Raw genomic sequence first — 263,657 nt, forward strand, 5'->3', positions numbered from 1 at the left:
TGTATGATCTTCAGTTTTATACTAAAGCTATTTTAGATCTTCCTTCATGCATGCAGTAGAATATTATCACTGATCCATATGATGTTGCTTGTAGTAAGAATGACCTACTCAGTAATCATTTCTTTCTTTATGGCTAATTCTGCCATTCATCTATTGTAACCTTTAATACAGAAATTTCTCAAAAACAGTTTTCCACAGTTTCATATATTATTTCATGATAGCTGAAGAAAACTAAGAGTCTAGAAGAATAGTTGTTTGTTAATGTTTTCTRTTTCTTAGTAAAGAATTTTTATCCTCATTGTCAAGCATCATAGCCAAAAAAATAGTTTTATAAACTATCATAAGACACAAAGTAATCCTATCCTTAAATCTATATGTTTTCTATGCTATCATTCATTCATATATTCTCTGTGTTTGTGAAACAGAACAAAGAAATGATAGAATGGGATAAAGAGACTCAGCACATGCTTAAGCAGCCCACATTATTCATAAGTGACCAAACAAATGCAATAAGCCACCAGGAAGTTGTATCTTACAACTCTGCATTGAATTATGGGAGCTCCTATCCCCCGCAGGTTAGGGAAAAACCAGCACATAGAAATAGAGTTCCCATTTCTTTCATCAGTCCCCCTCGCCTCCCTGTCAAATCCCAAAACATCTTCAGCATCCATGGTGTCAGCCTGCTCAGCATCAGTGCTACTGCCTCATTACAGGGAAATAACGCTCCTGAACCAAAGCACATGCTCAGCCTCCAGAAGCAAACAGATGCCACAGGAGCCCAATGCAGAGTCCAATACTGACCCTTGGGGAATGAATTTTCAGAATTAAACAGTACTTGGTAAAATTAAGAGAGGCAACTGGATGATGGATAGACCTGACAAAAATCCAGAACTTCCGGGAACTGCAAGATTCTCACGCTTCAGTATTTTAGTTCTTGATCTAATGTTATTGAACCTTTTCATAAAATGAAAAACTAAAACCAAAAATAAAGCTTTTCCCTCTCCTACCCCTAAGATTTTTACTTATCCCATTCACAGTAAAGCCAGGACATTTGCGCTGCCAGGATGCCTTTTGCCTTCCCRTYCGCATTCCTCAAGGATGTGTGCCAYGTCAAGAAGCGAGATTGATGCATGCCATAAGAAAACTTATACCAGCAGACTGATGCCATTCCTCTGCACACCCATTAAATAATCTTCTGATTCATTTCAGAAAAGCTTGTTTTTCAAAGATGGAAGAACCAACCCAAAAGGTGGAGAGGGAAGCTTTTATTCAAGTAGCTGCTTAGCAGTTGGGTTCCTCCTTATTAGCCAAAYGCAACCAATACAGACAGAAACAAATAATCAAGCAATCCCAAAGGGGAGCAGGGGGAAGAGTATAACATTAATGAGCCCCAGTACTGCTTCAGTAAGCCTGGTTTGCCTCAAGCTTTGGGCCTGCACTGATGGAGCTCAAGTGTCCTGAGCAGATAGCAACGCATGGAAGTGGGAATCCTCCTTGGTTGTTGTATGACGGATGTCAGATGCTAGGACGTTGTTGTTCTTGTGGATGTTTATACATATAAATTTAAAAAGCAAAACATAAACAAACAGGGGAAACCACTGTAAGCCTAAATACAAGAGCAACCTTGTATGCTAGCCCAAAGATTGAAAGCAGATGTAAGACTCTGTAATTAGGCCTGATTCAAGCTGCCCGAAGTGCATAAAACCAGTTGTTTTGGAAATGATGGGAGGGGCCAGGSTAATATAAACACACTTTGCCTTTTTGCTGCACATGGCAACAGATTAAAGCAAATGAAGCTAATTAATCATGGGGCAAAAAAAAAAAAATCTTCAGGGAGGGCACTTACACACTGTCATCCTTCAAAAATGAAATGTTTAAATATTACTTTTTCAGAGCTTATATTCCAATTATTCAGATCTGAAAGCCTGATAAAGCTGAACTATTTCTGGATATTCTATATTTATTGAACACATGCCTCTTAAAAAGCATAAAGTGATTGTGAATTCATCAGGAAGAGATTACTGATAGCTGCCTAAATCAGGTCCATGGGATGTCTAGCTTAACAAGATTTGGAGCAAGACCTTGTGCCTTGGAAAGGTTGAAGGTAAAGGCTTTCCAGATGAGTAGCACTGATACAGAATGATGTCTAGGAGGTGGCATTATAAATGTATCATATCATTTCACATGTTTTGGTTGGTTTTTGGTTTTCCTTTAGAGAGAATGGAAGTACACTGCCCGCTCTATACCTAAAGATTTAAGGTTTGGCTGCATTTCAGCAGCACACAGAATTAGTAGTTTTGGTCAAAAGTGAGAAGTTTCCTTCAAAGTGAACTGGACCCTCTGAACGTTGGATCTAATTAAGACTCCTCCGACATCCCCACCTGGATGTGCAGTTCCTTTGTTTTATCTCACAGAAGCCTACTAGAGGCTGTCAATCATGCATAGTACACAGAAACATTTTATTAAACTTGATGAAAATGTTGCATTGAACATTGAAGTCATATCAGATAACATTACCTRCAGCATTATCATAAAGATAAAAAAATCCAATTTTTTTTGCAGAAGTAAGATCTGATGTATATTAACCACCAGTAGCTATATTGGGGACATCAATATTATAAATATACTCACTATGCTTAAACTTTGCTTTCTCATCACATAACTCAAAATGTTGCCACTATGCAGAGGGAAAATTTCAGTGAAATAGTTCCAAGAGCTGAAGCATCAAAAAAGACCCACATCCCTCTAAAATTAAACRCATGCATTCCTGTCATATCTGTTTTCATAACAGCATTATTACTCCTCTTTCTGTCTCAGATTTTGCCTTTACACAGTATATGAAAATCAGTCTGGAATGTGCTGGAATGATGCTAATCTGTTGTTCAGTACCAGTTGAAGAAACAGTCACATTACGTACCCGCTACACATGTAAACACAATATTCMAGGTTTCTATACCAAAGGACAGTTAAGAAGGAAGGAGGATCTCAAAGCCCCCTCAGTACAGTGGGATTAAACCACTAGGGTGCAGCTCTGAAGTTTGGCAACAATTTTTTTGTTTAACCTCAGACAAGTCACTGAGGTACACTTRTTTTAGAGTCATTGCCTTAATCAGCATTTCAAGAAATTTAAACACCTGCCTCTCATTTTTTAAAGCAGTTCCAAGTGCATACAAGTCTCTGACTGTCAATAAAACTTAAGACTCCCTGTCCCTCTGCTCAGACTACACACATTTAAAAAAGCAAGCACACTCTTATGCTCCCTCTCCCCCCCCCCCTTCCCCTCCCCGAGTTCTGTCACATTTGTCTTGAATCTAGATGCTTCAGAGCATGGACCACATCCTTACTAGTGCAGGCAGCAATTTTTCCAGAAGGTGACTGCAACCTCCAAGAACCAGAACAATACAAATATGAATATTTTGTGCCTACAAACTGTGGTGGACAAATCCTCGGCAACCTGCACCACAAAACCACTCAGGGATTCTTGTGGTGGCCACAGATGCAAAGGGTTTGAGCCCAAGATAGAGAAAGGCTGAAGAACTCCATATCTAAGACTTGCTTTCCTTAACATCACTGGTAATTATTTTTATTGATATTGTTTTGTTTTCATTTCGGTGAAATGTYGTAAGTTTTATACAGTATCAGGCTAAAATAAAGTAAATACAAGCACTTGCGTCACTGCTGACCAGCAGAATGGATTTATTCCTTTGTTGCTATTTAAGGCATGTTAATATCAGACTGCTGTCTCAAAGGGAGTCGTGATGTGACATTTTTAATGCCGCAGAAATTTACRTTCCATATTAACCAAGAGAAAACATCACAACGGCTTCAGTGCAATACCAGTAGAATTTTAAAACAGGATAATGAGCTAAATAGTCTCTTTCATTTCACATAATTAAAGGTTTGAAAACATTTTAAAACATTGGTGATTGCTGTTGTTTTACCCTGAATATTACTGAAAACCATATGCCAGTAAGAGAGCCTTGCAAAAGGATGAAGGGCCGAGAAGGGTGATTGTTCTGGGGCTTTCCCTGGAGCAGGGCAAGCAAGTGGGATCCTGCTGTTCAACCTGGTTTCAACTTAACTCAGGTGGACTCCTTCCGCAGTCTTCATCAGCCCTTGACTAATGTTAACTTCTGAACTAGTTAGGTAACTACTTGCAGAAAGTCTACATATAGAACTACTCACATAGAAAAAAAATTTTTGATTTTAGGTTTTCTTTTCCTTTTTGCTCATCAAGTCTGAGGCAGCAAGCAGGGGAACTCTAACCTGTCCCACAATTAAGGGCTTAGTGCTCCCCACAGCAAAAGGGGATCACTACAAGCACAAAGGTAATGAACCTAAAAGCACAACAGGTCAAGGTGATTAAAACAAACAAACAAAAAACCCTAAAAAACCCCACACACAAACCCCACACCAAAAAACCCACCACACAAACAGGAAATATATATATATAATTTTTTTAAGGCAGGTTTTAAAATTGAAACTGCTGGCCTTTAAGTGGCTGTAGATAATAGATTAAAAGCAGCATGGCTGCAGCTCAGCTAACAGCACTGAGTGACAAATGATAGCATGAGGCCGAGAGGAATGGCCCTCCCTGCAGAGTTGTGCTCTTTAGYACAGTTTTTAAGTGTGCTTCCTAATCAAATATGAAAATAAGCATGCCATCAGCAGCACCTTTCTGTTTATGAAGGGACTTAAAATAAAATCTCACATGTTTTTCCATGTGGTTGAGTTAAAAATTAATGATAGGTTTTTCCATCTGGAAATTATCATTTTCTGTAAACCRCTTTTTTCCCTCCTCTTTCTTTTATCAGAACACCAAACATCAAAGTGTAAACAAGGGGTTTTGGAAGTCTTTAACAAGCCATAGCACAGTTAATGCCAAAAACTTTATGTAAACTTTGGGTGCAAAGAAGTTCTTCATCTCTATCAAGGTGGCCTTGGTAGCCTCAGTGCTCTTCAAAGCATTTGTTTTTCCTCAGTGCTTCTCTTGCTACCCAAACCCTGGGGTATTTATCCTCAACCTCTTCTTTTCTTTCCCTCTTTCTTTTTAGATCTCATTTACTCACACATTTTAACTATTGAGGTGATAACTGTATACTTGGATGTAAGTCAGATAAGTGTTTGACCAAGCTCGAAACTTGACCCAGCTTGAACCTCTCTCCCATTTCTCAGCCTCTGCACTCTGCCACCACACAATTTTTAAACTTGAGTTAACCATCCACCTCATCACACTGTCTTATAACTTAATGTTGGGTGAGTTTGATTATTTAAAATGGACTGTATCTGACAGCCACTGCTGCAAAACAGGATGCTAAACATAAATTTTATGAAACCAAGTAAAGCAAGACTTTCAGGGAAAGGAATATATTTTATCCATCTGATACAGCTGGAAAAAATGGGCTAGCTTTAAGACACACTGTCTACATGGGCACACCTGCCTGGGTCTCTCAAGAGCCTTAGAAAAAGCTCTGAGAGGGATAAGTCATCTTGCTTGTCTCAGTAGCATGGGCTTATTCAAGTAGTGAAAGATCACTTAAGTGACCTCTGAGCCTTGCTTACAGCAGAACTTGGGGAAAGTACCTCAAAAACTTGAGCCTGGATTATATTATGCTGATGCATGGCATTTTAACAACCAGACAACTGACTCAAAGGAAAAAGTCACTGCAAAGGCACAGGCAGTACACCTGTGCTCCTCCTCCCCTTTTTGGCAAGGAGATGGGGCAGAACGCAGCCACCAGCTACACAGGATCCAGGGGTGCCCCTATGCCCTGCCCCGTGCTTACACAAAGCATAAGCCCATGCTCTGATTTATATGAGGCACCCCCACTGCTTCACTCAGTGTGTGGTTTTTAAGTACAAATTAGTTACATGTGTATTTTATACTTCATGTGCATGGGACAAGCACCAAGGTGGTGACATTCAAAGGAGCATAAAAGACAAACTCAGCTGTCATTCAGTGATGGCAGAGCTTGGACACTTGACTCTTCTGCATGACTGTCTAAACAGCTATACGTTAATAAATATCTAGGTAAGCTACTTTGAATCCCATAAAACTAATTTAAATATACAACTTACCAGTAATTAAGAACAGCTTGGAACACAGTTGAAAAATTTTTCAGCTGAACTGAAAAATTCAAGAAGCTTCTGCTATTTTCCACTTTGAACTATTCAGAAAAAAGTTAGCAGATTTAAATAATTGAAATTGCACAATTCACACTAAGGGAAAATCCAGCTCTTCAGTAGCAAAGGATTGGCAAGGGAGTGTTTGCAGTCACAGATACAACACAGGTGACATGGATACAGTCCAGACCTGGTACTCTCYAGGACATCTCTCTGGCAATATTTAAATTGCTGGAGCCAAGCGTCCCATTGCTACAGAACAAAAGCTTCCATCAGAAGTCAGGCTTTACATAAAAGAAAGCACCTTGATGGTCTCCACCTTTAGGCAATCAGCAGACACTCCTAAAAGGAGTCCAATTACTTAGCACCTACTGAAATTCTAGTAATGGAAATTTGACATGCAGAGACTGAACATTCAAAACCACTCATCTCTTCAATTAAAGATCTCCTGTCTTCACATTGCTTCCAAAACTCAGTTTTTCCCTTTAACTGCTCCAAACCTCCCCCATGCTCCTGTTCCAGTAGTTTCAGCTTCCACTTTGCAGCACCTTTACAAGAACCAGAGGGGAACATCTATATGGCAAGACCGGAAAAGAAAATCTAAGTCTTGCACATGCTCACGAGGTTCAATTAAACGAGAAACAGTCAGTCTGAGCAGTGGAGATTAATTAGCATAGATGTTGCCCTCTGTCCATTCCTGCGTTGCCACAATCAGCAGTAAAATGTGCAAAAAGAGGAAGAAGAAGGACGGATGGGATAGAGACAGAAGTGATTATCTTAAGCTACTGCCTAATCATTCATAACCTTGATTCACATATATAGTAAATATATCCTCTTCCTTTGCATCAGCCTGTGTTGACACCTACAGTAATTACTCCCAGAAAGTTAACTCTCTGCGGCAATATTTCCATCTTCCTTAATTGCACAAGTACCAGCTTGCAGTCCATCGGCCCTGATGAGTGGCGACATCCTCCTGTCAGCCAAGTAATTTGTTGGCAGAAAATGCCACAGATACTTTAGGCTCCATCTTTCAAAACCCCCCATGCAAATGAGACAGAGTAATTAGCACTGACCTTCAGCTAACATTGGTTGCCAGTCAGTGGCTTTTCCCTACTCAGCTGCTGCTTTCATATATTCTACTTAACAACTGGGAGTAAAAAACATGTGGGTGGTGCTCATGGTAGGCAAACAGGAGCGCTCAATCTGGTTACCATCAGGGCCTAAGACATTTATTGAGTGCTCCAAGGAATCGGTGTTATTGAACGCCCAGAGGGAAGAATACTTCAGGACACTCTACACCTCGTAGGATTAAAGGCAAGTTTTAGATCAAAAACAAGGAAAAAAAAAACCTTGCCAGGCAGTTTTCATCCAGCATATTATCAGTGAAAAATGCAGGTAGCCCCAGCGTTTCAAAAAGCGTGAGAGAATTTAAGTATTACAGTCTGGTCTGGCAAAGGGGCTTTTTGGTCCAGGACAACAAGATCTGTTGCCCTTATGGAAAAAGTTATTTGAAGCTTCACAGCATGAAGGTTCAATAGTTAGATGTGACCATGAAGTTACTATTTTCAAGAGTCATGCTCCCGGTGCATGGGAGCAAGGGACAGTGCTGAGGTGGTGGCCTCAGGAAAGCGTCCTCACCATGCTCCTCTGCTTTCAAGCCTTTGGGGTTTATTCTTAGCTCCCTCACTCCAGGCAAGTTGGTTACAGCCTCGTTCACTGTCAAGCAAATCCAACAGAAGATAAATCACCTCGAGTTAATCTTTTACAGTCTACATATAATACAAAAGAGCGGTAACTTGACACTTTAATCATTGTGCTGTTATGAGCTGCTATTGCCCGTGAAGCTGCGAGCGCCACCCGCACCAGGGTCCGCGGTCACCAGCTGCCCTCCAGCTGTCAGAGTGACAAATGCCCTCGCTGGAAACGCTGCCTCAGCCTGTTTGTGAGCAGAAAGATTAATAAAGAAGTCAATGGAAGTTGCTGGTGCCTACCAGGACGGAGGCAGGTGTCCAAAGTCACAGCAGGAGCATCCACTTCTGACAGGTTTTGGCTTTTGCTGTCCAAGCTCAGAGGCCCTGGCCCATGGATTGCCTGACGGGACTGGGGAACAGGAGGGTACTTCACCTCTGTACGCCCCAAATACCTCCCCCATAGGCTGCATTTCTAGCTCTGACAATGACTGGCCTGACTGCATATCAAAATAAAACTCCACGTAGAATAAAGCGCTGACAAATGCTACATGCTGTACTGGCACAAGCAAGTTGCATGAAGGAAGCCCTCAGCGACAGGGCTCCTCTTCCTCCCACATCCACAGGCTTAAGCAGCTACATGAACTCTCTGGGTTTTTTGTCCTCCCCAAAACACAGCAAAAGTGCACATATTGTCCTCCAATAACACGTTACCTCTCACAGACAGCGAGAGAAAAGGGTTACTGCAGAAATTCATAACTAATGAGCTAAGTCAGGAGAGAATATAGACCTGATCCATGTATCAGTGGTGGGGGACACAGCTACCTTAGCCTCCACCATAGTCGAGGTGTGTGTTGCAATCCAGGGATAGCAAGCTGGGACATATTCATGTGAAAACTCCACTCTGGGGGGAGGCAGTGTGTTAGATTTGTAGTGGCCATGTTTTATTATTCAATTACAAGCAAGGCCGCATTCCTTTAAGAGACAGTTCCTGCCCAAAGCATTCCCGTTAACCAGCAAGGCAGATAGACAGGCTATATCTGGAAGAGAAACTGCGAGGCATTTTTTTAAGCCGTGCGTACTTCTCTTTCTATATCACTCCCTGGAACAAGTTGCTCTTTTCAGACTAGACTGAATATCCTTGGACAATTTTTTTCTTAAAGAGATCCTGAGCCAACAGCTTCCACCAAAGCCAGGGGAAACTGCAGTATCTCAGCACCTTCAACTACCTGTCAAAAGCTTGTAGATATACACATACGTATGGATCATATATCCATAACACACACAGAGCTGTTTCAGGTATCTTCCTACAGAGTACCCTTTCTCATTACTTTACAGTCACCATGGGACACAACAAATTAACTGAACTAATCAGCTAATAGAGAGGATTAACTCTTTCAAAGATTAAATTTTGTGGTCCCTGGGTTTGGGAATTGATACCAGACAGCCTTTAGTCACTGACTGTGTTACTGATTATGTCCAATTATGGCAAGGAAAAGGAGTTTGAAGTGTTTGAACTGGAGCAGAGGAGAGAGGCATAATTCATGCCTTATGTTAGGCAGAGCCTCTTCACTTTTATATTTTATCCAATTATTCACAATCTATTTACAGTCAGGGAGACAACACGGCCACGCGCGCCACAATATTTACCATTTCACCCAGTGGCCCAACACTAACACGTCCCATTAATAGGGTGCCACGGGGTGAAGCCGCACCGCAGCGGTTCAAATCACGTTTCGCTYGCTGACAATTTGTCAAGGTGGAAGGTTGTGTTTCAAGGCTGGAGTGTAATTCAAGTTGGTGTCCTGACGGGAGGCGGCATTGGGGCCTTCTGCACCCAGGGTAAATGATACTCCAAAAGCGTGCAGGAGGCCGGCAGCGTGGTTATCCCACATGTCCTCAATAAAGAATGCCTCCTGTGTTTTAGCACCACAAGACCTCTTTCTTTTCCTCCAGCATCATTCACTGTGATCTTTTTCACTTTCTGCTATACCCGGCATCCACAGTCCTGTTGCATACATGGTATTAAGCATAAAACGCTCCTTACTTACGAAAGGGATTTGGGTAAAGTCTTGCTTCAAAGGAATAGCATGCATCACTGCTTTCCCACTATAGTATTTTTCCCTGCCGGGGAGGGGGCAGGGGGAAGTAATCAAACTATATCAATAAAAAAATAAAAATAAAAGGAAAAAGACAGCTTCTAATTCAACAAAAGATTTGCAGCTCTTAAGCAGCTGGTAAGTAGGCTGTGACCATCATTCTCCATGCTGACAATAGTATTTTAGTGCCTTTAATCCCTCACCTGTTCCTAAGCATAAACTACCCCCCCCCCCCCATGCATCTCTGATTTAGGAAACATCTTCATAGTATGTCATCCTGAAAAGGCTGGGAAGAGGAGGCCCAGAGGGGAAGGAAGGAAAGCAATTCTTTTACCATAATGCAAATAATATCTCTCTCACAGAGAATTTTACTGCTGTTTAAAAATGACTCGTGCTGCACAGTGGCATAGCCATCATACTTGTAAATCGGATGGATTACAATGCATTTTATAGGAGCAGAAACCATCAGGTACAGTGAACACTTGGGAGAGTCAAGCATCCATCCACATCTCGTTCCGGGCTCTCAGAGGCTCAGCAACTCCAGTGAGAGCAAATTTTGAAGTTTTGGGTGTTTTTTGTTTTTTCCTCAAACAATTCAAGCAAAGAAATGCTGCCAGGAGTTAGCAAGGAAAAAGTTCCTTGTTAAGATAAGAGACAGAAAGAGCAAAGCAGGGAAGCAGTGATTTCTCAGACATGGGGGCTCCAGCAGCAGCGGACGCCATGCCCCGAGCAGTGGTGCCCCCACAGCGTAGCTGGTGGCTTTGCACCCACTGGGGCTGCCCCCAGCTGCCCCCAGCCTGGGGCGACTGCTGAGGGGCCACAAGAACAGCAGGACTTGCCTTCAGCAAGAGAAGGGAGGAAAGAGGCAGGGGAGAGGCTGCTCTCTGCTCTGCTTCAGCTTTAAGTCAAGTGCAGAGTCACTGCCACAAACCCAGGACACGATTTCATCGGCCATCCTGCAGCGAGGCTAGCACCGGGAGTGCCAGGGGTCTCCGACTGCCAAGACCAGAGCCCAGGCAAGGCAGTGTGGGAAAGGTCCTCGGTATTTTTTTAAATTTCACCTTAAAGCCCCCATTCCTAGCAGTAGCAGCATTTACTGGGCATTAGACCACACCATAACACTCAGTCATCCAAAGCTTTAAGGTGCATCTGCCTACACTTCTTCCTTTAAGTGCGCATACCAAACAACACCAGTCTCTTACTCTCTAACACAAGTAAACTACAATAACTTTTTTTTTTTTTTTTTTTTAATAAACACATGCACAGGAAGCAGGGAGCAAGGCAGACCAGCACAAGGCAGGACCCAGGACAGGAGGGGACACATGAGGGCAGGGACAGAGGGCTTCATACACTCCTGGTTTCAGTCCAGATTTTTCAGTTTCACCTTAAGTTGCAGAGAAATCCCTGTATAGTCCCTCTCCAAACCCCTAGGAAAAAAGTATTCTCCACATATCACCCTGAGGCAGGGTCAAGCACACACAGCTCCCAGCCAAGGAGCTCCCCATGGGAACCACCATATCCCCATTTCCCAGGGGTTTCGAGCTTACCTGTAGTCCCATCAGGGAACCTCCTCACAGCCCCCAAACCACAGGCTTYTTCAACCACATCTTAATCTATAATAGCCTACAAATTAACCCATATTACCTGTCACAAGACAGCTCTAAATTCACCTTGCACTTAAGCAGTTATTTTACATCATACCTGCACAGAAGAGCCCTCAGAACACCAAAGAGCACCTAGGCATCAGGGACTGCCAAGCTCACTTGCCACCACATTGCTTTAAGTATGCACAGCTGGGGAGGGGAGRGATACTCCATTTACATCCATGCAAAGAAGCTGCCTTTAGGTTATGTAGTATTTTAAACAGGTGCTGGGGTCTATGCGTGATAAAAGGCTGTAAAAAAAATGGGCCCATTAACCCTGGGTGCTTTTTCAATGGTTTTTAATGGGTTCTGCAGCACAGAAAACTAGGCTAACCTAGTAATCCCTGGATAAGGTTTTTCTCTGAGTAAAAGGTTGGACTGGATTTGCTTTTATCCACATCTGTCCCCTGTGTAATACTGTGGAAGACAATCAAGTTACAGCATGGGAAAATGTACGCTTTCATATCTAAATGAGAATTTCCTTTATTATTTGTTGCAGATGGATGCAGGTGTAGGTAGTGGCTACTGATACCATTTAAAAGCTCAGCTATACAGCTTCCCCTCAAGATACGTGGCTGCTATAAGGAAAAGGTTGAAACTGTACAGGTCAAATGTTAAGTTCATGTCCTGTAACAACAGAAACCGAGGTTCCCATGACAGTAAGGCAAATTTCAGGTTGCTCGGGTCTCCAGGGTTGCTCCCACAGGACCACACAGCCCATGCCAAGGAAATGCTGAGCGCTGTATGCACAAGACAACATCCATCTAGACGACTGTGTTTTAGGCCCCTAGGCACGCAACATATTTCTCTGTCACACGTCAGGATGTGCAACCGCTCCTTTTACACCAGATGATCATTTCCTAAGCATTTTCTGAATGGAGGTAAATCCCTTAACCACCTTGGAGTAAATCTGCAATGCATTAGCCATCTTGAGAGGACCTGGGGCCCAGCTGCACCAAATTGAAAAGTAGCATTCATTCCAAGCTTTGATAATGAAGAAAAGGGCCAGAGGTCTTCAAGCTTCAAAAAACAAGATACAAATACAATACAATTTGGTCATCTTTCCTTTCCATTCTTGTCTGGCTGTAGCCCAGTTAGTTTTTATTTGATTTGGGTTTTATTTCCACCCTCATCAGTAAACAGGAATTAAACTGAAGGGAAGGCCTTGTGCATTTGATCAACCCACCCACRCAGTGTTGTAAACATCCAGTGAATCCACATGTGGTATCACTCAGTTAATATATAGAAGCTCTTGCTTTCCCCAGCCCTGTGGCTATGCAGTGTCCTGCAATGCAGTGTAATGCACCAGCCCCTAACGGACAAGAAATGGGATTTTAGCTGAGAAACTGCAACTTGTGGAATTTGAGTTCAAGATATCAGAGACCTGAAAGACCTATTTAATGACATCCTCAGGGGCACATCCGCAAATATGAGCATGCTGAGCACAATGCAGCAGCGCTTCTGCTGGGCTCCCGCCTCTCTGCTTTGGAGGCTGCTTTCCACCCCAGAGCAGCTGCACGGCAGAAGAGTCATGTCCTCTTTGTCAGGGAAATTTAGGACAGCAAATGAAGTCAAGACTACACGTGAAATATTTTCCTTCTGGATAGGTCTTATGTTGCTTGTAGTTCATGAAATTGCTTGTATGGAGAAAAAGAAAAGGGTCAGGGCATGATATCCAAGTTTGTACAGATTGCACAGACCTCTTCACATACCTCTGTCTAGCTGAGAAGTTTAACAAGTTCAGACTTTTGTCATATGCAGTAGCCAAGAAATAACAAAATTATCAGCTTTGTGACTGTGTCCCTCAATGACATATAGCTAAACATTGATTAGTTTTGTAGTGTTTATAGGCCGGTTTTTAACGACTTCTCTTACAAAGCCAGACCTCTGCTGGCTGCATCCGCACTGCTAAATGCACCCAGCCCCTGCAGCGAGCCCCACGCCGAGGACCGGTGCAGGGTGGCTGCAGCGCGGCTGGCCGCATACTGCATCGTCCTGGGACCCATTTGGTGAGCTTATTGCAAAATTATCATTTTATGCATGTGCTTCCTATTTTTTTAGTTCAGAGTGACTGAGGAAAGGAGAGGGCTCTGCTGAAGCTCTCCAGGAAGGTAATTTTAATGTTGTGTATTGGAGGGTACATGTGGCATGCAGATACATGGGAAGGCATAGGCTGCTTTGATGCCTGATTCATTGGAAAACGCTGATTTGTGAAAATTCAAACATTCTACATAAATCTGTTCCCAAAGCAACCTGATAAGCAGCTAATAGGTTTACAGATGTCCCCCGTCAGAGTTTCTACACTATGAGACCTGCCTCAAAGCTAAAAGCCAGGAATTTGAGGGAGCAAGGAAAGTCAGTGTAAACTCCAGGCTTCGTGGCCGTCTCGGGTTTGAGCTCCCGGAAATTCCCAGTTTCCCCACAGGGAGCAGGGATGACAGTGATTTCCTTCCTTGGACATCCGGGAGTCCTGTGTAGTGGCAGGGATCTTGGCAGGGCTTTTCAGAAATCTTCAGCAGTGTTGGAAATCCCAATTTTAATGGCCTTCTCAGGGTTTTCTGCTCCACGGAATAGAACCGCCCCTAATGCCTTGAGAATTGGGATTGTCCAAGGAGTCCTCCACAGGCAGTGATAATCTGGAAAATGCCTTGGACTCCACTGCCAGATGTGGCTCTTTTGCCCCCCCCCCCMMAAAAAAAGAAGAAGAAATAATAAAAAATAAATTCACATAGAGTAGAAGGAGAAGAAATATTTTAACATCTGAAGATTGCCTGAGTTTAGCATCACCCCTCTGCAGGCGACAGGAGATAATTCATACCTACTTTCTGATTCGGATCAAAGGGTTCTTCGTCGAATCAGAATTTGCTCTGGTTTTCTGGGCTCGTGAGCTCGGGCGCGAGCCAGGAGGGAGGCTGCCTGTATTTCCTGTCAGAGCACCTTCTCCTCTGGGCCCACATTGGACCTGAACTGTTGGCGCTCACCAGCTCTGTCCTCCGGCTTCATCGGCCCCCACGCGCACGACGTGCTCCCTCCAGCTGCTTCCTCCCCACTGGGTTTCCTGCGAAACCCTTGCTCTCCCGCCGTGCCAAATGCTGGCCGACGCTGGTGGCCAGCTGGCCTTATTCCAGCCCAAACAGCACCTGCTGCTGGCGGCCCCGTGGCTGCACGGCAACTTTCGAGCTTTAGAGGTGCTGCCACCTTTAATTTTCACAGCTTCTGAGCTGCTGTTTTAGTATGAGCTAGTGCAAATGATGTTAAAAATGACACTTCAAGAATATTAATACTCATCTGTGGTGTGAATGAGGTTATGCTGATGGCATCAAATGCATCAGATTTTCTGCCAGAGAGGATATTGCATACTTTGTGAGGATACGGCCGCTAAAGAGGTCCCGCTTATAGCTATGAAAACAAAAACAGATCCCGTATTTTGAACTCCCTTTGTTACCTTTAAGATGTCTAAATTATTGTTAAAATCTACTCTGACTTCCCAGCTCTAGTCAGAGAAATGTCTTTTAAAATAGAACAACCAGATCGACACGTTCTGTTTCTCTTTTATTTATTTGTTTATTTTTTTTGACCAAACTTTCTTTTCATGCAAATGTCAAAAGTTCACAGAAAGGGGTAGTGTCCCTAGTGCAGGCCGGAGGAATTAGTCCTATGGACACATGTGAATTGAGCCAGGCCGGGGTGTTACGCTGAGTGCTTGGGGACCATGGAAAGGTACAGATCCCAACATTACAGCCCTATACTGAGCTTATCATGGGGACTTTGAAAGATGACGCCTCAGCCAGCGAAGGCCTAAAAGCAGATACAGACCAACAGCTCTTCCAAAGATAATCCGTCGATTACCTTCCATTTGTCTGCCAGTCAGCAAACACTGAAGGTGGTAGATCATTTTGTTCAAGAGCATAAAGAATCCGCCACCACCTTTCTTTTTTTTCTTTTTTTTCCTTTACTTTTACTTTGGCCCTTTTCCTGTCACCACTGTGAATCATTCTCATATAATAAAAATAAACTATATTACAATTACATGGCAACAGCGATCCGAAGCTTTACTTGCTATCATCTCCCGCAGTTAATCCCCCCCCCGCCCCGGCCACCCCGGCCACCAAAAAAAACACCCCAGAAAAGAAAGTTTCTGGCGGGGTGAAAAGTCTGTCCTCAAGCTGCAGCACTCTTCCTTCAAGCTTTCAATCATTACTGATACACACTGTAGCGAGTCAGGTCCTAGTGAAGCTACCTTAAGTAATCTTTAACAGGATGTTGTTTAAACACAAATTCAGCAAACACCAATGTGCTCAGCAAACACTATAAAAATACAGTGGTTTTGCCAGTACTTGAAGAAATGTGTGAGAAATTATTACAGCTGCAAACACATTCATTTCCACTTACAGAGCAAAAATTTGCCAACAAAATCAAGTCATTTGATTGATTTTAGTTTTTATTAAGTCATCCAGGCCTCCTACAGCCATAGTCTCCATGTTAAAATCTATTGTAATTGCATTTATTAAACATAAACAAAATTCATACAAGCAGACACCACACTTAAATTTCTTGGAACTACAATTGACTTGTAATAAAATCCCCCTGTGCATTACAAAACAGGGCTGTCAAGTCCTAACAGCTCTATTACAGCTTCTGCTTCAGTCTCTGCTAGTCTTTGTACAGCTTGCCAAAACTTCCACCTACCCAAGGGAAGCTATATTCAACAGCAGAGAAGAGGAAATTGTGCTCAAATGAGTTGTTCTCTTGCTGAACAGATTGCACAGGTTGTTCTCTCGTTACTAAAATTGTGCGGATGGAGGGCCCAGGGAAAGTGAGAGAAAAGCTGCGGATTGATGGGCAGCAGGAGAGCAATGTGCGATTGTGGGCTTTTTTCCCCACTGTGTGACTCTAGTAATACGTGAGGATTTGGTAAAAATAATGATGCAAGGCAGCACAGCCGAGGGGCAGGGGGACCGCACTGCGGGGGTCGAAAGCCCTGGCTTTGGGTGCCGTACTAACGCCAACCATCTGAGGGTCTTCCAGTAACTCATGTCAGCTTTCTGCAGACCCGGGAAATGGGGCTAATGATGCTTACCCTTTATACTGAGGATTTTTGACTTTTATGAATGGAGAGTGCTGTATAACCATGACTGAATCAGGCAGTCTAACACTGAGAAGATCCTGAGAGGTTGTCTGCCTTGGGCCAGCCCTCTGCCTCAGCTACGCCAAATGATTTCCACAAGATCCCCTTCTACCATGTTCCTAAAAGGTTTCAGTGACAGAAGTTTCACAACTGCTTTTACTGCTGATTTTGAAGAACATTTAGTGCCCAAGAGAAAAAAAATGAATCATTCTACAGGTATACTCATCACTCTATGGCAGTGTTTATTTTACTATTTCCTGTGATTTAATGGAAACATTACCACCCTCAGTACAAAGATGACTTAAGGTATGTTAGGAAGTTTGACCAGGAGGAAGAACATTTCTTTCTGAGATGGTCCAAAAATGCAGCAACACCACCACGAGAAGCAAAACTGCGTTACTGCCTTGGCTCTCCTCTGTTGCTGGCATGCAATAATTGATGTACAAGGAGAATGAAATTAATTGGTATTCAAATCAGGAGCATTTTCATTAATAAAGTATTCTGCTATTATTTACCATTTTGCATTGCCAAAAGTGACAGTGGCCTGGCAAGGACTGCAGATTTTCTGAGCCAGGTGTTGGTAACCCACAGGAAATCCCAGCACTGCTCTTCTGATTTTACAGGCAGACTGAAAACCCTTCCCCTACCTCCACCCCGTGCAGCTGCTGCTCTGGGCCCTTGGTCCCCCCCCTCCCCAGGATGGAGCGAAGCCTTTCCGAAGCGAGGAAGCTGGCCCAGAAACCCCAGTCCCGACAGGAAAATTGTGGTCTCCAAGCAGACCCCACGAGACCGCGGCACTGCCTGTGCGACACTGAGGTTGGGATTCAGTCACCAGCAGCTGACGGGAGCCCACACCTTCACCTGAGCTGAACTGGTGAAACGAGTGGGCATGTCTGAGCAAAATGAAAAAAAAACCACCCCAAAAATCAAAAGGGGCTATTTTTTCCTCTGAAAGTTGGATAAGGTGTGCATGGTCTAAAAAGAAAAAAATATGTGYGCGTTACTCCAAGCTTATAATAGTAGCAATAAGTCTCATGGGTGTTTCTCCAAGTTGTAGTTAGAGGAGTTTTACAACATGCAGAACCCGCTTTTAAGACATCCCGWTCTACTTTCTCACCAATGCAAAATGTTAGGGAATTATTGCAAAGCTGGAAATGCAGCCACCCTTAAATGACACAAGAGTCAACATATCTTATACTCTGTAGACTGATTCATTTTTTTTCTCTTGGGCACTAAATGTTCTTCAAAAGAATATTATACTCTGCTAAAAGAGATTTATAATATGCCATTCCCCTTCCACATGTAAGACCCTGCCCAACATCTCTGTAGCCCTATGTCCACGCTTGGCTAAGGTTAAATGAAAGAAACACGAATGCTTCCCCTGAGTCCTCTACTCCTGCCTCTGGTTTTACTAAGCTTGGTATTTCAGGTACTCAACCAGATCTTTTTTTTCTCACCCTTCCACTGGAAGATTAATCAGTTCTTCACAAACTGTAGGTGAAATCTCTGACAGCTTTCCCGAGTTTTCTAGGACTTTTTGCACTGGAAGATATAGTTCTTGTCTGCATACTAGTGGCAATATCTCCCCAAAGCCTTCAAGATATAGGGCTAACATTTAGCCTAAAACACTAACTATATTTCATATGTCTGTTTATCCAAGACCATGCCACTTTTTATCAGATAAATATTTAAAGAATTACAGTTTTAATATTACACTAACAGTCCATTTACACATGGACAGCCCTATAATAGCAAACTCAATGTGTTTTACAGTGTGACAAGAACCCTTAATTAGAAAAAAAAACCCAAATGTATTGATAAAATAATAGAAGACAAGTAATCTGTTTTGAAAGTTTCCTTTTGGGCAAGCTGCTAAGACATTTTTGACCATTGCTTCACTTGGATGAGTGCCTATTTAGTCAGTATACTGAACTAATATGAAGGGGACAGACTAAGAAAGCATCTGGTCTGGATTTCTGATTGCTTCAAAAAGCTCAGAAAGCATAGGAGAATGTTTTCCAAAAGTGGCTCGTTTCACTTGTTTTCTCACAAAATGCAAAGCTTTGTCCTGTTTTGTTTTGAACAATATCTCTTCTAGTGGAGCAGTATCTACTGTCACCCACAGGATCTTTCTTTCAAGACTGGTCAAGTATTTCAACTGTAATTTTAATGTTCCCTTAACAGGCACTTGGCAACAAAAGAATACAGCCAAAATCATTATATGGTCTCATTAGGAGGCTGTATAACAACTAGTGATTGCCTATACTAAACTTAAAGATTTGGGCTGAGAAGGAATACTGGGAGAAAGGTTCCCATAAAAAGGCATCTAATGAATATTAGTAAAAAACTGGTATGTCATTGAAGTAGGTAGATTTAGGGGGAGAGGGAACATTCCTCTGGTACTGTACTTTTACCATAGTTAAAAACACAGGTTTTATATATAATTGGACATTTTTCTCAGCTTTGTCCAACAGGCAGTTCAGACTGAGAGTCCTAAAACGAAACATACAGTGCTAGGTATCATGGTAGTCAAATAGAATAAGCTAAATGATCACTTGCCTCCAAAACGTTAACATATTTTATGTCCCAAAGACAGACCTGAGCTAACTGAATCTGGTCTATATAGCATAGACCTCAGTCATCATTTAGCACCCGGCTAAACACTATCATCTTAAACACTAATAGCATGGAGGAGCTACTTAGCACATGGGTGCTATTAAATAGCTTTTTTTTTTTTTTCAATATACAGGCATACCTTAGCCAGTTCTGGCACTTGTGCCATGGAGGAGATATTCCATAGAAACCACATGAGAGGGGAGAAAGAATAAATTCTAGTTGTGTGGGTTAGTGCTAGCGAAGGTCTCCAAGTTCTTCAGCCCTCAGCTTCAGAGCATCTTCTCCTTGCCTGGGGAAGGGACCCTTTACCTGGTCTGTGTGCAGCATGAACTTCAGGAAAAGTTTTAAAACAGTGTTACAGGGTACAATGGTTGGCTAGTGCCAGGGAGAGAGGTTTACTTTGATTTAACCTCTTAAGGTTTGAAGGAATCTAATTATTTCTTTGGATTTGTTACAGTCTTTTTAAAAAGTCTATGCTGGGGAGGTGTTCATATACACATATACATATACATTTTTTTGTGTATTTAATATGCTTGTTCTTACCAAAAAAATCATGCAATCTACAGAAAGGGGACAGCTAATATATGAGAAAGAGACAAAAAAGGCAGAAAAATAATTCCTTTGTTGGCCATCCCAAAAGCCCACCCCAAAACCCCACAGGCACAATGACAGACTGAAACTTAGGAACAGAGAGAAAGAAAAAGGAATCAAGTAATGACAGAAAAAGAGAAAAAAAGCAAAGTCACCAAGAAAACATCTATACCTAAACCTCAGAACTATAGAGTTTATTTGTTCATATTGTTTCCTATTTCCATTTGACTTCCCTGGCAGGTAGCCCAGCACTCCATCAGTTAGGGGAAAGGAAGTTACAGTATCACATTGTTGTAGGGATTGAATTTTATTGATTTACTATTACAATTAGGCAAGCATTAGCTCWGTTAATGAGGCATAACTTTTTTTTTAAAAGTATATACAACTGAGGATTGTGGATTAGTCCTTCACTAAAGTCCCAAACAAAAACTTTACGAGAGTGAGCGAAAGAGTTTAAAAATAATAACATAATAATAAAAAAAAGGTGATGCAACTTTAAAGGGCGGGGGATACTAAAAGCAAGGAATCGTCAGTGTTGACAGCTGACAACCAGCCTGAAGGGAGGCTGCACGTTCGAGCAGTGTCTGAACCTGCTGGCAAACCCTGCAGCGAAGCCACTCGGGTACTGAAAGATGAATGGGGGAGACGCCCAGAGCCCCCACCTCACCCCTGAGCAGGGGATGCCTATGCACTGCCCAGATTATGAGCTCAAAAGGAACCATTCCTCTCAGTAACCTCGATTTTTGGCAGTTTTTTATTTCTAATTAGCTTTTGTTTTGTTTCAAGCATCATCCGTTCTTCCTAAAGTGATGCCGCTCTGTATCTTAAATTTTTACGCTACCACCCTAAATCCTAGGTGAGATGAAATGTCTACCCTGAATATGATTTATGGGAAATAATCACAGGCAAAACTAAATGCCTGGTGGGAATCCACATAGCTTAACTTGTGTGGCAAGAGATCAGAAATGGAAAGCACGGCAAGTAAAGCAACTAGCAGCACAATTTTAAAATATTGCTTTAATTATCTCCTATCCTAATTTTTGGATTCTCTGGTTTGTTGGCCTACAAACCACGGTGAATTGGGACTCCCTTGCGCTCACACATCATTAGGTGAGGTGTAAGTAGGTGAGCTGGGCGCGCGGCAGCGTGGGCGCTGGTGGTGGGGAGCAGTCGCGGCCGCAGCCCCTGCGGACCCCAGCTTGCCGCCGGGCTGTTGACAGCCTTCCTTGAATACATCCCCTCGCCCACCAGCAATTTTGGGTAGTGCCTTCTGCTTCTGCGTGGCTCTCATCGGCACCAGCATGCACAGAGCAATTCTGCACCGGAGCAGCAGGGAAACGCGAGGTGCGAAGGAAAACCTGAACTCAGCAGGGGCCCTTGGCACCTGCAGCCTTGGTGGTTGGAGACGATGTTTGGGGCCCACTCGGCCCATTGAACTGCACGAGAGAAAACGGGTGCGTTGAGAGCAATGAAAGGACAACGGGAAAACGCTGAACCACCCTGTGAACAGAAATCACTTCAAGCTGGAAGCTGCACCCGAGGACTCGGCTCTGCAGTGGGGGGAGGCAGGGATGGGAAAACCAGCCTTGGCGGTGCTTACTTGGCTCTCTGGTGAGAGCATGGCACACCCGTACCAGACATCCATTTTCCTTTTCATTCGAACAAATCATTTTTAACGTGTATATATGTGTGTGTGTGTATATATATATATATATTTTTTTTCTGGCTTCATTTCAGCTGAGTATCTTAAAATTAAGGCTTGTACTCAGTTCTCACATGAATACAGAGAGACCCAAGGCTTGGTCATCATCCTTGCAGGCTTTGTGCCAGGAAGCGAAATTCAGCCCCACAGAGGGAGCTGGCCTGGGGCCCGTGCCCCATTCGGGGTTAAAGACCACGGTGCTCTGGGAACAGACCTCATTTTGGCCAAATCGTTTGAGAGCCTTCAAACCAGACATGGCTACTCAGCAACACTGAGGCACATTTATTTTGTCAATCGAGAAGCAGTCTCAATGTATATTTATAGCACAGTTTCTTCCGAGAATAATACGTAATGTTTATTAGAGTAGCAACCCACATGCGCTTTACATATACAGGATAATGATATGTACAGGTGCCTGAGATCTCATCTGGTGCTTTTCACCCCACACGACTGTTGCTGAAAATGCAGCTTCTGCTACATTTCATGGCTTAGTGAYGATTCAGTCACTGATACAAGCTCAACATCTGCTTCCCTAAATTCCAAAATATTAATAATCTTTACTAAACCTCTGGTCATTTCACACTATCTTGCACACACACACTTTTGAAAGGCTTGGAAACCCAGGTCAGTAGTAATTACAAAGCCATGTTGGGTAAACACAAGTGGCTCACTTTACTACACAGATTTAAAAATGGAGCTTTCTAATAATATTAGGATAAATTGGACAGAGGAGGAGTGGAGATAAAGGACAGTTTCTCCCCTATGTAGATAGCAGCAGGCTGAATTAAAAGATTTCCAGTGAGCCCAGGCAGTGCAACTGAAGTACTTTCACAGGATGCTTGACCTTACCATTCCAGCCTAAAAGCCATATGGTAGTGACGAACAAGAGTTGTTCAGTCTAATTAAAAACCAAGAATGTAATCTGCTAACCAAACAGATGTTCCTACATGCTTTCTTTAGTGGGATTCTTAATAGTTGCTTGCTTGCAAAAGTTCAAGATGTAAGCCGAAATCCTGGACTCAAAAGAAAAATATTTGCCCACATGCATTTTATTTTTATTTTACAGTTAGGAATCTTTGGCGTCAGAGATGCCTTCCGGTTTGCAGAGCCTGCGGGATTTACTACACAAAACTAAAGGGACTAGTCAAAGGGCAGCCACTGGCTAGTCTCTTTGAGAAGCTGTGGACTTTGAGCAAGGTCCAGGGGACAGGGGAAGAGCAGAGCTCATACTGACTTTTAAAAAGGGGAGGAAAGCAGAGCCAGGCGATTACAGACCAGGTATGCTAACCTCAATATCCAGAAAGACATAAATATCACATAATACATTTCTAAGCAGCTGGAGGATTACAAGGTCTTAATAAACCAGCTAAGGTTTGTCAAGAATAAACAMATCACATCAAACCAGTCTAATTTATTTCTGTGACAGGATAATCTAAAAACTAGTAGATGTGATTTATCTTGTCTTTAGTAAGACTTCTGGTGCTGCCCCCCATAACATTCTTACGAGCTAACTGGGGAAATATGGGCTATTATGAAATCACTGTAATGTGAATGCACAGCGAGCTGAAAAATCTTGCTTACTGAGTACTTATCATTTATCAGAGGTTCTCTGGCCTTCTGAAAAGCATGACAAAGAAGCCATAAGAAGGCTGTCTGTGTTTCACGCTGTTTACTATTTGCATTAGAAACCAGCACGATGAGCATGTGCATGCCTATACGATGTGAGAATGAAACAAGGCTGGGAGTGCTTTATGGGAGATATATTTTTAAATTAAGAAAGCAAAATTCAATTAAAATTCAATTAAAACACAGAATTAAAGCACAGAACTGAACTGAGAACTGAAAAAAACCTGACTGCACACATATAAATGGAGAATCGCTGCTCAGGGTAGGATAGGATGGAAAGGATCTGAGGAATTACAGTGGCTCAGAAACTGAACAGAAGTCATCAGTATGGATACTTGTCCGCATTAACAGGCATGCCGTATGTAAGACAGCAGAAGTAATTGTTTGATTCCACTTGGCACTGCTTAGGTTTTACTGGTTTAGATATCCAGGCTTGGGCATCATCCTTAGGAAGGAAGGCAAAATGAAAAAAGTCACTGAGACATAACTAAAAAAATGTGTATTGCAGTTATGGAACTGTTTGTTAGGCATTTATCCCTCCAGATTTGAACCGCAACACGGTGGAGGGCTGGAAAGCATTTGCTGTCTCTGCTGCTGTTTGTTGAACCTATTCTACCCCCCTTCCAGAACTGGCCGTGAATACTAATACCATTTTACAATAAATTTAACAGTTATAGAAGCATTAATATGCACCGTGCCCTTAGGGATATAAGGTAAATACAATATACCAGTAATGCGAAAGGGTTAGACGCAAGTCCATATAACACAACTGTTGAAGTGAAACGTGTTCGCCATGTAAATAGTTTGCATACTGCAAAGATTAGACCAACCGAGTAGCTTCCCTGCCATTTAAGCATAGCACTGAAAAGCCTTCATTACAATTTAAAATGACATCCACCATATGTACCCATGGAAGCACAGCATGAAGGATGTTACGAAGTAAAAATGGGTTTTGGTCCAGCTGTTATCATTTAAAGTTAAGTCAAATTTCTGTGTGTATACTTCTGGGTAGCTCTTTTCAGTGACTCGGCCTTCAACTAAAGATATCAAGATGAAATGCCAAAAAACGCTACTGACTTGCTAAAGCTTGTAAAGTTTATCCACTTTCTGACTCCATCACAGGTACATCATTTATTGTTCTGAATAGGTAAGAGCAGCAAGTGCTGAAACGGCCACAAGCATGCATGATCATTTATGGTACAGGAAGACCCTATTACTTTACTCCTCAAATAATGGTAACTGGTTTTGGCAAACATGCAAACCATTCATACTTTTCGAGGAAGATAATTCTTGAGATGCAAAGTTGGGTCGTATGTTGCCATTTGCAAATAAGCCTTACTTCAGTGAAGCATATAGAAACAATTTGTGAGGGACATAACAAAACAGGAGCAAAATATTATCTAATACAGATACTCAGAGGCAAGAAATGATCATGGGGTTAAATTACAGTAAGCGGTGGGCTTTTTTATTTTGTTGAAAAGTACATCTTTTACTGGATTCAACATTATAATAAGATGAAAAGAGGTCCACTGGTAAGGGAAGAAAAAAAGCAAAAATTTGGAAATACTTGACACAACTAAAACTAATGACAGCTTTTTCAATATCCCATAGGCAGGCTCTAGTAGATGATGTTTTCCCATATCCATGGAGAAAGTAAAGTCTTTGAATGACATCAGTTGAGCAAAATGCTGGTCTGCTTATTTCAAACCTGCATTACTAGTTTATTTTTTTTAATAGATAATATAGGTAATATCTAGCTTTCATTCTGAACCCATGCTTTAACAGTCAGAATTTATCCATATTTAATTACAATTCTACCACAGTTTTCTAATCAAATAAATTTACTTTGTCCTCCAAGCAATCACCTCAATATTCCAGTATGTAAAAAATACTTTCATTATGTTTATTATAAAAATATAAATGTTTCCACTACAAATCATTTTACATTAGTAAGAGGCCATCTACAATTGCACAATATATAAACTAAATGAGTAAGTAATGCTTTAAAATACAAGTTAAAAGTAAATACATATTGCCAATCAAATCACATCTATACATTGCTTATTGAATGCTAAGTAACAGCACAAAACTAGATATGTTAACAGAAATAAATAAAATGGAAACTATATTTAAAGATACAAAACCAATAATATGGTATGCGATTTTGTGAGTAGTTGCATTTTGCTTGATGTCGATAACCAATGCAAGTCCTGTACAGGAAGATGGCCACACAAATTCTAATATCTCTACTCCACAATGAAGAATTGTACACTGCTATGTTTACATATGTACATGGGGAAAAGGGAGTATAGGATGTTTGCAACATAGGCCACTTACAGTACAAATCAACTTTTGACAGGGAGAAAAAGATAAATGTATTTAAAACACTCTACTCCTAATAGCAAAGAAAAGCAAAATTGAGTTTCTTTTTTCTCAAGCATCAGTGAGATTTAATTATTTATGCTGAACATGCTTAAACAGTGGGCAAGGAACATGACATGATAGTAAGAGAAAATTCAGGGTATTTGGTGCAAAGTTTTCAGTCCCAGTCTAAAACCGTATTCTTGTTTTCAGAAGCATTTCACAGATCTCTCCCTTTCCTCCCCCCAGCAGCAGAACAAAGCTGCAGAGAAAAATCAAGAAGAATACGTTATAAAAGCCATCCCCATACATACTGTATCCAAATGGATTTTGGTGACTTAAATTCACTAACAATGTCTGATTTAGATCTTAATTTCAAATTGAAGAGAAGAAAGGCTTTGAACGAACTAAGCATCTGAAAATATAGCTTTTGTATTTAGGATGCTGTATTTCACTATGAATTGCTATCTATCATGAGAAATTCTTCATATCTTAAGTGCTTTATTTTCATTTTCTTCTGTTTTTAGTTTTTTTATTTCAATTTACTTTAAAACCCATTCATTCTTCTTTCTTTAAAACCCATTCATTTTTCTTTCAGATCACATAAATAAATGTGAGTGTATTTCAAATTGAATCCTTTTAAGCACGCTCACTGCCAGGAGTCACTAAGTCACTCATCTGCCTCTATTTAGCCATGTGTGACGAATGTCCTCTCTTTACATTTCGTAAGTATTGGATCTGTGAAGAACACTTTAAAAGCTGGTTCAGCTACACAAATCCGAGGAACTGATTCTTCCCTTGCACATGTGCCCTATGCTGCTAGGACCTTCAAAAACCAAACCAAACCAAACCACCACAGAAAGAAAAAGTAGTTAACTGCTTTTCCCTGCACGGCAAAACGTGGCATGCCACGCAGTAAACTGCCTTGCATACAGTCTTGGACCATCTGTCTGCCTTTTCAGGGACTCACTGTTATTTACCAGAAACAGGTTTAAGTTTAAGCAAGGCAATTTGGAAATCCAGAGTGTTTTACAGTAATGGCCAGGGCCTGACTTCTGCATGCCTTGTATCGAGCCTAGAGTGTTAAGAAGCTTACGGTGTCTGCACGGAGCACAAAAAGTGCCTCACACTGTGATTTAAACCGTTTCCAGAGCAAAGAGCTATGTCCGCTCAGAATCAAGACCACCGTGCTCAGGAGCAAAAACTTATAGCTTGTTTCAGTGAAAAAAATGGGGGAGGATTCTTGAATCCTGTCCTTCAAGTTCCTTTTTCTACTGGGTAACGTGAATGCTCTCCTAAAGACAGGCGCCTTTCTGCTTTTGTTCAAGCAACTAAGCAGAGTTTATTCTTCTCCTTCAAAACACTGCAGCATCCCTTACTCCTTGACTCATGTTTTAGAAGGAAGAGCCATCTGCAACTACCTTTTGGGTGGAGTTTGATTTTTTTGGTTATATGGGAACACTTAGCAGACTGCATCCTTGCAAGTGCTCGATTTTGGGACTCTCAGACAGCCATGAGATAGGTAATGCGTCATTCCTGCCAAGACTGGGGTGGCTCCAGACATGTGCAGATGCAAACACAGGTGCCTAAGGAACCTGAGGGTCAAAAAGTAAGGCACCTGTAGGATTGCAGCAGCTGAACAAAAGTCTTGAGGATCAGACTTAGGTAAAATTAGACACCAAAGTTCCACTTTATGAGCTTAAATTATCCTTTTAAACCTGGCTGCAAGTCACCATTTCAGCGTAATTATCAGTGGCTGCTTACATGGTAATACACCTCCCTCTGAGTTACCAGATGAAGAAATACAGCATCAGGAGCAGAATCTATGAAATGGAAACCAGAAATGGATCGCTCCTCAGTGACCTCTGAAAGCGCCCTCGGTTAATGCAGGATGCAATTCTGATTCCAATTATGTTTACTAGACAAATATGCCGCCTGAACACTACCTGAGAACAGTGGTACTTGTGTGTAATAGGAAGTCAGGCTTTTGGGAAGTAAAGGAAATCCATGTGCTTGACCAGGATAGATGTTGAGTTAGAGATCAATATGCATACAATTCTGCCAGTATATGAGCCTGTGTTAAAATACCATTCACTGTAAATGGAAGAAATGTCAACAATTCCAGATGATTTCTTTAGTGATATAGCTGGAAAAAAGACCATCTCTCTTTCCTTCTGTATTTCATATACGATGTTACGAGCATAAAATTATCTAGAAATTAACCTTCATACAATTGCTCAGGTTATACCAATGAAGTTTGGATAACGTGTGGCACTTGGCAGTAATATAGCCAGGTCAAGGTATTTAAGCATAAATATAAACAATAATGGAAAAAAACAAAGGAAATAAATATGTCTTTTCAAAATTAAGACTTTTTTCTATTTAAATGAACACAGTTAGGGAAGCTAACATCATGGCAAAAATCTTTTGTCAACTAATGCAAAGTCACTACAAACTTTATTTCTGTACTCCTTTCTGAAGTTGGAATAGCATGTTACAATGACATTATAGTAAATATGGCCAGATATGTTTTGAGGTATAGTCCTCTATTTTCCTTGCTTTTAAAGAAATAAAATACCTGTAACGGATCTCTTCTGTGTATAAAAATACTGCAAGTCTTTCTTTCTTTGTTTGCTGTATAGATCAAATACACAGCTTTTACGTCCATGTTTTTTTGTGTGTTATTCAGTCGCTTAATAATCAAATGGCTCTAGGTTTTAGTATCATTGTTTTTTACTTGGAAAGAAATTTTACATATTTTTTTCTTTTGAAATTTATTACCTGCATCAGTCAGTTAAGAGCACCCACCCTTTAGGATTAATAGATAGAAAAAAAGTTCGCTCCTATTTTTAAGGCATTTATACTCATTATCTGAGTGTCTTAGTGGGTTTGAAATTTCAACCATTATGTTTCCAAAGCTGTTGCAAAGTACTCCTTCAAATTGTGCTGTTTATCAGCCATCGCTTTTGCCCTTTGAAGCAACTTCTCTCCCTTTTTCGTCCTGAGCAACATCATTTTGGTACCTTACACAGGAACAGGGCTGTTCTTTGTATGAGTTTCTAGAGCTTTGATACTGCTAATAATCTTCTTTTGAGGCCCCACAACTGTAACACCGACTTTCTTTGTGTCACTGGAAGAAAGAGAACATGCACTTCATGAGTAAGCATACTATCTCTGTGTCTTCTACAGCTGATGTGAGCAGACAGCAATCAACTTGCCCTTCTTATATTGCTACACTGGAGGAGCCTCCAGGTATGGAAATACTGCTGTGACACAAACCCGGATAGGAAAAGTACTAAGGGCCATTGTATGAAAATAACAGGAGACTGCAAAGCAGAGAAAGAAAAGAGTAGAACTCATTTAGCCTTGTTCCGCTTGCTTACCTGAAAGAAAAGACAATGAAACAGTGTTTTCTAGTGATATACGTACTGGGATTTGGGACTTAGGGGCAAGGGGTTCACTTCTGGGCCAGCTGCGAGCTTGAGCCTCTCTACCGTCTCCATTCCCCTACCAGTCTGACTGGTTTTCCTGGCCAGTGCTGACATCTTGCTCTTATGTACTGAGCCCTCTGAACAGTTTTCGTAACTATGGTATCAAGATTGAGATTAATGTCTGTGGCCAAACTTCCAGGGTCTACCGTCTTTGCTCCCTGTGCAACAGCGAAGTGGTTTAACATATTGCTAAGAGCTAATTAACCAGTAGCTCACAGGAAATTGGACATTCCTAGAGGATTTCTGCACTGTCCCCATAGGGTAATTGTTATAATAAGCCATTATCAACCTTTTTATAGTTGCAATAATACACTAATTAACAGCATTAATGTGTTTAATTTTCGATACCGCAGCTGTTAGTTACTTCTTCCTCACTTGTCTTGTACCCATCTCTCCCAATAAGCAGTCAAGATTTTCTTTTACAGTGAGTTCATAGCTGTACCTGATGCCTTTTTTCAGGTGCAAAGAGAACATTACCATGTTGTTCCTTATCACAAGAACAAAGACAGACCACATTTGAACATAATAAACTGTCAAGTCTTAAACTTCCAAGTTTATTACGTTTAAATATCGGAACAGGAGGCAGGAAGAAGTTCAGCCCCTGAATAATTATTAACGTGTAGTAAGAAAGCAGCTACACAGTGCTTGTCCTGGGTCACCCTGGCTCRACAGAATACGAGATGGGCAATAAAGGAAGAGAGTGGCATAGGTGCCAGCTGTGAGAAACCCCATGTAAAAGGCAGATTATAAACTATCAGCTCAGAAACTTCCTAAACTGTGAGTGAAGGAACATTACACTGGTGTACCACAATATGCATAGTGTTATTTCTTCAGAAGAAATTGAAATTTCCTTGGCATAAAGGAGAAAAATCTATGAGACTATAGCCTTCATGCTATCGACAGAGCATCTAACAGTTTCCTCCATGTGTATTCCAAGTATAACATTAATAGAAGTCTGCCACTTTAAACATAACATTTTGGCTACACACTAGAAACTTAGTGTAAGAAATGCTACTCTTACGCTTATGTTTAAACCTGTACCCCCAGCCATAACCAGTGATGAAGAGTTGTGGTCAATTCAGACTTACTTTGTGGAAATCTTGGCTATTGTATCACAGGAACTGTATTCCACGCCTGTGAAAATGTCTTTGCACTGTCCTGTCCGGAAACCGTTGAGCCAATCACCTGTTGTGCGGAAGGCTGAAATATCAATGTTGCTTTGGTCCAGGAGAAGATTTGATGGCCTGAAATAAAAAAAAGCATGTGATGAAAGCTAGGGAGCAGGGATAAGTATGGATTTATTTGTGTCTAAATTTAACACTAGCATCAGTAAGAGCTTCCAGGCTACGTGCAGCTTTTCTGTTCATCTGTGGAATTATCTGTCACTGAGGCCTCATTTATCCACTTTGGCAGCTTTGAGGAACACTTTGTAATCATTTTGCTTAAGCGTTCCAGCTTTTCAAGCCCACAGTTTAAATCACCGAAGCATCGCCAACTCATGAAATGTTTTGTTACATTACAATTTAATGTGTTTAAGCATTAGCAAAGACAAGCCTAATTTAGACTGCATTTATGTGATTCACCTGGTCCCAAACAATGTACTAGTTCCTACTATGATGCATGCTCTTAATTTCAAATGGAGTGTGTTGGTAGAATTTACACATATCAAACATTCAGAGTATTGCAGCCTATTGCAAAACCCTAGATGGTGCTACTACAGTTGGAAGCACAAATAATTGGACACTAGTGGCTTTAAAAAATTATATTAAGTCTAAAAAGCAAACATTAAGGGAATTTGTGAGACAAATGTAACTGCCCATGCGTGATTTGTATTTTGCAATGCACAGAGACAGAAATGACGAAGTTTGTTGTTAAATACATTGAGCCAAATGTACATGCATTTGCCATGCCCATGGTAGCCATGCTAGGACTGAAACTTCCATAAAGATATCATACAAATAATTTCAAGGTAAGAATAGAATCATCTGCCTTTGAAATGAACTTGGTGCTTATGAAGGATGCTGAACTGACATGGTGGCAACAAAGTTCTCTATTTAAAAATCTAAGAAGAAGAAATCAGTTAGAAATCACTTCCCTTTATTCTACTCACTCATGGCACCTCAAATCTAACACTGAAAGGAATCAAGACTACAGCTGTGAGATGGTCACTCAGTCTTCAAACCCTTTGTTGTATTTTTTTGTTTCAGTGCCTTCACTGCTCTTCATGCACGTTGTGGACACTCACTTGTTTCATGGAAGTCACTGCGCAAGCAACAGACTACAATGACTTTGGGCTACAACTGATCTTGAGCAGAGTTCGACTGTGAAATAAAACATCTTTTATTTCATTAAGCATCTATTTAAGCATTCTCCCCAGGAATTAACATAGGCACCGAGGTGTGGAACCTTTCCTGTATGAACCACAGGTTCATTTAAGCACTGGTTTGGAGAAGCAGATTATTACAGCATTAAAATACATGCAGAAAAAATACCAACATTGTGCCTAAAAGTATCTAAAACCTATTTCAGGTTAGCAACTAAAAACAACAGTCCTTCCTATTCGCAGGTGGATTTTGAATGAAAACATTTTCTATTTTCTTGGCATTACAGTGCCAACCTTTTCATGCCTGGGTCCCTGTGTCTTTTTCTTATCTCACTAAAAGGAATTAAAGAAAATATTTCATTATGTTTCTTTATCCATTTAAACCTTTTCCTGTCTATCTAACTAGAAGTTATTGAGAACAAAACATTCATCTGGAAATAAAGATAAGGATTAAATGCATATTTTTTCACCAAGGAGGAAATGTATTGCAGCTGACCCTGCACTTTGCATACTGCAAGTGGCACAACTGTCTGCTCCCATATTGATCCAAAAATTCAGTCCTGTCTGACCACAGGATTCTTGTTTTCATGGTCTTGTTATTATATTATGACTTCTTATCTAAGGGCAGAGAGGTTAAAAAAATCGCCAGCCCTTCCTTATTTAGTTGCTAGAGACAGGATCTACCTCACTTAGTTTTAGCCATCTAAAAATACAGCATGTAAACCCAGATAGTTTTCTGAACTATTGCTACAGTCCGTGGAGAGACACATGCATTTCTAGGGGATTTGTCCATTCTGAAACAGGTCTTCAAGACAAAAAGCTTACATGAGATACCCAGCTTTTAGGGTGGGAAGTGAATCTGTTCTTAGCTATTCTTCCTCACTGACTTGCTATTTTTTCTAAACTGTGTAAGCCTCTGAATAGCAATACAATCAGTAATGTCTTTCTACTGACAAGGCATCTTACTAATTCTAATTACCTTACTATCTCAGTGCTAATTAGTATGATAATAGCTTCCTTGACTAGTCAGATGCTATTAGAGAACATCACCTGCTATTTCCTCATTTTTCCCTCCACTGAAAAACATGTGCCTATACTGGACAGCTTTTAGCCCTCCTTCAGAAAAAAAACATGCTTCATTTTAAGTATGAGCAGCTTATGGGTGTTTATGTCAGCTCACGCACAAAGCTWAGCACGTGCTTAGCTATGGGATCAGTGTGGTGCTGACTCATGAGCACAGCAGGCTGAACTAAAGGATATCCAACGCAGTTATCGCTGCAGCTGCACAATCTATCTCCTCCAGTAGATTTTATTTTCATGACTCTAGTGAAAAATCACCTGCACAAGAGCCTGATTACTACAGCTAAATCCATCCAAAGTGAATTTCTTCACTGGTGGGAAGTGAAATGAGATGTGGTTAGACAAACACCATGATTTGAAGATAGTGATTATRCAGTCTAACTGGTAGGTTACAGTTATTTGGTACCAAAGTTATTGGTACCTCTTCATCCCAAAGCCAAACCATCTCTGAGCATTGTAAAAAAAGCTAAAGAAAGAGTTTGTAAAGGCTCCCAAGATCATTAAGTGCTTAAAAAACACCAAATTTAAGCTCTTATAAGCAGTCTAGAAAATCCAAACAAAACCTCTGTACCCCAATACTTGTTTTTGTTAAGTTTCATCAAGATCAGAAGTACTAAAATAGCATACACTTGCAGTACATCTGACTCACACTGGAAACAGGAAATACCACATCAGTTACATTGAGATTTTTTACCTGAATTTTGAAGAAAAAAACAATCTGGCTTTGAGATCAAATATTGGCTACATATTAAACAGCACCTTCTACCTTTGATGCTTTGCTAATCATTATAAATCAGCTGATTTCTTTCAAGATCAGAAAATGATTTCAGTATCTTTTTCCCTTCTGGGATCTCAGGACACCATTAGAGAGCTACTCAGATGCTTGAAAATCTGACTTCAAAATCATAAATGGACAAATGCTGCTATATATTCAATTTCAATTTTCATCAGGTCTCAGAGCACTGATGTCCCTGACTGGGCACCTTTGGCCTAACTATCTTCTCTCTAGAGCCCAGCCAGGACAAGAAGGCTGCTGCCTGCTGTAACAGACTCTGGAGATGCTGGGGCCTTGACCACTGTAAATGACTAACCATTGACACCAACTATGGACCTTACATCCTGAGAACAACCGTAGATGGAAACAAAAGTGGCAGAAAACACCAGAACCCTGCTCTGTCCCCCAAACAAGAAAGAGGGGAAAGCACATATAGCAACACCAAAATAAAGCCTGAGCTAAGCAAAGAAGATCCAACAGACTTATGTTCTTGTTCCCATGCTAAAAACAGATCTTAGGACCTACATGATATACAGCTCTAAATGCCTTCCAGTTAAAGGCTCAGGTTTGACAATCAGGCCCAAGATATTTTTATTCAGTAGCTGTACAGCCTACATCTCCCTGACTACTGTTTGTCCCAAGAAGAGCCAATGCTTTTTATTTATAGTTTTCTGGGTATAGTGTCTGGGATCCCAAGTCATTTATTAAGAGTATTTATGAAGTGTTCTTAGTGATAAAGCATGGAGTTTTTTTTTTTTTTCCAGCCTAGTATGTCTTTTCAACTTAAATCTAATAAAACAAGGCCTGACTCAAGAATCACTAATGAAAAAAAAGTATAAACAAGTTGAAATAGAACAGGTCTCTAGGATTAGGAATTAGAGTGGCCCAAAAGAGCTTTTATGTTTATTACTTGGATCAAAGTATCATCAGAACAAAAAATATGACCTAATTTTAATGTAAGTGACCTCAGAATAACCAGCACTGTAAAGTATCATTTTTCTCCTTGTAGGATTCCAAATAAAAATTAGTTACTTTCCTCCTCAGAGAGGACATCTGGATAGTTTATCAATGAACAGGAATTTGTCTCACTGCGAAGAGCCTGTGATGTCTCCTCACATGCACCAAGGGAAAGCTGGGCTTTCAGAGCATCTGCACACATCGGCAGTTTTTTCCCCTGACCCAGCCCCTAGACAGAAGGTCTGAACATGAAATTTATGGTCTGGGTGATGTGCGCCATGAGCTCACACTTTACTAGACAAATTAGATGGGTTGCAATCCATGCAGCTGTAAACGACGTCCTGCAGGGTTCCACCTGATCTTTTACAGCTTTTCATAAATCAGTACCTACTAGCTTCAGAAGAGAGTCATTAAAAAGAAATCATGGAAATTACATGTTTGCTCAGGGGAAGTGAAATAGAACATTTCCCTCTGTCTTTTCTTATTATTTCCCCCTGCCTCCTTTTTTTAAAACTCTTTTTATTTTGTTGCTTTGACCAAACCATGATATATCTCCATTGTGTTATCTGTCGACTGTCATGGAAGGACTTTTTATCCTGTTCATCCTTACTGTGTGTCTATCTACAGAGCGATATTTGCTGACATGTGGTGCCCTGAAAAAAATCAACAAGATTCACCTTAAGAGGACCATTTAACAGTGAGATGCCAGTTACAAAATGCCCTATTGATGAAAGCTTTCTCTGGATGTGCCCATTATGTTAACAGTTGGAATTAACCTCTGAGTCATACACAGTGGCAGGGAGAACTCTAGTTTGTTATCATTAGCACAGCTTTTTGTCACAAAGCAGGGAAACTTTTGTTACACCATATAATAATGACAAAGAACACAGAAAACATCATTAGAAACCTTCCTACTATGGTATGATAATCTCATCTGTGGATGGCTGCTATTTGGTGAGAAAGAGATATATTAATTTATAAGTTCAGGAAACAGGACCAATAAGAGGAAAATATTCTGTCATTTCTTATGCACAAAGAATGGGATTCTGCAAATGCACAAAGGCATTCTGTAGGCATGATCCTGTATTTCAGGTTGCAGTACTTCCTCTCTTTCCACTCCTTCCTCCAAACAATGCAAACCAACTTTCAATTTTTAAATCTAGCAGTTTCCTTTCTACAGTCAGAGTACAGGACATAAATGCTTTCTTTTAAAGGGGAAAGCATTTAAAAACATAAAGTAATTTCCTGTGGCAAATTTTAGATGTTTATAATCTGATTTTGTAAAGTGAAATTCCTCCCTAAGAGGGAACCGAGGCTCTTACAGGCGTGAAAGTCACACTGGACTTTTTACTTGCTAGCTCTATGTTGTCCATTGACAAAAAATTTACCACAGCTTCCTCTGGGATAATGAATAAATAAAATTTCAGCTGCCCCCAGATGTCAGTCCTCCAGTCTTCAGCTGTACCTCGGACTAGGGTTTCTAAGGAGCTTCTATCTTTTCAGCATCCTGGTGGGGGGTATCATATGCCTGCGTGTATCAATGCTTCTCAATTTACTTTTTTCCCACCAAAACCAGAGAAGACAGTGAAGGCAAAAACTACCAGTGTGTGGCTGAAATGATTTTCCTTTTCTCATAATACAGCTTAAGCTGTTCAGCAACAGAGGCAACAGAAGTTCTGTCACTGGCCATTTGGTGGGATTCGTAGCTGCTCAGAGAAAAACCCTTAACAACAACCAGTCATTACTGGTAGGACAGTCTATAGGCTCTTTAAAAGAGGGAGAGAAAAATGCTTTAGAGAGCTTTTAAAATGCTGTTCTGGCTCTTTGTGTCTACCATTTTCTGTATATGAGTAGCCTTATATCTCACATTTGACTGCACCACGAATTTCGACAGACAGAGCATTCACTGCATCAGGCAATGGCTTTGTGCAGTTTCATTTTCCAGCATTTCCAGCTTAGAATTGACATTAACACTAATGAGGGCTGCACATGGTAAACACTGAGCTAAGAAAAATAGAACATAATCCCTCTGAATCACAATAAACAGCAAATGCGCAAACTAAGGACACATTCTGACCTGTCTACATTACTATTTAAATTCTAAACTATATACCTCAGTCTGCTGTGAATTCTTCTCTGAGTTTCATCAACAGAGTCAAATTAGAGGTGTGAAAGTGCAAATAGATGTTTTACTGTACATACTAACAGTAAGCCCTAGCAATTTTGAACTTTGGAGGAACAATGGTTCATTTGTATTTACCTCAGGCATGATATTAATGACTGCTGGCTAAAGTCACACAGCAACAGGTCTTTATGTCTCTATCATGCTAACTGAAGTGCCCCCAAACCCCTTAAGTCTCACTCCTGCATTCCACATGCAACTCAGATTGTGATTATACATAAAGGAGTATTATTTAGTGTAACATTTTGTTTTGCTGTGTGATTTGTGGTTAAGTTTTTCCCGTATCCATGATTTCATTGTTTTACGCTTAACAGAAGAACAGCTAGCGTATTGGGTTTACATTATTTGAATTCTTTTAGAGCAGGCTGTCCATTTTAGGATACAGATTATATTGCTGCTGTTTTCTGAATGGGGCTAAAAATTCATCTGTAGGCTTCTGCTATGCAGCATTCTGCCAAGCCTAGACCCTTTTGTTAATACCTGGACAATCATGAAGCATGAGCAGCACTGAAAGGCTCTGACTATAAAACTGAAAGCTCCTTCCTTCAGTCCTGCAGTCTTAAAGTTCCTGAGAGTGAGAGGCAAACAAGCAAAATTACAGCAGGGCAGCAATATGTTTCGAGCATCTGAAACCATCTGACCTGAATGGCAAATAAAGGAGCTTTTCAACAAAATGTTTGGCCAACACAAATAGCAGTTTTGTAGTAAGAATTACTGTAAAAACAGGGCTTGAAGAATGTTGCAAAATGGAGCAGTCTAAAGTTTTGTTTTGACCTGTTCACTGCCCCTACTGAGCTTAAATTTCATAAATATCCCACCAAGCTAGTGTACTAGAAAGAGTTTCCACAGAATCATCAGATTTCAAGTGGAAACAAACTTCGTGAGAAGCAAACTTCAAATTTTTAAATACAAATGATTGCTCTGGACATATGAGAGCAAATATCACACTTAACCAGTGAGAGAGCCATAGCGACAGCCAACAAAGCAAATTTTCAGCAGCAAACACTTGCACTCAGCTACCCACAAATAACATGTAGGCCAAATACTGTTTAAGAAAATTATTCCAGGGAATAATTCAAACAATGCATGAAATTCAAGAATATCAGGATAGGGCTACAAACAACTTGCCAACACGTGAAAGTATGGAAGAAGAATTAATCATACACATTTTCAAATACTTTCTTAGTTTCATCAGGAAGAGTAACTGACCTTGACCCTTTATATTTCCTGGACTATATTAAAAGAATTTCAGCTATGCTTTTTCTGAAAATATGTTGCTTTCTTGTCTTTTTAGTTTTAGATATAACAATATTGGCAGAACTCACATTTTAAATGGAGAACTTCTAACATGTAAAACAGATCCAAAACCAAATCTACCTCCTATGCTGCAATGCAATTCAGATATAATGCACTTTTTTGCTGTTTTTTTTCAATAGTTACATAGTTATGAATTACCAAATAAGATGTATTTAAGGGATTAAAAAAAATCATTTAAGTGTTTAAAAATGAAAACTTTTTTTTTTAATTTCTGTAGTCAGACTTGTGAGTTCCTCATTACAGAGTTGAAACTTGGAAATTAATGGAAGAGGAGAAACGTGTATAATAGTATGAGATATACAGTCTCAGACCTCTGTTTCACAGCAATGGCCAGTTTTTCCCTCTGTCTTGGTTTTCAGTCAAAGTCAGCGGAGTTTCAGGGAGGCAACTATACATTCTGTAAACTTCAATTCCAGAGCCTTCAAAAGCATTTTAAAAGGTTTTATACCTGTATCTTAATTGACATTCATAAACACAAAGAAAGAATTTTGGTTGCATATTCATTATTATAAATGAAGAATAATTTGACTGAGCTCTATGAAGTACCTCTGTATTTACACTCGTGTTCTGGAAAGCAGACATTTGGCCTTAAATTTTATTTAAGTACTACCCACAGAAAAGGTTTTGTAGTTAGCAAGGACAATGGTCTTCATTCTGAAAGTAGCACAAATATAATTTTAAATGTCTTTTTATTTTGGTAAGCAGTGTTCTTCCTTTAAAAATCTGTTTCAGTTTCCCCATTCTAGCTTTTCATATATTCTTTTCAGAATTCCTTTAATAAACTACAAATAAAAGGCAGACACGTAACTTCTCACATTTTGCAATTGGTAACACTTATTATGCTATCCAGAGAAGACTAGCGGACTAAAATGAGTATCTGAAATTACAAAATAAAACATTGCTTCAGAAGCTTCTACGTGTAAGAACAGAGGTTCAGTTTTTAACCCTTTAAAAATATCTTAATCCCAAGGACTGACTGGAAATTAGTTAGACTGGCTGATGGTCTCTGATGGAGTGCAAAGAGAGGAATCTACAAAGTGCAAGAAGCTCAGCCTTGGGTTCGGTCTCTATTTATGAAATCAAGCAGCTTTCGTGAAGCTTACTGGCTTTGCTGAACAAGCTCTGTCTTTTCTATACATTTCATACTACAGGTAGCTCCATGTCAGGCAAAATAGATGTTGAACCCTATTAACTGGTTAGCCTGCAAGTAGCACCTTCATCTTCAAACATTTGGTGCAAAATTTCTAATTAATCCTCCAGTGAGGAATGTAACTTAAATTTTACAGATGGCCAGAAAAGTTAGCTAAACATAATAATCACTTTAAAAGTCCTTATAAAACATCTGGATTTGAAGTAGATGATGTTTTGACATTTTCCAAAATAAAATGAAGGCCAACTGATTTTGCAAAATACTTGATAACTGCATTTCCAAACTGAAAACTGTTTCACAAATGTGTTTCCAACCACTCTACTGGTATCTTACTAAGAAAGCAGAGAGAAATCGCCAGCTAATTTTAAAAAACTACCTGAAAGCAGTAAAACATGATAACGACTTTCCATGTTAGATGCTTGGGATAGATACGAACTGAGAATAAAGACATTAAAGGAAAAATGTGTCATTAAAATCTCCTTCCTCTTAGATCTTCTTCTCAATTTGCAATGCAAAATAAGTAGTAATTTTCAGTGAAGACCCAATGAAACTAACAAAATTGTCAGCTCTTAACTTGGAGCAGCTCATACAATAATGACCTTTTTTTTTTTACAAGGAAGATAGTTGTTTGCTTTCTGCATTTTATATATGAGACAAATACTTGCAATTCTTGTACTTAAATATAGTTATTAATAAACCTAGAAACACAAGAAAAGGTTACAGATCATTTAATAAAGAAACATCCTGAATTGTCAGGTGGTTCCAATACAATTCCTTTCTTCCTGTCCTAAATATATGTTTACAGTATAAAGGACAGGGGTAACACTTGACATCGTCTTTCATTTTACCAAAAGGTTATAGAAGCAAAAGTACATATACAGAAGCAGACTGATTTTTCTGTGTGGATTCCTTCCCAATTTTGAAATCAACCACAGAGCTGGTGGAAATTCAGAATTTCTGAAAATTATGTGTTTGAATTAGAAYGTTTTTCAACTTTTTCAAAAATTTTTTTTGGCAGATGCTGTGGATTAACTTTGCTATTCCTGTTTTAGCAGGCTTGAAATGACTAAGTGATTTTTGTCCCACCTATACCACAGATGTAAAACAAGCACAGCCCCACGTTCACCAGAACAACAATCGGAAAGCTCCAATATTACTCACGTTGCCTGAATCCCATTTCAGAACCCTGATACCTAAAAGTCACACTATCCTCCAACAGTATAATCCACTTTCAGACATAAATGCTTTAAAGATATTTTTAATTATACACTATGTTTCAGATGTATTTTTTCAAATGTCTGTGTATGATAGAGTAAGATTCATATATATAAAATGACAGTATTAAGTCATTGTAACTCTAGAGAATCATCTTACATATAACAGAGAAATGTTTTGCTCAGAAACTAATCAGAAATAAGTGAACAAAAAGAAAATGAAGCGTTAATGAATCCCTTTCAGATTTGTAGTGTATAAAAAATCGTCAGTTGTGTGACTCTTGGGTTACTTTTTTTTTTTTTTCACGCGAAGGAAACAGGAACTAATAAACCCTTTTAGATCACAGCTTCACCAACTGGTTAGCAGGCGGGTGAAGTGATTCTGTCTCTCCTATTAAAGTTTAGAAAACTTTCCATCTGCTTTGTATCTGAATGAAATGTTCACAAATGTGAAGTAATATACAATAGACCAAAAAATAATAAGCTCAAGTAGAAAAATAATGAAACTGATCAAAACTGGAAGAACTATGAACTCACTTCCACCCTAAAGATATCCAAACAACCTAACGACTCAGTTATAAAACTGAACATAAAACTCAGATAACAAGAAAGAAGAGCAAGACATAAATCAAAGAAAAATATGATGAGGTTAAGCTTTAGCAAACTGTATGACTTATACAACTTGATGCCTACTGAATTCTATATCTACAGCCCTTTACAGAGCTAGAAATATACTCAAGACAACCTCAAGGACTCAAAACACCCAAGAGCCTATAACTAGTGTAGGCTTTGTTAGAAAGGCCTCAAGGTGGCCACCTAATTAAAAAGTGAACTTTGACTGGTAAAAAAATCAGCCATACTCTCTGTCCTTTACAAGGAACAAGCATGGAATTTTCATGTGAATTAGAGATGAAGCACAACATCAGAAAGATATTATAAAACATTTTTTATGCTAAAATTGCGAAAAATTTTTGCTGAGGTAAGGTGGACAAGCATGTAGAAAAATTTGCAAAGAGAAGGTTAATAAGGATAAAAAATCCCCCCAGGTATCAAGAAATTATTAGATGCCAAGGTGTGGCTAGAAAGGGTAGAAAACTGAAAAGGAAATACAAATTTGAAAGCTTTGACTCCTCTCCCATATTCCTATGAAATATTAATATAAAATATGCTCAGGCTATGGTCTTTGAAAAAGAAATACAGTCAAACACATCCTTCAGTTAAAGCCAGCTAAACATAATGTAACAGAGGACAGGGATATCCTATGCACCTCCAAAAATGTGTTTTTAAATAGAATATAAGATCACTGTGACTACTTTAAACAAACATCAGCTCTAAAATCTTTTAGAAGAGACAGGCTTTGCATCTGTAACAGAAATCATCAGGCTAAACATTTTTCCTGACCAAGTATATTTTGAACACCTCTAAGCATATGTTGGGGATGAAGCCTTAGCATTCTTTCAGTAGCAGGACAAAACGGGGCAGGAGGAGACCTCTGCAGCTTAGATTATTTACTTCTTATGGGTATGGAGAGAGGTGCTGTGGGAGTACTTCAGCCTCAAATAACAACTGCAAGTAGCCGTCTGAGATGATGTAATCCACCGAGCCCTCTGGGCCGAGTAAAGCACTTATCGCATAGGGCTTTACCGCTATAGTGATGTCTGTCCCTCTCAGGATGCTGATGGTAAAATGAAATCTGCTTGGAGACTGACTGTACCTCTTTTTTTCTCAGGAGCTGCCTTGAATCCCTGCTCTTCCGTATCAGTTGCCTATTCCTGCACATAATTCTACAGCAAGACCCAAAACCATTTGAAGCCTAGCTTCTTATTTTTCTCTGTCAGCCTTTATGAAAGGCATGCTGCACGTCAGAGATTTAGTCCCAGGCTAGGAGACCTACAGGCTTCTGCTGTAGAAGTAGGACAAGTTACCAGACAGAAGTGCCTCTGCAAGACACAAAGCGGGTGAAGGTGGCTGCAGCTTTTATAACCAGAGCTGAGGTTTGAGATTAGTCAGTTTTGGCAATGGTCACATGGGGATGATCGTGGATTTCCAAATCTGCATAGGGCTCCCCAGCACTATGTTGTCACATCTAATTCTTAGTTGTATGCAAGTTTAAAGGTAACCTAGGTAGGTCTGCAGACACTGACAGGGAGAGAGCGAGATGGAGAGATCACTGATCACAGATTTCCTGAACTGCAGCAGATGCCTTCCCAGCGGGGAAGGGCTTTGGCTCAACCCCTCTGCCAGTGCCCGGGCCCCCAGGCCCTGCTGGGGTGCCCCCTGTGCAGACCCCAGAGTCCCCAGGTCTGTCACTGAGGGGTGAGGAGCTGCAGAGAAGGAGAGAGACTGAACTGCTTGGGAATGCAAGGGGTGCCAAGGATGAAGCAGGGGAAAGGGGAAAAGTAATGGGGAGGGAGGGAAGGGAATGAAAATCTCCTTTAACATCCCACCTACTCAGAAAGGCACTCCGCATCTAAGCTAAACCAGCAACTGTCTTAGAGCTCACCTCAAGTAGTGAAAAGTCCCCTACAGTGTTAGCAGCCTCCTGCCCCTCTTCTCTCCCCACGCCGTGCCATGAGCAGAGAGCAGAGCATCAGGATAGGGAAGTGAGAGCCTGTGTTGCCCCTGCCAGTAAATTACGTAATGAAATAGGAGCAGGGAGAGCGAAMGAAAGAGAGGAGAGAGCAAGACTGCATTTTGGTGCTGCTGAGCAGAAGCTAACTGAATGTGTTCCCCATGAGAGGATATCAGCTTTTCATGCGTGAACTGATGGTTCAGCATTGTTTTCAGCTCTGCTGGGGTTCAACTCCCTAATTACAAAGAGAAAAAACATGGAAATTTTGCTTTTGTTTGAAATGCAAAATATGCAGGCACTGATTTCTACAGTCAAACACCAAACACAATACATGATCCTCATGATTCTGAACTCCCCTGTTCAGCAGACCACTTCAGTATATCCCTGCAAGGTAATTATTTGCATGAGTCCTTTGCCAAATGGCAATGCAAGATGTCTAGAAGAAACCTGCTTGACTAAGAAGATAATGGTTAAACAACTTTGTTTTTTTTTCTAGGCAGTCACCTGGCAGATAACAGAAATAACTGTCCTGGTAGGCACTTTGGTTAACCATGTGTTAAATAGTCACCAATCAAATTATTACAATATAATTACTATGCAAGTGTTCTTCTCTCATTATAAATATTTTAATAGCAAAGCCCATTAGTATGGCAGCCTTCCTTTTCCCTGGAAGAGGGAAGTCTCTGGAGCAACAGTTGGAGGTAATTAGACTAGTCAGCCTCTACCTCAGCATGCACCATAATGCCAGGGGCCAGGGAAAAGGTGGCAAGGTCCATGTTACCTGCACAGCAGGCTGCAGTATCAATGCAGTTCTCCAGGCTGCACTGCCTTAGCTCCAGTTCCCTTTTTGTGCTTTCCCATTAGACTGCTGTGACGAGAAGTGTGATTTATTAGAAGTAAAGGTCTGAGAAGTATATTTTGCCATGTTCATTTTTAAAGCTTGCCTTGTGTCAGACTCTGGTCTCTGGCCCATGGAAGCAGCCCTCCAAGACCTGGGTCTGACACAGCAGAGAAGCAGAGTACCTCACTCACTGACTGTCTGTTTTGCAGATGGAAGATTTTTCATTAGCATTCRTGCTAAAAATAATTTTACATCTCTTCAGATCACTTCAGTAGGAGTATGACATTTTCTGCATTATATAAAGCAATTCACTTACTCCCTACTTAACCAAAGCTCTTATTTCACCACGTCCTCGTTATGTCTTTAGGTGTCAACACATTCTTCAGTTACTCCCTCACAGTGAGATAATGCTTGTCTCATCACAGTGATGTTCCAGAGTGTTTTGAATAAACAGGATTATAAATGAATGTTTTAATGCAATTAGGAATATTGCAYGGGTTGGAAAAGAATTCCTAGTTAAGGCACTGATCTAACAAAAAATGTAGGTGCCTTTTTAAGTATGTGAGTACTATTCAAGAAGAAAAGATTATTCACATGATTAAAGTTAAGGTGATTTGTCAGAGCAGAGTGTAAGAGTGTATGATATAGAATATACGCGTTTGGCCCCAATTCAGAAAGATACTTAGGAACATGGCTAGCTTTAACCTATGAAACACTAAGAACTTACAACACCACATAAGGTCCAGAGAAGGAGAAAGAAGATCACATGAAATCACTCATCCATGTCTCTCTAGCAAACCTCTGCTCAATCTTACAATGGGTTTCACAACCCTAGCATAACTGCTTTGCTGAATTTAAATAACTAATAATAAATCAGCAATAAAAATAAGAGCAATAATAAAGATAATAACATTAAATCTTTCTCCCATATGGACAGCCAGGAAGCTTTCTTTAGCCTTCAAGATTGCATACAGCTATGGTTAAAAGTCGAAAAAGTGGGTTAACAAGGTAAACAAATTCTAATTATGGAAGACGAAGAAAACAAAGACATTTATTTATGTTATGTACAAAGTGGGATCTAGTATGTCACCTTGCTGCCGCATTGGTGATTATTTTCAGACTGCTGGGATTACGGATCAGTTTATCCAGGATGCTGACAATCTGCTCAAACTTGGGTCTGTTGTTTCTGTCTTTCTGCCAACAGTCCAGCATCAGCTGATACAAGGCAGCTGGGCAGTCCATAGGAGGTGGCAAGCGGTACCCTTCATCAACAGCCTTAATTACCTGCACAAGGATAAAAGTTTTTGAAAACTTCAAGGCACTTAAATCAACTTGTTCTTATCAATTCTGTGAACCACATTACCATGAACAATTTATGTTTAAACAAATGTGTTTATTCACTAATTGTCTTGCAGTGCAATGCTTCTGGTTTATGTGCAGAGTAAACCAGGCAGTAAATTAGGCATACAGAAAGAGCTAAAGGAAAGTTAAGATACAGTATGTGACTTTGAGGAACGTGAAAGTAAAAAGCAATTCCAAAACTCATATTTGATTAAACTAAATCTATAAATAAAAGCTACAGTTAGTAAGTTGCTTGTTTAACTATGCCGAAGTTCAAAAGGTCTTGAACACCACTTGCCTAATCATCGTCAGCAGCACACGATTTCCAAGGTCTCTGGTGGACATTCCACTCAGCAGAAAATAAACCTACCGTCTCACAGAAGATCCTGCACTTGTAGATCGAAGGCCATGTAAAGGAATTTGGCTGTTATTCATCTCACAGTGCCAGAAAATACCTCAAAAGCTTACTGCAAGGATAACTGTATACCTTCTACTGGTAAGGTGGGCAGCGCAGGCCCAATTGTTTTATCATTTGTCTAGGTGCAGAATCAGTGAGTTCAAAACTGTCATTTAACACATTGAAACTTAGCCTAGAATTTATAATATTATGAAGCTTTTTAATACACTAAAATTCCCTCCGTTTCACTGGAGTATAAGTCTCTTGATCATTCTTACAGTAGCTACTGCACCTTGAGTAAGAAAACAACTTATTCTAAGTAGAAAATGATAGAGCAATATTCTGTTAACCTTTCTGATCTTCTGTATCAGTTAATTCAAAAGCAGAAAAAAACTGTTCTGAGTCAGAACAGGGATAGGAAAATATTCCTGGTTTAAACAGCCATGAAGCAAAAGCATGTAAATAGGTTCATCTTTCCTGTTTTTGATTATAATTTGAACAGCTATTATGAAAGGCATTGCACTAGATTATCAACCTATGTAACACAAATAATTAACCTCTGCCAACAAYAGAGAAATGCTCATGATCAGTTAAGAGAAAAATACAGCTTGCTGCTCAGACTTGAGTTCCAGTGGTACTCATTTGAAAGTAAAAGCTTTCTTCTCTTTTTTCTTATTTCTTTAATATAATGTAGTATAAAGAGGGTCTGACTATAAATATGTTACCAACTTTTAAAACTTAGTAATGATATATAGCAAGCCCTTGGAAAATCTAAGTGTATTAGTGTTTGTGCTTCCAAAAATTTCGTTCATAATTAACTCCTGTGGAATAAATCTAGGATTAACAAGATAACAGAAAAAAAAAAAAACTGAGACAGATATTAAAAAAATCTTATTTGGGAAAATACTATGCTTCTAACAAAATATTTTAAGAGATACATTAATTACTTGGATTGCAGACTTGGATAGTCTACCAGTTTAGCATAGAAGTCTGTTATTAGAAGGCTTCTAAACAAACCACTGTACTTCTCTGTGTTATTCGTTGATTACTTCCAGAAGTATTTTGGTTTCATTAAAATCTTAGTAGAAATGCTTTGCTTCTCTTTTTCACAAGCTCCAAGAGCAATTTATTCTGTGTATTTGACATTTATGGAAAACTTCTACAGAATATTAGAGAAGTGGAACCAAAGGGGATCACAGAAATTTAAGGAGGGAGTTTCTAACAATGAGCTAAGGAATGTAAAAGGGACTGACATCATTGCAGTGGAATTGTTTGAATCATCCAACAGAAAACCACCAGAGTGATAAAATTCTCTAATACATTCCTCGAGAGGTCCAAAATACCCTGCTAAAAAAGATGTCAACTTTTTGTTAAGTTCATTAGGACTTTTACCTGACCAGGGAGATTTGTAAATTTTCATTCCTACATCTTACTCAATGTCAATGTCAGAAACTCAGAGCCACCTGGTTTCATTATGCTTCACTTCCTTTCACAGCTTGATCCTTTATTTGAGAACATAACTCAGATGACTATATACTCACATCCTGGTTGGACATCTCCCAATATGGTCTCTCTCCGTAAGACATCACCTCCCAGAGAACAATCCCATAGCTCCATGCGTCACTGGCTGATGTGAACTTGCGATATGCAATAGCTTCTGGTGATGTCCATCGGATAGGAATCTTGCCACCCTAAGAGCAAAACAAAATAAAAAAAGTCCATTTGATTGTAATACAATAAATATAATTTTGCATGATTATTTTAAATGAAGCTTTGAGATTATCATTATACTCGTCTAATAAACAGCTTAAGCTGGAAAATGCTATTGCCACCTGTCATGAAAGCATTTTGTATACTACATAGAACGAAACATATTGCAGTGCAAAAGCTACTGAAGTTATATTGTATAGAGTGCATATAGTATGCATGTATATATGTGTGTATATATATATATATTTATGAATAATGTAATATGCATAGGTAATACTAAATGAATAGTAAGTTAAGTATCATTGATTTACAGTTACAAAATGTTAGGGAACTGGTAAGACAATCATACAGAATTAAGGAGAAAACAGCTAATGCTAGGTCCTTTCTTACACCCTAGACCCTTCGCACAGCACAAAAGGGCCAGATTTGGCTACAAATAGACATTTCAGGTGAATTCCCTGTTCGTGTGCAACTTACAGAAGAGACGCCATGTTTTCTACCCCATTCTAGGAAAATGAGGGGCCTTGATGCTACTCTGTTCCACTAAGACCAAACCTCCAGTTGCACAAGACACTGAGAGTGACAACATGTACAGATCACTTATTCAAGACACAGCCAACAGAGACAATCACAGAATGAGAGTGTCTGATGGTATCATTTGTGCAGATGGGAGAGTGCAAAACTGCCATGAGGGGAAGTGGTCTTAAACATTTTTACAGTCACAGGAGAAGCCATCATTAAATGATTTAAACTTAAAAAGAATTAAAGCCAGYGTTAGTATTAATACTGTAGTTAGGGGAACTTCTCTGATTAAGGCCACCATTTAGTGCCATAAGTCAAATTAGTAAAATGTACAAGCAGCCGCAGGCTGATTTTCTGCAGTATGAGAATTAGAGGGAAGAGATGATTGTTTTCCAATGGCGCCAGCTCTGACAGAGGTTTCGAAGGCTCTGATTAGGGGGTTGTGCATGAGAAAACAAAATCTCAAAACACAGCAGTGCAAAACTTTTTATTTAAAGTAATTCTGAAATGAATAAATTTGAATACAGTGAGAGTTTAAAGCTCTCTCCAGTTCCAGGAATGTAAAACATGTACAGGGATATTCTGAAGATCTGACACAAAACTGTAGCTATTTGAGGTACCTCTGAAACCCCCATTATACTAGCATCTGGTCATACACCTATCCTCACAAAAACCTGTGTGGGAAGACCTGAATAATCAGCAAGAACTAAAACATAAAGATATTAAGGCCTTGCCTACACTTCCATAAGGAGTGTAGCTGCACTGAGAGTTTGTACACATTCACTAGCTTTAGCTTAACTAGCTTGCTTAACAATAGAAACGTGGACATCAGTGCTCATTGGAAATCTAAACGCAGCCCACACTGGAGCCTAAGCATCCACAGTTTCACAGTCACTATTGCACAAAGGAGCTTAAATATAGGCAGTAGAGACATGCTTTACTCAGGCTGCAATTCAGATCTCCAAAATGTAGTTAGACGCGTCTTAGAAGATTGACTGAGGTCAAAGAAGAAATCAGTCTCGGTGTGTAGTTTTTATGGATCTCATCCTATTCAGTAGACTCACTACCTTAACTAAGAGACAAATCTTCATCTCACACACAACCCTCAAAATTAGGTAAACATTGGGTCTCCACATTACTTCTGGACCAATGAATCGGACATAAAAAATTAATAGCAGTAATTGAGACCATTGTTTTAAGAGAAGCCAGACTGGAGACCCTGATGTCTCTTTCTTTCAAACCTGGAAATCTATAAGATGATGTCCTTTAGTCACAAAAAGTACATCATATTTTCTATTCACTTTAGTTTTATTCATAATTCCCAGTTCTGCTGTATAACAGTACTGAGAACATAAAAATGAATTTATTTTTCTCATACTCCATTGAGAAACTATACTATATTCATTTTACAAATGTTTAGAGTCATTCAGCAAGTCCAAGGCACAGCTAAGAACTAAGCAAAGCTCTCCTGTGTCCTAGCGTTTTAACAATGAATCCATTCACATTTTGAGATGTGGGGATGATAAGGAAATCAATCCCACATTTTCAGCTTTTTTATATACACGTATATATATATGTATATGTAAAAATCCATAACAATAAAAATAATCTATAAAAATAATCTATAAAAATAATCTCTAAAAATCTATATAACATATAGATTTCACTTTGTTTTGCTCTCCTCTGATTGGTCACACAATAAAAAACATAAATAGTAAGGCAAAAAGTACATTGTAAGTTTACAAAATCCCACCACCACAGACTAAAAAAGCTTCCAAATTAAACATATCCTGCTCAACCTGCAAGCTCAGAAGCAGTCTGCAAAATTGACAAGACTTAAAACACATCTGAAAGATCAATAAACATGAGTTCTGACAGTCCAAGGGAGAGTGAACTCAAGAAGCAAGAACGTTAGAGAGAGGTCCAGCCCTCCACAGCACAAATCTATGGACGGTTTGCTCACACGTCCCAGGTGATTTCAACTGTCAGGATAAAATTGTGACTACGCTGAGACTTTAACTACAAAAGACTTTCACAGATCAAGCCCAACCCCTTGCACTACATCTGGAAACGAATCTGTAGCTTGTGGGGTCTCTGATGGGCAGATGTGCTGGGCCACCAGTTGGGGCACGTTGGTGGGGGCTCTGCAGCTAGCTGAGCATCCTACATGGTCCCATGGGCAAGCGTGTCCAGCTAGCAGCAAGGGATGCAGGAACAGATCAACACTGCAGTTTGGTCTGACAGGGAAAGTTTCAACTTCCTAGTCAAGTGGCAATGGAAAAGAGGGAACTGTTGATCCTTGCTGCTTTTGTCTAAGGTAGCAGTGCAAACTCTGGACAACGCCCAAGTTTCATACTTCACTTCTGCTGATGTCTCCATTTGTGTCTGAAGGCATCAGTACTGCTGGAAAAGAAACTGACTGTGAGGCCTGATTCAAAAGAAACYGATATACAGAACTAAGTGTTGTCAATGGATTCATGCAATGTAACCACATTGTGTTTCATTCTCCAGTAATTACTTCAGCTATATTTGGCATACAGAGATGGCAGAACATAAACCTACCATATATCACATAAAAAAGCCCTTGAGGCARTGAGTAGTTACATTGTTTTTCTTACGTCAGTATAATGACTAGTTCTATGAAATAGAAATGTCATTTTGGAGTATTCAGAATCTTACTCTCCAAAAATCCAAATTTCCCTGAATGATAAGGCTCACTTYTTAAATTTCATGTTAAGACACAAATATGGAACCCTTCTTGCTGAACCCTAGAGAAATAATTGCCAGATGCCACATGGAAAAATGTGCTTAGGGCGAGAACATAAGTACTTTATGCAAGGGCAGGAAATAACGTATTTGATGTATAGGTCCTTACCTATATCATCTTACAGAAAAAGCCATGTATACAATTGGAAAAATACAGTTATACAAAATGACATTAGTCTCTTAACATTTAGGGCTGCTTTATTACCGGATAAGGAAGATTATAAATTTAATGAAATGAAATTCCTTCTGCTTTGTTTTAGTGAAAAATGAAAATGCATCAACTCTAGATTCTATTATAAAAAGAATCTTCTCTTTGTTAAGTATCAGCTGTAACTCTGCACAAGTCTACAGATACATGTAGCATTACCATAAATGAGTAAAAGAAGGAGAGTATTAAAACATACCTAAAAAAATCCTGTTAGAATAGACTGTAAAACTATAATTTTGCTCTTCTGCTCCCCAATTTGTCATAAAAATGATAATCTTCTCTTTGTATTTAAAGGGGACTTTGTTGTCTCATTTTATGAATAATTTAGGCATGAGAACAGCAAGCAACTAAGTTCTGGAGAATATTTTTTAGACAAATAAGCATTTTAATGCAAAAACAATTCTGCCCCAAAGGGTAGTGCAACACTAGCACATTTTAGCAGATGTCCAAATATCAATAAATATAGAAAAACTGAAGAATCATAGCAAACTATGTATGGTTTTCATCACTATCAGCTTTGAAAATTATAAGGCTTACTATAATTAAAAAAGGCTATTTTGAAACTCCCAAAACATACATGATCATTCAGCATTAAAAAATTCTTTCTTGTTTCTCTCCACCATTTTAAAGAAATACACATCTCACTGAACACATGTATCACCTCTTCAATTTTCTAATTTGCCAGGAGCAGAAATATCTTACACTGTAAATTAACCTTTGCATAAATGAAACCTTAGACCATAGAGTTAGAGCTAGGAAAACTAAGATCCCATACTTGTTTCTTTACTTGTCTCTTGGTTGTTACCTCTTTCCCCTGTTTCTCTGTATTTAAAATGAGTATAATGATACCTGCTGTATAAAGTGCTATGATGAAAATGCTAAGAAAAGCCTACCTATATTTTATTATTATGTATTATTTGTCCACTAGACTTTCATGCAATTGAGGCTTCTTTATCCTGACATTTCTGTTGCTTATCCTCCACTGGAAAATTTGAAACACTGACTAATACTATAGGCTGGAATTACTGAGCTCCGACCCTTCAACATTAGGACTATCAGGGCAACATACAACATGCAACACCAACTTGCTAAATGAAAAGACATTATAGCTATGCCTAGGAAAAAGGTTTGCCCAAATGTATTTGATACAGTTTTACACAGAAAAATCTGTGTGTGTGTCATTAGCTAGAGATGTTATATTTACTGATTATTTTCTGAAGATAAATACTGGCTTTATGTATTTTTGACATGGTCTCCCTTTAAGGACATTCTCATCATGAAGCCAGATAAGCTCTCTGAATCTGAGCAGTAGGAAGGCATTAATATTAGAAGTAGTAGGAGTTCCTTATTGMAGCTCAAAATCCCGGGCAGTCTAGGTCAGAGAGCCACTCTTGGGGTTTGAAATCAGTGAGCCAGCAGTAACTAAAGGTTTTATCTGTTGTAGATGGAGCTGTGATTCCTACAGTATCTGACTGTTCAGCATAATTCATCTAAAGCCAATGAAGTCCTCAATTTATTTCTAGTGTGTCTGGCAGTATAGCACAGGGCATCTGTTTCCAGGCCATAACAGCCCATTCCCATATTCTGCTTTATAATCTGTTACAGAGTGACTACCACAAGCACCTAGCCACAGGCCTCGGGAGAAGAGAATCAAGAAAAATGGATTCTAATGGAAAAAATAGAAGAACTTTGCAGGGAAACCTGAAGGCAAAATCCTGACATTCATTCATTACATGAGGACTTAGGCTTAGTTCACGACATGTCTTACTGGTACACAGCAAGACGGTTTCATCTGAGTGACATCAGCCAGACTTATCCTCATAAGGACTTGAAAATTACCTGAACCTCCTTATTCATCCCTTATTAATGACTATTTTAGCTTGAAATTATCTCCCTCTCAAGTGGTAAATGATAATAGACCACTCCTTCTCTCCCAGGTGCTTACCAGGTAGAAGAAGTGTTTTGTTTTGTTTTGTTTTGTTTTGCTGCACCCTTCAATTCATTCATACTATATTATGGCATTTTTGCCTATATAAGAAATGAGTGAACCGTGATAAATCTCCATTGAGCAGATGAATAGTTGCAGTAGTGTATCCATAAAAGAAAGGAACTTCTTCAGGTAGAGCACTTTCCTTTGGCATGCAAAAGCAGTGCCCTTCCATATCCTCCCTGCTCTGGTATGGTTACCCGAGGACACAGACTGTCAGAATATTTATCTTCACAGCACAATATTTTTTGAAGTGATGCAGATTTAATGCACACTGGGTTATGCATGCAAATACAATAACTGGACAGTGTTTTACATTTAAACATCATGAACATCAGTGATGTGTGCTGGTGTATGTGCTTAAACCATTGAAATTCATCTAGTGATTACTAGAAATATTATGCCTTTGAGTGACATGATTACAGTTCTTCTACATGTGTGATGGTTTAAATTTATTTCCAGTTCATACTGTGTGATTAGTCCACCCACTTAGCATATGGGCATCTAAAAATAATAAGAATTAAAAAAAAAAAATCAATTTGACAGTGACAATTTTAATACACCCTTGGCCTTTCAATTAAAATTGAACAGGTACAGAGAACGTAGATAATTACAGTACATCCCCTCCAGCATAAAATCTCAGTAAAAAAAATCCAAACATTTAGTCTGCCTGATTCACATGCTGTGTTCTGCTTTTATAAGTAGGCAGACCATAGGCTGCTGAAGGCCTTCTGTGGTATCAGTGACAGTAATCCAGGAGTTAAAAATGACCCTGTCAGTTAGCAAAGTTTTGTTTCACCTCCTGATTCCTTGTATTTCACACATTTGTGATGTGATCACAGAAGTCACACCTATGATCTTTGCACCGTGTTTCAGTGCTCTTGTACCATAGCATGTACATCACTGATTATTTACTGATAAAGCATACACATTTATACTTTATGCAAATCTTCAGACATAGCTTCTGAGAGCAGAGCAGTGTAAGATTTCACCTAGTTAGTAGTGCTTATCAAAAGCCTGGAGGGCTGACTGGGCTTTTTGGGGGGGATACCAATCCAGACTTGCAAATATGAAATAAAGCAATGTAACATTTTCAGGCTTTGACCTCTACAGTTGGGGAGCAGGGGCTAGAAGAGGAGGCTAAACACATAAAACGTCTATTTTCACAGCTATCTCTATAAATTTCTCTAGTACCACTGATGGAGAGTTGGGAAGGTGAGGGATGGAGAGGAGATAGTAATCTCTACTCATTAATATAATACACTCTCTTTATTGCTTGAGCATTTGAAAATGTGGTTATAACTTGGATCTTTTTTGTCTTTCCAAAGATGCTACTGAGTAGTTGTCATCCTTTCCTTTAGTTGTAAAGGCATTAAATTGTACGGTACAATGCCATTATTTTAAAAAGTGGCACTATTTTGTTTTGGTTTTGTCATATAATTAGTGCTTGTGAAATGCGCTAGGATGAGCTGCGTAGGAAACAGTCCTGTGTTTCGTGATATTATAAGACAGCAGCAATGTAAACTGCCCAGCTTTCTGCCAATGGGTTGGAGTTCGGTTTCAAAGAGAGTTTAGGGTAGTATTCAGACAGGATTAAGCATCACCAGGTATGATGGGAAAAGCCTGGGTCTCAAGAAAAACAACTGAGCTCTGTCTCAGCTGAGGGGAAATGTGCTTTATGGAGTGCTTCACACTCTTGGTTCCCAGTTGTTTAAGCTGGGGAACAAACATATCCCTAGGACCCTCTCCTAGGTTGTGTTTACTTCACATTAACTTCAAAGGAAACCTGAACATGAACATGAAGAGTAAGTAGCCTTGCCCTTCTCTCAACACAGAGTCAAGATGTGGCGAAGGTATATTCAGTAACTAGGCTTCCAGAGAGCACCAGAGTGCCCTTGCTCTGCATCGTAGAATCAGCCTCAGTGACTTTCCTGCCTCTTTTGTGAACCTTGTGATGTTTGTTTTAAAGCACTAGTCTTCTATTTATCTTTTGAAAGAAATTAGATTTGTCCAATGCTGTATTTGGGGATTTTAATTATCTGAGCATCTCCCTGCAGCAGTATGTATATATACCATAAATGCCAGATGGAGTTTACTCAACACAGATGAATACACTTTACAAAATGGCTTCTTTCCATCTGATTTCATTATCTAAATATAAATAAGCAGGTAGGCTTAGAAAATAGGTGGCAGAAGGAGGGGAAGAAGACAACTTAACAATGTACTTGGCCAAAGGAAATTTACATGAAATGCTGGCCAGAAACACTGATATCCTATAAATCTTGGTTCACTCTAGCCCACCTGGGAGATAAATCATTTACATGCACTTCATTTTCAGAGAAGTCCACTTCCTTTAGAAAGCTGTACCCTATGCAGTTTGATGGGCTGCTACTTTCTCTTGCTGTGCAACTTTCCTGTCTAAGCTGTCTGAGACTCAAAGGTATCCTCAGCTCTTAATGTACCCCTCTAAATGCCCTTACTAAATTATAGATCACTTTACATGCCCAGATGTATTTTGGAGTAAGAGAATTTAACTTCTAATCCTGGCAAAGGTATATCTGAGCAGAACATGAGGCAACCATGTTGCAAAGCTGGGAAAAACAAACAAACAAAAACAAAAGAAAGAGGTGGTTCTCACTCAGGGAGATATTAACAGAAATGGCACGTACAAGAAACAAGGGACAGAGTTAAATAAGGCATTTTTGGTGCTGCAAATGTATTAGTTGTATCTAATTTTGGATGTCATATTTAAGGAAGATATACATAAGTTGAAAAAAATCTGAAGGAGGCCAGGCAGAACAGTAAGAGTTTGGAAAATTTACTTAGAAAAGAGTGGCTGTGTGTGTGTGAAGAGCTCAACAATTTCCATGCACCTAAGTGGCTGTTTTAAAGACTAATCACCTGCCTACATGCAGTGCTGGTAGGGCAAAGAGTAATCACCTTAGCTTGCAGGCATAGATATTGGGGGAGGGAAATTAAATACGAGACTAGATAAATCACACATCTAAAACTGTTTACCTGGGAGACTCTAACACCCATTACTGTCACAGGAGTTTTTAAGAAGAGGTCAGGCAAGTACATCTGACAGGTACATTCTGCCTCAGAGAAAGGCAACAGATCTCTGTGGCTGAACTATGGAGGATTCGCTCTCGAGGAACTCTTCATTTATATTATTATTTACCTATGAATGCTGTACTTGCACTGATCATGAAAACTGCCTTCTCCTATTAAAGCCTCTTTATACTAACCGTGAGAGATCTGTGCAGTCAGTTTTCTAAAATGGTATTTATTGCACATTTCTAAACACATGCCAAAGCTTATCAGAGGTCAAAGAAAGCACAGCAAGGTGAAGTAAAGAATAGACCTGGTAAACTATGAAGGTATGTTCCCTATATTTCTTTGGAAAACCCATATTAAGATTTTTCTGATATATTCTGTAATCTGGTTTGCACAGTGGAGACTGGATTTACTAGGCATCATCGCAAATTTCACTTGACTAAGATACTGGATATTAATGCCACTTTTTCTAAAGCTAATGAAGTGCACTTGCAATTGCATTAATGTGAACAAACAAACAATCCCAGTGTAATGCCTAGACACACAAAGCTAAATGCATGCCTTTAAGCTTTTGACAATAAAAGGCATAGAAGTGTTATTCAAGTGAGAACAAGAGGTGGATCACAGTGCATTTAAAAGACTGTGGCTTTTAAAAGGCTACTGACTAACGCAACACAGTAGCTTGAAGGTAGCTTTTCAGGCAAGATGAAATCAAGAAAAGAAACAGGAAGCAGTCTACACTTTCAGTAGTTCCCTATCTGATAAAAGCTCTATCTCAGATAGGATGAAATAGTCAGAGGTATGTCTCCTCCCTGATATCATGTCATCTCCACCTTGTTTCTGTGTACATTTTATAAAAAAGGAAAGCACAGGAGGCTTATTTCTATTGTTAAAGAAGATACATTTTTTTGCTTTAATCAAGCTTTTGCTCAGTTAGAGGTACAACAACAGCTATGACTGATACCCTTTATAGAACAGTAGTATCAGCACGCTTCAATCARGACATAAGTCCCATCATACTAGAAGATATGAAAAAGTAGACAGAAAAAGATTTTGTCTTACACAAATTGCAGTACAACTAGACAAGACAAAGGGTAAGAAAAGAGATTTTCTACTGCCCTTCTTCATAGAGCGGGAGCTGAAACATCAGTATGATAGAAAAACCTGCTCAAAGAACACATGAAATCTGACAGCACAGTGTATCAAAGCAACTGAAGCCTTCATCATCATATTCATTCCTTGATACACTTGGCAGGAAAAGATTGGGCCATGAATTTTGCACATGTTAAGAAAAACAATCTACAAGAGAAACACTATTTTTTGCCTTCCATCATCTCTGAGATATGAATAAAAATAATTGCTTTACTGAGTTTAAGGTTTACGAATATCTCTGGCCTTGGACGACAGGATGGCCTCTGTATCACAGAGTATAAGCCTCAGGGACTCCTTCAGATTTCAGACTAACTTTGTGATGTCAGTGACCTGCAACAATTTTAAAAGGCAAAGATAAACACACAAACTCACCCTTGTTGTGTAAGCAGCTTCTGGGTCATCTTCCAATACACGAGAGAGACCAAAGTCTGAGACTTTGCATACCAAGTTACTATTGATGAGGATATTACGAGCAGCTAGATCCCGATGGACATAACCCATATCTGATAAGTATTTCATGCCAGATGCGATCCCTCGAAGCATGCCTACTAGCTGGATGACTGTGAACTGTGCATCGTGTTTCTGGAAAACATTTGAAATATAACTTGAGAGATTGTTCATGTTCCTCCCCCCACGGAATTTGTGATAAAGTTTCTGGAAGTTCCTCAAATGAAGAGCTTGTGAGTTAGAGATCATGACTGAAATGCCACATGAGGAAATACTTTGATTTGGGGAGAATAATCTCTGAATCAGCTGAGGGTAAAGGGACAGATTTTTAATTCAGAAAAAAATTCATTTTCCTGTTCTTGCTCTCATCTGAATTTCGATTTCCTAGATGGGACCTGTGTGAAAGTGGCACATAAATCTAAGTTGTGTGTGCTTCTGAGACTGGAGTGTYGGGACATTAGGGAAACAGATGTCCAGCTTTCCTAAAAGGCCATAGGAACTGCTAGTGAAAAACCCAGCCTTAAGACAGCAGACTAATGAAAGTTTTCTATCACATAAGCATTTCTTCAACAAAAGCAAATGCTGATCTGATTCACAAATTTTCAAATTCCATCAAAATTTAAACTCATTTCTCAAAGTTTTCCTCCACTTCACAAACACAAAATACCTTTAACACACTATGATTTAGCCTAGAAACTAATAGTTGCATATATTTATAAATGTCTACCATCAGACAAACGTTTTAAATCTCCTAGCTCTTGCTAATGTTCTTTATTAACATCTAGCTTTGATATTGATATATGGATATGCAGATGACAAGGCAACAGTATGTCTTAGAACAGCTCTCAAATGAATCCCTCAGTGCTATAAATGTATCATCATAGGCAGCTCTCCAGCTTTTCCTGCTGCTTCTTCCAGAGTTTTATTAAATTCATAGGAGTTGGTTCTGCCATGTGGTGTGAGCTCACATGAATCAGTCTGCAAGACTGATTACATTTATTCTATTCTTGACTAATATACTTAGGGGCAATATTAGCTCTGTAAACATTAGATAAATATATGGCACAATGCATGCTTAAAGAACCTGCCAGAATTCACTTTCATGAAGAAATTAATTATCATAGAAAATTCATAACAGTTCCCTATTATGAAACCTTCTTTAACTAGAGTCAAAACAAGAGGATCTATATTGACCATGAAAAAGATTTAGTTATAAATTAGAAGGTTTATAATCATGAAAGGAATGAGGTACTGAGCCTTTCAGTGGTAATGGGGAAAAGCAAATTAATTAGTTTCAAAAGATATTTATAAATAGGGTTACATGGCCTGGGTTGCTTGTGATATTAATGAGTCACAAGGTTCTTGTCCTGTGTTTCCATGCAACGATAGTCAAAAAAAAAAATCACACTCAAATGAGTATGTTGAACAACTGTTTCATATAGTCAGAAATTATTCTCTTTTCCTGAGAGCTTTCTCCAAGGATTTTTAGCCTAAACAAATGTATATCGTTCAGTACAGATATATTTCATTCAGATATACTGACACATTATTTATATGTATTTCACATGCTTCAATGGACATCATAACATATATAGTACATACTGAAACTAGAGTTGACAATATATCCCCTTTTGGGGTTAAATGTCTAGTTCAGTGTTATGAATTTGGGGGATAATGTCATTCAACCGTGGCAGAACTAAAGCAGTCCCCCAACCATAGCTGAGCTTGCCCTAACAAATTAAAACTAAAGTAGTGTTTCTCCTCAGATGGGATTTCATTTCTGCCACACTTGTTGTTTTGTCTCAAGTAAATCTTGATGACACAAGGAATGTTCAAATTTTTTTAGGCTCCTTACCAACTTTGCCAGAAAACAAAGATAAATCAACAAACAGTATTGGTATGTCTAAGGTTGGGAACAGAGAACAGGCTAATAAAGTTTGCTAGCAAGACATTTCAAACACCCAATGGTACGGGGTTATTCCCTAAACTTTTCACATTTAAACTCTTGGCTCAGCATTATTAGTTTACTGTTAACGTCTCCACAAATTCGTTCACTCTGGAAATCGCTTGTTAAGACATACAGACTGCCAACCAATAAGCGTAACAGCATTATAGTAGTAATTCAGCCCTCAGAAAAACAATTTTCTTTTTTATGTGTCAGAATGATTTCTCTTTAAAGATGTGATATGTTAATAAAGCTAACAATTTCTTTGGCTCATTTTGGAATAATACTGATGGCAAAGAGTCAAAATGGAATAGCAGATATCTACCTGGCYTTCTGACCACATCACAATACACGCAAAACCAAATGGAAATAATGAGATATCAAAGAACAGAGAGTTCATGATGAATCAGAGTAAGAGTGGCAGCAAAATTCATAACAAATTCAGAACAAGAGCCAGTCCTGTATCATGCAGTTATCCACTGCGCTTACCCGTAGGAAGCTATCCAAGGAACCGTTTTCCATATATTCAGTAACAATCATAACTGGTTTACCTGCAAATAGATTATAGAGGTCAGGCATTTAAAATAAATACATGATGATGAGTAAAAATGGGTATTTCAGAAATCCCAAGGATAATTTTGCCTTTAAAAAGAAAGTAAAAAAAGATGCACAGGCAAAAATAGCTCTGTCMACAATGTAACTGTGATTCCACTGATGTAAACAGGAACACAGTCACTTCAGCATAACTGATATGATTTTTCAGCAGCTCAAGTCCCCCAAAAGCAGGCGAAGCATCCCAAATTTTCAGTATACTAAGACTTAACCAGCAGATGCATCTAATGCTTGCATTTATGCAGTGAAGTAGGTGTAGTCTGCCGTGTGCTTGCCCCCAAGTTTCCTCATGCAATACGGAAGCAGCTGCAATTTATCTCAGTGGGTGCCCTGGTCCGCACAACAGAGGTGCAAGAATCACGGAGCAGCGCTCTACCGCACAGACACGTTCAGTACATTCCTCAGACACTATGATAAGGGAGGGATTAAATAATATAGTCTATTAGTAACAGAACTGTCCTTCAGGAGGGTACTTAAAATGCATTGGATTGTGGAGCTTCAGTATTTYCAATATAAGCTGAGGAAAATGTCTGCTGTTTGGGGTAGAGATGGAAGGGAAGGCACAGAATGAAAGTAACATAGTGCATTGAAAAGAAAAGCAGAGCGCTAACGCAGCCACCTTCCACTGCTGTGGGTTAGTCCTGTTTCCAGGCAGTTCCAGGTCCCTGTGTGGCTGGGCAGCCGAAGATCACCGGTAACATATACCTCCCCTCCTGCCAAGCACAACTGAGCTGTGGGCAGAGTACACTGCATTTATGGGGCAGCAGAGCACTCATTAAAGAAGCAGCTCTGCATACCTGAAAGCCTCTAATTAAATATCTTTCAAAACTTGTCTGTATAGTTTCAGTACGTGCTGCAGTCAGATCAGTTTGCAAAACCATTCTTTCCACCTTAAGGTATTTTGTAACACAGTGAAGATTTTGTGTGGAACTGCTATGTGCTAGACAGAAAAGAATACAAAAATAAACGCTATTACGGTGAAGTTTCCAGACAAAGGTCATTGCCCTGCTAATATTTTACCATTACGCAGATTTTATTATTTCATAATATTTTCAAAACCTTTGTTTATTTTCTCTTTGTGGGGGAGAAAAAAGTGGGTAAGAGCATGAAGTTATTTAAGAAGATGAATTATTATTTCACATATAACACAGGAACACATGTGACAATAAAAATATGACAAAGACTTGTATAGCAGGCATGGTAATATTTTAGCTTGTAAAATTGAACAGCCTGAGGCTTAAAAGAGGTATCTCATCTAATTAAAAGCAAGAAAGCAATGAAAAAAGCAAAGTAAGTGGTAGCAACTCCCCCCCTTTTTTTTTTCAGAACAACTCCCTTACATTTTTCAGAAAATATAATTTCCACCAAATAGAAATTCTTAGAAGAAAAAATTAGATTTTGAGGAATTGGTTTAATATAATCAGGAGAAAATCTTCTGTCCTCTTTGCATGGGCTAATGGGCTAAAATATATTCCTTTTGCTGTGCAACTGATGTGCTATATCATTGGAGACACACTAATGGGCAATGGAGTTGGTCACCCAGTAAACAGTGGGGACAAACTATTTATCCAAAACTTTAATCTTGAATTATTTAGGATATGGTAAAGTTAAAAGACCGAAGAATGAAAGATCTCCAAAAATTTTCTGTTGTTTGATTACTCTTTTTAGCAAGAAACATGCAGTCTGAGAAAGAGTACTTAACTTACACTGTGTGTGCAACATTAACTCAAAGGCATTTCTGGTAATCTACAGAAAATGATGCTGGATATTCAAAGTACAGTGTAGCGTCCTAATAGGGCTACCCAAAACTTTATATGATAAATCCACATAGTCATGAAACTAGGAGACAGTATTATGCACAGTTACTGTACAAACTCAGTCAATTTTATGACACATTAGAAGACTGAGATTAGAGTAAGATGATAAATCTTTCAAATTATTAAAAGAGCATTTTCTTCACTTACTTGTTCACCCATATACAGAATGCCTTAAGTGCAGGGTTTTACTCACATTCAGTTGGAAAYAGGTCCGTAATAAGAAGCATATGCTCTGAAGCAACACTGCATAGTTTTAAAAGAACATTCTGCATTCATTTATCAAAACACAGCCATTTATACATGATAACAACTTGTGTCAACAGTGTTGCCGAAATTTATTATACTAACAGGCTACAAATTGCTGTAAATTATTAGTAAACTAAGCAGAACATGTGTGCTGGTTATTAAGACTACTGCCTACAGGGCATCCATGAGACCAGTGTAGCAGGCAAGCTCAGAACAGAAATCAATAGGAAGCAAGGGAATATTTCTGCATTGGAGCAAAGGGCTGAGGTCCTATTTAGTGAGTGCACCTCTTTCATATCTCCAGTGTGTTGTCAGACACATCATACCACCACAGTTTGAGTAGTTCTCACATCAAATGGTCCTGTTTTAGGGACCCTGACAATTGCAGTTACTAGGAGTTTCTTCAGAAGACTTACTTAGCATGGAAAGTTAGTTCACTGCTAAGGGCCACCTGTCAAAAATAATTTGGTTATGGAAGAAAAGGTCACATTGCCCATTTATCATGCATTACCTGTATTGAGAGCAATCCAGCAAATACTTCACAGACTCTCTACTGACTGTACAATAAACTACCACTTTTGAGTGTGATTTAATAGCTATCATTAAAAAATATGACCCCTTGCTAATTTGTCATTAAAATATATGGGTTTAGTTTAAAAAAGAACAACTAACAACCTTCTTGCCTTTCCATCACCTTAGTGAATGTTAAAGAAAAATAAATAATAATCTTTACTTGCATTTATGTCATACAATTTTACACAGCAAAATGGATACAGATAATACCAAGCTAAGGAAGCAGGAAGGGTAGAGCAGTTTTCCCAACTCCTGTACTACTATTTAAGATATTTGGAGAGATTTCCATTGACTTGAATGCAAAATCCTCAAATCTTGCTCTCTCATACTATACCTAAATGGGACAGGCAGCTGGCGTTACAAACGAGCACTGAAACAGASAGTAGTCTGTTGTGAATGCAACGACCGAGTAGCAAAATTACTAATATTCACTTACAGAAGATTACAGGAAGACAGTTATTCAGAGTGCATTTGTAATGCACATTCAGAAGCAATGCACAAAATTCTGCATGCAGAGCAATTAAATTAGTTTCAAAAGTGCCACGTTAATATAAAATGTGACAAAATGGATTTTTTAGCTCGGCTGTGTACAGACTATCCCTGGTGTTTCAAGAAATTTGGGAAAGACAAAACGTAATTCTGACTCCACAAAGTATGTGTCATTAAAAAATAGGAGATAACTTGGATTTATACAGGTAGATCTGGCAGTCCTTTCCTAATGGGACTGTGAGACCTAAACTGAAGAAAAATTTGTTATTTAAATCAGCAAAATAGACTTTCATGAATCACACCCAGAGAAAACATTGTTATGATAACTGTGTGTCTTCAGAACATACAGGGTTTTACAAACCTTTCATTGTTTATTTTTAGACACCATTTTTTTTGTTTTTATTTCATATACTTCACTTTACTAAGCTGTGAATTTCTTGCATCCATTCTTGAATATAAACATACATGTTTGTAAAACCTTGCACCATGCAATTTAAAAAACAAGATTCCTTAAAAACACCAAACTATCTACTTAAAATAAATTATCCTATATATTTATCCGCAGTTTAACTGAAAGAGTCCTCAGCACATTTCAAGCTAGTTCACTGAAACTGCAATAAGCTCTTCTTCCTAAAGACCTATTCTATTGACAGAGTCCTCTGGCATTAAATACTCTACAGAATTTTTAAATTCCCCTTAGGAATTTGAGAACATTTCTGAATTTTTATTTTTTTATGAGCAAATTACATCAGACCTTATTGATCTCCCACCTAACAATTTCTACAGGACTTTGACCATTAAATTTATCACCTGGTGCTGCAAAGTAAATTTAGAAAGCATAGCTGAAGTCTGTGCATTTGTATGTCCCAGAACAAGCTAGTTCTGGTATTTCATGCAACCTCTTTTTTCTAATACCAACTATATTTGTCTTTCCATGTCAAGATAGAGGACAACCAATGGCATAAGCAACAAGAACCAGACTTACCTAAACAAGCCAGCATCTCAAACATCCACCCAAATCATCAGCATCCACCCATGACACATAGCCCTGCCAGCTCACTGTTATCTTTTTTGAAGGATGCTTGGTACATATTATGAGGGTTATGACATAAAAATTTCTGGAAGGATTTGCAGAACATAAACCCTGATGATCCCATTCATTTTATTCTATTTTGCTCTTCCATCCAATCACAGAATAATTAAGGGACCTCCAGAAGCCATCTGGTCCAACTTCCCACTTGAAACAGACGCCCCCTTTGTATCTTACTTTTAGTGACAACTCCCTCTAGCCGAATGATATTAGGGTGGTCAAATTGCCCCATGATGCTTGCTTCTCCTAGGAAATCTCTTCTCTGTTTTTCTGTGTAGCCAACTTTCAGGGTTTTGATAGCCACTGAAATTTCCTTTTTAGAAGGCAGCTTTAGGCGCCCACTGCACACTTCTCCAAATTCTCCTAAAAAAGTGGAAAAAAGACAAGAGATCAGCATTCAATAAAAGATTAGCATTCAATAAAAGTCCTTCAAGTGTGATATTTACTGGTGGGCCAGAGACCTGAGTTCCAAACAGACAATTATAACATTTCCATGCTTCTGTTCTCCAGCTGCTAAACTGGACAATATCACTTATTTACACTGCATATTCAAATGACTGCAGAGCAGAGGAATGCATAAATGTCACCAGAGAATTCTCCTCTTTTTGTTTCAGGTGATGTACTTKAAGACAACAGCCGGAGGGCTAACTGATTAAAGTAAAAGTATCAGAATAGTGATGCATCCTTGGGAACATTTATATACTCTTCATTTCTACCAAAGGGAGACAGTTCAGTTCCCAAGTGTTTTACTTATTTCAACTGAAGTAGCAAGATAATTCATAGCAAAAGAATGTATCCACATAAGTGCCAGATGAAAAAAGAAAGCTGTAAAGATTACTTTTATTCTATCATTACTCGGATAGGATCTAATCATACGAATGTACACTATCACTACAGGCCTACTGGACTTGATAGCCCACTGTAAATTCCTTGAGATTCCTAAATAGAAAATAGAAGATATCACTGAATTATTACTTTTATACAGCACAGTTTATCATGTGTTATGTAATTCCCAACAGGAGTGCATAAGGAAAATTATCTTAGCATTCAAATGCACAAGTACAAAATATGTTGGCAAGTTGCTTGAACAAAACAACTTTCTTGCAAATTTCTGCTTTTACTTAATGAATACAGAAGACATAAAGCAACTATATAAGGAAGCTTTAATGTCTTAAAGAAAATATTCTGAAGTAACTGATTTTTGATTCCCAGTTATCCACCCCCCAATACTAGATTTCATATAATAAACCGCACATGTAGCATCTAAATTAAAACAACAACATCAACTCTTGGTCTCCCTGTTCTTATAGCAAAATAATTGAATAATGAAAAATACAGGAAAAATGGAGAATGGATAAAAAATGCAAGGAATATGAAGGCAAGAATTGTCCTACATATTTATTTATATTTAAAGACAGGGAAAACATTTTATTGAACAGACAAGAAAAGAACGATTTTTTTCCTTTATACCACTAGTGTTGCTGGACTGTTTTTTAATGTTTTGTTTTCTGATAATAAATACCTAGCTAGGTTCTTTTCTCAAAATATGTGAGATCTAAATGTAAATAGACCCTCATTCACCATTTTTGTCAAGCAGCCTTGAGCAGAAAGTTTGTCTTGGAAAAAAACAAGCCCTACAAATCTAAATCTAGCTGGCATCATTTTCATGCAGATTGAGAATTTTGTTTGTATTTGCAAGTGAAACATCATGGAAAGACTGATTATACTGTTTATACATGAGATTTTCCCCACTTAATATGTAATAATCCTAAATGCAGTACCATTACTAGACCTCTAAAGAGCAAAGGCTCTTGGATCTCATTTGCCCAACAATGATTCTCTCTYTATCTGTGCAGCTGATTGTTTACATTAAGCAACATCTGTGAAAACTAAAAATGACCAGAAAGTATATAAATAAGACATTCTTAATAGGMAAATTTAAATAATGTTGCTTTTAGTGGATCTAATGCTTAGAAAAGCGTGCTGGATTGACAGCCCTGGATTGAAATCCTCCTGCACCATTGACTTCAGAGACAACACCACATGGGATCTGTTTTAGATTTTACCTTCAGCCCATCCATTTGCAGACTGAAATTTTTCTTTCATCAACATGCCAATGTGGCACTGCAATTCAAGAAGGATGAAAGGAGTAACGACAATGACCAGAATCCTAAAAATCAGGACTGTGTGTGTTCCTGTTCAAGGTTCAAGGAACTGGGGTTATTAGCAAGGATTGAGGAGAGAGAGAGACATGATAATAGTGTGAGCATATGGAAATTATGGTTATATGCAATATGGGCACCAAGTCCTTTTTGCATACACAAGAGACAAAACAAAGAATTGTTGTAAATTACAATAAAAGTGAGATGTTTTAGAAAAAAATTCTAACACTAAGGACACAGAGAGTAGAAAAGACTTTTTAGGGAGGCTATGAACTCTTTATCTTGGAGATTGTAAGGAATCTGTCAAGAATGGTACCTAACAAGTCCTGCTTGGGGCAAGGGGATGGACTAGATGACTTCTTGAGGTCACTTTTCAGCCTTATTTTCTAAGATTCCTCTGTTAGACAGCCAATTTAACTGAAAAACTGAACACACACTTCACAGGACAATAACGTTTCTCTATTGGTAACACAGGTCATAATTGAGTCAAGAACTTAGAAGACTCCATATCATACTACCAGTTGCTGAGATGCCTCATCCTCTAGGCATGATATTGTGCTGCTAATGTAATAACCAAAAAATTAAGAACAGCATGTATCTTTAGATACATAGGAATATACTAGTAAAATAGCTCATTACATCCATTGTTTCTAACGTTATCAGTATTTCATGGTGACAAGAAAGTCAATAGCTCAGAAAATAAATTGTAAAAGCTATAACTAGTAACTAAAGGATGTTGAGTTCTAGTCAGACTTCTTAATTAAAAACATTCAACATCTGCAAGCTAAAATGACCGTCATACTTTCTCAAGAGCGAACACTGCTTCAGTTCAAATACTAACACCAGCTCAATACTGTCAGAACACCACAAAGAGGAAGACCAAAGCATATCTTTAAAACAACAGGAAGGAAAAAAAAGTGCTTAAAATAAATCTTGTGATGTCCAGGTTTGTATTCACTTTTCTGTATGTTTTAATGGTCCAAAAAGCTGTAACAGGCTAGCCTCTGAAAACTATTGTTCAGTCACTGTCAGAGGAGCTTATATCTATGCCTTCAGCAAGCAATCAGTCCTTCATTTCTGACCAGAATCAGGAATAAGGTGCTTATTTGTTATTTGACTTTTGGGAAGAAAAAGGTTATGGCTGACATGCATCAACTCTGTCCCATTTAGCAGTGGTTGCACAATTTCGAACTTGGGTAATTAACTGGATCCCAGAAGTCCACTGAAGCCACTGGATGCTGCAAGAGACTGAAAATTGGACCCTTCATAGCAATCAATAAAGCCTACTGTTGTCTGTGAATATGAAAAGAGTTTACTTCCTTGGAAAAAAATCTGTTGGTCGTTACATAAACATTGTTTTACCGTCTGAAATTTCAAGGAGCATTAACTAATCTTTGAATAAGCTGTAAGAAGTTTGCTGGGCAGGCCAACTACATTAACCTTTGGTTCTTTCATATACAGTGCAGTATGGATGCTGCATGAGTCTATCTGATCAAAATCCATACTGATATACACTTACAGCACATCTCTTTCCAGCAAAGCCCTGCTATATGCTCCCATTAAGAAATGGGCTGGATCTCATAAGAAAATGTTTAGGAAGAATGAGGCTTTGTATACTGCTTGGAAGGTGGAAAAACTGGCACAGAGTTTAAGAGATGATGGTCAGAAGTTTTTCTGTAAAACTTTTTAAAATTTTATTTTGTATTTTTAAATAGGCTATACACACGAACATTATATAACCTGCTTGGCAGACCGGTATGTCTATTTTAAYGTGAAAAGCAAACAGACATTATTAGGAGGGCTATATATGTTACAAATCTCTTCAGGAGCTCCTAATTTTTTTTTTAAATAGACCATTTACTGCATCAGTGAACGGCATTTGCTGTGCATTTAAACCCAGGGGACAAGTAATAAATGAACCTGTGATATTGGCTGCTCCCTTACTTTTCTGTGTTTTAAATCAAGATTGTACTGCTGTGTATGGAACTCCCACAGAATGGAGAGGCAGCTATGCTGAATGCTTCAGAAATCTTGTGAACCTCATCAACATCATAGTGATACACCACAGGGCCTCATTGAGATACTGCAAACCTTTGCCAGAAAGTAATGGATAGGAGGCCCTTAAATGTTAGAAGTGCTTTGCCCAATAAAATATTCTGCTACAAGCATGTCTAAACTTTGAAAGGAAAGCAAACATTTGTTTTTAAGTTCATCAAAGCACATACATAAGTCTATCCCAACTCAAGAAAAGATTTTCCATAGTATCCTTTTGCGACCCAATTGGTTTTAAACTTTTATAGTGATTTGTTGACCTAGGTCCATAAAAACAAGTAGTTGTTTTAAAGGAAGGAATTATTATAATGAAAAATCTGAAAAAAGTGGCTCCTGACCTGAATTTTCTTATGCTTAGCCTTTCACTAAAATCCCTTGTGTTTTTCTTGAGGTTCTTTTGGATGAAAGTATTTTCTTATTGCATACAAGTATGTTTTCAAAGCTACATAAGCTGTCCTCTATTCTTTTCTCAGAGACTTTTGGCTAAAACTGTGAGGAACTATTTGGAAAAAGTACCCCAGAATATCAAGATTACTTGTGTGACTTGAATGTCTAGTTACTTATGTCACACTTCAATACAGTTAAATGAATCCCTTCTTCTCAAATCCCTATCTTTTTGTAATTTCATTTGCACTTGCATTTGTAAAGGAGAAGGGCAGGAAATGACCAAGTCATTCACTCAGATAAGTCATTGACTCAAGTAAGAGACAGGAAATGCCTTTCTGCTTCTTGGGAGGAAAGAAGAGAGTGTTCCTGCCAAAGCAGGCTAGGAGGCACCAACTGCCGTTCACATGTCCTTCGTAACACTCAGAATGCATAAGCTACCACATGCTGAACATGACAGCAGTGTAAAGTCATGCTACAAACAGTTTGGAAGCTCCCAGCACCTCATAGCCTAAATTTCATTTATGCTTCCCAGCCTAGTACTTCCTACTGGCATTTTTGGTGACTGCTAATAGGAAACACTAACTAGAATACCTTATGTAGAATTTAGGCTGCACGAATCTGAGCCATGGCCAACAAACAAATCATGGCTTTATCATGTATGATATCATGCATGAGCTCAGACTTCAATGTAGACGACCTGCAGGTTTTGATGTTGAACCTATTGCTACTTTCACTGAAGTGGAGTGGAGCAAAATTCATAAAAACTCTGACTCTTTTAGGATACATCTTTTTTTTGAGGCTCCTCAGAAGGCTGCTCCTCCAATTTCAGAATACTTATTTGACCAATCTGGGTTTACCTTTCATTCCCATGTATGCTCTGATTAAAAATATGTCCAAACAATGAGCTATAAAATACTACATATCGTTGATTTTTATGAATTTGTTTTCGAGACTTACATAGTACGTACAGCCTAAGTTTAAGAAGCTTACATTTGTGAACGAAGGCTCCTTACAGTCTTATAAAAAAAAGGGATTGCTCTTGGACTTACTTTTGACTGACTCCTTTCTCTGTCCTCATATTAATTCTGTATTTATGTGCAGTAAGCAAACAGCTTTGCTGCCTTTACTGATGATGATGGAGAACAGTGCACTCTTGTGGGGCAAAATTAAAACCAGCAAGGAACAAAAATTCTACCTTTGTGGAAAATAACCTAACTTCATACAAGCATTTAAGTAGCTACACTAAAAGAAAATGAATACTGTTTCTTTTCACTGGGCTTTTTGGGAGTTGCACTGAATGCAGTAGCTTGGTTCTAGTAATTTTTTCCGAATGAAAACCTTTTGTTTGTTATACAGGAAGAGTTTGTCTCTCTCCCATCTCATGATTTTAATTCAGATAGTAAATTTAGGTAGAAGTAAAAGAGAAGAACCCCCCCCCCCAGTAATTTTCAGTTTTAAATGTATTAAAATCAATAGTATGTAAATGCTTTAATTTAGCAGGAAAGCTAAACACTTCATGATTTTCTGATTTGACAAGACCATCTGCCACTTCATGTGAAGGAGCAAGCACACATCCTGTCAGGAACTATATGCTGCATCGCAGCATGGACAACTCAATGTGATGAGAATTTGTGTAATCTAGTCCCTTTGCTACTAAATCTGTCCATTTTGACAGTTTGTTTTTAGTAAAACCAACAATGCATGGCGTCTGTATGGCTCAGACAATTGGTTATCAGACAGACAACCCTTTCCTTCTAAATCAATAATTCAAATTGAAAGCGGTGACCAAAATCAGTCCAATGACCAAAGGTCACTGCAGTTTGATGGATGTGTTGTGACTGGTATGAATTGAGTTTGTGGTTTCACTTGAGGCCTAACAGTCAAGAGCCCTTGTAAGAAAAAAAGAAAACATCTTCACAGTTGATACCATTTTCTGTGTTGACAGATTTTCAAGAGAGACATAGAACTGAGGCACGAGTCTGAACCCCCTTTTCACTCTTAACAGTCCTGGGTCCAAGTGTGGGCTGATAGGTGTCATTTTAAAAATTGTCTTGTTATTTATTTTGGGAAAAAAATAGACCTGTATGTACCTAGCTTTTCATATGCACTTTAGTCAGCTGTAAACATGACCTACAATGTTGCAGGACCCAAGAACATTTCCAGTCATGGGTATAAAGCCACAGACGTAAAACAGTGTATATAGTAAAAAAGCTATCTTTAATTCAACATATCTGTCGTTATTACCTGCTCCAACAACTTTATCAATGGATATATTAGAGGCATCTAGTTCCTTGGCAAATTCATGGACAGCTTGATTGGGATCTTCATATGTATGTGGATCTACGTATGTTCTCAAGCCTGGGAGTTTTACTGTGTAAAAACAAATTCAGAGAGAAAATGTTACTTAGAGTTACTTAGCCCTTCTAAGAAAAGCAAATGAGACAACAGAAAACAAATCAATAGAAAAAATGGTACACTGCTTCCTCAAATCAAAATGCTTTTGATGGTTCTTCGGGAATTCTTAATATAGAGTGAATATGAAGCTCAAAACCAGAGACACTAGTGTATTTATTACACAGGGTTTGTAAAACAATTTTAAATATACCTGCAGTTTTTGACTGCCTCTCAAATTTTAAAATACTACCTGCCCCCGCAGCTTGTTCTGTTTATATGCTGCCTTAGGTTGTTCCTTTCAGGGTAACAACACAGGGGCAAGGAACAAACTGCATGATGCTACAGTCAATCTGAAGAGTTCTTATGGAGCACATACGAAGGAGAGTACATTGGTTCAAGCTTTTTCTAAGTTCTCCAACAAGATGCATAAGACAAGAAAATTATGCATGAATAACCTTCTCCCCGCCCAAAACCTCTGCTAGTTATAAAAGGATGGCAGCCAGGCTTTCTTGTTACTCAAGTTTGGTTCTAGTGCTAAGTTACCTCACATCAATGTTATTATTTTGTCCCCTTCTACAGTTTCCTGGCCTGTGGTTGTTCCGTTTGCTTGGGGCRAGCACTAGTTCAAATGACTGAGTGGTCTTAAGGGCGGTCTCAAGCTCTCCCCACTTCTCCTGCCAGCAGGACCGGGGGGAGCAGGGCAGGGGAAGGAACATATTGTCATTTCTGATCATCCTCTTGAGCAAAGATGCTGAAGGCAAATCATAGCTTTGTTCCTCCTCCCCTGGCTCAAGGCCCTGCTTGTGCTTGTACCTGATAACTTGGGTGCCCATCTCTGTATTCATTTTAAAACACAAAGATGTTTCATTAACAAAAAGTACAATAACCATTACATAGCTTGAAGTTTGCTATTTCTGTTTCTAACACAAAACTTGCATTCCTGGACATGTATTCTAGCTTTTCTTAACCTTGTAAAAGATATTACCTCCTCCTATAAACATTGCCTACACTCAGGAATATCCCTTCCAGCTTGGCATTATTACACTGCATCAAATTGTTGACCTCTAGTATAGTTAAACACATTTTGCTGTAGTTAGGCAGATGGGAAAAATACCTTTGGACCATTAGCTAGAGCGCACCATTGTTTTGTCAAACAATGTATGTGAAAAAAAAATCAATTTTATGGAGATTTATTGGCTTCAGGACTGACAAAGAAATGATAAAAATGAGTTCCCAAGCTAATTGCCTCGAAAACAACGCAAACTAAGACTCATGTTCTGAACAGAAGGGCTGAGTGTGTGCAGTATTAAATGCTGAGTGTGTTTCCTTTAAGAGTCTGATGATTACAGAATTACTTGCAAGTAAAACAAAAAGTAATTGGCTGTATATTGCTGTTGGTTAAGAACCTTGTAAATGCTCCTTTCCATCCATGCTGAATGTACATTACAGGCTCCCTCATGCCCCCAATAAAAATAACAACAATTAAAAGCTTCTGCACTGTAGGGTTTTTGGCTGCAGCATTTTAATGCTGACCCCATAGGTTCCCAAGATCAGGCGATGGCGGCTGCAAGGAGAATAATCCCTTCACACCAATAATTAAGGGCAGCCTGTATAGTAACTGGGTTCTGTCATGAAAAACAGATAATAAACACATGCACATGTGTTAAGCTGTACTACTTTACAGCTCATTCTGTGCAAACATAATAATTTACATTTTCATTTTACCAGCATGAATTGCCCTAAGGGTAGCAAAARATAAAAATGCCCTAGCCAAAGAAGGCAAAGGCAGAAGATCTGAGGAGGTGAAACACATTTTTGCTCCTTTGAAGTAATATTATAGGATTTGTAATAAGGCTGCAGGGAATAGTTCATGGCTGGAGCCTTTTTTAAAGTAATTCAGAATAAACTGACTGAAATAAACCAGCTGCTGTATTTAAGATGCAGAAAGTTTATGACAGCCGTGGAAGTTACTTTATCCTCTTAGTTCACAGAAGCAATTCTCTTATGCTTTGAGAAAGACTTTAAAATAGCGGAAAAATAAGGTTTCAATAGCCACACACACATACATACAAATCCTACCAGATAAATATCAGCAAAATCAATGAATCATTTTCAGGAATTTCTAAGAGAAAGCTCAGATTCATGATCGACTGTGTTCTTACTACACACAGGATCAGCATGGCACTACTCAGAAAACAGTACATAAATATCTAAAGCCAAATTAAATGCAATTTAATCCACAGGAATTTAACTGCACTGACATGTTTAAGAATAGTGATTGCAACTTTCCATTGTGCGGGTGTAAGGAGAGCAAACTCTGACCTGTTATTTGTCTGCAACACTTTTTTTACTGGCTGCTTTTATTTTATAACCTAATTAAATTTGCAYGATGAAGCATTAATTCTGTGGGCCGCATGTAACTATAGACTTTTTTGAGCCTAGTTGGTTAGCTGTCGATGGGCAGCATGAGTCAAGTCTTCTATCATGGCATGACAGTGCAGAGGAGGCAGCATATGTGTGCTTGTGGGTATGTATGCACATGCCTATCTTGAGATAAGGAAAGGCTCCAAACTAAAAATAATAATATGAAGAGTCAGAGACCAGTTACCCCATTGTCACTATGATTAAGAAGCAGTTCTAATTTCTAACAACTGTAGGTAAATTCTTCATTAAAATGTTATTTCAACGTTTCAATATTTGGTGGGGAGACATCTGATTATGACACCGACAGGTCTCCTCTTGCAGTAGCAGCAGCAGTAGCGGCAGCACTACCGTTGTGTGCAGAATAATATATAAAGAAGGAAAATGCTTAGGTGTAAACCATATTAACGTTATAATGCAAAATGCTAAGCAATAGAAATATATGGTTCAGCATGATCTACATGGTGTAGCCTGGTATTGATTCTTCACCTTGGCATGTCAGGATCAGAGATGAGTTGAAATACTGCAAGAAGACATCCCCCTCAGTTATGGGTCATAGTGAGCTGCCGCTTCCTGGTAACCAGGACAGACTCCTGGGCTCAAAAAGTCAACACTTCTTCCCCTGAGCATATCGTAATGGGACCTTGCTCCATACTGTTCCTTTCACAGGACACAACTTAAAGACCCAGCATAGCCATGAACAGAGACCCATCTAACCATATCAAAAACAGATATGAAAACATCAAAAATAGGTAGCTTTGGGGTTTGGCTTTGGAAGAAGTTTCAAGAGTATGCCAGATTACTCAGGATGAGCAAGATTTTATACCCTCAGCTATATAAAATTTTTTCCTGACTACACCATACATTTTGGATACAAAGACTACTTAAGTCAATAGAAAGACTTTCATCCTAGTTGTGGATGAGATCCAAAGAAAGCACAGATAAATTCGTTATTTTAAGTTGGCAAACAGGCCTTGAATAAAACATATTCCTAAACAGAGTTGGATTAAGTAATCCCATTAATTTGTGAGATATTCACTTAAGTTAAGAAACTTTAAAAATTAAGAATCTTAATAATAATCATAAACTTAAGAAACTTGATAATCTTTTTTTAGCCTATGCTTAGAATTATTCCAGACTAAATTTATTAGCAGGTCAACTTTGTCAAGCAAGCAATTTTCATAGTCCCTTCAACAGTCATCAAGACAGGTTTCATTGATTTTACATTTTGCTTTGGGGAAAAAAAATGTTATTGTTTAGATTTTATACAGTTGATAATGAGGAAGTTGAAGTTCCGCTCTGCATTTCAGCAATACACAGCAGAATCAATATCATATTGCTAACCACATGCATTGTTTGAACACAGACAGCAGTGTTTCATTCATTACTAACCTGAACATGGATGAAAGATTTTGAAATAAAGACTAATTGGTAGGGGAAAATCTCCTTAACCTCAAGAGAAGACATAATTCTCTGCCCAATTTCACCTAGGTTTAAGTGAGGTATGCCTGTTTTCTTTTTTTTTTTTTTAACTCAAAAACAGTAGTTATCTTGGGGATGAATTCAGCAGAACTGGATGTGTTAAAAGGCATCAGTAACTTACAATGGCCATTCCCAAAATGTAGTCTTTTCTCATCAGTACCATGCTTAGACTTCTTGTATCCACAGAATCTACAAGCAACAGAGAAAAAAAAATTAATATATAAAATTTTATATGTTAACTGCAGGTGGAAGCAGATTAAAATGTTTTCCCTCCACAATTAAATGCCTGTTTGAAAGTTTAATGATATTTACATTCTCTGTACCCTATAGAGGCATGTTATGTTCTCAGGGAATTTGAGGAAATTGGCTAATGAGAGGATTTGTTGATTTTTGACCCCTACAGTTTAATTTTACAATTGCCTAAGAATGTGTTTATAGCATTTTTTAACAACTGCTGTATGATTGGGGCTGCTAATGCTAGCAGGCTYATTACCAAGCATAAAGCAGTACTCAGAGCTCCTCGGCAGCAGACAAAAAAGAAGGTGCAGACCAGCCACTCTATTGCCCAACAATATTCGATTCGCTGTGCTCATCAAAGCCCCAGTGAGAAATGGAAGTGGGAGTAAATGTGTAAAACAGATGATAAACTAACCTCCCAATCAGGACATACACCACAACTGTGAGGAGAATAATGGCTACCGCAGCTGAAATGGCAATCATTACGACCTGGCTATTCTCACTGGAAATGGAGAATGCTGGAAAGTTAACACAAAAATATATAAATAACCCACCCACAAAATATTATTTACATCACAATTGACACTCATATAGGGAACAGACAGATTAAGTTATCACTATATAGCTTTTGGCTTCCTGCCAAATATTTAATCTACTAAGTAATTTTTCATCAGACAAATAAATACAAGGGAAGAAAGGAAAAGACTCCTCTGAAAATTTACAAAGGTGGTTGCTACTACTGCTTATTTTTACTGTTGCTGATTGCAGTAACTGCTGATAAACTGATATATATATATATATATATATATTTTTGGTCATGGTCAGTAAGGAATTTTTCCTTGGCAAGAATTCCCAGCCAGTCGATAATTATCATCATTATTCTCACTTCTGCGTGACAGAACGTGCTTTAATGAATTAAACTTCATAATTAAGCTTCACAGTATCACTGTGAAGGTTGAGAAAAGGCTGGACACACAGATGCAGACAGGACTATCTACAGCAGGTCAGTGCCTATAGGATAAAAGAAGGGCTTTATTCTACCTAACTTTGGATACTTCCTTGCAGTGCCTAAATAAGGAGCTCCGCTGAGCTGGACTGCTACAAAATGACAGGACACCTTTAGATCTTAGGTATGATGAATCATCTTCTGCAGACACTTATCAATCTTCACTGAATATAGTGGAATTAGGCTTCTAGCTACTATGTTAGTTGTCCGAAGTGAGCTGAAAGATAGCCTTCCTATTCCCCATGATTTGGGCAGCCTGTCTATGTGAGTCTTTGGAGTTGCATCATTCCACTTGGAAAGAAATCCCTACTTATGACTGATGGGTCCTGGTTAATATTTGGTAGATTAAACATCTACAACTACACTGTTGTAGTTATGATAGCTTAGCAACTGTAACCTCGTTACATGTTTTGGAGTCTATCTGTATAACCTGAACACTCCTTACTGAGATACATGCATCACTGCCTCCTGTCACCTTCCAAATTTTTGGTCAGCTTCACTTTTTTCTTTTTTTCTTTTTTATTACCTTGCAGATAAAGCTCACTAACTTATAAGTCATGAAGTTTTTTACCTTCACAACATCACTACAACTGATTTTTTCCCCTTTTTGTATTCATCCTATCTTGAGTTCCAGTTTCATCCATTATAATTAATAACAATCCATTTGTTTTCCAGAATAAGAACTGAGGTCGGGAAGGGAGAAGTGGGGATGAAATACGTAACATATCTCAAAAATACCAGGATGTCAAGTCCAAGACTATTTGGCTTATGCTACTCTTCTTTGTTAGAATTTGTTGCTTCTGACAGCACTTCTTTTACCATGGGTTGGTTCTCAAGCCTTATTATGAGCACATGATCAAGCCTTAGGACTGCGGTATCAGAATTATAATCCTGAGTTGTGTTATAACTCTGGACAGTGGATAACAGTCTTCTGTGAAAGTCCTACTTTCTAAAAAGTAAACAGTCTCTTGCTAATTGTATGAATCTTTGACTAATGAGCATTATTATACATTGATAACTGGTTACCTAAACAGAGACTTTTTGATGCATTAAGCCACTTYCAGCTTCTAGTAAAGAAAAGGTCTGATTTACTGTGTAGTATCAAGTGATGAGAAAGTAACATTTAAGACGATGAGCTCTTTTAAGAGTCTTTCTGATGTAAAAACAGAACTTGTAAAGAATACTGATAAGATTATCAGATAATAAGTATTAAAATGGCATTACAGAAAAGAAAAAGGAATGTGCAGCATTTTAGTGCCAGAAATGAGAAGAGCCAGACTGGCCAAGTCCCTGACCAGCTACTTAACTGAATGACCATCCTTTCTGGCCTGTGCATATTAGTTTCATGTAAGGGCTACATAGGAGAAAGTTGCTATGCTCCTCAGAATGAGAATTACTCACTGACCCATGTAACTAATGGTCAAATAAGACATTAATTCTCTTGGAGCATGGAGTTTATAGTCCATAGGATCAGGCCACAAACTTGCAACAATATGAAGCTATGCATCTATTATCGTATTAGGCTTCCTCTCTCAGCAGGAGCTGCAGTCTAGCAAAGTACTGATTCTGGCATTAGGTAGCGGTAGGGTAGAGAATGGAAGAAAACACCACCTGTGATAATCATGGTATATTCTTTACAACATGTTTCAATTTTAATGATAAAACATAAAGTTATATAGTAATATTACCCAGAAAGACACATCATAAATAGTTATGAGTCACATTTACTAAGCTAGAAAGGGAATGAAAACAGCCATTCAAATCAGTCAGAAACAGGACAGGATCTCAGTTTAAGCCATTTGAACAAATACATACAATCTGGACTGGTTTCAAATTCAAACTTGCGGCTGTTTGTCCCATATCCAGCTGCAGTTCGGGCTCGAATTTGGAACACATAGGTGGTATCAGGTTTGAGGCCGTTGATAGTAACATTGGTGCCTTTTGCTCTTAGAATAGTATAGCTTGTCTCTTGTTCCTGCTTTTGGGAAGAGAAATTATCAGATTAAAACCACACCCTACAACAGGAGCAAGAGATGGCATAAAATTACTACAGAACACCTGGAGAGCACTGTCATGTTTTGAGTATTTATAGCTTAACAAAAGCTTGTGCAGCCATTCATTTTCAATCAACTAAAAATCCGTTGATTAGCAAGAAATTTAAATCATTAGAGCTTCTATAGCCTTGCAATGTAAATCAAATACTAGATGTGTTAAATATATGACATTTCATTAAATGGCTTTGTACTGTATTTGTCCACAGCCTGCAATATGACAAGAAAATAAAGATTAAAGCATTATTTAAAAAACATAAAACAGATCTGCCTACTGCACTGAACTGGAAGTTGTAGTAGGCCAATTTAGAGCTTTTAGGACCTTGCAGAGCTATTGCAGGACTCAGTTTTTACTGCCTTGTGAGGCAGTGTTTACCCTTTATAACAGTCAGAACAGAATTCCACTCAAGCTCCTTACCTTAGTTCTGTGAACAAGCTAATATAACTGGTTTACTATTGTGCCATAAAAACTATGAGCTTGATGCATCAATCCTCATTTGGGCAAAACCCCACTGAACTTGCTCCTGAGTGAGGCTTAGGCTTTAGTAGTCAGAAGGACATATATGATTGCTTCTTACTGCTTTTTGCTAAAGAGTAAAATGTGTGCCTGATATAGATGATACGGCTCACAGTTACACTCTGTTTAACATGAACATATTCCTGACATAATGATTTTTCACATAAAATAAGAAATAGACCACTTCCTAATTTAGCAAGTTTGGATACACTTCCACACTGTGCAAAAACCTAATTCTGATAAAAATATGTCTCAGTYCCATTGTAATCACATAGTCTAAAAATTTAAACATGCATTTGGTGTCAGGGGTATCGCTTATGATTACTAAGGCCATCCTGAACCAAAAGAGCATTTTGGCTTCCTAAAAATGGCAGTTGGAACTGCCTGGGAGAAGACCTTGGACAGTAGTCATACATGCAGGGAACTCCAAATCTCAGTTGGTCAGGTTCACAATGATGACCTTTTTTATTTTGGAGGTTTGGGGGATTTTATATGTCACCCTGTTGCTTTGAACAGTCTAAAATACACTAAACCCATTGAGTTTTGCCTGGTTAAAGGTAGAATCGGAGTTAAGTTAATGTATGTTGAATGCAAATAGTCTCACCTGATTTCCACTATGTTTTATGGTATGATATTTGCTTGCAAGGTACTGACCTTTTAACTTTGAAAATAGTATACTTAGTGCTGAGGCACAAGTATTGAGGTTGGAAAATATTCAGCATATTCTGATTGTCAAAGCCAGCTCATCCTTCAAATGAACAGTTCAGTAACTAGAGCTATTTTACTATGTTTGGTCTGCAGTGCTGTCTAAAGTATGAAAGTTAGGTTTAGTCTAAGTTGCKAGGCTGACACCAGAAACTATTCACTTTCAAGCTAAAGAATCTGACTACCCTATTCTTGGCAATCTCTAATACAGACAGAACCAGAGATATTTACATCATAGTCAGGGAAATTATTAGAGTCTACACACAATATTTAACATTGTGCACATTAGTAAATACACTGAAAAAAAAAAAGCTAAGCCTGTACCTAAAAGTTACTATCCAGAATCAAAACCTTAAATGGGATGAAATAGACCTATTCTTCAAAGAATGACTACAAAAGCCTGTATCATGGTCCGTTCTCTACACATTATGGATGAAAAGGAAATCAGCATTAGATTTTTTCCATGGTTTTCTGATCCTTCTCTGAAAAAGTTGTACATTTGGGGGAAAAACCTTACAGAAAGACATTCTCAGGAGCAAACAGGTTTGTCTAAAATGGGTGTTTTTGGACTAACAAAGGCCTAGTATTTTAATTTGCAGGTTTTGCTTTTACTACCTCATCATTCAGTTGAATATAGGCAACTATTTTCATTTCAAAGACATAATAATCTTGTCTTTAAAATATAAAATCTTTTGTGTATGCTATGACTGGACATTCATTTTGATCTCACTTCAGGCTGCTTTTACGAAATGCAAACATTTCCTTCTTGTGCAGATACATACCTGCAAGGGAATATATGGTCATGGCCATGTCTATTAATAATCCTCAATGGAACTTGGAAAATAAATGTTTAAAACAATGGTATGGAGGATGTCATGGTATCTTAGTTTATGGTAAGATTTTTAGGCACAGATTTTGTAAGTCATTTTTTATGTTAATAGTAATCAAATCAGTGAAACACCACATAAAAGCCCAAGTTTATCTTTCCTGGGGATGAAGTAAAACTTCAGAGATACAGCACTATAGCTGCCATAAGCAGAAGGAATATACAAAAAGGAGAGCCAGTCTTTGCCAAGCAGAACTTTAATCAAACACTCAGTTTGATGATGAATTTGAACTTGGATGCACAAAGTGTATTCTTCTTGAATATTTCTCTATAGTTTACTAGACACAATCTCTAATGGGAAGAAAATCCTACTACTGTGTCTCATATACATAGGAAATTTTACAATTTTAATCTCTGTTCTACAAAAGTCATATTTTGGATATATTTAATATAGTGGCAGTACTAGTGAGAGTGAATTGTATGTCCTTTTAAAGATAAGTACTGTAAGTGTTTATATTGTATGAGGAAGAACATTTTACAGGTCAGCTGCAGCTTGTTGACTTGCAAGGCTAAAAAGAGATTATACATCCTGGAAAAAATCCACAGCTGCAATGCTGCTTCCTCTTCGTGCTGGGTATGAACTGTTCATCAATATGAAAGTTCTCAGAAAACTCATGGAGTATACCTGGCCTATCCTCAAAGCCACAAGAATAAGAGTTTAAAAGCAACTAAATATGCTTGCATATAATTTACTTCTTCTGCCTCAGAAAGATCACAAACTGGATATAATTATTTATACGTTTGTTTTAACCAGCCTACAGAGCAGATGATTTCAATGATCGCAAATGTAAACCCATTTCAATAACACGAGGCTGCAATTAAATTTTACCCATTGTTTGGAACAAAACTTCAGCTTAATATAGTGTGTGCGATTTAGTTATCATAACTGTTACCCACATATTTAAATGAAGTAATTAATACTTTATATGTGTGGTATTTAGGAGACAATGTTTTTCGTATCAATACATGATAAGATCCTTCCACAGAACATGACTATGTGAGGAAGAAAAATGACGAAAAAAAGTATCTTCTTGTATAAGAAATACATATTCGAAGAACAGTTGGGAAGTCGGGACCTTTAAAGTTGACTTCTGTTATATGTGCACTTTGACTGTTGTATCACCTCTAACAACATTTTATATCTTACCATAAAATATAAATGCCTATGTTCCATCTAATATTCAGTTTTATATTTGAAACAGGACTTTATTTCTTTTAAATATTTTCAATGCCTGGTACCTGGTTGAACAGCCTCATAACCAGGCTTCGGTTTTACAGAAAATACAATTCTTTTCCAAACAATGAATCTCAAAAACTGTCACTCTCATTTCATAGTGTTATGCATTAAAGCCCAATAGGTTCATTTCAAAAAGTTAAAATAGTTTCCTATAACTGCAGCCACCAACTTAGAAAGAAAGCTCATAAAAAGCTTTATTTTTCTTGGTTACACAAGTGAAATCACTGGTGATAAAAACTGAATAGGTTAATTAAACTTGCAGCAAATAAATACTTTTCACATACTTTACATCAATAATGCACAAGATAAACTACATTATGTTATCATTTAGATATGGGAAGTTCAATTTTTATTCCAAATTTAGCCTAACATTTATGTCAGTGACATTTAGTTGTCCACAAATATCAATTATTCTTAGAAACCTAAGAAAGTCAAGCAAAAATTTGCATGGACAAGGTGTATGACAGAATTGGACTGACCTGTAATAATCTGTTAACACTGTATATATTACTTCATGAGCAATCAGGAAAGGTATTGGCAGTAAAAACAAGCAGGAGGGAAAACAATGGCTCAGTGAATCACCTGCCAGCAATCACGTATGACTTGTCAGGAGAAATATCCAGCTTGCTAACTGGGAAAGCTTTATTTCCTAGCACCTGCCACTTAACAGCTTTATTTTCAAGATGGGAGGACCAAGATGATTTTTGAAGCAGAAAATCAAAACAACTGGACCAGTTTACAAAGAACACTCTCTTTTCAAAAGGGGTGTGTGAGAAGGGGCTGCTTATAGATCTCAGACTGACAAGCAGCATCTTTCTAAGCTGTCTGAAGAATGAATGAAGAGTAATAATCCAGTACAGGCTGGCCTGGCTTTAGGTAAGTTTAACATGTGTAGATTAGTACTTTTCAACCTTTTTCAATTTGCAGACCTAAAAAGTGTGGTGGATTAAAGCCTCCTGACAATAGATTTGCTTTTCTTAGTTACCTTTCATAAACCCTGAGGAACAGGCTTCTGACTCCCTAAGGGGCTGCAGACCACACATTAAAAACACTGGTGTCAGAAGGTTGTTTTTTTAAAAACCCTTTGCTCTAAATGGTCTGGCTGTTATTGTTAAGCAATTGGTTCTTTGGTTTAAGAAAGCTGTCTGGTGCATATGAACTCTTGATCAGAGACTTCAAAGGGAAGAAACACATGTCCAAGATCAGCCTCATAAGACTGGCTGTCTGATGAAGCTGTCTTATATCAACCAGTTGCTCTGGAAGACTGACTGCTTTGTAAGAGAGGATAGACACAGTGGGAACAGCAGCCACATGCTCAGTCTGTGCGTATAATAGTACTGGAAGGTGACAATTTTATTGAATAAAACAAGTCAGCTTCAGTGTAGAACCATGATTAAAACACTGAAAAAAAACCAAATACACAAAACCACTCAGTCATTTACTCGAAATGAATGAAATACTCACAAGGGGAAAAATTCTCTACCTTGGGAGTGACTAACCCCAGATTAATCTAACACCAAGATGAGCAACACTGTTGAGTATTATATCCTGCAGCCCACAGAAATCTCCCACAACTGTCTTAGGAAAGGAGTTCCAATTGCAAAGACTGGAGATGAGGCTGAGAAGAGGCTGCCACAGGTCTCTGAAAACAAAGCTACAGCCAACGGCAACAAGAGCAGCCAGGTTCGTCTCAAATGAAATGGAAGTTAATAATGTAAATAAATAATCTGGCCTATGCAAAACAGATTGAAGTTCTGGGATCTTTCAGATGTAGACTCTTTGTGATGCAAATAGCTCTTCTAATACGAAATACTTCCTACTGAAAGGTACTATCTTTTTTTTTCTTACCCCCTCCCCCCACAAAATTGGGAAGAGTGAAGCCTAAATAATTGCTGTGTGCTTTTACTGCTGAGGATGTATAAATAAAAACTATCTGATTTATGAGCTGGTTCTTCTTTACTTCTCAAGCCCAGGATCTGGACTTGATCCTGCCCTCATTGAAATTAATAGAAAAAAACACAAAGTGAACTGGCAACAGAAAGAACATCTATAAGCTACTGCTTTCTAAAGTGCAGTCAAAGCTGAATGATTTAGGAAGACTTCTTTTTTCGCTTTTATCAGTGATACTACATACTTTTAGATTTTTATCAAGGTCTTTCAAAGTTCAAGTGCTCATCAAAAATCTCCCAAATCAGATGGTCTATTAATCTGGGAGAAATCTTTTCAGAATGCGGCCCTCAGAGCCCCATTCTTTGGCTGAAGATCAAGTGTGGTCTATCAATATCACATTGTCCTACCGAAAAGTTCCATGAGGAAGCTTTCTACAGGCCAACTGAATAGTTGTGGATACCAGTTTCTAAGTAATCCATGGTATGTATGAAATATAAGCCTAACTTCTATACATTAACAGTATTAGTAAATAGTAAGTTAAGCCACTATTTCTGCCTTTTTTCCAAGTTTTGTCCACTTTGTCAGCAATATACTCTATCGAAAATTCTCTCTGATCAATCTAAAAGCAGGTAATAGCACTCTTTAGAATCTTCACAACAATTTTTGGTCTTTTCATGTCTATTAGTAAGATTTACAGAAAGCCCATTTTGTTATGTAGATTTAATTCTTTTTATTACATATAGATCTATATATGATGTAGTAAGAAACAGTTGGAAGTACAAGAAGATTTCAGAATAAAACAGAATTTACTCAATTGAAGATTCTCCTTGGTTTGCAGTTATTTAGAAACATTCTATCAAGAATTCAGTTATTCATGAAAAGTGGGAACTTTCATAGTGCGAACCATTCATTAAAAGGATAGCCCGTCTCTTTTCCAGATCATCTTTGTGCAAAATATGTTTGTGCCACAAGGAAGTGCATGAATATATGAATGCTGACAAAGAAATGTATAAACACTGACAGCATAATAGAACTCAGTAGATACACTGTAATCAAGAGGGGGAAAAAATGATGTATTATATCTTCTCTGTATTATTTCTATATTTGTTCTGAAGCATTTTGCAATGAATTTGGTAGACAATACTGCTTAACAGTTTCACTTCATATTTTCAGGAGTGTCCTCCTTGCCAAAAATTGAACAGTTTAAACACTTAGCACCATTGAGGAGGAAAGCAAGTGAACAGGGGTGTCTCTGAATCCTTAACATAGGAAAGATGTAATAATTTCATTACAATATTATCAGCACAGAACTCCCTCCCCCCCTCAATCTTTCTTCCCACCTTTTCATAGTATTTGACCTCGTAGTCCAAGATGATCCCATTCGGATGTTCAGGTTCTTGCCAAGACAGAGACACGCTGTTCCTGGATGTCCGGTCTTTCCTAATTATGGTGATGGGGGATGGAGCTGTAATGGGGTGGAGAGAGGAGGGAAGAGAGGAAAGCAAATTGAGTTTCTCTCTGTTCTAATCCTTGGCAAAGAGCATTGTTTCCATTTAAAAGACTCATGAGCACAGGTCTGGATTTGAGTCAACATTCAGCAGCTGGATTATAGTCCGGGTACACATGCCTTAAAGCATACTGGCCTGAAGGAAAATCAACTGAGATTTTCTGTTAGACGGATGGACTAGTGGCAAGATGGCAGATGGTTTCAATCTGCTACTACAGTGTAAGCARTGAAAAGCATTTGATATATTAAAAAGAGAAGAAAACAACAGTACTACCTATTTGTTATAATGCTGAAGTGTTATATTACCAGACCCTGCAGAACTCTGATAACATTTTCATACACAAGTGTAAAACAGTGCTGGAATGCATTACGTACAAGGAGTTCCTGGTATCCACAACTAGTAATAATCAATAAAGTCTCTTTTATAACACTATTTGGTAAGCTCCCCAGATACAAAGTGCTCCCATATACGCTATTCCTTTACCACATTTCTTTGAAAATGAAATTTGAAGAAAAAAATCCAAAATCTAAACTGCAAAATAATCTCATTTCTGATTTGTATGAATCACAGTTAGGCATGATAATCAACTGCATACCACAAACTCACCCACGACCTAAAACTTGGAAGTATCATCAATGTTGCAGGAAAAAAAATCATCATTACCTAAGATTCTTTAAGATCATTTCATCTTTAGACCACCCAGTTCTACATTTCGTTCCAAAACCAGGCCTAGGTTTCCTGGACTCACTGAAGATATGGAAAAAAAYTTTTTTCTTCCTTCTTTTGGGTTGGCTTCCCACTCCAAATGCCTCTCTTTCATGGTTTTGGCCAAACTTCATCAGAAGATAACTTACAGATCACACATTAAAGGTCGTAACTGTCATGTTTAAAAAATCTTTTACTAATAAACAGCCTTTTATCTTACTGTGTAAAACAAATGTGTTTATAAGTTTGCATTGTGCTATCCTAATAAAAACGCACTAGCTGATCTAAACAACCTAATTTCAGCTGAATCTTATGAAATTTTTACTGTTCATATAAAACTAGTTGCACTTTTCAAGCATTATACATTTGCATGAACTAACCAGTGCTCTTCATGTTTGGGTTTTCATTGCTATGAGAGACCTTTCAAAAGCCAGAAAAAAATCCTAATTTAAACAATTTTTGGAAAAAAGCATGCTATATTTGATTTTGATAAACTTCATCAAACTATATTTTCTAGTCTTGAGTTATAATCTAAATGTTGACATCCTCCTTTAATTGACTAGAGAAAGCTGCATACACCCACACAAGCATGTATGTATATACACATGCTCATATCCGCTCCAGGCAGAAAGAACCACACATACTCTGAAAAACAATTTTATGTGCCACCCAGTTTGAAATATCTTCCCTAAAACATTGAAAAGGAAAAACATTAAAGAAGAAAATCCTCTTTTTTTTCCAACAGGAATAATTTATCATGAAGTTACATTACCGAATTCAGATTTTAGAGTTTCGGAGTTTTTTTTTTTTTTAAGTGGAATGGGAAAGAGTCTCTTGATTTTATTCAGACTCACCAGATCTATGCTTGCTGGAAAGCATTAAGGCAAGGTATACAGGACTGGTTTGTAATGAATGTCCTTCTGTAACTCCACTCAATCTTAGGCACAAACCAGTGCTGGAGCCGAAATATGAAGTGGCTAGCTGACTGGACTGCTCTACCATAGCCAGCTTTATGTTAATTCATATATTTGTGGCTTCCTGCTTCCATGCTCTTGGAAGTACTTTTATGTCTTCTTTTTAAGTCAGGCTATTTATCATTTTTTGTATTTGAATAGAGTGCCAAGCCTAGTACTCCARCTGGTAACACTTCCCATTAAGGTAACATTAATACAGATTTTATGAATAATTAATATATGATTAACAGAAATGGCTTTTTCCCCTAATAAATTATGGTAATTTGTGCTATAACACACTCTCAGGGTAGGCTGAAATAATCTTATATGCTCCAATACAGATGTGCTTTAAAAAAGCTTTCTTCTAACACGGTATTAATTATTTTAAGCTCATTTACACACATCTCTGCAGATGCTACCAGTAACATATCTCACAGCAGTTTATTAGAAAAGCATCTGCTCTGCAGTTATCAATAACATCATAAAACATTCATATAGCTCTTCCTGAAGAAGAAAACAGGGCCTGGACATCCCTGAGAAGATCCCCTTCAAGCTGCTCCTCCTCTAGCCTCACGTCAGGCTTAGGGCTCTTCAAAGCACAGACAGAACTGAACTGTGCTGCTCCCAGGATGAGCTCAGTGCCAGGATGTTCCTTCTGCAGGAAGGGGAGTACGAGGGAAAAGGGATAAATCTTGAACCGAGCATCCCCAGCAACCAGGCTTGCGGTTCCCCCACGGATGGAGGGAAGAGAAGTACCGCTCAGTGACAGCTGGAGCACCAAGCCTGGCTTTCCCAAAGCAGACTCCAGTATAAGCAAGGAGACAGAGATGACCCGGCTATTCTGCTCGTCTGCTCCCCTGCACAACTGAGGTCTTTGCCTGTATACCCTAAACTGTTTCTTTGCTTATGTCTAGAACTGACTCCTCTATTAACATACGAGATCAACAGAAGAACATGAGCCAGTGACCCTTTGGTTAGACCAAGAAAAGATAAAGGCAAAAAATTTCCAGCACAGCATGCGGCATAAGCTTTCCCTGCTGGTCTTCAAGAAACTGGACTGTTACAGTTTTAAATCTTAATATAAACATATTTATTTTTCTACTACATCTGTCAGATAGATAGGTATGAAAGGTCCTTGAACCCTAATTTAAGAAACCATCTTGTTCAGGACACTGTTTAGCTTATGTTTAAATCTACTTCAATCAATGGAGTTGGTAGTTGGAGATATGGTAGAAGTTAAGGTAATCAATATGTATGCATTGTCCTGCATAAGGATAGTCACATGACAATAGTGATCTGGGGCCTCACCTCAGGTTCTGGGTGTGTTTAGGATTATCTTGACGTCTAACTGTGGAATTAATCTTTTTTTGTACACACCCCTAGAATATAGTTTAATAAATCAAAAAATATAAACTGTGTCTTTAGATATATATTTATTTTCATATATTTTATTTGCTTGAGTGTTCTTGAATATGTTCTCCGAAGCAGAAAAGGGCTAGTTCCAGTTAAGTTATCGCAGGTAAGTCAATGTCAGAACAACTATTTCTGGCCCAGAGTAGCCTACATTTCCTACGAGTTGCTCCATTTTGTAACAACTAATCCTTCCTTCTCACCAGAATGGCTGAGTTATTGTATTCTACTATTTCCTTTGTAGAGTCTGAAAGTCCAGAAAAGAGAGGAACAGAAATCAAAGGAAGTTAACATTATAAATCCTTAAACAATGAAGACATCACCATAAGCAGTAATGTATATAGTCTTTAGTCCTTTGAATGAAGAAGAGAGAGCTTGAGAGCTTCCTATTTCCTGAAGACCATTAAATAACTACAGTAGGATGAGATTAAAGTCAAAAGCATGCTACAGAAAGGAACAGAAGTACTTCATGTTTAGAATATCTATTTTTCATCACACTTCCAGGATTTTTCTTTCTTCAAATAAAAGACAATTAGACTGTGTAACAATAAAATTCTAGAACAAATATTTTAAATGGCTGCAGCTCCTATTGACAAAAATAATTTTGTAAGTCCAGTCTAGCAAAAATGGCATATCATAAAGCTATTTTTACACAAATAGAAAGAAATTGTTTGAAATGATCTTCATTATTAAAGCATCAACATCAACACGTTAGATTAATTTATCATTCAGGAAACACATGTTTCAAGGTAAAAAGGAGAGTATTTTTTTACACTAAAAAGTTGAATAAACACTGTTTCAGTGACTGTTGGATAAACCATCATGTATCTCCACGTACTTAATTTTTTATTGGTGTTCTGATCAAAGTATTAGTATTCTTAACTTTCYCACTGTATAATTTTTTCTTCTTTTACTTTTTATAATTAACTGCAGGCATATGTGGGCATACATGGAGAGGTTAAGTCATTTTCTCTAAGAAAAAAATGTTTATTCTCAATAGTCACATGAAATGCATACAGAGACATTTTTATGCATCAGATGGTTACTATTTGTATGGTACTACAGGCTAACTGGTTTATGACTAGCTTAAGCAGTTAATATGAACATTCAAAACTCCCTAGAGTTACAAGGGGAAATGTACTTTGAGCATTCAGTGTTGTTAGGTAGCATTTGTGGCAACTGGGAATGTGGATGTTGAAAAGCTAACGAATGCAATGATCCAGGGAGCTTAGATTCACAAGCGTAAAAACCTCCTCACTCATGACTATTAAAGGTGCAAGCAAATAACATGAAGGATCTAGAACAGAGGACAATAAAACTCTGCTCAAATTGATTTCCCAGAGAAACTGACCCCAACAGATCATCTGTTTTCCTCCAGTTTAATAGCTGTACATAAATCTCCTTATTGACTTTTTCTTATTCCGTGATTATTGTTTTCATATGTGACTGGCTTACAGATGTATATACTGGAAGAAAATTCCCTGTCCTGTGACAGAGAATTCAGTATTAACTCTGGGAAGCCATGTGTGTACAACTGCTGAAATATTTAGAGTCATGTTGTTTCTTACTTAGGTCTCTAAATTGGCAAATTAAATTTTAAGGAAAGCCTACTAGAGTCCTCTAGGATTTCATTCTAAAATGACCATGGTCTGCTCACCTCCAGCTTCCAATCGCAACTGGCTATCAGCATCGGAGACTAAAATATTCCAAGTTATGTGGAAAGATGGTGCTCAAGAACATATCTGAGCCAGCAGAACGGACTCTATTACCTAAATTGCAACTTCTTCCACACTGTTGATTAAATGGAAGGCTTGTTCATTATTTCTTCTTACAGAAATCTGATGATTTTGCTATCTAATCCTGATATTTTCATCTGATATAATGTAAAACTTTTCTTTAGTGTCTATGATGCCCCTAGAGGGTAATGTGGAAGCAAGAATAGTAAATAAATTAAGACCATAATGTGAGAATAGTAAATAAATTAAGATCATAATGCGAAAATTAAATCTGTAGCTTCTAATGCCAGGATCCACTGGGACCCAAACTCAAATCTCTGAAGTTCAAATCACAAAAACCATTATACAAGTCAAAGTGGAAAGACCAATGTCTGATTGCATAAACTGACCTTTCACTTAGAGATAGTTTCTACAGAAAGCTGGAGTCACATTTATGAAATAAGGATATGTGAGAGGACTTACCCTGGTACAAGCATTAGGCAACCATGCAGAGTGTTTAGTTCAATCCAGAACGGCTAATAATGCTTCACATATATATTTCATCCACACAAGGAGACTCCAACAGCTGAATTTTTGTGAGCCAGCCTTGTACTTTTGGATTTATCCAACCATTCCACTATCAACTACCATTCAATTTGTGAGACAGTCATAAGTAACGAGTCTCAGATCTGTATAATGATGTCACAGCTCCATGACACAATCATATTAATATGATTTCTGTATGAACYGCTACCCTTCTCCTTGTATCCTTTACATCACTAACGTATAGTCTGTGGACTAACACCTAACTGCTGTTTGTCATAGAAGATTACTCACAGAAAGCAGGAGTTGTACTGTTTGAAACCTTCTTTGCTTAGATTACTATTTACTTTCATCATTAAGTGCAGTTAAACATGCTGCCACACTATATACTGTTCTGCTAAAACAAGTAACTACAAGGTTAATCACATAATCACATTCCAAAGAAGGCACACTCAGGACATTGTTGTCAGGTGCCTCACAGGGCTTATGGAAGAAAGAGGAAATAGTTACATTTTAACAACATTTTGGAAACCTGCTAAACTCTACACATTCCTCTTCCAGATACAAATACCTACCTCTTGAATGTGTGTGCAGACATAGTCCTTTTGCCCTTTAATCTCCAGGATATGTAGTTAAACTAGCATAGTACTTTTGTATGTGTTCTTGCACCTTTTGTTTAAGCTGTAGCAGACTCAATATATTTTTATGACTTGCACTGTAAAATGTCATCTGATTCTACAACATCATTAAGTGACTGTCAGACAGAAGAGAGTGCGCCTTTCTTGTCCTTTCTTGTTGCCAGAGACAGGAATAAAGGAGTCTATCAAGCCAACAGCAAGAGGCCCATGCCAACGTACAGGACTCTTACGCTGGATCCAGGCTGGATCCTCGTAGGATACAGCAATAATGAAATGGGTGAAAAGGTTTACTATCAAGATCTAGGAGTTTACACGAGTCAAAATGTGGAAGGAAAGCAAGAGGACATAATGGATAGGATAAACAGAAGCAGGTTAACTTTGGATGAAACAAAGCTATGTATGGGAGCATATACTGTTCTGGGAAAGTCTGGTTTTGGTTTTAACTCAAGCTTTTTGCTTAAAACACTTCTAAAGGTATTCTCCAGCCCTGACACAGACAGCGGGGTATACATGTGGGGAATTTTTACAGCAAAATTAATATATGTTATAATGTGTTATTTTCTTGGACAAATCTAATTTGAATCTCAATCAAAATAATGTTCAATTTAAATCACAGTAAAAAAAAAAAATCACACTTTAAATACCAACTTGTTCATCATTATTTTAATGGATGACTTCCTGCATTATGGCAGAAATACTCAAATGCATCTGGAAGCTAGTGGCCTGTAACCTGTGGTTATAGACTCCAGAGTGACTGCAGGCATTGCACAGGTGACATGAAGGAAAGAAGGAAGGGCAGCGAACTGAAAAGGGGAAGGCATGCAGCTTCAGCAGGAATTGCACTAAAAGGCAGCTGCTTACTTTCACCCTCAAGTGCAGAGAAAGGCAACCTTCTGGGCAGCAGCTGTCACTGCACAAGAGATTATCAGAGCTCATTTCTCACTCTTACAAATAATTTTTAAATTAAAAGCAAACTTCATTAAGTGTTGCACATTCATGTTCTCATCTCGTCCTCTTTTTATTGAAAGAGATAACAAATGCCTTCCACAGAGCAAACAATGTTAGACTTACTCATATGTTTAACACGTGTTTAATAAATCATGGAAACACTGTGTCCATTTGGGAAGTATCAGGCTGCACAAGGCACTCACTTCAGAAACTGAAAATTATGGTGCCATGGTGTTCACAGCTGTTATTTCACAGAGGAGAGAAATGCAGTATATGCTTTCATAAGGATTCAGCCCAAAGGTACTCACAATACAAATGTTATTCTTTCTGTTCTSTGCTTGAGATGGTGATGGTGGGAACTTCTCAATATTTCATATTTTTCACTCAATGTTTTTAAAACCGTATCAGTTTAAAATAAACAGTTTTGCTTTGCCTTCCCTACCCCATTGTTACATTACTTTATAGTATGTTAGAGCTTCAAGCTTCCTGGTGTGAAGTTTTCACAAAGAATAATTTATTCACCATGACTGTGACATCAGCTGTTGGATGCTGAGTAGGGTTCTGCTTTCCAAGAAAGTTATCATCTCTATCAGAGAAATTCCATCCACAGTTCATGAGGTATTTTTAAGAACGATCTCTAGGAATACCAGTATCTAAAACTGAAGAAGACAGGTGCGCCCAGATAAGTGATTTCAGCTCTTTAACCAGTCTGTCTGGAAATTCCATTGGAGTCTTTTCAGCCTGGTCAGAAAACACTGCAAACAGAAACAATCCTTCTCAAACTTCTTGTCCTGTCATTCTTGGGTACCTTCAGAGATGGCCTTGGACCAATTGATTTTGCAAAGGTTAACTAGGACACAAGTATCTCTGATGGAACAGGCTTGAAAAGTGATCGCATCTCCTTTCTTTTGTATTTTTTGGTGATTTTAGTGTTATTTTGTTTGTTTTTTAAACAGGGTTTTTTATATATAGCACCATAATTTACTAAAAAGAATGATAAAAGAAAGCTCCTTTAGAATAAGACATTGTAAGAAGAAAAAAAGAAACAAAGAAAACTGACTTCCTTGAGGGGTTTCCAATGTCAAGCTAACAAATTCTAAAGGCTCTCATTTTACAACACTGAGAAGATGGGACTAGTGTGAAGAAGCAGTCTTTGATTTTCAGAACAAGTTCTATTAGCTTCAGAGAATACCTGTCYTCAAGAGTTGAATGACATCTTCAGGCTCAGATCAGCTTATATAGTTGGCCTAGTAAAACTAAAGATGCACGTATAAGAAGATTCTAACATGAAAAGGTGCGTAACTTCAAAATTATAATTGAGTTTTATATTTAAATGTTATTAAAAATAAATATTAGCTAATATGTGCATTAATAATTTCCCCAGTAATTTGGGGTCATAGTCCCCAAGCCCAAAGAAACATAACATTCTTTTCCTTTTTTTTTTTCTCTGTCCCCACCTTGCAAATTGTCTAGGTGGAGAAGCTTCAAGAAGCAAGGAAAGTTCTTCTTTGTTTACAATCAAGAGGAGTGCAGATAGTTTTTCTCAGCGATGACTCAAAATACTAGCATGGACAGAGAAGTTCAAGGGAATATCATTTAACTGAATGCTAAGCATCCTGTTCATGTACATTTCTCTATTTTTATTATTTTATCAAACCAAGATATGAAATGAGAATCCACATGTAACCTCATGTTAAAGATTGTAATAGAAGCAGTAGAGAAAAATCTAGGAACCTTAATTACCATTATCCACTGACTGATGATTAAAGCCCTACCGTGACTTCTAAAAAGGTAAAGTAGGTAGCTAACAGCATTAAAAGTGAAAAACACTGGCTGGAGCAACATGCTGAGCCACAAACTTCACCTTTGAACTTTCTCTAAGGCCATGAGTATTCACATGAAGACTGCACAGAGAAGAGACCAATGTATATCACAAACTTTGAATCCTCAGCATAACTTCCTTGACATTCAGAGTAAAGGGATCAAAGGCTGTGAATGCAGACCATCTCTAGCTAATAACAGGCTATGCATGGAGTGACATTGTTAAAACACTTTCCTTTCATATCCCTAAAGGAGGAGTTCTATCRAGTTAAAATGATCCTTGAACATCCTCTGGGCTGAACTGTAAAACACATCTGAAGAGCATAAAATCCTTATTTATGCCAGGAATGTTTGAAACTCAAAAGATAAATGTCATTCAAAAAACAAGCATGTCCCAGGTATCCAGTACGTAATGGGACACAGCTGTAATAACAGTCAATGAACCAGAGACTCACTACATCATGTCATTAGCTCACTTTTAATAAGTCTATCTTCTTGTCCTTTTTATAAGGGCCACAGGGAAAGAAAGAAATACATCATGCACCAAACATCTGTGGCTTTCTCAAATTGTGTCCGCTAGAAGATATATCTACTTAAGGGACCTGTCTTAGGATATAGATTGTAAAGTGCATACAACCCCTTCTAAATATGGATTTTACTTAAACAGGGAACATCACACGYTGTATGTGAGTTGGTGGAAACATTGCAGTCTGACTTAATAAAATAAAGAGTGAGTGTATAGCTAGTGTCACAGTTCTCTCAAGTAATCAAAGATATATATCCAAATAAAGCTTTGTGCCCAATTTGGCACTGAATTCAGCCCCTTGAAACACCAGATTTCAAGCAAACAGAATTTGAATCCTGAGGAGATTTCAACAGACAAGTAGTCCTTGACTACAACAAAACTGAAAAAAACTACTGGATTTCTTCCCTGTTTTAAATGCTTACCCCAAAGGTGAAAGCAAACTGATGGCTTGAAATTTTCAATCTGCATATGACAAATGGAGATCAAGATTTTACAAGCAGCTGTGTCTACCCTTTAAGACTCTTCTCCCTAATGATGCTGATTTCTGTACCTAGGAATCAATTTTGTTCTCAAGCTTCTCTGAATATTTTTTGATCCTAGCCCCTCATATGAACTCCCTAGTGCATTAACTGTTACCTCTCCTTTAACAAAGTCATCCCTTTGTTTTTCAGAACTACTGAATTTGACAGCTAATACATTTAAGGAAGAGACAGAAAGAGGAATAAAGATAAATTTGATTCAATGTACATAGCAGACTGGACTGTATGTTTACATCTGAAGAAAATACCTGGTGGATGTGCTGTTATCACATTGTTACTCATCAGTGTCAGAATAAATGAGAGATAGAAACCTGTATTACAGAGTCAACTTCAAGAATTGATACTGCCACACCTAAGAGCACATGCACAGCTATTATTGAAGTTATCTGTTTTCCTACACTTTTTTATGTGCGGTTTAAATGATTAAGCAAAAACAGGCTAAATGAATTATTCAGCTTTGTGGGTTTTAGAAATATGAAAGATAAAAGGAGGAGACTCCTGATAATCAGACTACTTCTCTTTTAGGGACCCCCCGAATGAATCAATACATATGTGATGTATCTTTCTATTATTATTCTTTATACTGTAGCTGTGCACAGATGTCTCAATTTGAATCAAGGGACTTTTACTCTCTATAAGCCTCCCATATGAAGAGAGCTGTGCAGAGAAGGGAACGAGCATTTTACAAGTGCAGAACTGAACCGTGGGGAGACCAAAACCCAGATTTAGGCACTTTTTACTCACTTAATTGAAGAGCCTAATCACTTTCTATAGTCATTAGTAAAAGACTGACATCTCTAGGTAGAATTTAGCCCACAAAAAGCCCCTAGTGTTTCCTTTACATTTCATTCTACAGCAGGCAGAGATTCCTACTTATATTCTGAATTTGTCTGCAACAGTCAAATCCTATATGGATTATGTGGAAGAGCTGGGTCCAATATTCTCTGGATATCTTTAATGGAGGACAGAGTTGAGGGAGCTCTTGTTAGAATATATCCCCTTTGTTTCTTTCCTGATGCTAGGGCAAATGCGATAGCAGAAAACTCTTTGGAATCAATTTAGTACTGATACAGGCTTGTCGTAGCTGAACTCATGAAGTAGCTGCTGTACCCAGGAAACTGCTGTCACAGGAAAAGGGTCATGTACTTAACCCCTTGTTTCCACCTACCCTGTATAACATTTTGACTTTGTTCGTTCTCCTTGCTCCATCCCTATGGTCTAACCTGGACAGCTGGACTTGTTACCCTACATGGTGATCCAGGGCCATGTAAAATGGTACATGGAAATTAGAGATGAAACTGTACACCAGCTCGCTTGGGTCAGCAGTTTCATTTTCTAGAGCTTACACAGTTCTTACAGGTAGGACACCCAAATACAACTTCAAACATAAATCACCTGCCTCCTTAGTAAAACTATACTAATTGATGTAAACTTGTTTATGAATAATTTGTTTAGATCAGTTCAAATCCCAAAGTGGACACACTTCCTTCAGAGTGTCCCAATTAATTTAAGATGATAAACTAGGAAAAAAATCCTTCTAATACTAACACAAATGTGACTACGCAGAGTTTTGCAGCAGTTTTTAACTGAAATGCTCGCATGTGATTTAAAACTGCTTCTCTCTGTAGTCAGGCCTCCCAGTATTCACATGGGGAAAGTTAGTTAGTGGAAAGTAGGTCTCAATTTACTTATCGCTGACTCTAAGGGGGAGTAACATAGCTGTTTAACAGCATACAACAATGCTATACAATACACAGAAGAATACGACTGGATCCTGCAGGCTCTCTTAAATGAAAAAAACTTAGAAAGGAGGAGTTAGCCTACATGAAATTTATCTAAATCAAATCTCTGCCATTAAAGCAATCTGCTCATATGGAGGTATTCCCTAAAATAATCCAGTCATACTGCTGTTTTTCATATTCACGTATACATAAACTTTAAGTGCTATGACAGACAGCAAGAGTTTTGAGCCATTGGTAAATGCCACAATGAAAGATTCAACAACACTGTCTTGAATTTCTCTGAAGCAGGGATGTGCTCTGCAGCACCTCTGCACTCACAGTATACTCTCTCTTCAACCTGAGTATGTGTATGCTGAGTTTACTCTCCTGAATTCCATTGAGGGGGCCTTGCTATGTGGATAAAGAGATCAGGGTTAGGAAGGGACAGGAATAGCAAACAGTCCCTTATCTGGTCTCCTTCCAGCTGTGGCTATTCTCTTCGCACACAAGCACAGAATCTTAGACTTACAGAATAGCTGAGGTGGGAAGGGACCTCTCCAGCTCATCTAGTCCAATGCCCCTGCTAAAGCAGGGTCAGCTCCAGCAGGTTGCTCAGGACATTGCCCAGTTAGATTTTCAGTATCTCCATGGATGGAGACTCCACAACCTCTCTGGGCAACGTGTTCCAGTGCTCAGTCACTCTCACACYGAAGAGTTGTTTTCTTATGTTCAGATGGAACTTCCTATGTTTCAGTTTGTGCCCATTGCCTATCGTCCTGTCGCTGGGCACCACTGAGAGGAATCTAGCCCTGTCCTCTTTACACCCTCCCATCAGGCATTTATAAATAGGGATAAGATCCCCCCTGAGCCTTCTCTTCTCCAGGCTAAACAGTCCCAGCTCTCTCAGCCTCTCCTCATATGAGAGATGCTCCAGTCCCTTCATCATCTTTGTGGCCCCTCGCTAGACTCACTCCAATAGGTTCATGTTTTTCTTGTACTAGGGAGCCCAGAATCGGACCCAGTACTCCAGGTGTGGCCTCACCAGTGCAGTGTAGAGGGGAACAACCACCTCCCTCGACCTGCTGGCAATACTCTGCCTAACGCAACCCCAGATGCTGTTGGCCTTCTTCGCCACAAGGGTACATTGCTGTCATGTCCTGTTGTGCACCAGGACCGAGTCCTTCTCTGCCAAGCTGCTTTCCAGCTGGCCAGCCCCCAGCCTGTGCTAGTGCATGGGGCTGTTCCTCCCCAGGTGCAGGCTGCAGTCAACTATAGGAATGCTAAAGATTAGCACTGAAAATAGCATGCTGGAAGAAGCTCACCAGAATTACACTCTGGAGAGTTAGGATAATATCAAGAGCCTCTAAGCTTCTTCACCACAGTGCAAAAACATGACTGGCGATAAAATGTTCTTCTTATTCAACTTTGGGGCACAGATCTAGACTTAGATTTCTTTAAAGACCAATTCTAACATCTTCTCCAGGTAAAACTAGAATATTTAAAGGTAATGGTCAATGAATATAACCAGATGCTAATTGTCCCTGATTTAGCTCTTAAGCAGTTAAATACATTTTTTTCATTATGTATATGCTTGCAGTCAGCAGAGTTAAATGAGGTGGACTTGCACAGATACTGTTAGATAGGAAGTGCAGCCCCCTTAAGGAATGTAACATCAGAGTTTTATTTGTGTTGTATTATTGCTCACTTTGGGACTTCCCAAGTTCCAACAGGCTGAGGATATTTTCAGTATTTGTTTTGTTTTACATGACAAGTACAATGAAAACCTGAAATTAAGGCATGCCACTGCCATGCTGTTTGCATGAGTTTATAGCTGTTAGAACTAACAAATACAAAGCTAAACAAAACTAAGCAARCAGAGTTAAGATCAAACAAACAGAGCCATTCCTTGTATGGTGAGGCTTCTCTTCAGATCTGCTAGGAGGAAAGAAGGGGAGGGTATTGTGTGCACTGGGATATCAATGGGATGGCTAAGGCTTCCTAAGATCRACCTGATAGATCAATATCTGGTGATGGTTCTGATTTCTTAAAGTTCTCCTTGTCTCCTCTGGCTTGCAAATACTATTGCAGAGAATATAACTATTTAAAGTGCAGTTAAGTCAATTAGGTCCTTAGGTTAAAATAGTAACCTTTTTGCTCAACATTCCTCAATCATACCTAAAACCTGTATGACAGTACACAACAGCATAAAAGCAGTGATGTTACAGAAATTTTAACTGCTAATTTCTCACACAGCATCAGCAAAACATGAGTTCAATACAGGTATGTCCCTGATCCAATGGCTGTGGAAAATGGCATTGGAAAATACTCTCCCTCATTGTTGGGCCACTGATTATCCACTAGCACAACTACGTTGCCTCTACAAAATCTTATGCTTTCTACAACGAATTCTGTACCCTATTTCCATTTAAAACCTCCCTGGGTTCCAGTGGGAGTTTTCTGCTTGGTACAGCCCAAAGCCAGTAAATATAGAACAGTCCTAACTTGGATTGCACATCTTGTCCCTCTGGATTACTTATAAAGTTTCAAGGAAGCCACAACTTTCCGGTCTTTACAGATAAACAAAAATGCATTACAAAAGTGCATAAGCTGTGATCAGAAAACCCAACAAACCTAAAATATCTTTACACAAACCACAGACACTTGATCATTCTAGTGACAAGCCAGGCAGTGTGGCACAGCTGTCAGTCTCTCTGCATGGCACATTCACAATTAGCACACCACCTCTAGGGATACTGAATTCCCTATAATCTCCCGTAGCAGTCAGTGACCCTTTCTAAACAGGGTCGACTGGTGTTATTAGGAGATAATATCTGTGTGGTGCAACATATTGATGTGAGGTGAGAGGAAGTGTTCCTTCCCCTCCAGTAGAAGCAATGGGCAGCAGCAGAATGCTTCAATATAATTCTGAGGATGCCATATCGAGTGGCAACTGAATTACAATGCAATCAAAGAGGATGATGCAAACTGATCCATATGAGTTGAATTAAAACAGAAATGCATGTCCTTCCTCTTCTATTTCCACACTGAAGATGGAGAGACTTACAGGAATTAGAAATATCACAGTGTCATATCTGTTTAGCCATATTTTGCAAGAGAGCATGTTTTTCAGAGATGGCCTGCTCATTAACTTTCACTGGAAGAGAAGGAAAACAAAGTGCAATAAAAGCAAAGTAAAACTTTTCCCAAACAGTTGGAAGAAAAAATACAATCTGTTTCCTCAAATGATTCTGAATTTCCCTTGATTCAGGGGACTGGATCCTGGCTTTACACCAGTTTTACATTGTCATTATATTACCTTTCTTGAATTTACAGCAGCAGCAGAATCAGACTCTGGATATTTCAAACCTTACTTCTGACAATGAAACAAACCTCTTCCTTCCCTTTACTTCCAAATCAGGTTTCAAAACTCTCTAGTAAAATCCTGTTGAGGATTTTATTTGCAGGATTCTAGAACTCTGCAGTCATTGCATTGGCCTCAGCTACTTTTTCAGCAACACTGAAGGTGACTCTGTGTGTGTGTGTGYGTGTGTGTGTGTGTAGATACATATATATACACACACACACACGCACATATATACATAACAAACGTGTACGTATGTGTGTATATGAGGTGTTTACATATAGAAATGCAGTTGCTGTGCAAACTGACTTGCTAATGTACTAGTTGAATTTATTTTAACGCACTCTAGCAGATCCCCCAATTGCCACATTACAGAGAATAAGAACTGTGCATGTTCTGATCTATTAGGCTAGTGATGGATTCATAGGCAGACATGCCCATGTGTACAGTGAGAAACTTGGAGAGAAATGTTTGTTCACTTTTCAGGGGAGCCTTTGGAGCTCAGAGAACCAGCAAATGTAACACAGACTGACGCCTCTCTTGAACTGAGTTTGTGCAATATATCATTTTTACCACCAAGAGAACTGCCATAAAATCACATTTTCACCATTAAAAATACAATTCTGCTGTTTTGCCTTAGGCTCTTGGAAATTCACACACTAGAATAATGGTGTTTTGTGCAGATGAAGAATGTTCGTAGTAAGTTTGCAGTTTGCACTAATCTGGACTGGACCCTGACAGTAGATTAAAGAAGGATCTGACTACTGCCATTCCAGGATTAAAACTGCAACTTCATCATATCCATTTCAAGAGTACAGGGTTCTCAAATCATGGCTGGCAGAAGTGAAATATCCTGGATTCAGGAGGGACTGAGGAGATCCCAGAGAAGAGATCCAGATCTTATGGACTGTCTACATTTCAATCCTCTCTCCAAAACTCACAGCCTACTTCTTGACATCACTTCCTCTGTGGGCTTGCCAACAGCTCGATTTTAAGGTTCTGTTGGGCTGCACTGAACCTTGCTTACCATTACATGTGATAGACCATGCACAGAGCAGCTCCTCAAAGTAGTAAGCCTCTCCTACTTTCTTCTGAGTCCAGCCTAGTTTAGTCACTTAACCAAAGGTTTATCCAACTGTTGGATACCTCTGYCCCTGAAGGAACATAACTGTTGTCAGACAGTACAAACGATCACCCTAGAGTCATAAATGGCTTTTGGAGTCTCCTGGTCTCCTCCAGATACAGGTCAACAGTGCTTTCATTCTTTTTTGGAAAACCCACAGATAAACACTTAATTATAATGTAACCTAAGATCTTCAGACTTTCCTTTTTACTGTCCTTTTACCATCTGGCTAGGAAGGGAATGCTAGAGAAATTGCATTTTTGTAACTATGCTTAAAAACATGGCTTACACACATATTGAAGGTTTAATTTTAGCACCTTACATAACTTCTAGTGGAAATATAACATAGCAAACCAATCACCATGACCAAGGGATGGCACAATCAAACCTGCAGTAATCTACATTACCTAAATACACTCAAAGCAAAAATGGACTATGCATAAAAGTAGAAAACAAACAAATTGCTTAAACTGCCTGCGGGTAGCACTAAACAAAATGGCTGCTGCCAGAAATGCATTGACTCCGACAACCATGTCATACGAATCATGCATTCCAAAACAAAATCAAAATCCACCTTGCTTCACAGTGCAAAGGCAGCCAGATCAGGGCCCTTGGGACGCACATCACAAAGCAGAAGACCTCTGCAGAGAAATACCTTTTACTGATCCTAGAGAGTTCATTCAGTGGAGTGTCCCCAGATGATTTCTAACTGCTACAATGGTGAACAGGCTGAAAAGCAATATCTCTGATATAAAAAACAGAAGAAAAGAGAGTGACTAAACAAAGACTGCTCAAGTACCTGACACAAATATCCAGAAATATAATTACAACAGTAGCAAATTACTTGGAACGGACATAAAATTAATGTTTCAGAACTGAAGTCAATGCCTAGGCAAGAAAGAGAGATCATGAGAAGACCTTCCAAATGGGCAGACTCATCTGTGTCTGCCTACTGCATGGTCCTCCAGAGCACTTGGAAATTAACTGGCTGCTCTCAGAAAACAGGCTATCATGCTGAATCCAGACTGCTCTCACATTTCTATGTCTCCACCAAGGCAGGTCTGTGACCAAAGGAGCAGAGATACATCCTGCATAATGAAAAACATTGTAATAAGATAGTCTACTAGGAGAAAGTCTATGCAGAACGCTGTTAACTTGGTTTGCCCTTTGAGGAAGACAGAAATGTTGGTATTTTTGGGACACTGCATGGGATTGAAGGACATGGGAGCAGACTCACTGCACATACACATGCTTTCAGTACAAAGCTTCTTGATGATAAACTGCACAGAGGAGAAATATAGAAATTTAAGGACCTAGTCTTTTCTTTCACTGGCAAACATTGCTGCAATTTTGGTATCCAAAAAGTGCCAGAGAAGAGTCTAGATTCTTCAGATCTTTCAGATCTGGCAAATAAGAAACAAATGGTAGAATCAGTGCAGCTGTGACAAAAGCCCTGATCCCATGATCAGAGTATACTGCTGGCTGTGCTCATGCAGGGCCTCAATGACTTTAATAAGTCTCCATAGAAGCAGAGCAGTCCCTTTGTACACTAGCAGCTATGAGACCAGGACCTAATTCAGTATTCAGTTTCACACCCCCATAACATTGGCAATGATTCAGAGTTGGTGAGACAACTTGCTAAGGAAAAAAAAAACAAAACAAAAAAACAGTGTTTTAAACCTCTCTAATTTAATGTTAGCTTTTTATGTGTCTAACATCAAAACATTTTTTCGCCTCTATTTAATCAAAATTAATCACTAAGATTACTACAGTAATTTATGTTGGAGATTATTGAAATGAGTGTTTTATTAAAATCTGGTTTTATTAATAAAACACATTCTGGCTATGGAATCATATGAGTCTGTTATTAGAGATTATTAACTGGGGACTAGGAGTTAATCATAACAGTCATGCTGCCAGATCCTTTGACAGCAACACACACTGGGTTTGTTTCTGCTTTTATTTTTACTAGCATATTCAAGTCAGTCAGTTACCTTAGCAGATAAACCTTTAGTGTAACTTTTGTGAAATAGGGGAAGGAAACAAAGCTACTCAGATCTCAATATTTCTGAGCACAGAAAGGGGAATCAGAAAGAGACTCACCAGCCTGATTAGTTGTGATGCTGACAGCAGCAAACTGTCTGGAAAGCGTACTCAAGTCAGATACCCCGTTGACGGCATCAATCTCAAAAGTGTAATTGGTATGAGCCAAAAGGTCCACTACTGTCACTGTGGTGTTGGTGAGTCCAATCTGACGGGGTAAGAATCGCACATTGTCACTACATGGCTCACACATCTTGGTGTATCCTCCACATTTTTTGCAAATGATGTTGAAAGTGACATCTTTCCGACCTCCTGTGTCAAGGGGCCAGCTCCAGTCCAGGATAACAGATGTCTCATTGATGTTAGAGATAACATTTCTCGGAGCAGATGGTGGTCCTACAAAAGGAAACAGGAACGGAGAGGCATGAGTTTTTCTGTAGTGTTCTTAGACGGGAGCAAATACAAAAGTGACAAACATAAATAACCAACTCTTTTAATTATTTTCCTGTAGAAACTCCTGAAATATTCCACTGAACTACAGACCTAGACAATCAAGGACCTTATTTTCCTATAGTCAGCTGGTACTCTCAGGGTACAACTCGGGACTGAGGGATACTCTTTTAGAGTTGTATAAGACAGTTACTGATAATTGCACATGGATGTTCCTGAAAATATTGGTAACAATTTAAAGTCCTAGCTCTGCCTCTTGAGTCTGACAGAGAACAACAAGGAGAACATTGAAAAGAGCAACACACAAACTCAGCCCAACAATTTTTGATAGCCTGTCCAACGTGTAAGAAGACTTGGGAGGAAGCAAAGGGCTGATTAAAATGGAATGTGAGAGGAAGCAAGCAAGATGCTGAGATACAGATGGAGGAAAACAGCCCAAGCATAATGATGCTACTCACTGGTGCAAGCCATGGATGGAGGGTCTTTCTCAGAACGAAAGAAATTCTTTTCACACCTGCAGTTCAGAGATCCATCTTCATAGGTAGAGCTGTGGGGTGGGCATTTGGCACATTTCACGTTGCCAGGAAAGGCTTTGTAGAACCCAGGTCGACAAACTGCAAATTGACAAAAGTATAATTTTAAATCCCATGGATACCTCCTTGATTTTATCATGTAACTTTATTATTGCCCTGGAATCTATCCATACACAGGTCAGATTTTTAGGAGTGTTCACGATCTACAAAATACAGATTTTTCTCATAATAAGAGCGATGATGGCACTAAAACCTCTTGATATCTTCATGCATAAACTTTGATTTGTATTTAATTTTGCCTGGATTAAAAAAACAAAAAAACAAAAAAAMCCCCAGTGGATTGCACCTCTAAGAAGAAATAATTTCTACTTTCTACTTTGCATTATCAGAACTTTCTGTATTCTTCCTGTCTGGTTAATTTACAAAAGCATTGGCCCTATCTTGCATTATCTGGCTACCTTATCTTCTCCCTGTTACCAAGGTTTGCTTACCTTGGGGCACACTAATTGTAACCTATGTCTSTTCAGTTTAGTATGACTAAGCAGGCCACCCCCCCCCCCCAAAAAAAAAAGTCAGCCCAAAACAAAAAAAAATCCTGAACAGTGAAAGATCTATTCCATTTCTGAAGGATGATACAGCAGGCTCAATGAGCTGCTTCTGATATTGAGTGAATATCAGGAACTTGCACGGGCTGTACTACCAGGATGATTTTAGCATTAACCCAGTCCTCTAGTGATGGTGCTTGAGCCCACATAAGCTGCTTCTGACAAACTCCAGGTGTTGCTGTTCACTAACATTGGCACACTCCCTCTATTTCCACTCATGCTTCATTTTAGATCGACTCTGTGCCACATTTACATCAGAAGAAAACAAAGAAAACAGCCTTTGAAACAAGTTACAGAAATGAACAATTAAGTAAATAACTTTTCATGAAAAACCCATACAGCAAAATAACACTGTTGATTCCTTTTCGCTAAGATCATCTCACCATCTGAAAATAATAAAAAAAACCCACAGCAGATAACAATCATCAAACTTTACTGTTCAGCTGTTGTTTCTCTCCAAGAAATACATCCTTCTCCAAATGCAATTTACCAAGTAAAATTGTTCTCATACCAAGAACAGCAGTACACAGACAATGTAACAAAAGTGAGTATGTCTTAAAACACATTCAGCTTTTGCTTTTTGCATCTGAAGCCTAGACAGTCAAACAGTTAAAATGGCCCTGGACCTGTCACTGATTTAAATGTTAATTTGAAGCAAGAGAATGGGTTCATCAGTCTTAATGTATGCCTAAACAGGTACATGGTTTTCATTTTTGCTTATGGAGATAAAATGATTCATAAATGTAGTACAAAATACAGGATACAAGACTATATGGTCTTTTGGGTTCATTCATTTGCTGCCCAAACAGAAGAAAACGCCTGTAAGGAGAATAAGATGAGAGAAAAAATAGTCAGAATAATAATCCCAACACCTTTGTAAGGGATGGAGGAAAAAATGAAACTGCAGTATTAAACCCAATGTTCAGCTTCCACGTTACCATCCGAAGCCAAATACTAATTGCTGAGTTAGGCAAATTTGTTAGTTTTTGGTGTCAAACACCTGAGTGAGACACACTGAAAAGCAGAAGGAAAACAAGTGCCCATACACATGTATGTCCTATTCTGAAATATCTTAATAAAGAAAAGAGCTCCTCATGCTACATCAAACACAGTTTGAGAAATATGAAATGTTTCACAAGGAAGTGCTAATCTTAGCCACCCTTTAGCACTTCACAAACCTTGCAAATAAAGCCTGCTTGGCTGCAGCTGCTACATCTTACTTCTGTGCTAACAAAATAGTTGAGAAAGACATCCCACACAAAGTTCTGTGCTGCTAGTCCCAATGAAATAATCTCATGTTTGAGTCTCTGATGTGTGGGCCCACCAGGCAATTTTTGAAAACAAAACTGCTGAAAACGACCTTGTAGTTCACACAGCTTAATATCAATCTGCATGTATAGCCTGACCTCCCTTAGCCAGGGTTTACCTTTGCTTCCATCTGCTTAAAGGCTTCAAGGATATTTGCGGATTTTTGTTTGTTTTACTTTGAGGAAAATAAAGGAAACCTCAACCCCTCTTAAACACATATACATCAACAAATACATCAAAACCCACAGGGTTGGCTGTTTGGTTTTGTTGCAGTCTTTTTACTTTTAGGACGCAAATCTCATTGCCTTCCAAATACTGTCCCATGGCAAATATGTCAGAGTCAACATGAGACTCTTCACTTTCCCACCTGTTGACAGAAGACCCTTAAATTATTTTACTGTCTCTTGGCATAGAAAGGCCTCTGCTGGCCTGAAGAAAAATATTCAATCAGAAAAAAATGTATGTCAATCCATATATTCAAAGCACTAAAACACACCTTTTTTCAATGGGCATTTTCAAAGTACCTATCATCAACACTTTCATACAGCAATGAATTTAACATAAGGAAACAAGCTTGCATAAGAAGCAGACATATTTTGTGCGGTGAGGAAGAGAAATGCAGGAATCAATTACTGCATTAATAAGCGTGTCTCATCCCTCAGGTGGAAACCCATAGACCTCATTTAAGAAAAGGTGGTGATGGCACAAGGATGGATAAAAAACAAGAAGAAAGAGGAGTGTGCAGTAAGCCTTCTAATAACGCTAGGTTGCACAGGAATCCCATTGTTTTACACTTCCTCTATTGTTCTATAGAGCAAGCAGCCTGTGTGGTGGGGAGCTGGTTAGATCCTTGCCGCCCCAATATGCCCTAGGGAGGGCAATCTGATTTGTATCTTCCCCTCAGGCTGTCTTGCACTTTCTGTCTCTGTCTGTCAGATCAATTTAAGATTATTCACCATTGCAGCCCAAAGGAGAAAAAAAATGCAATTATACCTGAAATTAAAACTTGGAAAGGAGGTGCCGATAAGAAGCAGTCAAAACATATTTACTATTATTGTTCTTCTCCTAGTCATTTTTTATCTCTGATATACAAGGGAGAAAAAGTCTTTTGTTCAAGAGGGGTTCTTTTTTGTATGTAAGAAAAATTGGATTACACTAATTGACGGAAGAGAGTTTGGCTTTTTGAGGTGAATACCACTGCTTCAGCTTCAGTCGGGCTGAGAAAAAAAGCACTGGCATATGAAATCTTCACAGAATCTGTAATTTCAGTATGGGAACCAGCTGCGAACAGCATTTGCTTTTTCTCAACATTTTCTTCTAGAAGCTAAAGAATTATTCTTTCCTTCACTTCCATTAGAGAATATGGAATATTCCTTCACTTTCAAATTAGAGAAGAATGAGGTTATCTTTGTCCTTAATTGCTTAAAGTACTGACTTTTAATAATGGCTTAATGTTAAAAAAAAAAAAAGGAAAAAAAAAGGACCACTAGCCAATATTTTTAACGTTTTCATTTGATGCATTCAAAGCTATCCACGATCCTCAGGCTGTGCCTGAGAAGAGGTAGGGTGGAAAAAGGGTTGGAAGAAGAGCTCTCCTGCAGCTGCCTCTAGATGCCCAAGCTCCCATTTACTGCCATGATGGCCTTGGCTGCAGCTCCTGCTCCCCTTGTGCACMGGGCTCACAGCTGGGGCAGCCGCCCTAGAGTGACAGCGAGGGGGAGCAAGAAGTCTTCTGCAGGGCCCTTCACCACCATTGCTCAGTGGTGGAGCAGCCCTTGCAGTCCTGTGCTGACAGCCCACCTCCAGCCCATTGCACTGCGGGACTTGGGAAGGAAGGAAATGCTCCAGTCTCCGCACCAATGTCAACTACTCTTGGTAATAAATATTAAATAGACTGTACTGCTGAAGGAGAAACAATGTGAGAGGAAGTAAATGCAATGGATCAGGAAGAAAAATGTCTCAGCACACTAAAACGTAGTAAAGAAAACCTTGAGAGTATAAGCTACACAGTAAAGCTGTTTTGTTTTGCTTTTTGCGGTCTCCTCAAGTCAGATGCCCAATATCTGTTGACACTGGTAACTCCTGTGACAATTCCCATTTAAAATATTATTTTAAAACAATATGTAGTCTACTTGAGCGTAAGCAACACTGACTTTACTGAAGTTACCTACTGATAACAGTTTCAGGACTCCAGTTGTCCTCCTTATTCTATAAAAATGAGTTTCCTTAAGCTATAATTGATGAGGCTGTCTCAGTCAGAGACCGAAAGGGGGAAAGACATTTCAGTGAGAGCAAAACAAATGTATGTAGCACTCTGTGGTAGTTACTGCTAAAAGAAATGTGACTGTCTTCAACAGCAAAGTGAATTTTGTCAGACTAATGTGTTTGACTTTGAAAGGAAAACATGGTCCTATTAAGGGTTAAATGATTCATTTCAATTTGAATTAATTTTCAATTAAAATATAAAGCTGTTAGTAAATAGGGGCATTTTAGTATTCAGATCCTGCAGCCCCCTATACACAGAGCAATATCACCAATTCCCAGCTGTAAACACAAACTAATGACCTGAACTAGTGCTGACTGAAGAGATGATTTCCTGGCCCTGGTACGCCAGGCCTGACAGGGCCCATTTGCCTGCACAAGGTCAAAGCAACTGCTTATTCGCAAAGTGAGCTGCACTCCACGGTCGGACAGGAACTCCACCCTTTGTACTCTCAATGGAGGCACGATGCTTTGACGCAAGGCTAAGTGCATACGGGCAGGCATTAAACAGTGTGTGCTACGGGCAGCGTTTACTGAGGGATCAAATGTTTCCTTCCTTTGTTCCTCTGCTCTTCAGTAAAAAGCCTAAGGGCAAAACGCTACTGTGGCATTAAAACATAGCATTGAGAAAATAAGAGAATTCAAACATGAACCAGGGCGGCTCACAGATATCTTAACACCATTTCCCCCCTGCCTGCTTTAACAAGACAGGTGCCAGCAGCACTGGAACACATCCCATGTCTTTCTCCTCTGCAAAGGAACTGGGAAGGTGCCCCCCGAGCAGGCTCCTTCTGGGGCCTTGCAAATTGCTCTGGCTTTCAGCTGCGCAAACGCTGCACTCCAGCTAGCAGCAGCAGAGCCTCTTACACCACCCTGGAGCCAAAGGATTAGCTTTGACAGTGCAGGCGCGCAGGGAAGCGCCTCCTACCGAGCAGTTCACCTTGACTCAGAGGTAAAACCTTAAATGTCCTCAGGTCCCTTTTAAAATCATTTGCAGAGTTCTTCTTTCCAATATGCATATTATGTTCACACTCAGAGATGACAACAGCACTATATTTATCATCAGTAACCAAACAGCATGTTCACACCCACCCACACACACGCACACGCAAAATGAGCTGTGACACAGCTGTCAACTTGTGAAAATGGACGGCATAACCAACAGCATAGATTAACCTTATAAAATCCTCAAAAACATTTTAGTTTTCTTGGACTAGTCATTTCTTTCCCTTCTTGTACTTGTTTGTATCTTTGATAAACAACAAAAAGACAGAAACCATGATAAACTTTAAATGAAGATGATTTCACAACTGCTCATTTCACACTTCTGTCACAAATTATACCCACCCATATGTGTTATTCATGCAGTATATGAAAAATAACAATATACWGAGAAGCTATAGCTCTGGTTTGGATACACCAAGAGTAGGAAATGAAGGTGGAATTCTGCCCTGAGCCATCCTGTGATGAGCTTATGCTGCACATCCTTCACAGCACCGAAAATGTCCAATTTCTTCCTCCCGTGTTCACCACGGCACCCTGCTCAGCGGAAACAATGCATTATAATGTACATTTCCTGCAAAATCCCTACAAGCTGAGAACAATTTTCAGCAGCTCTCATTGTCCATTACTATATGAAAAGTCACATAATCTATAGCATTACATATGTGCACATCCTTTCTCTCTAAGCATCTTGCTTGCACACCTACCTAGCCCAAACAGGCTTCTAAAAATTACAGTATATTTCCAATTCCCATTTCCATCGAACTTAAGGCAAGCTTTGTCATCAGAGCTGAGTAAATGCTAAGATACAACTTAAGGGAGTAAGTTTCAAAGCTAAGTACTATTCATAGCAGTAGAAACAGAGGCACAGAACTGGGCGTCACTGATAGACTTTGATAACTCCTTATATCTGGTGAGGAGGAGGAAGAGGAGGAGGAGGCAGGGGCAGATCTAATGCTTTCTAGCTGGTGGGGATCCTCACTGAAGGAAACTGCACTGGCACAGCACGCTTTCGCTTCGAGGGGTTGTGGTGCTGGCACGTGCTCTGTCCATGCTATGGGCAGGAGGGAAATAAGATTGAGAAAGATTTTAGCAAGGGTTAAATGTTCTTGTGGGGACAGACTCTATCATCACCAAGGTAATAACACCCTCGGGAAGAGGGAATGATGTTGGCTTCCACTGACTGCCCATGGCAGACAGTTCTGCTTATTGGGAAAATAAAAACTTAGAATTATTCTTTTACCAAGACGTAACAAATGTTATGTCTTCACTGTAGTCTCCAGCAGGCTATATGCACTACCTGAAATAATTACAAACCAGCTAGCAGTAATACAGAACACACCACAGGCTTTTGTTAAGCTCTGTAAGCAAGTCAAAAAAAGCTCATATCATATTTTCTGCGCATGAGACAATTTTATGTCTGTATTTTTGGAGATAAAAGTTTCATTTTAAATATTAAATCATCTCCCCTACTCTTAGCTGTGCAATAGCTCTGGAAAAATGCAACTATTTATTATTATAACTTTTTGGGGAAAACTACAGCAGAAGGAAACATGCATCAAATGCACTTGTGCATCTACAGACTGGAAAATACAGTAATCACAGACAAAGCTGCTGACAGCTTTGAATACCTACTATAGCTGTCCCCTGCTAGAAAAAATCAACAATTCACAAAAGCAGCCCAATTTCCTTCCCATCACTAGACTTCCTCCAACTGTGAGAGCCCAACAGCCTTGAGGACTTGGGAAACGATCTCCACTCTCTTCACTGTTTCCTACCCCTCCAGTGCTTGCTCCACAGGATGGCCTGCATGGTGTATGTGCGGCAAGGATTCAGTACAATGGAACACTGAAATGCCTCTAGAAAAATAATCTTTGGAATAGGCATTTTTTGGTTTTTACACCTGAAAGCTGCTGCTAGTACACAAAACATATTCAGTAGTATCTAATCTTACCCATGAGTAAATTTGTGCTCTTCCTCCCCACTTCATATTTTACAGTGATCTGTGACCTTAACGTATTTTAATCAGATGCTTTTTAAATTGGCTTTACTCCCAGGTCAAGTTATTCAGCAGAAACAATTCCCGTTCTTTGTTTAATAACTGTTACTGGCAGACGTATTAATTATATGTACATACGAGATAGCTTTATCCCGGGGGAATAACACTGCACCTTTCAACYGCAGTCTGTAATAGCTCCACGTTATCCCTTGCAGGCTTCTGTATCTCCTTTGTTAAAGAGTATTGTTAAAAGTGCAATGTCAAATGTAGTAGGTCTTAAACACAGCATTACATAAAGATGTTCTTGCTTGTGGTACACAAATATCTTGCTCCAAAATGCATAAGGCATTTCAGCTCATTTGCAGGCAGTTTTGGGAATAAGAAATATTTCATTAATGGGAATACGCTGAGAATCACAGCCTTGATTCATAATTTAAACAAAATAAACAAAGTTCTACTTTAATTCCACCCATATTTAGTGAAACACTTAAGCAAGTATTTAAAGAGGGAATTTAATAAACCCATGTTTATAAGCACTGTCTTTCACTTTCCTTAAAAAAGATGCTTTCCTGAAGCAGAGGCTGGACACATTGAGATATTTTACATTATTACTTTTTCTAACAAAGAAACCACATGCTCTGTTTCTTTAAAAAGTTATTTTAATCCAAACAGAGATGAAAAATAACTTCCTAATCCAGGAGGCATTTTGGAAAAAAATCTAAATTAAAGAAATACCAGGAAAAATCAGCATCAGCCTGAATCAGAAAAAACAAGTGGCTGTACAAACACACACACACACACACGAAATCTGGAAGTTTTAAATGACTATTTGGAAAGATAAAAAGGCATGAGATGTTTTTCCCTTTGAAATTACATTATGAACTCCTGGAAGGCAAACTAGATGTGGGATCTTGATAGCTTCAGACAATAGATGTTTTTTTTTTAACATCCATGTACTAAATATAGGCCCAAAGTGCCATAAAGGAATACCAAGATGCCACTGTGGTGGCTCCCCTTTATATGGCAGAGCTTTTCTAAGACAAACAAACAAAAACAAATGAACAAAAACACCTTGGTAGCATGGCTGCCCCTGCACCACAGCACACAAGCTCCAGGGAAGAGGCTGATTTCAAGCTCGGTGGAATTTGTTGGCTCTTGAAGTGGCTCTGCTTCACACATTGCTCTTCTCTGAGAAATCAAAATAGTACCTGCTAATCCCCTTGGCCTAAATTTAGCCAATAAATGAAAAACAATTTTCATCACTTTACTTACATATGTTTTTTAAATTCCCTGTGCACTTGATCCAGGCCAGGTTAACAATATGAATAATAACATAAATAAGGTATGAATTGCCATACAGATTACATCTGGCCCTAAGACTTGCCTATCTTGTATCTGATGGTAGTTAATACTATACAGAAGTGCAAGAGAAAGGCAGATGGAGGATACTCGTTTGTCCTCCCTCGTTATTTTGCCCTCATCTTTAATACCTAGAGATTATTTCAAAGGTCTGAAACACAAGGTTTGATATAACTGCTAATTTAATTTTAACAATGATTAAGTATGACAACCCTCCATATTACTGGCATTCATGTAGAATATCCAATCTTTTCTGCTAAATTCTTAATCTCAGTGCATTTCTTTGGCATTCCTCTCCACAGTCTATGTAGTAAGTGTGGAGTAAAAAAATACGTCCTTCCTTCAGTTTAGGATTGGCCACCTTTTAGCTAAATCAATGTATCCTCATTTTTTATTATCAGACAAGGACAACAGATGCTCCTGATGTGTCCTCTCTAAACTGAACAGTATAAAAAGTTCTACTTATTTATCATCTCTGTGATGAACAATCTCAAATTTTTCAATCAACTTTCATAGCAATATCTTCTGCGCCTTTGATTATGCTCTTCTGTAGTTCTGCAGTCTATTTTTTCTGGTGGAAAATGCTCTTATCCTTGTAATAATGCTTCCTATGAAATATTCCAAAATATAAATCAATCAATCAATGTTTTCTCTCATACCCTCTTTTTTTTTTTTTTAAACATATTTGGGGGTTCATTTTGCTTTTAATTTCCAGCTTACCTCTGCCAGTTTCTGTGGCAATGCACGTATTCTGAGCCAAAACAGTTAATTCAGAAGTATGAAAACTCTCTGGAATGAAGCAAAGATTATTTTGCATTTACTGAGGCTGAATATTTTTGAAACTTTCCATCACATGCAGAAAATCATTATTGTCCCCATTCTACAGGTGAAAAAATTAAAGAAGAATGTTTTTATACAAATCACCCATGGTAATGCAGAACAAGATCCGAATCCAATGTTCTTACTCCCAGTGACACCTCCTAATCAAAATGCTGCTTGGTGGGTTGTATGATGTTAAGAGGAGCTCAGCCCAGCTCCCGGATGACATAGGTCCACTACTGCAATTAACATGAATTAGTACTTTTGTTAGTAGTCTCAGCAGAGCTGTCAAATTAATTGGAAAAGAAATTTAACAAATGTCTTTACCCTTAGAGATATCCTTTCAGGTCAGGGTTGAGGCATATTGATTGAGCGGTGTGGGGGAAGCTTATGTTCCTTGCGCCCTTCCTGAACCTGTTTTGTTGATAAAAACAGAGGACTTTGGTTTCTTGGGCAGTTAATCTGGTATCTGTCACAAGCAGTACAATGACATAAAAAGACAATCAATTTTACAACACCGGGAAATATTCCAGCTGCTAGTAAAAAAAAATTGATGCTCAATTGCATGGCCAGGGCTAGAATATCTGCACATTCTTCTTTCATGGAATCTCACTTTTTCACACCTCAAAGTTAGTTCTTTCAGTTATCTCTAAATTCAGAGATATTCAAAAGATAGTATGCTGTTCCCCTGATTAGAAGCTATTTCTGAATTCAACCACTGGAAACAAGACAGGAAGGCTAGAAGCTTGGAAGGTCTTAAGTTTTAGAAAGTAAGCTTTGGAGATGGCCTACTTTTCTCCCTTACCAAAAAAAAAAAGCTGGCATTTTAAAAGCACTCAGATTTACAGGAGACCCAAAGCTAGTCATATGACCACACTTCACTCAGCAACAGTTACTGAATTCCCTGAATTCCTTACTGTTAGTTCCTCTGCCAACCACTGAAACGTTGCTACTTGGAGTCATAGAGAGGTGGAGATGAAAAAGGGACATTCTTAAGAAGAGAAATGGTCCTGCAGTGGCAGAAGCTCAAAGCAGTATGAGAAAATTCCTGTGGTTTAAGTCACTGTCATTATTCACTGACGTAAGTTTGGGATGTAATTCAGTGTATTAGAACACAGTTGTAATTTGTAACAGCGTACAAGAAATAGCCATTGCTTTGCAAGCAATAGTATTGGCATCAATTAATGGGTGCATCTACACAGGCATTTTAGTTCACGCTTGGAGAGCATTTTCTGAAGCAAATTCACAGTTGTCCCCTCTTACCGTGCTTTGGTTCACACTGTAAAGCTGTCTCCAGAGCACATAAAGAGGTAAACAGCAAGAAACACTCCCTGTTACAGGGCATCTAGTCTACAGAACCAGACTAGAGCTACTCTGAAGTAAAATTCTCTGAAATGTGTATGGTATAGCCATGGGGTCCTTCATACCAACTGCTTAACTCCAAAGATCTGCTTCTGCAAGGCTACACTACTGGCTAATGTAGTCATACCTCATGCTTACCAGCCTTCAAATCTCTCAAGGCAGTCAGCCACCCTCACTGTTCTAATTGTTAGATGTTTTCATTAGAATAAAGATTTAAAAAGCTTTGGTAATGAAAATATGATAAGATAAATTCTTCTTATTATTAGACCTAAAAATATATAACCACAAATAAATATAAATTATTATCTGTATTTTACTATGTTCACTAGAATGTGGAATGGGCATAAAGGGAGCTTTCAGTGGTGACTTAGTAAGTCTTTAACCAGAAGACCAAGACATTAACGCTTCTGTCATCTTCAAAACTACCTCTCCTCTTCATGTGTCTCTTTCACTGACTGTATTTTCATCCTGCCAATGGAAAGCTTGAAAACTAAACAGTTATGGCCTCTGGGGATACCTGTGCACCGACAATCTTCTGCTCACAGCTGGAAGGAAAAGCTCAAGCTTTTACAAAACTATCTATCCACTCAAGTGCAATATTTAAACATTGTACACTTTAGCTTTTATCTGGACTTCCTTGGTATTTTGCCATTTTAAAAGAGAACTCTGTTTTAATTACTTAACATGCATTTTCTGTGCATGTATTAAAAAAAGTCTAGCTTTGCAGGCTAAGCAATTATCTGCTGAACAAAAGCCCAATTAAATGTAGGTTTAAAAAAAAATCAGCATTTTTATTCACTAGCCTGATACCTGTGTGAATTCAAGGGGTGTAGAATCTCAGATGTTTAGAAAACAGAATCTGATGCAATGCATTTTATAGAGTACTTAATACAGAATTAAATCTTTCCTTATAATAAGGAAGCTTTAGAAACAGTAGCAACAACAGGAACTCAATATTCTTCAACAGCATTCACCTTGCAAGGCAGAAAAATCATCAGAAAGGAAAGAGAACTAAGCTTTCCAGTATTGCAATGTATATTTACTCTACCAGGTGATATTGTGTGCTAATACAAAATACCCCATGTTCAATTAACAGTTTTCAATTCCTGTGAAGGTCAACACCAGCAGCAAGTTAATGCCAATGTATTTTATGGGGAAAAACGACCAAATAATAGGAACTCTATGAATTACAGGTTCTATAAAGGTTTTATTCAAATAAAATTATAAAAAATGTAAAAATCATCTTAAAAACATTATCTAGAACTAAAGAACAGCACTGAAATACATTTCAGGACTCTGCACTGTTTTACAGAAATGTTCTGCTGCGCAGACATGCTACATTTCTCTGACTGAAGGAAGAATCTTTTAACACAAAGAGTTTACCTACACGGTTTTGTTTTGATTTTCATTTTTCCACTGTTCACCTTAACAATTCTAAAGCAGAATTCAAGAAGGTTGAAAGGACATACAAACCCCTCAAAAGTCAAAAGCATTTAGGCAAATCCACCAGAAGACATGAAATTCTACATCGATTAGTASAAAAGAATGGAAGAGAGGACTTGGGGTGTTTTCCTGCTGACAACTCTTCCTACCAGAAATATTCCTATCTACTTCAACCAGATTCCTTCAGAGTAGACTAAGACTCTTGAACCTCACAGTTTAAGCCCAAATAATTGTTGCATTTTACCTTGGAAATAGGGGAAGTCAGGTTATGGCTGGTTACATTGACCAGCAAAACTCATCAGAGGTCTGTTTCTGAAAGACCTATTTTAATTGTATTTCTTCTGATCAGATCCAGTCATAAAATCTGATGCCACATTTGATAATGAAGTAAATTATATGGTAGGGCATTGAACCAAAATTGAATCTTACYGGGTCAGGGCAGCCCACTGCTGTCTAGATTATAAGTGATACACCATCATGCTGATATATATAAAACACAGGAAATTGTTGTATATTAATAGAATAGTAGTTTAATCAGCTCTCTGAAGAGTATCAGATATATTCAAGCACAGACATATTTTGGTCTGGTCATAAAAGTAGTGAAAGGCCTATATTTTATCATTTAATAAGGCCTTTAAAATCTTTTATTACATGCAAAAATTAAAACAAGTTACAGTTCCAGAAAGTAGAGCAAATCTCAAGACAATGAAAAAGGTTTTCTTTTTTCTCAGCTAGATCACAGACTTAATATTTGTATTTATTTTATTTTAAAGAACAATAAAATGTCTGGAAAAAAGGACTCTGCACACTCTAAACTTACAGCCAAATATTATATAAAAGCAAACAGAATATTACGTGAGGCTAAGCACAAAACACCTGTTTGTTTTATTGCTAACTGAAAAATAAGGTTAAATAATCAGTTCAAATTAACTGAAATATATTATTCTCAGATTGTTTTTGGCAAAGCTGTAAGAACAGCATACCTAAATTCTTTATTCTTTTTTCTTCCTTCACCCTGAACTCCATACATCAACAAACTCACGCTTGCCCTGATTCTCATAATTTTTCTTACAAAGGACAGCGATGAAAATACAGGTCCAAGGCTGTGCAGTGGCTTCAAGACAAAGAAGGTGGGGCGTGCGATGGGGACTGAGCCTCACAAAGCACAATTCCCTCTCTCCTACACAGCAAATTTCAGAACGCACTCGCAGCAGTCCTAATTGTAACAATAGATAACAAATTTAAATCAAAACTCTTTGGCTTTCAAATCCCGAGAAACTGTGCCCTCTACTAGAAGTACCCTGTTAAGGCACATTAATAATGTGACAAATGGAGTTAGTCTACATACGTAATTCTTAGTGCCTCAAAAGCAGGGATGATCCCAGCCTTATTTAATGTGGGGTATATAGTATATTTCTAATGCCACCAAGGATTATGCTGTTGAACAAAAACAGACCAGCTCATTTCTCCAATGAAAACCACAAAGTAAAGAAGACTGTTCTTGAACAAAACAGTCATAACAGAAATAATTTTCCAATTATTAACATGACTTGTATTTGGACAATTAGTTCCCACCATACACAACACGTTGAGTTCTTTTTATCACCAAATATTAACATCCAACAGTAAACATAGCTGGATACTGCTGTCCAGCACTTGACAATTCTCCTTCCATATCCTAACTCTTCAGTCTTCCCAAAACCACACTGAGATAGATGAGATGAAGGTAGTATCATCACCTTGGTTCTGCAGAAATGAAACTGAGGCACACAGTGCTCTTAAAATAATTTTTCCAGCTAACAAAAGATACCAGTCCCAGAGACAAAYGAGATCCTAAGAATCCCTGCTGTCCTCACAAAATACTGATAAAGAGAATAGGAAAATGGTTCCTTTTCTGACCCAGGAAGTGCTTAGACATCTCATATGTGTATGAGATGTTCACAGTCCAGCAGATCATGAACTCTCATTTCACTACCCAAACCTTAAAATACAGGTGTGCATGTATGTCAGTTGTAAACATCTCATATGCAGGTTTTTGCCAATGTAAGTAGCTCTGTTCATCAGATGCATGAATCCAGTTAGCTGAACTGTAATAGCAACCTAATAACAATAAAAGCAAAAACATCTATAAACATGCTCTGCAGCTAATATAAAACTCAGTGTCCATATAAGTCAGTAAAGCTTTTATACATTTTGTCTTGATCCTCTTCTTGCTGCCTGTGTTGTACGTCAGATTATAAATACAGAACAACTGATTATGATAGGCAAGTATAACTACGTATTTTGTAGGTACTGTCAAAATGCATTAGTGAAATGCCACATTAGACCATAACTAATCTGAAATGATCTTCCACTAACATGGATGTCACCAATACTGTGGTCTGCTGTACTGACATCATGCAGTAAGATTAAGACAGCTCTCCACAGTTATAAATTTGGCACTGTAGAGCCAACATCATGCCATAGAAGCTGATTAAGCACTCACAGACCCACTGGGTGCCAAGCAAATGGCACACATAACACTTGGTTTTGGCTGGTTCCCGTCTTATAAATTACCTGTGCAGTAAATCTCTTTTGTACTGCTTTCTGTGCTGAAAAAAATGCCATTGAACAACACATGGACAGCAATGTAAGAGCATGTAGCTTACTCCAGTATCATTAGGATTTTCTCCACTGCTTCATACCACTTGGGACAGGGACGATGAGCAGCTATGTTTGGGGACAGATAGTTCAACTTTGAACAGGGACACAAATTAGCACTGACTGTGTACCCAGGCTCTTTCGGATAAGACATATTTCACTTTCTAATGCCTCTTCTCTAATGAGTAAAGTTTTCCTTCTGTATTAGGACTCACTGTTAAGGAATGGTTTGGTCCTTCCCCACTACTTTTCCTGGTTACAGTAAACACCGGGTTAAATTTATGTACAGCAACAATTTGAAGTAGGCTAGCAGCCACTAGCCTTGTTAATTTCAATGAATAATGTAACATAAGAGCTGTAATACAGCTGATTTAGTAGCTGCCAACAATCCTGGTTTAGCAAAGACTGATGCAGTGCTTGTAAATCTATCCCGAGTCATTTTAATCTCTGCTAGTACCCTGGCAGCAGTCGGAAATGTTACTGTCCTGCCCGCTCAGTGGCACCTTTCTTTTGCTTTATCTATAGCAGCAGTTCTCAGACGCCCATCCTTAACAATTTTTAGAAGTGTACTCAGAGACTGATAGCACCATGACTGATTCAGTATGAGAGTCTCATCTGATTGAATAAGTGGCTACTTCTGAAGTTCAGAAGCAAAGGTTAAACTCAATAGAGCATCATGGGGAAGGAACACATTTTTCCAGGAGGTGGGTCTTCAAATGAAGAGAAGGACAAGTGGGATATTTTCTGCCTGTTCTACTATTCTTTCTCTCCAAATCTGCAGGGCAAAAAATAATTAGCTAAAAATCATTGGGAGGAACATCCAGCTGCCGAGCAGTTGGGGACTGAAAACTCTAGACTGCTGGTTGGTAAGAAGAGTTGTACCTATCAATGTGTATATGTTCACACTACTGACAGGCCTTAAATCTAGTTTCATAGGCACAAGGCTTCTTAGAGAACTGAAACTGCTGGTACCAATTCTTTCCGCCCTCTTGAAAATATCAGTGGAGAACATCACTTTACCAAATCATAGATCTGCATTTTATACTGAAAAAAACCTTCTGTCCCCCTCTCTATGCACTCTCCAAGGTCTTTATAAGACTCGGAGCTTATTTTTATCTCATTTTTCTTACAGAATCTTCTGTCTTTTAAACTGTGGCACAATGAAGTCAGTACAGTAGTTAAGTCTCAGCTAGCAGTAAAGGCAAATGTTATATCATAAACATCTTTCTCTTGAAACTTTTGAATCATGATGTACTTGCTTCAAAAGGTTAAGAGGACATGATCCCAACCTGTGCAACCACACAACAAAATATCCAAACTGGTGACAGAAAGGAAAATGAAATTCTCAGACGTTAGGAATGTTCTTCCTCGTGGAAGTTTCACTCTGTATGGCTACATTTAACTCTTGTAAGAAGTTGTAACAGCAGCTATCATCCAAAAATATCAAATATTTTTTCCATCACATCTGAAGCATTGGGGGAAGTATGCTGTGGGGCTCCCTCTCCCTTCTTCTCTACCTTTTGACTATGTTAAGTGTTTCAGAGAAAAGGTTTAAAAAAATTCTATGGTCCTTTCTGGGCTGCTTTTGATTAGGTTATTTCCATTGCAAAAAAGCATTGTATGGCCAAAACAATTTCAAAATGAAGTCTATAAGCAAACATAAGTTTGAATTTTCTACTGGACTATAAATGCACTGTTGGAAACATTGAAGCTCAGAGAAAAAAATAGCAGAAAATAATCCTAAAACTACAGGAGGAAGAGAGCCTAAATACTCTTAATTAGCATTTTACATGTCTCATTTCTATTATTTTCACTAAGCCTGCTGCCTCAATGCTCATTTACACTAAGATCCCACAGTCCAAGTAAAAAGCAGAAGCTGTGTGCAAAGTACAAGCAGTATTCTTCCCATTACACAAAAAAAGTTATTATGATATCTTCACAGACAAATGTTCTGTGTATTCCAGATTACTAAAATAACTCAGTTTTATAAGATATCTTGAAAAAGTTCCAACTTAAGCAACAGAAGAGTTGGCCTGGATGTGCAGTTGGGAATCCATATGATTATTCTGTCTTCATGTTCACTAAATTTAACATTGGCTCTTCAGAGATGAACTCCCAGAGATAAGACACAAGAAGGCCAGTTATATGCTGCCAAGTTCAGTGGTAAAAAAACCCCCAAAACTTGGAGTGACAAGCTGGTTATCTAATTGTTAGCAGCATGCAGCATTGGTTTTAAATAGTAAATTAATATGTTCAGGGGTTATGCAAAACAAGAATAATTTATAACAAAACATATATAACAGTATCCCGACCACTTTTAATTAACCACAATGTAAACATCCTAAATCCCCATTAAAATAAACTGGAATTGCATTTGATTCTACCTAGCCTGATTTTGACTGCAGAAATTTTGAGTAGCAAAACCAGATTAGTAAGGGTTTGCCTTATCATTACAGACATTATCTCTCTTATTATATACTTCAGACTTGGAAAGCGAGTACATGAAATATCTCAAAAGTTACTAAAAAGTTATTATACAGGCCAGTCTTTTGCCCACATATGCAAAACTGAGTCCAGTTCTGATTTCAATAGATCCCAAATGACTGATTAACTACTGAAGCAATAAAGCTACTTCTGGGGTAGATAAAGAGAAGAGAAAACAGGAAAGGAAGGGAAAAATAACCCCCTCTCTGCTGGAAAATTTAAAAGGTTGTTTCCATGTTTCCAGAGGCAACAGGAGTGAAAGGGAACGTGATCATATAGAAATAATAAATATTCATCAGTAGAAAAATTTGCCAAAATGGAATCAGTGAAGACAGTGTTCAGCAGGATCTAAAAAAGAGTGATATAGATAATGAAAACACCTGGAATTACAAAAAGGAGGTTTTCAGTACCATTCTGTCAATAAGAGTTCTGAAAGGGATAATAAATCATTATTCTACAGGGCATAGGACCTCTTCCATGGTTTGGGAGTAGGTTTTGTGTGCTTAAAAAAAAGAAAGAAGGAAAAAAAAAAGTTATTACTTAATTTCCTGTAATTTTTACAACTTGTCTCTCCAAAACAAGCATCTAATATTGACCACTATCAGAAAGAGGGCACTGGRCTAGAAAACAACTCATCCCATTCATCCTATACTGTAAACCCTCGATTTCACTGAATTACATCAGTATAATTGGCTAAAGTATTTTTTTCAAATTAGCAATTGTTGGAGAAACTGTTGGACACCAATGTTTTTCTTCGCTAAATCTTCACACTTGKTTATCTAAAGCTTTGCATTTTCATAGCCAGCAAGAAATAAGACCATTCTTCTTTTGTGGCTACTTGAAACATGTTCCTAATGGACACATACTAAGGACTATTTCTAAAAAAAATGTTTATAAAATGTCTTTCCAAAACTCATCTTAAAATCCTCACTTTTTCGGAAGGGGGGCTCACGTTATGCTTAGAAGTAGACCAGCTTAACAGGTTTCAGACACAGCTGATTAGCCACATCTTAAGAGGTTACCATGAGTCATAGCAACTACCTTTGTGTATGTTCTTCACCTGGCGTAAGTATAAGATTGTAAAATACRCTGGTGTAAAGCTTCTTTCCTTGTTTACCATGAGCTAAAATCATAGCAGATCTTTGCTTTTCTTCCACACAACAATCCATTCAGTTACAGTAACTCACTTTGCACAGCTAAGCTCTAAAAGAACAGTTGTAACCTGTATTAAACAGGAAGCTTCAGCAGATACATAGTAATTCAACCATGTCTCTGAGCCCTATGTGGACACATTTAATAAAATTTATTTTGGTTTACTGAAGCTAACCGCACTTCACCTGACTACTAGAGAGAGTTGGACCACCTAAATGTGTGCATTAACTGATTTTAGTTCAAAGACATAAATCTCTCTGCACATCTTCTGCTTTAACAGTTGTTTATATCAGCTTATCTTAAAAAGATTCTTAGTCAACTCAAGGTAAAGCAAAATTAGCCTGAAATAAAGCTGGGATCTATACAAAAGTTTGCACCAGTTTAAATAAATCAGTTTCAAATCACAGCCTCACCTAAAGCTATACAGCCGATGGTGGTAAACGAGTAAGAATATAAGCAATAAATTAGAATAAAAGTTTCTTAAATCAGAATAATGTCCGCATATATGTTTGCATTTATCTAATTGAGCTATTTTCACTAATCAGTCAGAAATCAGCATATCAGATGGGAAGTCTGGATGTGAGACAACAGGAATTCCTATTAAACATAGATCAAAAATCTATGTTAAAATACAGATTACAAATGACTAATTCTGGATTTTCTAATATTTCTGCAGGAAAATCCTAACAAACACTTGGAAAGAGGTTAACACCCCCCCCCCCAAATTCTACCAGAGTAGCATTTTTTTTTTAATTACTTAATTCTCAAGTTTTAGGACAAGACTGCTGATTCTCATCTTGTCCTATTTTTCTACTCTCATTGTCTTTTCACAACAATATCCCTGACTCTTCTATTTTTTCCACCTTTCTTTCTTTACTTACTTGAGCATTTCTAGACCCTTCTTTCTCAGCTCACATCCACACCGCCAATGCAGCTCTTGTGGTAGTTCCCACTTGAGGCATCCCACATATTCGGACTTCGTTAGATTGAAGTGCAAAAGAAACCAAACCAAACCCCAAACCAAACATCACAGTTGTGTTCTCATAATGTTTCCTTTCTCCTTTCACCAGTGACATTACATTAAAAGAATGTTTTCCTGTGATTTCCTGAAGTCTTATAGCACATAGATACTAAATACAGCAGAATAATTCCCTGATTTTCCAAAGAACTTTTTTTTTTTTTTTTTTGTCTTAAGATGGTGGCTGGAAAGGGATTTCCAGTCGTCCTACAAATGAGACCTTCATCTTCACAGCTGCTTCTAAATTGTAAGGCCTGTCACCTATCCAATGTTCTTGCCATAATCACAAAGACGATCAAACAGCTAATAAGACACTGGAGGTACCAACTTATTATGACACTAATGTTGATTATACTCTGTTGTTTACTCTTTTGAAGCTGTTTTACTTAATGCTGTATTTCATTTAATATGAAGTTTGATTGGTGAATGCAGCTGTTTCTAGGATAACTTCCAGTTTGGAGAATGAGCAATTTCTATTAGCTTGACCCATGATAAGTCAAATGGCTCTTGTTAACTGACATTTACAGGGACATTTATGTGTGCGTGTGTATATATATATATATATATATATACACACACACACACACACACACACACGTGCGCACATGCACACACACACATATACATGTAGGTATGTATGTATATGTCTATATGGGCAAACGTATATGAAATAATAAGTGCATGCAGTAACATTAGTTGTGGGATTTTTTCTTACTAGAGAAACAATGCATATATTGCATTATTTGTTGTTTTATATTCCTAAATGTATAATATTAGAAACCTAATGCAAAAATTTTCTGTGTTGGCACGTTGATTTCCTTTAGATATCTGCTGTTTAATTAAGCTAAATGAACTTGTCTGAATATTTGAGATACCAAATTGCCACACATTACAAAGAACAACCTATGATACTGTGCAGAAATTCAGTGTCTCTTCAAAGTAAAGCTGATTCAAACAGCAGACTACAAAACATATACCTATTTAAGAATAATCTGTTGCTGGAGTTCAAGATTTCTATTCTACTTYCCTCATGGAGAAACGACCCTGGTGAGTTCCGGCCTGTTCCATCTCTTTAGAAATCTTCATTCACTTGTTACGCAGCTCCTTTTACAGCTCCGGAAACTGCAGGTTGTTACATATGCCCASAGCTGGGCACAAGCAATGCAAAGTCCCTTTGTTATCACACCCGCTAACTTTCTGCCACCAAGATTAAACTCTAGCAAGAGAAGCACAACATTCTCTGGTTCATTGCACTGGTGACCTTCTGCCTTCATAACGAATGGGACAAGGAATAAAGGAGAGCAAGAAAGAGGGAGATGATCAATTATAATAAACAGCTGAAGTTTTCTTCAGGTAGAAAGGTCTTGATGCATGTGAGTCATCTAACAGCAAAGCAAGCTGGCTTTAGAACAGCACAGCCAAAATAGTTACACTGCAAGAACCTACATGGAAAATAGTTCCTGAGATACCRGGATAAGTTGGCAGAACAAGCACATGAATTGATTAATGTGAAAATAAAGACAAACATATTCATAGACATACTGGAACACCATCAAGGCAGTACCCGAATTCTCCAGGGACCACTAGGGAACTCCAAGGATATTACCCATCTCCTAAAATGTCCTGGGCTAATGCTATTATAGACATGACAAAATGGAATTGACAAGATGAGGTAAATGGATTTAGAACTTCGGTTTGTTCATATGGGGCATCTCAGAGAAATCAAGGCTGCACAGAGAAGACAATCTAACCAAAAGCAGACAGTATTAAACTAAGGACATAAATAGGCATGCACTGGGATACTGCTGCAAATTTGGTATGTAGAACTGAAAGGAATGACGTGTTGCTTCAAGACTGTACTTTTGAACTCCACGTAACAGCAAGAGAGATGCTACAAGTGGAGCATCTTACATTCTTATCAAAAATAGTAAAACCACTACGGTATTAGGGAGATGATAGTGAAATTTCTTTTTTGGAACTGAAGAAAGAGTACCGTTCCCAGGCATGTCCGTTCTTTCAAAGCCCTCACCTAGTACGCTGGGAGAACTTGGTCCATCTGCCTGCTATCTGATGGTGAAGTGCATGCATGTAGCATTCTTACTAGAAATGCCCCCCCCCCCAACTCTGTCCAGAAAAGCACCTAGAAAATGTCAAGGAAAAGAAAAAATGCAGTATTTGTTCAGAAGGTCTGACTTTTTGAAAGTAGTTTCAACAGCTATTCAGAGGAAAACAGAAAAAAAACTGCTAAAATTTATCATTATTTATAAAAGCCTATGAGGAATTCATAAAAAGTGAGGCAAGTGGAAGAGAAAAATGCCTGCAGTCAAGAAACTAAAACTAACATCTTAAAAGATGAAAAGGAAACTACTAAAAACAAATAGTGTAATGATTTGGCAAAGGAGATTGTGAGATCATTTTTTTCAACCAGAGGTTTCAAGGTTGGATGTGACAAAGAACTACTGTAGAAAACTAGCAGTACTGTCACGTAATAATCCAAAGCTAAGTACAAAATAACAACAGAAGCTCTTTTCAGTCCTAATATCTACGACTGCTGCTTTCAACCTTTGCCATGACATGATTTTGTTATAAACAAAGAAATATAATGACCTTGCTCCCTGTCAGCCACTAGAAAAGTGTGATCATCAGACACCGAAACATGGTTATGATCCACATCTTGAGAACATGTGTTCTGGGACCTTGGAGTCTCCTTGTGCAAAGTATAATTCAGATGACTTGAACAGGATGGTTCTTACCAGTTTAAACTCAAGTGTCTTGGCAGAGTGGCGCAGGAACACTGTTGTAGCACTTCCCTACACTAATCCTGGCCTGACCAACTGTTGTTGATCCTTTACTTTTCTAAGAACTATATTCATTAGTATTTTAAATATTCACAGCAGATGCTGAACTGGTGCTATTCATGCATGCAAATCTTACAGATTAGGGGACCTTCTTTTGCCCAAATGATGCAACTCCATGGAAAGCTAATATCCTTCAATCATGTCCTTTAATCCTAATATTTTCATAAATAAAATACTTTGGATTCTCACTGAAAAATATGCAATGAATTTAAAATCAAAGGAAAAAATTAAAGAAAAATGAAAGATTATAAAGGTAGATTTCAGATTGAACACAGCCTTAGCTACCATCCAGTATTCATATTTTCACAGAGGATAGGGAAACCCTGCATATTAACCCTAAACCCTAAATATTAAACTAGAGAAAAACAAGAACAGAAAAAACTAATTACTGTGATACAAACCACATGAATTAGACCAGAAATAATCTGCTTAACTGGCCATGGAAGGTTTGGAGAAACCTCTCCCTTCCTCCGATTTGTTTTTTGTTTCATAATCCTGAATAAATGTGCCAATGTAGCAGCACTAGAAACTCCAAGATCATTATTTAGGATTGTATCACAAACAATCCAGTCTTCAAGTAACCATTCTCAGTGAAAACAGAGAAAATCCACGGTCTTTCCATTTTGATGCAGTAATWCCTTCCCACATTATTACTGTACATTAAGAAAGAGAATGACTCATTTTTATTCTTCACAGGCTGCCACATTCCACGTACTAAAGTGGGACTACTTTTGAATCAGCAATGTGTAAGATGGTGGCATGTAATTCTGGCAAATTGGAAGAGGAAAAAAAAAACCCCACAGAAGCAAAAAGCAAAAAATTAAGATAAAAACAAATCGAACAATTCCTCAAAAGAGCGAATAGCAATCTTCAGTAGAAAATTGCTATTAGAAAACTGATGATGTAATTCCCATTTTTAGAATAAACTGTTAAATAAAGCCATTGTTCACTGCCCCAAGACAAGTGCACCTTGGTTTTTTTGTCCCATTCATTACGAACCAGAAATTATGCCGTATCTTTTCCGTGCTACTAAAAAATGATCAAACCAGGCAACAGATTTTCTAAAAAATGGAAGCTGCCTACACTTTACACATAGGAGAAGGAACCACTTATTGTACTTCCACCATAATTAAACCGAGCTTTTAGAAACACAGAACCTGAACATTATACTTTTTGTCCCTAAAAAAGTTAGGTAAACATAAAGAAAAACATAAAAATCATTAAAAACATAAAAAAACATAGGGAGATAAAGATTTTTTGATATTTAGTAAATTATTATCAATAGTTAGCAGGAGGCTGCTGGCAATTCAGACAAGCAGTTATTTTTACACTTCAACACTGCTAAACTGATGTATTCCTTTAATTAGGTGGCTTTCTCCTGCTAGTGAGTAGCATCCTCTCGAGACTCCTGGTTTACTGTCTGCATGACCTTTGGATTGATGAAACGGCTATTTGATGAGTATCTGGACAAAGATGTTGTTTTCATATTTTCTGATTTCCAGTTTCCTGTGTCACCTTTCCAAAGCTTAGCACGCCATTTGAAGTTTCACCCTTATATGCTGAGCAGTATTTTAATCTAACAGATCAAAGACTTCACAGAAATTGTTCTACTGCTTTGACTTTCAAAAAGGTGTGACAACCGACTGCCTAAACTTAACAGGCAAGCGACATTTTGACGGGAGTTAATAACTTACACGGAATGATAATGAGCTGCTGCCTATTACTGTCCAATCTACACTAAACCACAGAATAGGTGATCCACACAACAGAAGTGCAGTTGACCTACTGTGTGTCATTTAACCATTGTTTTATTTCAGGTATCACTTATATGAAAGAAGTGTAAATTCCAAGACACAGAAGTTGCTGCTGAGCACTCAGCAGAAGAGCCTTGCAGGACTTTTCCCTTCCAAATCTACTTAGCTGGATCCTGTACAGGATTCRAGGTCAAATAACTGTTTCTCTGCAAAAGCCAAAAGAAGCAATGAGTACAAATAGCATTGTAGGTCTGTCCATCCCATACATAAGCTGTGGAGCTGTTGTGCAAATGTTCCCTAGGAGTGGTCTAATCAGCATTCATCCTTGTTGGAAAAGCTTGGCAAATCATTTAATTGAGCTGCGTCTGCTCAGCTGTATATCACATTACCTTTTCAGAGGAAAATTGGTAGCACAAATGATGGGCCAAAGAACTAGAATGGTCAGAAACATGTATGAGCATGCCAAATAGATGCAATGAAGAGGGTCAGTTAAAAACTGGAGGGTCAGTTACTGCCTTCACAGTTTCCAGCTCAACATACAAAGAAGAAACATCTCACACTGAAGTTCCACCTCTGTAAGAGAACAGTAAAAAAGGCAGAAATACCAGGCTTAGGGTTTCCCCTTAATTGCAGCAGATGCTAGGAAAAATGAAAAGGTTGAAATTACATGTGGAAGTAACGCTTTTCATAAGATTTTTTTGTGGGGAATGAATTAACACTATTGTGAGTCCTGACTGGTGCTATGAGATAATCAGAGCAATTAAAACATCATAAAAATTTGGAAAATTTCAGAAGTCTTTCCTTCATATAGGTCACTGTCTCTGGTACTGGCAGGTGCCAGTATTAATTCTTCAGTTCCTTCTCCTTCATTTAATTTCAGAAATAAACCTGACTAAACAAAGAATGTTGAAAATTAGCAACGGTACAGGCTGCAAAAGCTTTATAATTACACTAGAGGGAAACAGATGAGAAAGTGCTGACTACACATTATAACATCTGAGATCACACTATACCAGAAAGCAGGCCAGCTTGCTGTACCATGTACAATAGTGAGAGAAAATTAGCAAAGTTTGTAACAGAAGCATTAGTGCTGACTGAAAAGAGCACTGCCTGATTTATTTTGGTGTACCCCAACAAAAAATGCTCATCTCCTGAGGTTTATGGAACAGGAGGACCTCAAGTCTCTGCAATCTCCGCATCTGCACAGGTCCAAAAAAATCAATCACATCATGCGCCTGTGGTTCAGCTGGGATGTCAGCACATTTGTTAAGATTTCACTGCCAGCCATCTCCAATTTATCTCCACTGACTGGGCACTGAAACTGTCATAAGGCAGAATGTAAACCTCCTCAAAATACATCAAATCTCTTGCGAAACAACAAGAAGTTCATCAGGAGAAGAGATGTTTTCATACATCATACCATTCAGGTACCAACGTCACAGAAATCAGCCCAAACTTTTAGCAATGCAAAACAAAGTTTCTTTCGTTTTGCTGTCAGTAACCAACACGGTTACAAAGTGCATGAAATGATCCTTACAGATTATCTCATGCAACATTGCACTTCAAGGTCCTCACTTAGTGGTTTAATAATAACTCTACAGCCTAAGTACCTAAATTGCCTAAAAGGTATCTTAACTGTGCGGTCTCCCACTGATCTCATTATTCAAATATTCTCTAAAAAATTCTCTTGTTTCCTCCCCTTTCTTCCAGTCTTGGGCTTTTGTTTGGGAATAGAAGAGCATTTATTACTCTCCTTAAGCACCTTTGCATATACATCAAGCTGTTCTACATAATAGGTTCTGCAGATGTAGAACATCACAATTTTTCTCAAAGCCAGGCACACTGTGTGTTTCAGGAATGCTAAAGAGTGTAGTTTCTTGTATATCTTTGAAGTTTTTAAATGTCCTGTCTTTTGGGAAAGGTAAGGCCTAGTCTTCCGAGAACAATTTGCCCAGTGAGAAATCCTAATAATTGAACATAAGAGATAAATGGCCAAAGGTGTCTACTTGCATCATGGGAACTGAGGTTCTGGTCTGTTTGTCTGTGCCATTAAATACTCGCCTCCCAAACATTCGATAAAGGAAGGAAAACGGCAACAAAAGGATCTTTACAACCTAGATACAAAAACCCAGTGAAGAATATATGGAAGAGAAGAAAGGCTCAGATCATAACTGTGAGCCCAGCATTTTCACTGATTCAGGCACATGACTCCGGGCATGCTGTCTGGTTTCATCCATTTCTCCAGCTTTAAAATGAGGCCTACAGATGCCTCCAAGACATTCTGTCCTGCTAGCAGGATGCTTTACTATTTCCTGATATTAAAAGAGTTTATATGTGGAAGTCCCTACTGGTGCATAAGGTGCCTGTTAAACTATTAACTTTTATAGGAAATAGTTTGATTTATTTTAACCCTACTAACCCTTACACACTGAATAACATTCACCTTCACGGTCAAGCACCAGAAAATGCATACCTTCATGGCTGAAGCAAAGAGGATATATTCCTTTAGCTTTTTAGTACTTTCCAAAGTGAGAGAAACGTGTACCATCCTGGGTCACAGAAAATCAGCTTGGCTTCCAAAAAATTAGCTTCCAAAGCAAAAACTTGTGTGAGGAGACTACATTCTATGTCACAGTATATTCCTTAAAAAGCAAAAACATTACAGACTTCATGTAGCCAGAAGCTGAACTCTGACAGAAGACATTATCCTTTTATACAAAACAATTTTATCCAAAGCCATTCRATCATTCATGGATGCCAAAATATGCTGAAATATATTTCACAAAATTTACAGAGTAAATGTTGTACATTATACTCAGGTGCAGAAAAGAAAACCTACCCCTACCATAAGGAAACATGACTACAGAAATTACAGGAACAAGTCATTCAAATCTAGAATAAATCACTGCTTGGGGATAAGGCTGAGCTCCTAAATACAAAATATTTTTCGTCAATGTATGTATTATTTACCAAATATCCAAAACAAAGAAGGCATTTCAGAGATAAATTGCCCATGTGCGCACAGAGGGGAGGTCCTAATTTCTGCCAGGCAAGGCTTAAGGTAAGGCTCAACAAGCTAACGTCTTCCACCCTGTAAAATTAAAGATACAGGTAAAAGAATAGAAAAGGAAGCTTAAATATGGTCCTTCATTCAGTGCTGTTCAAAAACTACTTTAATGAGGAATATCCGGGGGGGGGGGGGGGGAGGATCACCTTCAACAACACAGTGCTTTAATGAGACGCAGTCTATCCACGCAGTCAGCCTAACACACAGAAAATGAAGGGAATTCATATTACAGACACACAACAACATTTTCTAATTAAGATTTTCTATATGAATGGAAAAACATTTTTTTCTGTTTTTTGGTGATCAGTTTTGTATTAAAAAGTGAAAGATTTCCATGGAAAGCAAATATTTATCATAATTAAAGTTTTTACCAAGAAAAATATTTTTCTGATTTAAACGAGCTCTGGAATACTATTTCTGACCAGCAGTAACCGTTATTTACGCATAGAGTTACACATGTGTTGCCATGTATGTATTTCAACAGCTTTGCGAGTCCCATGTGAAGAAAATGCAGTATATGTATTCCACAGACATTGAAAGTAATAGTCCATGCCTGATTTCTCATTGAGTTCCTATCCTATGCCTATATCCCTCCCAATAAGGAGGAATTTAATATATACTTGGGCCTTGTAAAGGTAAGGTTGGCTTTCCGCAGGAAACTGAGAACTCTTATCAGCAAACAAAATCAGGCTCACAGTTCAACCCAGACACATCCTTTTCTTTTTTATGTATTCATACCTAGGTTCAAATCAAACTACCCAAATCCTTAACACTCAAAGATTAGTAAGTAGGTACCATCACCATACTTCTATGAATGCTTTAAAATAAAAGGTTAAGAGCTCTTCCCAAGACCATACCAACACCTAATGGAAGAAACTACTGCTGATCTCTTGATATTCAGCCATATATTTAATTTCTGACACAATGACAACTCTTCAGGAGTTTCAGCCGAGGATTTAATTTTCCATCAAGTATTTACATCAGAAAGCCACTGTGGCTTTCTAAAGAGTTGGCTGGATGAAGACCATTGGATGCATGTGTGTATAAAATTAGAAAGTGAAAAATATATTAATGGGATTCTAAAACTTAACAACATCATTTCAAAGGGTTTTTCTTGTTTTTGCTGCTTCAGGTGTATGTATGTGTGTGGTACCACTCCTTTGTGTGGTTCTAGGGTGTTTGCACACCCACAGGAAGCACGGTATCAATAGCACTTTCTTGTATAGGAAACTGCAGAAAGATCACTTTAAAAAGTGATGCATGGTGAACTACCTTTGGAAATTCATTTTTTTAACCAAAGAAGTCTTTTCAGGAAAAGGTATGTGATGACAACTGCATGGAAAACTTCTTAATGATCATGTTCCAATTAATTATCAGTGAGGAAAATAGAGTTTGCACCCAATTAGTTCACTCAAAGGGAGTCCCACTAAGCTGTAATCTACAGACAGCTTTATACTGATATATCCATTTTATATTGATGTAGTCTAGTGAGTTGACAAAATGCACTGCACTGCTGTTCCTGTCTTCGTTACAGCAGTGAAACTGTCAATTCAACAAATTACACACTGGAGTAAGATTTCAGGCTTTGATGCTGAAAAGAAAGAAAAATAATGGAACAATATGTCCTAAGAAAAATGTCCACTCAAAGTCCTGAATTATTTTTCTTATTTTTTCTCTCCTCAGAAGGTCTTTTGCCACCCCACTGTCATAGTTCTTGTAGTATACCACGTACAAACACTGACATGCACACACTCTGTAAGAAAATATCATCCTAACTTTGCGAGATATATAAAACAGCAGCATTTTTCTTCCATTAAAGAATGACACATTTTTCATAGCCTGTCACATAGTGAGAAGCATCTCATTCGTAATATGCTTTTCATTCTAAACATCTGCCTAAATTGATGCTAAATACAATTTCTGGGTAGGTTAAATATTAAACTGATAATATGCCTTCTCTGAGACAAATGAAGTACTATGAAGCTGTACCGTGTTGACTTCACAGCCCTTTTCAGTGACTGTCTTAAATAGCTTTAGAGAACATGAAGTCTACTGTACAAAAGTGCTTGTATGCAGGCAAACAGTGGTATGATGACCACTATTATATTAATGAGTGTTTGCATTAGTAACATTTATTCTACAAGGAACAGAGGGACAATCAAAAATTTGTACTAAATGCAATTCCAGTGGTAAAGATCTACATTTGTAACTGAATAATGCTCCAGTACCACAAGCCTGAAATAATGCCCTACGGTTTGTTACTAAATACTGCTTTTGTAGGCCTCTTCATATGCATGTAAGCATACCAAACACAAGTACACTGTAGTAGTAATGACATTTATTGCAGTTTCAAAATCTATCTTATCACTGTAAATTCTGTAGAGTAACTCCTTTGATATTTTTGACCAGCATAAAATTATAAAAAATGCTCGAATATCACCATCTTTGGAAAGATGGGAATCTGCAGGAACACACGAATGCTGCATCCTTTGCACCTTCAAATGCAGAGATTCTCTGCTTTGTCCCCACTCGGGGAGCTGAGGAGAGGATACCAGAATACCCCTACGGATTCTTAAGCAAGGTTCAGGCACAATCACCCTCTTGAGAAGGATGTGGTTTTCTGGTGTCACAGAGCTGAGCTGGGCATGCATTCTGTGCGGTTTCACCGGACTCTCTTTTCAGCACACTATTCCACCCATCTATCCATCAGGATAATGACAATGTTCCAGGCAATTATCAGCTTGTTAAAACTGAGTTCATGCCCAATTACTTCATCTGAAAGGTCACTCCCTAACCTGCAACCTAAAACCATCCACTGGTATTGATCAGGTCTGGGAAAAACAAGTTCCTTGGCTACTCCTTTCAGAGCTGAAGTATGGAAGATGTCAATTCAAGATCTTGCAAGACATACAAAAACCATTAAGATTTCAGGCCCAGCTACCACAGGTAGAGGCTCTTCACCTCTATTGACTAATACCAGAGTTCATGCCAAACTTGGTCTAAAGTTTGCTCAGGGTAACTCGTACAAGTACAGTTTGAAAATCCGTAATTCATCTCAGTTCCACTTTAGGAGAATCATTTTTCACTAGTGCAGCAAATACTCTTACATTTTGGCTTCTGAAAAATGAACATAACACCTGCACAAGCATAGCTCTTTCTAGAATCATATCAATTTTTTAAAAGTTATGTAAGGTAGTTAGTGCCAGGACAACTGGCACATTTACATTTCATACAAAACGTTTATGGAAAGAATATGCTCACATATCCACAGGAAAAGGAAAAACAGAGAAAAAAACCAACCCATCATTATATACTATGTTAAGTGGAATTCAATAACTCCACAACTAATGTTGAATCCATTACCATTCATCAGTCATAAGAGCTTGATACCTCAGACAGGGAACTAAGGAAGAGACAGAKGGATTCAGCTCTCACAGAGGGATCTGAGAGAGTGAGAAACTCAACCATACAAATTCTAGTTAGAGATTTATCCATGCCATTATTACTTCTCATCATTACAAGGAAAAATGAAAAAGGAAAGTTATAATACTCCCATTATTTCATCAATCATCTAGACAGCTATAGTCAAAACAAATATTTTTTTCCCCAGAAACATCACCTTGACACTGCTTCTTGCTAGACTCTTGAACAAACCATTTCAGAGAAAGAAAACACAAAAGATTTACTCTTTCATAAATGAAAAGACCTAACCCTGATCATATGAAGTTACAAAGGATGTACTTTAATCAGGTAAGATTCCAGAACCAAATATTTAAATCTATCATCAAAAATGTCTAAAAAGAACACTGTGGAATGATCACTTGAAAGTGAATTAACAATGGACTGATTACTTTGAAAAACAGTTAAATATTAATACAACTTTCCTGCAGTCCAAGAAAAGCCTTAAAAAAATTACAATTATACAACAGTAAAAACTACTTCCTGCTATGCTTTTTCTTTTCTTCTTTAATTCCTACAGGAGTACTTAGAAATTGATTTGGAAAGATTATGGAAAGCAAACAAAAGATCAGCTCTATCAAGACTTTCCAACCAATGAAAAAGTATAATAATTGCTCAGCTCAACCATTATTTACAATTCCAGTGGCCTCGTCTTCACAAAGCTGGAAAACAGGACTTATCAAAAACAAACAGGCGAACAAAAAAACCCCACTGACTTAAAGGTATCTTCCTCACTCATCTGGAATATTTGATCAATGGGAACACTTCCTGAAAACAGAGGGGAAAGATATTGCCCAAGAATAAGAGGCAAGGGATAACAGTTTTCAAGCTAGTGTTAGATATTCTTGTTTATATTCAAGTATAACTGAAAAATATTTAATAACATCTGTATCAATAATTTTTCAATTCAGCAAACATTGAAGACTCGTGCACATCACTGGAGAAAGTATTGGAACATATATGCAAGATGTAATGTTCATTGGGTACTCATAAATTCATTAAGTCTTGGCTATGGTTCATCTCAGGTCAACAACACAGTCCTCTCAGGTACACATTAGTCATTTTACAGCTTTAATTGAATAATACAGCATCTTGGGAACATATTCTGTAAAAGCAAGTATATCAGTAGACTTGAGAACAAGAAGCTTTCTTTTTTGGTTTGTAGTCTACATAATCAAATTAGGACACAAAAATAATGCAAAACTTGTCACACCAAATAATAAGTTAACAAGAAAAAACAATTTGGTTTCATCTAGCCAGCTTCTTTCTACTGAGTTTTCATATTATGTTCCATTACCAAACTTCCTCTAAGGCAGAACGGCTTTGGTGCAAAGAAATACAAGTGAGTATAACCATCCTCTTTTAACAAGCTGAAAAAAATGTAAAAGCCAGACTAAAACTCTAACAAGAAACCTAAACCCTCCCAAAAGGGTGGGGACAGGAGACATCATTTTTATTCATTCTTTACAAGACGTTCATGGGAAATTTATTAGGATGTTGAAATCCCAAGGTTTCTATTATATTAATATATTTATAATCATATACTACTATAATATACAATATATACATTATTATTATTATATTGCATTAAGTATATAGCATAATATATAAGTATATAAATATTTTATATTTTATAATCTAAAATATTTATATAATAAAAATAAGAAGAAAAATTAATAATTCTTCTGCTCTGCTAGCTGTTTAAGAGAGATAAAAGAGTGTACGTGCATATCCTTAATGGCTAAATATAATTTTATTGGCACGTGTAACAACCATTTATGAATATATGGTAACCTAATGMCACAATATTGTAATACAATGATATTCAGACATATTGTATGTCCCCAGTTTTAACATTCACAACTGCAATGCTGGACATCTCTATTCAGGTGTTATCTACATCACTCCCTCTAAAACAGTACTGAGTTTGACCCATAGAGAACATTTTGTAAACAGCTGCCTGCTGTCTGTCTCACGTTAGTGTTGACTGAATGATTTCTTTTCTTCAGTCCAGCATTATACTGAAAAATACTTTATCTGCCTGAATAGATGTTTTAAGGCAAATAAGTTTGAAAGAAGGTCAGAGATGGAATGATTTGAATTCTCATTACACAACATCAGTGAAGAAGCAATATTTCAGCAATTTGTCAGTAGAGAATAAAGAGCCCATCATAACTGCTTTTGCACAGAAGACAGTACACTCATCAAAGCAGCACCAGAGTGCCTAGGAGGTAAGCACCCTGACTGAGGCTGGGATGAGGTTTAGAACCTGCAACAAGGCCACAAATAAAGAAATGGGAAGAGTGCAAATGCTATTATTCTGCATCTTCTGCCATTTTTCATCTACAAATCTTAGAGATTTATACAACTGGGTTTCGTTCATATTTTGTATCTCTGGTAACTGAGACACAGAGTGGATGAATAATGTGTCTAAGGTTATGCAGTAAGTCAAAGACGGAGCAAGGAAGCCAAGAAGTCTCTATTCCCACTTGCCAGCTGTAACTTATCTTTTCACCGCCTTCTCTTAATCACTTTAGCTAAAGCTAAAATTCAGTTTCTGGAGGCACTAAAACCACCGCCAACAGTCCTACTTCAGATATTTGAACATCTTACAAAAATCTAGCTCACTGTGAATAGGAAATAGCCAAATGTTATAGGCATACAATTTAATAACAGTCCCCAGGAGAATTCTTTCAAGTGCTTGCAAAAAATCAGTAAAAAATAATAATAAATAAAGGAATGACCACTTATTCCAATGAGAACTGTAACATGCTGATCTTGGAAAGAAAAAATATAAAATAATGTCTTTAACATCTGTGTCCTGAAGGCAATATTTTACCACTGTCACCCACCAAAATAGTTGTTATTAATGGCACAGACCATATAACTTATGAGAAATATACTTTGATAGAATTTTGCATAGTTTTGGCACAGACTTGTTCAAAAATAGATTTACTGTGACAGATGTCATCATATACTTCAAAATTCAACAGTTCCTATGTGTAATTCCAATGATAAGGAGTGAAAAAGAAATGGTGTCAATCAAACAGTGTTTCAGCTACTGTAAAACTTGCACAATATATGAATGTCAGTTTATTATATTATCAGTTTCCAAAACTGTATCCAGCAGGATCATTTTTGCCTAGCACTGTTAGTATCTCAGCCTGATTTCCAGTGCTGTATGGCAAGTAGCAATTTGAAACAGTGCAAAATGAACATAAACCAGTATAAAATACTACCAACATCATACTCTTCATTCTCTCTGCTATGACTGAARCTGTTGCAATTGAATTTTCATTTGAGAAAGAGAAAAATCAGTTGAAGCGATGTTTGGTTTGGTTTGCTATCACACTCTGAAAAAAAAATTTGCCTAACAGCATTTTCTGTAATGGTGAGGCCAGCTGATCTTTCCGGGTTCATCTTCCCCTGTGCACCTTCATGCTGGGAAAAGTTCTATTGAGTTATCTACTTAAAATCTGAAAGGATTTACTAAATGCTCTGGATAGCCAAAAGACTTCTGTTGGAAAAGAAATTTGGTTTTGCCGAGTGTGTGTGGGGCATGGCTGTCTTTAGGCCAGCCAGGAAAATCCACGGGGCCATGCTCGCCAATGCTGGAAATCCACCTGTGGTTCTGCCATGTTCCAGTAGAATTTTACTCACTGACTATAAAATCTATCCACATTTGGGCATGCGGGCATGCGTTGCTTCCTCTTTCAGATCATTCATAACTGGATACAAAATGTATTGCGAGCATTCTACTGTGCTCACAGTGTGCGTGTACTACACATGTGTAACTATGTCAAGGTAAGCATCAATATGAACTTCAATCATTCTAACAGCTGTATTGATGTAGCTTTTAATACATCTGAAACCCAATCATAGGACACTTGACTCTGAAAAACAATCATCTTCTCCAGGATAGTTCACTCAGCTCTGATCAATAGGAATAGAAACATCACTTGTCACTGCCAAAGTGCTTTGATTTGTACGAGCTGTACAACAAGCAGCAGAGACAAGACAAGAATGTGTCCCTTGGTTTTCTTCACAGGACCGGAACAGCCTTCATCTTGATCTAGGGTTACATCTGAGAAGCTCTCTCTACACCACTGTCATAAGGATGCATACAGGCTAACACAACACTTATCTTTAGTCCATATAAGAAGGTCTCACCTTCCCAGCTGACTTATCTTTCTCAACTTCTGAGGAGCAGCTTACTGAGATTTTTGTGAAATATGATGTTGTATTAAAAGAATTTCAGGGAGTTTTCCAGAGATTGAATGAATGAATAACATGAATAACCTCAGTGTTTTTAATGCCATCACATGCATTTATAGATCATGGGTACGCTTCAGCTTTTTTAGTTTGCCCTGCATTTTGCTTCCCAAAGAATGAATCACAAGAGGTCCAGACATCTAGCTCTGGAATTTCTTGCTTACTTGCTTTTTGTTTTTTATTAACTCCACATAAAGTATCCTGATGAAGGAAAAAACGTTTTCTTTAGGGCAGTTAAGGAAAACAGTGGTTATTGATTTTCAATTCTAAAATAAAAGAATAGGATAGAAAAAATAGAAGAGAATAAGCTAATTTGTATCTACAAAACAGTGTTACCATCAAAACAGCGACTTGTGTTGATTTAAAAGGGATTAGGCATTTTTATTGTATTCAAACAGATATAGTCTAATCTTTTTAAACCATTCCAAAATAGATTCAAAAGAGGTTATTTTTCAGTCTTGCATATAATTACACTGGGGATGCTAAAAGGCACTCCTCATGGTCTCATCACTCGGTATTCRAATGTTGGCATCTTATTTAGTTTTAAAAGGTTTTAACCCTAGCTTCAGCTAAGAATTAGCAAGGATAGGGTACAGTAAGTAAAGGGCACAATGCACATTTACTTTAGCTACACTGTAGATATTATACCAAATATGTTTTTTTATAGTATACTATTGAAGATAAATGCACTCATTTAAGAAACAGTGGGATGTCATTTGTGATCAATTAGTCAAAATCCTACATGTACAACTGGCTGAAATACCGGCTTATTCCACTGAATCCTGAGCAAATTGAGCCACTTCTCCAAATTTTCAGCTCCATCTAACACAGGCATTTATTAAACAAATCCTTAAGCCCTTAACCAATTATTTATAGACAGCTACTTAAAAGGGAAGTATAAAATGAATTAATCATGGATAGCTCTCAATGTTTCTTTTAGAAATTAGCTCTTATCTGGTGCTTTATCTGTAAATATTATAGTAGAGCAATTGTACCTCATTGACCTTTTCCATCTTCTTCCTGAAAGACAAGCAGAGTGCAGATATTGTATCAGTCAGGACTGCACAACCTTTTAAGCATATTGCTTATCGCTCAGAGAAGAATCTATACCTGACTGATAACAGTTTGCTTTTAAGTCGGAAATGGCCACTTTTAGCTTAACATCATATATTTCATTAGGAAGGAGGCCAGCCTTTCAGGTTACAAACAGATAAATAAGTACCGATGGAAAGCACCCTGCCCTCTTCCAAAACCTTTTGAGGGACAATTTTTTCAAGGCACAAATGGAATGGAGACAGCTAACTCCTAGTGAATGCTGATGTCAGACAAACATCTTGAAAGTGCCCTCAAAGCACCCTTTGAAAGCCTGTATAAATAGTTTGTTTGATTTTATTTTAAGAAACACTGCTGATAAACTAGAAAATAGAAAAACTATGGCAGTAGCACTTTTCACAGGAATGACTTTGCAGACCATGTCCTCACTGTTACAGAGCTCCACAGTGGCTGATGCCAGATCCTGCAGCCCTTTGTATAACCAAGTAGACCCCTTCACTGAGGAACAACTAGTTCATGAATGAGGATGTGAAATGAAGGGTGGCAGAGAGTACTGAATTTATGACAAAAGTAAATAGGTACTAGATTTCAGTTCCTTGCTCTCAGTGAGTGAAAATTATACTCACTGTGTCTAACCTAGGGAGCTCCTTAGCTACTCAAAATAGCGAAGGACAGAAACATCTGGAGCTAAAAAGAGCCTTCTTTATCAAACTTTCCACCCTATCCTGTTCAGATTATTCCTTGTGGGGACACAACCTTTTTGTACTGCAAATGTCATGTACCTAAGTAGGTATCATTACACATTTTCTGTGCTGAATAAAGTATTTTAAGACCTACTGTAATAGGCAGATTGAAGTATTGTGTTACATGATAGTCTYCCACACTTTATCTAAATGCTGTTTTGTGTATATACTCAGCTGTGAGAGAGTAAGACAAAACAGAATGGACAATACAGATACTATATGTGACACCAACAAGATTGCAGAATGACTTTCTGGTAAAGGAAATCAACAGGAATTCTGGAATGTGCTCCTGCTGTGTCTACAAATGGTATTCTACTCAGTGAATGAAAAACTGGATTGTTTCACTATAACAAACACAGTGAGCAATGGAAACCCAGAGCTGCAAAAGTTTTCATTTAATGAACTTGGTAAACTAATCATGTTTCCATAACTCAGCCTGACAGGTTGATTTCCCACCTGAAAGAATGCAGCTTCTTCGACCTGAAACCACCTACAGAGCTAACCACATGCTCACTGCTGCCTTCATTCAATAGATACAACATACTTGGATACTGATATGGACCTTGAATAATGCTCCAGTATGCTTGGGATTGAAAATAAACTTTCAAAAAGGTAAAGGAGACCAAGAAAAATTATCACAAATGTGTCTCCAGAGTAATCTTCATTCGGCAGCACAGCAACTCAAGTCCATCTTAAAAGACTGCAGGGGAATTGCAGAGGTGCTATTTTACAAGTATCTCGTAAAAAGTATAAAGCCTTTGTGAGGCTTCTAAAAGCAAACCCAAAGATCATCTGCGAACCAATCTTTTATTTACAGCATAGCATGACCGGAGACCTAGTAAAATAGGATATTGCAATTCTTCTCATATACATTAAAAATCTTGTGGGGTGAGTTGATATCTGGCACAAAATTTCCCAAAACAATATTGTTTGAATATCAATTGTATTCAGATAGTGAAAAATCAAGATTTAATGAATTTCTCCAGTTTGTCTTTAGATTCATTAAAAGTTCTGGTCTGTAACCTTCTTCTCAACTCCAAATTATTTTTCAAAGAAGAGTCACATTAGAAAAAGGCCAAACAGATATGCTAGGTACTGAAGCTGGATCAAAGCTTTTGGAAACATAAACTGGCTGTTCTTTCTCTAACAGATATTGCACATACTTCAAAACAAAATTTCTGAATTCTGTTCCCTTTCCTCACATGACTTTATCTCTTTATTTTTCAACCTCCTTCAATCTTTACTGCATACACTCCAAAAGCTTTTGCTGCCTATAGCTCCTATTCAGGAAAAGTGTTTAAAGTATGCTTTAATTTAAGCATGTGCCTACATCCTATGGAGTGAGGCATGTGCTTAAGTGCTCTACTAGATGAATGCCTCTTTCCCTTCTCTGACATTTTTATCCCCTGGAGATTCTTTACAAGGTAAAAAACAGATCTGATTGTGTTAATTCCACGTATTTAGGGTTTATTCAGAATGGATTGAGAGAACTTTAAAGCCCTCACTGGTTCAAAATTATTGCCTTCCATCATATTGTTACTGCAAATTAGTATTAAATGTAGACAAACTAAACTTGTATTCAACATCTGGTCTTACATAGTCAAAAATTATGGTAAACAGCTCTGAACTTATGTTGTTAAAGAAAGAAATTGAAAGAGAGAGGCCCTTTCTGATCTGGGGTCCTTAGAATCCAGGAAAATAAAGATCCTGATTGATATGTGAAGTGATAGGAAATACTAAAAAGCTGACAACTCACTGATTTTGCAAGACAGTACAAAGTTTGGTTTGAAAATCTCAAAAGTATGTGGAAATGCTTTTATAATTTAAGCATAGTCAGTGGAAGATGACAATTTAAAAACGAACTRTTTGATAGCAATATTAACACTTTCTGAGATGCTTCAATTATTCAAAAAAAAATTGAAAAATTCAAAAATTAACATTTTTCTGAGATATTTTAGGTACCATCACTCTGACAAACACATTAATGCAAACACTATTTTAACAAACCACTGGCCCTTATTCTCATTTCACCATCTATTATTCTTCCATCATCTAAGCAGACCCTTATTACAAAGGATATTACAACAACCCAGGAAAATGCTTGGCTTCTCTGYTGTGGGTTGAGTGCCACTATAAACAGTTCTTCCCGTCTTTTCCGCTGAAGTGATAGACACTCATATATGTTTGTGCTACATATGGTATGTCTATTTATTTTTAAGATGTTCAGTTCTGTGTCTCTCTAAATTAAACAAATGCTGCTTTTTGTTCCAAAGCCATAGTGACCAAAATATTTGAAACTTTGAAGAGTTTGACTTTTGTAGAAAGCTGTGCTCTTTTTTTCAGAGTTCTTTGGAGTTAAACATAGCCCAGGATTGGAGCTCAAGATTCTTGAATTCTTTCTATTCAATTTAAGAGAGGATTACAATTTTGAGCCTACAATCCAATGACAAAGACACCTAAGCTAGGAAATCCACAGTAGGACTTCCCTTAAAACATAAGGGTCTGATCTTCCCAGAAAGAGATGGCCCTAAGCTCCCAAGCTTGTCGATTTCAGGCTGCAGAACAAATTCCAAACCCTTAAAAAAAATTTAAGGGAAAAGGTCATTTTGTAGGATAATTAGTTAAAAAAAGTTACCGCATTAAAAGCTACGAGTTTAACCCTTCAAGGTGAGGCTTACTAAATGGAAGCAGAGAGCACATAGTTGGGGGGGGGCGGGGGGGAACAAGGGACTACATTTCTGTGTGTAGCTAAAACACGCTTTTACAGAATTTCTGTAGCAACATATGTTCACATTTTGTAAATTAAATAGYAACTATGAAGGCAAGTTTGAAACAATGAATCCTAAATTTGAGTTTCCATTTTACATGAAGTGGTAATGCTTTGCCAGACTTCAGGGAGAGAATGCAGCTACCAACTGCAACAATATCACAAATGCATAGAGTAAAAACTAAAACATTAAAAAACAAAGAAACAAAGAACTGTCAGATGGCAGAAAAGATAACCAATGTGGCCTTCAAAGTATTCATGCTGACAGTTAGCTCTAACACTCATTTGGAAACAACGTGATATGACGCAGAATGGGGAAAGAGTCTTAGAAAAAAATTACAGATTAAAACTATCTGATAGTCCTGATGCTTCAGTTTAAAGGAAGATATTTGCTGAAAACCTGTTTAAGTCCATTTTTGCTTTATTTTTTTATGGGAACAAAATCACTGTGACCTGGGTTAATACTGCAGCTGCACTCTCTCAGAACATCACTGACTGTCAGATATGCCTTTTACTACAGAATGCCTTCCTAGTATTATAGACAAATACATCATTTCCTGTGTTCTGTGGGAACTTTGGCTTCTTGGTAGCATCCTTCAGCTTAATCTCATAAATCTTCCTACCAAGCACAGAAAGCTCAGTGAAACTTATTCTCTCGCTCTCAAACTTATTTCATACGGCTTTTTTCAAACAACATCTAAGTAGTTAAACTAGCTCTGCTGCCTTTGGCTCATGTGTTTTTTAATTTATATGCCCATTTGAAATTGCTATATTAAAAATAGAAGAGAGCAAGTTATCTAGGCATACATTATTATCCACGCTTTAATTAGGCATACAGCATAAAGGATCTATAATACTATTCTCCTTGCAGGCAGGCAACCATTTAAAGATTCCTTTCCATTCAATCACTTTTTGTCCTGTCTATAAGAATCAGCTTGTGGCAGGTAGAATGATCAATAATATATGAACACAGGCTGTGAAGTCTCAGCATGGCACATGGCACTTTCCTCACACTGAGAACTCAGTTGAAGCTTATTAAATAGTCTTTTAAATAGCACAGTATTTTCATTGCTATAGGTCAGGATGTGTCAGCATTACCATAATAAAAYCCTATTCTTAGTAATTTGTAACTTAGACAAAGATAGCAAATTCATAGAAGCCTGTCGGATTACTAAAGAAACTACGAAAGTTAACAGACAGCACTGTTGTCAATGCAACAAAGCTTTAGTATTCGTGATATTTCTGCTATTTCCAGCATTATTCCAGCAAAGACACTGTAACCTGGAATAAGACAACTCACCTAAAGAAATGAGAGCACCAGTCTGTGAGTCCATTCAGTCCTCCATTAAAATTTGCAAAGTATGAAGATTATTCTGCTCTGTTTTGTGAGGTGCAAACTGGACCTAGATCGAAATCTCCATTGCATAGGAGCAACTTTTGACTATAGCTTTAGAGAATTTAAATGTATACTGCAAAGCAACTAGAAAAACAGTGTGAGCATATCAGAATTTTCCTTTCAAGTGATTCAAACAAACCTTGCTCGAACAATGACAAAGTCTACTAGCCAATGGTCGTTGTCTAAACAAAGTTCAATGCTGTAAGAGAAGTACAAAAACAAATTTCTAAAGCTATATTTAATCCTTGCTAAATCGGGCATGAAACAGAATTTGCAGTCTTGCTGAGCTTCTCAAGTCCCTTAAATAAAAAGGTAATTTATGACTCATTATAAACAATACAAAAAAGAAAAGAAAGATTTCATCATCATGTTCAGTGATTGTCAAAGGAATTTCCATGTGCCTGCATGCAGAGATGATAATGCATTTACAATAGCCCTAGTTCTAGCAGTTAAAGTATTCTATTAGCCCTTACTTAGAAAGCTATACTTTCCTGTTAGGACTTCAAACAGGTTTTGTGGCTACAATTAAGTATCACTGTGCAAAGGCTAAAGCTGTCTAAAACAATTGTCCTATTCCTATTTCACTTAACCTTTGTCTTGGTCTATCAGATTAAAAAGCTGTTAATGTCAGAATTGCAAGCAATGCTCTATGAACTTTGTTGGCAAAACTAGTAATGAGATAGATAGATAGATAGATAGATAGATAGAGATAGATATAAAAAATAGAAAACCTTTTTTTCTGCTGACTCCAAAAAAGGTTCCTAAAACCTTTTAGGAGGCAGCCAAAAATTTCATGATTTAGTAAAAATGATTGTAGAATTTTAGTTTCGAATATCATGTTTCCACTGAAAGATCCTTATACCAATTTTATCCCCCCCAACCCAAGACAGAGCACAGTCAGTATTTCAGAAACAGAACATACAGCTATRTGGATAAAGAAAATGTCAGTAGGTTACCACAGATACACAAACATAGGACTTGCTTAGYATTGGCCTATGAGTAAGCTTTGCTGATTCTTGTGGAAAATGTCAGGTTGGGAGATCAGTTTTCTTCCAGGGGAAGATTATTTGTTAATTAAACTGGCCATCCAAAACCCACTAAAATAGGCTTTCTCTTTAGACTTTAAGGCCCATTGCTCAGATTTCCTCCTTTATCTCAATCACTATTAACAGAAGGATGTGTCTAACCTGTAAATATTTGTAGAGAAAATAAAGGAAAAAGGAGAAGAAGATATTTTACTAACTAGGAAAAAAATAGCTCAGACTATGATGGGAATATGATTGGCAAAAGATATGATGCAAGATGTGGCATTCTGATCTCCTAGGACATTTGATAGAGCTCTTTCTGTTCTCAACACATATGCAAGTCAATCATGTTACTTGGATATGTCACAAAGAGCAATGAACTTCTCATCATAATGTACCTGCCAGAATTGAGAATATTAGCTCCTTTTTAGAGATGGACTACCAAGTGAGAAAAAAACCCCCCACCAAAATCATACGGAGAATATGGGAAGGGGATTTAGCAGAGTTGCTCACACCCTTGGCAATAAGGCACTTTGCTTCTGAGGCAATAGCAGCAATTTAGCACAGGCAGAAATGTATAATTCCATGCCATTCCTGGAATGAGAGAGCAGGTTTTGGCAACATTTTTTCTGACTCAGCCTAGTACTAGCATTGGGAAGGGATTCAAGTGTTTTTCTTCCAGAACTGTAGTGATTCTGCTAGCAGAAAAGCTGGCATTTTTACAGAGCTCTAGATGCAGTGAAAGGCAAGAGTCAATCTCCTGCCTTACACCTGCAGCATTCCAACTTGAAGTTTATGAATTACTCCTGAGCATGGGACATACTTAAAGAACTAGGAACGTGGTCTACAGGTGAAGATACTCAGAGAAATAATGGTCACTAAGATCTGAAGCTAAAAAACACTGCAAGAAAACATCAAAAAGAAAGGTAACAGAGTTTAATGGGAAAGGCCACAGAACAGAAGGACTGACATGAAATGAACATGGAAGGAAACAACATGGACAACAACAAAGATAAATCAACCTTACTGAAGAACTACCCTTAGGATAGTTTATTATACCATTTGTTTCCTGAATCCTCTGGACAGCTGTTACAATAGATGCCACAGGAACACTCATTAGCCGTAATTACACCATAAAACCAGCCAATTTATGACAGCTCTAATTTGAAAATAGATGCTGTCTGAAGTATGACAAAGAGGTGTTTGATTCAGTATCCCATGCTCTCAACTACTGCTCAGCTATGTTGCACATACAACACTCATACAGTTTCTTACTGTAACAAACAACTCTCTTCTGTGGCCATCCTATATTCCTCCATATTAACGTATAAACTCTCCAGGCCCTCAAAGCTGAACACAAAGAGCTGTCATAAGAACATGAGTAAGTGCAGAGGGAGAAGAGGAATGATAGAGCCAGCAAATACCCCTCTCACAACACATGCAAATACTAGAGAAGAAAGCTTTGATCATGTCACAATCTGATCATCCATGACATTTAAAAAGTTTTGCAATCTCACATTTTCCTCCCATTCTGCTTTACTGGAGTGTTAGAGGCTTAATATGTATCTAAAGAATATCAAACACCAAGAAAATGAAGGGATTATTGAGGACAGCAAAAAGGTTGTATTAACTAGAAGCAAGGGGTTGAAACTACAGGGAAACGATTTAATGAGTTCCAGGGGAAAGAAACATATATCAGAGACCGACATCCATTAGACCCTGGAATAAGTTCTCAAAAGAAACAATGGAATCCAGCACTTAGGATCTATTTAAAGTAGGATCAAGCAAAGCACAAAAAACTGTACTGCAGGGAGTAATCAGCACTGAGAGGGAAAGACAGAACCAGTAGGTCTTCTTTCATATTTAGCTTGGATGTTTCAAAATTTGTCGTTAGAAATTATTGCCATGCTTTCCAAATTATGATTATTATTTTTTTAATCATTAGAATGACTATTAAGCAAATGAAAGTGAAATCCTGAATGCCATGAGCATGCTGGTCTGTTTTTGAATGGTTGCAGTAGCTTATTTTTGTATAGAAACATGCTAAAATACAAAAATATTATTGTTGTAGCCTCTGCAAATGTATATAACAGAAATAAAATCTTGACATTGTTTCTTTAGAAAATTCTCAGCACAGTGAAATCGTGCTTACATGAATTGTTGTGAAGAACACTTCTCACCTGCTTTAACAGAACAAAGCTGATCTTTAGAGGAGCTGTATTCAGCCCTGAGTAGTTATTAGAAATAAAGCTGTATGAAATCTTCCTGTTGAAATCCGGACCATGTAAACCTCATGCTGTTAAGAGATTTTCTTTAACCTGGTTTCTGGTTTTATTCAGGACTGAAGGCTTGCACTAGTTTTATGAAAAGATCTTGAACTTGAGATAATAAATTACTTCACATCAAAATTATGCTGTACTTCCATATCAGTGCTACTGCATAATCAYTGAAGACACAAAAGCATGATATAGGTACAGAATCAATGCGTACAGTAAGTAAAAGCTGATCACTTTGATTTTTCCAGATTCCTGACTGATAAGTTCAGGGGCAAATTGATTTAGCCATGAGAAGAAATCAGCTGGAGACCAGAATTCCTGTAAGTTTTTTGCTCAGGGCCAACACACATAAAGCACCGACCACCAGAGCAGTACTGGGGAGCCAGCCCTTGTCACTTGGCAGCTGCCACAGCCCAACCTGTAGCCCACTGGCTACATCCAACAGGCAGGTGGAACATGTCCTTCTAGCTGTGGCTGCATTTCCCCAAAGGGAGGGAAGGAAGATGGTCCCGGGGCTGTTCATCCCAGTGTGGAGAGGCAGATGGAAGGAAGGTGAGAGGCGCGGTTATATTCAGCTGAGGCAAGAGAAAGGAGCAGGTTAGTGTCCCGGCACAGCTGGGTACCTGCTTGTCTTTCAATGAGCGCAGGAGTGAGTATGCACCTGTGGGGATAAGAGACACATCTTCAGGTGAGGGAGAAGGAAGCATCCTCTCATAGCTGCCACGCTGTCATGGTGGGAGCCATAAAACCTGACAGAACCCAGAGCTCCTGCTGATACTGCTGCTAAAACTTCTTGGTAATATCAAAACTGGGATCCAGCCTCTGTGGCTGGCAATATTGGAGTAATCTATTTTGGACTAGAGAATGGTCCAAATAAGTACAGACCCAAACTATATAGGTCAGACTGAAGAAACTTAAGGAAAAGTACAGAGGCCTCATGCGTAAGGGCCAAAGTAACAGCAGGGAAAATTTCATCAAAGTTGTAAAAAACCTGATCAAACCTCACAAAAATAGACATGGCTGAATAGAATGGGATATGTTTGCTAAACACAAATCTCAGTCAAAAAGGAGATTTTAAGGTTGTGATACCACATCATAAACACACACAGAATTCTATTTAAAAATGTGAAACAAAGACATCATGTTCCATATGAAGTTTTAATAAAAACGTATGTTGATAAGACTCCCCAAGCCTTCCTGAAATTCAAAATTTCTATTTTTTTAAAGAAGCTGTTTCAAGTCATAAATAATCATGCAGTTTAAAGCAAAGTTTTGCAAGATGAGCATCCAATAAACTTTCAGACATGCAGATTATTCCTACAAACTGACCAAACATCCAGCTGCTAAAAGAATCACAGAAAATTAATCTAAAATAAGTAGATCTAGGTAAAGTAAATTAGTGCAAGAAATCCAATTGTCAAAAATTTTCTACAATAGTTTGCTATGCTCCTGTATCATCTTAAAGAGAATAAATGACCTTGAACTTGACAAGCAAACTATTTACTGATTCTCATTCAAATTAGCCCTATACTAAAATGAAACACAGTAACATCTCAGAACCTAGTATCTGGCAGCTAATCACATCAGTTTCTCCCTCTACATAAACAGAATCAGGGGTGACCTGCAGGTTGAGAACTTTTAGCAAATTCCTACATTATTCACTGACCTTCAAAAATGAAAATAAATCAGAATAGAGAGACAATGGCATTTGCAATATATTTTCCTGTTTGTCACAGAAACTTTCGAAAACATTTTGAATTTAATCAATACAAGTTAAATAACACTGTCTAGTTGTGACCCTTCTTGTGACTGGTGTACGAACATCTGACACCAGCATTTCCTGACACTTCTTTCCTCTTCTATTATTCTACTCCCTGATTTCCAGAGGGAATTACAGTGTGGCTGCTCACACTGTGCATGTCAGGAGATTTGCTGACTCCTCATTTTTTTAATCAGGCTATCTCATGGCCCAAATAAGCCTATTTCATAGATTCATAGAAGTTGGAGATGGAAAAGACCCAGGTCATCCAGCCCACACCTTCCCTTCCCCTTTCCCATCTTGTCAGTACACGACTGTTTCCCACAATATATTTCTTTCCTGTTTGCAGGCCTAGCAATGTCTGATTTATCCACTGCATAAAATAACTGCAGATAATTAATTAGATGCTTTCAGTGAACATACAGTAAACTGTCTACCCACAGCTCAAGCTCCCATATCAGCAAACAGCCAACAGAAATCATTTACAAAGCAAACAATAAGTTGTTCACCAGCTCGTTAAATTACTTCTGAAGGCCTTGAAAGATTTCTGTAATTTTCAGAATTTGAATTTCTGAGGATAAGGTTACTTTTTCCCACTGATCCAGTTTGATTTCTGCTAATTTGCTGTTACATCTTTTATTCAGTTTCATTTACAACCARGTTATCAAATAAGAGCAGCACAATATTGGGGTTTTGTTCTTTTTTATTCTCCTCTGCTTCTATCAGCAAGCTGTGTTGTCACAGCAAAAGAGCATAAAATATGTCCAAGCAATGAATAATATCTGAGAAAAACAAGGCAGGGAAAAGAGTTCCACTTAAGAAAACTCTTGCTTGGCATTTTGTTTTAAATATTTTTTTAAAAGGTCAACTGCTCTTGAAGGACTTTAAAGGTTGAGTAGGTGGATCTCAGTATCTCAGCAAAACAGAATATATCATAAGATATTGAAGTAGTGCAGTAACGTTATGCATGGGGAATTTGATAAATTACAAGGTCAGCGATCATCATACTTCACCTACTTCATTTCTGCACTTGCTATTTATGCTCCATATTGCAAAAAATATACTTTTTCTTGTGCTTCCCTTACTTCATTGCACATAGCCCCCCCCCCCCAAAAAATGTATATCTGGTTGAATGTGCATGCAGGAATGTCAAAGCTACAAAGCAAACTGTATTTTGACTTGCTCAAAGGTACTCCACACTTGCCTTCTCTCAATGACACAATAGAATAACTGTGAAATGAGGTAAAACAGCAAACACCTATCTAAGCGCTACGTTTTTGGCAAGCTTTGTTCAGCTCAGGCACTGTCCTGTCACACTAGAAGAAACAGGCCACACTACTTCATTCTTCCTTTTCCAGTAACATGTGCACAGGTCCTATTTTTGTCCCCAGATAAGCATTTTATCAGTTGGGAAAATTTTAATTTTAAGCTTAGGGAAATAAATCCGTTAGTGCTGACCTGAAGCTGTTAGTCCTGCCTGGGGTTAGTGAGAAATTTTTCAGTTAATAGTTCTGCACAGGTCTCATTCCACTTCTTGATTCTCTTGCAGTATATCCTGTATTTGTCATTGCTTCTTTCCCCCCTTTTTCCCGTACTAGTCTCCTGAATCTACCTCCTTGTAGGAAGACAGCGTGGTATCAAGTAGGTACACTGAAGTAAAGAGCTGGTCAAAAAACCAGCATCCATCTCTTTCATGTTTCAGCCTGTGCTTGATTTTTTGAGGAAGATGTAAGTAGATAACCCTCCACACAAAAACCTTAGAGATGCTGGGCAGCTTCTGGCACTCCAGCAACCTGAGACACTATTTGGATAATAGAACACTCAGAACACTCTGAAGATGATGTTTGATTCTCCTTGTAATACTCAACTAATATCTTACGCACCTATGAACTCCTCTTTTAAAGCTAATGGGATAAGTTTTATGTGAAACAAATCATAAAATGTAGGGAAAAGATGATGACAGTAGGCAGATTGACAACAGGTTAATGTATAAGTTCTTGTTGTGTTAGAAAGTCTGTTCTCAACACTCCTCTTAGGATTTCTTATCTCCTAAAATAAGCACCTCCCTTGGTGAATCAGAGACTAATTTATTTCTTTTTAAAATAAACTTGTCTTCTGCTTTGCCCTTCATTCATCTAAAGGAGAAAGAGCTAACAGAAGAAATTTTTGGCCCATTAATTTCCCTGAAAAGACTGACATAGGAACACATATACATTGACTGATCCATCACTTGGTCTTATTTTCACTTTGAATCAAGAAAAGCATTTTGTAGCTTTGAATACAGGCCAGTGGTAGGTTAAAAAAAAAAAAAAATCTATCATTCAGGTGTACAAAATACTTTGATACCCCAAAGACATACACAGTGAAACTGAACCTTCCTTCATGGACTTGTTTCACTCAAATTCCTTTCAAATCCAGCTCTGAGGCTGCATAGTCTTAAGGCTACAAAATGTTATTCATCAGTGTGCTTCTGAGTTTAAAAGTGCTTAACAGGGAAGGACATCTGGAGGGTAGGGGGTACTTTTGATAACACAACCCCTGTTAGCCCATCCTCGGGGGGTGAGGAGGGGAAGAGTGAGCAGGAGAGCGGACGAGATGGAGCGAGCATGAGAGACGGAAGCGATCTTTGCCAGTCTTCCCTAATGTTTTTGGAATACAGATATCCAACCATTCAGGCATCCAAGTTTTTTCACTTCAGAACTTGAAAATCTTTAAGATCCACATCCGTGGTTTGGGATGGTATCAGTGCATACACTTAGCTTGACCTCCTCCTTTTTTGTTATTGTAATCTATAGAGGCAAGGCCCCATGCAGTCCAGACTATCATAAATTCAATTTCACCAAGGTGTTATGCACACACAGAATACCTACACTACATATGGGCTCTCTCTTTCAGGACAGCCTCGCTTCTGAAACAACTGAAATGTGGTGCAAGATGACTGCCATTGATTATCAAAAGCTACTAGAAAGAACAGCTGAAATCCAACTATTTCTTGAAGATATACACCATACCTCACTCCCTAAGCAGGCAAACCAAACTTTTATGATTTGCACTTCATGTTTTTCCTTCCAAAAGTCTCCCTGCTATCAGTAAGGGCTTTTGAAGCTAGTTCAAACCCACAAATTTATGGAAGTGCAGTCTCTGCTCTACTAATCAAGGTAAGCACTTATTGATAACATCACTGCTTGACTCAGTAATCTCCCCCAAATCCTTCTCTCTTTTCTTTACATGTGAGACCTGAAGCTGGCCTTTTTTTTTTAATACACCATGAAACCAGGCCCTGATCTCTCCCCATTATACATGGGCTCACTGCTGACATACATTCTCTTTTTGACAAATTCAATACATGTTACAGCTCTCAAGGGGCTAAGTGAAGTTACAGCATGATCATAACAACTAAGGCTTACTCTTTTTCTTTTTTGAATTCTTTCTTTACTTAAAAGTGGCGGGGAAGGGAAGAAAAAGTATTCGAACTATTATGTGATGGTAATTGTTCTTACTTTATAAGCCTGAAAATCCTCTTTTTCATATACTAAAACCCTTCAGATCCTTTAAGCACAAATGTACTGGATTAACTTCTATTATGCATCTCAGAAATCTCTAGGCCAGAAGAGGTGACATTAGCTTCCACAAAAAAAAGTCTCCTGAAAATAATTTATGGTTATTCACAAGGGGAAACTTTGCAAAAATCTTCCAAAAATGCAAGCATGTCAGCAACTCCTGCTGGGATCAGGAGTATCACTTGCAGCACTGGCTTTAACCACTGTTTCACCTCCACACTTGTCAATGCATAAATCTTTCATTATCACTGGGAATAACTGAATGGCATCTGGGAAGAGAACTGAAGAAGGATGAAAAACTACCCTAAAAACTCCCACGTTTTCCTTAAATAAAGGATAATTTCCAGATAAATTTGCGAGGACATTTATCCAAATTATTACAGTCAGGCTCATTGTAAGTGTATTCATTTTACATTCAGAGCATTCTTGAAATGGGATTAAAGATAAAGAAGTCTGTGCCCTATAGTTAGTGAGCCGTATCATAACTACTACTGACTAAATATTGCATTAGTGATACTGAAAACCTGCTTATAGAGAAACCACTGTTCTCGCATCAAAATATATTTTAACACTATTTCTAAGCATAAAGAGATAAAATTTGTTAGTTTTCAGTAACTAGCCTTGAGGTTCACTATAGTGATTCGGTACAGGTAGTAACTGCTAGAGACGGTCTTAACTACTGTGGACTTCACTGGATTAATATGTTTAAGATATCAAATATAATTTAAGAACATCAAGCTCATGACATGGTTCAATCTTCTCTCCAATGTGTCATCTGAAGCATGCTTTTCAAAATAATATAACCTAATTATTGAGATTATATTTGAAAATTTCATCCCAATACCAAGCCTATACTCACAGTCAAATCAGGCTGCTTTGCTCACTCTGATTAAAATGTAGCATAAATGTATTTAAATATAATAAATCTCTGTTCTCGGGAATATATGATAAACATAGTCAAAATCTAAGGGTATCAATCTCTCTGTCAGCTATCCAACTTCTGGATGAGAGGATGTAAAATAAAAACACTTATGCATTTTAAGCATTTTGCTTTTCAACTTATGATTCCTGGACTATTTCTAAGATGATCTGCAAAAGTTAATTAAGAAAGGCCCACAGTCAAGCTCAAATTCACTATACAGATATCTGCTTTTTCAAAGGGGGTGGGGGGAGGAAATCAGGATCTGACAATTCAGAAGGTTGAAAATCACTAATTCATACTATTGCAGGATCTCTGTTTGATACTGGACTGGCACTGATTTTCATAAATTTTCTAGGATGCAATGTGTTCAGTGAAATAACCTACGTCTCTCCCTATGTTTATAGGGTATGTAACTGCTAAGAGCACACTAAGTGCCAAAACTAATACTAAGTTAATAAAATGATTAACTGTCATTGTAATTAATGGCAAAAATATTATGCTACCAACCTAAAATGTAATTTATATATATAAGATAGGTGCATTTGCATTTAAATAATACTACATGGTGACATTTCAGGTACAAGCCCTAATCTCCACATATTTGTAAAGACATTCCATTAGACCTGTAACAGGTAATAACGTTGACAGATCCTTGCCAGGATAAATCCACGTTTTTTCTCTCTCTCTTTTTTTTTTTTTTTAATGAATGTTCTGTGTGTGCATTGCTGGTTTTATTTTTTATTTAAGTTCAAAAAGTATGTTTTCTTATAACTGATAAGCAGATGGAAGCTGGAAATGTTGACCTGCATGGTTCTATCTACCTAATGTCTCTCTTGAAACAGTACGAATCAGTTCCAGTACATCACAGGTCCTTCTCAAATGACATTCCTGATCCAACTGGGTCACGTTTCTACAGTTTGCTAAGCTGATGGCTGAAGAGAAACCAATTCCAACTAGACAAATTCAAATATCACATTTAAATAGACAAAGCACCAAACAGTTTGGGGTCAGTCATGGGTATGGTTAACAACCTCTTCTCTCATGCTTTGATAACTCATTGGAGCATTTGCTGCTGGTAGAATATTCAAATCAAGGTAAAATTTCACACTTACATATTTGTATTTGCCATGCTTCATTACAACTGAGTCAGCATTTATGATATTGTGTGTTATAAAATATATCATACTGACATTTTAAATAGTCTTTGTTTTTCATGCACAACAACTCTACAGAAGGTAAAACATCTTGGGTATCAACTTTACTCCAACAAACCTATGTTCCTTCAACAGAAAGGAAATCTGACAACAGTTCTGGAGCAATTTTTGTCTATGCATACATATAAGTTATTTATATATGTACATCCATACATGTGCACACACAGGATGATAATCTGGCAATTAAGGTATTTCTATAGGGATGCTACAYGCGACTACTTCTCTGCCTGTCTTGCTCTGTCCTTTTTTTTAAATAAATGAATGCAGTAGAGTGGGAAGGCAGGAAAGATATTTACCTATAAACACATATTTGTCGTGATCCTTCAAAGAATTAGAGACCTTCAAAGCCAATCAGACAGATCTATGATCATACTTTTACTGTTCACAAAACCAGCTCTGAAAGTTTAACACCACTGTTAGCTAGATGCACCCTTTCCATTCCTATTTACATCAGAAATATGGTAGATGACTCCATGGTATTATGTATGAGCTGAGTCCCTAACCAGATTGATTAAATTTTACCCAAAACAGAGCCAAACCATGGTCCATTGGGAAAAACAAAAATCAGTGGAAATCCATCCATGAAGAGATAAGGCAATCAGTGAAACATTCATGCATAACTCAGAATTACCTAATATCAGTAGCCTGATATAGACTAATGCCAATAGACATTTTGTCAGGGGCAGCATTTAGTTAAGTAATTATTCAATATTTGGTCAAATGTTAAAATGATGGGTTTGTTTCAAATCTGGTTGTAACGTTTCTGTTGGTCATACCAGTCTCACATAATTCATTCGTTTTGTTTTTATCCTCAGGTAGGTACAGACTGAAGCATTTATAAACTTCACTGAGTACCTAAATTAAAAGGCCTAAAGAAACTTATTTATTTTTTAGATCAAGACTGAAATAGTTAAAAATCTTGCAGAGAATCACGTGGCTCAAACAAACTACTTTTTCATTAAAAAGTTTTCATATCCAAAAACTACAACCATCTCTTCTTGAAGCTTCATTTCTCTAATAGACCAGGGTGGCTAGATCCTGAAGTAGTACAATATCAGAATCTAAGCCACTAGAAGAGCAAAAGTATGATGAACAGGGGACTGGGGGGTGGGGGTGAGACATGACAGGATAAAAGAAAGGGATAAAAGCAAGAACAAAGTGTCAGCATCACACCTTTCTGACCTCTTTCTACTGTTTCAAAGGAGGTCGAAAACACTGATTGCTCATCTTGTATTGAAATACATTATAAATATATTTTCAAAAGTAGTAGAGATAATCTATGAGCTGTAATATCAGTAATTACCTTTTTCTTATTCTCTCATAAGAAAAATGGAGGGGAACTGATGAAGAACTAGTATATCATGTCTTGGAGGTTTCCAGTTGACAGAAGCGGTTTTCAGGAAATAAAAGTAGTTTTTTGTAACCTTTCCACAATGCAAGAATTGCTGTGAAGGACGTGTTTTTGGTTGGTTGGTCTTTTCACAGAATGGATTGAGTCATGTTGCATTTGTGACATACTCTTGTACAGAATACTTCACATGACTGAGCATTTGGGAGACTTTTAAGTGCTGACTGGACCGTTTTTAACTTACTTGCCAGAAAAGAGGCTGTAGTTTGCGCAGGGTAGAAGTAAGCATTCCACAGCATCTAGATCTCCGCTGCAGCTTGTGTAAATGACTTACCTGGTGTATATAAATTTATCTTTCCTGAAGAGGTTTCTGAAGTGCTATACATCACACACAAGCAACAGTAAGGACCTGAAAGTAAGTAAGTGTTTCAAAAAGCCAAACCTTTTTTCAAATGTTTCTGCTCTCAAGATAAGTATATTACGTAGCATGTTACTGTTAGGTACTCAAAACAAAGACGTTGTTCCTCAAATATTTAAGTGTATCAAGACACCTGCACCCCACAGGGCAAGAGCAGATATCAAAGATTAACATTAATGACTGCACTGAGGCTTCCCTCATGAGTGTCATACTAACATGTTATTTTAACAATCTGTTAGGCTTTCTTCCTTAAACTAAAATGTCAGGAGCAATACTGGCCCCACTGGGACTGGAAGACAAACTACTGACCCTTTGCCTCAACTGTGTTCAGTTGTCAAGTTTGCCTCCTGCAGCTGTCCAGGACTCTGAGGGAAGGGCTGGCCAGAGAGGGCCAGGGAATAAACATATTAGCATCTCTGTAGCTCAGCCCCGTCTGCTTGATTACAAATTCATTCAAATTAATTAAGTTTTAATTTCACACTACCTCAGCTATTATAAATCAAGTCAACCAGGCCAGTGAAACATTCACTGAAATATAAAACTGTCTGTCTAAGAGGCGCCTGATCAGAGGCTCAACTTGAACAATCTGTCACATGAGAGACAAGAAGGTAGCAAATTACTCTTCATAGAAATTATTAGAAAATATTGCCTTGATTAATTATGCTGTTTCAGAAAGGTCACAAAAGAAAAAAATATTATAGCAGTTCTGAGTTCTGTAATCCAGGTTTTGGTATTCCAGCCTGCTGAATGGTTTCATCATTTGGCAAATCTATTTTCCTTTTCCTTTTTTTTTAAACCTTTTTTTGAAATGGAGTAGGCTCTCTTTACATAATAAAAATAATGAAGAATAATATAAAATATTAATTAACATTCCTGTATCTGTGGAAATGATATCTAGGCTCTTCATAACTCTCTCTCATCTTCCTCAGACTTCTCTGCAACAGCTCTGGGGAAAAAGAAATAATCTTACTTTCAGATATTGACAAATGATAAGGATTAACTTGATATTTCTCTCCCTGCCTTCTGGTGGTATGTTAACATGAAGTAGTTATTTATCAAATATATCTCTGCAACAGTAACATGTTTCAGTTCCTTCAGAAATAAATTTCATGCAAGATACACCACTGTCTCTCACGAGCAAAATCTGGGGCTTTTTTGTTGCTTTCTTTCTAGTTTCTGAAGTTCAGATCTACTGTGCTGGAAATAGCAATTCAAATCTTGGCTGGAGCTGGTCTGATTCTACTAGGATAGACAGAAGAGTAACTGCTAGTAGTAACTTAAGATATAATCCTGAGCTGGTCCAAATATCACCCTTTTAATCCTCATATATTTGGCACCATTAAGTGGTAACATAACAAATATGGTACAGAATGTGATGTAATTCAGAGTACGTGTAAAGTATCTGTTAATTTCAGACAAATAGACAAAATGGGACTGAACCCAGAGACCACCTATAATAATACTCCGTTCTCTTTCTACTCCACACACACACTGAATTCATGTCTGCATATTCTGAATGCCAATTTGTTGCAAATAAAATCACTTTGCTTCTTAAGGATAAAATTGGCATAGCCAATATCCATACAAATGTGAACATAAGAACTACAGTACCACGTAAGACCAGACCTCCAACAGACTTCTATCCTTACTGGAGAAGATCTCTCTAACTGCTTAAGTCTGAAGCTTACGTCTGCTCATTTTCTTCAATGACTTTTTATACAGTCACTTTTTGAATCAATACATGTTTTCATCAGCCACAATGTCCTATGGCAAGCAGTCCCACAACTTAAAGCATAACAGGACAATAATAAAACAGGTCAAAGCAAGGAAATAACTAAGGATGCCCTCTAGAAACATGACTATAAAACCACTGTCCCACACCCTAATACATTATGCATCATTTACATTTGTTGGTAGTGGAGGAAGGTGGAAGAGTGTAAAATGTTTATTGTATTATTTTCTGTATCATGCCACCTGCAAAACTAAGAGTCTTCATTACTTTAATTCTAAATAGCTGGAGCTTGAAAATATTAAAAAAAAAWAATCAAAGTCACTATATGATTGTCCATCATTTTAGTAATGCCTACATGAAAAAGATCTGATTTTTTTTCATATATATCTATATATATGTATGAAAAATGTTACAGTTTTACAGCCTTAACGCTGGTCCTGCTAGGGTAGAAGCAGATGGCAAATGATTTAATGGAAAGGTGGGAATTTTCTCTTTCCCAGGGGATTAAACTCCTATACCAAGCTTTGCTGGTATAAAAGGTGTAACAAAGTGTGTGTATGCATATATATTTGTATGATTGTGAGAAAACAAGTGAACAATCTATGCTTAGCCATATGAATCCAGGAACAGCATCTTAAAAAAAAAGAGTTATCGGAAGGTTACTCCATCCAGTATTTAATAAAATACTCATTTTGAGTGTGTTTAAATCACTGATTCTGATATTCTAACCTGTTTCATATTCCACACACAAACTAGCCCTACACTGTCAGCTGGAAAACTTGGCACTGTTATGACAGTATACGCATGAGGCATAATCCTTCTGTATGGATGGGAAAGGGGAGAGCTAAGAGGCTGTTCATGGCTGCATGATTGTGCTCTGCCACTCTYACAAACAGTCCAGAGCAAATTCTTGCAAAATGGACATTTGCTTCAACCAGTTTGCCCTTAACCTCTCTCTTTCTCACTGAGAAGACATTGCATTTCACAGCCATGCCATTTATGTACTTGTATGCTTTATCTATGTAAATACAGGCACAAATATTCAAAATACAAGTACTGTTAAAAAGCTCTGCTCTGAAATGCATACATACAAACAAACTTAGACACTCACAGGACTCTTACTGATGCCAACAAGCTCTCAAAAGGAGCAAGGCTACAAAAGATCAATAAGCTGGGACCCATCTCTAAAATACTTACATTGAAAGTATATTTAGCTACTTGGCAATTCCTCAGCAAATTCAATATGAAAACAAGTAATGAAAAAAAAATAGAAACAAGGATTAGCCTTTTTTTTTCTTATTCTCTTTGTAAGTAATTTGTGTTACATTATTGTGTTACATAACTTGACTCTTATGTTCAGCTTTATTTTATCTGACTCTAYCTGTCTTGAATGCCTTTGATTAATCTTTGTATGCTCTCAACTATGTATTTTCACTGAGAATAATAAAAAAACCCAACAAAATACCTAAAGATAATCCTGGAAATGTTAAACAAAAAAAACTATAGTGATGGAGGACATACTGCATTGCCAAAGCAACACATACAAGTGTAAACACTATAGTTCCTTACAACCTGCTATGAACCTACCAGCAGACTAGAGGAAGAGATTACTTCCTCTCAGAATATAGCTATCCACCTGTGTGACGGAGAAAAGATGCAATGATGATTCATATATTCTGTATTGGAAAAGTAATCTGAGGTACCTTCATCTTCAAAATGCTTTCCAGGTAACGTCTGGGGTTTTGGTTTGTTGATTTTTTTTTATTTTTATTTTTAAACAAACGTCCACAACAGAATTTTTCATCTTGGTATGTCTGAAATGTAGCAGCCCAGAGTAGTGGTAGTAGCTGAATCAAAAATACCTGTAATTTGAAATTCAACCTTCAAAATTGAAGTCCAATTACTGTATCTGCAAAAACACAAAATGTGAGACCCTTAGCTAAACTTTTACCATATTTTGTAGAATATTAATTAGGAGAAAATGCATTAAATACATACATAACTTAGCAAATAAATGCAACATATCATCTATAGGTCACCAGACAGATTAACTATAAAAGTTAAAGGCACTGACTTCAAGGAAAGCAATTTTAGGAACAGCAAAAGTCAACTCACTTCTGTTCTAAGGGGCTTTCTTATACAATGTCATCCACAGTGATACTACATTTATTCTCTTTTATTCCACAGAAAAAGATTTCTCACTTCTGATTTGTTTCAAGCTAGATGTTTTCCTCCCCTGAGAAGATTTAAACACACATTATGACCTTGGTCTAGAAATCATTCAAAGCAAAATTCTGACTCAAGCCCACAAGAGCTTTGTCTGAGAAGGACCACAGGCTTGGCCTCTTGTGAATACTTTCACGTAATCCTGAAAGGCTTCATTGTTTACTGTATTACCAGAACATGTATATGTGCTTATAAATGGAGGCATTTATCATTCTCCAACAGCAATGAAGTGGCCATGGTTCACGAAGCGACCAGAGAGATGAGACTCAAGAAAACTGGGTTTTGTTCCTCATTGGGCAACATATTTATGTAACCAAGGAACTGCATCTTTTTCTATTTTAGTGCTCTATTTGTACACTGTAGGTGATATATTTTACTATGCTGCAGAGTGCTTTTAGATTAATGAATTAAATTCCCTGATTGATCATTAAACAAAGAGACTTCTTAGCAAACATAATCAACAGCACAATGAAATACGAATGAAACACTATTCAATGGAATGGAGACGAAGCAGGATATTTTTCATTTAAGAGAGCTAAAGGGTTTCCATAACATCAAGTTGTGTTATAGTCCAACTTTACTACAAGACCATTTTCTATAAGCAACCAAATTTTGCGGGCTGGGTATAGAAGGCCAATTTTACTGTACTTGCCAAAAAGAAAGAAAAAAGAAAATATGTATATAGGTAACCTGAGCCCTTACTAGGGTCTAGTCCCTCATGACCCTTTTGGGGTACAGTATGCCCACTCCTCTTTGAGTTGCCATGTAGCTCAAGTCTTTTGAGCTTACAGATATTTTCGCTTTAGCAGCACCTGTACAGCATGATCATCGCTTGTTTCTTTCTGTGATTCACACTGAGGTTGTTGTCTCAGTGCTCAACTGCTTTCCCAGGTGCCTGAGACTGAGAGGCAAGCAGAATGCAGGACAGCACAGGAGGATGGCATGTCAGAGAAGAGCTTCAGCTACCAAGAAGCAACTTCTCTAGTGTGCACCTGTGAACCCAAAGTAGGCAACCTGAAGTAAGGTCTGAAAAACATCTTTTTTTTGTATGTTTCACTGATTCTGTAATAGGAAGAACCTGCTTTGCGAGACTTGGACTGATACAATATTGGGTAGGGGGAAGATGGAGTACTAGGTAAAAACCTTTGGAGTGTCAGGAATTCAGATTTTTGGATGGAGGCCACAGAAATCATCTACATTCTTAAGTGTTCTCTGTATACTGATGGACTTTTCACTACAGTAATTTTTTAGCACACTTTAAACAAAAATAGCACTTAGTGGAGGAGATCAAAAAGTAATAACCAACACTAATCTTGGAGACAAGTCTTCCCCAGAAGAGCCTCTGAGGCTATATTTAACAGAGATACTAGAAAGAATGGTTTTCCTGAGTGAAGAGGAGGAGCTGCATCCAGCCAAATCCTGTGCTGCATAGCTTGAATGCAGGTAGTAAGAAAAGATCACCTCAATAGCCAAGAAAAACCATGTAGTACAGGAGAAAAGGCAGAAAACAAGCAAGAAATAGGTTATGAGAGCAAGCTGAGACCACAACTGCAGTCTGGAGAAGACCTACATTCACCTTGAGCCAAAGTTGAGAATCCTGGTGTGGAACATGTGAGGGCGAGCATCACCTGGCTGCAGCAAGGAAAAGAACACCCAGGAGCAGCTGGAAACATTGGCTTTAATTACATGGTGACCTCCAACAGACTATATATATAGAGACAGACAAAAATATCAGAAAGACAACCTTCATTTTTTTCCCTTTCAAAAAGGGAAGAAATTCTGTATAAAACTTGTTTTCATCACAGCTTTGTGATATGGAAAACACTCCCTTTTTCTCATACAGCCAGCAGTCATGGGGAATTCTGATCGCTGCTCTCTCTACAGGCTCCTTCAACATGCTTCCCTAGAGGACTACATGCCAGAGTTTTGCGACTGCTGCCATCCTGAAAATGTCACAGCACTTGAGGAGACAAAACTACACAGAAAGCAGTTCAGCTGATTCTTAAACCCAGTAATTCTACCAGAAACTGTCATCTGAGGGAAATAATTCATATTTCAAAACTAAAGACAGAGGGAGAAACTGAGACTTAAAAAGAGAGTGTTTCAGCTCTCATAATAAATACATAACGTTTGCGAACAAAGTCGAGAAAATATGAACTATGAAATATTAATAAAAGCCACCCATTCAGATTGTAATAATATATTGCCCCATTTGAATAATTATTTCTAGGCAGTGCTCTATACTAAATTATGAGCTTTCCTCAGAGTAAAACAGGCTAAAACAGCTGTTACAAAGAGTAACTGAATCATGGCTATAATTAAACCTAGCAAACAAACACTCTTTTTTGGTTGCAGATGCTAAAGCTGCTAGGGGGATTTAAATAACGCTAATTCTTAATTTCCACATAAAGTTTTGATTCCTTTTGACTACATATTCCTTGATAGCCAAGTCATTAAAACAAAGTTTTAAGTCAGACCTTCCTGATTTAAAGCAAGCAATTATAATTTATGTGACAGTTTGTCTCTCTTTGTTAATTCAGTTAAATTCATATAACTGATTTCTTTTTGCATTAGTACTATGCACTGTTAAATGAAATGAGCAACACTCATTAGTTACCTTTTAACACACCTTGTATTAGACATGATTCTTCTATTGGAAGTTTTGCTACTTGGCATTACAGACAGGGCAATATATTATATGGCAGCAGCGGCYTGTGGGCCAAATATGTCCCATGGTCACTCTCAAGCTTAGTTCATGAAGACTGCCAGTCCCAGCACGGGGTCATCTGGCCCGGTCCCAACAGTTTCTGTTCAGAGCGTCACATGCTGGGACAAGTAGTCTCTTCAGGCTTCACCCCCATGGTTTCCATATGTTTTCAAATAAATCTCTCTGTCCTGCATTTTATAAGTTACTCTCTTGAGACATGCAAAATGATTAAAGGCCAGCCTTTCAGTTCATCTGTTTCTGGGATATAGCTATGCATGTATACGCATCTGTACATAGATATATGTATGGAGATGAGAGAGAGAAAGTATATGTCAAGGCAAATGGGGGAAGAAAGGCCAGTTTTTCTTTTAAGGCACTGAAAGGAACTTAACTGAACTGGAACACTGGACCCAGAGGCTGCAGGCATGCCAGAAGTTTGGTTCTGTGAATACAGTAATTTATGCAAATTTCTAAAATTATAAGGAAAGAGTATGACAGTGGCAAACTGCTTCAATATATTGGAAGTTGAAGCTCTAGCTATAAACAGCTATACACAGCTCTAGCTATAATGAAACTGTGGTCAAAAGGACTCTGTCAAATACAAATGTAAAAGCAATAAAAACAAAGGCTTCAGTATATCATAATTCTTCCGTAACAATTTATGTGTGGGCAACTGGCGATATATTTTTGGAACTGATAATAAATAATTTTGAAAAAAGCCTTGATCTACAAATGTTCCATTAAATTCCTTAGAATTACTCAGTATAGATAAGGCTGGCAGAATTGTACCCTGAATTACTACCACTGTAAAAATAAACAGTCTATACATAGTCATCTACATTCTAACACAAATTTCAGCTCCACCAAGTTACATCCCACTTGTGGTTATTGCAAATATTTGTGCTGGTGAAGCTCAGCTGCTGATAGATCTGTGAAAAGCTATTTTCAGATGGGATATTTGCTAAAGAATCTCCTTGATTGTGTATCTATTTATTAAATCAATCATTTGAAAGTTGGATTCCACGTACTAGTAAAATCACACGGCCAATTGTTTCTGTCTTAACTGGATAATATATGCACTTAAATCGGCATCACACAAATGTTAAGCGCTTCACTGAAATGTTTACAAGTTTGTGTTCATGCTAGCTATAGAGGTGAGCCAACTGCAGTCTACAGGAATACCACCTGATTAGTATTATTAGCATTCCAACTGTTTTATAATTTAAACCACAATACAATAAAAAGAGGTTTTGAAAAACCTGACAGAGCAAAAGATCTCCACAGAGGAAGCTGACTGAACAACTGGATCATTCCTAATTTTGCAGACTTAATAATCTGTTTTGTAAGGTATTTCACAAAAACAACAGGAAATTTAATCACTAATTTATTGTAGTGCTTTCCTTAACTGCACAGAGATATGCCGCTATTTCAGAGGAATAGCATTTTATTAAAAAGCCACACAAATTCTCATTTGTCCAAGAATTTCTTACTGTTTGAAATGCTTGGCTCATCCCCATCAAATCAATGGGAACTTTGCAATTGATTTCAAAGACAGCAAGACCAAGCCCTATATGCAGTCAGAGACTTGGCATGCAAAATGTAAGGACAAAAACAATGTACTCCGCTAGGTGATCGTTCCCCCCCCCCGCCTTTAGAGAACGTGAATGCAAGCTTCGCTGATGAGGAAAGCATTCCTCTTCATCTAGGCTGCTGCCTTTTTCAGCTGACAGACTCCAACGTGCAGTCATCTCTCTCAGTCACAGGTTCCACTAACTCCTACTGAGAAGCAGCAATGAACATCAATCCTCAGTCAAAAGGCCGCCAGCTGTTTGAGAAGAGAAAGCTGGCTTTCTCTCCCCACCCACTCTCATTTACCAACACAGGAACACAGCAGACAAGGATAAAAAACTAACCTGTGCCAAGGTCTGTGGGTCCATCACAGCGTGGGAAAGTGAAGTAAGAAGTCATGTCAACAACAACAAAGGGAAAAAATCAATGCTTTGATGTTAGGAATAGATGCTGATGCAGAAGGCAAGGCATGCTGCTTATATCATAACAACTACGTCTTCCTCCTGCTTTCCCCACACTTGGTCCCACTCCCCCCACAAAAAAATGTAGCCAGAGAGCCACTGGTCATTTTACTGGTTTCTCTTTAGTAGAACTCCTCCTCCAGAATGAACAGGCCTTTTTCTCAGGAAACTTTTTACTGAAAGTTATGAATGTTTTCTATATTTTATTTGTTTGGGKTTTTTTTAAGACTTTTTAAAGCCTTGCAAACATGCTCTAGATGACATTCCAGTGGGATTCTATAAAATGTTTTATAGCTCTATCAATATTTGTTTTCATATAATTTGCTCTCAATTTCTATACAAAATCTCAGTCGTCACGTCTCTTAAAATGTTTTTAACATGACATAAAAGAAACTCTTAATAGTACCTCGTATGAATGATAGCCCGTTGTATTCAAGAGTCGGCAGTATGCCACAGTCAGTTCATCTCACTCCAGATATCTTCATCATTACAATGGGAAGGAAAGAACAGTATATTTTCTTCTTCATCAACTAGAAACTCCCTCAGATTTCTGAAGGACATGACCGTTATCCAAAAAGACTACAYGTTTCTAAGTTGGTTGCCAAGACACTATGCAACATTATATTTTTTTGTTTTGTTGGCTTGTTTTTAAGTCAGGTCTTCTTGTATATAACAGGCCAGATTTTCAACTCACAGAAATAGTTCACAGAAAATCAACACAACACATCGAGAACCACAAAACAGGCTGCCATGTCCCCAAACAGATTTACAATCTATAATAAAAGACCAAAAGCCACAATTATATCCAAACACAGGATCTCTGAGATGTGAAGAGCATTTCCAAAGTCCTAGGTCACAGTAATAGCAAATATTTTTTTGAAAGAAGCCCTGCGTGATCCTAAGAAACGAGACGTACTAGATGAATATATAAGCTCGTTTTCACGTGTGGTTGGGAAGGGAGTTGTGAATGACAACAAACTTTTGATAGATTTCGCCAAAGTGACCTGGGGAAAAATCCCCCTCCCACCCCAAAACATCAAATCTAGCAAAAAGATTAATCTACAGTGGGGAAGCAGAACATGGCATCCAAGGTACTTGAGAGAACTCAACACTGGAGGAACACCAGTGTCCCCTAGCTACAGCTGATTGCTAGCCATGCCCAATCCAATACCTCAGAGGAAAATGAAAGGTGTAACAACTCAAAAGCCAAACCATACATTTCAGGAGAAAAAAGTCCTACCAGACAGTGGAATTCCTAAAGCATGATATGAAAATAATATAAATAGACTGCAAACAAACAATAATTTATGAAAAATAATCTGAAACAATATGCTTTTTTACCCCTTCTATCTTTTTGAGAGAATTATAACCTGGAACTATCTTCTCTTTGTAGAGGGATCATACTTAAAACACCACATATGTAATCATGGACATATATGCTTAATTTATACTAGTATACTAGAATATTTAGTGTCATATAAAAAAAAGCAAACCATACCCTGGATGATTGTTTCAACTTGGTGGACATGCAATCTGTGGATCAGATGCTATCATGTAAGTGTGAGGTAACAGCTTGACTGCTGTGGTTCCAAGATAGACAAGGAAGCCTCCCAACAGATGGATAACTGACAGGCTATAACATAATCCCTAATTATAAAAGAATTTGGGATATTTGGCATGCCTGGGTTTTAAGGCAGCAATTTAAACAACATCAGACTGGCCCTAGAAACTAATTATTGCACAGGAAAACAATGCACTTCCAAAGAAGCCCTTAATCCATGTTTAAACAAGCTCTATGCTAAACAGTCTTGTGCTTGAACACCTGCTTTTATGATGGATTCGGGGTTTTGTTATGTTTTTCTATTAAAAAAATAATGTTTAACTTTTGGAGGGAACACCAGGGTCTACTTGTTCAGGCAAGAGATTGAGAGTAAAAGATTAGCTTGCTATCACACTGCAAAAGTAAATCGGAAGTAAAACTAGAAATCTAACTGAGTGAAAATTAATGTAATTTATACTAGAATTACATTTCTGATTCACTATGGATTAGAATGGAACAGTAGCACTGGTGCAGTGTACGGGTGAACAAGAACTAGCTTGGCCCTAAAACTTCTGTTATCTTCTTCCTCAAACCATGTCAGAGATTCATCAGCTGATATCCTCCTCTTCACTGCTGTGAGCAAGTGCTTAGAGAGCGCAGAACTGGGAAGAATAAGGACTTCTTCTGCCATAGCCCCACTCCACATACACCTCCTCCCAAGCCGCAGAAGCTGTTTGCATACATACACGGTATGAAGTAATTATTTCCAAGGGATACAGATGATAAACTCTACCTCTGAATCATACTTCAGCTCCATTGCCTTCCTTACAAAGGGAAACTATATGTATACGAACACTGGCAAGTGGTTAATCTCATGTCCCTCTGTTAGTACTCCGCAGAGTAGGGTTAATAGTGCTTTCTCACTGGTCCACTGGATAGAAGGCTCTTTGAATCTCTGCACCAGGAAAAAAATAGTCCACTGATTTCAGGACAGGATGCAGCCCTTCGACTTTGAAGTCAATGCCGTAATTTCTGAGACACTGCCAGGTACTCAGAACTCTCAAAAACTCAGCAATTTAGAGAAACAATATGAAAACATTCCTGAAATTTTGGACAGGACATGAGACGAGAAACAAAAACACCGTCTGTGGCATCACCTTCTTCATAGGGAAAAGTCCAGGAGAAAATGACAGGTCTTTTTTTGACTGCAACTTCATTTAGACAGTGTTCATTGGGCTGCAGATGTGACTCAGTTAACTACGGTTCAGGTAAGTTTTAAATGTGTATTACTGTGACACATCCATTGTAACAACTTTATTTATCACTATATGCAGACCAGTTCCATGCAAGACCTACTTGAAGTGCCTACCATATACCCAAACACAGACTTAAAACTGTCACCACGATTTTTTTTCCTGAAACATGTTCACCTTTTTTTTTCCAGCAGTTAGGCACAGATCAGAATTGCATGGAGATACTCACCATCCTTTAAAAACACCATTAAATCATACTCCTGTCTGAACTCAAATAAGTATCCTTTCTCTTCTCATGAGTCTCTTACTTTCTATATATATTTTAGAACTTCTTGGGGTGTGGTTTAAGGATACTAACTGCAGTATTTAGGTTTCAATAAATCCATTATACAGGTATATTTTACTTACCACAGTAAGTTTTCCCCTCCACTCTTCTCTCTCCTCCTCTTCTCTTTCCTCCTCTGACCCTTTTAACAAAATGTGCTTAGCTCTTTTTCTTCCACCATCTGCTGTAGTTAGTGAAAAGATATGGACCCTATTGCCCTTTTACAGTTAATTCCACCACTTGTTCACCCTCTCACACAGCATAAGAAACAAGACAATTATTGCTTATTAAATGTTAGGCACAAGTAGTAATTACGTCTGTAATTCCATCCCCTGTGTTAACAAATACATAGGCATATGGGCTGTGTTGAACATGAGGCACCCCATCTTCACAGTCAAATTTAGGCCTAAAGTCAGTGATGTTACAAACTGTATTAAAAAAAAAAAAAAAAGCAGCCTAATGAATGGTCTATTAATTCATGAAACAAAGTTCTTTAGCCATAGTAAACTGAGATTTCTGAACCTTTTCTTCTGCCAATATGTCCTGCTTCCTACCCACCTTAATTTTTTTTCAAAATGAACACCAGTTTTATAGCTGGAACAGCGCTCTCATGTTCATGGTTAATACACCTTGACTTCACTTCAAGTCTCAATTCCACAGTCCTGCTTTAGTTTTCCACATGACTCTTATGGGAGCAAAATCTGGAAATTCCTAGAACACATTTAAAGGGCAGCTTGTTAAAATAACTGCCCATACCTGTCACTTCAGTATTAGAATCACATTACCAAAAAAGAAAAAAAAATCCTCTTAAACCTTCAGAGGATTCAAGTTGTTTTGTAACCTAAAGAATACTACAGCAGCTGGAGATGCCCCTGTTAAATTGAATCTATATAATATTTAATAATTTGCTTGCATTTCATCATATAATAATAATCACTACATTATGCCATTCAATATGAAAGTGCAGCAATTCTTATTTATTATCTTATGGCCTCTTAGAAATAATAAAACATTAAAAAATAGCTACAGAACACGTTCATAAATAAAACAATTCTACATGTACACACTTAAATCTTAGAATTAGCTCTACAGAGATTAGAGGACTGTTCAAGTTAGGTCAAATCTTGTATAAATGAACTCTATATGAGGTTGCAAAAACATCAAAGAACAAGTTTGATGTCTGACTTGTAAATAATGTTAGCTAAACTTTATGTCTTTTCTTACTTCAGCTGGATAACAGATGACCTCTTCAACATGTCTTACTGATTTATAAGAATCAACTTAGAGATTTTCTTTTTTTTTTCCCCTAACAGAATGAAAGATGCTTTATTTTCTTCCCTACACAACATTATGCCACATATTCCCATTGTATATATTGTGGAAAACAAACAAACAAACAAAATGCATCCTTAGAGGCAAGTAGACTGTTGGTGGGCGAGTGTGGTGGCGCTGGGGTTTGGTTGCTTGTTTATTGGCATTTTTTGGAGCTAAGGCCTGGGTACTCACGAGTAATTTCTTCTGTTACTCTCCTCCCATCAAAAATCTGTGCCAAACCAAAGAGAAAAGAGAGCATTTATAATTTTGCCTAGAACTATTTTTTATGCAAAAGGGTTCCTCCAAACTGAAGAACAAATGATTTTTTCCTAAGATTTTGAACTCCTGATGACAACCTTACTCCTACACATGGGCTGACCACCACTACCTAGGCTGAACATAGTAAATGATGAACTTCATTAAGTTTTGTTTTACTCATGTGCTCAATTTAATAGAATTTAAGCATGTGCATAAAGGCCATGTTACTTAAGTGAATGTTTAAATACTCTGTTTACATAGTTAAATACTTTTTAAAATCAACAACCTGTCTCTGCCACTTAATCACCATTGTCAATAAATAAAAATATTATTTTAAAATAACTATAAAAGACGTATCAAGGGATAAGGTATGATTCAAGAAAACATAAAGGCTGGAAATACCAATGGCAACTAAAAAAGCATTACTTCAACCATATCGCTGAAGAGAACTGTCCTGTATCACTTCTGCAGTTATTCAGGGTTGGCATACTGTCAACTTTTACCATATGTTTTTTTCTTCCTTTGCTGAAAGTGAATTTTTCTGTCAAAGAGCAGCTGTTCTAAATTATCACATCAAATTTTAACCTTACAGTAGACAACCACTGAACCCACAGATTCATGACGGTGAAATACTTTGTCTCCTTGACCTACAAAGAATTTGTCCTTGTTTAAGTCTATTTCTGCTTTAGCACACCAAACCCACCAACTGTCAAGGTATCTGTTGCTGACAGGTACTTAAAGCTGAAGCTATAAACAAATCCTAGGCAATGAACTTCTAATCCTGGTTATTCCTAAAAACTGTGTGAAGTCTAAGTTATTAAAGATCAAACTATGCTACCAAGAAAAAAAAGTCAACAAATACAACTTCAAATGCAAAGAAAACGAGACATTATGAACGCAACTGTTGTTATGCRGTTTGTAATCCAAAGCAACAGTCAATTCTGATACTTCCCCTGCAGTCATAAATGTTTCAGTAAAGGCCGATATCAATTACTGGTTATTTAGGTGTCTGCCAACAGCATGTTTTGACAACATCCTGCGCTTCATGCTGAGAAGCAGCAGACGCGTATATGATTCTTGTCTTCTCGTACTCATCTTTCAAGATGGTTCTTACTTTAAAGAGCATTTCATCAAACATTATCAAAACTTACAGTTCTCACTACAATTGCTCTCTATTAAAGTCTAGCACCAGCTGTCAGTTGTAATGCAAACCCCTATTAGCCTTTTAAGTCCCACTCTGGAACTAATAAGGGATTGTCAAATAACTCTACACACAGACACAAGTGGCAAAGAAACCGACGGAAGAAAATGTGTGTTCATTGAATTCACACTGACAATGCAATCTTTGTGTAACTCTGAACTAAGCTTATACTCAAAGTCACCAAAGACAGTACAAGCAAAAACATGTTCAGGCTGATTCTATTAATTTAATTTTTAATCTTCTGAAAGCCTCCGAAGAAGCAAAGCCACTAAAATGAAAAGGTTAAGGAAATGCCAGCAAGATCCCTTAAGATTCTCTATGACAGACACTCACAAGATATTTGCAGTAAAATCCTGTACAAAAATTCAAGAGTAATCATTTTGAGCATATAAGAACCACAAAATTCAGGAACAAATTTCTATGTTAAAAATAGGATGTAAGCTTCTCACACATACTTGTTAAATTGTGGGGAGTGTGGGTCTATACCCAGTATATTCTACTGCTTTCATGTTTTTGTTTGTTTTTTTGCTTTCAACACAGCTGAGGGGGACAAGGAAGGAATTGCCAAAAAAGCACATTGTGGAATGAATTCTCAGGCACAGCAAGCACCATCTCTATGCTGATAAGAGATCACGCTAGAATAAACACACAGTGTAACTCAGTTGTTTTAAGTTGCATTTTGAGAGTCATTTGCACTTCTGCAATTCATTCATTTTCTGAGCAAACATTTCCATTTCCCTGCTACTTTCAAATACATTCTGAAAATCTAATTTTGAGCTACCTAATCATGTTATATGTTGACGCTGCAATATTAAATAACTTGGGGAGAAATATTAGAAAGTTTTTTTAAAGAACACAAATATTAGGCTCCCATTTAGTCACTTAACATGAAAAAATTAATAGAAATACTTGTATTCATGTTTGTTTACATATATTTCTATCACAATCTACAAGGAATTTAGTAAAGATTCTTCTCAAATAACCACAGAGCACTGAAATAATACCCCTTTGCTGACTCGGGAATATGTATAGTATCATATCAATAAATCTCTCTTTTCTAATAATTTTAGAAAGTTTCTTCATAATTTTTGCTTGTTCCTAGGACATGTGACATCTGTTAACAAACTACAGTGTTATGCCCAAGCAATTTTGCCTTAAAATTTTTCATTTTGAATCTACTGTTTACAATGTACAAACCAGAATATTTTCCAGATTTGTAACAGTTTGGAACATAACATTGGCTGCAATGTTTCCAAAGAATTCAGTGCAGCATAATTCTGCCCCTGTGAAAATCATCTGACTATTGCTAAGATAACTTTCATAAGAGTTAAATAAATTCTAAGCACAAAGTTAAATCTTTTATTGTGTGCTCTGTTTATGTACTTACAGAATCTGAACCAAATGAAAACAATGAATATTTTACAAATAAAGTGATCCATAATTTATAGCTGCTGTCATTTTAGTTTACTAGCTTGGAAGATAAAGATTCCCTTAAAAAAAGTGAGGTCACAGCTTTTTGAGATTTCATGTAAAAGGTATCCCTCTTGATAGTTTTATTATTATATGATCTTCACATGATCAGCTCCTATATGTTATTAAACATAAGTTTCCTATATAGACCCTAACAGTTACAAACACACACTTCAGAAGTATAAACAACCTGTCTCAAGTCACTCAGCTATTGCCAAGGGAAAAAGTCAATGTCTTTGCAGTTGCAGCAAACACATGTGTTTTTGCTGTTTTCATTTGCACAAAGTTAAATACTTTGTCACAGGACTTTTTTCACTTTGCACATAAACAGTTATCTTTTATCTACTGGTATAAGCAGGTAAAAGGTATAGTTACTTATGCAGAGACCAAATGACTAGTTAAAGCAAAGAGAAGAAAAGAAATGGAGAGGTATGTTTTTCATCACAAGTATTAATGCTGTTGTACACATTCTTACCTCAAACACAGTATTCATTCTACTACAAGAATTAAGCAGTGAATGAGATGGTTCAGATTTAGCAGCCACAGATGGCATTCTTTTCATACTTCCAGGAACTGAGAGAGAAATATGATTTGGGATATCCTTACTATATAACTTAGAGGTCAATAATTTAGAGTTACTGTAAACTTTGTGAAGTTATTTTTGCAATAACCAGGCACAGTGGATGAACTTTACCTCTCCCACCCTCACCCTCTACTCCCTTTTCCTTCCATTCAATCCTTTTGATTAATTGGTAAGAATTATACACATAGGGAAGGATTGTTGGATGAAATCCTTTTTTCCTTCTGGTTTTGTTATAGAAAATGTGTCAGTCACTTGTGGTTAAAACTCAAAATTTTATTACACATTATTATACAAGAAATTCACAACAAAAAAAAAATCGTTAAAAGAAAAAGCCCTCAGCAATTTGAATAGTGAAATGCAGAGAAAACCATGACAGTAACTCAGACTTACTCAATTCCAGCAACTAAAATTTTAGACTACACCTTGAAATGCTAGCATGTAGAAAATGTAATTCTGTGCTTAGCAAATCATTCTTTTTTTTAATTTTCCATTTGACAGCTGGAGACAGAAAGCCTTTTTTGGTCTAAAGGGTCACCGCTTGGAAGCATTCAAAAACACATTCACGCTCACTTGTATTCCCACATGGATATACAATTGCCCACTGTATGTTTGCTAATTAAGTATATCATCCTGTAAAATACCATCCTCCGTGTTCAGCTAAGCTGTCTGAAGTGCATGAAATAAAACAACAACAAAATAGACGCTTTTGGGATTGAAGAATTTATTAGTCCAACTCTGCCAGTGCAGGATTTCCTCTATCATCTGGTTATTGCATTTTTTTAAAACATCTTCAGAAATGAGGCTTCCATTATTTCTCCCAGGAGTTTTCCAGATTATTACAGAACTAACAGTAAAGACATCTTTTTCTAACTTTTGTCCTACATTTTCCCTTTTCTTTTGATATTATTACCCCAACTAACCAACCTTCACATCATGAAGTCTATTTCCTCTCTATATTTCAAAACAAAACTGTGCCTCGCTTCTCCACACACAAATCACTCACTAAGCAGGTGATGTGAATGCTCCTTCACTTTTATTATCTTCGGGCTTTTCCAAAACATTATGCCACTGTATAAATTCCTGGTGTACTTGCAACTTAAATATTGCATGCAGGCCTCATCACCATTTTCATAAAAATCATATTGTTTACTCTGAATACGTACAGAGACCAGGATGGCCAGGAGGTACAGAACAGTTAGTTTGTCCTCCAACAAGGACAAATATAGAGAAGGCACTAAGAGAGAAGGAGAATTTGGAAAAGAGATACTAGATGTGAAAGAGATCTAGAAAATTATTAATGCAGAAGCTGAAAATTATTTTTTATTTTCTCACTATATAAGGATAAGAAAAACCTTATCAAATTGATTTAAAGCACAAGGTTCAAACACAGCAAAAAATATGTTTTCATATGAAACAATATTAAGTTACGACATTCACTGCCACAAAAACTTACGGATACTAAAAACATGAATGAGTTCGAAAAAGGAGGACACGAATTAACAGGTGACAGGTAACTGTTGCCAACTATATATAAACTTACTTACAAGATACATCTTAAGTCTTAGAAAGTTGCTTAACAGTTGATTGTCAGAAGCTGACAGGTATACCCAGTAAAGCAGCCTTTATACAGTTTCTTATATTCTTTCCTTAAGAGTCTGCTTTTAAGTTACTGTCACAGAAAGAATATTAAGTCAGATAAATTTTTGATTTGATCCACTCTGACTGTTTTATGGGGAACAAATGGGAAAGATGAATTGTCCTTGTTGACTGAGAAAGAGGATGCAAAATGCCAAAAAGCATTAGGTTTAGAGTACGGTTCCAACCAGCTTGTTTCCCTAACTTAAGCAAGTTAGAAAATGGTAATTCTGATAGATAAGATGCTATAAACATGTAGTTTGGACAAGATGGCATGAAGACATAATTTAGAAAAGATATTGTGATGAAGAAGCCCTTTTCAATCACGAAGTATTACAGTAAGATTAAACAGACAGGATCATAGTGTTGCCAGCAGGTCGAGGGAGGTGATTCTCCCCCTCTACTCAGCCCTGGTGAGGCCACAYCTGSAGTRCTGSRYCCAGTTCTGGGCTCCCCAGTACAAGAGGGATGTGGCACTACTGGAGCAAGTCCAGCGAAGGGCCACAAAGATGATTAGGGGACTGGAGCATCTCTCTTATGAGGAAAGGCTGAGAGAGCTKGGCCTGTTTAGCYTGGAGAAGAGAAGGCTGAGAGGAGATCTTATCAACGTGTACAAGTATCTGAAGGGAGGGTGTCGAGAGGATGGGACCAGACTCTTTTCAGTGGTGCCGAGCGACAGGACGCGAGGCAATGGGCACAAACTGAAACACAGGAAGTTCCATCTGAACATGAGGAAAAACTTCTTCACTGTGAGGGTGACAGAGCACTGGACCAGGTTGCCCAGAGAGGTGGTGGAGTCTCCTTCTCTGGAGATATTCAAAACGCGCCTGGATGCGATCCTGTGCAATGTGCTCTAGGTGACCCTGCTGAGCAGGGGGGTTGGACTAGATGATCTCCAGAGGTCCCTTCCAACCTCAGTGATTCTGTGTGATTCTGTGTGATTATGGTGCATGTGGTAACAAAGATGTAGAAATAAACAGTACATATTTCCCAGTAAGTTTATTGTGGTTAACATATACTGTATCTAGCTAACTAATATATATTAGTTAATACCAAAAAAAAAAAAAAAAGAGGTAGAAAACAACAGCTTTATGGACATGTTCCCCAACATGGTATCTTACATTGCCTGCTGTTCAACTTGTGTCTGACGTGTTGGGGTTGTGAGTAGCGTAATTATTCCCTAGGACTTTGCTGGARCTACATTTAATTCTTTTATTAAAGTGAGTTAACTCAGTTTGCTGAAACATACTTTCCCGTATAAACTTCATTTGTGACTATTTAATGGAACACCTTATAGTTAACAAAATAACTTACTAAATATATTTCATAAAAATCAAGTAAAGGAACTTATGAAAGAACTGAGATACACATATGAACATTACACAAACAGAAAAGAGAAAGGATTTATTAAATTCCTTTTCAAATATTTCTTGTAACAACTGTACTGAAATAACTAGACAAGTAGGAAAAAAGTTGCCCATAAATATTTGAAGGCACAAAGAAATTTTGAAAATGCAAGGCAAGAAGAGTAGAAAAAGTGAAATGTAAAATTAAAAAGCAGAATTAGTAGAGAGAATAGCAGTAAGAGCTTTCTAAACGTAAGACTAATTAGTCTGTAAAATAGTTTCATATGGTAAGCAGAGAAAGCCATCTGACTAGCCATATTTTGTTTGGACTAGACAAAACAATAAGAAAATAGGAAATTGTTCTGTAGTTTCAGGGACTGGACAAGGACACTTAAGGTATCCATAACAGTTTCTCCTTATATGTGAAGAACTTCCCATACTTCACAATATGCTGTAGGAGATGTGCAATATATTTCTCTCAACTCTGATACTGCAGATTACATCAAGTCCAGAGTTGTGGTAAAACAAACCGGGGGAACTCAATTTGTGTCTACGGAAATCTCAGAGAATCATCATAGAGACCCTAAATGAAACTGGTAATCTTTCTTCAAGTCAGTCTATAGTTGAGGAAAAGCCCTAGTAAACTCAAGATCAAAACACTCAACAAATCTGTGCTAAGAAAACCAACTCTGAAACGACATCACTGCAGTGTAGATTTGTACTAAACACCTCTGTTGCTGCGATTCTTCCATAATTTGAGTAGGACCCAAATACTGCAGAGACTTGTATACTCTGAATTAAGCTTATTCAGGCAATGGAATGACCTTGTATATAAAGCTACTTCCTGCAAAATACTAAACAGGTGCAAAAGTCTTTGCTAGATCAGAGCTTAAATCTTCAGCAGTTAACCTGAAGTGATTATGAAAACCAAAATTCCTCAAAGTGAGGCATTTCTCCATATGCTCATAATAATGAGGACAAGGAGGATCACAGCAAAATGGGTCCTTGATTATTGAACTGACAATTCAGGTAGCTTACTGTTGTACTCATACAACCAAGAACAGTACAATCTTCCAAAGACCCAAGATGCTGAGTAAATCCAGCAGTCCAATCTCAGCTTTTCAGAACATAGATGCAAACAGGGGTATGTTTGTATCGCACCCGTAACAAAAATGTTTAGAGCCTTATGTCCTCTTTTCCTGGTTATGCAGAAAAAGGGAAGTGATTTTGAAACCACACATGGAAAACGGCACAAACCATGTTATCTGAGGGCATGACTGAGCCTTAATATTTTTCCCCCATACCAAGAGAAGCTGTTCTCAGAGAAATTTAAAAAACTGATCTTACACCAATTGGGTCCTTCATTTAAACAGTCAATTAGCTCCTGCCAATGCAAAATGACATTGTATCTGAAAACAGGTACTGTGCGGAGTGGGAGGGAACAAAAACAGTCTAAACACAGGATCAAATAGTGACAAGCACTAGACTTGTTAAAAATTTTCAAGTACCGAGAAGGTAAGAATTTCTATTTGTTACTACTTCTTCAAACTCCAACTGGAGAACAAATTTATTCTCAATTATGCCCTCATTCCAGCCTGTGCCCATAACACCATTCTGGAACTTCTTCAGACTCCATAATCCTGACTCTATTGTCTTTTTGCTGACAAACAAACAAAAACCCCATACTCAAACCCTAAAAGAGGGAGAGCAAGAGGAGGAGAGAAGAAAACGAAGAACAAAGGAGTAGCCCTGAGCCTGAGGTCAAAATGTATGAGAAAAACTGAGCTATTTTCTGGGCCTTCCAACTCCTGCCAAGTCACTGATGCCAACAAATATGAGGTTTTGGATTACAGCTTTTACAGTGACACTTCAATCACACCACACTGAAAATATTTGATAAATACAGCTCCCAATAAAAGTTAGTTAGACATTATATGTTAAATCAGAATAAACCAGAAAGACCTGTCGCTATTGTTAATAGTTTCATCATACATCACTCCCTTGATCAACAAATGGAGTTGAAGCCAAAAAATGAATGCAAAGAAATGACAGTATGATTTTATGTCCTCATAATATGCCCTCAAATATACTCATACATGTCTGTGCACTTACCCCTAACCTCTGCCGAGCTGAGTAGGAAATGCCTTGCCTACCCAAGCATCTGAGAATCTGTTTTTAATAAAATGCTCAACTTTTGTTTGCTCAGTTTTATTCTGACACTTTCTAGAGTGGTTGTCTTGTTGTGCTCAAGTGCAACTGAAAAACTAAACCACCAGCTTTCAATCATTTAACAGGACATGGGCTCTATAATTAGCAAGTGGTTAGAAGATTATCACCAACATCTTAGCATTTTGAAGAGAAGCTATAGGAAGCCCTACATAAAGCATTTCTGAACAATAAAATATCCTCTCCTGATTTCAGTGCCTAACAGAACAATTTAATTTTTTTTTTCTTAGTATCTGTAGCTAACTGCAGAAAAGCATCAAAGACTGATCTCCCTGGTTCATTCATTTTGTGGGGAAAAACAATTTAAAATTCACTTAAAAGCAACAACCAAATAAAAAACATTCTTACGCCTTTCCTCCCAACTCCTCCCTGGCATAGTCCAAGAAAAGGTCACCTTAATTAGAGCAACAGGTTTCACAACTACTTGACTATACTGCTCTGGTTCAGTGGGCTCCTAGTAGCTTCCAAGGACTCACATTTCCCATAAAGACTGCTGTAGGACCAATGAAAAAGAATAGGCTCTCGCAGCCAGTTGCAGCATAGTGAGGTTATCACCAGCCTTTAAATTTCTGTTCTTGTGCATATATGCACAGGCACATGCACGCACACAACCCCATGCAAACTACAGTAAATATCTCAAATACTACTCCTTCTAACAATGGTATTTCCAGATTTTTTTTTTTTTTAGTATTTATTTATTTTAACAAAAGGACCTTCAACCCCACCAGCACCCTTTCAGGCACTCTGCGAAAAGAGGCTAAAGATTCAATTAGCACAAAAATCCAAAATGTACTTATGTAAAAAGTACAATATAGACCCTCATCATTTTGCTTAATATTAAAGTTGGATAAATATGCGTGTTTCACATAAATTTCCTAATATTTAAAAGACCCGTTTCTGGAAAATATCAACATTCCTGGTGAAGTCTGTTCTTGGGAGCATTCACATAACCACTGTTTGCAGAAACCACAAGTTCATAGAAAATGATTTTGAGTCACATACATCAGCAATTCAGCAAAATGCAATTTCAAAATTCAATATTCACTTTCCAAACATACCTGCATTTAGGGACTGAAACAATGCTACCTGTTTTATCTGACCAATCCCTGCTGATCAACACAGCTCAGTAGCAAGTAGTAAGTAGTTACACGTCAAGCCACAAAGTTAAAAAACGCACATAAAATTTCAAATATTTTGACATAAACAATGCATTTGAGAAACATGCAGTCTACTGAAAGGAAATCCAAGAGGGGTAAGAGAGACTAGATTCGCTACACACTCTATTAACTAAAAATCAATTGCTCAACCTTATCATATATTTTTAAAATCAAATTACATTATTTACATATAGCAAATAAACCCCATTTCATGGCAGTTCTATGATCTAATTTATTTCTCTCACGAATCTGCAAAAAATTAACATGACCCAATACACAGAGTAGGGACATAAAGTGAAGCCCCTGCTAATAATTGAACTGTGAACATGAAGTGCATTGTTACCTTGGCACGCAAAGCCTCGTTCTTCATAGCCAGCATTACACAAGCACTTCCCTATGGGCACTAGCCATTCTCCTTCTGTACTGCAATACATCTTGGGTGGCTCCTCCTCCTTGGAATGATTGACACAAGAACCTCGCACTTCCACTAGTGACTGGGAGTCCATGGGTACCGTATCGGGAAACATGGCAAGGTTCTTTACAGTGAAAGGGCACTTTTTGAAGTACACTCGCACTGAGACTAAGGCAACACATGCACCTACATCTTGGAAAGCCAAGTAAAAGCCTTTCCTGCTGACAGGCCCCACCTCACGGACTTCTGTATTCAGCTTGAGAATTCGGTCCCCAAGATCCATTTGGGTGAAGCTCTCATCAGCCGCAATGGTGTCAATTTTTGTAAACTGATGCTCTCTGAACTTTACCAAATGGTCATCATCAGATTCCATGTAATACAGATTGAAGGTCTCTTTGCAAGTGCCCAAAACTAGAGGGATACTATTACAGTCCCTCAAGGTAAACTTGAGCTCCACATATATCTTCTGAGCTGAATTGCGTGGAATCCAGTTTGTTCTCAGCCAATTGTTTTGACTATGGTCCATAACATTGCACACCTGGTAAGTTCTGATTGGAGTATAATGCTCATCAACACCACTAATCTCTTCCCACTATAAAGAGAGAAAAAAAAAAAAAGGAAATATTTTAAGATTAGCAATCATTCCAATAAAAATCACATTTAGAGACAAAAGCTGTGGAAAAAAAACAATAAAAACAATAATCACAAATGGTCTGATCTCACACTGAAGAACATCACTGTAAGGTGGACACTAAAGTCTGGCTGAACTTGCACTTGCCTTTTTCTATTAAAACATATGAACATCTTAAAGGAACACAGAATTCACCATTAAGAAGTCAGTATTTACCAATTTAGCTCAAGATGGCATAAAAGAGATGCTACAGTCACTCTGTATTATTAAAAACTGCAGGATATATGCAGTGCTGCTTTTGATCATGATCCCAACATGTATCTATTACAAGCACCCTTACCTCAAATGTAAGTGATGCCTCACTAGGACAAAAACATATTTTCACTGTCAGAATCCACTTGCAGCTCAAAGATTAAACAAGATTTAAAATGTTACCAAAAAAAAAAAAAAAAGTCCACTGCCAATATTACATATAGTCACAATAAAATGCTACAGCTTTAAATTTAGTGAAGGCACGGCAGCTGATTTTGTTTGGTATATATGTCCTCAGAACAAAGTCACGCTTAGGCCAGTTTCCAGCGTTATTAAAAATTACCACCAATTTCCCTTAATTACTTTGGTTACTCAGTTCTTCTGTATACTACATGGGCTAAGACACTACTGTTGTTTTTGAAGAATACATTGTCATTTGTTTTGGATACATTATCTGACAAACTTACTTGACTGAGACAGAGAAGGAATGGGTTTCCCGTTTGTGAATTACTCATGGACCAATCCTGATTTCTGAAATCACACTCACTGGACAGGAATATTTGCCAATCATATGGGGGGTGGGGGGGACTCTATCTGGGTATTTAAAGTAAACATTTACTTAAAATCATTCACCATACGCAACCAGGTGACTTAAGACATCTTTTTTGGCTTTCTCCCTGAATGGATGACTATGCCCCCCCTTTCTTTTGTTTTTAAAATAATTAAGAATAATGAACAAATAGCAAAGAATTATAAATAGCTATATTTCTATGTTATGTCATTAGAGGCATTTCAATGTTTCTGATGAGTATACGGATTGAGGAACTGTGCCCTGGCATCCCTGGTTATTTCCCTAATGCAGTTCAGAGTAGTGTGCTCCTCCGAACATGATGTGCTAGTGATCATATCCTGTGGCTCTGTCTGCTACTTCAGGCTTCCTCTGCTCTCTACAGAAAGTAGGGAAGGTAGCTTTTCAGAAGCTTTGTTATAGTGGATGTAGCAAATGCATCCTCATGTTATAATTTACAAAGGGCTCGTCTAGCCTGTGGTTGTGCTTTATATAGATTATTCTCCCCTTGGACAATCTAAGCATGCGACTAGAGCAACCATTCCCCCAATCCCAAGAAAGACAACCATACAAGTGTTTCTACTGAGTAACAAGGACAAACTGAACTCAGTAAACATGTGCTTGAACCCTGAATATTTAACACTGTTATTCCATGAAAGTATTACAAAAGTTTTAACACAGTACCAGCAGCACCAAAATGCATCTAGAATACTACTATATTCACCATGTGTCAGTTCTTCAACTTTTCTCTACAAAAAAAAGGTGGCTGTTCTATATTCTGAATTTCACACTACAAAATGAGGAGCCCCTCCATCAGTGACTTTTAAAACACATAATTAAAATGATTACCTGATTATACCTGTTACAGAATTACAGCATCATGAAGGCTGGACGGGACCTCTGGAGATCATCTAGTCCAACTCCCCCAATCAACAGGTTAACTAGAGCAGGTTCCCCAGGATAGTGTCCAGTTGGGCTTTGAATATCGGAACAAATGGAGACTCCACTCTCTGAGCAATCTGTTCCAGTATTCAACCACCCTTAAAGAAGTTTTTTCTTATGTTTAAACAGTATTTCCAATATTTCAGTTTGTGCCCATCGCCCTTAGCCTTTCACTTGGCACTACAAAGAACAGTCTGGCTCCATTTTCTTTTTTATAATCCTCCCATCAGGTATTGATACACATCGGTAAAATGATCCCCAAGCCTTCTCTTTTTCTTCTGTTCTAGGCTTCAAACTGAATTATACAAACCAAAAAGGCAAACTCTATTGTGATTGTGGAGGGTCATGACAGGGTTAAGTTGGAGGAAAGCTGCACGCCATGGGAAAAGGGGAACTGGGGAAACTGTTGCTAGCTCGAACAAAGAAGAGTCTCAACAAGAGCAAGCATACCCAAGGACACTGGTGCAGCCGGGAATGATACATCTTGAGAAAGTACAGATAAACCAGCAGAAGCCGGTGGGAACCAAGGCTAAGAACAAGACAGCGTTTCTCCAACAAAGAAGCAAACAAGGCATGATCACTGCGTGCGTGATCGGTGCAATGACTGGCTACCTGTGACATAATCTGCATAATGATTGGCTTAGCAAAGTGTATCTGTGAAATTGCTGAAGTAGCTAACTTTTTAGTATAAATATGTGTTAGAATAAACAATAAATGTCTCAAGATGCACCACTTCTTGAGTCCGTGCCATTAATCCACCACAGTGATAATGAAGCGTATCCTAACAAAGCATATTGTAACATAGCAGCTACAGAAACCTTTGCTTTACTGGCACCCATATACATAGCCTTTGCAAAAACTCACAAACTCTGTGCCATGGTAGCAACCAGATGTAGTGCAGCTGGGAAGCAGTAGAGCTTAAAACAGAGCTACTGCATGTTACAAATATTAGAACAAGATGTGAAGGGGACGGAATTAAGCATGTTCTGAGAAATCACTCCCGCTCTTGGGGGAAGAAGATGACCTTCCTCCAGAAAAACATCTTCCCTCAAAGACCTAGTCCCATCAATGCCGTATTTAAGACCTCAGGCTAGTAATTATTCATTTTACATAAGCACCTTTTACTGAGGGATGTTACTAATTTGCAGAGCAAACATTAGCAGGAGAGGAAAATATTATTCCTTCATTACAGACAAAGAAAATGAGGTGCAGAAGCGTTAACTGATTTTGCAATTCCCTGGCTTTGTAAAACATGTATTCTCTAGGAAATAAATAAATAAATAAATAAAAAGGTGGCCACATCAGAATAAAATCTGAGACTAGTCAGTCCCAACCCACTGACTCAGGGAAGTTTTGGTACGACTAAGAGCTGGTCTGCACAATGCAACTGTCCAGGTACCGTTGACAATGCAATTTAAAATTAGCTTATTAAACCAGTGTATAAAATCAGTATAAATATTCTTCTTTTAGTTTAAGCAAAGCTTATTTCAGTTCACTTTAAGGATCTGACTATACACAAGTTTTATCTCTTCCTGACTAGTTCAGCAGAGTTAAAATTGCAGTCTTTACATGTGTATACAGCTGTTCAAATGCTGCAGCAAGACATAATATTCTACACTGCCACAGAGAGCTAGCACTACAAGGACTTTCTGAGCAAATGCTACTACACTGGAGCTCACAGCTACTGGAGAGCTGGGCACCACAGCCCCTCACAAGGGCAAGATCTTGCCTGCAGGAAGGACAGCAGGTCCTGGCTCCCAGCCTCTGCTGACTTCCCAGAACTCAGTGGAAGACGCTCCTCTACTGGGATCCATGTACTAGCATAGCCTCTGAGTCAATAGTCTACATTGCTGCTAAAAGCCATTCAGACCACCATAACTGCCTCCCACGAAGCTGGGTATACCTATTTAACTATCCCTATTACCTGAACTATTCGAAAATTCAGTTACAAAGTTCAACTAGTTCAGCTATTGCCATTAGAAAAAGTTAAACAGAAATAAACCATTTGAACTAAAATAAGGACTACCTATGCATGCACCATGTTTAGACGGGATGAGATTAAAACCAGATTTAAATTAGCCAGTTTTTGTGTCCAGTCAAGTACGGTTAATCCTCTTAATTCTCAAGTCTTGGAATTTAACCAGAAAGACAGGAACTTTTTTAAAGATGAATTAAGAAATCTCTTATGAAACTAGGTAAGATTATGAAACATAATGTTATAGACATTTGAATCAGTTCACACGGATTTATAAATGATCAATTTATTATCCCTTCCATATAATTTCTAATCAGTTCACCATATTTTACAGTTCCAGAGGGAGGTAGAAACAAAAATCAGGAACTTGAAGAATTTAAATGTTATTTTGCTGCAATTTTTACCTAGCTTTCTGATCTGGCATGCTTACACAGGTACTTGAATGTCAATATATAAATTGCATGATAAAGCTAGCCCCACTACTATGTTCTTCATGTAAAGCTTGCAACAAGCAATTATCACTTCCTTAATTTGTAATGAAGACCAAGCTGCTTGGAAACTACTCTAGATTGCCATATCAGCCCACTTGAATAAAAAACAAAATTTCAAGTCTATCATTTAATGCTGAAACGTTACTGAATGCAAGGACCAATCTCACACCCAGTGCAATCTCGACCAAAATAGTTTAAGTGTTACAAAACTGCCAAGACTGCAGCTAATGCTTCAGAAAGAGTTAAGCTAAAATAACCCACTCAAACTACAACTAGAGTGTCCAAATCAGAATGTGCACCAGACTCAAGCAGATGACTTCAATAATTATGATCAAATTAAAAACAAGCAGTACTGATTTTAATTTACATTATTCATACACTGCAGCTTTTCCCAGTAAGATGCAGTACTGCCATCCCCAGGTGATCTTAATTCCAAACCAGACTAAGAAGAAAATCAACAAGACAATTTCCTTCCTATGCCCCATGAGTTTTTTTCCTTTAAGTGAGGTTTCTGAAACACCAGCATTGTGAGCTGTTCTCATTTTTATTTTTGTGCCTGTAATTCTGTCTTCTAAGGTTATAATAGCGATGAAATTTCTTTCTCTAAAAATCAGAGTGAGGTCCTTATTCCAGGGACTAGAATTTTGAGAGGGGAAAAAAATAAAACAACATGCATGTTGCATAATAAAATTGTGAGAATCTTCCTATTAATCAGTACAGCCAAATGCTCTTGTGTTGATTTCAGGGGCTCAGAAGAAGGCTAGCATAGTCATTTTCACTGTAAATCCCTGTAAAAAATTATGTATATGTGGCACCCTGTCTTTTTGATGCATCATTTGTAAGGGACTTCTCAGCCCAAGCCTACTCTAAACACACATGATCATAAGGCTCCATACTGCAAGGYGCTAAACTCATGCCTTACTTCAGATCAAAGGGAGACTAGGTATGGTCTCTTTAATGCAAAGGTCATGTCCATCTAGTATCTCTTGTTCTTATTCCAATATTGCTCTTTTAAAACCCCCTTCATGCTGCACTAGTACTCTGCTTTTTTAAAAACAAAATGCCACATAGTATCCAAACAAAACTATTCCTCCCTTACAGAATTTCTTTTCAGCTCTAAAAATTTATTACAATATTTACTTAGAGGATAAAATTTATAATTTAGCTTTATAGACGGGTATTGTCACTGAAATGTGTTGGCTATTAAGAAGCTAAGTGGCAATGGAAAAGAAACTTCCTGTGAGATATTGTCACATAGCCTATTCAGTATTAGAATAGCCAGTACAATTCACTTTATACTGTCATCTCTCTGACCTATATTCCCRAATAGTTAACTGAAATAACAAAACTAGCTGAAAGTTAAAGTGTAAAGCAACAGGAAAATAAACAGGAATAGGAGAAAGGTTACTTTCAAATCTCAAAGAAAAGCAAAGGGGAGGGGGGAAAACTGAGAAGATACAATAAAGATACTCCTCAAAATAAAAGCTGCAGAGGAGGTGGCTCTTACTTCAGGAAAGAAGAGATGCACAGAGATGAGAAAAAATTAGCATCAAAAAGTATCTAAGATGATATAAACATATGAGCACAATTCTAATCTGCCAGGAAAAAAAGAAAAAAGAAAAAAAAAAAGGGAGCCAAAGAAGAGTCCAGAGTTTCTATTTTGTAATTAAAGTCCACCTTTATTTCTTGGGGTACAGCAAGACAAGATCAACATTCTGAGCATGCAGGAACCTGGACAGCTAGTACTTAAACAGGTCAAAAGGCAGGAGCTATAGTAACCAATACGAGACTGAGAAGGCAAGAATAACTCAGCCAAAACAGAGATGAGACAGTGAAACACAATGGGAATAATGCAATAGAAATATGATCTGTGCTAGAAGAAAAGTTCAGGTGTAAGACAGATATTGACTATTAAATAGGGAAAGCAGATGGTACAAACAGCCATGCTCCTTTGTCACATTACTCATCAAGTCCAGCCTGCTGTAGTCTCAGCCTGCCCTCCTCCCACCTTCAGCATCCCAGAACTATTCCCCCGTCACATGGAAAACTAACACAGGGCCGGAGGGTAGGTGTTATTTCTGTTGAATCAGCTCTCCTAAACGGCACATCATGCACCCATGCAAGCACCAGTATCTGTGCAAGAGCAAGAATGTAACACAAGGGGCAAGAGAGCCATCCAAACTTAGTTACCAGGAAGCACACCTGGAGGTCAAAAAATAGAGTTATTTCTGAGGATACTCCATTTGCTCATAGAAAATTTTGTCTTTTTGAGGCTTTGCTGAGAGAAAATGAGAATGGGCTAAGCTTAACTGCTCCAGATAGGTGGAAAACAAATCAGAAGATACCAGAGAAATATGCAAAAAGATGAAGGAGAAGCTGTCACAAGGAGACAAATAGACTATAGAGTCTACAGAGTTCCAGAAGAGATCTAGAAAAGGTTAGCTGAGCAAGAAGGGAGGAAGTGACACTATATAATTTCAAATAAGAGGGGTGCTGGTGGGAGTTAGACTGAGAACTTCACAATGATTAGTTGAGATGATGGCAGAAAAACTGCATAAGAGATCTGCACTTGTACTATTTAAAATCACAGACACTGGTGGGACCCAGACCTAATCATTGTCTCAGCTGCACGCATAAACAATCAAGAACAAGCCTGCTTTTCCAATGGAGTTATTCTAAATATATACACTTGGGTAAATCTGGCCCATGATGCATTACACTTAGAATGTGTCCCTCTTGGCATTTCCTTCAAATCAGTACTAATACAGATCAAACGCATATTTATTAGTCCTGAGTAAATCCTGAGTTATTTATGAGTCCTGAGTAAGTTTAAACTGGGAATTAGGAGATGGTTTCTAAATATTACAGGAATGAAGCTCCAGGATCATCTTCCAGGCTCACAGAGACAGTAAACCCAAATTATTTTATGAAAGATGCTTATAAAATTGTCAGGGATTTTATGACAGCATGATCCTGGAGCTGGAAGTTGGAGGCTGTGATATGACCCTTTGGGTGTTGGATTTGTTGCTATTGTCGAGAAGGAAAGAGGGGAGCTGCGACCACCATTTCTGAATTCACATTATCACACAATACTTATATCCCCTTCTCTAAGGCCTTTGAGCCTCTTCAGCATTTTTGAAATATCTAAGAGGGATATCAAATCACCATTCCCTCGCAAATGTGTAATTTGGCTTTTGGAAAGTGTTCTTTTTTAACCTTCTTTTAATTCTTTTAACCTTCTTTGGAAACTATCACTGGCAGGAATTCTATACCACTGAAAGTGGTATACTTTCCACTGAAAGTGGAAAACTTTCTGAGGCACCCAGCCAGCCAGTCTAATGCATATGTCCAGGTCATACTGGCCGACAAAATCGGGCACAAAGGAATTTTTTTCCAGGACAGATCTGGAGAGACTGCTGCACTCTTGGGATTGTTGTTTTCTCCTTTCTTTACAGAACAGCTGTAGCCCATTTCCCAGGATGCCATGAGCAGTCTCACTAACAAGTTCCTTGCTAACGTGGGAATCTAGGATAGAACTAAAGATAATCACTCATTTCACTCTTCCTGTGGCATACTTCAGTTTTTGTGGCTTTTTATAGTTTATATCAAAAATATGAAGTTTGTTTTAAGAAATTGAAGGCTATTTTRTGATTTACAATACACAGGAGAGGCCTACAGAGAATGAGCCTTTTGGGTGGCTTTGTGGCCTCATACACAAATGCACGATTCCAACAAACTATGCAAGTTGCATCGTTCAGTCTTGCGCTGCTATAAATGTCTATAAACTGCTAAAGATGGAGTTCAACTTTTTTTGTTTGAACATACGCAGAAAACTCCCTGAGTCTCCCTTGACAATCCCAGGCAATAGTCTACTAATATTTCTTTACAATTTTATTTTCTGTTAAGAAGTTTGGCCTGTCCTACTTGGCATGATTTGATAGAAGCACCATTTGAGATCATATACAACTGTCCTTAAACATAAAACTAGTAATTCTGATAGCACCTATATAGAACATATCTTAAACCACATAATCATTGTGCACTTGAGAACACAGACTGGAAATATATTGCTGAGAAGAAAAAAATAAGTGGATGAATCGACTTTGAAACTTCATAAAAACTTCTTCATGTGCTAGCATATCCCAAACTCGCCGGACAAACTAGTCAAATCATTGCTTATTTCTAAACTAATACAAAAGTATGATATTCTTCTTGTCAGGGTAATTGCTTTTCACTACCTGTGAGGTCTTTACACGAGCCACTGCAGAATCATCATTTAAGTTCTACATGAAAACAATGTTTGTTTTAATACTGAAAAGTGACCCTTCTCTCATTTACTGTTTTTTAGTATTCAGTAAAATTTTCCGGCCAGCAAAAAAGTCACCTTTATTACACCTTGCTGAGCAATAACAGAAAAGTGTATGCATTTCTGTGTACACACAATCTTTCTGCCCTCTGCTGTTTATACAACCAATTCCCTTTCCAAACAAAAGGATCATTGTGATAGGAATCTCACATTCAGATAGGCAGTGCATACAACGTTAACATTTCACTGACAGAGTAGCAATTGGCTGATAATATCCACTCCCCCCCCCCCTTTGCCAGGCAATTACATTAAAAAGAGGTAAACAAACAAGCCACACCATGAGCAACAGAATTAATGAAGCCTAGTTTCCTATGGATTTATGCCTCATGCTTGGTATCCCATATGGACTCCGATGTCTAATAAAGTGAGAGCAAAAAAGAAAGCCTCTTCCATACTGGGAGCATTAACAGGGTCTCTCTCTCCTCTCTCCTTACTTATTTTCATAAATCTTGTAGGACCTTAAATCTTTGGATTTCACTCCTCTGTGAAACTTTGTCAAAATTTACATCTGGGTTCAAAAAGCTATTAAATGGGGAGGATCTTTTTTTTTTTTTTGTATACACACACACAAGTGCATACGTGTCAGTGTAGTTTCTGTTTCTGTCAGGGATTATGCTAAAAAGAAGGCAACGTCTTCACATACAGGGCATGCATAGTGCTTAAACTGTAATATTAGTATAGACACTACACGTATTTCTATTTAATTTTTAATAGGGGGAAAAAGTTGTATTCTCAAGCAATGGTCCAAGTGTTCTAATGTTATGAACTTAAAGTTAAGCCTATGAGGGTATCATGTACCACTTGGAAAGTGCTGAAATATTCAGAAGCTGGATTATACAAATTCAATTCCTGTAAATACTGAGATCACTGATCAGCAGCAATCAACTGATACATCATACTGTATTATACTAATATCACTTAGAATTAGTGTTTTCCTCTGTGAGTAATTTCATGTAAAATTAGTATTTTTATACAAAAGAAAAAGTTACAGCTGATGCTCTTGTAGAACTCATAACTTGTGCATAAAGGACACATGATGAAAACTTCCATTGGAAATCTAGATTTCCATCAAAAAGAAATATTCAATACATTTTTTTCCAGTCTCACAGGATACCATCCAAAAGATGAAACCCTAGAAATTATATAAATTTGTGCCACAAATGTATAGACATGGAGTTTATTTTCTTGTTTTGGAAAAAGGAGGTGCTAACAATAAATGTATTCTTAACCAAAGAAACTCAAATCCAATGACATCTTTGTCAAACTGATATGAGAACAAAATCATTTTTACCTGTTTGCTGCTGTAAAAGTTGAACATCCTTCAGTGTTACACAATGCCCTCTGCTATCTATCTCAAGTAGGGGAAACCAATCCTCACTGTGACACAAATCTTTCATTCACCTTTTGGTGCGTATCTGACACTTGCCTCAGAATTCTTAATCTTGCTCTCAAGGGAAATTACCATTAACTCTAATAAGAGCCGGAGCATGGCCTGAGTTGAAATGCTGAAATAAAACCCAATCTCTTATGAAAGATCTCTTTTGATAGGCAGGACTTTCAGGGAGGACTAAAAACTGAACAAACAATATTGGTGGAAAAAAATACTCTTTAAGCCAAACAGTTACCATGGCATTTGTATCCTTCGAAAAAGAACCCCCAAGATCTACCAAGTCATTTTCTGACAACTTGCTGCTTGTCACCTTAATTAACTGAAAATATAGTTCATGTTAAGTATAAAACATTTGAAATATTTTACATCATGGCAACATAATAGGCCAGGATGGAAGTCCTCATGCACAGGAAAATTGACCACTCATCTAAGCATCATTTCTACTTATTTTTAAATAGACAACTTTGTGTGAAAGTTTGACCTAAAAATCTTTTCATATGATAAAAGGAAAATATATTGTAATTTTAAAAATATACATTTCAGTCTAACACCTTTCTATATTCTCTCTACTGTCCAATATTCTAACATTTTTCTCTTGCTGAAGCACACACTTGSGACCCAGGCTGCATGTTTTAAAGTAAGATGAATAACTGATGCCTTCTTTGTTTTAGTACTTCTTCTGTTGAATTTTTTACTTTAATGTTAAATATGTTCAATTTCAGATCTGTAAGAGAATCTAGCTTTCCCATACATTGACCATGGGTCTAACACGTATCATACTCAACTTCATAGGCAATGCACAGAGAAGAAGGACTCCATTTTTTACCTGAAATGAAAAATGTATTCCCAGAGAGACTTGTTTAAACAATGGTTGTGGAAAAATTTTAAGGAAGAGTGAGGAAATCAAACAACTAACATAAAAAATAAAGGTCTGAATTATTTTAGCATACATTTTAGGGTAGCCTGAGACTGAGAATAAAGTAATTTAAAAAAAAGTGGAATCTTCCCACATACTATATAAAAGTTTAACAAAATAGTTATAGGAACCAAAGGCTCTGAAAGCCTGAGGTTAACAAAAACCCTGTAATGACAATATCATAGAAGAATGCATTCCAGATCAGCTCATCAATATGTAAACACTGCCCTCACAACATGGCCAAAGGCACTGATGCAGAGCTGATAAATACCTATTAGCTGAGACCAGAGGGTAGATAACGATGAGATTTGGAAAGCATCATGGTAATTTTCTTCTGCATTTGGCATTCAAAAGTCAATGCAATTACCTGCTGGCACTGGTCTGGTCCCCCACCCCCCGCCGCTTGCTTTTATTTTCATTTTTTCTAAGTTGCAAATGACAGAAGAGGAAGTCGCACTGCAAGACTTTCCAATTAAGTTACACACACACACACATACACAGGGAAATTATCACTGCCAATGCATAAACCCTTCTAAGATACAGACTTTCGTACTTTCTTTCTAATATTATTTTAATAGTTTGTTATTTCATATTAACTGGTTATAACTGCTAAATGAGAAAGCTTTACTGTGATAGAAAATAAGCAGATTAGAGGGACTGTAACGTTGAGAGGAAGCTATATTGGTACATGAAACAACATTCAGTTCTAAGATCCAACTAGTATTCTCCCATGTCCTTCTCCCTATCTGTTCAGTTACCCACTGACATCTTCGGAATTTGCTTGAGCAAATACAACACAACTGATGACACATCACTGTATGCAAGAGTCTTTGTTCATAATCTCTAACAAGAAGTTAGGCTTTCTTTACAACTAAGTAAAACAGTTTCAGAATTACAACTAAAAATCTTAATTTAATGTCTCACGAGAGCTCAGGTGAAGGGAGAACTTATTTAGAGCATCCAGATACTTAACTGGGCTAACACAAAATGAAGTATTTTGCCGTACAAAGCACAGCTCAAGATTTACCCCAAATTATCCAAAATAGAAAAGCATCTAATGGAAAACTCTTATCTCAGCCTGTTTTGTTTCTCCAATTTTGTTTTTTTCTTCCCCACTAMAAGCAAACCCAAAACATAGCAAAATTCAGAAAAAAAATCATTTTTCATGCTGTTAAAAAAGAAAAAAAACTTTATAAGGTAAAATGAATGTCATGTTTGTTCATCTCATAACTGAATGCTAAACATGCATAGCATCTTACAAGTGGTATATTAAAACGGTTTCTAGCAACATTCACATTTTGGAGGTATGCTATGAGGACAGAGACACTTACCTCTCGCTCTTCCCCGATACTATGCTCCAACTCACTACTATCCTCCACTTAATCCCCATGAATCGTACAGGCAATTCACATACTCTTAGCTACTACACAAAGCTAGAGAGAAGCTCTAGTGCTGTGCAAGGAATACCTATATGCATTTTGATGCAGCCCACCTCGTCCTCCTTACAAAACTGTGCTGTTTCTGACACCTGACTAAAAAGGGGACTGGGTGTGCGTGCGGGTGTGTATGTGGGTGTGGGGGAAAGAGTGTCCCATGACTTAACCAGATAGGGAGGGAGGTGGAGAGGACTAGAACCTCTTCCCTCTACCATACCACGGCTGCATCCTCTGCTACCTACAGCATAAAATACATTGCCACAGTGACTGGAATATCTTTTAAAGCAAACAAACCTCATTTCACCAAGGCATAACAAACATATTTGTAATTTAACATAAATCTTGACCATCTTCCTGTCTAAACTGATAATCAAAGTCAGGAATATTCAACATGCTGTCTTCTAGTTTAAAAAGAAAAAAATCATTTTGGAAGTAAAAATCATATAAATATTAAATAGGGTTAAAAAAAGTGCAACTGTGTTTGTATGTACAAAACACCCCAAAACACACAGTATTTGGGAAAGATATAGTATATACCTCATCATGGAAATACTAGATTAATAATTAAACCAACCCGCACAAAGATAAGTAAAGCCATCTATTTTTCAGCTCTAATTACCAGGCAGCTAAGTACTTCATCATCCACTCTTGTAAGGACAGCTGATTCCCAGCCTTCTATAAGCAAAATTGTCTAGACCACAGTGACGTGAAAAGGTCACTCCAATGAGGAAGCCATCTGAACATTTAACTAACACACATCCAAATCCAGCATTTCAATGCCAGCTCAGATCTTGAACAAGTACATTTATAGCTTTATTCTTCTCTAGTCTGCATGTTTCCTTGAGAAACAGGTTTCAATCCTACTGATCTCACAGTTTGAGGAAGTTTTTTGAAAAGGTCTCAACACAGCAGCTCCATGGTTGAAATTTGTACTAAACAACAGTTTGTAAAAACAGCACTTTTCATCCAAAAACATAGTACTACACACTTGGTAAGACTTGCTCACTCTTTAAATGTAGCTGTTTCAGACACAGAAATAAACAGCTGTTTAGCACAATGAGGATGTCAGCACGCAGAATTTTATCCAAGATGGAACTTACCCAAGACTCTGGACATGACACTGTGTTTGAAAATTGTGTCTTCAGTAGTTACAAGTAGAAATGATTTTACATGTCATGTTAGAGATAACGCTGTCAGCTATACTGCTCATAACAGCGAGCTCCTGGTAATATTTAGTAATAAGAAGAATAAAAAGTGGAAGCTCTTCCAGCATTATCCTCTGGCAAACCTTTACAAAGAAGTAACCCATGGCTTAGTGATTGAAGAATGGAAAGAGAAGCCGGTTTTTCTGCAAAGTATTATTTGCTAGGTAAATCTGAAGACACCCAGTGTCCACATTAATGCCTCAGTTTTCTAATATGTAGAATAGGAACAAATTAATAGTGGGGAGATATAGACAGATCCAGGCACACAAAATAGTGCTGATAATTCTTAAAAGATCTTTAAATCTTCAAGGATCAAATTATTTTTAACTACATTTTTGAATACACTAATTCCTACCCAGGAGAGCTTGTTATTGTACAGATGGTGACTAAATTTGTTCCTATTTTAGTTATTACTTGGACTCTAATAAAAAGCTGATCATGACTATGTAGAAAACCTTATTAGCACATGGTTTCAGAAGCTGTAGCAAGCAGGAATTTCTAAGCATGAAACCAATATTAAAGAGGAAAACACTGCAGCAATAGAGAAAGTGGAAAACACTCGTGGCACAGGAACATTTAAAAACCCATATTTGAAAAACTTCTGCAGCTTGCTGCTTTGCATTTGCCAGCAAAATACATACACACAAAAACACTTACATCAAACTGCACAGAACGGGTGCATAATATATCATTTCCTTGGTACACTCAGTCTTTCAAAACAATATATTTTTATACAATGGCATTTCCTAAAGAAATCCCAAACCATTCCACATTCTTCTACTGTCATTTAACACAACACTGTATGTACAGTGAAATTCAGCAGTGTTGTGCTGAATGCAACTGTAAAAAGCACCAGCTGGCTGTATTAGAAATGGCATTCTTCCAGGTCTCAAATGTCTTATTTATATACAATGGAATCCTGCCAGCTGTTTAATATTTAGGGCTAATAAATTTAATTGGCAGTACACTGCTACAAAAGGACAAGTAACACAAATACATATAAGAATACTTCCCAACATAAAATCTGATTTGTTCTTAGACAAGACTAAACTAAAGATGGATGGAGATGCTGTTCTGACCATATTTTACATAGCTTTCTTTTCCCCCCCACTCCTTTCTCTTTAATCCAAACAATATTTGCTTGTTTTCCGAGTGCAAAACTGAACAGAAAAAAAAAATACCAGGCTGCTCTGAGACCAACATAGCCTTCAAACAGCGCTTTCCATAGACCATGAATAAAGAAGAATTGGCAAGGATAGTGTGCTGAGGTAGGAAGACAGGACACAGTCAGTGCAAGTTGCCAGGAGTGTTTGTTATTCACTCCATGGAAAATAGGGGATCACTTGAGAATATAGCCAGACCCCAGATCACAGTACCAGCCAGTCCAGAAGCGATATGTATCCCCATGAGCAATTCATCTACGTGTGTGGAGGATAGCTTTACCTCTCACAAGCAGACTAACTCTGGGTTGAGCGGAAGGTGAGTACAACGCATCTGAAATGACAAACATAACAGAGGTGCTCTATGGGCATGCTCTAGATTTGTGTTTGGTACTTTCAGATGTCTGGCAGGCTTGATGTTGGCAAAGCCACTACAGTGCTGTCAAAGTAACAGTACAGTAGATTACTGGTGAACGTAGTAGCCTTCCCTTCAAATCCAAACAGTTGGGCCTCTTTTGCAGACAGCTTCACAGATTCTGAGAAAAGCTTCAGGATCTGCGACCTCCAAAACAACCACCTTTTAGATCACACCACTGGGAGGAATCCCACATGGCAGACAAGGAAAGGGACTGTGACTCTTTCTCTTCTGTAAGATCTTGGATCCCTTGAAACTTTCTCCAACTCCCTGGTGTTACGTAGATGGAGAACTAATCTAGAAATAGGAACACTCAAGTTGTGTGAAGCACAGTTAATGCTTCATCTGAGCATTTTCATTTCATCTGAGAGAAAACAATTTAATTTAAAAATCAAACAATTTTCATGACAGATGGAGCCCACAGTCAATTCCATAAAAGACTGTTCAGTGTAATTACCACCATATAGAAGTGTGTGTGTGTGTGGTTTTTTTTAAACTTAGTTCAAATGGCAATGCTCTTTTGCGATATTTCTCAGCTAAACAGAGTTCCACACTCACACATCACCATGCTCCCACCATCAGCATCTTCTCTTAATAACAACTTGAAGAGTCATTCTTTACATTCATCATTTCACACTTTCACTTAAAACTATGTTCTTAAGTATGGTTACTTAAACCACAAAGTTTACTATCGTGACTATCAACATAAAAATACACTTAGTCAGTTATTACCCTTAACTTCTTCAGCTTCGCTGATACCTATGAGAGCACTCATTTATGGATACCAGTATTGAGATGTACTCATTGCTTTCATACAGATCTTCACTCAGTAACCAAACTTAATCATCTGTCCCTGAAACATGTATTTCAGCTGTGACAGAGACCATAACCTATGCCTCCTCCCTTACCTTAGTTTTACTTTCAGCTTTTTCTTTCAATCTCTTTATCCAGGTATTAAGAAATGCTCTTATTCAGAACTGGCATTCTTACCCAAATAAAATGGTTTTGGGTCAGGTACACAACAGGGCTAACAAGCTCCACTCCCCTCATTCCCGTATCAATTTATAATCAAATAGTTGAACCTGTGACAACAAAAGTTAACAAAACTAACAAAAAAAAGGTTAACAAAAGTCAATCAGTAGCTCTCCTCTTAACAAAGTGGGTGAAGTACTAAATGCTATCATCTTCCTACAGTAAGTCAATAAAAATCAACATTTTTCTTTCTAAGGTTGCCTTTTATTTCCTATAGAAGGCAAAACACACACACACACACACACAAGCATACATACCCCTCTTAAATAAAATAACGTCTGAAATCGTGTCTCTGCCACCATACCTCCATTTCGCCTTCCATTTAATGGGGATAGGCCAGAAGCGGTTATGAGATCCACCTGAATAGCGTTAATGCTGTTTCCTCTAATTCCTTGCTTGGGAAGTAGTGCCAAAAAATGGCAATAAACAATAATGGTAAAGGTATTGCTTTTTAAATATAGCAATCACATGGTCTTGAAAATCAAGTATGCTTTGAAAGTGGACACAGTCATTAAGCTTACAAGGCTAAATAAGTAAAAAATACCTCTAAAAAGGTTATTATTCTTTTGTCAACTGCTGGGTCAAAAGGGTAACGATAATTATTATATTTTTACTGTAATTCTATGGAAATTAATTCTCTCACCATGCAATTAGGCAAAGTTACTTCTACGTGCATATTTCCATAGTTATTTTAATTGAAAAATACACTTAATACAGAAACTCATAGCTTGACATTTCATATTTTCCAAAGATAGTTTCTTCTTGTTGAACTGAAATGAATTTAATTAGACTGGGAATTCTGGAGATAGTCCAGATACCATCTCAACCTCTGGCAAAGTTGCTCTTAATTTCTCATGGCTCTGAAACATTATTAAACAATTACTTTTTATATGACAGGTTAGGGATGAAAGAGAAACTCATGCCTAGTTTAATAAGAGATAAATAAATGGAAGTACCTCAACCAGGATTTTAGCCAAAGATTCTTGGAGAGCTAGGGCATTAGCTGCTATTCACAGTTCTATACTGTAGCAGTAAGGTGGAGATGCACCATTTTTTTTAAATTCTCATTTCATTATTTGATAAACTGCACATATTGCTCAATGCAAGAAAGTAAGCATGAGAGTTTTACATGCTAAAAAACAAAACAAAACAAAACACCTTTCAACCATAGTCTTACAGCCACTGGGTAGTTTTCAGGTTCAGTCTTGGGTGAACTGCTACCAAAAAGGCTCATTTGATAAAATAGCTCAAAAATGCAGAAAAACTAACTAACTAACTAAATTAATTAAAAAAAAAATCTGTTGTTCACACCAGGTTATCTGCATCTTGCACAGCATTTGCTGCAGACCCGGGTCACAGGTCATTTCCAGCTGCAAGCCCAATGAGGAGTCAAATGCCTCCTGGGAACAGCATACATGCAATACTAAAAGTACTGCCATATTTTAGAGAAGCCTCACAAAGGACCTCAAATCCAAATCTCATTACATAGGTATATTTCTACATTTATCATGTGGGAGGCAGACAGACATCAGCAGGAACACAGAAACTCCTAACCTGTAATCCTACTAACAGACTTCCTCAGTAAGACCTTGCATGGTTCATACATAATTACAACTAATATTAGGTTTATATTTAATTTTCTAGTTTACTATGGGATAGTACAGTATGATGCACTTCAAGTAATACACAACATTAATTAGCATCATTACTGTCAATATGTTACTGCAGAGATGAAACACGGTACAGCAAATTACTCTAGATCTAAACAGTTCTCATTAGTTGCAGTTTTAAAAATATTTCTATAATTTACTTTTATTTACTCAAGCTTCATTTCTTGCCATAACAAGGTTGGATATAAACATATTCAATATYACAGTACTTTAGTTTTTGTATTCATACATTAAAATTACCCTACTTCTAAGTCCCATGGTTAAAAAAATAAATAAATAAAGCAAATTTACACTGCTTTCAGTAAGACACAGATTACATACCGTGACAAGCTCAAAAATGAAAATCATTACATGCAAAGGATTTTTTTTTCCCCAAACCACTGCACTAAACATGAATGAAATCCTGTTGGAAACACGTATCTAAAAAGGTGCATTTGACTCTGTTCTCTGTGTTTTTGACTGCCTATGAAAACAACAACAAAAAAACAACAACAATAAAAATCAGATAAGGATTTCACTGGTTTGTTTATTTTGATGAATTATGTCTTCAGAGGTTAAAGTTTAGGCAGAACCAGAATACAATGAGACCCTCTATTTGCCCAAAAGGTAGGCCTGCAGCAGGTAACCATATGGTCTTCCATATTGTCCTGACAATGACCTCAACACTAATGGGGCATTCACCACGTGAAGGATAAGAGATGATTTAACTTTCATGCTCTCTCATTCCCCTGGCTTTTCCTACTCAAAGGTCAGGAACTCAGTTACTGTCTCAAATTATTTATGCTTCTGATAGAGAAAACTCAATCTCAGGACTCTGAGTTAAAATCATCACACTCTTTCTCTCTGAGTTAGAGTCTTTGAAGTCCCATAAACCAGAAGATAAAAAATACATTTTAATATACATTCCTTAGGAGAGCTACCACATGTAGATAACTGTCTTTCAGATCTTCGGCTTTAGTCACTTACTCCCAGTGCCCATCTGAACATTTTGTGAGAATTAAATTCACAAACCAAACATTTCTAACAGGGTACCTGAGCTGTCAAGAATCCTTGCCACTTCTGGAATTCAAAGCCTCTTGTACAAGACAGATAGTACCCAGTGAGAAACTTGTCACCTCAAAAAACCTTTGAATGTGCTGCAAGCCACAGGAAACAGAAAAGTGTAAGTATTACTTCTGATTTATAACCTATGAAAAACAACTAATAATACAGATTTCGACACTGTCTCCCATAGCATCCTCATAGACAAGCTCAGGAAGTGTGGGTTAGATGAGTGGACAGTGAGGTGGATTGAGAACTGGCTGAATGGCAGAGCTCAGAGAGTTGTGATCAGTGGCACAGAGTCTAGTTGGAGGCCTGTAGCTAGCGGTGTCCCCCAGGGGTCAGTACTGGGTCCTGTCTTGTTCAACTTCTTCATCAGTGACCTGGATGAAGGCACAGAGTGCACCCTCAGCAAGTTTGCTGACGATACAAAACTGGGAGGAGTGGCCRATACACCAGAGGGCTGTGCTGCCATTCAGAGAGACCTGGACAGGCTGGAGAGGTGGGYGGAGAGGAACCTCCTGAAGTTCAACAAAGGCAAGTGCAGGGTCCTGCACCTGGGGAGGAATAACCCCAGGCACCAGGACAGGCTGGGGGTTGACCTGCTGGAAAGCAGCTCTGCAGAGAAGGACCTGGGAGTGCTGGTGGACACCAAGTTAAGCATGAGGCAGCAATGTGCCCTTGTGGCCAAGAAGGCCAATGGTATGCTGGGGTGCATCAGGAAGAGTGTTGCCAGCAGGTGGAGGGAGGTGATTCTCCCCCTCTACTCAGCCCTGGTGAGGCCACACCTGCAGTGCTGGGCCCAGTTCTGGGCTCCCCAGTACAAGAGGGATGTGGCACTACTGGAGAGAGTCCAGCATAGGGCTATGAAGATGATTAGGGGACTGGAGCATCTCTCTTATGAGGAAAGGCTGAGAGAGCTGGGCCTGTTTAGCCTGAAGAAGGCTGAGAGGAGATCTTATCAATGTGTACAAGTATCTGAAGGGAGGGTGTCGAGAGGATGGGACCAGACTCTTTTCAGTGGTGCCGAGCGACAGGATGTGAGGCAACGGGCACAAACTGAAACACAGGAAGTTCCATCTGAACATGAGGAAAAACTTTTTCACTGTGAGGGTGACAGAGCACTGGACCAGGTTGCCCAGAGAGGTTGTGGAGTCTCCTTCTCTGGAGATATTCAAAACGCGCCTGGATGCAATCCTGTGCAAYGTGCTCTAGGTGACCCTGCTTGAGCAGGGRGGTTGGACTAGATGATCTCCAGAGGTCCCTTCCAACCTCAGCGATTCTGTGATTCTGTGATACAGATTTGCTGGTATTGCAATAAAGTTCAGAAGTGCATTTGATAGTTGTTTCATATTCAGATGTCCCACAGCCAACATCCTAACTGGCAGTGTTTTGGGATACGAGATCTACACCCTGGACCCCATATGCAACTTACAGCTTATGACAGCAGAAAATGAGAGTAAGAATATAGAAAGGTGACGATCAAAACACACACATTTTTGAAAGCATAATGAACAAAATTACTGCTGATGAACTCTGTGGTGCAATACGCAAAACCAAAGGAGTAAGGCAAAAAAAAAAAAAAAAAGTTAAATATACCTATTATCTTCAGTAGCACCAAAACCCAAATTTCACATATCAAGATTTCAAGTGGTAATATTAACATTTTTGTCATGAAAACAGTATTTTTTCCCCCAAACAGCCTAAAAATACAAATTAGTTTGTCTCTACTTCATTTTGTCAGGAATAAAAAATAAGAATTCATATGAAAAAGAATATCAGGAATTACAACTTAAAAAGAAATACTAACATAACTTTGAATTCATGAAAGCATTTGATGAGTCAAACTAAATACACACTTGATGTCCAGCAGTTTTATAATGTATGCATTAAGCCTTTTGGAATATTCTGGTGTGCTAATTTTAAAAGAGATCGCATCTATGACTTAATGAAAAACTGCGTCTACTATATTGCACCTATTTCACTCTACAAGCAAGTAGGAGTACTTCCAACAGGAAAATCATCAAGTTACCATTATTGATAAAAATCAGCATTTATTTACTTGAACTGAATTAAAAAAAAAAACAGTAAAAATACTGAAAAATCACACCTCACCTGTCCTGAATACAATTTGTCCAGATTTAATTTTAATACTTCATTCATTATACTCAGATTTTGGAAAGAAAAATAACAAAATAATACTTACATGACAGTCTTAGAAGACAAATACTGCTAAATATAATTGTGTGGATAGAGAGCCTGAGTAGCCAAAAACAGTAGGAAAACTTTTTTTGGTTTGTTTTAACAAGAGGACATTGTCTTTCATTATAAGGGACATACTATATATCCCGCATCTGAACACTGACTCCAATTAAGATTCCGTATGAGGATACAAGCTATACCTATTTTGTACCATAATTTATCTTTTATTAAAGCTCTTTTGAACTTTATGAGAATTCAATTTCTTATGAAAAATGCTAGACTGACAAGAAAAGAAAAATGCCTTCTGCTTTGAAAAAGGCTGACAAGACTGTAAAAGCACAAGTTAGTTATGATTTGTATTATATTGCACATATGCTGGTTCTTGAATTCAAGTTTGAAATGGTAATTTTGTTCTTAAATTTTGTCTCTTTTTCCACTAACGCACAGACAGTACTTAGAAAAAAGCCCACATTTACTCTTTGTTTAGCCTTTTGCTGCTGTTTGTTCAGGGGTTACGTACCGGATTCAGGGTTTTATGAATTGTTTTGCTTTATTTCTGAAAGGTATAGGGGACACAGACAAGAAAAGCGAGTAAAATGGTTTTCTAAATAGAAGTTTGACAAGATTTATGTAATCTTAGCAAAGCAACGGAAACACCAATATGCAATGTAGGTGAGCAATCACATAGGCAGTGTCATAGTGAGCTTCCCACAGGTTGAAATTTGTTCACACAAAGCATTCAAATGATATTTGTAAATGGTCCCAGTTTGTTCAAGCAATTCTCTCACAAAAGAGAAAGAAATCTAAATGCACAGAGTAAATTGTTTGTTGTGAATTTTTTATATTGCTCTGTCTCAAAGGACAAGAATATTTTTCCAAGAAGAAAGAAAAAACATACGGGATTTAGGGAAATGTAAAGAAAAACTAAAAAAGAATTATCTAAAGCTTATGTGTCTGCATGTGTGGGAAAGGAAAAAGCGAGGACAAAAGGATGCCAGGCTTACAAGCCTAAGCAACAGAAAGAGAAAAGGACAGTAAGTTACAAGAAATGAGGGAAGAAGAATGCTGCTGCAGTTAGAAAAGAGGAAAGAACAAACGACAAGATAAAATCCAAATACAAAAGCAGGTCTGATTCAGAAACAATTGTGGACAAAGGAGAAAAGGAAAGAAAGCTCTAATTGAATGAAGTGAGAGACTTGGATGCAAGCAAAAAATGAACACAGGGAAGAAAGTAGGCAATGTGAACATAAAGGTGGTAGTGCACCTTTATGTAAATACAACCACCACTCCCAAGCACAGAGGTGAGGGGAAGAAGCTGAGACACCAGTGTCCGGATCAGCAAGTAGAAATAACGAAGGCCAGGGAGAGAGGGTAGAGCATATCCATGGAGCTTTCCAAAAGCCAGACAATTATTAATTAAGCCAGAAGGCTGTGAAGGTGATTGAAAAGGGAGGTGATATACACTCGCACACTCTTTGGAACCAAGCAGTAGTCTGACTACAGCAACGTGGATACCTTCACATGCAGAGTGTGGGGACTTAGAGAAGAGTGACAATTTTGCAATTTTCATGAAGTTTTGAACATTAGTTTGTTTCTTCCAAGATTATCTAATACAATGTTCTAAGGCACAACTTAAAATTCCCTTACACTTACTGCCAAGGCCCTATCCTTCAAAAACAATCACTGCCTGAATACTGCAATGGCAAGTTGAAATTAGAACACCACAAACAAACACTCTGCCAAAATACTCATCATCTAACGCCTTTTTCTGAGGACAATATAGAAATGTGTGTGTGACTGCTAATCACCACAGGGAGAACTGGCTGAACTTGCACAATAAATGAGGTCATGGCACTCCAACAACTTAAGTGCTGATCCTTGGTCTGCCCTAGTCCTACCTTCTCTTTTTCTCACTGCACTAGCATTAAAGGGGCAATGCAGAAAGCTGGTACAGGGATATGATCTTCCTGAATGTTATGGTGGCAAAAACGGAACAAAACCAAAACAAAACCCCCGAACAAGAGTAGCTACTATGATCAAGGCAAAAACATAGGAATGGGGAGTTAGGAGGATATCAGGTTAGCTTATATGGCCACAGAGCCTTGACCTTACTCTGTCATCAGCTTTTTCTCATGTCTGTTCACATTCTGTCCCCAAATCAATCTTTAAAAATATTATTAGAATATTCCTGCATACAAATTCACCAAAAATTCAAAGAAACTTGATCAAACTTGTTTGCGACTTATTTATGAACACCACTAACTATTTCGCTGGATCAGTGCTGCCTTTTTCTGACTGGAAAGGAACAACATTGATGAAGAAAGCGTCCTTGACTTTTACTCTCATCGGCATAACTAGTAAGAATTTGTGGTAGGAGCATGAACAGGAAGTTTAATATCATTTTAAACCTTCCCTGTTCAGGGTCACTCAAATCAGGGCCTGCCGTAGCTATTTTCTCATCAAGTGCATAATATTATAGGCTACTGTCAAGCTTCAAATCACTTTTTATGTTCCTTACTCACACCAAGCAATTACGGGCAGTGCACACTCCCAGTCACAAAGGGTGTGACCACTTCCTTGTCTAGCTTTAGTGGCCTGGGCTTTTGGCCTCTCTCTGGAGGCTCGGCATGGCCTCACCTGTGACTGTTGTTATTGCATCTGTCTGACCTTTTTAAGTATTAACTAGGACAAGGACTTGGACGTGAGCGTTTTAGAATAATATCCTTGTGATACTGGGTATTATCCCATACACAGCAGTCTTCATGCACCAAGAACATTATTTTGCTAGTCTTTTTTTTCCTGTCACCTGTCCCTTTTCATGCTTTCACCCAGCTACTGTCATATGCTACAAAGGACACTTCTTGTACTGAGAAAACACAGAAGCTGATGAATAGTATATACAGCAGAATTTGAAGTTGAAATCCCATTACAAAGGTACTCTAAGTACTTTGCCCTTTCCTCCCCCCAGGGGGGCAGAGAGGGGAAACAAACTGGTGTCAGGGATTTTTAACATTTCAATCCCTAGAATTCAGTTAACTGCAAGATTACCAAACTCCCATTGGTGTAGTACTGGACCTTGAGCTGAGGGAAACATTCAAGGTGAAATCTTCTGTATTTACAATACTTAGACACATCAGTATCATAAGRGGATCAGAAGAAAAACATGGAAAGACAAGAAAAAGCAACAAGAAAGTCCCACAACATGTGCCATATGCCATGTCCATCACAGATCAGGTGGGATTCACAGTGCAGGAGCAAGACATCAAGGTGGTCCGCTGAAACAAAAGAAAGTCACCATTATCATCTTTCTCAGTTTGTACAAACTGACCCCGGGGTTTGACACCTGTTACACAAACATCCAGTGATAAAACTAATGAACAGCATTAGCAGTCTAACTTTGAAACACTAATTATAGGAATTGCAAATGATTTTTTAACGATTTATGAAGTGTTTAATCACCAATGGCAAAAATTATTTCAGTAGAATTCAGTGCACCTCTGAGGAGGACTAGCAACAGCAGAACATTAAAACTGTTTCAGACAATTTGCAAGCACTCTACGTCACATACTTTTTTTTTTTTTTTTTAAATCAGCTACACCATTAAGCTGGTAAGGGGTGCACCTTTTCTGCTCAGAGATTAGCTAGAGAATCCTCCTCAAAACAGGGTCATTAATAAGTAATGCAACATACTTAAATTTTTTACTTAGCAAAATCAGGTTTCCCTGCTGCCCATACACACACCATCAGTTCACCACATCCCAAACATAAGCAGCTAACTTTTTGTTTAAAAAAAAAAAAAAAAAAAAAAAAGACATCTAGGTCCACCTGCTTGCTCTCTGGATTACTTCCCCTCCCACACTGACATCACTTTTATATCACTGCAGCAAAGAGTTTATAAAGGATTCAGCAATGCTGATTCCCTGCGTAGTTTACTGAGAGACCTCACTGATTCTCAGAAAAGCATCCTGTGTCTGGTACAAAACATTTGACCACACAAGCAAAGTTGTGGGGTCCGAGTCAGCAATAGCACCAGCAAGCACAGCACTAACTTCAACAAAACTGTACCAGTTTGAATGTGATTTAAAATTAAATTGGTACCTTGCTAACTGCATTTTATAGCATCTGTATGCATCCAGGTCACAAAGTAGCTCCTTCAAATAATGATCAGAGAACTGTGATCTAATCTAAGGATGAGAAGCAATAGCCTGTACAGAATACCTTTGCAAGGTCTTTTGTTCTTACATAAAAGCACTTTCCCAGACACCTCCTCTGATCCCTCAGCCCCAATCCCCAACATTTTCTATTCCACAAGCCTATACCCTAAGGTCTCTGCACTCTCATGGCCCCCACCACCTGGTTTAGCAGTGAAAGTACTCCCGCTTCACAGCAGGAATGCAACTTCTGTTAACTCCTTCTTGGCTATACTGGGTAGCTGCTTATTTAAATAGTGCTGTTCAGTCATGACAGCAATTTTGGGATGATTGTGCATGTGTGATCCAACTTGAGAAGAGCAAAATGAGATTGCACTTAACAACTTCTCATTCATGACTCTAGGGAACAGTACAAGTAAGCCTGTCCAGCTGTTCTGCTAATTAAGAACAATTTGGTCTTTAACAGATTTCTCTGGTCATCAGCATAGGTGGGGTAACTGAGAGATGCAGGAAATGGTCTTTAAAAAAGGCAGGGTCAAATATCCTTTGCAAATGCCATGAGACATTCCCTGGATAACAACAGGGATAAAGACCAAACCACTTTTGAGTATGGCCAACTCAAGTCATCAACAGCACACACAGCCATCTGCTTTGACAAGGAAAGCAAAGCGACAAAGACTGAGAAAGCCCTTTAATGATGAGCACAGACTGCTATTCATTCTGGGATGCTACAGCTGAGGTCAGTGTTTGGGAAAACACTTTCTCATAAGGCTTTTTTTTTTTTTTTTTTTTAACCTGGGGGAAGAGAAAGATAACCGTGTTGGCATGACATAGTTCCTCTCAATAAAACAGAGGGGTGACAAGCTGACAAGGAGTGAGAATATATGAATGATGTTCATGTAAGAAGATCGCATGTTACAACTTGCCCYCTTATCACATGCTTCCTTCTAAAAAGTCTGGCTAATTGTCTCATGGTATATAAAAGTGTAGAAGTGACACTCGGGAGGCCTCAGTCCTGTAGAACTGGGAATTCCCATCTAGTAAGCAAATCATTTCAAAAATCACAAGGAGACAGATATTATTCCTTACAGTGAAGACCAACCCCATCACCTGTAGCACATGCATCTGCTAAGGGCCATGGCATAGCTGTGTCAAAATGATCCTTCACATCTAACCTTAGAAGAGGACAGCCTGAATGCTTTACAGCTATATGAAAAATGGTCTTGCTGAATTACTGCAATACTGAAGATATGTAATGGCAGAAAAGTAATTTGAATTACCTACGTCATAGGTAATTACCTACCTCTGCCAACCTTGGTGTTGGCAGAAAGCAGAGTACAAAAGCAGCAGCTAAAACTGTTGGTAGGAAAGCCTGTACCATTTTTGTTCAGTCTGTCTTGTCATTATAAAAAAGTCTTATTTTCTCAAATCACAACTGAACCATTTGGAGGCCACTTTCCCTGCACTGCAGATCTTCTGGAAGAGTAGCAGATCATGACAAGACTGAAAGTATTTTTCCCCTTTAGTAAGGTACAGTCCATTATTATTATTATTATTATTTATTTATTTATTTATTTTTTTAGGTACTTTAAACAAAATTTCTTTTGGCATGCACCAGTTGATTCTGTGCTTTACTTCTTTTAACAGTAAGAGTAAGATCTAACAATTTCCTAAAATGAACAATGTAATTACCCTAGCATGAAATTATGCTTGTTAAACATTCATCTCTAAATTGTCAAAACAATTTTATTCTCTATGTTTCTCTATGAACTTAAATACGTACTTGTATAAAAACAATTTGTCTTGCAGAAATGACCCAAGACCCATGTTATTATTCCTGTTTTATAAAATTTAGTGCTATTTTAAAATTGAAGCTTTAGCTAGAAATAAAATGATTTACACTAAGTGGTAAAGAAAAACTGAGATTTATACAATAACAAATACAGGTAGACTGGCTGTGAAAGGTTAGAGAAGATCCACTCTACCAAGTAGTTCATGTAGAGAAAAAAAAGAAACTTAGAAGTTCCCRACAGTGAGATGATGGCACTTTTTTGTAGGACATGGATTCAGGAAGGAATATTTTTATAGCTGTATGTATTACTTGAACAGTGGTAGCACTGAGAGGGAACAATCCCATTGTGCAAGGCCTGATCTGTGCCCAGAAAAGCTTTCTGTCTGAATGGCAGAAGGCAGAGCACTGATTTGAGAAAGAGGGCCCTTATCCTTTTTTATACTGAATTATTACAGCAAGAAGAAAACAATACTTCTTAGAACAGGAGTTAAGGTTGTATTGTTCTAAATGTCCTGAAATTGGTTTATTCTAACTACAAACCAGGAAACTCGAGTGGACGTTTCTGTAACATTTGAATGGAAATGTTTGTACATACATACAAATGGACAGTCAGTTTTTATGCCACTGCTTTCTGAAAACTACCTGAAAGTTTGTCTCAGAAGGGATTTGGTTTGTCCTACCAGCATTCATCAACCTATACTTAGCTAACAGAAACTACAAACTGCAAATAATCCTAGAAATTGGGGCAGAGTAAAGTTTTTCACTCAAATAACTTTTTGACAGAAAAGGGGGGGAAAAAAAAACTTATTCTGTTTCAGGGCAATCAAAATTATATAGAGATTCCAGGCACTAGCTTTGGCTGAAATAATGGAGTAAAGCTGAAACAAAGTGTCAAAAGAACATTTCACGCAAAACATTGTTTGTATGTATTCTTTCAAAAAGAGAGTACATTACAAAAAGGTTTGGTGGTTTTTGTTTTTCACTTGATATGAAACCAAACAACACACCTAACTTCATTCTGGTTAATTCAAACTAATGTGAATCCTTTATTTTCTTTTGTTAAGGTCACAAAACAAAACAAAACCCTTTGTTATTTGGCATAATATTAAACACATATGAGAAATGAAGATACACTAATATTAACTTATACCAGCTTAAATTAATCTGTACACTTTTTTTGGCTTTACTTTAGCCAGAAAGTTTACATCAAATATCCAAAATCTTGCTCTTTTTCTGTGGGAATAAATAAATCATTCAGCACTCATAGAAAAAAATGAAAAATGCATTGAACATCCTGTAAGTCAGAAATTTGTAAGCACACTATATCGTAACATAACGCAAGAAATAACACAGGAGATATTTCTCTGCCTGAAACCTTCAGATCAGACCATTCTATCCCTGTATTTATTTTATTTTCCCAATATAGAAGAGCTAGCTTTCTTAACACTTAACTTTTTTTGGTATTCCGTTGTTTTATCTTTGCTCTGTTTTTCCTTGGTTGCTCTATTTAATGAGGGGTGAGCGGGGTAAGCACAATCCAGCAGCCCTCAAGTGATACGAAACATTTGCCTGCTCACTCAGACAGCAAAGCCCCTTTAAGTATACTTTGCATAAACAGACCTCTAAAAGCCTTGCAATTATCAGTAATTTGAATCAAGTGACCAATGCAAAGGTTAACTTGGAGTAAAAGAAAGCATGGCAACTAATTAATATGTCAAAGTAGCACTCTCTCTTCCAAAAGAGTTAATGAAGCTTACTGAGGATACATGTGTGTCTTTTGTTGTACAGGCCTGCCTGTACAGCACGGTGCAGCTGAGTTAGGTTAAATTGCATGTTACTTACTGGCCTGTTGGCCAGCACCTGGCTGCTTGCGCCAGTGTCCTCTCCTCCCCGGCAACCCCCTCCTCAGCCCTAAACTGCGAGCTGCCGCTATTAGGCATCTAGTAATGGCTGATGATGGTTAGCCACACAATGGGCTCCTGACACATCAATGAAGGGCAAGGACACAGCGTGAATGAGAAGATTTTTCCATTTAGGCTCCTATTAACAACCACCAAAAAATAAATAACCCACCATCCTCAATGTCTGTGCGGCTGTTAGCATTTCAAGATGCTAATAACATCCAAGCTAGCTATTACTATACAAAATCCACAGACTGACAGCTTCAGACACTAACAATAAAATAGGTTTTACTCACTACAAAGAAAACTGTTTCATTTTCTCCTCTCTAAAGAAGTTCTCTTATTTACACTACGCTTCCACCTGGAAAGAACCAATACACAGTCCCATCTTGTTGCCTCAGAGAAATTATCATTTCGCTTTATGGGAAATGAGTACACTGTAAAATAAAGAATTCTCTAGAAACTTTGAATTACGTAAAAGTATGCCCAAATATTTGACCATAGCAAAGCAAAAACCATGTGAAATACCATATATAGATGTGATTTGAGAAGAGTGATTTCATAGGTAAGGCATTAGTCTTGCTTCTATGACCACATAAAAATCCTTAGTTTTAGTATCATTTATTTGAAGGCTAAATTATTTACTTTACTTATTTACTTAAGTCTGTTAACTTCCTCAGGTATTACGTTGAAATTTCTAGTTTTTAAATGGCTGGGAAAGAAAAAAAAAAAAGAAAAGAAACAAGAAAAAGGAAAATTCGGCCCATAGAAGAGCTCTAAGCTACTGTCACTGTCAGATTTTGCAGTATCGCTCCTTACACAAAAAAAAAAAACTTCAAGAATTAAACATCAATTAGGAGCCAAAGAAATACTTAAAAAAAAAAAAAAAGGCAAACCAAAACAAACACTGTCTATTCCTACTCAGCATGACAGCACTCATTTCTCACACTCAGAAAACACCATTAATTCTGATTAGTGGCATTTGATCATTTTCAGCAGTTGCTTCTGTTTCCATGGATGTCTGCATTTATGTTGTGACACTATGAAATTGAACCTGCCATGCTTCCACCTGCAGATACATTACTCATGACAGCAGTCATTCCCGATATCATTTTCATGCCTTAATTGCCAGAAGTATCAATTGCTCTTATTAATCATGAACTGAGAAATCTACATTTGCATGATTTTGTGCTACACTGAATACAAGAAAAATATTCTCCAAGATCTAGCTTTCAGTGTAGCAGCAGAGCCTGCTAGGAACATCTGTATAAAGTATTACTCAACTGAGGAACACACCTACGTACAAGAATGCTCTAGGAATCAAAACTCTCAAATATTCCCTTCTACTACCTGGGATGAAGAACAGCAGAATCCAACTGTTATAAAACCAAAGTAATTGAAATGGAAAAAATCTGAACTTCTCAAACCCCAAAACATGCTTTTGCCAGGTATACAGCAACCTTGACAGAGAGATTACTGAACAATTTCTATGTATACGGTACTGAACAGCAGAACACTGGAAAGGCTGACAGCAATATTTGCTCCAGAAGGGACATGCATTTTTCCTCAAGCATGTCTCCAAAGAAAATGCTTTTAGCCTTTTTTACAAGGTATTAGCATACCATCCAAATGTAGCAGAAAGGTTAAGGTATCTAGAGAGATGTGACATTTTACTAATACAATATACTCCATGTAACTCCTGATACACATCCTATATGAACCCCATCAGGCACTGAGAGATTAAGAAACGGTCTACCAAAAGTGATTTCACACCTTTCAGCTCAAGTCAGATCTGCATGCAAATCTGACACTTTTGGAATCACACAGATACCCAAAACACTCTGCAGAACTTTCAGTTCATAAACCAACAGAAAAGATTCAGGCGTTCACACATTACCTCATCTGCAAAAGGCAGAAATAAAGGCGTTCTACTCTGTTTTCCCCAGGAAACAGGGCTTATATAATCATGCAAACCTATTTTATTCTCCCCTCGCCAATCCACGGTGCCCCAACTAACTTTCAAGCCAATTTTTATCCATCAACTTCAACTAAATTTTAGAGGACTGAGRTTTCAAAGGATTTCTACAGGCCTTGTGAAAGTCAGTGGATAGGTAAAGGCAAGAAATACAATCCTTTCTAAGGGAAACATTACAGTGTGACCCAACAGCTGTTTGGTCTGCCATCTAGTTAGTGTGCAGGTCTGCGCGCACACACACGTTGGGACTAAGCTCAACACAGGAGGGCTGCCTCTTGCCCACTGCAGTTCAGGGGACACTGAAGAAGATGACAACTCTAAAGTGATGAAATTAGAGTATACAGGAATCAACTCAAAATTCTACAGGAGGAATAGTGATGGAGACCACATAGCACCGCTATGAAGGAAAAAAGCCATGGGACATTTGTGGGCAAGCTGGGGTTAAGATACAAATCTGGAGAAAATCAAAATGCCTTTATTCTACCAGTCATGCAACAAGCTACTAAATTTAATTGTCCAAATATAATTCAATAACATTGACAAAATAGTCTGAATTTCATTATATTTTAAGCCACTGCATAAAAGAAATTACAGCTGAGTGAACAGGAGCAAACATTAGCATCTTTCAACATGCGGGAAAGTTTTCAAGAAAGTAAAAAGTGCATAAACTTTGTGATTATAGACAGCTTTAACAGCATTTAAGAGATCACAACCTATTTTTAATTATCTTATTCCTTCCAGTCTGAAAAGAGAAATTCATCCAGTGCTGCAAGTATAATCTTTTAAAAATTACTGCACTAGCAGCTAATGCCTTTGTCTACCAAAAAACACCACCCTTGCTCCACCTCCCATGAGATGGCAAGTTGTCCTGGGAATCTGAGACGAGATGCTTTTTGCCCTGCATGTCAAAGATTGAGACAATATAGAAAAGAAATGGCAGGATGATTCCAGAGCTGTGAACTCTTTACTAAAAAGCTTCTAACATCTTCCATTGAAAGCATCCCCACCAGATCCTCAGAAAGAAAAGAATGCAGAAAATAAACATAATTTCCTCTCATTCTTCACGGAGCAAGTGAAGTGTCAATCAATTGTATGCTCTTCGAGACATGGAAATTTAGTTCTGCTCCACTGTGCTTATGCATTATGATCCAGCCTAATTAGGTGATTATACATTTTTTTCCCACAGGACCTTTGTGTTCCAGGAGAGTGGGAAGTCGTGCTGAACAGTAAGATCTGGTCTGGATTCAGATACTTTTGGAGACAGCCAGTTCACAGAGTAAGCAAAAGGAGTGTCCCAAGTTCTGGCCACTGGTCAAGATGTCCTTGGATTTAACAGAGTGGATATCAAGTAGCCACTTAGATACTTACTGTTTAGATAGGAGGCAGAGGCATACAGATCAGGGCAGAAGGCAAGAGGCTAGGACATCTGCTCAGCAGAGCGCCCAGGCTGCAGAGACGGTAACACCTGCCTAGGGTAAGGTTTGCGAGCTGGAAGCAGGAGCTCACCCACCATGGGGAGAGGCGGAATCCAGGATCAAGACAACCGACAAGGCTCTCAGTCTACCGACCGTCAAGGAGTCTTTCCTCAGGCATTCATTTGGCATATTGTTTGGTAGCCTCAAGACTGAGATGAGTTTGGCTTTCAGTAACTTTTGCAGCTAAAAGCTTCCTGTCTATAAAATGATCCACGCTAGCTAGACAGTGCATTCTGCCTCACTGAATGTACAAGTGGAATGGTGCTTACACATTGAGTGAATATTAATATTTGGGCCCACACTTTTCTGTCCCCTCTGCTCCCCCCCTTTAAGTTTCTTAACTGATGAGTTAAGGGCTCTGTGAACATACATTTATTCACAATGTTTTCTTTTCTCAGTCACCTCCCACACTGAATACTGAGCAACAGATCCAAAGACCACTAAGATTAAAGAACAAGCAAACAAACAAAAAAACTCAGTGATTTTAGGGGATTTAGCCCTGAATGAGTCTATGAGAAAAACATGCGATCATATAAACATATCATCACAACAGAACTTCTCGTAGGAACAGGGATTTTGTTTAGATATGCAAAGCCAAAAATTTCTTTCTGACATATCCATATTCTGCCCAAGGCAAACAGAAGGCAGAAGAGCTCTGCAGCAGGCACTGTCTACACAGGCATAAGTTCCTGAGGAAATGATAGGATTCTAATCACCAGAAAAGTCACTAGAAAATCACTAATCACATACAGAGGACAGCTAGGAATTTCTTCTATTGCAGATTACACTGAGTTTAATATTCAACCAAACGCACAAAATGAGTGTCACCAAGAAACTCCTTTAAAAGGAAGCACGTGCAGCAGTAGTTAACAAGCAGGAAAATCTAAATCCTTACTGTAACAGCCTTACCTGAAATATCTAGGGACAAAGGTGGAAAAAACAGTTCAGCCCCCAACATGTCAGCTCTTCTGTCAAATTCATAATTCACATTTTGTTCTGAAGAACCTTTGTTCACAGCTATCTTTGTTTCAGAGAACTTTACTCCCAAAACTCATAATTTCAAGGTGCAACTGCAAGAAGCCACACAACTTCTACAGAGAAGAGACTGGCCAGGGTCATAGTTAAGTCATTGAGTCAGTGGCCTGAACACTACATTGTGCCCTCTTCTTGTTTTATTCAATTCAATTTATTATGAGCAAATGCAAAACTATTAAGATTTCTTTTACTAGTGCAACATGATAAAAATAAGCTATCTTGGGCATACTAATTGAAACGTGTTGTTTCCTCTCTTCATTAAACATTTTCATTTAAAAAGCGACTCTCATCCATTCATCTCTAAAACCATGTAAAGTCAATTACATAGATGAGATGCTGAGCACACAAACCAGAAGAGAGAAACAGTCCTGAGACTCCAGAAACATATAATGCATGAATCAGAACACAATCTTTTTGTTCCAAGTTTTACTTTTCCCCTGAATAATGACATACAGCTGTAGTTCTATTGCTAAACGTTTATGCAAAATGTACCTGCAACCTATATAAGCTAAGTAATGCACTTTACTGCTGGAACATAAACTTTCCCTTTTCTGACCTGTTTGTTCAAAATTCTCTATCTTAATATTCCCTTCAGTTTCTTTGCCCTGAATACTTGCACGTGCAGCCTGCAGAACTGCTTTGTGTTTGCCATGCTGGAATTCCTAGCTTTACTTTGATCATGGCATGGTGAGTAGTAGTTTTCTACCTTGAGCATGTCAGCCCATTAAAACGAACAAACTGTTCCTAGTCTCAGAGATTTAAAAACAAAAATTCCACAGTTGCCAGAGTTATCTGCTTCTTATCAAGATCCATGTTTGGCACCAGATGCATTTGATTCATTCATCATTGTCAGTGCGCTCGCACACTAATTATTTCAAATTGTTTCCTCAGGCAGAGGTYTAGGACAAATGCAAGCAAGCCAAAAATAGCAGTTATGAATAATTATGCATAATTTACCTCAAGGCCTGGGCCAGTCTATCATTAAAACTTTTTCTTGCCACCTGTGATCCAGGCTAATTGTTGACTTTAAATTAGTTCAAGATTATTTTTTTTTAATACTGTGTCAACCTTTAGGTTTTTCCTTAGTAGATTTTTGACGCTTTAAACATTTCTAATGAAATGCCAGTAAGGTTCCTCCTTTTCTTCCCCCCCCCCCTTTTTTTTTTTTAATATCTCTGTTTCACAACACGCCAACAATTTTGCTAATACAATAAACTTCAGAGACATGGTCAGCAAATGCAACCTAACTGTGGGAATTCTACCCCTCTGCAACTGAGGAACGCGGTTCTCCGCAAGGCACAAATCCTCTTCTGATCTTCTACAACCTCAAAATGAAGTCTGATGCTCCAAAATTAAAGCTGTTTCAGTTTTCCTAGCACTTCTCCTTTTACATTTTTAACTCCTTACTAGGGAAAAAAGTGAAATATCCTAACACTGATGTTTCAAATGAAAAATGAATTGATAAAGCACAACTATACACCTTGTCCTGCAAATTCAGAAGTATATGTTTAACTTTACAGATAGCAAACTTATCAATTTCAGTAGGATCCAGAGAAATGATTGATGCAGGCGTAGAGGGCTTTGCAGGACCAGAGCCATCTTTCATTCATTGTATTGAATGTGCATTGGTTTAATGAACAAAATTACAGGTTTAAAATAAAAATAGCTGAAAGAACCTCCCACTCCCAAGATTCCTACCACAAGAAGAGATAGATGATATACTAAAGCTGAAAAGTACATATATCACTGATAACTCCCAAAGACGACTCTGGTTGGGAACACAGTACAGAAGTTTCACTTTTAGAGACAACTTACTTAAGTTACAACTTACTTAAGCTTACTAAGTTTCCAGAACAGGAAAAGGAAAAAAACCCTAGGTTTTCAGTGCAATTCCTTAAGTACCATATGCCTTGGTATCTCCAGCCAAGTTAAAAAGATAGCTGTACTAGATGTCTGTGCAGTGTATTTTATTTTGCATTAGGGCATCTCCCACTGAACTGAGCAAACTATGCATTTCTAACTCTTAGTTAAAAGTGAGAAAGAGTAGGGGATACAAAAGGAGGAGAGATATGGAAGACGGAAGAATGTAAATTCACTTCCTCTATAGGGTGTAGTAGTAGTTGCCATGACACCAAAATTTTATTATCTAGTTGATACAACTTGTTCAAAATTTCAGGTTAAACTGGTTATGATCTACAGATTCTGTATCAGAAAATATATAAAAAATTTCACTTACATATCCTGTCATTTTGCATTGCATGGCCCACGTCCTAGGATGATCTGGGAATTTTTCAAAACAAATTTCCCATTGCTCAGAGAGATGATGCCAATGACTGATCTCTATTCTGTGTCAATTATAATTGTGGCCATTGATCTTTTACTGTTGAAGTTTGTTATACAACAAACTGCTTGCATTTGTTATAAAGTGTTGGGAAGTGCTTTACCATTTAGCTGTCTCCATCCTGTAGATGTCTCCAGGTCCTTCTAGACTGAATTCATGCAATCATGGAAGACCAGGTTTTGAGATCCAAGTGACCTTTTCCAATTTTACATTCCATAAAGAGCAAACAAAGGCACTACCTTATCTTTTGCCTGCACCTACCCAACATGCATGCATCTTTAATGTGATAGGTAGATTGTCAAATGCTCCTCAAAGCAGATGAATTTTTACTATGAACAATTTTTGAAATCTTTGTCATGAGTAAAGTTTTTATAACTAGAACCAACAGAGAGTATGAATAGCATTAATCAGAATTTTTCTTTCCTGCTACCACACATGAAATTTACAATTGATATATAAACACAGAAACTAGAATCTAAGTCATGTATATAACAGAAAAATGGACACTAATTTTCACAGTTGTGGAATGTAATTTGCATGCTCATCACAGAACCTTTTTTTTTTTTAAAAAAAAAAAGCTATTTAGAAGGGGGTTTTTTTGTTTGTTTTGCCACACTGTGATTTTAAATCCAACAAATTTCATTTAAAAATCCAACAAATTTTATCAAATGAAAGCATTTCAATTTCAAGTGGAAAACTGGAGTAGTATTTATGTTGAAACTGATTATTTAAATCTTAATCAGGTCTGAGATTTTTCTATATGGAGTCACATCTAAAGAATTGCAGGGTTAAGATTTTAATGCATATTAATTTAAAATGTTTATGAAAAACATATGTCATGCAACTTCCTACTGTGATCAGATTCGAGTAGGCTGAAGTCAGTGAAATCTAAGTTCTCAAAAAGTAATCTAGAAGGATTCCTACGGCTGTTGTTTCTCCCCTGCACAAGAAGTATTTCCTTTATGGTATCAAAATATGAAACAGGTATTTTGCCTTCAAAGTGATAAATAGTGTCTACCATTGTTGCTTATTATATAGAACAATGTATTTCCTCCCTTCTACTACTTTGTACTTATAATGGATCACAGTTCAGTGTCACTTGAACTTTCCGTACGAATCTGATACGAGCAATTAATCCATCATTGGTATATTCCAAACTAATAATGAAACTATTAGTCTCAGACAGAATTATTATCTTCCAAATACTTCATATATGATTCACTGGATTCACTCAAGCAGTTTCATTGCAACCACTATTAATTCACACATTCCTTTTATCACAAGTAGTCATTTTATCTTCTTTTCATTGCTCATCGACACTTGTTATGGATGAAACACCTTTTAGTTTCTTTCAAATGATACCTATCAGTTCAAAATCAGAAGGAGACTGACCAGTGAATTTGCTTTTTTCCATTCACAATACAAAGGATTAACAACGGGAGAAAATCCAAAGAACAAAACAGAAATTGGAGAGACTGACGCAAGAAATAAAAGTTGGAGAGGTATGTATTTGTGCTTAAACGCAGCAAAACTAAAATGGTCGCATAATAGTCATGTACAGACCAAACAAACACAAAAGGAGCTATTATTTCATATGATTCACCATGGTAAAATTCAAAAAGCACTCATTTAAAAAAAAATCCCATTAAGAAATAGGAGACTGATTATTAGCAAATAATTCATAATAATGAGAGATAAAGCAGACTGCAAAAATATCTCCCAGAGGAAATCCCATTAGTTGGGATTTTAAAATTAGGCTGAACAAAGTATTAAAACACGTACTTCAGGAATCCAATCTGCTCATCTAGTGGATGGAAAGACACCCTTTTACACTTCTTACTTTCCCAGTTCAATCGGATTTATTTTGCTTTTTTGTGTGATAGTTGGTTAAAAGGTAGAGAATGAGAAAGGTGTGGGGGAGAAAAAAACAAGCATTAAAACCACCTGCATTCCTTCAAAGAACAGAAACTAGGCTGAGTTAGGTTTGAACAGATAGCCTATTTCCAGGATATAAACAAAATAAACAAGAAAAACACAATCTCTTTTCTTACAGTTATATACCATGAGTTCCTGTCCCCGTAAGAAAAGCTACAAAACAGACTAATACTATATAGAGCTCCTCCTGACCACAGCTTTAAGAGGCCCATCACCCGTCTCTAAGAAGCCCAACACAGCAAGTTTTAAACAGCAAGGTATACTACTGAAAACCTAGATACTAATTAAATCTCCACTAATCCTAGATAACTTGCTGCAGTAGCTCTAGGAATAATGAGGGACGAATGTTAGGGACCAGTTCTTTGGGAAATATTTTTGATGCTTGCTTGTGTTTTCCCTGGGGGGAGGTGGGAAGGGGCCTACAAGGCTAGAACATTCAATTATGGCCTCCATTATTTTAAATCTTTTCTAACTATAGCTTGCTTTCTATAAATCAGATAACAGAAGAGAGATACAAAGTCCAAAGCATATTCTACATTGTTACTTATTTTATACTGCAGTGTTGAGATACAACTCTGCTACCTCAAGTACTAGTTACTCTATCAGGTTTTCAGGAACAGCTGGGTAAAACACCTTGTTGTCGATCCAAGCATAAAAATTCACAGTATTCTAGTCCTACAAGGTCTCACACCACTCTTGCGGGGCAAAAGCTCCCCTGTAATGCACAGTTTTCTTGCCCTTCTGTACTTTGCAAGTATTCCTCCTAGCTGCAACAGTCTGAATACTCCAAGTGCAAAGCAGAAAAAAGGCAATGAGTCTTTTTACTGGTCTTTAAAAAATTCTTCTCTTTCTGACCCAGCTGTTCCATTTCAATCTAATGCTGCATCTTCTAGCACCCTCAGTGCTCATTTTTAGTACTAGAGTAACCTACAGACATTTTATCCTTGTTTTATTACATCTAGATATTGCTTAGGCATTAATGCAATCTTACCATAAGAGATATTAATACAATAAATAATAGTATGAACTTTGCTGTAATATCACACCTAAATGATGTTGACTCTCACTAAATTTCAACAAAATAAACACATCTGGTTTTTCAGCCACAGGAGCACTGATACTACTGCATCTTTTTTTCCCCCACACGGCTCAATTTTTTCTTCCATACAATGCTGCTCAAGTTTTATTTCATGCTCTTCAATGCTACACCCTCCAATTATTTGTCATAAAACAACTGGTTTGCGTAAAACAATATTTATAGAAAAAGAGAAAATCCTGTTCATTTCATTTACACAAGCAGGCCAAACAACAGGACAATGAAGTACCAGGTACTTATGACAAACTCCGGAAAAATTTCAGAGATGATGTGAACTGTGGAGCCAGTTACACACAGTTAAATACATGTAATATAGGTAGAAAAAGCGTGGCTGATATTAATAAACAAAAATACAAAGCTGCAAAAAGACAGAAGTGGAGTGTTTTATTTCATGATCTTAAAATAGCCTGCAATTCAGTTTTCCACAGAAAACTGAAAAACTCTTTATTTCCATTTCTGCATTGTACTGTGGCCTCTATTTACAATGACCACAGACAAATACATCTAAAAAATGCCTTAGGAGACGACCAAGTAAGTTTATTGCAGCATTCAAGATCCTTGTACAGTAAATACAGAGAACAAGTGAAACACTGGAGAGACTGACAAAACCCCTTCTATCACTCCAACACAAAATTTGTCAGTGTTTGACCTTCAATTGCTTTCATTTTTTTCTTATGATTATTTGCATATCATTTTTGAACTAATTTTCCATTTTCATTTTTCTACATTCATGTTTCAGGTCCTGACTACAGTAAACACCTCTTTTTTCAGAGCATATAATTTCTTTTAATATCCTGTGCTCTCATATCACATTGCAGTCAGTCCCCGTCCCCCCCCCGTCGTATATTGATCATCAACTCAGACTACCAATTTTTCAAATGATAGAAACTGTAACAGCTATGGATGTGATTGGAATACAATGTTAATCATTTTGATTTTGCAAAAACATCCTACAGAGTTGCATGCTCATTCTTTATATTTAACTAACACCTGGGTGACACAAATTCAAAAATGGCAAAAAAACCTTTTTATCGTAATCTCAAAAGAAATTCCAAGACCTAAAAGACAGTATCAAAGATGTTCCTTTTTTCTGTTTTTATCTGATATATGATATACAGTTACTTGACCATGAAAGGACATGTATAACCATTTTAAGTCAAACACATTTAATTAAAATGCTAAAGCTCAAAAATGTGATGTTCGTCATTGTGGCAGCTGATAAACACATTGCCATTCACATGCCTACATACATATATATGCACACAGTTGTGTGTGCATACAGATCACATCACAAATAAAAACTAAAATTAGATATGTTTTTGTTGAGGATCCTACAGTTTTACATAACAACATTTGTGAGCTTGCAGTTTTAAAATGATCCCCCATCCCCCAAAATGTTTAAGTTTTGCAACTTTTTTTCAGCTTTTTGAAGGGAAAATTCTACCAAACCAAAACACTTCCATTTGCTGAACTGAAACTCTGCCCTGGGTCCACTCCAGATAAGTTTATGCCTACTGAATTGTTGTGATGTCTTTTGAATTATTTAACTTACTTTTCATAACTCCAGCTTCCAGGTACCACAATGCACTATAGATAATGCACATGAAAAAAAAATAAATTAAATAAATAAAAAAAATCACACTTTGTCACAAAACCCCAAATACATGGATTTTTGCTGCTAGTTACACTTTTCACAGATCCTTGGGGAGGCCTAAAGATATAGCTCACACAAGAARTTTCTGCAAGTGTCCAATACTCTACTAAATGGTTGATAAATGATGTTGGTGAAGCTGTCCTGAACAATGGTTTATCACTTAATTTTAAACAATAAAATTGCCTACCTGGAGCTCTTTACTTGTACCCAATCTATTATTTACATACAATAACACAACACAAAATAAAACATTACCTCACAGTTTGTGACAAACCACATCAACAGAAGATTACAAAACTTCTGCTCAAATGAGATTACAGAAAACCTGAAAATCAAATACAGGGAGTAAAGCAACAATGGTCGCAGAAGTTATAGGTCTCCATGTATCAAGAACCTTTTTATTTTTGAGATATGTTTAAGGGTATCATAGTAAAATATCACTCTTCAAAGCTTGAGAACTCATAAAAATTCCATACTTCGGTACTTTTACTTCTTCTGACATTTTGTTCAATTCTAACTCGTTTTAAACTGCAGCAACTGTCACAAATCACCATCAGGAAACAGAAGGTAATTTCTCCTTAAAAATTACCTTTTTTTTTTTTATGCACCTCCCCACTCCTTCAAAAAAAACTTTGCTTTTTATGTCATTTTTTGTGCCAGCCTCTGGCTGGCACTTTGGTTCTTTTTTGCAAAGAAAACACATTAACAAGACACACAGCAACTACACAATAAACAAATCCTCTCTTTTTGTTATTCATTGCTAAATAACACAGACTAATTTCATTTCAGAAAACTGGAATACTTCAAGTTAACCAATTGTGTGCCTGTGTCTTTTATACATCTTAGATTTAGTGGTTTTCTAGGAAGAAAGCAGTTTTATTGACAATACTCTAAAATAAGCATGTATTCTTTAACCTATGGGAAAGCATGGAGTTGGTTAGAAAAAAATCTAGGCAAAACCTAATATTGGTCTTATTAGGATATTACCACAACGTGTAAGAGCTGTTCCTCTGAAGCCTGTATAATAATGCTATGGTAAAAGGTAGTATTACTGAGATCAGATTTGTACCCAAAGAATTTCCTATTAATATTTAAATCAACAGATCCCCCCACACACCCAGATCACTAAAGCATGCGCATGCACACACACACACACACACACACACGCACACACACTTTCAAAACCCTTTATACACTATGATTATAGCTGCTGTTGAAATTATGCTGTAGCTCTGGAAAAGCTCATTCCAAACTATCTCAGTCACAGGCAGAAAGACAATGCTGAGAGTTGACAGAATGGTCAGAGAAATCATGAGATCCGTATACCAACCTTTACCAAGACCAGGACCTAAATAAGAACCATTCTGCATTGATTCAGATTAGAGCTGTTAATGTCACATGTCACTACAAGTTATTAGTGTACAAGAGTAACAGCTCCCTCCCTTCTCTCCAGAAATACCGATTTTACTACATCTTACTGCTTGAAATTAGGATTTGACCAAGCTTACGATGCAAAGTCAGTCTGTCTCCTAAAACCAAGTTGCCATGATCAGAAGTATTACTCATCTAAACTTGACAAATCTGACTTTCTCCCCATGCATATCTGACTTTTCCAGACAGACAGAGGTTGCATCTAATGAAAAACTGCCACTACGTTGAACAGCATATTCATGTCTAAATGCTGCCTGTCCTAGCTATTGTGTTTATATGGCAATTTAAATTCCAAAGTTTACAAAATAAAACATTTATGTGGCTTGATGCCTTTTTAAAGAAGCTATTTGAAACTGTTCAAATCTGTGGAATGAAACAGGCTTAGGGGAGATAGAATAGGGCAAGTAAATTGGTCAAAGGTACAAAGTAGAGGCATTTATCACCTAGGTTTTAGCTCTGCACTCATGGTGAGACTTCTATACGTATAATCACCAAGTAAGTGAGTCTTATTTTGTTATGTAGACTTCTGAAGAAAGGTATTTTACAAAGACTTAATGTCACAAATGTAAATTAGGTAAGGAAAATAGTGCATGACAAATCATCTATAATGCCACTGAAGCCAAATGGGTTGTTCAAAACAGTACGGAGAACAAGGTCAAGATGTTCCCTTCTCTTGCCCTATTAAGAAATAAAAATATAGGCTACTCCTTATCATTATCCTACTTCCTGTACTTTGAGAGATGAGAAAGCAGTCAAACTTCAGAAGACAGATATCACATTGTACATCGTCAATACATTACACTACAAGATCAATGACTATTTAATTAATTTCACATTCACTTTAGTACCATAAATCATAAAGAACTTGATATCAATACAATGATCTGGTCTGTGGCCTTCATTTCAATTAAACTGAATTATTTTAATACTTAATACTTTATTTTAAAATGGTAAGATGCTTTCTTCTTTTTAAATTTCCAGTAAAATAAAATCTGGTTTCCAAGACTTGACAGTGTTTCCCTCAGTTCACATTCATTACATTTGGCTACTCAGATATACCAGTACACTGCTTAGAAATGCAGATTCAAGTGTAATAAAAATTAGTTTATGAAAAAGGATGCATACTCTTTTAGGAGATTCTTTTTAAAATTAGCCTGCATATACTTTTAAAAAAATCATGAAAATAGCATGATGAAAAGACAAGATTTGTACAGCAGACTTGAATGATTAAAAACTCTTGATTTGTGAGATGCTTTTGTATTTAGTGCCATATGATTCAGTTCATATTTCTAATTGAATGTCATATGCTGTAACTATCCACTAGCTGCCCTCAGAGTTGTGGAGTTTGTCGGGGGCGGGAAAGAAGAGGAGGGTAAATCACTGATAACAACTCCTATTCCAACAGGAATTCCTAATTAGAAAGTAGAGCTAACATCATGGCATATGGCATCACACATCAAAACATTAGTTCACAAGCAGCAAATGCTTCATAACATAGACTTTGTCATGAATATGGTTCCAACATTCTCTCCCAGTTATTGATTCATCAAATTACTGAAACAAGTATTATGGTCTCCCTAATGCTTACCTGTATTTTCAGACTTATAGCTGCCCTTTGCCAACTCAGAGCAGATGTCAGGGCTTTTTGCACTGGCTGCCAGTCAAGGGAATCAGCAAAATAGAGAACAGCTTTTTTATTTCACACTCACACTACTTCTAGAACAGGGGTGGTTACAAACAGCACAAGAATTCTTCTGCCAGGGACCACTGTCAAAACACAAATGAGAGGCAAAAAGAACACTGCTCTTAAAAGAAATTCACAATTTCTGAGAAGTGCTGGCACTTGAGACTCCTGCCGGACTTTAACTGTGATTCCTGCTGGTGGTCCCACCCTCACAATACAAAGACTGACCTTATTCAACAGCTGAGAGAAATCTTTCACAGGCTTAACACATCAGAACCAAACACAGAAGGAACTAAATAACAATGTGTATGAACAAACCCCTCTTCCATAGAATTGGGTTTCAAATGCTTGAATCTAAAGTCCTAAATTTTAGTCACAGAAAACTTGGTAGGTGAAGAGCCTCTTGCAGGACAATGTATTGATTGCTTCAGAAGTTCAAGAAAAGACATGTCACCTCCATTTCTGTTCCTGGAGACTAGGAAAAGTGAAGCAGAACAAGGGGAGGGGAGAAAAAAAAAAAGAGAGAGAGAGAGAGAGAACTGACATCTCCATGATGCAGTCAATTTTATTGAAGTTATAATCCTAAAAAAACAAAAACAAAAACTTTTAGTGAAGTTAAGGGCCAAATCATTTGTGTGCATGTTTATGTGTGTGTGTACTGTACAGATATCTGAAAAGAAGAATCGTGCAGAGAAGGAAGTTCCACATCACCCAAACATTAACATCTGCTTTTGCAAACTCTCTAGATAGGCAGCCTGCATATCATTAAACAGCACACACCGCTTTCCCTGCATTCTCAGTTCTCACTCTTTCCCGTCTCAATTATTGCTTCCTATACATATATGGAGTTTGAAGCCTAGTCCTTTGCCTTTGCTCCCAGCATCCTACCCTACTTGCACTTGCAAGTTGCATTGATGGAGCAAGAATGTTTCTCAGAAAAAACTGCTGGAAATCTTTGTGCATCACAGCGTAGAAGATGACTTTAAAATGTCATGTGCATAAAAGTTAAAAAATTAATAAGGAAAGTGAAACATGTATAAAGATAAAGGGACAGACTAAAAAAACACCTGCATCCAGAAGAATGGGAGCTGACATTGAAAGACTTAAGTCAGAATTAGACTCACATTTACCAAGCTCTTTGATCCCTTGCTAAGTTCTGAATTCATCTTCATACCACTAGATTTTAAGAACACCCGTAAAGGGGAATGTATAGCTATTTTTGAGAGTCAAAAGATGCTATCATGGGGAAAAGGGAAACACGTGATATGTGATATCTTTTATGTTAATAAAATCTTTTATGTTAATAAAATGTTTTATGTTCACTCCCCTCCCATCCACAGAAAAGCCTCCTCATCCACAAAACCAGAAACCTAAAAACTGTTCAAAGAATGCCCAAAAAGCCACGTTCTATAGTCAAGAGGACTCAGTCAAAACCTGGATGGAGAGATGAGTGAATGGCTGGATATAATACATGCTATATTGTATAATATGTTATACATTGTGGTCTGCCATCCAGTCCTATTACAACTGTGATCATATCACCCTTTTGCCTCTGTCAATTTGGGTAAAAATTTAATTCAGGAATTCAGGAAGCTTAATTAACTACTTGTTTTAAGGATTTTCTCTTCAGCATTCCAGAAACAATCTAAAACTGTGCATCTGTCAAACTGTGACCAAAAGCACCTGAAAATTAATTCATTGAACAAACTCATTATACACCAAAACTGTCAGAATTTATTTATATTTATACACAGAAGGCTGCATACAGAATTAACTGCATGTAACTTTGCACATCAAGCATTTGCATTTTCAACTACTTATCAGGCAAAAGGGTCAGTGTATCATGTCTATAAAGTTGGCTGCATTTGTGTGATCTTGAGAGAAAAAAGAGCACAGAGAGCTTCTACTATATTCGTAAAAATACAGAAAAAGAACTCTTAGAGTTTTGCTTTACATTGTAATACTTTTGACCAGGATTCTGTATTCATTCTACCCATTAAAATATCTGCTAAATCTTGGAAAGGAGTAATTAACAAAAGTACAGATGAAATTTACTAGCAGGAAAAAGTTTTTCAATGGAACAGGTTATCCGATAGTTTCTTTATATTATTTGAACCACAGAGAAATGTATTTTACATAAAGGCTTGTAGATACAGAACGATGCAAAGTGTTTATAAAGCTGCTGCTAAACTTTTAAAAGCATAGTGTTTTAAAGCTAAAAGTCAGAGCTGATGGAAAGATTTATGTTATCAACTTCATCCAGTTTTATGTGGACCATATAACTGCAGCTACAACTTTGGGCAGGCATTACTCAACAGGATTCAGCAAGCGCTGTGTACCTTTCAGTCCCCCACCTATATCCTCCACCACTCCATTCTCATCCCACGATTAGTTTGCAGGTCCAGTAGAAGGACTAAGCAACCAGCCGGAGAGCAACATCACAACGATGCAACATAAAACTATCTATGGCTTGTGACGGAATTACAGAGGGCTGGTAGGGTAGGAGACATTACTCTGAGACCAACCCATCGTTCATTCTTCACCTTTCTGGACCCCTAGAAGCATGGACAACCCTTTGGAAAGCCAGGGATAGAAAGGACCATGTTGCCCTAAAGACTGCAGGACATGAAGCAAATATGGATTCTCTTCTACTAGTGTAACCAACAACAGGAAAAACTTATTTAATTTGTAAGCTGTATGGTTCTCTGTCAGCTTACAGCTTGCTCATACATAGTTATATATTTTAAAGTATGATTCCCCAGGAAAATGCAAATGCTCTGTATTTTCTCCAGTTTGAAACTTGGCTTTTGTTTTGAACCCCAGTATTTCAGATGGGGGATAGTACTATTCCTTTCTTCTTCCTCTTTGGGTATATTTTCCATTCTCTTTCCCTTCCATCCTACATTTTTCTTTCCCCTCCCCCCGCTTCCTGAATTTCCTCTCTGGCTGCCTCTCCTCAATTCTGTTTCCTTCTGCGCAACACTGTAGACATATCTCCCATTGCTGTCTGCTGTTTTCCCCCATACTATCCCACTTCTTTCAGAGCACAAAATGCAAAAGGTCACCAAAACAAGCTGTCTAATACTGAAAGAGTCCCCCAGTCAGTTAAACCCTGTATGATCTTTCTCGCATTATTCTTGGTTTACACAGTTCTAGAGATTTGTGGACACTGAAGTAAATCTTTAATCTAATTTTGGTTTTATGCAAATTCCATATTCCTTAAGTTATCCTGAGTTATTTCTAAGATGCTTCACTACTACTTTTTATTGGCCCATTCCCTCTCAAATAATACAATATGTCTTTATTATTTATTTTGACTTTTGGCACTCTTACTTTATTATCTTTTTAATATTGTCATTAACCATCCAATAAACTTTCCAGTCTCCCATTTTACTATAAATATACATACTGCATACACTATCCATCACTGATTGCTCGTTGCTCTTGTGTTTTCACCCCATCTTCACAACGAAGGCATTTATAGCTATTTTCAATCAATGATTTCTCTTCACTTTTTTCACCTGTCTTTTCTGTCCTTTTCAGCCATGACTTTATACCACTGACTGTCACTCACAAAATGTGCTGCTGAAATGTAACAATTTATATTTTTTTTTCAGTTCATCACATTTACAAAACATTACTCATTTAGGTTAGAAGTGAAAAAAGATGACATTATAAAGGGAGACTTCTCTTTGTTATGTTCAGTGCAAGAACATTACTTGCATGAAGCTATATTCTACTCTTAGTTACAATACAAATCCAACGTGATTCTTACAAACTGAAATCAGTTCACAGGTAGGTCAGCAAGAACTTTAATATACTATACAACCTAGAGCTCTCTCCAGTCTTCATTTTGTCCAGTGATACACTTGTTAGGATAAAAGTGGTTCTGCCTTCTGATAAGAACCGAGTTTAGAAAATTCATCTGGGTAGTTGTTCTAGATATCCTTTTCCTTATTCCTCTTCCATTTTTCTAAATATAACTTTTCAACTCTTATAGATAGTTAATTCCCATCAGAATGCATTTAACAATGTCTGCTGCCATAATGGCTCTGATGTTCCTTGCTGGCCACAGAGCAGAGACCACTTAACATCATCTTGTCATCTGAAACATCCATGATGAAAAGTTTTCACTCATACTCATTAAGCCCCTGTTGGATACGTCCCACCTCGGGCATCTCCAATACTTTACTCTTAGATCACTTTCTTCTGTATGATTAATAGCAGATATTGCTGAAGTTGTTGTTCTAGCAGAATTTTCAAATACTATTAGTACAATGGGAGTATTCAAAGCAGTTTTTACCAGGATGCAAAAAATGGTAAGCATATAGATAGCTAAACTGCTTCTCTTAAACAGTCACATGCTTAAGATTTTCAAAAGGATTATAATTATTAGGAATATAAACAGTGATTTTAAAAGATACATGGGCTTCCAAGGTGTTTTTTTTTTAATTCCATCAAAGTATTACAGTTTTAAACACAGAGATGTACATCCTGTGTGGGGTTATACATATCACTAGCCATTGCACTTCAGAGACCACACCTCAGAAATGCAAAATCAAAGGAAGTCTGCCAGAAGTAATTCCTAAGTATGTGATAATTAGGGAAGCCGGGTTCATACAGATTTTTATCTGGTGCTTGGCTGACTTTATGTTTTGGGATGCCAAGCTTTATCTAAAGGCTTTCCCTGAGCTGGACTTCTATAAAGGCTCTACTCCATGTAGATACTCCAGTGGTTAATGAAGCGTACTTCAGCATGAGTGGGGCTGTTCAGTGGAATCCTAATTAAATCCTTTTTACCTGAAAGATGTAGGAATTCAATATCTTTGAGACCTAGGTCCCTCCATCAAATTTGGCTGAAATCGGCCACAGTTTTCAAAAGTAAATGAAATCCCTCCAGAATACAGAGTTTTGAGAACAAATATGGTTTATTTTCCACAGTCCATAGCAGAGCATTGGAGAAAACCCTCTGCACTACTCCCACCCTATAGATACTCGAGGACACAAGGCCTGGCACTCCACTGTATTCAGTAAACTCCCAAACAATTGGTAGAATCTGGCTGCATGTGACAAGAGAGGCAACAGAGTAGAGCCAAAGCCTTCACTGGCATGAAACACAGGCAGGAAGATTGTTCCATTTTTAAAGCTTCCTGTAATCGCTACAGAGGAAAATTTAGTAGTAAAAAGATATGCTGAACAGAATGCTATCATTTGAAGTTGGTGTTTTTCTCCCCCCCCCTTTTTTTTTTTTAATAAATACAAGGAACAGAAATTACAAGCAGACTGTTTCCTGTCTGTTTCTTCGGTCTTTCCCAGCTGTGTAACTTTTACTGAATTTGAATATGCAAAGAAAAGTAAAAAGATATGCAAGATTTTAATTCAAAATCTCTGTTTTACAGAATAATGCAAAAGGAAGGTCTGAATCTGTATATTTAAATCAGTTTTTCTAAACAAGTCACAACCAGATGGAAAAAAGCCAGCACCCTAGTTACTGAATGAACTTGATTTTTTTTTTTTTTTTTTTTTTTTTTTTTTTTTTACACAAAACACACTGCAAAGCAGCCATGCAAAAACTTGTTTACATTCAGTCACAGCAGTGCTTTTAACTCAACTAGTGAACTAGGTTAAACAAACATTTGACCAGTGTTTGTAAATACCTCTAACATGCACCAGTTAAGATGCATATGGTTTAAAAAAAGTTTACTTCTAAAAATGCCAGAAACAATATACATTTTATATGCAACATAAAACAAGATGGCAGACATAATGCTGCAGTTTTGTGCATCAGTCATTGTAAAAGAGTCCAAGGACACACTTTCAGCTTAGATACTTCCTTATCGCTGCTGAATTCTTTTGTTTTTTAAAAGGACATAAATACCAACAGATTGTATATTCTTACCTCTTTTGTTTCACCTTACGCTTTCACCTTCTATATGTAGACCTGCCACTCTTCAGTTAAAACACAACYCTCAGTCATATAAAACTGCTTTTTGTGCTCAGTCCTCAAAGTTGCCACATATCAACCTACATAACACAAATTGTAGACCTTCCATTTTGCATCTCTATTAATAAGTGGTTTAACCAAACATATGCTAACTCTATGAGCTCAGTGCTGCCCTCCACCTTAAAAATTAAGCCATTACACTAGTGCACTCACACAACTGTATTTTCAAGATCTAGTATGTCACATACCTATTAATACTTTCCTAGAAGCCTAAGAACACCAACACTCCATGCTTACTTCCTATTTCTAAACTCTTCTCCCTTTTCTCAGTTTCTGTTGCCATTTTATTTATCAATACTTTAAAATAAATGCTCAAACTTCTCAGGAACTGGGAAGAGAATTAGCCCACATTCCACCCTCTGCTAGAGCATGAGACAGACAATACAGTATCTTCTCTTAAATCAGTATGTAAATTAAAGATTTGACAATATTGAAGTCCAGCAACTTATTTGTTGCAAGGTCTGGGAATTGCTGTCCACCCATCCAATCCAAACCTCTGTGCTTTAACAGCCATTACCCCTATTCAGTCACACGTGTATCTTGGAGATACTTCCAGTTCCCAATCTACAAAATCATGCAAGATTTAAACAGTCCTAGCAAAACCGGTCATTTAGTAGAGGGCAAACTTCCACCTGGGCTGCACATTCATTTTGTGCACTGACTACTTCACCACCCTGCCTGTCCTTCATCCACATAGTACTCTTCTACTGATCCTTTTGATGTTCACCCCTCTGGATGTTTTCATTGTAAGAGGATGTTCTAATCTGAAAATCATTTACTTCTTAATAGATGCTGTTGAATTACTGTGCCAGCAGGAGGGGCACAACTCAGCTTCTTCTCTAAACATTCCTTCAGGCTAAAGCACTTCTACTAAGCGCTCTACAGTTCAAACATTTATTACCGAGTTTCAGAGTAAAATCAAATTAACATCAGGGATACATTATATTTATTAATAAAGTGTCATAAAAATATTAGCGAAAGTTGAACAGGTAACACAAGGATATCAGGAAATATAAATGCTCAAGTTCCAGTAGCAATGTTTTCTTTGTCAGGTTACGTATCCCATAAGTTGGATGGAATGCATTGCACATTAATGTATCAAACTAGGTCAGGAAGCAAATTAACTTCTGAAGTTCTGGTTGTCATTTTAATTTTGCATTAGCATAAGTGAACACTGGAAAAGCAAGAATCCTGTTTGTTTGAACTTCTAGAAAGTATTTGCACAGAGGTTCAAGAAGGCAGTTTTGAAGAGATGACAGCTACAAAAACCACTGAATCAATCCTTACAACATGAAGGAAGGAGCAGGAGTTGGAGGGAGGCTGAGTTCTGCCTTTCCTCTGCAATATGAAGGTTCTTGTGGCATCTTTATTCCTTACTGTCCCATGGAGAAAGAAGTTCCAATTCTTCCAGACGGAAGGCAGCAGGAATAGCTCCACAAGCAGTTTAAACCAGGGTTGCTTTCTACAGACTTCAACCCAGATTATTCATCTGCCTTCACACCCAACACCTCTCTCCACAAGCCTACTTCTACTGTTTAATGCCATTCTACGCTCAGTTCTCATCTTCACTTCAGTTCAGCTGCCTCCATTACTTCCTTATCCCTCTTCTTCTGTGCCCTATTCACTTTCAGAAAATGTTTGTCTTGAGAAAAAAAAAAAAAAAGCCACTCAAATCAAACAGGAATTGTTCTTAAAATCAAAAAAAACCCACTCCTACCACTGAATCTTATAAAAACAACATCTCCCCTTCAAGCAGAAAACATGAGTTTAAGATTTTTGGCTACCATGGAAAAAGCTCTTCAGATTGGCAGAGAAAAAGCCTAGAAAACTTTCAGATTCTAGACAAACATGTCTCCCACTATAAGAGGTTTTGGGAAACATGCTAGTAGAGGACAAGACTTTTCATTTTCAGGAGTTGTGGAGAAGTAGGCCATACCATGCAGTTCCCTTCTCCTTCTACAAAATCATAAATCTTCCAGGACCCAAATCTCCACTTGTCAAGTCCCTGGGTGGTAAAGGGTATATAAAATGAAAGTTAATGCTGCTTCAGAACTGTTTCTAGTCTGAAATATCTCATCAATTACATAGACAAAGCACCTACACTCTTACTTCATCCTCTTGGATCTTTTCTACCCTCCTAGTAGGGTGTTTCTGTATATTCATCTCTTCCAGTTAAGGAAGCTACCATGGTGATATGGATGGCATTGTAACGAGTAATATTGCTGAGCACCAAGACAGGGCACAAAAGCACACAACATGAGGAAGCAGGGCTTGTTTAGTTAGTCTGGCAGAGGAAGCTAAGAAGTGATCTAATAGCAGACTACAATAATTTAAAGGGGGTTCAAAAAGGCAGCATAGCCAAATTCTCCCAGTAGTGGTAGATGGTATAAAAAGAGACAACAGCCACAAACCATGTCTTGAGAGGTTCAGATTAGATACTGGGAAAAATTTTATCCACTAGGAAGACTGTGCAGCACTGAAACAGGCTGCCCACAGAGCCTATGGTATCTTCATCCTTAGSGGCTTCCTCGATTCAGCTACACAAAGCCATGGTTGACCTGACCTAACGTTAGCAGTAATCCCTCTTAGAGCAGGAGATTGGATGGACTAAGATGACCTCCAGGCAACTCTTCTAAACAACTTTTCAGTGATTTCTCTGATGACCTACATCTCTGAAACCAAGACACATTTCAGTATCAAGGAAGAGTTTAAGAAGTGGTTCTGAGGGAAAAGTAGGTTCTAATTTATACCTTTCTGCAGCCTGATCCGTAATCTACATTAGCATTATCAGCATCTCCCACCAGCAATAATTTTAAAGGAACATTAGAATTTGAAGCAAGTTAAGTCATCACACATTAGCAATTTTTTGTCAGTATCAGTGAAGCTTAAACAGGCCCTATTTAAAGGGGTGTTGGTTAAAATCTATTTGTAGTGCTCTAAGATAAGCAGCTGGTGAAGGATACAAAGACAATTCCTGCCATTCCGTGGCTTTTCTACACAGAAGGCAGCATACATGAGCGCTCACATCTAATTTAGAAACTAAGCTTCAGCAGTACAGCTACTATAAATAGCAAATATCCTGTAGATTTAAAAAGTTTACTGTGGTTTTAGTTTTTTTTTATTTGGTTTCAAAACAAAGAGAACATACACAGAGCAATTCCAATTTTTTTCCCTAGAGTCTGACTAAAATCAATTATCAGTCCCTTGAGGAAAKATGGTATTGACTGCCCCTACTCATCTAACACAACAGCACACAAATCACACAGCAGCGCAGAACCCATCCATACAAACATGTGCTAATAGACAACTAACAATCATTCTGTATGCCTTAATTTTCCTATTGGGTCTTTGAAAAATCAACAATTTCCAACAGGTGGAAATGCAGTTCTAGTCTGAGAGGCATCAAGGAACAGCAGTTAGGAAGGGAAAACTAACACAGATGAAAGGACCAAATGTCACACTGTAAAACTCAGATTTCATCACCATATTACGCATCAGATAGCATCTATACACACTGCAAAGAGCCCTTAACCCCAGCATATCCTTCACATAACTCAATCACAGATTAAAAGCAGAACATAAGTATGAAACATGCATTTCACCATGACACCTTCCACTTCAAGGCCAAGCGAGCACATTGCAAACTGCAAGACAGGCTGTTTGCTATGTTTTGAAGCGGGGCTACATATCTGAGGGGAACCAAAGCAGCTGCTTAACTGGCCACGGCAAACCTAACGAAGCGGGAGGCAAAAGGTGCGGGCCATCAGCTCGTGCGCTCCCAGCGCCTGTGGGGGCGAGTTTCACTCGCAGGCACCGCCCGCCCCCGGCGAGCGCAGCGAGCGGCGGGGGGCCGCGCTGAAGGAACAGCGCCACCTGCCGAGCCGCCCCCGCAGCTCCCGGCGCCGCCGCCGCCACGGCACGGCGAGCCGGGCCGGGCCGGGCCGGGCCGGGCGCGGCGCAGGGGCGGGGGGAGAGGGGAGACTGGCGGCCGCGGCCGGCTCCCTGACGGCCGTGCCGTGCCTGCTGAACGCGTGCCTCTTCTTCGGTTCTGTCCTATGGGGGCTTTTTTTTTTTTTTTTTYCGAAGATACCTTAATAGAAGTGCAAAGTGATACCGGAAAAAATGTTCCAGCCCCATAAACAGTCTTTAACCCTTCCCCAAGCCAGACCCTGGCAAAAATGAAAATACAGATCCTTCAGCCTGCGAGAGGGACTTCCCCAGGACTGGTCGGGCAGGGCTGTGAGGGATTCTCGGAGGGGAGCAGTGACGCTGACCAAAGGCACCTTGCGATATTCCTGCTCAAATATACCAGCCGAACCGAAAGTGCATGGACTAATTTTCACGACAGTCCTCCCTTAAGAGCTCCCCTGCCACCAAAGAAACCCGTCAGGCATTTCCTAACGGACCCCACCGCCGATAAAATGCTTTGAACCCAGCCGGCAACCCGATGAAGAGCTCCTACGGCCCACGCCCAGGAAACGCCGCCGCCTCCTCCCACCCTAAGGGGAGACCCAGAGAGAGCACAAGTGCGACCGTGGGGTTAAAAGAAGACAAAAAAAACAGGGGCGCAAGAGGAAGAACTGACCAAAGCTGGAGGAGGTGCCAGCAGGGAGTAAGTGCGAGGGAGGCCACGCCTTTGCTAGGGCTGCAAGCTGCACTGTGGGACACGGCGCGGCTGACTTGGGCGCACGTGGGCACGCGTAACGGTCAGCGCTCCAACGGCCGCCGCTCGCGCGGGCGGGGCCCACCCCTCCCCTCCATTCATTCATTCGCGAGCTAACGGCCCGCCGGCTCGGCCAGGGCGCCGGCTCCGCGCGGTTTTCGACCCCGAGGCGCAAAGGCTCCCTGCTGTCACCGACAGCCCCCTCGGGCACGGCGCCCTGGGCACCGGCCCACAACCCTTGTAACAAGTTACACTGCTTATGTGCAGAAAATACACTTTCAAGATACCAAAAGCTTTTTTTTTTTTTAATGTTTTCAAAAGGCTCTAATTAATAGGCAGGTTTGGAAAAACCATATTGGGGAAGTTACTGTGCTAAATTATCAAATGAATTAACATCGAGAATCCTCAGGTGGTTTTCACAAACAATTTGGGGACGGGGGGGGGGAACGAAGCAACATGTGGGGGTCTTCCTGCCTAGCCACTAACCACTGCGTTCTCAGCTTCATCATTTCAACATAAGAGCCAGCAAGTAATTAGTGCATTTATACATCTCTTTTTCAGTACCTTTTAAAAAAGGAGCAATTTAAATTTTCTTGCCATAAAATACCATTTTACACAGATGATCATTTTGCATTTAAAATATTTTCAGAAAACTGAAAAAAATTTCCTGTAATAAGTCACTGACAGAGCTATTTGGACTGTAAAAATTAATGCACAATCACAGCAGTGCTATCAGGTGAAAATGTTTATTGGCATTTTTAAATGGAGATTATAGTCAGCGTTCTTGTGGCCTTAATGTTGTAAAAGCATTCTTAAAAATCAATTGTGGTGTGCCCCTATGACAAATGATACAGTATTTCATGCAAGTTAATTTTACTGTATTTTCCTCATTTTATTCTATTTTATGCACATAAATTCAGCACAAGAGAAAATGGGCAAAATTATAAAATAAGCATTTCCTTACAAAGGGAAAAATATCTAATGATGACCAGGCCCATTTGAGAGAACTCACAAATGGCCTCTGTTTATGCTGACAGGGCTGACAGAAATAAAATTCTGCCCATGAGGGAAATGATGCTGTTTCTCAGCTTCAAAAGTTAAAAAGAAAAATTGGAAGCTGGAGTATCTGCAGTTCCAGCTCTAAATAAAATCTTTATTTAAGTCTTGGAATACAAGCCAAAAATTGCATTTTTTTGAAACCACAGAAAACTGATACCCAACCTTCAACAACCTATTACCAGTCAGTAAAATGACCGATTATGAGGCTAATTAAATAGGGTTGTTTTTTCCTTATTCCCATTATAAAAAAAATGGAACAAGGGCATTGCACTTATTGTATATTTAGCTGTTTTTTCTGTAGTAGTATTTTTCTTTAAATCAGAAAACTCATAGTTTAAAGTAACATGGTAAAAAGGCTAGTTTCAAAAGAAAAGAAGAAAGAAAATTTTTTTCCTCCAAAAATGATCACCCTAGAATAAAAAATGAGCATACTTTTTAGTTTATGTCAAGTTAAAAGCTATTTTTAAATGTACCAAAACACGGTATCATTATGATCATATTGCATTTTTCAAACAAAGGGAACATAGATTAGAATTATCAAAACAACACATCTGAAGAATGTTCCAGTGCTCCACATTTTAAAAAGGCATTTCTTTCTGGTAATAGTGACTAATTATTTATAACAAGAGCCAGTCAAATATAATTTTGAAATAATATACATTATCTCAATTTTTTTCAATATATTTCCCCCATTTGCTTAGTCAATTTCACCTAAATTTTCAGATTTAAACTTCCCTTTTAAATGCATATTTAATGAAAGCAGCTGAAGAGAGTGTACAAACCAACCAAAAGGCACAGCTGAAGTACACCACAAATCACACACTATCCTTGGATACTTGCACACTGCTTCCAATGACAGCAACAAAACATTCATACTATATTCAGAAAGTAGGCCCAAATGATGCTGCCAGTTTTAGTTTTCACATAACTAAAATAATCATCTTGCATATAACGATCATCTTGCACTAAAAGTCTCACATATCAGAAAGGGGAAAAAAATATATAATACAAAGTATTTTTCATCATGTTCTGATTTAGTGTAAAGGAAGCACCCACAGACTTAAGAAAGCCTTCATATTCTGATTTAGGGCTCTGACAATGTGAATATATTTTATTTCAAAACAGCAGATTTTTAAGTGTCTCTATGCAAAGCAAAAGTCATTCACTTCACAGTAATAAAAAATACATTCAAATAGTTTTTGTCTACTCAGAGCAAAGCAAAAAGTCTGCGAAGGAGAAATAGCATACATGCTTGATTACAGCATTGAGCTAAAAGGAAAACTGTTAGTGAAAGGAAGAAATTATGAAAACTATAGTAGAAGTGGTCTTATTTACTCACAGTCTCTTTCATTAATTCAAAGAAAGTAAAAACAAATTAAAAGGAATATACTATCTATATGTCCCCAAAACAACTATCTTAGTGGAAAAAAGTAAATCATAGAGTATATTAATCAAAAAATTTATTTTCTCAGTCAGCTATTCAGTGTAAAAAACAACAAAGATTGTGATTCATAAAAGCAGAATCTCAAGTGGTTATTTTGACATTCAGTCGCCAAAATAGTCTCCTTACATTTCAGACCTGATACACAAGTCCTGAAAGCTACCGTGACAGTAGAAAATATATAAGGTTGAAAGGAGACCAGACCTCAAGCAAAGCATAGATAAATCTTGGTTTTAATGGAATGTACTATCTTTAAGAAGTACTAAGGAAATTCCACTGCTAATGAATAGGAAAAATAGTATATAACATACTATAATACACGTTTTCGTTTGGGAGAGGGGAAAAAAATTGTACTTCAGTTTTTAATTTTATATGGTTATTTTTCAGTTTTAATCTTTTGTCTTACGGTAACCATTTGATATTGTTTGTTTCATTTTGAAACATGATAAGTGTTTTAATAAAAATTTCACAATAGCCTGGTGATTTTGGTAATATCCCTCTTTTCAAAAATGGTGTTACTCATAAGTTGACAAGATAGCTTTGGCGTGTAGGGACAGAAAATGAATACAGACTAAGATGTCAATCAGTTAACTTAAAAAAAAACAAACAAACTACATTTAGGTTGTGCATGAGCTCATTCATTACCATTGTATTTGTTGACCAATTTCAAGTTTGACTGAAGGCTGAGATGTCCTGCAGTTCTACAGCAGTGTGAAAACAGAAACCTGTGCAGGGAAGAGAAACTCCCAGTGTGCCCAGCTGAGGTGAAGGCTGAAGCATGATACCATGAAATCCACTGGCATAACAACCAACTGCAAGAAAAGCTTCAATCGGAGCATGCAATTAACCACAAGATGCAAAGCTGTAGGAAAACAAACCTCATTATTTCCAGTGCTCATAGAAATACTTATTAATCTTGAAAAATTCTTTCAAAACAAACAGAAAAACTTCTAGTTCCCACTGAATACAGATTCTTGGAGCAGTTTACTTGAGCATACCATAGTAAATAGCCCCTCTCCAAACATATATATATTTTTTTAATCACAGGTAAATATGAGTAAGTTCCTCTCTCTCTGCATCTTGTTATGAATATCCAAACATATATTTTATTCAGACTCTTCTTCAGTCACTTTGTCCCTGGTATTCTACAAAAAAAAAAAAAAAAAAAAAAGGCCAGAAAGTTTCTACAGTGCCGTGTTAGCAGATTATTGAAAGCAGAACAAATTTAGCTAGGGAGACTGTCATTTTCATGGGTGGACAGTAATACATTCTAACATGATAAACTATTTTCAGGCTTTTGAAATATAAAAAGGAAAACTTTTCCTCCTTCTCACTATGATTTTGGATTTTAACCCAATTTGTGTTGATGGAAAAATTCTCATTAACCTCAGTCATGCATGCTCAGACCTTCCCAGCACAAACTTTTACAGAAGCAAAGAATGTTACCCTTCTCTCATACCTGGAAAACAGTTTCCATTACTGAGATGGTCAACTTGCTTTGTCCAAATGATCATGAGTGAGAACTAAGAATAAACAAAGTTACTCATGACAGATTTTCAAAGCACTTCAGTGTACAGTCAGCAGCTCAACTATGTGCCCTGAATCTTAAGGTACTGAGCACCCTCAGCTTCCAAAGAGATCAAATGGATCTGAAGAAATTCAGGGACCTAGAAAACTGCTCTCATGATCAAGACAATATCTTTATTTCCCAGCCAATCTTTTAAAATTTGGCCCACAGTTTAGTAACTTTGATCATGTACAGGACATTTTTTTCCCCACAATTATCTATTACATGAGAATAATAAATGCCAGGGTATTCTTTTCTCTAGCTACAAGCAGAGACAAGATAAATATGATTTCTCTTTACTTTTCTACCAGCCACACAACAAATAGAAAAAAGCACCCAACAAATCTCAACTCCATAAATATGGGTGATAAACATTAAAAGATCCAGTCACAACTTATGCAACTGGAGAACGCTGCACGACAGTTATGTCAAAGATATTTTATTGAAAATTCCCCAAACCCATTGAGCTAGGGTCAAATTTCAAACATCTTTCAAAAAAAAAAATGCTGAAACCAATACAACTACTTGCATGAATATGCAGAGCAGGATTTAGACTCTACTCTTTTTGTCCTGTATGAATTATCCATCACATTTCTATTGTATATTATTAAAGTGACTTGCTTTTTTTATCCTCCCAACCCCCACATCTGTGCTGCTGTAATTTACGTGAATTGCAGTTAATGATCACTTGCGTTATGCTTAATCAGCATATCAATAATATACTCTGCACAGACTAAGTAGCTCTTCTTTCTTTCCCCTTTAATGAAACCTATAGAAATGGAACTGGTATTTGACTGATTGGCATTACAAAAAGGTTGCCTAGGCAGGTGCTGGAGATGGTAGTACAGGATACAGGCCTTGTGGTTGCTGCCAATCATGCTCAAGCATCAGGAAAGCCAGCTATTATATTTTTAATTCAGTTCCTTAGCTATCTAGAAGGGCCAATGTTTTGTACTTAAGGGATTTTAATGAGCTTGACCAGATCAGCATTACTGACGCCAAGATTGTGGCTGTGTGGGATGGTTCGAGGAGAGATCACATTCTTACAGGGTGATATTATTAACCACGGTCTAAAACACTGCCATCACAGTGTTTTTATGTGGGACACAGAAATCTTTGAATACAAATGAGCTATAAATCTGAACATGAATATTCAGGAATTCTGGAAAGCTGTTATTATAAATGCCCAAGTCAAGTCAGACTTAAAAAAGAAAGAAAAAAAAAAAGAATAAAGAATAACCACTAAATGCCAAAAATGACAGCCAGCTTGGGTCATTTTGCCAGAAGTCAACCAGCTTCATATATAGCTCAGGTAAAATGATTTAACCTAGTAACAGGTTTAGATACTTCATCTAAATTAATTTTTAGAAATTTGTAAGTTGCCCTCCTCAGCACATTGGCATTTATGGCTTCAGATGAGAACACTGCTGGATTTTGGAGAAGAATTGGCACAACACCAATATTCTCATTTGCGAATCACAGCCTCAAGTGTGTCTCTATTAGCTTTACCTTGTAAATCATCACTGTGCTGTTAGCAGTCTTTCAATATGATGCGACATCTTTATTACAATGTTTTTCCACTGAAGTTTAAGTTCATATTTTAGTTTGATTGGAGGCAGATGCAGCCATATTTACCAGGTTTAATTAATAGAATATAAATAAAGGGCTGTGAAAGGAATGCATCTCTTTCCTATGTTGTTTGAGGTGCCTATTATTATATCTTTTCACAGCAAAAATTATATCAGATAGGATGTTATTTTACTTTACACTCATGTTTCAATATTTAAGCTTAAAATTTCACAGTACTTTGAAGGTTACAGTTTATTGTCCAAGTTCTCTTACAGAACTGCTCACAATGCAGGATCTAAATTAATTTACTACCGTGTGATTTTTACGTAAAAATTTCATTAACATGCAAAGACATCAGTCCAATTCTATGGTTTACTTTAGCTTTAATATCCATGGATATTACAGTAAATAAGAACAGCATGCACAGACACACACAGATGAGATGTGTTGGGTTTACCTAACACAGACTTGCAAAAGCTAATAAAATTGCTTTGAGAGATCTGGGGGCCTTTTCTGCTGGGGTAATGTAGCACATCTGTTTTTCTTATAGCCCCCAAGATACCCTGTATCGTTCCCTACCAACTGCTTTAGGCATCCAAGGCAAGAGAGGCACAGCTGCAGAAAGCAAAGCAGTAGATCTGCACAGCTGCAGGGAGATGAACAGAGGAGTAGAGTAAAGCAAAGCAGAAGAGGCTGCGAGAGAAAAAAAAGGCTTTGCAAAACAAAATCAAAAAATGCAACTGGAGACAAAAAAAACTGATGAGCTAGAAATTACTGGAGAGTTCCCTCTTGGACATCCTGTTTATAAAGGTTTCTTATTGGGAAAAGTCAGCAGGAACAGCCACTAGAAAGAAACATGAACTCTCTTCCCACCTCTTCCCCATGAGAAGGGAACAATTTGTTCACAAACACAGAGAGAGATCTATGTACAAATTCAAAAAAATAAACCAAACAGTAATCCTTAAATACTTCTAAACACCTGCATAACACTTATTATCAATAAGGCACTACTTCAAATATTAACAACTAAATCCCATAAGGCAGAGATGCAAAGTACTGTTATCACTAATCTCTGTAAAAGTGATAAAGGTGAATCAGCTTGTCCAAAGCTGCTGAAGGATCAAGAAGTAATACCTGACAACATTCAAAATTCAAAAAGCATTAGATCTGGAAAAAATAGCAGTTGCTAGGCTAGAGAAGCTCCTAGCCCTCATCAAGACCAGGGACGTTTCCCAAGGAAGCAGAAGTGGCAGCAGGAGCTGGCAGAGGTTTACTCATGGGGTAGGAGACACAGGCAGAGATAGACACACAAAAACTGCGAGCAACTGTCATCCCAAAGGTAGTGCAATAAAATAAGACTACCGTAGGGGAAGGAAACAAAGTATCATCTAAGGGGAGGCACACGTGACAGGGCAGCGAGAGGAGCTGCCACAAGTACTTGAGCTCCTTGTTTCAAGAAGGCACAGACTTCTCCAAGGGTGAGGGGAGCTCCTGACGTTGGGGCTTTTTCATTCGGGGGCAGAATACAAGCAGTGGGGTTCTCCTTCCATTTCAGTGCTACACAATGTAGAAAGAGCAAGCAATGAGGGGTTGTTCCTACGCACAAACACACGCATATATTCTACGGAGGGACAAGGAGTTGGGGAGTGATCAGATACCTATCAGTGCCACTGGATGGCTATACCCTGATATTAAGTTGGCAAAAATCTGAAAAAGAGGCAGACCAGTAGCAAACGATATGTAAAAATGTGGAGTTGGCAAGTACAAAAGCAGAGACCCTCTAAGACTAAACTTTTACTTATCCAAATAGAATGTTCAGTTTCATTTGATCTGGAAACAAGATAAATACAAAAAAAACTCCCTCAAGAGAATTATTTAGACATTTCTCTAATAACATTTTAACTCAGAAATAAAAATATCTGCACAATTCAGCACAAAAGTTGTCAAATGAGTACTTACATCACCTGCTTACGTATGTCCACAAATTTTTTCATCTTCCACTATTTTCATCTGAATAAATTATCAAGTAATACTACGAAATAGGTTGATATCTTTTAGAAATACACATTGTGATAGCAGAAGGAACAGTACTTATTGACAATTTTTTATTCAGTGCACCTCTTCCTTTCATTTTCTCCAATAAGAGTGATCTCTTCATGGGGATTGCACGCAGCGCAATGTATATTCTAAAGAAAAGGCACCATAGCTATATAAGCCATATATTTCAAGTTTAGAACAGACTATTTTTGAAGCTCCAAAGAGCCACAGCTATTACACAGTGTTCCCTGAAGAGGAAACAATGGTTAAATAGCACATTGGTCTGTAGCAGCACTCTTCCATTTCACAGTCTAGTGAACTCACCCCATGTGATGGGTAGGAGATCCAGCCCAGCTCCCCTTGAATTGCTTTTGAATCCAGCAGATTAACTACAAAAGAAGACAAAACGAAGAGGAATGAGTTTCATTTGCCTCTGTCCAGTTAACCTCAGTTAGCCCGTACTAAAAGATGTGTTTATTTGGGGCCTTGTAAAGCAGTTGATTTGTTCAGGTGGCCTGGCAGATAGCTACAAAAAAGAAAAAGACAAATGAAAGGGATCATCTTGTTTATGTTAAAACATTATATGAACAGCAGACACAGGAACTTTTTAAAACAAAAAAGTGACAAAAGTAAACAATGTATCTCCATCCAAATTAATTACAGCAGGGGGTGAAAACAGAGCCGCTCTATCAGCTGCATAAACTACAGCGTTTTCCCCTTGGACGCCTGATATTTGGGTCAACACATCTAACTACATAGGTGAGATCTGAATATTTTAATCATTATTTCATTAAGGCCTGTATTTGGCATATATAATTTTCTTTGAATACAAGAATAAATAATGAATTCCGATTAAAGTCATTCCTTTAGTTCTTTCTTCTTTCTGATCTAGTATGTTCTCAAATTGCCTTGTAGTAGAGAACTGTTTTCTAAACGTTACCTGCAATGTTAGATACAAAAAGTAATTATTTACAATGTTACAAAATTCAGATATAGCAACTTAAAGAGGGCCATCAATTCATAGCTAATCTAATCATTATCATACCAATTTTCAGAGGAAAAAGGAAGATTTTATTTGTAAACAGTTTGACATAGACATTTTCTAGTCAATTAAATCACAGTGTTTTTATATCCATTTTAAAACATTACATATAAACAAACACATTAAAGGATATTCTTCTTGGTATTTACTTATGTTTTTAACATGTGCAAAAATAAATTCTGTTCCTTATCCTGGCCATTTTACGTAGCAGCTACAAGTGCTTAATCACAAAGTTCCCTAACAAACAATTTATGTATTAACATGAAACTGAACAGGTGAATTGGTACAAAGAATCATAGTCTCTACAAAAGTACAAGTCAGTGAAGTATTAGTACGCAGCACGACAACAGTATATTTCAAGACTGCATGGCTTCATGTACCTTCAATATTTATTATTTGCAATTTAGATTTACTTTCTTTGCCTTTTTTTTCCTAAATATGGAAATTGCAGTGAGAAAAGAAATAAATCCTGTCACATGCAAGGGAATTTTAACACCTCAGTATGATGGATCTATTAGAGATGGCCACTGCAACAGTCTAAGCAGCTTCAGCTTCTATTTGTAAGCCTGAAGGGTTGTCACTGTTCCCAGGACCAGATGGTCTGGGTATTGGTGCTCAGAGAAAATAGAAGAATAGAACTAGGAAGGGAAAAATTAGGGAAATTATCTATAAATCTGCTAAGTAGAGCTATTTGTATTAATTTGGCATTCTCCTGTACTTGCTGTTTAATTTTGGACATCACTTAAAAATAGAGCTACCAAGGCACTTTTTCCTGTTATTGGAATGTACAGGAAGAAAGAGAGTGCAGAAAAGCAGGTTTACAGTATCAGAAATTAGACAACAGACAAGATTATAAACAACCATACATATACACCTGTGACTCTGTGTGTGTACATGTACATATGTTGTGCATGTGTGCACATGCAGTGCTATACTGCAATGAATGAGCTATTCTTCTATCTGTGGAAGGAAAAATAATTCCCCCTGCAGTTACATACCATTTTAAAAGAAAAACAACAATATTTTCAATTTTTACCTCCATCAATGAATAAACAGACCAAAATATCTTTGCTAATCTTACGGAAAGAACATAATCCAGGATTCCACATTTCTTCAGCTCTGATATTATTGATAATTAAATTCTCAATCATCTACACACAAAAAAAGTCCTTTACTGAGTGCATAGGGCCCTAGGCAGACTATTCTGAAGTAAGGCTTGCATCTATAATAGGAAGGACTAATAAAAATTCAAAAGTTTACTTTTTGCTTTTGTGACTACAAATTCCCATAGATTATGGATCTCCTGGATAAGACAGATATATCTGTTGTGCATTTGCAGTACATGGCGGTGAAGGAAGCCTGACTTCTGAGGTAAATTCATTGGCAGTAAGTTACCAAGGCAAATCACTCAGGAGTAAACTTGAGTTTTTATTTATATATATTTTTACACACACACACACACACACACTTTAAGAGCAAGCTTTGTGAAAACATGCTTGCAGCCACTCTAAAATTTATAAATTCAGTCCAAATTCAGTCTCATCTGGAAAAAAAAACAGGGAATACATTCACAACCTGGTGGTACTCTCCTTCTCCCCACTTACTGAACAGCCTAGAAGTTAGTGTGATCTAGAGTCATGATCACTGTCCAGGTCTCTCATATACCTCAGTAACGTCAACCCTGTATAACCTATCTCTCAGAGAAGGTCTCAGTTCACAGGTTACAGAGTATACCTATGGAAAGTACCCACAGGCATTAGGATAGGGCTATTTCACCGACCATGAGGGGCAGTTAAAGACTCAGTGGCAGCCAGGCATCCTGCACCACCATGGGTACCCCAGGCACCAGGCCAGGGAGCCAGTCTCCCTGCCTTGCCACCCTGTCTCACAGATATTTTACAGAGACAGAGTAGCTCTGGTAGATCTGCCTCAATCTCTCCTGCTGAAGCTACTCCACTTGCGTTACAATACACTGGGATCAAATCCGTGACAGTAAAAACAATTTTTCAGCAGAGGGAAGACTCTCCGTGCCTAGCACGTTTCTTTCAGACACATACCATATCCCTTCCYAGATAGCCCTATAACTCCACACAAATAAAGTTCCATGTTGTTGCATAATTTGTCCTCTCCTCCTCCCATTATTGTAATACCAGTATTCATGTATATAAGAGCATTCACAACTCATACGGGCCTTTTAACTGGACAGACTGAACAAATTACAGAACAGGAGCTTAATAAAATTAAATTCTTACCAGCAACATTTTCATTATACAACTATGCTATGCAACATAAACGCAATAAAGGTTGAGCTTTTTCCTCTATGTGCTTCCTTTCTCCTTCATTCCACCTTCCTTATCTCCCTTATCACCTTCAAACAGGAGCCACTGGGCAAATTACTCTATCACGTTCATAGATGTTTCACTACAGTTTAAAAATACTTAGTAAAAGAGAAATTCACACTGACTATGGTAGGCTTGTAGTTCAAATGCGAGTCAGAGCATCCAAACCAGATACCTAAAAAGGGTGGTATGAATATTCCCATTCATGACAAAAAGTAAGGTAAAAACTATTTTCCAGACCTGTAACTTTATTAATAAGGAGTTTTGTGCTAAACATATTGATCAGCTTTTGTACTGCACATGCTTCAACTTATTCTATCAGTTTTTATTTATTCCGGAAGGAGCAAAGGTTGCCATGTTAAGTAAACATTTCCTATTTACAACAAGATCAGAAAACCTAAAGTTCCCTCACCTATCTAGCCACACAGTTTTCACTGACTGTAAAGATCTCCAGTTACTCCTTTTGTGTGTATGTGTGAAATGCTGAGAGGCAAAAGAAAAGACCTAGAAAAAACACAAAACACACACACACCCAAAGAAAGAAACCATAAATATACTGACCACCTAGACAAAAGGAGTGTCTGTCGCTTTACCTTTCATCTTTATCATTTGCCTAAGAAGAATCATGTAATAGGCATGCAGGAACACACAGCAGAGTCCTTGACTGCTGGAATTGTTTATAATTCAAATGAAATTTGTACACAGAGTACTTTATCCCCTCTTAAGAAAAACCTTGAAAAGATTTATTTTCATGTACAATTCTTTCATAATATCTAAAATGAAAAATATCTTTCCTTTTGGGTGGTCACATGAAAAAAAAAAACCCACCCCCCCAAAAAAGCTTCTATGATACTCATTTTTCCTTTGACTTGAAGAGAAAGTTGTATACCTCAATAAAGAACGAACAACTAATACAGAGTTTGTAGGCTGAAGTAGTCTGGGGCCCTGACACAAGGATATGGAAGGAGGAATTATTACATTTTATCATGTGTCCTAGTATCACTTATGAATTTGGAAACTGAATGAGAGAAGAAAAAAAAAATAGCAATTTCCCTACAGTGAGCTTGAAGAAAAAAAATGGATTAGATATTCATTACCTAAATTTTTTTTGCAAGGATTTGTAGGATTAGGTGGAAAAAAAGTAAAATTTTACAGATGCAATTGACCCATATAACGATTATTCAGCTCAAATTATTTCAACTCTGTGTGTACTCTAGTGCAACAAAAAGTAACATATTTGACCCACAAGACTGATCTGATCAATTCATGAAGTGTAATATGAAGAGATATAAAGTCAGATCATCATCAGCCGGCATTCACCAGTACCACCCTAAAGGATTTTTCCACATACAATTGAAATTAAATGAAAGTCCACATTTAGAAGTATTACGATTGCCCATAGTCACATATTTACCAGAAGACAGGGGGAATGAGAGAGAAAGGGTTTCTAACCCCTCTTTGTCCTGTGCAACGTGTGTACCTTCAGCCATGAGTTACTTGCCACAGCAGCACAACCCTCCCCACTACTCCTCCATTCGATAACTACCTCCACCTTCATGACACATAGTGGGTTACTTAACATGAAGTGAAATAAATTGTTCAGCTTAAGAAAAGGCAAAGAAAAGATCAAGCTATTTCATGTAGCAGCATATTTTCTGTTGTTGCAAGTGTAACAACCAGGTACTTCAAAACAACTGGTCCAATTCAGACCGCGACTGCATAAGCAGTTATAGGTTAGATATGGCCCTAACTTCAAGGTCTCATTATCCACAGCTCATATATTTAAATGGGAGCTTGGCAAATGGAAAAAGAGGGATGAACAGAGTATATGCCCCCACAGTAAAGTCAGTGACTCTTCTTCTTTCCTAACTGTTATTGCTTTCTGGAAGAGAGTAAAAATGTTGTTGTAAAAGTCAGGCCACTTGTAGGAGAATCAGGACTTCCAAGCTCTTCTAAAGCTTATGCATCATGTACTATCTCACACACCTCAATTGCATTCCTTATATTTCCTTATTCTGCAAAACTGTTTGAGTGTCATTCAGCTAACTCTTACAAAAATCTCTGAGGTTGACCAGTCAGTTACTATGGATAACTCTTATGGCAGCTGAGCAGTTCTGCTGCCATAAACAACTCTTTCCTATGAAATGCCTTAAAAATGATCTTTGGTCATACTAAAGGAGACACAGAGGAGTTCTCATAAAACAGTTAAAAAAAAAAAAAAAAAGAAGAAAAAGATCAAGAGCTCTCTAATAAATGCAGCATACTACATTGGTTCATATCATGTAAATAACTTGCTTTTAAACCAGTGGCAAGTACTAGAGAGAATGTACTGGTATTAAATATTGCAGTGCTCTACAAAGTAAGCAACCACCAGTTCTAGCTTTGAAAAAAATCAATGACTTAGTCCTTTCACACAACAGCCTTGCTCACTGTACTGCACACTATAGCTATTTCTGCCATATGGCAACATACCGGCAAAATGTCTATTCAGAACACGTTCTCTCTCTTGCCTGACTATTCTGGCCTACAAAGTACACAGTTTTAAGAGAAAGCATGACTAGTTTCCACAATACACATTTGTGCCATGGAGATAAAGATGAATCTCTTCCCAGCAACTGGAACAGGAACATTCACATGAAATGCAAAGCTCACTCACTCTCATTTTCCTGGCATCCAGAAGATGATGAATGAGGGCTTGAGCACAATCTGACATCCAGGCCCCCTCACACTATCAGAAATTACTTCCAGTTTGAGAATGACGGCAGAGGGCCTGACTTTAGGCTCACTAATAGCAGGTTTTATCAGGAGTAATGTCACCGAAAGAAAAAGAACTCTAAAACTAACAAGATACCTGAATACAGAGTGAACGCAGCAGCATTTCCAGGAACCTGCAGAGTAATGACTCCTATGCTGAACTGAACACAGTATAGATACATTCCCCAGTAAAAAATAAACAAACAAATGTCATGCCAGGTAGAACCAGCCAGAGTTAATCCTCACTTCCTCAGAAACAGGGAGGAAAGCCTGCTAAGAGACAACTTTCAGAATGTAAAGGAGAAGAAAACTACAAACAGCAACTTCAACACTGTATTTCCAAACCACATCTTACACATAAAAAATACAGAATAATAACCAATGAGCTAAAATATTTTTTCTTCTGATAATTAGCATTTCCATTTTAAAAGTTAAAAAAAAAAATCACAAAAAACTATTTTGTCTTTTCTTGTTTGGTATCAAACTGTCAGTTTAGAAACACACTAGTTATTAAAAAAATGCTAACGAATAGGAAAAATTAGATTTGCTATGTGACTAAAAAATGGGGAATGGCCATAATTGAAATGTGTCATACACTTCTGAGAAGCAAAGAAAATATTTTGCGGCAAGAAGTTAGCCAGAATTTGGTTTTGGGGTGGGACAGAGTGGAGTCAGTGTAAATACTGACATACATTTTTAGAATGGTGGCCTCCTTCTGGCAAAGACAACTTGCACCTGGATTTTTATGCACCTATGAGTACAGATCTGAGTATTCTCAACTTTCCATTACCCCATGAGTAGCAGAAGTAAAGTAAGAAGAGCTGCAGCAGATCAGCTTTACATCTTTGGTTTATTCTGAGGCTAGAAACAACACCCACAAACAGACAGGCTGAGTCTTGGCTAGGCCAAAGTTATGCCTTGATGTGCTCACCATGATGAACACCTGGGATCAGTTATCATGCCAATGCAAGATTTGCTAAGGTGTGCCACAAAACCCAAACAAACAAACAAAAAATCCAGTAGATTAGAAATTACTCCATGAAGCAATGCTAACCAGTGCTACATTTCTTTTTCATGGAAGACTATTCAACAATGAAACATGGTTCCAAGAAGCAGATTTGGGGCCCAATTTGCCACTTGTTAATTAATAAAAAGTCAGCTCTCCTGTGATTTTATGGTTCCACATTTCTCCTCAACTGTTGTAATGAAGATGTAATTATTGTTGCAAATGCTCAGAAGAAAATCACCTTAGTATAAGAAAGATCTGCTAGGTTCCCATGCACTGGCTCTGCTTGGGGCACACAAGGAAGCAAGATGATACTATGCTTCATAGCATAAATCTCCTAAAAAGAGCCAGCAGAGCTTTGTAATGCACCCCCAATTCAGGTGCCAACAAAGTGTGGCCCATTTACTAAACAACTCTCTTCTTCCAAATGTGAGATTTCTCAGGGAGATTTCTGCTACAGCTCAAAGCCAGATTACAGTCCTTCGAGAGGCATAACACTGTGAGGTCTGCACTTTCAACCCTTCTTGCCTATGCCATTATATTGTACAATACAAATATGATTTTGTGCAGAACATTCCAAATTTGGCAACTGTCACGTTCAATCTGTGGTTAAATTGCTGACTGAAGAGCTCCTCCAGGGCAGGGGGGAAAGAAGAACAAACAAGGGAAAACCAAAATGGATTAAAAATCAACTGCCCTAAAAACGAGCACAAGAATCTTCATGAAAGGACACTTGGAGCCCAAACCTCCATTATTTTAATTAAAATGTTTGGTAAATAATTTACAAACTATTTCCAAAACTAAAAGATTGTGTTATAAATCTTAACTAAAAAGACAAAAGACTAGCAATACCAGACTGTCAAGTTATCCTGTGGATTATTACTTATATAAAACATGCTTACTTGCTGCAAGCCTCCTAGGCCAGTTATTTGACAAATTCTATTTTTATGGCAGTTGTCTTCAGCTTTTGAAGAGAAAGAGTTTCACTTTCCTCCCAGATTTTACCCTTTTTCATCTAACAGGCTCCCTAACAGCTTCTGGGGCCAGATTCAGGTAGCTTGGTTCTTCCTACAAATGAAGAGTGAAGCAGCCAAACAGGAACTTTATCCTACGTTTCTCTCAAAAAGCTGCTGTAAAGGAGGCAACACAGTACAGCAGTGAGCATATAGGAATGACTATAAATAAAAGCACAGACTGTAAACTTCAAGAACAGAGCTGATAAGGGCGGATCTATGACTGCACAGCAATCCTCTCCCTGCTGGCTTGGCACAGAACGAATCCTGATAAGGCCGGAGATCAATAGCACATCTGTGCCCCCTTTGCTGCGGCTCCAACTGCGCTGGCCGCAGCTGTCGCTGTACTCACAGCGCACCCCAGCCCAGCCGTCCCGGCTCTTCCTCGCCTGCACTCCACATACAGCACAAGTGCTCCAGTATCTTCCTTCTCTCACTGAATATGAAGCCTGACCACAGTGAAGGGACAATACTATCTTAAGCCTCCTGAACAGGCAGGACAATGACAACCAGGCCCAAAAATATAAGCCTCACCTGAAAGGTGTCAGAGTGCAAAATGTCAGAACTATATTGTTTTTAAGCACAGAAAATTGGAACTGATTTCACAGTAGACCAGAAAATTACTTAAGCATTTTGCTGCTAGAAAACGTAGGAGTGTTGACTTAACACCAAAAGCTATTCCCCTTCATCCCATCATGGAGGGAATTCAAGCAATAGCTACAGTTATGCAGAATAGGTAAGCTTTGAGTTTACCTTCTAGTCAATCTGTATTGAGTCTACAGGGATGCAGACATACTCAAACAACGTAACTTGGCAACTTACAGAAGCTATTCTGGTCATTGTAAAGAGAAAGTAAAGGTAGACCATTTTTGCACAGATGATGATATATGAACTAGCAGCTCCTCTGTAGAAGTGAGGTGACAAACCTGCCCACTGCTTTTTCTCCGAGTACCTGTCTGCATTAAATTGTCAGTTGTCCAGTCTTTGCCCAGCTTACAAGAGAACGTTCTCATGGATGAATGTAACCAAAACAGATTTTATTTCTTTTTTATTAGCTTGAAACATGAGAGTTCTCTTGATATTGTTAAAGCAGTGTAAAGCTCAATTTCCAAGTATGCAAAAACATATGACTGGTGGGCTGGAATGCAATGTTTATCAAACAGGCCTAATAAGGTTTCAGTTTTATTAGGCTATTTCCTGTAAGCTGATATATGCCAGTTCTTTTCATTAAGACATGAATATAAAAACTAAAAATAGATTATCCTAATGGGTTCCAAATTACTATGTCGCCTTCACTTCTTTGCATTGTTTCTTTCCTTTTTTTTTTTTTTTAAACACCAATTGCTCTGATGGTCTTTTACCAGTACCTCCTACAAAAGAGGCATAAAACCCTTACACATCTGAATTATTGTTCAACTGAACTCACATTCAAGTCTAAATCCTCCAAATCTCATTCTACTCTACTTCTTTAGTGTTAAATCTGGCATCAGCAAAGCACAGTGTTAAATGTGTAAATGCAAAGTCAGAGATACCATGTTAAAAGGGAGTTTAAATTGGAAAAACCAAGTTCTCTTGGCATAAATAAATAAATAAACAAACAAACTACGGAAGAGATTCAGTTACCTCAACACAAGCACCTCCTGCCTTTCAGCAGCCTARAACAAGGTGGGTCTCTCTTAGGTTGTGACGCATCGGCCAGTCCTCCTGGATGCCCCAGATCCTCAGGGACACATAAAACATCACTATATGCCTATGTCTGTGTAATTAAACCCAAAAAGAAATGTTACCAAAATTATCTCAGTAAGAGCTAAAGCACTTCTCAAAAGGGCTTAAGCACATTGCACAACTGAGCCTTTTAATTTCTGCATTCCTTCTTTGGGGAAAAAATAATATTCAGTATCCATCAGAGTTTTGCAGAACTGGGCCCTCTGTGGCTCTGACAGAGTTGGGATCTATCAGTGTGTCACAAAGACCCCCATTTAGGAAGGCTTCTAGCAACTTAAGGAAAAAATGTGGTGTTACATCAAAACATAGTGCCCACATTTACTGAAAGTGAATTGAGAATTCAAAAACTAGCAAGACACGCTCAGTTTCTAGAATTTTAGACACCGAGAAGCGTCTCAGAAAAGACATCTCAACACGTGTACCACCCACGACTAAGGTTACAGAAATTTTCTCCACTGCTGCAGTTCAAACATATTCAAGGTCCTGAAATCACCAGAAATTACAGCAAATCACAGAATCACAGAATCGCCGAGGCTGGAAGGGACCTCTGGAGATCATCTAGTCCAACCTCCCTGCTCAAGCAGGGTCACCTACAGCACATTGCACAGGATCACGTCCAGGCAGGTTTTGAATATCTCCGGAGAAGGAGACTCCACAACCTCTCTGGGCAACCTGGTCCAGTGCTCTGTCACTCTCACAGTGAAAAAGTTTTTCCTCATGTTCAGATGGAACTTCCTGTGTTTCAGTTTGTGCCTGTTGCCTCACGTCCTGTCACTTAGCACCACTGAAAAGAGTCTGGTCCCATCCTCTCGACACCCTCCCTTCAGATACTTGTACACGTTGATAAGATCTCCTCTCAGCCTTCTCTTCTCCAGGCTAAACAGGCCCAGCTCTCTCAGCCTTTCCTCATAAGAGAGATGCTCCAGTCCCCTAATCATCTTTGTAGCCCTTCGCTGGACTTGCTCCAGTAGTGCCACATCCCTCTTGTACTGGGGAGCCCAGAACTGGACACACTACTCCAGATGTGGCCTCACCAGGGCTGAGTAGAGGGGGAGGATCACCTCCCTCCACCTGCTGGCAACACTCTTCCTGATGCACCCCAGCATACCATTGGCCTTCTTGGCCACAAGGGCACATTGCTGCCTCATGCTTAACTTGGTGTCCATCAGCACTCCCAGGTCCTTCTCTGCAGAGCTGCTTTCCAGCAGGTCAACCCCCAACCTGTACTGGTGCATGGGGTTATTCTTCCCCACGTGCAGGACCCTGCACTTGCCTTTGTTGAACTTCAGGAGGTTCCTCTCCGCCCACCTCTCCAGCCTGTCCAGGTCTCTCTGAATGGCAGCACAGCCCTCTGGGGTATCGGCCACTCCTCCCAGTTTTGTATCGTCAGCAAACTTGCTGAGGGTGCGCTCTGTCCCTTCATCCAGGTCATTGATGAAGAAGTTGAACAAGACAGGACCCAGTACTGACCCTGGGGGACACCGCTAGCTACAGGCCTCCAACTAGACTCTGTGCCACTGATCACAACTCTCTGAGCTCTGCCATTCAGCCAGTTCTCAATCCACCTCACTGTCCACTCATCTAACCCACACTTCCTGAGCTTGTCTATGAGGATGCTATGGGAGACAGTGTCAAAAGCCTTGCTGAAGTCTAGGTAGACAACRTYCACTGCTCTCCCCTCATCTACCCAGCCAGTCATTCCATCATAGAAGGCTATCAGATTGGTTAGGCATGATTTCCCCTTGGTGAAGCCATGCTGACTACTCCTGATCGCTTTCTTGTCCTCCACATGCTTGGAGATGGCCTCCAGGACGAGCTGCTCCATCACCTTTCCAGGGATGGAGGTGAGGCTGACTGGCCTGTAGTTCCCTGGGTCCTCCTTCTTGCCCTTTTTGAAGACTGGGGTGACACTGGCTTTCTTCCAGTCCTCAGGCACCTCTCCTGTTCTCCATGACCTTTCAAAGATGATGGAGAGTGGCCTGGCAATAACATCCGCCAGCTCCCTCAGCACTCGTGGGTGCATCCCATCAGGGCCCATGGATTTGTGGGTGTCAAGTTTGCTTAAATGATCTCTAACCCGATCCTCCTCCACCAAGGGAAAGTCTTCCTTCCTCCAGACTTTCTCTCTTGCCTCCAGGGTCTGGGATTCCTGAGGGCTGGCCTGACCAGTAAAGACTGAAGCAAAGAAGGCATTCAGTAACTCTGCCTTCTCTGCATCCTTCGTCACCAGGGCACCCACCCCATTCAGCAAAGGGCCCACATTTTCCCTAGTCTTCCTCTTGCTACTGATGTATTTGAAGAAGCCCTTCTTGCTGTTCTTGACATCTCTCGCCAGATTTAATTCCAAACAGGCCTTAGCCTTCCTCATCGCATCCCTGCATACTCTGACAACATTCCTATATTCCTCCCAAGTGGCCTGTCCCCCTTTCCACTTTCTGTATACTTCCTCCTTCTGTTTGAGTTTTGCCAGGAGCTCCTTGCTCATCCATGCAGGTCTCCTGCATCGATCAACAACATCAACAGTGCCTTGATGACAGAGTTTGCCGAGATTGGAGTGCAAGACCTGTAAACAACCATTCATTTGTTAAAAAGGCCGCAATATTCCCAAGTGAATCAACTTGCATCATGCCAAATTTTAGGGGAAAAAAAATTGCTTTAAAAAAAATTTCTTACATGGGACACAGAAGAACAAAAGAAGAACAACCCCCGCCCCCCATAACTTTTTCCTAGTTTGAAACACAGAAGTTAAGACCTATAAAAGAATTCAGAAAATCCTGATATAATATAGTCAGCAAGTCACCTACACAGGTGCATCCTGATGGAGTTTTGTCAACCTTTACTTCTCTATAAGACTCTTATGAATCAAGAGTTTCAGCTCGCGTGGCCTGTGAAATGATTGTGTCCTTACACAGCTACTCCACAGATAAAATAAACCCACAGAGCAAATGACTAAACATCTTGGTGCAAATTGGGGGAGACAAATGCCAATAGCATAAGAAATCTCTTCAAGTGTCATGTTGAGAAAATCAAGATGCTAAAACCAGTTTTATTTTCCAATACAGTGATGTCACCAACATGAAATTTTCATTGTTTGCCAGGTTAACAGAATTTATGGAGGTAATTAATGCAGAACATGTGTGCTGAGCTATCCATATGAAAAATGGAATTGCCGCTGACTTCATTTGCTGCCTTTGCAACCAAAAACCTGCTAACATCTTTCTTCACTATTTCCATATGCGAGAAATACAAATATTTATAACAAAGGTAAATGCTTAAATGACTGTTGTATTCTCATCTAGCCATAAGCCAGTTTTTCAGACCTCTATCTTCTGCTCATTCCTCTACTGCCATTTCCTTCCCACAGACTGCTCAGGCTCCAATTATTTTGCACAAACTAAGCACATTCCTCGTGCCTCTTCTCCACCACTGCTTTTCCTGGTTAGCATAGACAACTTTTTTTTCAGCCTCTTGAACACCCTCAGTCCTGCTTTAACTCAGCCTGCCACCCAGGTTTGGGGATCAACACAACCAACCAATTAGGGAAAAGCAATGTCATTAGATGAGTAATTCTTTTCCTATGTCTTTTCTCCAGGAAACTACAGGATCAAAGCATCTCCCTTCTCCTAGTAAACAGCATTTGGTAAGAAGGACTGGACATGTGGTCCTCTCAATCAGCAGGGAAGAAAAAGATGATCTTTGCCTTCCACCCTGCATTGCTGAATGTCAGTTTATGGAAGGGAAGGGCCAGAAGAAAAAGCACTGGCATCTAAGAAAGAATAAGTATGGGTAGATGGGGTGGGAGCAAGAGAGACTGATGAGGTTTCCCTACAGTTGGGTTAACCTGTAGGGTTTGGGTGACTACAGTACATTCTCCATAGCTGTTTTCTGCTTCTTCAGGAAAACTGACCTCTCACCATTGCTAGCACATTTGTTCTCTTCAGTAATCATCTCTGGCAGAAAAATATTTGCAGGATAGGGACCTTACATTCTCAGGATGTATTTAGACATAAACTTCTTAAGTGGGTGTTCTTCACTGCTGGTCATAACTTTTAATGCTGGACAGACATGATTTGCTTTTCTTTTCCTTTTTTTCTTTAAAAAGGAAAAAAAAACCTAATACAGAAAGATTAAATAGAATGATAAAAATGCCTCCACTCTGTCTAAACTGCAGTCTGTAGAAATGCACCACTGCTAAAACAGTCATGAAACTTACTAATGTAAACAAAGCTTAGACTTTCAGGGAGGCGAGGAATTTCTTAATTTGTGCTTTGTTCAGTGTTTCGATCATTTTGAGCAATGAATTCTGGGTTCCAAACAGTGTCATTAACTGGAGAAAGTTTGGATTTTGGTCTGATTTTTCTCAGATTCAGCTCAAACTTTCACTTTATCTTGCTCCACCTCTCTCCTTCCTTAGTCCTCTTCCCCCTCCCCCAAAAAAAATCTCTCAAAAAGCCTTGCCTCTCAAAACAGTAAACAAAGCAAAATAACTCTAGCTTCCATCTAGCTTCTCAACAACTAAATCAAGAAGCCCCATGTCAGTCATTCTCTGCTATTTGTTACGGAGCAAAGTTTGTGGGAAGCCTACCATGGAGCAAAAGATATTTTGGTGCTTTAATTATAATTTATTTAAACAGTAACTCTTCTCTCTAGTTTTTCTACAAAACCATACAAACTTTCTCAGGCAACAACTTAAAAGATTGTTTTTTAAATTATTGTCTTCATACATGTGACAACTACACTTCAGCAGTTTTTTCGTTTTATTTTAAAAAGCAGACCAATGCAATGTGAATTTCTGCATCCAAGTGTAGATACAAAAATGGTATGAGCAACCAGCCGTAAAAACCGAAGTCACTATTTCCACAATATATTACACTAAACTGGCCTGACTGAACCTCAACATTCATCCTATTGTTTGCTTAATTGCTAGTAAGTTCCAGCCACTGTTCGTTTGGGCTGCTATTATTCTTTCATCAATATTTTTCCAGCAGATTAATGGGAGTTTCCTCCATATTTTGCCTGAAACAGCAGGATACAGTAGTTTATGAAAAAAAAAAGGAGTGTGGCACTAAAGTTTCTGCTTACAGTGTGTCTAGTTTAATAACATCTCTGCAAATTTAAGACCGTATGGGCTGGCGTTTCATTCATTCTACCTGCCACTCTCACAGACTGGAGCTCTTTTGTCACTGTCCCGAGACTTCTTTCAGACAGGATTACCTTTATTGCTGTATCTTTATTTCTGTCACCCATTCACTGCAGAAATTTAAAAGCAATCTTCAGTCCAAGGGACCCAATTTCCATTTTGCATTGGTTTCACACTGCTAAACAATATTTGTGGTAGGATTTATCAAGCATTTAGGAAACTAAGAAGCACAAGGCTACCAGTGGGGAATACGATCCTAACCCAGCAAATTACTACCATGTTCTGTTTCCAAAATTACACCACTGGGAGTTTGTATCTCATCTTCTGAATTAAACTATTCTCTGTTAACTTTTGGTTCTTGTTTAGAACTGTTTAAATATAAAAAATAAAACCTACTGCTCTAAAGTTTATGGAAATAAGAACAGCTGTAGCACTTCAATGAATTTTTAGCAAAATGGATCACTTAGTAGTAGTCACAGGCATTTGTACACAAAATAATCTTCTATTTCACTGTATCATTTCCTATTGCAATTCTTTTCCTCCCTAATAAATGTTTTTTTTTCAACAATGCTTCAACAAATGATGTTCTTTTACATAAGAAATGGAGTATTGGGGGGGCAGGGGGAAGGACAAAAAACAAAGAATCCCTGCATCTCACTCCATTCTGAGATGCTGGAATTATCTTTCAGAAACGTGATGGCTTTGTGAAATACCTTTTCCCCGGCTCTGAAGTTTTATGTAACATTGATACCTCTAGACTAGTCTAATAAATTCAGCACCTTAAGCTAATGATGCGACTATTTGTGTTTCAATTCTAGTCCCACTGAGTATAGCTTTGAACTTTAACAAATGCAAGGACATGATTATGTCTCCTTTTACCTTTTTTTCTTTAATTAAAGAAAATCAAACGGCAGGTACCATCCATTATACCTGCATGAGTTACAGGAATCTCCTGGAACTAAATCAGGCTCTGAAAAAAAACCTACAGACTGTACTCTTGTATTTGGTAACAGCTCTGTAGTGACCCTCACTGGTGATACAATCCAGAGCTCTGAAAACAAGAAAATGAACACCTGCATATGCACTTCTAAACTTTCATCAAGTGGGGATTACAAGAACAAGAGCCATTACATACTCTCCTTGAGGAAAACTTACAAATTTTGAAACAAAATCAAAAGTAAGCGTACTAATACCAATTTAGTTAACTCCTGTAGTTGATAAAAACAATTAAAACTAATTTGCATATTTTCCCAGATGGGAATGAAAAATTTAAGTTCAATCAGAGCATGTTCCTGATATGAGAAGATTTCACGTAAACAACTGCTAAACTTAGCATGCCAATTATCTGTTTAACAGTTTTCATTCTGGTAGTGCCCCTGAAGCCTTATTTCCTAAGGTTTGAAATACAGAAGAGAGTTTTTACAGGTTTCTATGCTTTGACTGGTTTGTTGGATACACGTTGATACATGTATTCAAATTAGCTGCAATGAGAATTAATTGCAGTGCTCCATTTGGATTTCTCTGCATTTCAAACATCTGCTTTAAGTTTGCTATAGACAACGTACTGACTTCTCTTTTTAGTATGCTGTATTGAAATCCGCAGTAAGTCAAGATAAATTTAAGAGACAAACAGAAAAGAAAATACATTTTTCCGCGTGTTAGAGCATGCTATCAAAACATAGACATAAAATGAGGAATTTGCTCAACTTCATTTTCCTGTTGCACAGCATTTTAAAACAACTTGGTGTGAATTTTAAAACATGCTCATTATTTGTCTAACCATACAGCTAGGAATTAAGCACAGAAGTCCTGAATAAGATATAGCTGTATGAAAAATAGCCCTCTAGACCCTCAGGAGTTTTAGCTTTCTGAAATTAAATTTTAAAAATGCAGTATATTAAGATTTGTAAACCTACTTTTAAATTCTTTTGCAGCTAAACACTCAACAGCAAGCTATAAGCATAATTAGCAATTGTGCCATGATACATCAGGACTTGCCCTGACCTAATAATACCTGACATACAGTAAAACAAGATTTGCAAAAGGCATTTTCCCATACAATCCCTTTTGATTCTACTGAAGTTTCCAGTATTTCCAGCATTTCCCAAAATTATGTGCAAAAGTTGGTCAGACATTTTGTTCCACATGCAAACACTGCATTTTTCAAAAACATGCCAACAGCTGTCATTACTACAAAAACACAGTAAGTCATCTTTAGTGTCTTTAAGCGCTAACAGAGACTTGCACAGATAAAAATGGTGAATTTAATTGTACAGATATGCACAGCTCTCAGATGGTAATGAGTGAATAAAAGATAAAACCACATCTTCAAAACCAATATAGACTGAAAATAGAGACTGATTAGAACCTTCTTGCTGTTAACCAAAACAGACACTATTTGAAAGCAAGTACTTTAAGTAGATTTACCATATTGATCTTTTGGTAGCTATGTTCACACAAAATTAATTTTATGCTAGATTGAGAGGTTACAAGAAGTTTCCTGTCTGCACAGTCAAAATATTATTGAAGCAATTCAGGTTGTCAGTAAAAGCTTAAACAAATTTGCTGATAATCCTGTTAATGACCCGGGTCAAGTGTTAACTGTTGTGGGTTATAAAACAGTGAAATTAAGGTTGCTGGTACCCTCGGGCAGGCAATATAGTTATAGAAGAGATTGAGAAAAATTATTAAATTACAGAACGATATAGCCCATGCAATTTCTTGATATCATAGGAATTGTTCAGAAAGAAATTGCATCCTTCTAAGAAAAAGAACACAATCCTCCCTCCCTGAAAAAAATTCAGAAGAACAGAACAGCAGAACATGTGGTTTCTATGCACATACAGGGTTCTGTTTGTGACTCGAAACTTGAAAAGTTAGATGTTAAATCTTCCTGACATTTTCCTGCCTCTCAGAAAACGGCACACATTTTACCGCTGTATGTAGATAAATTTGAACTTTAGAGAACCTTTTTGAACTTCTGGGATTATGTAGGTAAAAAGTATACAGCTTTACAATGAGCACAGGGGGTTGCTTAAAAAACAAACTTAGCAGAAAATTGTAGTTTCAACAAGAAAAAAAACCCTAAATACAAAAAAAACCTTTCTGTGATGAAGCAAATTAACAAATAATCAAGCACTCCAAAAAAATGGATTGCGTTTAGTAATAAAAAGTGAAGAAAACCAAGAGCTTGCCTTCACCCCTCTCATCCTTTTTTCCCCTCCCTTACATCCATTCCCATTGCATATTAGTGGTTGTCAGTTTTAATATTAATCATAAATGTTAACTGTAGTTGTATTTAAAAAATAGAATCAACTCTTTCAAGTCAAATATATTTAGGAAATATTACTGGTAGCCCTGAACGTACTCCTGTAACATGTCTACTGCAACATTCACGTGCCCCCCAGAAGTTACACAAAACTATATAAAGGCACTAAAAATGAGCTTCAGCCTTTGTTAAAATACTCCATAAGGAGATGTTTAACGGTAGTTTTATATTAAGGTATATGAAAAAAGTACATATTTTCATCTATCTGCCTGTACTAACATTCTCTATCCAAAGTATATCTTTTTCAGTCTCAACAATGGCAGAGACTTCTCTAAATATCCAGCACAGAAATGCAGCAGAAACATATTTCTTTAGTTTTGGTGGGATAATTTAAGATACTGAAAGTAGGGAAGAAAGTGAAGGGGTGGAAAAAAAAGATTATTTAAAGAAGAAAAGCTTGACCTTCTGAGGTTATTTAAAATTACATGCTAATGCTTGATTGTCAAACAAATTAGTGTGTCAGCTAATTATAATAATTCAGATTCCTAAACACACCATATCAGCCTAAAGACTTTGTAAATAAATAAGAAAACTACTCTGATCTTTCCTAAATGAAAATTAAGAAAAACTTTAAAGTTAGCATAATTTTTAAAAGAAACTGTCAGTGTTCCTTTTTAGAATGAATAGCAAAATACTTTCAAAACAGTAAGCGTATGAAAGCAGGTTATTGTCTACTAACTGCATTTATGTTGTTGTTTTCATCAGTTATTTTGAAAATATTACTGATACTTTACAAGTTCTTGAAGTTGAAAGCAGGGAACAGAAGCAGTATCTAGTGAAAGCTGCTTTGGACAAGTATGCTTAAYGCGCATTCTGTGTGGTACCAGCGTTTTTATTCTTTCTCAATTCTCAGTGTCAGTGATCTTAAAAAATGAAATAAAAAAGTGGGTTTTTTTTCTGCAAACCTGAATGCTCTAGCATTTTTTTTTTTTCAAAATTAGTGTTAGTTTACAGACTGTGTCTGTCTGCCCCTGGCACAGAGGCAGAGCTGCTCTGCTGACTAACAGAAGAACATATGTTTCCAAAATGCTTTGTAATAATAAGACAAGAATAATCCTCTACTAACATGCTTGTTTTCAATCCAGAAAAATCATTTGTGAAAGGCGACAATATTTATTAAATTAGTATATATCAGGAGAGCAACGTAAGAGTGAGCAACTATTGAAAACCTATTCTTTTAGGTAAGCTTTAAAGCACTACCTATGTAAAATATATTTACATAAAACATACAAACACATGAAATGTTATTCTTATGATAAAATGGTTCTGTGGTTTCTTTCTAGCAATAAACACAGATGATTTAAGATTACCCAGGATTTGTAAAGTTCTAATCTTTTCCTATTTGCTTTTATATTAATTTTTTGCTTGTCAAAAATGATTTAATGCCATTAGCCCACTGCCTTATCCCACAGCCAGAATATCAATAAGTACATCAGCATTATTTGTACATGAGAAACAATTATTTTAATAGCTTGTATATCTTCTTCTCCACGCAAATGCTACAATTTGAGCAGGTGCAGGGTTTTTTATGACTGTTTGCTACTAGAAGTTCTTCACAACCTCCAGCCTCTAGATTTCATCGATAAAGACAATTACACTGGACATCCCAGTCGCACCGACTGTGTCTGCTGTGGAAGCRAGCAAAAGCTGCATTTCTTTTTATTCATGGGGAACAGACGGTCACATCTTTTTTAAAAAGTACTTCAATTACTTTTCTCAAAGAGTGTCTAATGGGCACAGTTTTTCTCCCCGCAATCTAACATATATTTTCCTCAAACCTCATCTTAAAAAATTACTCTAGGAAGGGAGAATAAAATACTTATGCTTTGTTTCAGAAAATTTACACATGCGCGCACCCCATTTTAACAGGTTAAAAACTGACATTAAAAAAAAAAAGAGATTTTACAAGGGAGCAAGCTCTTTTTTTTTTTTCCTTCCTCTTTAACGTTAATTAAAAGTTTTGACGCACAAGACCCATCAAACCCCCACCGCGGCACAACCGAGTTACCAGTAAGGAAGAGGGGGACAGGAGCCCCGCATCAGCCTTGGGGGCACAGCTGCAGGCACTAGCAAGCGAGCCCGGTACCTGGCGCTGTCCGCGCTCCGCGGCGAGGCACGCAGGAGCCGTTAGGCAGTTGGTCCCTAACGGTCGCCGCACCCAGGCGGAACCGGCACCTGCAGCGGTACCACCGCGCTGGAATTCAAACGGGCAGCGCAGAGAGCGCGCCGCGGGGGGCAGCGCACCCC

At 38.0% G+C, this 263,657-nt stretch overlaps 1 protein-coding gene across 1 annotated transcript; it reads right to left on the reverse strand.

The window, feature by feature from the left end:
- Positions 1-28,285: 28,285 nt before the first annotated feature.
- On the reverse strand, positions 28,286-243,432 carry EPHA3 (EPH receptor A3). The gene is made up of 16 exons (XM_026075985.1): positions 243,388-243,432; positions 180,493-181,153; positions 103,728-103,883; positions 102,880-103,215; positions 84,606-84,730; positions 77,795-77,957; positions 75,389-75,491; positions 74,858-74,925; positions 70,684-70,809; positions 64,016-64,201; positions 59,501-59,562; positions 56,992-57,201; positions 46,759-46,908; positions 44,570-44,763; positions 30,157-30,312; positions 28,286-28,707 (listed from the first exon to the last, which is right to left on the reverse strand). Exons 2-16 carry the CDS (start codon positions 181,085-181,087, stop codon positions 28,602-28,604), a joined length of 2,736 nt encoding a protein of 911 aa, XP_025931770.1. The 5' UTR covers positions 181,088-181,153; positions 243,388-243,432; the 3' UTR covers positions 28,286-28,601.
- Positions 243,433-263,657: the final 20,225 nt, after the last annotated feature.

Source organism: Apteryx rowi, unplaced genomic scaffold (assembly GCF_003343035.1).
Source record: "Apteryx rowi isolate R43461 unplaced genomic scaffold, aptRow1 scaffold_418, whole genome shotgun sequence".
NCBI classification, from domain to species: Eukaryota; Metazoa; Chordata; class Aves; order Apterygiformes; family Apterygidae; genus Apteryx; species Apteryx rowi.

What these genes read in the sequence shown, in the direction of transcription:
- EPHA3 (XM_026075985.1), bottom strand. Translation starts at nt 181,087, where the DNA reads ATGGACCATAGTCAAAACAATTGGCTGAGAACAAACTGGATTCCACGC. An exon ending in GTGTATGTCCTGATTGGGAG is followed by an intron (nt 74,926 to 75,388) that starts GTTAGTTTATCA and finishes TGTTGCTTGTAG; the next exon opens with ATTCTGTGGATACAAGAAGT. An exon ending in ATCACCAATGCGGCAGCAAG is followed by an intron (nt 30,313 to 44,569) that starts GTGACATACTAG and finishes TTTTTATTTCAG; the next exon opens with GCCATCAAATCTTCTCCTGG.